The 224,969-nt window shown below is 53.8% G+C and overlaps 22 protein-coding genes and 1 pseudogene across 50 annotated transcripts; 7 read left to right on the forward strand and 16 right to left on the reverse strand.

Annotated features, from left to right (window-relative positions):
• Positions 1-4,919: 4,919 nt before the first annotated feature.
• LOC132478651 (eukaryotic translation initiation factor 3 subunit E-like) lies at positions 4,920-6,003 on the forward strand (annotated as a pseudogene).
• Positions 6,004-35,846: 29,843 nt separating this feature from the next.
• Positions 35,847-56,270, reverse strand: POLR2A (RNA polymerase II subunit A). 4 transcript variants are annotated; one of them, XM_060080728.1, is made up of 30 exons: positions 56,084-56,147; positions 50,427-50,481; positions 50,011-50,143; positions 49,732-49,868; positions 49,465-49,638; positions 48,992-49,273; positions 48,518-48,679; positions 48,189-48,409; positions 47,457-47,589; positions 46,845-46,969; positions 46,548-46,758; positions 45,807-46,016; positions 45,556-45,724; positions 45,271-45,365; positions 44,922-45,125; positions 44,545-44,767; positions 43,914-44,097; positions 43,364-43,535; positions 43,165-43,270; positions 42,869-43,074; positions 41,010-41,234; positions 40,616-40,862; positions 40,225-40,325; positions 39,166-39,270; positions 38,889-39,071; positions 38,413-38,616; positions 38,039-38,225; positions 37,815-37,928; positions 37,526-37,675; positions 35,847-37,423 (listed from the first exon to the last, which is right to left on the reverse strand). In XM_060080728.1, the coding sequence occupies exons 3-30, from the start codon at positions 50,135-50,137 to the stop codon at positions 36,267-36,269; spliced, it is 5,814 nt and encodes a 1,937-aa protein (XP_059936711.1). In that variant the 5' UTR covers positions 50,138-50,143; positions 50,427-50,481; positions 56,084-56,147; the 3' UTR covers positions 35,847-36,266. The 4 variants fall into 4 exon arrangements, with proteins under 4 accessions (XP_059936711.1, XP_059936709.1, XP_059936712.1 ...); XM_060080726.1 differs by lacking the exon at positions 50,427-50,481 and having other exon boundaries at positions 56,084-56,270; XM_060080729.1 differs by lacking the exons at positions 50,427-50,481; positions 56,084-56,147 and adding an exon at positions 55,771-55,824.
• A 1,718-nt stretch (positions 56,271-57,988) lies between these two features.
• Positions 57,989-59,537, reverse strand: SLC35G6 (solute carrier family 35 member G6). Its single transcript, XM_060082343.1, has 2 exons — positions 59,474-59,537; positions 57,989-58,999 (listed from the first exon to the last, which is right to left on the reverse strand). The coding sequence occupies exons 1-2, from the start codon at positions 59,474-59,476 to the stop codon at positions 57,989-57,991; spliced, it is 1,014 nt and encodes a 337-aa protein (XP_059938326.1). The 5' UTR covers positions 59,477-59,537.
• Positions 59,538-60,642: 1,105 nt separating this feature from the next.
• Positions 60,643-75,692, forward strand: ZBTB4 (zinc finger and BTB domain containing 4). Of its 3 annotated transcripts, none has more exons than XM_060080981.1 (4): positions 60,643-60,760; positions 68,947-69,016; positions 69,463-70,505; positions 71,168-75,692. In XM_060080981.1, the coding sequence occupies exons 3-4, from the start codon at positions 69,472-69,474 to the stop codon at positions 73,101-73,103; spliced, it is 2,970 nt and encodes a 989-aa protein (XP_059936964.1). In that variant the 5' UTR covers positions 60,643-60,760; positions 68,947-69,016; positions 69,463-69,471; the 3' UTR covers positions 73,104-75,692. The 3 variants fall into 3 exon arrangements, with proteins under 3 accessions (XP_059936964.1, XP_059936965.1, XP_059936963.1); XM_060080982.1 differs by lacking the exon at positions 60,643-60,760 and adding an exon at positions 61,250-61,338; XM_060080980.1 differs by lacking the exon at positions 60,643-60,760 and adding an exon at positions 66,653-67,005.
• Positions 75,693-76,958: 1,266 nt separating this feature from the next.
• CHRNB1 (cholinergic receptor nicotinic beta 1 subunit) lies at positions 76,959-85,416 on the reverse strand. The gene is made up of 11 exons (XM_060081999.1): positions 85,267-85,416; positions 85,042-85,181; positions 84,412-84,456; positions 83,757-83,866; positions 83,544-83,652; positions 83,031-83,178; positions 82,339-82,548; positions 79,007-79,230; positions 78,332-78,513; positions 77,830-77,977; positions 76,959-77,525 (listed from the first exon to the last, which is right to left on the reverse strand). The coding sequence occupies exons 1-11, from the start codon at positions 85,328-85,330 to the stop codon at positions 77,385-77,387; spliced, it is 1,521 nt and encodes a 506-aa protein (XP_059937982.1). The 5' UTR covers positions 85,331-85,416; the 3' UTR covers positions 76,959-77,384.
• Positions 85,417-85,547: 131 nt separating this feature from the next.
• Positions 85,548-90,519, reverse strand: FGF11 (fibroblast growth factor 11). 2 transcript variants are annotated; one of them, XM_060082024.1, is made up of 5 exons: positions 90,294-90,519; positions 88,511-88,621; positions 88,202-88,305; positions 87,405-87,519; positions 85,548-87,137 (listed from the first exon to the last, which is right to left on the reverse strand). In XM_060082024.1, the coding sequence occupies exons 1-5, from the start codon at positions 90,484-90,486 to the stop codon at positions 86,968-86,970; spliced, it is 693 nt and encodes a 230-aa protein (XP_059938007.1). In that variant the 5' UTR covers positions 90,487-90,519; the 3' UTR covers positions 85,548-86,967. The 2 variants fall into 2 exon arrangements, with proteins under 2 accessions (XP_059938007.1, XP_059938006.1); XM_060082023.1 differs by having other exon boundaries at positions 87,405-87,603.
• A 1,936-nt stretch (positions 90,520-92,455) lies between these two features.
• On the reverse strand, positions 92,456-94,803 carry TMEM102 (transmembrane protein 102). Of its 2 annotated transcripts, none has more exons than XM_060082021.1 (3): positions 94,580-94,803; positions 94,030-94,384; positions 92,456-93,928 (listed from the first exon to the last, which is right to left on the reverse strand). In XM_060082021.1, the coding sequence occupies exons 2-3, from the start codon at positions 94,241-94,243 to the stop codon at positions 92,607-92,609; spliced, it is 1,536 nt and encodes a 511-aa protein (XP_059938004.1). In that variant the 5' UTR covers positions 94,244-94,384; positions 94,580-94,803; the 3' UTR covers positions 92,456-92,606. The 2 variants fall into 2 exon arrangements, with proteins under 2 accessions (XP_059938004.1, XP_059938005.1); XM_060082022.1 differs by having other exon boundaries at positions 94,030-94,400.
• A 1,906-nt stretch (positions 94,804-96,709) lies between these two features.
• SPEM3 (SPEM family member 3) lies at positions 96,710-100,286 on the reverse strand. The gene is given in 7 exon segments (XM_060082792.1): positions 96,710-96,745; positions 96,747-97,519; positions 97,522-98,178; positions 98,181-99,117; positions 99,229-99,824; positions 99,943-100,000; positions 100,149-100,286. Coding segments are annotated over 7 exon segments (3,195 nt in total).
• A 684-nt stretch (positions 100,287-100,970) lies between these two features.
• Positions 100,971-102,712, reverse strand: SPEM2 (SPEM family member 2). The gene is given in 5 exon segments (XM_060080789.1): positions 100,971-101,059; positions 101,062-101,595; positions 101,598-102,221; positions 102,355-102,412; positions 102,575-102,712. Coding segments are annotated over 5 exon segments (1,443 nt in total).
• Positions 102,713-104,838: 2,126 nt separating this feature from the next.
• SPEM1 (spermatid maturation 1) lies at positions 104,839-106,046 on the reverse strand. The gene is made up of 3 exons (XM_060082887.1): positions 105,903-106,046; positions 105,747-105,804; positions 104,839-105,560 (listed from the first exon to the last, which is right to left on the reverse strand). Exons 1-3 carry the CDS (start codon positions 106,044-106,046, stop codon positions 104,839-104,841), a joined length of 924 nt encoding a protein of 307 aa, XP_059938870.1.
• Positions 106,047-106,563: 517 nt separating this feature from the next.
• Positions 106,564-121,876, reverse strand: NLGN2 (neuroligin 2). 4 transcript variants are annotated; one of them, XM_060080880.1, is made up of 9 exons: positions 121,799-121,876; positions 120,920-121,498; positions 117,813-118,513; positions 114,279-114,329; positions 111,986-112,135; positions 111,625-111,810; positions 111,310-111,502; positions 110,348-110,944; positions 106,564-109,547 (listed from the first exon to the last, which is right to left on the reverse strand). In XM_060080880.1, the coding sequence occupies exons 3-9, from the start codon at positions 118,267-118,269 to the stop codon at positions 108,671-108,673; spliced, it is 2,511 nt and encodes an 836-aa protein (XP_059936863.1). In that variant the 5' UTR covers positions 118,270-118,513; positions 120,920-121,498; positions 121,799-121,876; the 3' UTR covers positions 106,564-108,670. The 4 variants fall into 4 exon arrangements, with proteins under 4 accessions (XP_059936863.1, XP_059936865.1, XP_059936862.1 ...); XM_060080882.1 differs by lacking the exon at positions 121,799-121,876 and having other exon boundaries at positions 117,813-117,945; positions 120,920-121,617; XM_060080879.1 differs by lacking the exon at positions 121,799-121,876 and having other exon boundaries at positions 120,920-121,617.
• Positions 121,877-122,430: 554 nt separating this feature from the next.
• Positions 122,431-123,679, forward strand: TMEM256 (transmembrane protein 256). The gene is made up of 4 exons (XM_060082111.1): positions 122,431-122,547; positions 122,849-122,880; positions 123,137-123,217; positions 123,456-123,679. Exons 1-4 carry the CDS (start codon positions 122,463-122,465, stop codon positions 123,597-123,599), a joined length of 342 nt encoding a protein of 113 aa, XP_059938094.1. The 5' UTR covers positions 122,431-122,462; the 3' UTR covers positions 123,600-123,679.
• Positions 123,680-129,692: 6,013 nt separating this feature from the next.
• On the forward strand, positions 129,693-134,528 carry PLSCR3 (phospholipid scramblase 3). Of its 3 annotated transcripts, XM_060081679.1 has the most exons (8): positions 129,697-130,032; positions 130,245-130,422; positions 130,690-130,931; positions 131,036-131,078; positions 131,180-131,400; positions 131,664-131,825; positions 133,473-133,634; positions 133,826-134,528. In XM_060081679.1, the coding sequence occupies exons 2-8, from the start codon at positions 130,416-130,418 to the stop codon at positions 133,880-133,882; spliced, it is 894 nt and encodes a 297-aa protein (XP_059937662.1). In that variant the 5' UTR covers positions 129,697-130,032; positions 130,245-130,415; the 3' UTR covers positions 133,883-134,528. The 3 variants fall into 3 exon arrangements, with proteins under 3 accessions (XP_059937663.1, XP_059937662.1, XP_059937661.1); XM_060081680.1 differs by having other exon boundaries at positions 129,693-130,422; positions 131,736-131,825; XM_060081678.1 differs by having other exon boundaries at positions 129,697-130,422.
• A 618-nt stretch (positions 134,529-135,146) lies between these two features.
• On the reverse strand, positions 135,147-140,211 carry TNK1 (tyrosine kinase non receptor 1). Of its 2 annotated transcripts, none has more exons than XM_060081677.1 (12): positions 140,049-140,211; positions 139,813-139,883; positions 139,496-139,687; positions 139,208-139,363; positions 138,807-139,090; positions 138,290-138,563; positions 137,010-137,104; positions 136,509-136,664; positions 136,179-136,258; positions 135,523-135,824; positions 135,345-135,440; positions 135,147-135,260 (listed from the first exon to the last, which is right to left on the reverse strand). In XM_060081677.1, exons 1-12 carry the CDS (start codon positions 140,209-140,211, stop codon positions 135,147-135,149), a joined length of 1,983 nt encoding a protein of 660 aa, XP_059937660.1. The 2 variants fall into 2 exon arrangements, with proteins under 2 accessions (XP_059937660.1, XP_059937659.1); XM_060081676.1 differs by having other exon boundaries at positions 136,509-136,679.
• Positions 140,212-147,483: 7,272 nt separating this feature from the next.
• Positions 147,484-148,989, reverse strand: TMEM95 (transmembrane protein 95). 2 transcript variants are annotated; one of them, XM_060082571.1, is made up of 7 exons: positions 148,774-148,942; positions 148,480-148,536; positions 148,200-148,280; positions 148,077-148,097; positions 147,853-147,933; positions 147,651-147,730; positions 147,484-147,510 (listed from the first exon to the last, which is right to left on the reverse strand). In XM_060082571.1, the coding sequence occupies exons 1-7, from the start codon at positions 148,940-148,942 to the stop codon at positions 147,484-147,486; spliced, it is 516 nt and encodes a 171-aa protein (XP_059938554.1). The 2 variants fall into 2 exon arrangements, with proteins under 2 accessions (XP_059938554.1, XP_059938555.1); XM_060082572.1 differs by lacking the exon at positions 147,484-147,510 and having other exon boundaries at positions 147,647-147,738; positions 148,774-148,989.
• Positions 148,990-149,233: 244 nt separating this feature from the next.
• Positions 149,234-151,485, reverse strand: KCTD11 (potassium channel tetramerization domain containing 11). The gene has a single exon (XM_060080395.1). The coding sequence runs from the start codon at positions 151,238-151,240 to the stop codon at positions 150,542-150,544; it is 699 nt and encodes a 232-aa protein (XP_059936378.1). The 5' UTR covers positions 151,241-151,485; the 3' UTR covers positions 149,234-150,541.
• A 1,246-nt stretch (positions 151,486-152,731) lies between these two features.
• ACAP1 (ArfGAP with coiled-coil, ankyrin repeat and PH domains 1) lies at positions 152,732-164,611 on the reverse strand. 5 transcript variants are annotated; one of them, XM_060080387.1, is made up of 22 exons: positions 163,827-164,611; positions 163,218-163,275; positions 160,142-160,261; positions 159,915-159,968; positions 159,772-159,830; positions 159,347-159,530; positions 159,163-159,207; positions 158,961-159,056; positions 158,773-158,847; positions 158,571-158,680; positions 157,298-157,349; positions 157,101-157,201; positions 156,647-156,770; positions 156,336-156,547; positions 155,615-155,684; positions 155,399-155,493; positions 155,110-155,282; positions 154,353-154,525; positions 153,848-153,957; positions 153,654-153,764; positions 153,247-153,296; positions 152,732-152,922 (listed from the first exon to the last, which is right to left on the reverse strand). In XM_060080387.1, the coding sequence occupies exons 1-22, from the start codon at positions 163,877-163,879 to the stop codon at positions 152,822-152,824; spliced, it is 2,226 nt and encodes a 741-aa protein (XP_059936370.1). In that variant the 5' UTR covers positions 163,880-164,611; the 3' UTR covers positions 152,732-152,821. The 5 variants fall into 5 exon arrangements, with proteins under 5 accessions (XP_059936370.1, XP_059936369.1, XP_059936368.1 ...); XM_060080386.1 differs by having other exon boundaries at positions 156,336-156,577; XM_060080385.1 differs by having other exon boundaries at positions 157,101-157,349.
• A 31-nt stretch (positions 164,612-164,642) lies between these two features.
• LOC132477890 (uncharacterized) lies at positions 164,643-168,046 on the reverse strand. 5 transcript variants are annotated; one of them, XM_060080390.1, is made up of 9 exons: positions 167,378-168,046; positions 166,916-167,023; positions 166,729-166,800; positions 166,407-166,495; positions 166,061-166,312; positions 165,499-165,699; positions 165,267-165,404; positions 164,862-165,014; positions 164,643-164,722 (listed from the first exon to the last, which is right to left on the reverse strand). In XM_060080390.1, exons 1-8 carry the CDS (start codon positions 167,716-167,718, stop codon positions 164,869-164,871), a joined length of 1,347 nt encoding a protein of 448 aa, XP_059936373.1. In that variant the 5' UTR covers positions 167,719-168,046; the 3' UTR covers positions 164,643-164,722; positions 164,862-164,868. The 5 variants fall into 5 exon arrangements, with proteins under 5 accessions (XP_059936373.1, XP_059936377.1, XP_059936374.1 ...); XM_060080394.1 differs by having other exon boundaries at positions 164,647-164,722; positions 164,846-165,014; positions 167,749-168,046; XM_060080391.1 differs by having other exon boundaries at positions 164,647-164,722; positions 164,846-165,014; positions 165,499-165,660.
• Positions 168,047-169,024: 978 nt separating this feature from the next.
• On the forward strand, positions 169,025-180,876 carry NEURL4 (neuralized E3 ubiquitin protein ligase 4). 4 transcript variants are annotated; one of them, XM_060082578.1, is made up of 29 exons: positions 169,025-169,309; positions 170,257-170,701; positions 170,917-170,982; positions 171,127-171,425; positions 171,592-171,703; positions 171,791-171,879; positions 172,404-172,476; positions 172,626-172,890; positions 173,136-173,317; positions 173,639-173,724; positions 173,847-174,009; positions 174,098-174,296; positions 174,387-174,463; positions 174,616-174,694; positions 175,040-175,215; positions 175,303-175,434; positions 175,848-175,993; positions 176,103-176,327; positions 176,425-176,523; positions 176,607-176,768; positions 176,956-177,120; positions 177,684-177,842; positions 178,203-178,382; positions 178,524-178,611; positions 178,705-178,812; positions 178,960-179,104; positions 179,260-179,372; positions 179,453-179,618; positions 180,195-180,876. In XM_060082578.1, exons 1-29 carry the CDS (start codon positions 169,025-169,027, stop codon positions 180,397-180,399), a joined length of 4,689 nt encoding a protein of 1,562 aa, XP_059938561.1. In that variant the 3' UTR covers positions 180,400-180,876. The 4 variants fall into 4 exon arrangements, with proteins under 4 accessions (XP_059938561.1, XP_059938562.1, XP_059938563.1 ...); XM_060082579.1 differs by having other exon boundaries at positions 175,040-175,209; XM_060082580.1 differs by lacking the exon at positions 170,917-170,982 and having other exon boundaries at positions 175,040-175,209.
• Positions 180,877-181,065: 189 nt separating this feature from the next.
• On the forward strand, positions 181,066-183,863 carry GPS2 (G protein pathway suppressor 2). Of its 2 annotated transcripts, XM_060082583.1 has the most exons (11): positions 181,071-181,186; positions 181,366-181,528; positions 181,903-182,012; positions 182,088-182,200; positions 182,351-182,430; positions 182,520-182,602; positions 182,797-182,950; positions 183,054-183,143; positions 183,241-183,320; positions 183,406-183,501; positions 183,679-183,863. In XM_060082583.1, the coding sequence occupies exons 2-11, from the start codon at positions 181,435-181,437 to the stop codon at positions 183,760-183,762; spliced, it is 984 nt and encodes a 327-aa protein (XP_059938566.1). In that variant the 5' UTR covers positions 181,071-181,186; positions 181,366-181,434; the 3' UTR covers positions 183,763-183,863. The 2 variants fall into 2 exon arrangements, with proteins under 2 accessions (XP_059938565.1, XP_059938566.1); XM_060082582.1 differs by having other exon boundaries at positions 181,066-181,186; positions 181,903-182,200.
• A 210-nt stretch (positions 183,864-184,073) lies between these two features.
• On the reverse strand, positions 184,074-189,183 carry EIF5A (eukaryotic translation initiation factor 5A). Of its 2 annotated transcripts, none has more exons than XM_060082584.1 (6): positions 188,976-189,183; positions 186,922-187,107; positions 185,405-185,509; positions 185,066-185,197; positions 184,899-184,972; positions 184,074-184,735 (listed from the first exon to the last, which is right to left on the reverse strand). In XM_060082584.1, exons 2-5 carry the CDS (start codon positions 187,084-187,086, stop codon positions 184,910-184,912), a joined length of 465 nt encoding a protein of 154 aa, XP_059938567.1. In that variant the 5' UTR covers positions 187,087-187,107; positions 188,976-189,183; the 3' UTR covers positions 184,074-184,735; positions 184,899-184,909. The 2 variants fall into 2 exon arrangements, with proteins under 2 accessions (XP_059938567.1, XP_059938570.1); XM_060082587.1 differs by lacking the exon at positions 188,976-189,183 and adding an exon at positions 188,658-188,745.
• A 15,511-nt stretch (positions 189,184-204,694) lies between these two features.
• Positions 204,695-210,605, forward strand: YBX2 (Y-box binding protein 2). Its single transcript, XM_060082132.1, has 9 exons — positions 204,695-204,992; positions 205,657-205,720; positions 207,126-207,159; positions 208,020-208,109; positions 208,712-208,996; positions 209,154-209,257; positions 209,527-209,704; positions 210,121-210,205; positions 210,303-210,605. The coding sequence occupies exons 1-8, from the start codon at positions 204,695-204,697 to the stop codon at positions 210,169-210,171; spliced, it is 1,104 nt and encodes a 367-aa protein (XP_059938115.1). The 3' UTR covers positions 210,172-210,205; positions 210,303-210,605.
• A 1,091-nt stretch (positions 210,606-211,696) lies between these two features.
• Positions 211,697-216,686, reverse strand: SLC2A4 (solute carrier family 2 member 4). Of its 2 annotated transcripts, none has more exons than XM_060080491.1 (11): positions 216,654-216,686; positions 215,254-215,370; positions 214,973-215,145; positions 214,762-214,886; positions 214,533-214,648; positions 214,270-214,432; positions 213,996-214,183; positions 213,720-213,824; positions 213,470-213,571; positions 212,775-212,978; positions 211,697-211,942 (listed from the first exon to the last, which is right to left on the reverse strand). In XM_060080491.1, the coding sequence occupies exons 1-11, from the start codon at positions 216,684-216,686 to the stop codon at positions 211,697-211,699; spliced, it is 1,572 nt and encodes a 523-aa protein (XP_059936474.1). The 2 variants fall into 2 exon arrangements, with proteins under 2 accessions (XP_059936474.1, XP_059936475.1); XM_060080492.1 differs by lacking the exon at positions 211,697-211,942 and adding an exon at positions 212,042-212,245.
• Between the last annotated feature and the right edge of the window lie 8,283 nt (positions 216,687-224,969).

Below are 224,969 nucleotides of genomic sequence, written 5' to 3' on the forward strand. Positions count from 1 at the left end.
TGTTATGCCAATGAAGGCAGTGGAATAGTCATGTTAATATCAATGTTAAGGGACTTCCCTGGTAGCGCAGTGGTTAAGAATCCACCTGCCAATGCAGGGGACATGGGTTCGAGTCCTGGCCCAGGGAGATCCCACATGCCACGGAGCAACTAAGCCCGTGCACCACAACTACTAAGCCTGTGCTCTAGAGCCCGTGAGCCACAACTACTGAAGCCTGCACACCTAGAACCCGTGCTCCGCAACAAGAGAAGTGATCTCAATGAGAAGCCCGAGCACCACAACGAAGAATAGCCCCCGCTCGCTGCAACTAGAGAAAGCCCATGCGCAGCAACGAAGACCCAACGCAGCCAAAAAAAAAAAAAAAAAATCAATGTTGGGACTTTCCTGGTGGCGCAGTGGTTAAGAATCTGCCTGACAATGCAGGGGACACGGGTTCGAGCCCTAGTCTGGGAAGATCCCACATGCCACGGAGCAACTAAGCCCGTGAGCCACAACTACTGAGCCTGCGCTCTAGAGCCCGCGAGACACAACTACTAAGCCCATGTGCTACAGCTACTGAAGCCCGTGTGCCTGGAGCCCATGCTCTGCAACAAAGAGAAGCCATCGCAATGAGAAGCCCGCTCGCCACAACTAGAGAAAGCCTGCGTGCAGCAACAAAGACGCAACGCAGCCAAAAATAAATAATACAAAAAAAATTTTTTTTTAATCAATGTTAAGCTGAATGAGTATCCCTGGTTTCAGTTCTCAACCTACATAATAGATGCTTAATAAACATTTGTTGGTTTATTGAACTGAAAGCCCCAAGGGGACAGGGACGACATATGTCTTCTTCTCTGTTTATACTTGGTGACTAGCGAAGAATCAGGCAAACAGGGAGCACTCAATAAATATTTAATGAATGAAGGAACGGACAGATCTTTATTGGGGATTCTAGTGGTTCACATTTAATACAGGGAGAAGGAAGAAGCCCAGGAGGCTTTGGTGGAAAGCCCAGAAGGAATTCTGGTCATTTTCAGGATTTATATCACTTAATGACACTGATTTAAATTTAATTTTACTTCAAACTTGTGACTTTCCTTTTTCCCTTGAAGCAAGGTTTTCTCTGTCATTATTCTGTGCTTAATAGGTGTGATTAGGGTTTTCTGGGTGCATACAAATGAGATGAAGAAAGGGATGACAGAGTGAAAAGGGATTATCTGAGGTTATTGGGCAAGAGTTGGAAAAAGTCAAGGAAAGAATAGCAAGATGCAAATTGGTACCAGACACCATTGTCTGAGCCAAGGTGAGGAACTGAAGAAAATCTGAGGAATTTGTGTGCACTCCTGAGGGTGGCTGGCTCTTCCCACCAGGCCTCAAGCTGAGGAAGGTCTTGGTTTTGTCAGCCACGGGGATCTGTTCCTGCACAAGCCCCCTTCCTTCAGGTGACCAGAGAGACCTCCAGCTGGAAAAGCCTGACCCACATAAAGGCAATGCTTGTGTTTTCTTGAAGTAATTCGGTTTCCTTCCTCAGTTTACCCACTCTCTCCTCAGCTCTGAGGCCAGAGCCCTGAGATGAACATGCGAGCCTTGTGTTTAGAGATGACCCTGATATTCATTAAATAGTTCTTTGATTTTCACTGAGCTTGATGAGTGAGCCATTACCGTGGGCCTCTGTCAGTCTGGGTATTGGACGTGTGGAACAATTAGGAAATAAAACAGGATTTCTGATCCCAGGTCAGGCATACTCCTCATCACCAATCTCCCCTCAGATCCCATTGAAATCAAAGTAGACAGTTATCAAAAGGAAAGAGAGCCAAGATGGAGGGGGTGTCCAGCCAAGGCTGGCTGCTTAGGCTGCCAAGGAGAAGCCACGTTCTTGGCCAACAGGCAAAGGAAAGTGGGAGAAGGGGGACTGAAAACCCAGAATTGATTGAAGGCCTGGAAGACAGGCCACCAGCATCAGTTATAACTCTACTTCCCTTCCTCACCAGAAGGCATTTTCCCTCAGACAAAATGTCAGACATCTTGTCTCCAAAGAAATGGAATCAATTGTCTGAGGGAAGTTAATGCTTCTGGTATGAATGTTGGAGGTTCAGAATAAGTGTTTCTCATTCTAGTATTTGGGGTGGCCCACTGCCTGACAGTTGACCATCAACCTTCCCTACCCCAGTTGAAGGCTTTCAGTTGATATGTCCTATCTTGATGCACAAAGAATTTCTAGGCCAAAGTTCCACCAGGGAAAAACCTAGAGGAGAAAGAGTATAATTTATATACCAGCAGAGGAAATCCAGGATACCTAGGTAGTTCTTTATTAGATATTACCAAGGATCTACATGCATATGGGAGAACCAGTAGCATGCAAAGAAAGACCAAAATAAGCAAACAAAAAAACTGACACTGGAGAAAACAGAGATAATTCATAGTACAAAGAGAACTATCTAATATACTTGGAGATTCAAGAAGACAAAACATCCATAAAGCAAGAACAGGATGTTGTGTGAGAGAGGAACAATCAGAGAACAAAAATTATTTTGCAGGGCCTCCCTGGTGGCGCAAGTGGTTAAGAGTCCGCCTGCCGATGCAGGGGATACGGGTTCGTGCCCCGGTCTGGGAGGATCCCATATGCCGCGGAGCGGCTGGGCCCGTGAGCCATGGCCGCTGGGCCTGCGCATCCGGAGCCTGTGCTCCGCAACGGGAGAGGCCACAACAGTGAGAGGCCCACATACCGCAAAAAGAAAAAAAAAAAAAAAAAAAAAAAAAAAAAAAATTATTTTGCAGAGACTAAAAATGTGGTTGCAAAAATAAATGTTGAATAGAAGGATTATAACATAGAGTTAAGAAAAAAAATCTCTAAAAATATAGAATAAAAAGAGGAAAAATGGGGGACTTCCCTGGTGGCGCAGTGGTTAAGAATCCACCTGCCAATGCAGGAGACATGGGTTTGAGCCCTGGTCTGGGAAGATCCCGCGTGTCTTGGAGCACCTAAGCCCGTGTACCACAACTACTGAGCCTGTAAGCCACAACTACTGATGCCGTGTGCCACAACTACTGAAGCCCACACACCTAGAGCCCGTGCTCTGCAACTAAGAGAAGCCATTGCAATGAGAAGCCCATGCACCGCAATGAAGAGTAGCCTCTGCTCGCTGCAACTAGAGAAAGCCCGCACATAGCAACAAAGACCCAACACAGCCAAAAATATAAATAAATAAATTTATTTTAAAAATGAGGAAAAATGGAATCAGGGAGAAAAGATAGCAAACACAGAGGACCAATCCAGAAGGATCATACAGTTATTAGGAACCCCAGAAAATAATAATGAATAAATTGGAGGGAAGGAAACTATCTTAGAAAAAAATAAGAGATAATTTCCAGAAAAAGTCATGTCTTCATTCTGAAAGGGTTTATTGTATGCTCAAGATGATGAATGAAAAATTATCCATATCTAGATACTTCCTCATGAAATTTCAGAACGTCAGGAATAAAGGGAAGATGTTAAAAGTTTCTAAAGAGAAAAACTATTCCTCTCCAAAGGAACAAGAATCAAAATGGCTACAGACTTTGCGTCAATACCACTGAATCCTAGAAGACTGAATGGAGACATGCCTGCACAATTTTGAGAGAAAAGAATTTCTACCTAGAATTCTATATCTGGTCAAACAGATAAAGACTTGTTCTGACACACAAAGTTGGCTTCCACACACACTTTTCTAGAAAATTGAGGATGTATTCCAGAAAATGTGGTAGCAAACCAGAAAGAAGACAAAATAATATACAGGAAACAGTGGATCTAAGCCCAAAGATCAGGGAATGAAGGATGATGACTTAGGGAGTAATGGGTTCTAACTGGAGGAGGAAGCAAAAATGTGGCTTGAGTTGTATAAATGGTATGAACAATAACTTGGGGAAAAAAAGACATGCTATAGGTAAGGAGTACAAGAAGAAAGAAAAGCCATCAGAATCTCTAGGAAAATTCCAAAACTGAAGAAGAAATTCTTGATTTAAATAATAGGCAAGGGACTTCCCTTGTGGTGCAGTGGGTAAGACTTCACACTCCCAATGCAGGGGGCCCAGGTTCGATCCCTGGTTGGGGAACTAGATCCCACGTGCATGCTGCAATGAAGAGTCCGTATGCCCCAGCTAAGAAGTCTGTGGGCCAACTGAGAAGTCCGCATGGCACAAGTAAAATAAAAGATCCCACATGCGGCAAGGAAGATCCCGCGTGCTGCAACTAAGACCCGGCGCAGCCAAAATAAATAATAGTTTAAATGATAGGCAAGTTATAATATGACATGATGGTATTTAATTGACATAGTATTAATCAATGACCTTAAAGCTTGAAACATTACCCTGGGCTGTGGGATTGAGTGCATTGAATAGAAAGTGTAATCCTGGGACTTCCCTGGTGGTCCAATGGTTAAGACCCCGTGCTTCTACTGCAGGGGGCACGGGGTTCCAGCCTACTGTTTGAGTGTGACCAGTATTCACAAGGCCCTCATAATGTCAATACTGTTCATTGGATCTTAACCTTTGGAGTCAACATAGAAAAATCAAGAAGACTTGTTGTGGCTGCAGGAACAATTGTAAATGCCCCAAATCTTGACTTTGTACAATAAATGTGAAACTGAGAGAAGTTTGCATGTGGAAGTGAGGAAAGAAAGAGGAGTTACAAGCTGGCATCTCTTGCTAGAGACGCTGAGGAAAGTAGATGGAACCAAAATAATTAATATAAAAACCAAAAAAATAATATAAATAGTCATTATTGGGAAGAAGAGAGGGAGAGGGAGGGTAAATGAGTTAAACGCCTCATGTTTTATATTGGAAACTCAACATTCACTAAAACTGATATATAAAGAAATAAAGTACTGGCATTTGAGCTAGGATTTTTGGAAACAACTTCCAAAAGAAATAAAAACAGAAACCATTAAAAGGGGTTGCCTCAAATGCAGTCAACCAGGGATGGTCAGATGCTGTTTGACTACCTGGCAGACAAGCATGGTTTTAGGCAGAAATATTTAGATACACTCTACAGATATGCAAAATTCCAGTATGAATGTGGAAATTACTCTGGAGCAGCAGAACATCTTTACTTCTTTAAGTGTTGGTTCCAGCAACGGATAGAAATGCTTTGAGTTCACTCTGGGGAAAACTGGCCTCTGAAATCTTAATGCAGAACTGGGATGCAGCCATGGAAGACCATACACCACTAAAAGAGACCATAGATAATAATTCTGTGAGTTCTCCACTTCAATCTCTTCAGCAGCGAATGTGGCTCATTCATTGGTCTCTGTTTTCTGCAATCACCCTAAAGGGTGTGATAACATTATTGATCTCTTCCTTTACCAGCCACCGTATCTTAACACAATTCAGACAATGTGTCCACATATTCTCCGCTATTTGACCACAGCAGTCATAACAAACAAAGATGTCTGAAAACGCCGGCAGGTGCTAAAAGATCTGGTCAAAGTTATTCAACAGGAGTCTTACACATATAAAAACCCAATTACAGAGTCTGTTGAATGTTTATATGTTAACTTTGACTTTGATGGGGCTCAGAAAAAGCTAAGGGAATGTGAATCAGTGCTAGTGAATGATTTCTTCTTGGTTGCTTGTCTTGAGGATTTCATTGAAAATGCCTGTCTCTTCGTATTTGGACATTTTGTCGCATCCATCAATGTAGCAGCATAAACATGTTGGCAGATAAACTGAACATGACTCCAGAAGAAGCTGAAAGGTGGATTGTAAATTTGATTAGAAATTCAAGACTGGATGCCAAGACTGATTCTAAATTAGGTCATGTGGTTATGGGTAACAGTGCAGTCTCACCCTATCAGCAAGTGATTGAAAAGACCAAAAGCCTTTCATTTAGAAGCCAGATGTTGGCCATGAATATTGAGAAGAAACTTAATCGGAATAGTAGGTCAGAGGCTCCTAACTGGGCAACTCAGGACTCTGGCTTCTACTGAAGAACTGTACAGAAAAAATGAAAAAACTATAAAAGAAAGATGAAATAATAAAACCATTATACAAAGGTGAAACATTTTAGAAACAATTAACATATTGAGCATAAATTTTGGAGAATTTGAATAAAATTGGCTGTTTCATTTATGTCAATTAAAAAAAAAATGGGGTTGCCTCTAGGTCACAGGAGGGTGTTGGGTGGAACAGGATGGGAAGGGGTGAGGCACTGTTGTTTTTCACCATAATCTCCTCTGTTCTACTTGATTCGTTATCAAATGAATGCAGCATTTCAATTTGTAAAAAGAAAAAAAAATTGCAAAGCAGGAAGCCTTGCTGAGGAGGGAAAGTCATTACCCGCCTCTGCCAGGCCTGTGATCACACCTGCTAGTGGAAAAAAACAGGGATTGGACCCTTGGAGACAGCAGATCATCCTCAGAGCCTTTAACTTTGGCTTGAAAAATTAAGTCAATGCACTTAACCTTTTTGTTCTTGGTTTGCGGCCAAAATTAAAATTAACTTGCATTTTTTTGGACACTGATAGGAAGTGACTGGGGAAATGTGTAGGAAAAATACTGAAAGGAAATCTGCCAGTGCGATTTTTTTTCTCTGCCTTTGTACACTTTTCTTCTCAATTTTTCTACCATTATAATGAGGGAAAATAAGATTTTTTTTAAAAGAGGCCCAGTTTGATTAATACCACTTCAATGCAAAGAAGGAATTTCCCGTGGTCTATAAGGGTCGGGGCTGTGTCTGCTTTGCTGGCCATCATATTTCCACCGCCAGCAAAAGCTTGTTGAACGAATAAATATAATGTAACCTCCCAGGCTGGCAGTGACCAGTTAATGTCGGTGGGAGCAACCTGGGAGTGGACAGTAACCATCCCAACTGGGAAGGTTCCCAGGATGAGGGACTTTCAGTGCTAAACCTGGGACAATCCCAGGCAACTGGAGTCGGTAGCAAGCCTAGAAGAGGACTAGCTGTTTATCACCACCCTCCCAAGTCACCACCACACACACTTTTTGTCAAAATTCGGAAGCTCAAAACTTCAATCAACTTTATTTTGCCTGTTTTTGTCAACGTCTTGAGGCTTGCGGGATCTTAGTTCCCCGTCCAAGGATTGAACCTGTGGTCCCTGCAGTGGAAGTGTGGAGTCCTAACCACTGGACTGCCAGGGAATTCCCTCAATCGATTAATAAAACAACTGAAATCCTCTACTCGTACTCCACATCCCCATCCTTCCCCAGGCTTTCACAACCATCCCTTCACTGATGACTCCCTGGCCCTCCCTCCCACTCCCCGGCCGACCAGATGCTCCACCAAAGTCCCCTTTACTCAACCCAGCAGATACACCGTAGCGCACATCTTACTTCTTTGCAACATCTTTGATTGTTTTTCAGTCTCATTTTGAAACCCTTTTTCCCTGGCCTCTACACCTCTGGCTTCTCATTTCCTTCATTAGTCATTTTAAGGAAGATAAATACACTATCTTTAAATTGGTTCATTCATTATTTTACCAAACTTGGTATCACAAATGGAGTTGATACAGAAACTTCACACTTGATCACTGAATACAGTCCAAAGTATTTTAAATTGGGAATGTTTTTAGCTTTTTATTCTTTATTATTTTTTAAAATTTATTTATTTTTAATTTATTTTTGGCTGCGTTAGGTCTTCATTGCTGCACACAGGCTTTCTCTAGTTGTGGCGTGCGGGGGCTACCCTTCGTTGTGGTGTACAGGCTTCTCATTGCAGTGGCTTCTCTTGTTGAGGATCATGGGCTCTAGGCACATGGGCTTCAGTAGTTGTGGCACGTGGACTCAGTAGTTGTGGCACACAGGCTTAGTTGCTCCAAGGCCCATGGGATCTTCCCGGACCTAGGATCGAACCCATGTCCCCTGCATTGGCAGACTGATTCTTAACCACTGCACCACCAGGGAAGTCCCAAAGTATTTTCAACTGGAAATGTTTTTAGCTTTTTATTTTAAATTTTATTTTGAACAATTTTAAACCTACAGAAAAGTTGAAGTATAATACAATGAACCCCCTTAGACCTTCCCCCTGTATTCACCAATAGTCAACTTTTTTCCACATTTGCTTTGTCTTTCTTTTCATATATATATATATAGATAGATAGATAGATAGATAGATAGATAGACACATTTTTTTTTTTTTGCGGTATGTGGGCCTCTCACTGTTGTGGCCTCTCCCGTTGTGGAGCACAGGCTCCGGATGCACAGGCTCAGCGGCCATGGCTCACGGGCCCAGCCGCCCTGCAGCATGTGGGATCTTCCCGGACCGGGGCACAAACCCGCGTCCCCTGCATCGGCAGGCGGACTTTCAACCACTGTGCCACCAGGGAAGCCCTTCACATATATTTTACATATATATACACGAATACACTTTCTCCTTCTTCTTCTTATTATTATTACTATTGAAATATGTGAGAGTAAGTGGCAGACATCATGACCTTTTACCCTACATACTTCAGCATGGATCTCCTAAGAACAGGATTTGTTTCTTATCTAACTATAATATAAATATCAAATCTAGATACTTAATATCTATACAACACCATTATCTAGTATACAATCTATATTTAAATTTCCCCAATTATCCCAATAATGTCCATTATAGCAATTGTGTCTTCCAATCCAGGATCACAGGTCACACTCTTATGCCTTTGTAGGCTCCTTTACAGTAAGTTCCTTACATACGAATCTTCAAGTTGTGAACTTTCAAAGGTGTGAACATGCATCTGGTTCCAGCAAGGAACCAGACGCTGTGCCTTCAACGTCAGGCATGAGTGAAACTGCAGCTTGCCCTCCGTCTCCTATTGCTGACGACCCTTCAGCTCTACCATCTCCCACCTCCTCTCCCTCCTCCAGTCAGTAACTCTTCTTACCTGTTCACTTGATGCAAGCCCCTGTATGTTAGCTGTCATACTGTACTACTGTACTTTTCAAGGTACTGCACTGTAAGATTAAAAATGTTTTCTTTATTTTTTGTGTTCGTTTTTTATGTATTATTTGCGTGAAAAGTATTATAAACCTATTACAGTACAGTACTATATAGCTGATTGTGTTAGTTGTATACCTAGGTTAACTTTGTTGGACTTACCAACAAATTGGACTTACGAACGCACTCTCGGAATGGAACTTGTTCATATGTAGGGGACTTCTCGTAATTGCGAACAGTTTCTCGGCCTTTCTTTGTCTTTCAAGACATTGATATTTTTGTGTCTGGGCCAGTTGTTTTAGAGAAGGTATAAAGGAAAAACTCACTTCCTGTTGTGTGTCTCCTCTATTCTCAATACTTCTACAATACCATATCACTTCTGATGCCAGATGTGTGGTTTTTCCACACATCAAGCGTTTCTGCGACACCAGCTGAGTGTCCTACAATTTAACTCAGTTCCGGGCCATCTACCTGGAAATAGTGTCAGATCCTGCAGGTTAAGGGCTCAGTCCTATAAGACTGTCCCTTCCCCGCATACAAGACACCAAGGGAAAGTCCAGGTTGATAACTGTGTTTCTAACCAACCAGCTATGAATCAGTCGTTCCCACCACTTCTTCCTTAGGTTTGATTAATTTGCTAGAGAGGCTCACAGAACTCAAGAAAACAGTTTACTGGACTTCCCTGGTGGTCCAGTGGTTAAGACTCTGTGCTTCCAATGCAGGGGACGCAGGTTCGATCCATGGTCAGGGAACTAAGATCCCACATGCCACACACTGCAGCCAAAAATAAAAGAAACAGTTTACTTACTAGATTACCGGTTTATTACAAAAGGATACAACTCAGGAACAGCCAGATGGAAGAGATGCACAGGACAAGCTATGTGGGAAGGGGTGTGCCACCCTCCCAGCACCTCCACATGTTCATCAACCCAGAAACTCTGTAAACGTGGTCCTTTTGGGGTTTTATGGAGACTTTGTTACATGGACACGATTGATTAAATCATTGGCCATTGGTGATTGAACTCAATCTCTAGTCCTTCTCCCCTCCCTGGAAGTTTGGGATTGAAGATTCCAACCCTCTAATCACATGGTTGGCTCCCCTGGCAACCAGCCCCCATCCTTAGGGGCTTTCCAAAAGTCACCCCATTAACATAAACTCAGGTGTGATTGAAGGGGATTTGTTATGACACTTGCTATGACACAAGACATTCCTTTCACTTTTATGGCCCTGGCATTATTTCAGAAACCAAGGACAAAAGACCAAATACTAAAAGAAAAGATACTCCCATTGCTCTTATCAATTGGGAAATTCCAAGGGTTTTAGGAGCTCTGTGCCAGAAATGGGGACACAGATGAAATATATATTTCTTATCATAAATCACAATATCACATAATGTCCCCTAGGTTATTTGTTGTTGCTCTTGTTTTATGAATAAATCAGGTTGCAAATTTTTGACAGGAAAGCCTAGAAATGCTGTGTGTCCTTCTTGGTGCCTCATATCAGGAGGCACAGGACATAATTCATCCCATTACTGGTGATGTTAACTTTGATCCCTTGGTTAAGGTCACTTGTGCTAGGCTTCTCCACTCTAAAGTTACCTTTATCATCTTTGTGATGAATAAGTAGTCTGTGGAGGGAATTCCCTGGCAGTCCAGTGGTTAGGACTCCACATTTATACTGCAGGGACCACGGGTTTGATCTCTGATCAGGGAACTAAGATCCTGCAAGCCATATGGCCAAAAAAAAAAAAAAAAAGTCTGTGGAAAGACGTTTGAGACCCTGTAAATACCCTGTTCTCCAACAAAAGTCTACCTAAAGATTTTAACATCCTTTAATGTTTCTTGCCTGAATCAATTATTACTATGTTGGGTTCAAGACATGAATTTCCTAATTCTTCCTCTGTATTTATTAATTACAGTCTACTGTAATTTCCCTTCTTCTCCACTTATTATTTGTTTTTATTTTTAGGATAGCCATGTGTTCATTGATCATGTATTATATAATGTATTATAATCTATTAAGTCATTATCCATTTTAATATGTATATTGTTCCAGATTCATCCAGTGGGAGATTTTTCCATTTGATTCCTGCGTCCTCTTCAGTTTTTGAGCTCTTCCTTCTTGTTTTCCTCCTCCTTTTCCTCTTCCCCTTCTCCTCCTCTTTCTCTTTCTTCTTCCCCTCCCCACCTCTCTCTTCCAGGCACCCTTTGTACTTCCTCTGTACCAACCCTGGGAGTTCTTCAAGGAGTTCTGTTTCCCGTCACAGAGAGGTCTGTTAGAAACCAAGATCTAAACACAGGGTAAACTCAGTACTTCTAGAAGTATCACTGCTTCTAGACCCTTTATCAGACACAGATAGGACATATAAATATTATATAGTAAATTCATATGACACCTTTAAGTGTGGTCCAACACAGCAAGTTTCTTCCTCATCCTCCCTCCCACATTTGTATCCCCTCCCCAACCCCAATGTCATTCTTGATCACAACGCTGTGTGTTGCCATCATTGCACTGAGCACAATTTATATTTACTGTCTATCCCCTCACTGGAGTGTGAAGTTCCATGAGTCTGTGCTGTGGATCATTGTATCTCCAGTGCCTTGCTTGGTGCCGGGCACACAGTAGACACTTTATATATTTGTTGAGTAAATGGCTACTTTTCCTTGGTTGGTCCCAGGGAATTCTCCAAAGGATTCTGCCTGCACTTTTCAGGTCCCTGCACATCCTCTGCCTGGTTAGGGCCTCGCTCTGTGTCCCAGCTGCCTGTGCTCACCTGATCACAACACCCTCCCACCATGATATCATCTGTTGGCTCCTGTGACCCTCTATTGTCAGCTTCATGGGTGCATGGGCTGTGATTTATTTGTCTTTGTTCCCCAAACCCAGCTAATGCCTCACACATAGTAGGCGCTCCATAAATATTTGTTGAATGAAAGAATAAGTGATTTTGCCAGGAAGTGGAGGTACCGGAATTCAAACTTGGGTCTCCACAGTGACCTCCTCTTTCCCCACGTGATCCATCACTCACTCCCCAGAGGAGAGGAAAGAGGACCTGGCCTTGAAGACCAGGTAGGATTTGGTGAGTAGAGAAGAGGAATCAGCTTTCCAAGGTTAGGTGGGCAGTCATTAGCCTGACAGTCATCTACTGCTTTGACTTTGGACCTTCTTTATTTCAGAGTTTCCTGGTTACAAGGTTTTTACTTTTATCCTCAGCTCTCCATCCATTTCATATCTGCCTCAAAGTAAGACCCCACCCAGATGGTACTGAATGTCAGGGAGGGGGCCAGGCTCCCAGATGGTGTGTGCACTGGACCCCTCTACCTGGCCTGGCTCTGTGGCCTGAAGCTCAGACTTGGTTGTGTTGGCAGCATGGTGCTTGGTGCTTGACCTGACAGGTAATGTGATCAATCTAGTTTGGCCCCTGGCCCTTGGCACCTGCCTCAGCCTTGGCCCTGTGCTGCAGCTTGACTCAGTTCTAGCTTGGCTGCGATGGTTCAGACCATCTGGCCTCTCTCCAAGCAGGCGAGAATAGTAACAACAAACACAAGTCCGATACCTCAATGGCAGCCGCCTCAGACCTTTTTGGGAAGGCAAATGTAAATGCACAAATCAATCAAAAAAATACACTCGTCATGTCTGCCAACAGCCATTAACCCCTTGGCTGGAGATGGGTTGGGAAACGGGAAACCTGGATTCTGGGCTCCACTGGCTTAGGGCCTTTGGTAAGGCCTTGGATGAACCACCCAAGTCTTTGAGTCTCAAGTGGGAGAATGGGCTGAAAAGAAATCAGGCCTGGGTGTGGGGAATGCCGCTAGAGTGGAGAGTTGGGGCCATATCATGGCATCTTTAAAGCAGTGTATTTTGTCATTGTATGATTGCTTGTGGCCAAAAAATCGTGGACAAAACCTAATGCACACAGGCAGCCATTTAAGGAACAAGCTCTATTATATATTGTTAAGTTAAAAGAGCAAAGATGTAAAACACACATGTACACAGACACACACACACACAGACAGATGCACATAGAACTTGCATATGCACAGCCTATGTTTCTGGAAGGAGACACACAAAACTGGTACCAGGGTTTCCCCTGCAGAAGGGGAACTGGGTATGTGCGAGTCTGCAGTGAGAGAGAATTTGTGTCATATACTCTTATTCCCATTTGCATGTCTCATCTAGTCTAAATAAATGAATACAATGAGGAGGGAATTATCAACTTTTTTTTTTTTTTTGCAGTACGCGGGCCTCTCACTGTTGCGGCCTCTCCCGTTGCGGAGCACCGGCTCCAGACGCGCAGGCTCAGCGGCCATGGCTCACGGGCCCAGCCGCTCCGTGGCATGTGGGATCTTCCTGGACTGGGGCATGAACCCGTGTCCCCTGCATCGGCAGGCAGACTCTCAACCACTGCGCCACCAGGGAAGCCCTATCAACATATTTTTTAAATGCACATTTTCAAAACTTACCTCAGTTTAAATCTAATTCAAATCTATATGATTACATATACACACACATATTTAACACACACATAAAGTTTTATATGATATAAGTATAGGAAGAGAGATAATTTTGTAGTTATATACATGCATAAATATGTATAAATATACGTGTGTGTGTGTGTGTATATATATATACACACACACACAACTTGACATAAATGTTTCAGTGTAGAAATATGAGCAGCAGTCTACTCTGGTCTGAATGAGTTGGAAGTTCAACTGTGGGCAGTTTCGAGGGCAGAGACCATAATTGACAGCTCACTGCTGGGTCCCCTCTGCCTAATGCAGCCCCCGCCCACAGTCAGAGCCCAGGCCTGATGAGAAGCCCACAAGTGAGCCCTACCTCACCTAGTGTTGGTATCTAGGTGGAATATTCTTGAACGTTTGTGTTTTACTTTGTGTTTTCATAGTCTCATGTTTTAGTTTGGACAAAACATTGCTTTCATAGCTTATCTTCCTTGATTCTCCAGACAAGCCTGGGAGGTGAGGGTTGTTATCTGCATGTTACAGAGGAAAAAATGAGGCTGAGACACTAGGAGCCCAGCCCAACTTTGCGCAGCTGTCCACTAAGAGGACTACTTGCAACCAGTCTGAACAGTGACGGCTGCCATTTCCTGTGGGACCGTCACCATGCTTGGCACTGTATGTGTACAGTGTTACTTAATTTAATCCTCACAAAAAACCTCTGTGGTTATATCATGATCCCCAATTTATGGATGAAAGAATGAAAGAAAACTAGCCTCAGAAAGGTAAGGCAAATGAGTACAAAGCCAACTAGTCAAGGGTTAGAACCTGGTCTCTGCTTTCTGTCTGTTGGTTTTTCTGCTGCACATGGCTCCTCCCTTAAGCTCTACGGCAAACTTTCGGGTGCATCTGTGTCTCCACCTAGAGGGTTTGCTGGGCCCCTCCAGCAGCATTTCTTTTTTTTAAAAATTAATTTATTTATTTTTGGCTGCGTTGGGTCTTCGTTGCTGCGCGTGAGCTTTCTCTAGCTGCGGTGAGCAGGGGCTACTTTTCGTTTCGGTGCGTGGGCTTCTCATTGCGGTGGCTTCTCTTGTTGCGGAGCACGGGCTCTAGGCGCATGGGCTTCAGTAGTTGTGGCGCGCGGGCTCTAGAGTACAGGCTCAGTAGTTGTGGCGCATGGGCTTAGTTGCTCTGCGGCATGTGGGATCGATCTTCCCGGACCAGGGCTCGAACGTGTGTCCCCTGCATTGGCAGGTGGATTCTTAACCACTGCACCACCAGGGAGATCCTCCAGCAGCATTTCTGATTCTGTAGGTCTGGGAAGGAGGATTTGCATTTAAGGTTATGCTTCTGCTGCTGGTCTGGCACCTCGAGCTAGGACAGCCTCTGACCCCACTGCTTCAGAGTCCTGCTCAGGCTCTGCTGGAGGGGTCCCTGGGGCAGAGTCTGGGCCTGGAGCTGATGCGTGGCTCTCAGACGAGCAGGACATAAGACCTCCACCTCTGCCCCAAGTTCTTGTCTGTGGCTGAGCTGTTAGCGTTTTCAGCAATAAAAACCATCCCTGGTGTTTATAAGCAGAAAAGCAGTTTATCAGAAGGCCATAGGCTCCCAGAATCACCAGGAAGCCTGGATAGCCAGGTCAAGGGAGCCGCAGCATGGACACAGACCAAAGCTCCCTGCAGATCTGGCCTGGTGAGGGTATGTCAGCCACAGGCCCTGCAGGACACACGCACAGCCAGGACCTCCAGCACCACTGGCCCTGGACGCTGGAGGCTGCTGCTGGCCCTGGGATGGATGTGCTTCTTGTTGCTTTGTTTCTCTAGCCCTCAAACCAGAGTCTGAAGGGGCAGTGGTCTACCTGGCTCAGCCTGGGTCATGTGACGCCCAGCAGATGCAAGGGATGCTGGGAAAGTGAACCTCTGGCTTTAGGGTCTCTAACGAGGGTGGATGGCTCCACCTCCTAGCAATGTGCATATGGTAGGAAATTGCCCAGACAGGAGGATCAGATCCCGGGCCGCCAAATGACACCAAATGCCCATGCTGGTGGCAGCTTTGTCCTTAGGCTTTTGGTGGAGGGTAAGGCTTGTTTGTCTGCATGTACTTAAGTCATGTTTGGGCTCATCAGTTAACAGTTATTGAGGTACCGCTCTCTGTTCACCGCTATCAAATAGCTATTGAGCCCTCACTTGTATGCAAGGAGTGCAAAGCAATTTTCATTATACAAAGAGGACATTGTAGTTGGATACAAGGAACATACTCTGTAGTCTGTCTGACCAGGCATTATTTTGAGAAAACATATTGGTCTTCTCCCCTAAACTGAAATGGAGGGGCAGGCCCCATTTTTCAGGGAGCAAAGAAAATGCCTGATTGAAGCATTCATTCGCCTGACCTGTCAGCTCAGGGGCTGCTGTGTGTCCGGCTGTGCAGTGCAGGCATGGCAGATGACAAGGACAAAGATGAGGCGTGTATATTGCCAAACTCACGTGCATGACTCGTGCGGGAAACAGGATCACACCGGGAGGCTGAGCAGTAACCAGTTATTTCTGCCCAGGATATTCTCAGCAAAGAGTTTAGCAAAAGATGGAAAGACCATAGCACTTAAGCAATGATCTTGGGTCTCAGACAGTGTGGTTCTCAACCAGTAGAATTTTCCATACTGGCCTTTGTATCTCCAGCATCCCCTCCCCTCACACCCATCGTTCACCCTGTTGCCAAAGAATCTTCTAGAGACAGTATTTTATTATGTCACAGGGTGGTTCCATCTCCTCACTGGTTCCCCTCATTCTCCTGGTCAGACTCATGTACCCAGTATAGGCCGGGCCCACCCAGCCCCCTTGGCCACAGCTGCCTACACGGCCCTGCTCCAGGCAGTCTGGCCACCTGCTCATGTCTGGCGGCCTTGCTCAGTCTCACCTCTGAGTATATGCTGTTCCCTCCAGCTAGAAGGCCTTCCCGAACTTCTCTCCTCTCCAATCTTTTCCTGGCCTTCCTGGATCAGACCTCTCCTCTTTCTGGCCATCCAGCTTTAACTTCCCTGCGTGCTCACCCTCTGCCCCATTCACTTAACATTGGCCATTCATTCAACAAAAATGTACGGAGGCCCACTAGGTACCAAGTGCTGTGGTGGGTGTTAGTCCTGAAGTGAGAACAAGAGGCTCCTGCCTTTAAGATGATGAATGTCCACCAAGTAAAAATCTCGCTACACTGGGGAAAGGGCCACGAAGGGGAAGTTGTACTATGTGGGCCATGAGAGGATGTCACAGGGCAGCAGGAAGGCAGCTGGGATTAGATAAGGCCTCCTGGGGAAGGGTCATTTACGCAGGCAAATTTGAGTTGGAGTTAACCAGGGAGAGAGAAGTTTATGAGTATTTCCAACTACAACTCTAAAACTCTTAGAAGAAAACGTAGGGGAAAACCTTCATGACTTTGGATTTGGCAATGATTTCTTGGATATGATACCAAAAGCGCAGGCAACAAGACTAAAAATAAGTAAACTGGACTATAGCAAAAATTCAACTTCTGTGCATCAAAAGATACATCAATAGAGTGAAGAGGCAACCCCACAGAGTGGGAGGAAATATTTGCAAATCACATATTTGATAAGGGGTTATACATTATAAAGAACTCCTTCAACCTCCTCCAAAAGAAAAACTTGATTAAAAAATGGACAAAGGACTTGAATAGACATTTCTCTAAAGAAGATTTTAAAAATGGCCAATAAGCACATAAAAAGATGCTCAACACCTCTAGTCATTAGGGAAATGCAAATCAAAACCACAATGAAATATCACCCCACAACAGTTAGGATGGCTAATATTAAATTTAAAAAGCCCACAAAATAACAGGTGTTGGGAAGAGTGTGGAGAAATTGGAACTCTTGTGTGCTGCTGTTGGTGGGAATGTACAATGGTACGGTCACTATCAAAAATAGCATAGCCATTCCTCAAATAATAAAAATAAAATTATCATATGATCTGGCAATCCCACTTCTGGGTATATACCCAAAAGAATTGAAAGCAGAATCTTGAAGTGATATTTCGACACTGATGTTCATAGCAGCATTAATCATAATAGCCAAAAGGCGGAAGCAACCCAAACGTCCATGGATAGAAGAATATATAAACAAAATGTGCTATATCCATACAATATTACTTGGCCTTTAAAAGGAAAGACATTCTAACACATGCTACAACACGGATGCACCTTGAAGACATTACACTAAATGAAATAAACCAGTCACAAAAAGACAAGTACTATATCATTCTACTTATATGAGATACCTAGCATGGTGAAAATCATAGAGACAGAAAGTAGCATGGTGGTTGCCGAGGGCTGGGAGGAAGGGGGAATGGGGAGTTATTGTTTAAGGAGTACAGAATTTCAGTTTTGCAAGATGGATAGAGTTCTGGAGAAGGATGGCAGTGATGGTTGTACAACAATGTGAGTGTCCTTGACACTACTGAACTGTACGCTTAAAAATGGTTAAGACAGTGAATTATATGTTACGTGTATTTTACAACACCTAAAAATTTTTTTAAACCTATAAAATATATCTGAACATAAATAATATATCTCCTGGGAGGGGAAGAGCACATCCCTAGAAGGCAGATGAAGGCCCAGGAGTGGGGAAGACCTGGCGGAACATGGTGTGGGAGGGGCAGCAGCCGGCTGGGAGGCTGGACTCATTTGGGAGTTGATCTGAAGGGCAGAGGGAAGCCATTATACCAGGTTCAGGCCATGGAGGGAGGAGATTTTGCCTTAGAAAGATCACGTGGCAAAGATTGGAGGGAGGGACAAGAGGCAGGGAGCTGGCTGGGGACTCCAGGAGAAAGAGGATGGCAGTTAGCGCTGAGGAGGAGGCGTGGAAAGGGAGAGACGCGCATGGCCTTGAGACATATTCATAAAACAGAACAGCAACGTGACTTGGAAATGGTCCCGAAGGAGAGGAGGACCCAAGGGCAGCTCGGATGGCTCAAGCACCTGGCTGCATGTGGGTGCCATACATCAAGATGGGGACCTCCAGAGAGGAACGGGTCTGAGACAAAGAATTCCATTCTGATCGTGTTAGGTTTGAAGTACCCATGAAATGTCCAAGCAGAGAAGTCTGCCTAGTGCTTGGGTATTCCGGGTTGGAGCCAGGCTGAGGGTATAAATGATATTTTAAATAAATGCTATTGAAATCTGTGGGAGGGGATCACCCAGGGAGAAAGGGGAGGGGGAGAGGAGAAGTAGAGGCTGGCTGAACCCTGAGGAACTCCAGAAGACTGCAAGAGGAGCCCCAAAGGGGCAGGAGGGGAGGATGGAGTGTCAGGGAGCAGGGAGGGGTCGGCTGTGTTGATTTAACAACATGGAGGTTAGAGCAGTTTTGGTGGAGCTGGGGAGGCGGAAACCAGACTGCAGTGGGTGAAGATGTGGTTTGGCCGCAGAGGGATGGGGTGGGGGATGGTAGCTGAACGAGGGCTCCAGGACCAGTGGGAGGGGGTGTTTATAGATTTGATCATTTTTGTTAATGTTTTAAATTCTCCCCTTCTGTTTTATCTGGAAAAGGAATGCCTGCTCATGGCAAGAAGAATTCACACTGTGAGGTGGTGGGAACCCCTAGGATCTTTCATAACAAAGGACTCAACAGTTCAGAAGGCTGGCACTCGATGGTGACCCCCTTCCAGAGTCTCCTGCCTTGCAGGACAGTTCTGCCTCTGGGGCTGGTTGGTTGGCTTCTCACATGGGAGATACCGGAGTGCACCTGCGCATTGAAGGGATGGACCGGAGGGGAATCCTGGGCCCATGCCTGGGGCTTGGCCTGTACCCTGTGCCGGGAAAGGAGGGTGAGCAGGGGGTGCAGGGGCGGGAGTCTCATCCACAGCTGCTGCTTTTTCTCTGAGGGCTGAGGTCTTCAGCTGGGAGTGAAAGGGGGAGGGATGGGGGACGGGGAGGAAAGAGGAGAAAGTCCAACTTGGCTCTCAGGGTCACTGTGTTGGTCTCTGGCTCTCGGTCCCACAGCCTGTTCTCAGCAGAGCAGCCTGCCGGAGCCTCTAAAACCTTCAGCTAGATGACAGCACTCCTCCATTTCAAACCCTGCAGTGACTGCTCACATCGTCATCACTCGCCTCCCTGCCCTGCATCAGCTGGCCCTTCCCCCTCCAACCTTGGCTCCTGTCTCCTCCCTCCAGCCACAGAGGTTCCCAGAGTTCCATGAGCACCAGGCATGCTTCTGCCACAGGTCCTTTGCACCAGCTGTTCCCACTACTGGACCAGCTTCTTGGCCTTGGCACTATTGACTCTTTGGCTAAGTTTTTGTCGTGGGAGCTGTCCTGTGCATTGTAGGATGTTTACAGCTTCTCCCTTCTAGATGCCAGTAGCACCTCCACATACACAGAGTTGTGACAACAAAAATGTCTCCACATGTTGGCAAAAGTCCTCTGGGTAAGAGGGAGGAAACACCGCTGGCCTGAGAACCACTGGCCTAGAAGGGGTTTCCCTAGATACCCACTAGATCTCCTCCCTCCCCTTTTCATGTCTTTGCTCAAATCTCTTCTGCTCAATGAGGCCCACCCTGACCACCTCATTTATTCCTGCATCTGGCCCTGGTCCCAAATTCCTGGTCCCTCATCTTACCCTTTTCCTTTTTGCCATAGCAGTGATTACTTTCTCACATCCTACTTGATTTACTTATTTCTTACATTTATTATGTGTTTTCTCCCATTGCAATGCAAGCTCCCCAAGGGCAGGGGGCCTCAACAGTTTTAATTACTGATGTGCCCCAAGTGTCTAGAACTGTGCCTGGCATACAGCAAATATAAAATAATTTTTATTTTTATTTTTTTTGCGGTACGTGGGCCTCCCCCTGCTGTGGCCTCTCCCGTTGCGGAGCACAGGCTCCGGACGCACAGGCTCAGCGGCCATGGCTCACAGGCCCAGCCGCTCCGATGCATGTGGGATCCTCCCGGACCGGGGCACAAACCCGCGTCCCCTGCCTCGGCAGACGGACTCTCAACCACTGCGCCACCAGGGAAGTCCAAAATAAATATTTTTGAATGGCTTAATAAACTCGAGGACCTTAGATTGCTATGGAGGGCCTCGCTGAGGTTGATGCGTGTAAATTCACGGTGATTCTCCTTTTCTGAGGTCACATACTGCCTTGTATTGTAAGGTGACTTTTCCACATGTGGGTAAGCAAGCCCCTTACTTACCAGAGGGCCAGAACCATCTAGGCTCTGTCTTTGTGTCCCCCTCACCCGGTGCAGTGATGGGCACGTAGAAAAAATGGTTTGTAGGATAAACCGTGATGACTAAGTTTGGGGCTGGGTTGAAGGAAGGGGAGGATCCATGATGATCAGAGATGGAAAGGGACAATGAACAAAGGCAAGAGTCACCCATGAAGAAGTGTCCTGGGAAGCACCCCCAGGCTGGGTAGTGAGATATAGAAGGGGCTTCCAGTTATGCAGAGGGAAGGAGGGCCTGGCCAGGAACCCGGCACGTGGTCAGAAGGCCTCAGATGGTGGGATGTGAGCTTCCTCTTTGGGTGTCGTTCTCCCAGGTGGGAGGTAAGCTTTGTAAGGGAATGAGCCAGGTCCAGGACCTCTCCACCACTTTAATATCCTCATTATTCATCCCCTTTCTCATTCCAAGAGAGAATTTAAGATATTTAAAAGACTACTTGAAAAACAATAAGAGACTACACTAAAAGCAGGGAAAGGACAGTTTCAAGGTGAGGAGTTGACAGTAAAGGAATACAAGGGGACTTCCTGGGTGATTGAAATGCTCTTTCTCTTGCTTTGGGTGTTGGTACATGGGTGTCAACATTTGAGTTGTCAAAACTCATCCAGTTGCCTGCATAAGATGTGTGCATTTCACTGGATGTAATTTTACCTCAATGAAGCAAAGAAGGTGAAAGAGGAATGAAGAAGCAAGGTGGGGCCATCACACGCCAGGAACAAGTATAAAATGGGTACCACAATGCCCCAATTGCTTTGTGTTGGGGGAGAGGACCACAAATCTGCTTTAAATATCCCAGCAGCTGATGTAGGAAGGGTGACTTAGTCAATAACATGATTCTAGGAGTCTCTGAGATTAACAACCAACCAGTTGCTCAGGAAAACTCCTGCTCTTGGTATTAATATCAGTCCTGGGGCTTCCCTGGTGGCGCAGTGGTTGAGAGTCCGCCTGCCGATGCAGGGGACGCGGCTTTGTGCCCTGGTCCGGGAAGATCCCACATGCCACGGAGCGGCTGGGCCCGTGAGCCATGGCCGCTGAGCCTGCGCGTCCGGAGCCTGTGCTCTGCAACGGGAGAGGCCACAACAGTGAGAGGCCCGTGTACCGCAAAAAAAAAAAAAAAAAAAAAAAAAAAAAAAAAAATCAGTCCTGGAGGAATTTCTCCTGAGATCCTCCTAGCAGGGTGGGTAAAGAATTGGCCTCCTGGTCAGTCTACCAAAGCAATAGAAATAAAAACAAAAATAAACAAATAGGACCTAATCAAACTTACAAGTTTTTGCATAGCAAAGGAAACCATAAACAAAATGAAAAAATGACCTACCGAATGGGAGAAAATATTTGCAAATGATGTGACCCACAAGGGCTTAATTTCCAAAATATACAAACAGCTCATACAACTCAACAACAACAAAAAGGAACAACCCTATCCAAAAATGGGTAGAAGACCTAAATAGACATTTCTCCAAGAAGACATACAGAAGGCCAACAGGCATATGAAAAGATGCTCAGCATCGCTAATTATTAGAGAAATGCAAATCAAAACTACAATGAGGTATCACCTCACACCAGAATGCCTTTTTAATGATGGCCATACCTCAGAACGGCCATCATTAAAAAGCCTTCAAATAACAAATGCTGGAGAGCAGCTATCGCCAACATTTCTGGCACCAGGGACTGGTTTCGTGGAAGACAATTCTCCATGGACGGTGGTTGGTGGGGGCGGCGGGGGGGGCGGGGCCAGGCGGTAATGAAAGCAATCGGAAGCGGCAGATGGAGCTTCGCTTGCTCATTCGCCTGCCGCTCACCTCCTGCTGTGCAGCCCGGTTCCTAATGGGGGGCGGGGCGCGGGGGGGGTACCCCTGCTGGAGAGGGTGTGGAGAAAAGGGACCCTCTTACACTGTTGGTGGGAATGTAAGTTGGTGCTGCTGCTGTGGAAAACAGTATGGATTTTCCTCAGAAAACTAAAAACAATTACCGTATGATCCAACAGTCCCACTTCTGGGCATATATCCAGAGAAAACTATAATTCAAAAATATACACGCACCCTTATGTTCACAGCAGCACTATTTACAATAGCCAAGACATGGAAACAACTTAAATGTCCATCGACAGATGAATGGATAAAGAAGATGTGGTACATATACACAATGGAATATTACTCAGCCATAAAAAAAGAGTGAAATAATGCCATTTGCAGCAACATGGATGCAACTAGAGATTATCATAATAAATCAGAAGGAGAAAGACAAATACCATATGATATCACTTATACGAGGAATCTAAAACATGATGCAGGGGCTTCCCTGGTGGCACAGTGGTTAAGAATCTGCCTGCTAATGCAGGGGACACAGGTTCGAGCCCTGGTCCAGGAAGATCCCACATGCCGTGGAGCAACTAAGCCCGTGTGTCACAACTACTGAGCCTGCTCTCTAGAGCCCGCGAGCCACAACTACTGAGCCCATGTGCTGCAACTACTGAATCCCGCGCACCATAGAGCCCACGCTCTGCAACAAGAGAAGCCACCACAGTGAGAAGCCCACACACCACAATGAAGAGTAGCACCTGCTCGCCACAACCAGAGAAAGCCCGCGCACAGCAAAGAAAACCCAACGCAGCCAAACATAAATAAATAAATAATAAATTAATTAAAACATGACACAAATGAACCCATCTGTGAAACAGAAACAGAATCATGGACATAGAGAGCAGACTGGTGGTTGCCAAAGAGGAGGAGGTTGGGGGAGGGATGAAGTGGGAGGTTGGGATTAGCAGATGCAAAGTATTATACATAGAACAGATAAACAACAAGGTCCTACTGTGTAGCACAGAGAACTATATTCAATATCCTATGATAAACCATAATGGAAGATAATATAAAAAAGAATATACACACATATATATGTACATATACATATATAACTGAATCACTTTGCTGTACAGCAGTAATTAATACATGGTAAATCAACTATACTTCAATAAAAAATTTTTTTTAATTAAAAAATAGAAATAAAAAGAAGAATTGACCTCCTCACAAAGGTTTGAGAACAAGAGTCATGGGAAGTTCTCGAAAAGACACTCCTTGCATGCGGGCTGCGGCATCACCTGGCAGCACACTCTGGTAGAATCAGCCCGGAGGTCGGTGATAAGCTCTGACCCCTGGCCGACCCTCTGCTTCTGGGCTTGGCCCAGGCTGTCGCAAGAGAGCAAGAGTTGTCAGAGGCGCTGAGCAAGGAGTTCTACCTCCCTGACCCCGTTTCTCCTGCAGAGCTTGGAGCCTGACAAGTGGCAGTGAAGTGGCAGTAGGGGCACCAGGAAACCCCCCTGGTTGGTGGAGCACAGACTCTGCTTCCTACAGACATGAAGGAGGAGTCAGGCTCACTGACTCTGGGGAGAGTCGAGGAGTGTGACCAGGACTCAGGCCTGGGAAGAAGCGCCCCGACCCCTACCCCAAGCCTGTCCTGGAGCACTAACAGTTGGGTGACAAACCATCCAGATTGTCTGGGATTGAGGTGTTTCATAGGACCTCAGAATTTCAGTGTCAGACAAATAGAGATGACCTGGTCACCCTAGAAAGGGATTTCTTCAGGCAAAACCAACACCACAGAGAAAACCTTCCTTGAAAAGAGCTGCAGAGGGGAATTCCCTGGCAGTCCAGTGGTTAGGACTCCAAGCTTTCACTGCCAAGGGCGTGGGTTCGATCCCTGATTGGGGAACTAAGATCCTGCCCCCCCCCAAAAAAAAAGAAAAAGAAAAAAAACAGGGGGCTGCAGGGAGTCCTGTAGGGACCAGGTACAGGGTGCTCAAGTGCAACAGCGGCTTCAGGGATTTTGGATCTGCAGAGACAGACATGGAGCAAGTAAGTAGGTAAATAATTAGATATAGAGGGTTGTGAATGGGGGTTTGGGGATCACATTACAAAAGCCCTATCTAGGGCTTCCCTGGTGGCGCAGTGGTTGAGAGTCCGCCTACCGATGCAGGGGACACAGGTTCGTGCCCCGGTCCGCGAAGATCCCACGTGCCGCGGAGCAGCTAGGCCCCTGAGCCATGGCCGCTGAGCCTGAGCGTCCGGAGCCTGTGCTCCACAACGGGAGAGGCCACAACAGTGAGAGGCCCGCGTACCGCAAAAAAAAAAAAAGCCCTATCTAATTGGGTACAGAGAGTGGGGAGATGGTCAGGGAAGGCACCACTGAGGAAGGTAAGTGTGATTTGACATGTTAAGAATGAGTGAGAATTAGCAAGGTGTAAAACCTTACATTTATGGCCAACCAATTTTTAATAAGGGTGCCAAGTCAATTAAATTTGTTTTCAATAAACGGTGCTAAGACAACTGAAGTGCCACATGTAACAAAAGTTAGCCCCAAATAGATCATATATCTAAATGTATGAGCTGAAACTATAAAACTTGTAGAAGAAACAAGACTTCCCTGGTGGCACAGTGGTTAAGAATCCGCCTGCCAAGGCAGGGGATGCTGGTTCGAGCCCTGGTCCAGGAAGATCCCACATGCCGCGGAGGAACTAAGCCCGTGCTCCACAACGACTGAGCCTGAACTCTAGAGCCCGCGAGCCACAACCACTGAAGCCCGTGTGCCACAACTACTGAAGACCCTGCACCTAGAGTCCGTGCTCTGCAAAAAGAGAAGCCACCACAATGAGAAGCCTGTGCACCACAACTAAGAGTAGCCCCCGCTCGCCGCAGCCAAAACAACTTAACAATAAAAAATAAATAAATAGGGCTTCCTTGGTGGCGCAGTGGTTGAGAGTCCGCCTGCCGATGCAGGGGACACGGGTTTGTGCCCTGGTCCGGGAAGATCCCACGTGCCACGGAGCGGCTGGGCCCGTGAGCCATGGCCACTGAGCCTGCGCCTCCGGAGCCTGTGCTCTGCAGCGGGAGAGGACACAACAGTGAGAGGCCCGCGTACCGCAATCAATCAATCAATCAATCAACAAACAAAAAAGAAAACATAGGCTTACATCTTTGTGACCTTGGATTAGGCAATGATTTCTGAGATATGACACCAAACGTACAAAAGTCAAAGAAAAACTAGATAAATTGGACTTCATCAAAAGTAAACACTTTTTTGCTTCAAAGGATACCACCAAGAAAGTGAAAAGACAACCCATGATTTGCAAATCATGTATCTGATGAGACTGTATCCAGAATATATAAAGAATCCTTACAACCCAGCCATAAAAAGACAACCGAGTTTAAAAATGGGCAAAGGATTTGAATAGACATTTCTCTAAAGAAGATATACAAATGACCACTAAGCATAGTTCCTCAAAATGTTAGACAGAATTCCACGTGACCCCACAATTCCACTCCCAGGTATATATCCCAGAAAATCAAAAACATGTTCATACAAAAATCTGTACACAAAAATCTGGCATTATTCATTATAGCCCCAAAGTGAAAACAACTAAAATGTCCATTGACTGATGAACTGATACATAAAATGTGGTATAGCCATACAATGGAGTATTATTCTACAATAAAAATGAATGAAATACTAATATGTGTTACAATATGGATGAAACTTGAAAACATTATGCTACAGAGAAGAAGCCAATCACCACATATTTTGATTCAATTTATATGAAATACCAAGAATAGGCAAATCTATAGAGACAGAAAGTAGTGGTTGTCTAGGGGTGGGCAGAGGAAGGAATGGGGAGCAATTGCTAATGGGGTTTCTTTTTGGAGTGATGAAAATGTTCTGAAATTAGTGGTGAGCATTGCACAACTTTGTGAATATCCTATAAACCACTGAATTTTACAATCTAAAAGAGTGAATTTTGTGGTATACTAATTATATCTCAATAAAGCTGTTATTTAAAAAGAGAGAGAGAGACACTTTCAGTTTCCTGTCTGGCATGTAAGGAGCTTGGAAGTTTTCACTCCATCCTAAGGAGTAGAAAGCTGACCAAACTGAATCAACAATTTTTCTTAGATCCATTAGAGAATTGGGGTCACAGGGTAAACCGCTGCTTCCCCCCTCCCCTCAAAATTGGAGAGGCAGGCACATACAAAGAATTACAACTTACTAGAGCAGAAACACATGAACAGAATCCTGCACTAGAACCCTCTCAGGGTAGGAAAATCAAACGAGCATTTGAATTGCTGGAAGCTCAGTGTGGACAAACCTGAGAGTTAAAAACTCCAGGGGGCTCAGTCTTAGGGGGAGTAGTCTGTTCTTTGTGAGTTTTACCTCCAGGAGTTCCACCAGGTCCTTACAGTGAAGATCAGAGGAAAATCTTCTTCTGCTTCTGGCAGGAGGAGGGGAAAAGTAGCCATTTTGAAATTCACCCAGAGCATTCTGTTCCTCTTAACAAGGTCTGCTCTCAAGAGAAACTACTTTACCACAGCCTAACCCACCTGGGAGGAGGGAAATACCCAACCCCAGCCCCCTCTAACGATCTCCTCCCACTTCAAGGGAAGAAAAAGCTAAGAAACATCTGTGAAGTTTGCAGCCCAGGTGCACAGGCTCACTAAAATATTGAGACCTCCTCATAGGGCTTGTAGAATGCTTCCCTTCCTGCAAACCTCAAGGCCGCATCACTGAAGGCCTACTTATAACAGTTCCTTTTACCCAGTGCATCTTCTCTGGCTTTCAACAACAATTTACAAGGTATACTAAAATTCAAAACAGTTTGAAGAGACAAAGCAAGCATCGAAACCAGACTCAGATATGGCAGGGATGAAAATTTAAAACTGTAGCCGGCACTTGGAACCCTGAAAGACTCCCTTTTTTTTTTTTTTTTTTTTTTTTTTTTTTTTGCGGTATGCGGGCCTCTCACTGTTGTGGCCTCTCCCGTTGCGGAGCACAGGCTCCAGATGCGCAGGCCCAGTGGCCATGGCTCACGGGCCCAGCCGCTCCGCGGCATATGGGATCCTCCCAGACCGGGGCACGAACCCGTATCCCCTGCATCGGCAGGCGGACTCTCAACCACTGCGCCACCAGGGAGGCCCAAGACTCTCTTTTTCTGCTTCCAACTAGGATTCATGTATGGTGTTGCAATTTTGGAAATTTTGAGACAAAATAAACAAAATTAAATTTTTGGTGGCTTCACAGCATGTTCTCGAATGTAATTGTAAACATAGGAAATGTAGGGCATTTCACTGGGTTTATGATTATCCTGTGTGGTAATAGAGCCTGGTCAGTTTATGAGAGTAATTCAGAATTGACAAACCTTGGAGGGTCCGTGAGTGACGTGGAAATTGTCAGTGTGAGGTGGCAGGTGTGGCAACCTGTCAGGGGCCAAGCTCGCAGGGGCATGGCTTTCCCATTAGTCATCCCTGTGCTTCTCAAGTTCCAATGGTGTTTCATGTGGTTCACCATTTATTATTATTATTATTATTTTTTGCTGTATGCGGGCCTTTCACTGTTGTGGCCTCTCCCGTTGCGGAGCACAGGCTCCGGACGCACAGGCTCAGCGGCCATGGCTCACGGGCCCAGCCACTCCGCGGCACGTGGGATCTTCCCGGACCGGGGCACGAACTCACGTCCCCTGCATCGGCAGGCGGACTCTCAACCACTGCGCCACCAGGGGAGCCCTGGTCCCTCACTTTTTAATGCTGATTTAATCACATATAAGTGTAGCGCTAAAATATTGCTTAATTTTAGTTAAATGTTAACATTATAAAAATGATAGTGGGGGCTTCCCTGGTGGCGCAGTGGTTGAGAGTCCTCCTGCCGATGCAGGGGACGCGGGTTCGTGCCCCGGTCCGGGAAGATCCCACGTGCCGTGGAGTGGCTCGGCCCGTGAGCCATGGCCGCTGAGCCTGCGAATCTGGAGCCTGTGCTCCACAATGGGAGAAGCCACAACAGTGAGAGGCCTGCGTACCGCAAAAAAAAAAAAAAAAAAAAAAAAAATATTGGGACTTCCCTGGTGGCACAGTGGTTAAGAATCCACCTGCCAATGCAGGGGACATGGGTTCGAGCCCTGGTCAGGGAAGATCTCACATGCCGTGGAGCAAGTAAACCCGTGCACCACAACTACTGAGCCTGAGTTCTAGAGCCCACGAGCCACAACTACTGAGCCTGCATGTCACGACTACTGAAGCCCGCACGCCTAGAGCCCATGCTCTGCAACAAGAGAAGTACCACCTCAATGAGAAGCCCGCACCCCGCAACGAAGAGTAGCCCCCGCTTGCTGCAACTAGAGAAAGCCTGCGCGCAGCAACGAAGACCCAGTGCAGCCAAAAATAATTTTTTTTTAAAAAGCCAATAAAAAAAAATCATGTAACCTTTTGAGATTACATTCTTCATTTAACATTAGATTGCTAAGATTCATCTATGATGTTAGCGTTCAAACTACTTCTCTTTTGTGAGTGTCACAATTGATATATTCATTCTCCTGCCTCTAGACATTTGAGTTGTTTCCATGTTTTTGCTATTAGAAACACTGCTTCTATGAACATGATTCTACGTGCCTCCTGGGGCCCGAGGGAAAGTTTCTCTGAGCACAGAGCTAGGATTGGAATGCAGGTCCTGGGGAACGGCATGTCCAACTTTGCAAAATAACATCGAACTGTTTTCCAAACAATTTGCACAAATGTATAATCCCTCCCTTGAGCCATGTGGATACTATGGATCCATATCCTCTCAACACTTGGTATTATCAGACTTTTAAATTTCTGCCCGTCAATTGAGTATAAAGTAGTAGTTAACTATCATTTTGATTTGAATTTCCCTAGTTACAAAGAAAGTTGAACATCTCTTCATTGTTTGTTGTTTGACTCCCAAATCCCTGTTCATGTATTTTGCCCATTTTTATATTGGTGGTTTATTCTTTCCTTATTCATCTTTAGAAGATTTTTAAAAATATATATTCTCTGTCAGTCGTATGTGTTACAAACCTCTTTTCCCAGTTTTGCAACTTACTCCTTTTTACTTTATTCATGATGTGTCTTTTTTTCGTCCAGTTTTATTGAGATATAATTGACATCCAGCACTGTGTAAGTTTAAGGTGTACAACAAAATGATTTGACTTACATGCATCATGAAATGATTATCAAAAAAGTCTGGTGAACATTCATCATCTCATATAGATACAAAATTAAAGAAACAGAAAAAAACTTATTTGTCCTCGTGATGAGAACTTAGACACTTGAGTTGTTTCCATGTTTTTGCTATTATAAGCACTGCTTCTATGAACATGTTTTGTTTGTTTGTTTGTGTGTTTTTTGCCTCACCGTGAGGCTTTCAGGATGCTAGTTCCCCAACCAGGGATTGAACCTGGGCCACGGAAGTGAAAGCCCTGAGTCCCAACCACTGGACAGCCAGGGAATTCCCCTTGTTTATCTTATAACTGGAAGTTTGTACCTTTTGACTGCCTTCATCCAATTCATGATGTCTTTTGATGAATAGCTGTTTGTAATTTTAATTTTTTCAAATGTATCAATTTTTTTTAGCATTAGTACTTTTTTTGGGGGGGTTCTTATTTAACAAAAATTTCATTAGTCCAACCTCAGAAAAAATGTTACTCTATTTTTACTACCTGTTTAAATTTTTTCTTTCAACATTTAATTCATCAGGGATTGGTTTCTGAGAATGAGATAGGAATCCACTTTTATCTTTTTTGCACATTTGGTCAGTCTTTTTTTCCCTCATTAATTGAATAGTTCCTCCTCTCCCCACTGATCTGCCATTCCATTGCTGTAATACATCATAATTCCACATATGCATGGGTCAGTATCTGGGCTCTCTATTCTATTCCACCATCAGGTGATGATGCCTATTGCAGCTGCTGGACCAGATGCGATTTCATTGCTTAAGTAAATTAACACATCCACTGGTACCTGGTATGAAGCTATTGACCTAGCAAACGCCTTTCTCTCGATCTCTGTCCATAAGACTCACCAGAGGCAGTTTGCTTTCAGTTCAGCAATACACCTTCACTATCCTACCTCCAGGATATATCAACTCTCCAGCCCAATGTCATAATTTAGTTTGCAGGAATCTTGATCACCTTTCCCTTCCACAAGCTATCACCCTGGTCTATACCAGTGATGACATTATGATCTAGTGACATTATGGACCTAGTGAGTGAGAAGCAGCAGCTCCTCTAGACTTATTGGTAAGATATTTGTGTGTTGTAGGGTGGGGAATAAATCCAACTAAAATTCAGGGGCCTTCTGGGGGTCCAGGGGGTGTGGAGTATGTTGAGATATCCCTTCTAAGGTGAAGGATAAGTCATTGTATCTGGTCCCTCCCACATCCAAAGAAAGAGGCACAATGCCTAGAGGGCTTCTTTGGCTTCTAGAGGCAATATAGTCCTCATTTGGATACGTTACTTTGGCCCATTTACTGAGTGACCCAAAAAGCAGTTTTCAGTGGGGTCCAGAACAAGAGAAAGCTGTGTAATAGGTCCAGGCTGCTGTGCAGGCTGCTCTGCCCTTCAGGTCACAGGATCCAGCAGATCCAATGGTGCCTGAAGTGTCCGTGACAGAGAGATGCTGTCAGGTTGATGACACTGGATGGCTTCCACAATGGGCGGGGCAGTGTTTTACTCTTACTGGAATAGACCCTCTGGATATGTTTGGCAAAATGCAATGCTGCATGCAATGCTTCTGCCAAAACTACCATCCCTGGACTTATCCACATGTCATGGTAGTCCATACCACATTGCTTCTGATCAAAGAACTCACTTCACAGCAAAAGAAGTGTGGCTACAGGACCATGCTCATGGAATTCACTGGTCTCGCCATATTCCACACCACCCTGAAGCAACTGGCTTGAAAGATCTATGTAATGGCCTTCTGAAGACTCAGTTACAGTGCTAGCTAGGTGGCAATACCTTGCAGGGCTGGGGCAAGGTTCTTTGGGAGGCTGTCTTGCTCTGAATCAGCATTTGATATATGGTGCTGATTCTCTGATAGCCAGGATTCATGGGTCCAGGAATCAAGGGAGTGGCACCACTCACTATTACCCCTAACGACTCACCAGCAACATTTTTGCTTCCTGTTCCTATGACTTTATGCTCTGCTGACCTAGAGGTCTTAGTTCCAGAGGGAAGGATGCTTCCACCAGGAGACTCAACAATGATTTCATTGAACTGGAAGTTAAGATTGCCACCCAGCCACTTTGGGCATCTTATGCCTCTCACTCAACAGGCAAAGAATGGAGTTATGGTGTTGGCTAGCTGGGGTGATTGATCCTGACTGCCAAGCAGAAATTGGACTACTATCCACAATGGAGGTAAGGAAGAATATGTGTGGGCACCTCTTAGTATTACAATGTCCTGTAATTAAAGTCAGTGGAAAATGACAACAATCCAATAGAGGAAGAATTAGTAACGGTCTAGCCCCTTCAAGAATGAAGGTTTGGGTCACCCCACCAAGTGAAGAACCATGACCAGATGAGGTGCTTGCTGAAGGCAAAGGGAATACAGAATGGGTAGTAGAAGAATGTAGTTATAAATACCAGCTATGACCACATGGCTAGTTACAGAAATGAGGACTATAACTGTTGTGAATATTTCCTCACTGTTTTATGAATATGTTTGTGTATGTGTATCTCTCTTTGTTTTCTTTCCTCTCTTATTCCCTTATCATGTAACATAAGATGTATTGACTTTATATCATAGTATTTAAGTATTGTTAATTTTACATCATAGTATTTAAGTTATGGCATATCAAGAAGACTAAACACTACTCAAGGACTTCACCTCTTCTTCTGGGGAAGGGGTTAGTGTATTTTCAGTTGTACACATGACAGTTGTATCATGGAATTATGATCTTGTTATTGTCTTTATTTGGAGATTAAGTATGGTTTAAAGAGGTGCATATGGGTACAAATTGAAAAGGGGTGGACTGGTCATGGTTAAACTTATGTGTCAACTTGACAGGTCACAGGGTGCCCAGATTAAATATTATTTCTGAGTGTGTCTGTAAAGGTGTCCTTGATGAGATTAGCATTTAAATTGGTAGACTCAGTAAAGCCGATGGCATCATCCAATCCATCAAAGGTCTGAATAGAACAAAAGATGGAGGAAGGAGAAATTCACCCCTTTTCTTTCCAGCCTCACTTGATTGAGCTGTGACATCTCATCTAATCTTTTCAGGCCTTCAGACTGAATTACACCACTGGTTTTCTTGGGTCTCCAGCTTGTAGATGGCAGATCATGGGAATTCTCAGCTTCCATAATCCTTGAGCCTTGAGTCAATTCCTCATAGTATATATACATACATACATATATATATATATATATATATATATATATGAATTTACCTGTTTATGAATTTATATATATATATATATAAATTTATTTATATATATTTATTCATTCTACTGGTTCTTTTCCTCTGGAGAACCTAACCAATACAAAAATCAAGCAATGTCCACAAAATTGTTAGGGAAAGAAATATCCAGCCAAGGTGTGCTTCAATTTTGAAGGCTACAGGAAGATAGTCTCAAAATAAAAGATTAAGGGACTATAATGAGGTAATTATGAGCCTTTTCTGAAAAACATTCCAGATAGATGAATAAAAAAGATGACAGCAGAGAAGCAGTGGTAAGAAGACTACAGATGAGCCATTTAAATACATTGATAAGAGTACATAACTGGGGACTTCCCTGGTTGCCCAGTGGTTAAGAATCCACCTGACAATTCAGGGAACACGGGTTCGAGCCCTGGTCGAGGAAGATCCCACATGCCACGGAGCAACTAAGTCCGTGTGCCACAGCTACTGAGCCTGCACTCTAGAGCCTACATGCTGCAACTACGGAAGCCCGCATGCCTAGAGCCTGTGCTCTGCAACAAGAGAAGCCACCACGATGAGAAGCCTGCGCACTGCAACAAAGAGTAGCTCCCGCTTGCCGCAACTAGAGAAAGCCCGCACACAGCAACAAAGGCCCAACGCAGCCAAATTAATTAATTAATTTTTTAAAAATGCAAAGGGTTCCCAGGTTGCTAGTGCAGCCGCACGCCAGGAGAAAGCAAATACACGTTCTCTCTATAGGTATGCCACTTCGATCAAGGACTCAAAGTTCTCCCACAGATAGAGTTCCAAGGAAAAAGGGCAGCTCACAATCTAAAGTTGTAAAACACACAAGCAAACAAGGCTTTGTGAGTCCTCGAAAGAGATGTGAGACCACAGAACTACACCTGCAAAGATCAGGGCCATGCCAAGTCACATCGGGGCCAGAGGCAAACGGGGGAAAATCATTCATCTGGATCCTTTTTAAATTTAAACTGTTACTATTTCATTCGTCATGGACTTTTACATTAATTTTGAGTTTTAAAATATTGCATTATAATATTATTTATCTTGATTATGTGTTTTTTTTGTTGCCCCTTAAATTTTGCGCTTGCAGAGAACACTGTGCTTGCCTCACCCTGGCAGATTTCACTTCCCTAATTGCCATTTGTGACAAGATGGATGGACCTTTAGGGCATTATGCTAAATGAAATAAGTCAAACAGAGAAAAAAGAAATATTATACAGGGACTTCCCTGGGGGTCCAATTGTTGGGACTCCACGCTTCCACTGTGGGGGGCTCAGGTTCGACCCCCTGGTCAGGGAACTAGGATCCCCCATGCTGCATGGTGCAGACAAAAAAATTATAATAATAATACTATATAATCTCACATGTGGAATCTAAAACAAATAGAACACAAACTAAACTCATACAAAAGGAAATCAGATTTGTGGTTATGGGGGTGGGGCATGGGGTGGAGGAATTAGATGAAGGTTGTCAAAAGGTACAAACTTCCAGTTGTTAGATAAATATAAGTACTGGGGATGTCATGTACAACATGATGACTATAGTTAACACTGCTGTACAGTATATTGGGAAGTTGTTGAAAAAGCAAATCCTGGGACTTCCCTGGTGGTGCAGTGGTTAAGACTCAGCACTCCTTATGCAGGGGGCCCCGAGTTCGATCCCTGGTCGGGGAACTAGATCCCTCGTGCATGCCGCAACTAAGAGTTCACATACCACAACTAAGGAGCCTGCCTGCCACAACTAAGACCCAATGCAACTGAATACTAAAAAAACCCCCAAAAAAAACCCCTTAAAACAAAAAAAGTAAATCCTGAGTTCTCATCACAAAGAAAAAAGCCATTTCTTTCTATCTAACCTTCTATCATTCTATACGGTGAAAGAGCTGTCTGGAATTATGTTCACCAATTGCCAACAGTAATTCAGGGGATTGGGAAGATGTTATTCTTTTTTCTACCGTGTTTGGATCTTTTATAATACCCTTTTATAAAAACAAGTCATCGCTTTCAAAACAATTTAAATAAGATCTGGATTAAATACTGCAAAATGGTATCTACCACCTATAATCTTAGTGATAAATTAATAGATCTTGGCCATGTTTCTTCTTTTTTTTCATATTTATTTTTATTTATTTATTTTGGCCATGCTGGGTCTTAGTTGCAGCACGTGGCATGCGGGATCTTTTAGTTGCAGCATGCGGACTTCTTAGTTGTGGCGTGCAGGCTTCTTAGTTGCAGCATGCAAACTCTTAGTTGCACAGCATGCTTGTAGGATCTAGTTCCCTGACCAGGGATTGAACCTGGGCCCGCTGCATTGGGAGCACAGTCTTACCCACTGGAAGACCAGGGAAGTCCCCATGTTACTTTCTAAACTATCCTTTGAAATATTTCAGGGAGTTCCCTGGTGGCCTAGTGGTTAGGATTCTGGGCTTTCATTGCCGTGGGCCTGGGTTCAATCCTTGGTCAGGGAACTGAGATCCTGCAAGCCACATGGCCAAAATGAAAAAAAAAAAAAAAAAGGAACTAATAGAACAAAATATGAAATGGCCAACTGAAAATAGCAAATTATCACCAAGTTCTTTAACTTCAGCTTTAAAACATATCCTAGTAACCATAATCTTCTCATTGTTGGTTTGAGGCCAAAACAAAGACTGATTAGAAGTGACTTGAGAAACAGCTAGGAAAAATACCCAAAGAAAACATGCCTCCTGGTGGTGGTGTTAAGGGCAATAATTTTTCTGCTTCTGTACTGCACCTTTCTGTACTTTTCTAAATTACTTATTATGATAATCAGTAAAATCAGTTAAAAAAGATGTTATGTCAATATTGCTTTAATGCAGGACAAGGCCTCTATCTATCTGTTCAACCACAAAGCCGGGACAGAGCAAAGCCTGGCACAAAGTAGCTGTTTGTTCGGTGAATGTACTGTCTGTGCTCGTTTTCCTGCCCCTGCCCCATTAGCGGGGATCAGCTAAAACACGACAAATGGACAGCAGCCCAGGCAGGGAGTAGGGGCCTGGGTATTCCTGCCTCCTAATAAAGCACTCAACAGCCACACTTCTGGTCAAAATTAGTAAACTTTATTTCAACTTCAAAAAGTAACAAAGGCAGCTTTCACTTTGTTCTTCTGGAGGATCAGATTTAACCCAGAGCAGAACTACCCCCAAAAAGTTAAAATACCCTTTACCCCCCGAATCAAGCCATAGGCAAGGAGGATCCTGGATTTGGGGACAGGCCTCGGGTAGATAGAGCGAGGAGACCACCACTGCAGGTGAGTGGGTTCTGAGACGGCACAAGTGGAGAACAAGACAAAAGCCCCGGCAGAAATGGGACCAGAACCTCAACAGGGAACTTTGTCACAAGGAGCTATGTACAAGGGAGGTGGACTGGGGCCTGCGCCCCTCAGGGAAGGGGAGGACTGCACAACACCCCGAAGCCGCCCTTCGCCTAGCCGGCTGCCACTGCGCACTGCGCACACTCAGTTCTCCTCATCACTGTCATCGGGACTGATGGCTGGGCTGGTGAGGCTATAGGTGGGGCTGGTGGGTGAGTAGCCAGGGGAGGTGGGCGAGTAGGTCGAGCCTTTGGGGGAGGTGGGCGAGTAGGTGGGGCTGGTGGGCGAGTACTTGGGGGATGTGGGCGAGTAGGTGGGGCTGGTGGGTGAGTACTTGGGGGAGGTTGGGGTGTAGACCGGAGAGGTTGGTGAGTAAGTAGGAGACGTCGGCGAGTATTTTGGAGTGGTGGGCGAGTAGGTGGGGCTGGTTGGAGAGTACTTGGGGGAGGTGGGTGAATATTTCGGGCTGGTAGGTGAGTACTTGGGAGAGGTCGGGGTGTACTCCGGTGAGCTGGGGCTGTAGGAAGGACTGGTTGGGGTGTACTTAGGCGAAGTTGGGCTGTAGCTGGGTGAGCTGGGGCTGTAGCTGGGTGAGCTCGGGGTATAGGTGGGAGACTGTGGTGTGTATCGTGGGCTTGAAGGGGAGTAGCTTGGTGAGGTCGGGGAGTAGCTAGGTGAAGTCGGAGAGTAGCTTGGAGAGGTTGGGCTGTAGTTGGGGCTCGTTGGTGTGTAGTTGGGACTAGTAGGTGAGTAGCTGGGGGATGTTGGGCTATAGCTGGGTGACGTCGGGGTGTAATTGGGACTGGTTGGAGAATAGTTAGGGCTGGTGGGCGAGTAACTTGGGGAAGTTGGTGAGTAGCTTGGTGATGTCGGCGAATAGCTTGGAGATGTCGGCGAGTAGCTGGGTGAGGTGGGCGAGTAGCTGGGTGAAGTTGGCGAGTAGCTGGGTGATGTGGGCGAGTAGCTTGGGGAAGTGGGCGAGTAGCTGGGTGAGGTCGGGGAGTAGCTGGGCGAGGTCGGGGAGTAGCTGGGTGAGGTCGGGGAGTAGCTGGGCGAGGTCGGGGAGTAGCTGGGCGAGGTCGGGGAGTAACTGGGCGAGGTCGGGGAGTAGCTGGGCGAGGTCGGGGAGTAGCTGGGTGACGTGGGGCTGTAGTTGGGGCTGGTTGGAGAATAGGATGGAGACGTAGGGGAGTAGGAGGGTGAAGTGGGGGAGTAAGAGGGACTCTGGGGCGTGTAGCCCCCAGGGGAGCGGGGCTCGTAGGCAGGCGACGTCGGGGAGTAGCTGGGAGACATGGCACCCCCTGTGGGAGAGAAGCAGAAAGGCATTAAGTGATGGAGAGACTCACCCAGAAGGAAGATCAAGGAGGAAATGAACTTGGCCTTCACAGACAAGGACAACTCACCTGGTGAGGGGATATACGGGCTTGAGGGGCCAGGGGAGCCTGGGGAACCCGGCGTGGGAGACCAGGCCGGGGAGTAACCAGGGCTGAAGCCACTGGCATCTGAAGCAGCACTGGGAGAGAAGCCTGCTGCCCCCGGGGTCATCCCGCTCCCTGCGAAATGAGAGAAACGTTAGTTAAAACCAGAGCTGGAGCCCAACACACTCCCAGAGCCCCCAGTGTCTCCACATGGGGACCCCTCATGAGCCCAGCCCACCCACCCTCTGAACCCCCCAGAGGGCTGTCTACTCACCAACACTGGGGGACCAGGCGCCGTAGGCTGGGGTTGCGCCCTGGTTCCAGGGTGTCATGGCTGGAGAAATTCCTCCCATGGGACTGGGGGCCGAGCCGAAGAACATGCCGGTGGCTGCAGAGAGGCACACGGTGACCCACAACGAAGAGCCCCGGGACTGGCCGCCGCGCCCACGTGCAGCCTCCCCACCGCCCCACCTCCTCCTCGTAGCCCCTTGTACTCACGTCCGGCAGCCCCCAAGCCGGGGATGTTAGTGGGGATCTCCATGCCATACTTGCACTTCTCTGCATCGAGCAGGAGGTCAAAACAGCCAGTGCCGGCTGGAGCCAGCTGGCCCAGCATGATGTTCTCAGACACCCCCTTCATGGGGTCGCTCTCTCCATGTGCGGCTGCTTCCATAAGCACATCCACCTAAACCTCGGAAGAGGGGGCGTGCCATCAGGCCCCACCCCACCATGTCCCACCACTGTTACAGCCACCCACCCAACCATGGAACCGCACCAAGGCCCATCACACACAGTGGAGGATGCCCTCTTCCCACAGCAATCCCTCCTCCCTGCTCTCTCTCCTTCCACCCGCTCAGAACTTCTGCCATTACCGTTTCCTCAAAGGAGCACTTCATGAGAGGTCCGGTATCCTGGCGGTTGACTCCGTGTCGGGTGATGGCCATCAAGTGGCCACGACAGGTCATGGTATCACACAGGAGAGCCAAGTGCCGGTAATTGACGTAGGAACCATCGAAGGAGATGACGTGATACAGCTCCCGCTCCAGGGCCTTCCGCACGGCTTCTATGCCCAGCACCTGGCATGGGGATTGCGGGGGTGGGGAAGGGTCAAGACCAAGTAACTGCTCTCCTCCTGCGGCCACCACCACCCAGATCCACAGAGGGACAGTCAGGAGTCAGTGAAGCCCAGATGCAAAAGTGGATTCAGGCATAAAACCACCCGACCAACCCCTCTCCTGAGGGGAGAGCACTGACCACAACCACTGCCCGAGACCTAGGGAGGGGGCCTTGAGCCAGAGGGACCCAGGAAGAAGGCTGAGCTCTGGGAAGAAGACTCTGAGGGGCTCACCGTGAAGATCTCCACGATGTCGTTGGACGTGGTGCGCACAGGGTCCACGTCCTTCTCGCTCAGCACCCGCATGAGGCTCACGCCATCCGTCTCCAGGATCCACTCCTGCAAGGCCTTGAACTCCCCGTCCTCTGTGATGATGATCTTCTTCTTGTTGTCCGTCTGCGGCAAGTGCATGTACACCTGCAGGGGGACAGAGCAAGCTCAGGCTGGGCGGGTGGGGGTGGGGAGGGAGGGAAGCGGGGGGTGGACGGGCTGCAGGGAGGGAACGGCTGACCTTGCTGATCTGCTCGATGCCCTGCAGGGTCATATCTGTCAGCATGTTGGACTCGATGCAGCGCAGGAAGACGTCGTCATCCATCTTGTCCACCACCTCTTCTTCCTGCAACAAGAGCGAGTCAGCCCTCCTAGGATCCTCCGGTCTCTCCCCGCCCTCACCCCAAACCACAGCCTGACCTGGAGAGCCAGGTGTGGCCCAGACCTGCCCTCTTCAGTTCTAGTGAGGTTACTTTCTATTGTGTTTTTACGATGGTATTTAAAAAAAAAACCTCAGAAAAGGCAGCCACACTCCACCACCTTAACACGATTCCCACTCTGTGTGCGTGCTCCAAGGGTTGTAACAAAGCGCACAGCACCTCTGCTCTCGTCCTGGCACTCAGCGAGCATTCGCCCGCCCACTAACGCCTTGACGTGTGATCTCTAATGGACGTATATCCACACAATCTTACCTACTCTCCTCCAGTTCAATAGTAAGTTCTGAGTTTTTATTATTAAGGTATCCACATCTGCTGAACAATTTTTTAGGAGCCATGCCCAGGAGTGAAGTCACTGGTCAAACATTTTCCTGGGTCTTGTTTCACCCACTGTCACACCACTTTCCCTAGGACACAGCAATTCCTACTGTCCGACCTGCCCTCACACAGGAGCCGCAGGGAGGAGAGAGCCAAGTGACCGGGCTATGGGGACACCCCCAAATCAACACCGTCTGTTTTGGTGCTTTTTTTTTTGGCTGCACCCCACAGCTTGCTGGATCTTAGTTCCACAACCAGGGATTGAACCTACACCCTAGGCAGTGAAAGCACGGAGTCCTAACCAGTGGATGGCCAGAGAATTCCCCAACACCGCCTGTTTTATCTATATGGCTGCTGCTTCACATTTCAAAGAACTTTTGCTGCCAAAAGTTTTGCAGATCATTGCTACCCGCCCTCCCCCCATCTCTACTTTAGGTGGTGTGACTGGCACTCAATGCTGCTTTCATTTTAATGTCTTTGGTCAGGAACCAGATTTAACGGTTTTCTATGTCTGACGTATAAATTTCTGCTTGGGTCCCATTTACCTCTTGCATCTTGTTTTCATCACTGTTCATGATGCGGATACGGAGCACCAGCTTCTCTGCATTGTCATCGTTAAAGATGCAGTTCAAGTCATCACCGAAACCTGGGAAAATGAGAACAACTGCAGCTGCAGGACTGCTTCTGCTCACAGCTCGTCCGCAGCTCTCCCCATATGGGCTCTTTCGGCTTTCCCCTCCTTCCCACAGAACCCTTCTAGAAAGAGGGAGGGGAAACAATGAGAAGGAAAAAGCTGTGCAGACGGGACCTGGAGAAGGGGTGCCCTGGAGGAGCAGAACCAGTGAGTGGAAGGTGGTGGGTGTGGGTGCCTTGTCTGGGATGAGCACAGGGACAGGACAGGGCGGGCAGGGGCCTAGGCAGGACCCCCAGCCTCACCAGCATTGATCTTCTCGGCAATCTGCTCCATGGTCAGCTTCCGATCAGTCATGTGCTTCCGGTCCAGCTCCACCCGCAAAAGCCAGGGGGAGATTCGGGCCACATCAAAGTCGGGCATCTCATAGTAGACATTCACCCACTCCTGATCCTCTGCCACCACCGTGCTCTGGGGGTTGGGGTCATAGTAGATGGCCGTGTTGGCAGTCACCTTCCTCAACGTTGTATGTTCCAGGCGGCACAGAATATCCTGAGGAAAAAGAGGGATTCATGACAGGCATTTGGGTGGCTCCAAAGGCCTCTTCAAAGCCACCTGCAGAGGGACTTCCAAACCCTTTACTTAAGGGAAGGAGTCCCCTCCTGCTCCTGCCAGGAAGCCCGTTACCCTAAGCCGCACCTTGGCTCTCTCAGCATCTCGAGCAGACTGGCCCAGCAGGAAGACAGTAAGTGAGGGGGTCTTTGGCTTCTTGGAAATGTTGATGAGCTCCTTAAGTCGGGGCACACCCAGTGTCACATTCTTGGCGGACACACCAGCATAGTGGAAGGTGTTCAGGGTCATCTGGGTGGCAGGTTCTCCAAGGGACTGTGCAGCCAGAGCTCCCACCATTTCCCCAGGATGGGCCTGGGGAGTAAAAAGAGCTGGCCTCAGAAGAGCAAATCCCTCCCCACTGGTGAGTGAGAGTGAGACATGTCAGGGCTGGGCAGAGGCGTTTGGAAAAGGAAGAGACTTAAATAAATCAGTCTTATTTGATCATCCCCTTCCTCAGATGGCATTTCAATTTATACCCGCCATTCAGCCCCCGATGTGCTGCAGGAATAGGGACTATGTCATCTAAACCCCACATTTCTAAAAGTGCTGTGTGCTAAAGTCACAGGGTAAATATTCATTTGATAATAGTCTTCTAAGTGGGAGGCTCCCCAATGCATTCTTTTTTTTTAAATAAATTTTTTTAAAATTAATTTATTTTTGGCTGTGTTGGGTCTTCGTTGCTGCACGTGGGCTTTCTCTAGTTGCAGCGAGCGGGGGCAACTCTTCGTTGCGGTGCGCAGGCTTCTCACTGTGGTGGCTTCTCTCATTGCAGAGCACAGGCTCAAGGTGCGTGGGTTTCAGTAGTTGTGGCGCACGGGCTTAGTTGCTCCGTGCCATGTGGGATCTTCCTGGACCAGAGCTCGCACCCGTGACCCCTGCGTTGGCAGCCGGATTCTTAACAACTGAGCCACCAGTGAAGTACCCCCCAATGCATTATTTTAATTGAGATATAATCACATACCATAAAATTTAATCTTTTTTTTTAAAGATTTTTTTTTTGACATGGACCATTTTTAAAGTCTTTATTGAATTTGTTACAATATTGCTTTTGTTTTACATTTTGGTTTTTTGGCCACAAGGCATGTAGGATCTTAGCTCCTGACCAGGGATCGAACCCACACCCCCTGCAGTGGAAGTGCGAAGTCTTAACCACTGGACTACCATGGAAGTCCCTAAAATTTAATCTTTTAATTGGAATAATACAGTATGTAGCCTTTTCAGACTGGCTTCTTTACTTAGTAATACTATTTAAAGTTGATCACTGTCTTTTTATGGTTTGACAGCTCATTACTTTTTACCACAGCATAATATTCCCTTATCTTGTTCATCCTTCATCAACGGATGAACATTTAGGTTGTTTCCACTGCTTGGCTATTATGAATAATACTGCTCTGAACATCTGTGTATGGGTTTTTGTGTGGACGTGTGTTTCCAATTCTCTTGGGCATATTCCTAGGAGTGAAATTGCTGGGTCATATGGTAACTCTATGTTTAAACTTTTGAGAAACTGCCAGACTGTTTTCCAAAGCAGTTGCAACGTTCCCACCAGCAGTGTGTGAGAGCTCCAATTTCTCTATATCCTCGCCAACACTTGTTTTTTTCTACTCACCCTAGGGAGCGTGAAGTGGTATCTCATCGTGGTTTTGAACTACATTCCCCTGACGGCTACTGATATTGAGCATCTTTTCATGTGTTTGCCTCTTCAAGGTTCACTTTTTGTCTCTGCAACATGGGACTAACAGCCCCTCCCTTACTAGGGTCTTCTTAGGACTGCTAAGGAATAAAGGTATAAAGCCTCCAACACAGGACTTGGTTCACAGCAGTGTCTCAATGAATGAGATCTATTATTATGCAGTTATAGGCAGAGGTGGGCTGTTCTCAGAGCCCAGAGAAATCAATAGATCAGAGGAGAGAACCAAGGCTGGGGTGAGGAGTACAACACTCACAATGGCTTGGTTGAACTTGGACTCGATCTCCCCGAGCAGCCAGTCGAAGGCCTCTCCGCTGAGCCGAAACTCCTCGGCCATGCGGCGGGAGCACAGCGTAGACCGCAGGTGGATGTTGAAGAGCAGGGTGGCGTTCTCCTGGGCCTGCCGGCTCAGTGGGTCGTCCCCATTCACAATCACCAGCTTCTTGCTCAGCTCCTTGACACCTAAGGGCCGAACGAGGGATGAAGAGGTTGTAGACCAGGACGCTGCTAGCAGAGCCTGCCTGGCCTGGCGGTCCTGAAGCAGGTACTCACCATCTACCACCTTGATGGGGTGCAGGTCAGAGGGAAGGCGAGGGTTGATGTGGAAGATCTTCTGAGCGTTCCAGATCATGCGCAGCAGGTTACAGGGGAGGACAACCTGAGGCGGGAGGGAAGGAGGCAGGACCCCAAGTCAGGGCCAGCCATGCAGGGCCAGCACTTCTCCAGCCCAGCCCTTCCTGCCCACACGCACCTTGCTGTCACCAGTTGGGAAGATGACCCTGAGCACCTCCCGGTCCTCACGCATCCGCTCAAATTCTCGCTCCAGCTCATTCTGAATGTGTGCGTTGCTCAGCACGTCCTTCACCACGTCCTCCTGCAGGGTGCGCCGCAGGGCCCTCTCATTGGTATAATCAAAGCGGAACCTGCAGGTGACAGGGGTGGAGTCAAGGGGCAGGAGGGCCCTGATCAAGGAACAGTGTGAGGCTCCTGAGGTCTGCAGCCCACAGGAACAGGGCTGTGAAGAATCCTGGGTGGGGAAACATAAGATCCAGACCCAAGGATGTGCAATGGCACTTGAGCTTACGCTCACCCCTCTGTACAAAGTGGGGGTGGGTCTCAACTCTGGTCTCCATCCGTCCTCTCCCATCTTGCAGCTGCTGCCAGATGGGTGGGGAAGGGGCGGTATAAGGTCCACTGCAAGACACGGTCCAGGTGATCTCACCGTGTGGGGGGAGAAGAACCCCTACAACTCTGGCCCTGAGCCCAGGGGCAAGAACCACCCGCCTGCCGGTGGTTCTCACTTCTTCTCGAAAGCCTTGTTGGAAGGCTTGAGGGTAGCCAGGTTCTGGAACTCAACGCTCTCGCCCGCCAGGCCATCTTCGCCATAGCGCAGCTGTACCACCTGATTGATGGAGTTCCGCACGGTGGCATCATACTTCACCATCACCGACTCCATGGATTTGATCAGCCGTCGCTGGATGTATCCTGAGGGGGAGGGAATCAACTGAGGGACCCAGAGCAAGAAGAGGAACCTCCCTGTCTCAGGACAAGACCTGCTGGCCACTCTGGTCCTCAGGAGAGCCAGCTAGTAGCCTCTCATCCCCAAGGCCTCTCAATGAAAGCCATGCCCACCACCAGATGGACCCAGGGTCCAGTAGAGACCCCTAGGAAACACCGTCCATGTGACAAGTCAGGAGCAGAAACCATGAGGCTCTAGCCCTGCGTCATGGAATGCTGCACGGCAACCAGAACAAGAGTGTTTGCCTAACTCTTGACCTTTAGTCTCTATTCTTTCCACAAAGGTCAAAATTACTTCTCTGGGGATAGAAGACTTTAGCCTGAGAACCCCGCTCAAACTCCCCAGGGGCTTCTCTGCCTGCGGTCCTCTCTGCGGACCAGCCCGTGGAAGGGCCCTGGACCCAAAGTCCTCACCAGTCTCAGCAGTCTTGACCGCTGTGTCGATGAGCCCCTCACGACCCCCCATGGCATGGAAGAAGAACTCCGTGGGCGTGAGGCCGGCCAGGTAGGAGTTCTCCACAAAGCCACGGCTCTCAGGCCCATAGTCATCTTTGATGAAGTGAGGCAGAGTCCGGTGCTTGAACCCAAATGGGATCCGCTTGCCCTCCACGTTCTGCTGCCCGACGACAGCAATGACCTGGGAACAGGAAAGGTGGGGTGCATCCAACTCCCTCTGCCTTGAGAATAAGAGTTCCCCATACTTTTCCCCCAACTCCCCCAGCAGCACACCCCTTCCCTCCTCCTCCCCACCTTCAGCGTGGCCCCAGTTCTGGAAAGACAAGGCTCCCCACCTGGGAGATGTTGATCTTGGAACCTTTAGCCCCGGACACAACCATTGACTTAAAGTTGTTGTATTCAGACAGGGATTTCTGAGCAGAGGAGCCAGTCTTGTCTCGGGCGTCGTTGAGAATGCGGTTCACCTGGTTCTCAAAGGTCTGCCGCAGAGTGTTCCCCGGGGTGGGCTCCAGCTCGTTGTTATGCGCCTTCTCGATGACCTGGGTGCACAGAAGCAGGCTGCGTTCTCAGGGAGACGTCGATCTCTTCTGGTCCCCATCTCTCCAATCCCCATGTCCCCTTCACTCCTCAGTTCAAAGCCACTGAGAGCCTCTTATTCAGTCTTTGCCCAGCCTTCCCTCTCACCTCTATTACATCCTGCTTGGCCTTCTTAATAGTGTTCTGAATGTCTTGGTAAGTCTTAGAATCAGCAATGGAGTCCCCAATGCCAATGGTATGACCTAGAAATAAAAGAGAAGCATCAGCAACACCTTCTTTGGACTCCCAAGAAACATGGGGTGGAATCACAGCCAAGAGAGTAGATGGAGGGACACCAAATCCAAGGCGGGGAAGAGAAAGGGATGGAAGAAGAGCAGTAAGAAGTGAGATGGACAGGATTTACAGAGGACCTGGTAGAGCCCCTAGGCTTACCCTCAATGAGGAGCCAGTTGTTAATGACAGTCTGAATGTTGGAGTAGAAGAGGCGGGTGACGTCATGACCCATCTCTAGGTAAGAGATGTGGACCAGGGAGCCAGCTGACGTGCCCAAAGACTTCTTACAAAGGATGCCCATGATCAGCTCCCCGTTCTCCACCACCACCTGCAGAGAGCACCATTCACAGCCCCTGCTGTGGCTTCCATGTCCAAAGCGCTTCCCCGCACAACCTGAAGCCAGGCCCTACCTTGGTGTCCCCAGGAGAGATGTGCTTGTAAGGGCCACTGTCCTCATCGTCGGGATGGGTGCTGTGGGTGCGGATACAGTTGATGTGGCCGGGTATGATGAGGGAAAAGATCTGCTTCCCTGTCCACAGGGGCCGGGGCTTCAGGATGGCCGGCTGTGGGACCTTGCCGTCCCACGTGGACAGGAACATCAGGAGGTTCATCACCTCCCCCTGGAGAAAAAGAGCAAGAAAGATAGGAAGTCAGAACTGGAGGTCTCACCTCTTAGAGGGAATGTCAGGGGAGGCCTCACTGCCCAAAGGGGAAAGCCAGGCTTTGAAGGCAAAGGGATGGCAAGAAAAGTGTTTTCCAAACTTTTACTAAAAACTTAACTGTGATAGTGAGACTTTGGGATTGTTTTTTTCTTTAAACAGTAAGTACAAATTACTTTTAATAATTAGGAAATAAAGAGAAAGTAAAAAAGAAATAGATAAACAGAACTTCAACAAAGTCTTATTTCACTCTTTGCCTTTACTTTCCAGATGGTACCTAAAATTACATGACATTTTGAGGAATTAAATGGGGAGCTAAAGCCATACACCATTTTTGGCCTTGATCTTTGCTCACTCCCTTTCCTTCCGCTGTCTCACATACAGGTCAGCGCAGAGCAAGTCAGGGCATAGGTCACTGCTCCTCCCCCCATCCTTGCTGTGCTGGGCCCCTGCCCACCCAGGCCAGGTTTCCCCCAGCCAGGGACCACACACCCGCTCCAGGAAAACGTCCCTCTTGGTGAATTTGCGCACTGCGGTCAGCGTGTCCTGCACAATGCCCATAACTGGGCGATTGCTCTGGGGGGTGACAATCATGCGTGGCACCATGGCGAGCTCCTGGATCTCAGCCCGCGTCTCCAGGGACTGTGGCAGGTGCAAGTTCATCTCATCCCCATCAAAATCGGCATTGTATGGAGTTGTCACACTGTAGTCAAAGAGGGAAGTGAGTTGGAAAGATGCCACAGTGAGACCCAGGGAGCAGCCTAGCCCAGCCCCAGCCGGCGGACTGACCTAAGATTCAAGCGAAAAGTAGACCAGGGCAGGATGCGAACCCGATGTCCCATCATGGACATTTTGTGCAAAGTTGGCTGCCGGTTGAAGATAACAATATCCCCATCGCACATGTGCCGTTCCACCTAAGGAGGTGAAGTGTGGGAAAAACCTCAGTGAAGGAGGTATGCTAAGAATGAAGTGATAGGGGACCTAAGATGCTCTGAAAAAGACGACACTGTGGTGTTATTTCACTTGAAACGCTTATCAACCACCAGCTTTGGGCCAGGCCCTGGGTTAGATTCCAGGCTATCAGAGAAAACGAAGACGTAGTCCCCAAACCTCAGGAAACTCAGCTGGGAAAGAAAACCGTGAGACTCTCTGAACATGAAGCCTTCTGCTCTGTTCCCCCCGGATCTCTTTCTGCCCTGTGTCCCTCTTGCTGCCCGTGGGTTTACATGACCCCCACCTTGAATGCCAGGGGCTGGCAGCTACAAGCTTGCCTAGGACAGCAGGAGTCTTTTAAGCTTGGATTCTAACGAACAGGACAGGCTCAGACGGCCCACTCCAGCTGGCCCCCAGTCCAGAAAGCTTCCTGCTCAGCTAAGAGAGGCCCTGGCCTATTACACATGCCTTATAGCCAGTCTGCAGGTGAAGGTCACTGGGTTTGGGGTGGAAACGCAGGTCAATGCGATCACCGTTGTCCCGGATGATGTACTTGGCCCCTGGGTACTGGCTGTTCCCCCTGCGCACTAGTTCCTGAAGTCTAGGAAGGAAAGGGATGCAATGAACAAAATGCTTCCCAAAAAGCCCTTGTTGCCACCCTCACCCCAAAGCCCCAAGTGGGAACCCAAACTTCTAAACTTCGACACTTGGGACTTCCCTGGTGGTACAGTGGTTAAGAATCCGCCTGCCAATGCAGGAGACACGGGTTTGATCCCTGGTCTGGGAAGATCCCACATGCTGCGGAGCAACTAGGCCCGTGCGCCACAACTACTGAGCCCCTGTGCCCTAGAGCCCGTGCGCCACAACTAATGAAGCCCGCGTGGTCTAGGGCCTGCGTGCCACAACTACTGAGCCCGCATGCTGCAACTAGAGAAAGCCCGCACACCCAGAGCCTGTGTTCCCGCAACAAGAGAAGCCACCGAAATGAGAAGCCCGTGCGCCGCAACGAAGAGAAGCCCCTGCTCGTCGCAACTAGAGAAAGCCTGCACGCAGCAACGAAGACCCAACGCAGAAAAAAATAAAGTTAAAAAAACCATAATGATGATAATAATAAACTTCAACACTCTCTCCTTCTTGCTCCGAGCCCATTCCCCCCACCCTCCCCAACCCCTCCAGGCAGGGCTTCTGAACTGAGCATACCTGTCAATGTTGAAGGGGGTGACGATCTCCGCAAAGGTCATGTTGGCGGCAATGGAGCGAGGCACGCCAACCTGGTCAATGGAGAGGTTGGGGTCGGGGGTGATGACAGTGCGGGCCGAGAAGTCCACCCGCTTGCCCATCAGGTTCCCGCGCACACGGCCTTCCTTGCCCTTCAACCGCTGCTTCAGGGACTTGAGGGGACGCCCAGACTTCTGCATAGCCTGTGAGGAAACGCAGGGTGGGGGGCACCCCAGCAGTTAGCACCGGCCCCCACCCGGGCCCCCTCCCCCTTCCTCCAGGCGCAGGGCACAGGGAGCCTGTCCACTCACACGAGGCAAGCCAGGCAGCTCGTTGTCCACCATGGTGGCCACGTGGAACTGGAGGAGCTTCACGTCCTCAGCGATGACGTGGGCGGCCGCGCCGTTCTGCTCGTTGCGCCGAAGCTGATTGTTGATCTTCACGATGTCGGCCAGTTTGTGTGTCAGGTCATCCTGAGGCAGGAAGTCAGAACCATCACAATCCAGCCAAGCCTGAGCGCTCAGCCTGCGTGTGCCAGCACGCGGTGCCTCTCGCCCTCCCTTCACACCACCCTGGGAGGCAGCTCTGGGCTCTCGGTTCACAGATCCAGAAGCACCTCTGTGAGCTCTAACCTCCTTAAGGGGCTCACACAGCCAGCAAGTGGCAGGGTATCTTCAGGCCCAGGTGACCCGTCCGTCACCCTCGCATGCCTTCGCCCCCACCACCGGCCTCCCTCCGCGCAGACACCTGGCCTAGCTGAGCGGCAGGGCCCTGAAGGCGCTGACCTGGTTGCGGGCAGAGCCCTGCATCACAACGGCAGGCCGCACGGAGAGCGGGGGCACGGGCAGCACAGTGACAATCATCCACTCGGGCCGGGCGTAGCGAGGCTCCATGCCCAGGACGAAGCATTCCTCATCTGAGATGCGTTTGAAGATCTCGTGCACCCGCTCAGGACTCAGCAGGATCTTCTTCTCCTGAGAGTCCTCGTTGACGTGCTTCCACTCTGCGTACAGCTCCAGGCCGGAGCGCCGGATCCTGGGCTGGTACCGCCCACAGCCGCCGTGGCCCTTCCAAGGAGACAGTGGGACCATCAGAGCCCAGAGGTTGGGCCTTCTCCCCCAACACCTGGCCGGGCCAGCCCCTCCTGGTCTTCTGTGACCCTCGGGCTCCTGCTGCTTCCACTGCCTCCCCATCTTCTTCCCTCGGGGCCTCTGGGACCAGCCCTCACCCCCTCCCAAGAGTCTGGGCAGCCCCGTACCTTTTCTTTGGTCAAATCCTCATCGCCCTCAGGCTGTTCCACACCGAACTTGTTGTCCATCTCCTCCCCGCCCTCGCAGATGTTTTTGCCCTTGCAGAGGTCATAGACGTGTGTGAGCCGCTTCTTGGGCTGCCCCTTGGACTTAGCCAAAATGTCCTTGATCTTTGGGTTGTTCTGGGGACAGAGCAGAGCGGGGTCAGTTGGGGCTGCTCCCCTGCCCACCCCCCAGCAACCCCTTCCCCAGGCCAGAGCCCATCTCCCACTCACAGAGTCCACAAGCAATTTGGAGCAGAAGAAGCAGACGCAGCGCAAAACTTTCATTGTCTTGACCAGGAAGCCGACATGGAACACAGGTTTGGCCAGCTCAATGTGGCCAAAGTGGCCAGGACACTCTGTCATGTTTCCTGGGGGAACACACATACAACACTTTCCTCCCAGCACCCACCTCAGAGACCAGGTCTCCAGGTGTCCACCCCCAGTCCTGGCTTTCAGTAAGGACAAGCCTCTCCCTCCCTCTAGGGTCCTGTGCCGGCCCCCAGCGCTCACCTGCACAGGTTTGGCAGCGGCCAGTCCTCTCAATCACTCCCTGCCTCGGATCCATCAGCCCCCCAAGCTTGGGGCGGCCTCCCTCGGTGGTCTCTGGGTATTTGATGCCGCCCTCTGTCACAGACATTCGTTTCTGCAGCAAAGAAAGGCCAATAACAACTAAATAGGATTCCTAGTTTCCAGACTTCATGGCTGAGGAGCTCTGTACTAAGGCCTTAAAAAACCCCAAACTACTTACAAAAGAACTAAGCAGGTTTAGCCTGAAGCAAGGGAAATGGGGGTCAGCGTGTGTGATATCTGACTATGGAAATGCCAAAGTCAAGTATCGCAAGTCAAAAGCTCGTTCCAGTCACTGAGTGGGAGGGGGCGCTCAGACTAGTGTGTGGTCAACTCTGGGCTCCGTACACGTCACCTACCTCTAGGACTTGAACCCTGGATATCCTACTGGGTTGAATTCTAGGTCACTGTCATCTACAGAATTTAACAGCAAAAGAAATAAAAGTTGTCTCAAGAGGGAAAAATTCAATGCCTTGTTTCTTTCCCAAAGCTGAAATCAAGGCCAGAACCTCCCTGTAAGGCACCCCCATCATGACAGCCCAAGTGTTCTGCCCAAGACATACTCCTAAAGTTAGGCACTCTTTGCCCCCATCCTTGTCACCTCCTCCTTCTCAAGGGCCTGGGTCAACCTGAACCCTTCCATGTTCAGGTATTTTAGGATAGAACAGGAGAGGGGGGCGCTAGAGCAGAGGTTGTTGAAACTAATCTGGAGCAGAAGTGAACCCTGGAGCCTCAAGAGATGGAGGCAGAGCCAAGGGCCAGAATCCTGGGCAAGGTGGAGCCAGGACTCAGTGGGACCAATTCAGTGGAGGAAAGGGAGGGAAGGACGGGCTCAGAAGCAGGTACAACTTGGAGAAGAGATTTCTGCTCTGAGCTAAAGGCTGTTCAAGGAAACCTTTGGCATCTTTTCACACACTGAAAACCAAGAACTTTAAAATTAGTTAAGCTTTGGTCCGCTAAACTTCCAGAGGGAAGACCTTAGAAGAATTTAATAAAAGCTTCTATCTGAGTGTCAACTTCATGCCAAGTACCAAACGTACCTAATGTACCTTGTTTCTCTTACCCTAACCACTAACCTTCTAGGAGTGAATTCCTATCTCTTAGACGTGAGAAACCTGAGGCTGTGTAAAGTGACTGCCCAAGGCCTCAATCTCAAGGAGACTGCAGACGTCAAACCCGCCCCCTGCGATCCCAAACACATGCTCAGCCCATTCTACTATACTGCAGCAAAAACAATTACTTCAACTCTAGGATTTGAAGCAGCACTATTTACCATAGCCAAGACATGGAAGCAACCTAAATGCCCATCGACAGATGAATGGATAAAGAAGATGTGGTACATCTATACAACAAAATACCACTCAGCTATAAAATAGAGCGAAATAATGACATTTGCAGCAACATGGGTGAACCTAGAGATTATGATGCTAATTGAAGTCAAAGACAAGTATCATATGACATCACTTACATGTAGAATCTAAAACATGATACACATGAACTTATTTACAAAACAGAAACAGACTCACAGACAGAGAAAACAAACTTACGGCTCCAGAGGGGAAGGGGTGCCTTGGTCTGCTCCTTAAACACTGCCACTCCCCAAGGTTTTAGCACATCCACACTTCTCATCACACCCAAATGTTATGCCATGATTCTCACTATTTACTCACAACAAATCTCTACCCTCCAGGCCTCACCTTTTTTCTGGACTTCAGATTAACATACTGAACGCCCTGTAGATATCTCCCTGATAAATCAAATCCAACATGTCTAAAAGCAAACTCCCTTCTCCACAAAAATCTTTCCTTTTCCTTTAGTCCCCATCTAAGGTAGTGGAACTCAAGTCAGAAACCAACACTTACCCTTCCTTACCCACAGTCATAAAGCAGTGGAACAAGCATGGCCTGGAGTCAGAGACCTCTAATTTGCAATTCCAGCTCTATCACTTATCATCTATATAACCATTAAGGATTTAATTAACCTGCTTAAACCCAGGATGGAATAGGTGTTCAATATATGACAGCTGTTATTATCCAATCACTCACCAAGTACAGGTTATTTTATTATTATTTTTTTGCAGTACGTGGGCCTCTCACTGTTGTGGCCTCTCCCGTTGCGGAGCACAGCCTCCGGACACGCAGGCTCAGCGGCCATGGCCAATGGGTCCAGCCGCTCCGTGGCATGTGGGATCTTCCCGGACCGGGGCACGAACCCGTGTCCCCTGCATCGGCAGGCGGACTCTCAACCACTGCGCCGCCAGGGAAGCCCATGTACAGGCTATTTTTACCTCCTGAACAAACAGTTCTTGAATCTTGCCCCTCTCCTCCATCCCTACGCCCACTGCCCTAGCTCAGGCCTGTCCTCTGTAGTATGTATCCAAGCGTTCCATGGGTCACCAGCCCTTCTCTCCTACCCATCCATACTATGATCAGGGTGCTCTTTCTAATTTGGAAATCTAATCTTCATACCCTCTTGTTCTCAGAATGATTTCCAAATTCAGCAGGATGGCTTACAAAGAGTTTTATGACGTTTCCATCTTCCTTTCTTCCTCCACATCAGTAGCTGAGTCCCCAGCAGCCCCCCTATCACCCAGCATATGTGCTCCACTACTTGGGGTCTTTGTACATGGGGTCTTTGTATCTCTCCTTGGGACGCCCTCCCCACAAGACAAACTGCTATCTGAAGACTCAGCTCAGGCACTGCTTCTTCCAAGAAGCCTTTCCACAGCCTCACTAGCCAGACTGGTAAGCCCCAGTCTGTGCTTCCATAATCCCTCCATCACTGCAAATCTCATAATGCCATGAAATGACCCACTGGGGTTTGTCTTCCCCATAGATTATAAGCATCTCTCAGGCAGGTAGCATTCCTCTATCACCCTGGACCCGATGGCTCTCAATAATTGTTTGTTAAACTGAACTAAACTGCCTTAGGACCCTCCACTGCAGGGAAGTGCCCTCGAAGAACTTGAAAAAAAGAAAAAAAAAGAACTTGAAAAGAGATAGAAGGTTGTTCCCTTACAGTCAAACCAATAATCGTCTCATAATGGATCTAATTAGTCACTGCAGGGTAGAAACCAAAATGATCTACAGGTGCATGGCTAAGAGGTTCTGAACATCCACCACACTCATCAAGATGACCTGATGAAATCTCAGGGAGACAGGCCTGTGGTGACTAAATTCACAAAGCTGGAACCCCATCAGCTGCATCGTGTCCGATGAGAAGCACAAAGAGGGGGTCTGCTCACCTTGAACGAAACACAAAAGAGCAGGAGCAGACCTGAATGTGGCAGCCAGAAGAGTCACTAGAGAGAGGCCTAAGGAGAACAACACTCAAAGCTTTTCACTTCCCTCTGCTCCAAGTCCATGCTCACCAAGCCGGCCACCTTCTAAGGACTCCCTCTGCTTCCGGGCACTGAGACTGGACCAGGGGCTGTCCTGGAATGTTCTGGACTAACCCTCTACCATAAGTTATACTTTGAATTATACACAAACTACTTTAGCCCCCAATCCTACATCCAAACACTGGTTCTCACTGCCCACGTGATCATAGGTTAGACACCCAAGGTCCCCCGTCCTCAACATTTATGCTCCAACCACAAGAGATTCCTCAAAATTCCTTTTCTTCCCATGCCCGCCTTTCCAGCAAACTTCTATTCATTTTTAAGACCCAGTTCAAATGTCACCTCTTTATAAAGTATTCTCTAACTCTTCTTGGCCTTATCCACACCCCAGCACCACTCTTATCTCTTGCTCTACACTGATTTTTGCCCAGTATGTATTTAGCAACTGCTAAAAACCCAGCTTCACAAAGGTATGACGTCATCAAAAGGGATCTGGAGCCACCTAATGCTGAAAGGGAACTGCCCAATCTAGTAGTTCGCAGGGCATCAGGCAAACGCAGCTGTGCTTCCGTGCTTCTCTTAAAAAATTAAAATCTGGACTTCCCTGGTGGCACAGTGGTTAAGAATCCGCCTGCCAATGCAGGGGACACGGGTTCGAGCCCTGGTCCGGGAAGATCCCACATGCCGCAGAGCAACTAAGCCCGTGTGCCACAACTACTGAGCCTGCGCTCTAGAGCCCGCGAGCCAAAGCTACTGAGCCCACGTGCCGCAACTACTGAAGCCCGCTTGCCTAGAGCCCGTGCTCCGCAACAAGAGAAGCCACCTCAATGAGAAGCCTGCACACTGCAACGAAGAGAGGAGCCCCCACTCGCCGCAACTAGAGAAAGCCCGTGAGCAGCAACGAAGACCCAATGCAGCCATAAATAAATAAATAAATAAATAAAATTAACATCTCTCACTGGGCCCCTGTGAGTTTGCTGCGGTGCCTCAGCAGTCTGGGCACAGGGGATCAGGGGGTTTAACTGGGAAGGTCTTGTTCTATTGTAATAAACCCTGAGTTATTCAATAGAATCCTTACTAATAAATAATTAGGTGATTTATAATTTCACACAATGTTGAAATAAAAATCCTTCAACATGTATCTTTATGTACCTGTACAATTATTTCGTTCACTCATTTATTCAAGTAACTTTTATTACATGCCTATTATGTGCCAGGCACTATTTGAGATGCTGGAGAAAGAAGTGAATACAAAGTCACTCGTGAAATTTACATTCTACTGAGGAAACGAGAAAGAGAAAAACTAATCCTTTCAGGTACTGACCAGCTATGAAGTAAAATCAAGACTTGGGTTAGAGAAGGTTAAGGGTTTCTGCCCCTGGTATCAGCCCCCAAAAGCCTTCTGCATTTTTCAAGTGTTTTACAGTTTTGTTTTTTAGATTTCAACCTCAACCCCATCTGGAATTTATTCGGTGTGGTCTGAATTCGGGAGGTTCTAACTCCTGACACAACTTTCCTACAGCTGAGCCTCCTCCTCTAGCAAACTTGTCTCCATCCACAAACAGAGCCATTCAATTCCATTCTCTCCAGCCCACTGGCTTCCTCCAGTTTGCTCCACAAAGGCGTCCAAAGGGCCAACAGCTCTCCCTCCTCCCTCATCTTTCCTGCTTCCATTCTCAGTTCTCCTCCCCAGTCAGTTCTTCACAGGACCGTCAAAGTAGTAATTTTTTTAAAATGTAAACTTGATATCACTCTCCTGCTTATAATTCTCCAATGACTTCCTACTGAAAATAGAATGAAATCCAGATTCCTTACCATGATTTGTAATATCCCACCTGGACTGCCCCACCTCATGCTTCTCCAAGAATGGTTTAATACTCTCCTTCTCACCCACTACACCCCAGCCACCCTGGCCACCTTTCAGCCCCTGAGGCACACCAAGTTATTCCCTCCTTCAGGCACTTTGCACTTGCTCTTTCCTCTGCCTGAAAAGCTACTGACCTAGAATCTATGGCCTAGGAGACTGGCTGCTTCTCATCATTCGAGTAATGTCACCTCCTCAAACAGGCCTTCCCATACCCTGACACCACCCCCATCTAAAGCAGCCCCACCTCGGTCACTCTCCATCGCATTACAACGTTTCACTTTATGCAAGGCACTTGCCCTTAACTGAATTATCTTGTTCATTCATTTGTATTTATTGTCTGTCTCTCCTGCCCCTTCCCAAAGAAAGTGCTCTAGAAGGCAGGGTCTTTGTCTTGCTCAGCTCTGCATCCCCACCGTCTGTCACGTCTATCACGTAGCAGGTGCTCAATTAATAATTGTAGAGGGGGAGGGGAAAAATCTGGGGCTCGGCTTCTCACCCAAAGGATTGGTGTGATATCTCTTAACGTCGGTAACTGCGGTGTGGAGCCAATCAACCTTCTCGCCCTCCTTCTCACCCTCCAGCCCCTCCTGCGGCCCCTAGCTCGGACACAGAGCTAAGCTTGCTGACCCCCTAGGAAAATTTAATTCTCGTTGGCCGCGAGGCTGGACTCTGCACTGCCTTGGCGCCGCTGACCCATCCTCCCCGCCTGTCCTCCTTTGGGCAGGGAAAAGCGCCAAGTTTCCGCGGCGGCCGTCAAGCCCCGCCCGCCACGCGGGCGGGAGGAGGAGTGAGAGGGCAGAGCCGCTTACCAGTTCATCCGGACTGAGGACTCCGAACTGCACTCTCTTGATGGTGCGCAGCGGGCATGCGCTGTCCCCGGAGGGGGGGCCACCCCCATGCATCGCGGAGGCAGGCGCGCTGCGCAGGCGCAAACCTCACTACAAAAAGCCTGCGCCGCCTGCACCTAGGCGCTCAGACCCTGTCGGGGCGGCCGCCGGGAAGGACCTCCCCGAGTTGGGAGGAAAAAGCCGGAGGAGGAAAAGGTGGGGGAGGGAAGGAGGAGGGGAAACGAAAAGGGGCGAAAGGAGCCCTCCTCCGCCTTTCCGGAGATTTTTCGTCTCCCAAAAAGAAAATAAAAAGAGGAAGGGAAAGGAAAAGGTTCTGGGGGAGGAAGAAGAAAAAGGGTAACGAATAAATAAGTAACCGGGCTCCTGAACGGCAGAGGTTACGGCAGTTTGTCTCTCCCCCTTCCGGGAGCCGCCTTCTTCTCCAACCGTCCCGGCCGCGCTCTCGGCGCTTCTGAGGAGCGAGCTGGCCGGATGACGCCCTTTATAGATTCGCCCTGGCGTCCCCCGCCCCTTCCTTTCCCGCCCTCCCTTGCGCTACGGGGTCGCCTGCGCCGGCGTGCACGGGGCGCGCGCTCGCGTTGTTGCTCCTCTCTCCCCGGCTGCCTGGCTGGGTCACCTTTGGAAATGACGAAGTGGAAGGGAATTTTTTTTTTATCCCGCCGCCTCCCCTCGCTACTACCTCCCGCCCTGAGGTTTAAGGTTTGAAGATTCGAGGATAAATATAGGCCGCTTTTATTCTAGTTTGGCGTGTGGTTTCATCTTCAGCCAAAGTTTCTCGTTAATATCACTCCCCCGCGCTGGAAAATGGTCTGTTCTGAGATTCGGTAATGAAGGAGGTGGGGCCGGTCGGATCCTCCCAAGTGGGTTCCCGAAGAGGGGGAGTACTGGGGCCGTCCTTGGTCATGAATATGCAGTAATCGCGCTGAATATGCAAGAACAGATCAACATGGCGAGGCCAACTGCTTGTCCGGAAGTAGCTGATATCTGTCGAGCGGCCTCCTGGGACGGGTGGGCATCTCCTAGCCCCTAATGGGGCGCTGTACGGGGCTCTCGTTCTGGATCCTCGACCTGAGCCACTCGAAGAGGTCTCAGCTCAGAGGCCTTCTCCGGAAGGACGCTGACCACTGTCCGGGAGAGATCACGGGACCGCGACAATCCAGGAAAAGCAGATTAGCCATTGGGTGGGACACAAAAATCCTGGGGGACTCGGGGTCAATGCATATGAACATTAGGAAATCCTACCCCTTCTACAATATTTCAAAAATGGGGCGGAGGGGTGCGGGGATCCCAAGGGATTCTCCAATAAGAGCAGGGGGTAGGACTTCCACTGTCCTTCCAAAGCAGAGGTGACACCAACTGCACAGCCACATTCAGAGTGATCCTTGTTTGATGTCAATATCACGTCACCACTCCAAGGTGGGGAGGCATAACCACGAGGAAGGGAAACCATCGCTCAGAGAAAAAAAAAAAAAAACACTCCCTTCCCCCACCGCAGCTGCTTTCTCTGTTTGCCTGAAAGCCCCAGACACTCCAGCCCCAAGGCTTTTCTCTCTGCCACTGAAGGAAAAATCCTCCCGGTGGCTCATGGCCTGCCTGCCTCAGCCGCTTTGATCTGCTCCTCAGACCTCCCTTCAAGCCCCAGCCTAGACTCCAAATATGCTGCTCTCCAGGCTTGTTCCAGGTCTTCCAGGCAGTCTTCTAGGCAATCCCTCTCCACCGAGTCCCCAATTCACCCTTGACTCCAAGGGGTGTTACTCTCCCACACCAGTTCTTTTCCAGTCACTTGTTCTCCCATGTTTGTATTCCAGTTTTTCCTTCTATTTACCCAGTCCCGCCCCCCCCACCCCCAGGCTCTCAAGTTCGATCTCACTCCACCTGCCCTTCCCTCTCACAGCTGAGGTTCTGGGTGGTGATGATGGCAATGCTGCCCAACACGACCCCTGCCCCCATGATGTCAGAAGGTGCCACGGTCTCATAGAGCACATAATACTGCAGCATCAGAGCCACCACCACCTCAGAGTGCAGGACGGCGCACACCAGGGCAGGGTGGGCCTTGGTGACCGCATACCTGACACACACAAAGGAGACCAGGGCGAGGATCCCCACTGCCCCCACACAGCTCCAACTCAGGGGATCGTTAGGCAACACGGGGGTCTGCAGCAGAAAGAGGCCTGGCACGGAGCCCACCAGCCCCACCAAGCCAAACAGGAAGGCCACTGTCAGTAGGCAGGAGGGGAAGTCCAGGGAGCGGTACACCAGGAGGCCCAGCGACAGTGCCAGGCCACCCAGAAAAGCGAGCACATAGCCCAGGGCAGTGTAGAGGCCTGTGGTCCCCTCCTGCAGTGTCCCTAGTCCAGGTCCCACAATGATGATGAGTCCCAGGGTGCTGCCCAACAAGCCACACCAGTCATAGCCACTGAGACGCTGGCTCTCGAGGCTGAGGGCAAGGAGAGCAGAGCAGACGGTGGAAGAACCTTTGCGGACGGTGGCTGCATTGCCAGTGGGCACCACCTGAACCGCACTGTAGGCGCATCCGATGCTGAGAACGTTGAACAGGGCGTGGAGGCAGGCCCAGCCCCGGATGTCGGGAGGTCCCAAGAGGGGGTGACCGTGCAGTTTAAGCAGCAGGGCAATAGGGAGGTGGAAGAGGCATCGACAGATGAGCAGCTCCAGCGAGGGTAGGTAGGAAGCCTGGTAAGCCATACGGGAGAAGGGGCCCACGAAGCCAGCGGGCAGGCCCCCACCCAGCAGGGCCACGAGCAGGCCCTTGGTGACATCAGAGGGCCGGCAGCGCTCGTGCGAGGGGAGGCTGGACGGAGTGGAGGGTGGTGATGGCTGGGTGAAGTCGGGCAGGTTGAAGTAGGGGTGACAGCCAGCCTGTTAGGGAGAAAGGAGCGCGGGCATTAGGGCAGCCATAGTCCAGGGGACCTGGGCTAGGGCGAATGCCAGGCTGGGTTCTGGGACCCTGTAGGGCAGTAGAAGGGCAGGCTGTCTTGCCAAGGAACTCTTGGGAGCTAGAAAGGGCCTGAAAGATGGATGAGGTGGTGGGCCTGGAGCCTCTAAAGCAGGAAGCAGGGAGTGAGCGGTCCTGGAGCATCGTGTTTCTCTGGGTAAGTTGTTCCCGGGAGGAGAAGAGGACCCAGGGATACTCTGTTGGTTTGAGGAAGGGGAGGCGGCCTCAGATGCTGTGTATCTGTGTGATGTCACAGGCTCCAGGGACATCTGGGAACACCGTTACGAATTTTGCTTGTGGGTGTCTAGGAAAGCTGGGAAGTTTCAGAGAAGGAGGGGGAAGGGAGCAGCCAGGAACTACAGGGAAGGGGGCTGTGCTCCCCTGCGCCCCACACTCACCATCTTTCCTTTCCCTTGGACTTCCTCCTCTCCTCCTGGCTCAGGGGCCCTGGGCCCTTCAGAGCTCCAGCCGTTGTGAGCTGGTTGGAGGGGTGGCAGAGTTCTTCCCTGGAACTTCCCTGAGGTGGGGGTGGGCCGATTTTCTCATTGTTTCCAACTCTGCTTGCTTTACATTTTTGTGACTTCAAAGTCTGTCTGATTCTTTCTTTCCTCTTTTCAGCCACCTCTGTGATGAGATATCTTCGGTTTTTAGTTAATTTGTTTATTTATGTCTTGCCCGATTTCAGAAAGGTTTTATGGAAAGGACCTCTGAGGGCCAGCTCCTCTTTCTCCTGAGTTTTGAATTTTTGAACACCTGGGAGGAGTCTCTGGGACTGTCCCTCTGGAGTTTCAGGAATGTGTTTCTCCTCTGTGTGCTTCCACCTGGTGGTGTTGGTGCTGTCCCAGGAGGTCCACACCAAGTCCTCTGCATTTACGCAGAGTATATGCATGTGGATATTTCTGCCGGTGGGAACAAAATAGCAAGCTGCGTGTTCATCTGCGCTGGTAGCCATTTACGTGTACCTGTTCTGTAGGGCTGGGGCGTTCCCAGCTCGCGGCCTGGCGGGGGGCGGGGGGGTCCCTGTGCATTTCTGGAGAGGGAGTGTGTGTGTGTGTGTGTGTGTGTGTGTTTCTCCAGGGCTGCCCCTTTGAGTGTGTTGAGCCTGGGTCTGCGGGTCCCATTGGGCCTGATTGTGAGCCTGCCACGTTGTGTGTCTGCGGAGAGGGTGTGCGTGCTCTGGGCGGTGTGCACCACTGAGTGAAGGGCGTGCAGGGGGCGGGGAACCCCTTCCCAGGGAGTGGGTGGTCGTGCGGCCCCGCGCCGCTGCTGCTGCAGCCAGGCCCGCGCCTAGCTCGGTGCCCACCCGTCCGGCCGCCCTGCGTGGCGCCGTTCCCTTCCCGGGATCGGTCCGGGCGCAGGCCGTCGGGCGCGCTCGCCCCGAGCCCGAGCCCGGAGCCTGGTGTCTGTGCCTGCTGCGCTGCGCCAGCCTCCTCTCGGCGGCGGTGGCGGCGGCGGCGCTGGGGGGGTACTGTTTCCGGGGGTGGGGGTGGGGGTAGGACCGGGGCGGGGGGAGCCGATGATGTCAGCGGCGGCGGCGGCGGCGGCGGCGGGGCCGGGCCGGGGCCGGGCGCTGGGGGGGCCGGGGCCGGAGCCGGAGCCGGAGCTGGAGGCGGGCGAAACCGGAGCGGCCGGGGGCGGCCACGGTGATGAGTCGGGCCTGGCGGACGCGGCGCCATCGCAGTCAGGTGGGCCCCGGGGCGAACCGGGCAGGGCTAGGGCGGACCGGAGCCAACAGCCGGGCCCCCTCCCCACTGCCCGGTGCCGCGGGGGCCCGGGCCGCGTCCCGCGCCGCGACCGCTCCCCTTTGGGGTTGACCTGGGGGCTCAGGGGTCGGGGGCTGACTCTGGCCCCGCCTCCAGGCGCGCACGGCGCTGGTGGGGCGACTAAGGGGGCCTGGGTACGGCGTCCGACCCAGCGGCGGCCGGGGGGCGCGATCGCCTGGGGCCGTGGAAAGGGCCGCGCTCATTCCCCGCTTGAAGGGTTAATTCTGCAGCCCAGTGTCCCCCTCCCCCCGTGGGGCACGTTGGGGTGGGGCGGGGCGGGTGTGAGCCCGGGCCGGCGCTGCAAGCCGCTGGGAGGGCGATGGCGTAGGAGCCAGGCAGGGGGGTGGGGTGGGGGGAGGGGTGGGCCGCCGAGCGCCCCAGAGTTGGGGTGTGCGGGGTGCGCAGGGCGAGCAGGCGACCCGGAGCCGCCGCGCCGTCGGGGCAGGGTTGTGGCTGTGAGTCCTGGAGCTTGTGTGTCTCCTGCTGTGTTGTGGGTCAAGGTAAACCTCTCCTGGTCACCACTGTTGGCTGGTGCGGCAGCCAGGGGTCCTGCAGGGCTCTCCCGGGCTATGGGGACAGAAAGCCAGACGGAGGGGGTCCAGTGTTGTGGGGCAGAATTACAAGATGTGGCCCTGTGGCTTTGGGTGACAGGTCCGCATTTGAAGCCGGGCACAGTACCGGCGGAGTTTGTTAGGTTTGGGGTTTTATGTTTTACACCGGCGTGTGTTTTCTTGCACATATGTGTCTGGCGCTGCACATATGAACTATTTGGGAACTGTTGTTTTCTGCGTAGCTGGCGAGGGGTAAGTGCTGTGGAGGGCGCCGGAGTGCAGGGTGTTGTGTGCCCAGCTGGAGGGGGCAGTTGTGTACCCTTGAGTCTGAGTGGGAAGGTGTCGGGTCCGGTCCCGTTCATGCGGCCCTGCTGAGGTGTGGCCCAGTCTCGGAGAGGATGGCCCGCTGGATGGGTTCTCGGATCCATGTGACGATCAGATGGCACGGGGGAAGGAGGGCGCGGGGGGTGCATGTCTAGAACTCAGGTCCCGAGGGTCCTGCAGGAAGTGAGAAGCCCCAGGGTGTGTCTCAGGTACCCATAGGGCGGCTGGCACCAGTGTGAGGTGCCCTGGGTGGAACATGCAGGTTGTGTTTATGGGATCGGGGGCAGCTGAGCGAGGGGAAGGTTGTGTGTTTGCGACATTCCCTACGGGATTCTTTTGTGACGTCGTTTGTGGGAGCCCATCTGTGCTGTTGGGCTGGGAAACGAGCTGGTCAGAAAACACTTGTGGGGAGGGCGATGGCGTGACAAGGGCCGTGTGGGCCTCGGACTCCGGAGATCAGCTGCGAGCTTTGTGTGCGTGCCTGCCTCTGCGTGTTGGAGTGGCCGTGTGGGGCTGCTGTGGGGATATGTTATGAAGAAGGCAGGGAGATAAATATGGGGCAGAGCAAGGGCAGCAGGCGGGAGGCCTGGGTGTTGTCGGGCAGCCCAGCTAGTCTGTGCAGGGTCTGTGTGCTAGCCCCTCGCCGGCCCGCCCAGCGCGTCAGGGTCACCGGGTGGAGAGGCCTGGCGGCTGCGAGGAAACTCAACTTGGACGGAGCGGCTCCTTGGCCATGTTTATGTAAAGGCCGGGTGTGACTCTTGTCACTGAAATGCAAAAAAGAAACACGAAGTTTTCAGACTCCTTCTGCTTCAACCCTCTCTCTGCCCCCCTTGCAGGGATCTCTGCTGTTCTGTCTCTTCTGTGATGCACACTGGGCCCCTCCTGCGACCGTGGAAGGGTCTGGGAATGGAATTTGCTCGCTAGGCAGATTCCTCAGAACAGGTTTTCCTCACCTTTGGGGCCCAGGCCCTTCTGTAGATGTGTGTGTGTGTGTGTGTTCCAAGTGTACATACCGCTGTGGTCTGCGCCTGGCCTGGCGGGGAGGGTGCGTGTGCTTGGGGGCAGGGAGGACACTACAGCCAGGCCCCCCTGCATGAGGGCGTGCTGGCTGCTATGTCAGGCCTGCACAACAGGTGCATCACGGCCTGTGATGGGCAAGGAGGCCTAGACTAGAACTGAGGAGTTCGGACCCTACCACTTCCTCGCTGGCACCTTCCCTAAGTGAGCCTCAGTTCCTCATCTTTAAAATGGGGCTAATCACCTGCCCTGTCCGTCTTCCAACAGGGCTGTAGGTAGGTAGCACATGGAAAAACATACCTGGAAAGTAGCTACCGTCTGGGGACTATGCCTGTGCCAGCCACTGTCAGCCCTGTGCCAGCACTGAGCCCCTTCCTGGGGCTTGGTTAATAACAACAGTAAACACTTATTTAACATTGTGCACCAGGCACTGTCCTCAGTGCTTTTACGTATGGTCACTCATTTAGTCCTCCCAACGCCGCGTGGAAGTAGGAGTTCTAATTACCTTCCTTTTTCAAATGAGCCAGATGAGGCCCAGAGAAGTAATTTGCCCAAAGCCACTTAGCTAGTAAGAAGTAAAGCTGGATTTGAACCCAGCCAGTCTGATTCCAGATCATGTGCTCTTTATATGTGTCCTCCAGTGCCCTTTTGAAGCTTTCTGTGGGCCTCTCTGTGCACCACCCCCGCCAAACACACACACTTCTGCCCAATTTCTGCAGAACTTAACACCCGCACCAATCCATTTCAGAAGACTGGTGTGTTTAAACAGTGACTTAGGGAGTCTCAGCCTGGGAGGGAGAACGTAGCATCCACGACTGGATACTGGCCACAGGAGCACAAAACGTTGATGAACCGGGCAAAGGAGAGATTGTTCTTGTCCTGAGGGTCAGGGAGGGCCAAGAGGGAGATGGCATTTGAGGTAGATCTTAACATTTTGGAGGGATTTGGGGAAGAGGCTGGGGGAAGGTTGTATTTCTAGCAGGAGAACCAGCATGGGCGAGGGCATGGAGGGGTGGGACTGCTGAGGATGGAGAGCACAGCGTGTGCTTAAGGGGAGACTCATGCAACACAAGAATAGAGAGGAAGATGGGAATTAGACTCGAATGCTCGGCTGAGGAATTTGAGCTTTATTCTGGAGTGGAGGCCCGAGAAGGTTTCTGAGCCCAGGAGTGATGCCACCTGAGCTGCTTCGGGGCCGTTGATCCTCAGTGAGAGGAAGGCTGGATGGTGGAAGCTAAGACCAGAAGCAGGGGACTAGTTGGGAGGCCATGGCCTTGGACCATGAGTGTTAACAAGGCCCTGAGCTAGTTTGGGGACCAGAGGCAGGTTAGAGGGAAGGTTTCCAGAGCCATTCCCAAGCTGGGCCGCAGGGGATTCCCTGGCAGTCCAGTGGTTAGGACTCCGCACTCTCACTGCTGAGGGCCCAGGTTCTATCCCTGGTCGGGAAACTAAAATCCCCTAAGCCGCACAGCATGGCCAAAAAAGAAAACAAAAACCAAAAAAAACTGGGTTGCATATTTGCCCAGACTCAGTGGCTGCTGGATGTGGAGAGTGAGGGAAAGGGTGGAGTCAGACGTGACACAGTTACCATTTAGCACGTGAGACCTTGCGTGGTGATTTCGGTAGCCCGCTGGCCCCGGCGGTGTGGCAGAGGGAAGGACCCTGCATCTGGGTTCACACAGGCCTGGATTTGAATTTTGACTCTGCTGCTCACAAGCTGTGTGACCTTGAGCAAGGTAAATCCCTCTGTGAGCTTCAGTTTTCTCATCTGTAAAATTGGGATAATATAAATACCAACTTCGGGTGGCTGAGGAAACCATTAAATGAGGCAACGCACGTAAAGCCCTGGAGGTAAATCAGGCAAAGCGTGAGCACCCTGGAAGTGGTCAAGTTACGCTCGCCACCCCCAGCTCCCGGCCAAGTCAGTCCAGGACTGAGGATGGCATCCTTCCTGAAAGTGGACACACTCCAGGACGACTTTAAGCAGGTTCATTCATTTACCCAAAATATTTTTGATCTCCCACTATGTATCAGGCACTGTTCTAAGCACTGGAGGTAGCAGTGAACAAAGCAGACAAAAATCTCTCCCTCCCCTGGAGCTTGCAGTCTAGCGATGAATGAACACTATGTCTTACTAAATGCCAAGGAGGAAAATAAAGTAGGGGAGAGGGATAGGGAGTTTTGGGAGGTACGGGGCGGCCAGGGAGGGCCTTGGGGGAAGGTGACTTTTGAGTCAAGGCTTAAAGGAGGTGGGGCAGCAAGGCGTGAGGCTACCTGAGGAAAGAACATTCCAGGCAGAGGGAACAGCAAGAGGTGGAGTGTATCTGGTGGCAGCCCTCAGATCCGCACCTCAGTCACACCTCTAAGATCACACAGCCAGTTAAGAGTAGAGAAATGGTAAAAACAAACTAAAAACCACAGAGTCATCAAACCTACCCTGAAGCCTGATTTCTGCCCCTTTTTCTTCACCACTTCCCCCCACCATTTTCCGGGACTGAGTTCCAAGATGATAATAAGGGCTAGCACTTCCTGAGCATTTGCTGCAGGGCAGGCACTCTTCTACGCACTGCCAGTCATCAGCTCGTTTATTCTTTACAACCCTATGTAGTGGGCGCTTCTCATTATCCCCACCTCATTGACAAGGAAACTGACATACAGAGAGGTTAAGTTACTTGCCCAGGGTCCCATAACTGGTGTCTTCTCCACCTCCCATAAACCCTTGCAGGGCAGTGGCCTCTGGTGGGGCAGTTGAACTCAGGAGAGCAGGGTCCAAACCCAGGTTGGTTAGCAGTGAGACCAGGGTCAAATCACCCCGTCACTACATTCTCTCTACCTGCAAGTGAGGTGTCTAGAGTATTTAAAGCCTCAGTTTCCTCATCTGTACAATGGGTTTGACACTAGCCCCTGCCTCACCGTGGTCCTTTTGAGTGTTGAGATAATGCAGATAAAATGCTTAGCACTGGATTTGGCACATAATATTTTTCTCATCAATGACAGCTCCAAGTACCATGATGATGATGGTTCTAGATGATCTCCAAGGGCCAGGCCAGCCTTGGACCTCTATGGTTTTAAAAAGCCTTGATAGGCCTTGTCCAAATATCTTGGCAGTCAGCACACAGCCATGCTTCAGTAGGCACCAAGCCCATATGGCTATGCAGGTGGGCAGGCCTGGCCAAGGGGGTGAGTGGGGGCCGGAATCAAGCTTTGCTGTGCGTGGCTACCACCTTATGGAGGAAGAGGCCTTTCCTCTGTTTTTTTCCCCTTCCTCTAATTTTCACAAAGATCCTAGATGGGCTGGTGGCGGCCCTAGTGGGTGCTGTTGAAAGAAAAACATAACTGTTTTCCTGTACACTCAACTCATGACACTTCTGACATGAAATGTGTGTTTTTTTCTCCCCACACTGACCAGTTCTCTGACACTAGCTGGGTGTCCTACAATTCAGTTCAGTTCCGATACTGTCTGCCTGGAGATAGCATCAGATCCCAGAGGTTAAGGGCTCATTCCCACAAGACTGCCCCCACTTCAGATACCAGTTTGCAAGCCCAGACCTCCTGTAGTTTTTTTTTTTTTTTTAAAGCTTTTACTTTTATTTTATTTTATTTATTTTTTTGGCTGTGCCACGCGGCCTGTGGGATCTTAGTTCCCTGACCAGGGATTGAACCCATGACCCCTGCAGTGGCAGCACAGAGTCCCAACCACTGGAGCACCAGGGAATTCCCCAGACCTCCTGTACTTCTGACTGACCATCAAGGCATTGGGCTTTCTCATGACCCTGTCCTCAGACTTGATAATTTGCTAGGATGGCTTATAGAACTGAGGGAAATACTTACATTTATTGGTTTAGTGTATAATAAAGGATATGATAATAGCCAAATGAAGAGGTACGGAGGGCGAGGTCTGGAAGGGTCCTGAGTACAGGAGCTTCTGTCTTCACAAAGTTGGAGTGCACTACCCTCTCGCCATGGGGATGTGTTTAGCAACCAGAAGCTCTCTGAACCCCATAGTTCAGGGACTTTTATGGAGGCCTCATCACATAGGCATGATCAATTATTAACTGAGTCTCCAGGCCCTCTTCTCTCCCCAGAGGCTGTGAGGGACTGGTGCTGAACGTTCCAAACTTCTAATCGTGGCTCTGTCTTTCTGGTGACCAGCCCGCATCCGGGATCCCACCAGGAGTCGCCTCATTAGAACAAGAGACACTCCTATCACCCAGGAAATTCCAAGAAGTTTAGGAGCTTAATGTCAAGAACTGGGCTCAAAGACCAAATGTTAGAGTAAGATTCTCTTAGCACCCCTATTACTTGGGAAATTACAAGAGTTTCAGGAGCTCTGTGTCAGCAATGGGGACAAAGACCAAATATATTACAGTTGACCCTCGAACAGTGTGCGGGTTAGGGGCGCAGACCGTCCACGCAGTGGAAAATCCAAGTACAGACTTACAATTGGGCCTCCGTATCCAAGGTTCCGCATCCTCAGATACAACCAACATCGGATCGTGTAGTGCTGTCATATTTACCATTGAAAACAATCCACGTGTAAGTGGACCTGTGCAGTTCAAACCTGTGTTGTTCAAGGGTCAACTTTATTTCTTGTTATATCACAGTATCACAGCTGTAAACATGTCCTTCATCCTGATGTGATATAATCAAGAACGCAGGCTTTTGAGCCAAACTTCCTGGGATCAGATCCCAGCCCTGCTACTAACTGGTCATATATCCTTGGGCAGCTACCTAGCATCTCCGAGCCTCAGCCTGTCACTTTAAAGTCAAGAAGCTAACTGCTACCTTTTAGAGTAGTGATGAGGAACAAATGAGGTAATGCAAGTAAAGCATCAACTCTTGGGGGTCCCTGTTGGCTGGTGGCTGTCACAGAAGGGAGTGGGAGGTCTTGCTCTCTTTCCCCATTTTACAAACAACTGAACACCAGACCGCGAACGGGGCCCCTTCCCCTGGATTCCTGACCCACCTGCAATCCAGCAACTGATGGGGAGGCACTGGACCTAGGTGTGTGCCTGGCAGTCAGGGCTGTTAGAAATTTTGAATATCACCCCTGTTTACCACCCTCTTCCTCCAGGAGAGGGCTCAGAGCAGTCTTTCGGGAACATGAAATGGGCTGTGGAGGGAAGGCATCTTAGTCCAGATAGTATGAGTAATAAACGGGAAGAGAGCGTTTTCTGGGGGGTGGGAATTGTATGAGGAACTCCTGACGCAGGACACCTCGGAGGTCATGTGTGACCCAGGGCGTGCACAAGGGGAGGGCTCCCAGGCTTCCTGGAGGGTGGATGAGAGGGGCCGAGCGCTCTGCTCTCAGGTCAAGAGGCCTGGGTCTGTGAACAGGCCCCACCTGTTATGACCAGCTCTGTGTGTCTTTGGCTAAGTTACTCTATGGCTCTGGAATTGAGATCTTCAACTGAAAAATTAGCCCCCAAAGGCAAGGCTGTGAGGTGCTTTCTGGGCAGTGACCACCACAGCTCACATTTGGGCTGCCTGCTGTTCCTTTTGGATGAGCCTCCCAGCAAGAGTGAGATAGGGGTTGCGTTCCCCACCCTCCTCTTTTTAAGCCAAAGTCCTAAAGCCACCAGCTGTCAGAATAAGGAGTGGGACCCAAGCTTCCTCACTTCCGGTCTGGTGGCCTTTTAGTGCCCTTCAGAGATTGGAACAAGCTGGCACGTGTGCAAGAGTTCGTGGTCTTCAGTGGTCACCTGGCACCTAGGCCAGAAACCCTCTCTAAGGTTTGATGTGAAGAGGGCCTCTCCTAAGTTGAATATATAGCAGCTTGGTCCAATGAAAAAGCTCAAACAAATCTATTTTGATATGTAAATGAGACTATTATAGTGAAAGACAACATGCAAATCTTTGATTTCCTTTGAGCCCCGAAGGTTGGGCCAAAGGGACTTGAGAGTGATCCAGCAGGCTTCCCTGGACCTACGGGATTGAACTATGCTCCTGGATTGTTTGGAGGCAAATTGGGAATATGCAGATTATCTTGTTCCTGTACTTCTGGGGGCCAGCAGCACAAGGCTTTGCAGTAATTTGTGTGAACTCCTAGGTCCAACTGGAGGCAGCTCAGCACATAACCTGTCGGGCTCCCAGGAGGATCAGGGTCTGCAGAGCAGCCTGGGCCTCGTTGGCCCTGCACACTGCGCCATCCCTCACCTCCTGGGTCCCCTCCCGCCCGGTTCCCTTATTGAGGACGCGGTTTCTGTTTCCCCACAGAGGGAAGAGGCCCGGCAGGAGGGACTCGCTGAGCCACCCCCACTCTGCTCCATGTTGGCTGTGCTCTCAGGTGAGGTGGTGCGAGAGGTCTGCCCCGCGGGAGACTGGGCCTGAGCCAGCAGGCCAGCAGAGCAGCCGTGTTGTCCAGGCCGGGGAGTCCTGAGAAATGGTCAGCAGAGGCTGTGGGGCCTCCCTCCCCTTCCCAGGGGGAGAGAGGTGTCCATTGCTTATCTCGCTAGTCTGTGACTTGGAAGTCTTGACCCCTGACCTTCATCAAGACCTGAGGTATTCCTGGCCTCTTCCAGCCCCCGACGTTTGACACACGGGCGTTGGATGCTGGCCGGACGTGGGGTGGCTAAGGTTAACCCCTCACTTCTGTGACCAGAAGTCAGTCAGCCTTCCACCCGTCTCTGGCCAACAGCCTCCAACCCCCTCCCAGCTCACCTCTGATTTTAGAGGCCCCTGCCCTCTGCCCAGCCTCTGAGATCCTCCCCTGGCCTCTTCTCCTCCATCTAGGCTGGCGCCATGCCCCCCCCAGCAGAGGTGACAGACCCGTCCCATGCCCCCGCCGTCCTGCGCCAGCTCAATGAGCAGCGGCTCCGTGGCCTCTTCTGTGACGTCACCCTCATAGCCGGAGACACCAAGTTTCCTGCTCACCGCAGCGTCCTGGCTGCTTCTAGTCCCTTCTTCAGAGAGGCCCTGCTCGCTTCAGCCCCACTGCCCCTCCCACCAATTACTGGGGGCTCTGCCCCCAACCCTGCCTCCACCACAGCTTCTTCCTCCTCCTCTTCCTCCTCCTCTCCCCCTCCACCCTCACCTCCAGCTTCATCCCCACCCCGGGTCCTGGAGCTGCCAGGGGTCCCAGCAGCTGCCTTCTCTGATGTCCTCAATTTCATCTACAGTGCCCGGCTGGCACTACCTGGTGGTGGAGGGGACGGGGCAGCCGTGGCAGAGATCGGCGCTCTGGGGCGGCGTCTGGGCATCTCCCGCCTGCAGGGCCTGGGGGAGGGAGGTGACGCCTGGGCACCTCCTGCCCCAGCCCCCATGGCCACCTCGCAGCCTGAAGAAGACAACTTCGGGCCTGGGCCTAGGCCAGCCGGGGAGTGGGAGGGTGACAGGGCTGAGGCCCAGGCCCCTGACTCACAACCCCCCCTGCCCCGGCGGCCCCTCCCCTGCCCCCGATGTGGGAAAAGCTTCATCCATCCCAAGCGGCTGCAGACCCATGAGGCACAGTGTCGTAGGGGGGCCAGCACTCGGGGGTCTGCAGGGCTGGGAGCCGGGGGCTCTGGCCCCAGTGGCCCTTCAGGAGTGGACGCCTCAGCCCTGCCCCCACCAGTGGGCTTCCGAGGTGGTCCTGAGCACGTGGTGAAGGTGGTGGGCGGCCACGTGCTGTACGTGTGCGCGGCCTGTGAGCGTTCCTACGTGACCCTGTCCAGCCTGAAGCGGCACAGCAATGTACACTCGTGGCGGAGGAAGTACCCCTGCCGCTACTGTGAGAAGGTGTTCGCCCTGGCTGAGTACCGTACCAAGCACGAGGTGTGGCACACCGGGGAACGCAGGTGAGTGGCCTGCACGGCCGGGGATGGGGGGGGAGGGGTCACATGGGACCTTGTCCACTTAGGGCTCACAGGGACAAGGGAGAGAATGGGCAGAGCATGGGGCCTAGAAAATCATCCTGAGACGCCTGCTCACCCACTAGCCCCTGCTCACCTGCTTTCCGTCACTCACCCTTCAGCCTCCCTTCAGCCCCGTTTCCTTCTGCTGATGTTTATTAGCACCTCCAGGTGTCACGTCCTGGCTTGGTGATGTGGAAAAGACCGAGGAAGAGAAAGTTGCTTCATGGGACGGGACTAGGGAGCTCAGGCATGTCCACCAACAGCTGTAATGCACCCCTGTTCATAAGACATTTCCTCCTTCTGTCATGTGAGCTTCAGAAGAAGGCTTTGGGAGGTAGGCAAGGTGTGTGATTATCCCCAGTTCACAGATGGAACAGCTGAGGCCTGGCATCTCACAGCCAGTGGGGGGCACTGTACTAGGACTGGTGTCCTTTCTGAGGCTGGCAGGGTGAGACGAGCAGCCTGAAAGGAGGGTGAGCAAATGGCTGGGGCAGTTCAAGGTCTGAGTGGCGGTAGGAGAGGACGTGGGAAGCTGAGGCCCTAGCTTCAGGGCCCCTGACTCAACTGGCTCTGTCCCTGCCCTGTTCCATGCCGTCCTGGCCCAGGTACCAGTGCATCTTCTGCTGGGAGACCTTTGTCACCTACTATAACCTGAAGACCCACCAGCGAGCCTTCCATGGCATTAGCCCGGGCCTCCTAGCCAGTGAGAAGACGCCCAATGGAGGCTATAAGCCCAAGCTCAATACCCTCAAGCTGTACCGCCTGCTCCCCATGCGGGCAGCCAAGCGGCCCTACAAGACCTACAGCCAGGGAGCCCCCGAGGCCCCCCTTTCTCCGAGCCTCAACACTCCGGCCCCTGCGGCAATGCCGGCCAGCCCACCACCCGGACCCCCACCTGCCCCAGAGCCTGGCCCCCCACCGTCTGTCATCACTTTTGCCCACCCAGCTCCCTCTGTCATTGTACATGGGAGTAGCACGAGTGGTGGAGCAGGCAGTGGGCCGGCCAGCACAGGGGGGGCCCAAGCTGCCTCAGTCATCACTTACACTGCTCCGCCACGGCCCCCCAAAAAACGTGAGTACCCACCTCCTCCCCCCGTGCCTGCAGCTGCCCCAGCCAGCCCAGCCACAGCCGGCAGCCCAGCCACAGCCACGGAGGAGGCCAAGGGCCGGAACCCACGGGCCACAAGGACTCTGACCTACACGGCCAAGCCAGCTGGTGGGCTTGGCGGGGGCGGGGGTCCCCCTGCAGGGCCTGGCCGGGGTCCCTCTCAGCTGCAGGCTCCACCTCCACTGTGTCAGATCACTGTACGAATCGGTGAGGAGGCTATTGTCAAGCGCCGCATCTCAGAAACTGACCTGCGTCCTGGGGAGCTGAGCGGAGAGGAGATGGAGGAGAGCGAGGAGGAGGATGAAGAGGAGGAGGACGAGGACGAGGACGAGGACGAGGAGGACGAGGAGGAGTCGAAGGCTGGCGGGGAGGACCAGCTCTGGAGGCCCTACTACTCGTACAAGCCCAAGCGCAAGGCTGGAGCCGCAGGCCCGGGCAGCAGCGGGGGCGGCGGGATGCCCAGAGGCCGCCGGCCGCCTCGCTGGAGACAGAAGCTGGAACGGAGGAGCTGGGAGGAGACCCCGGCGGCCGAGGGCCCCGCAGGGCGTGCCCGTGGCGAGCGGAGGCACCGCTGCGGGGACTGTGCCCAGACATTTGCCACCCTGAGGAAGCTGCGCAAGCACCAGGAGGCCCACGGCGGGGGCTCCCACAGCTCCCGGGCTGGACGGAAGCCTTCCACCCGCTTCGCCTGCCCTCACTGCGCCAAGGTGTGCAAGACGGCAGCCGCCCTGAGCCGCCACGGGCAGAGGCATGCTGCCGAGCGGCCCGGGGGTACCCCCACGCCTGTCATTGCCTACTCCAAGGGCTGCGTTGGCACCCGAGCCGGGGACGTCAAGGAGGAGGCTCCCCAAGAGATGCAAGTCTCCTCATCCAGCGGCGAGGCGGGTGGCGGGAGCGCTGCTGCTGAGGAAGCTTCCAAAACCGCCTCGCTCCAGGACCCTGTCATCTCAGGGGGGGAGGAGCCCTCAGTGGTGGCAGGAGGGGGTACCTATGCATACCCACCTGTGCAGGAATTTCCACTGGCTCTCATCGGGAGCGGCCGGGAATCTGGCAGTGGCAGGGGAAAAGCTGGGAGTGAGGGGCCAGTGGGGGCTGGGCGGGGGGACCGGATGGAGGGGATGGGGGCTGCCAAAGTCACCTTCTACCCTGAGCCCTACCCACTCGTCTATGGGCCCCAGCTTCTTGCCGCCTACCCTTACAACTTCAGCAACTTGGCCGCTCTCCCAGTTGCTCTTAACATGGTCCTACCTGATGAGAAGGGTGGGGGGGCCCTTCCCTTCCTACCAGGGGTCTTTGGCTACGCAGTCAATCCTCAAGCAGCACCCCCTACCCCCCCAACTCCACCGCCCCCAACTCTCCCTCCACCAGTCCCCCCTAAGGGAGAAGGGGAAAGGGCAGGGGTTGAAAGAACCCAGAAGGGAGATGTGGGGTGAGCTCTGGGCCCATATCCCCCCTTTCACCAGATGCCACCCTCCCTGAACCCCTGCCACTACCAGCTCCCTGGCCTCCCTGCCCCTTGGGAGCCCCTCCACACTCTTGTGCAGGGACTTGGGGGCCTCTGGAGCTCAGGGGTCAGGCTGCTTTGTGTGAGATTGTAGTTTTCCCACCACCTGGGAAGGGATCTTTGGTGGTTCCCCTCTCAGTTCTCCTCCAGGGAATGGCCTCCGTGAGGGGCAGGGCCAGCTCCCATCCCTTCTCCAGCCCTTGGGGCAACTGAGCAATATACTTAAATGAATCTCTACTCATAGCCCCCACCAGCTCTGAATGTCTAACCCGCCCCCCTGATTCGTAAACCTAGGGGGAAACCATCTCTCTCACCTAATGTTCCCCCCTCGTTCTGAAGCTTTCTCTAAGCCCTTGCCCAGATGCTTCCCAGCACATTCCATCCTTTGTGGCCCAGGGCCTGGACCAGACCATTGTGATACCTGACACTTACCCACCTGGGAGTGTGGCTTTGGATTCCATTCTTCCCGAGGGTGGGTTTCTGTGCCCGTTTCCTTCACATTAAGATGCCATCCCTTCCTTGGCTTCCATGCCTTTGGATCTTCCATATTCCTCCTTATACTCCTAGACTCTGGAGATGGCCTCTCCCATCCAGGTCAAGGAGGTGCTGGGGGGAGGGCTACCTATCTGTTCCATGGCTGAGTACTTTCCCAGCCCAGGGCAGCACCAATCTCAGCCCTACTTTGACCCTCAAATCTAGTGAGCCCCAGACTCTTCCAAGGCAAAAGAAGTAGGTAGATTGCACCTCTTGCTGCCTCTACATATGGCCTCTTCTGGGCTAAACCAGATTTGGGGGCCAGGAGGGAGGAGCTCTATATGGGATGGGGAAGGGAATCTACTTTCTCCCTGTTTTTTTCCCGATGGTTTCTCCCAGACTAGACCAAATAGCCAGAAAAATGGATGGGGGTTGGATCGGTGGGTAAGCCCAAGATTTGCACATGACCTCTCATCCTTACCTTAACCCCCTTTTCCCCCCAGTATCACTTCCCTCACCAATCACTCCAGATGGTTTTTGGTGAACCATCCTACTCCCTTGGTGGGCTTTGGGGTATCCCCACCAACTTTCCCTGCAAAAAAGCACCTTACACCCCATCTTCGACTCAGTTCCCCACACCCAAAGATCCCAGCCTAGGGATGGGGTACAGGGACCTTATAAGTCCCTAATCCCTAATTTGCACTAGTTAACCCTGGTCAGGGGTCCCTATGTTTCCTTCCAGTGGGGGAGTTGAAGAAATGTTTGCTCCTAATTCTCTTTGATAACTGGGCCTCCCCACTCTGTGATTGGATGAACATTTTCCATCCACCCACCTCCCCCCACAAAAAAAAAACAGCTCACGAGGGGAGAGCCAGTTTGGGGGAGCAAATTTGAAAAATGGGAATTAGAGGAGTGCAGTTTAAAAAGGGGAAAAGTTGTCATCAAAATGGCAGCCTTTTTCTCAGCTACTGTTTTTTTGGGCCAAGATGGCTGCCCTCTCAACTGATGCTGAAAGGGCAAGATCATGGCTTTTGGAGGGAGGGTTTGGGGGGAGGGACAGGAGCATCCTCCTGCCTCTTCTCGCCCTCCCAGCATATGGAAAGGGGAGGTTTTCGACAGGCTCCCTGAATGTTAACCACGGAGGAGTGTCGCTCCTTCACTCCTCCTCTGTCTCTTTGCACTTTTCTTGGTCTTGGCCACAGTCCGAGTGAAGAGTTTCCTACTGAATGTACCATACCGAGTTCCAATTTTTAAGGGGGAGAAAAGTTTAAAACGGGGAAAAATGCAAAAAAAAAAAAAAATCACTAAAAAAATTCCCACAAATCTTGTTTCTGGCACTTTAGAAAAACTGCGAAAAAAAGTACATAATAAAGAATACATATATATCTACACACAAATTATATATATAAAAAATATATATATATATATACACAGCGGAACCACAAGAGAGACTGAGGAAGGCCTTGGAGGCAGGGGGCAGATGTGATAACAGTCCCCCTATATCCTTAACCTGCACTCCTCTGAGGCAAAAAGGCCCAGAGATGGAAGGGGTTGAGGATGGACCAGGGAATTTGAATTTCAGAACAGGTCAACATTCTAAAACCATGGACATTTTGGGAGAACTGAGACTGTAGACATTTATTTTTTTGAAAATATGATTTAGGAAAATAGTTTCCAGAATTTGGTGGTTCTGGGCAACAAAGGAGATTGTGGCGAAATGGCGATTAAAATACATGTGTCTGAGTTGGGGAACTTGAATATTGTGAATTTCACATGTTGGAAATTTGGGATTTTGCAATTTTGTCTTTTGAAAATTATCAAGTCTTGTCAGTTTGTGCCCTCTTTCCCCATGTTCCCTGGGAAGAAGGGTGACGGAGTGGGAAAGGCCACTGGTTCTGTGCCACAGCACGCGAGATTTAGAATTCTACAGACTCTAGCTCTATACGTAGTGAGGACCCAGATTTAGAGAAACTGACCAATATTTATCTCCGCATTTGTGTGTGTGTCCAACTCTCTAGGCCAATAAACCAACAAGACAAACGAACTGTGCTCCGCAGTGGGATGCCAGGTGCAATTATTGGCGTGGCTGGTGGGTCTGGCTGGACAGGGTCGTGCTAACCTTGTCCCACAGGGATCCCTACAAGTTGTAGCCCTATTCTCCCTCTTAGGACAACAACTTCTAGCAATTGAGTAGGTGTGAGAGCCTGTTGACCCTAGGTACTTCACTGTAATTGCTGCAGCCACTAGGCTCAAGCTGACTTTGCTCTGACCTCCAGGCAGAAACATTAACGCAGTCCAGTTCACAAAGCCTGCTGGGCACAAGATCTTCATCTCCCAGATGAAGCCCTTTCTCCAAACTGAGAGGAAACAGGCACAAAATGTGTGATGGCCGTAAGAGACACCAACACCCTTCCTTGTTCCACTCCTGACCTCCCACGGGCTTCAACTCCCTGTCCCTCCTCCCCTCCCCTGTATTTTGTCTAGTGTTATGCAGGGATGGGCAAGTAAAATGAGTGGTTAGGTGGGTGGGGCCTTTGAGGAATTCTGATACAAATACCTTGACCAGAGTGGGCAGCCACTAATCAGCTCTAGCAGGTTGCTGCCAACAGGGGAGTCAGACCTGGTGCTACTGTAGTTCTTAAAAAGTTTCAAGAGAAGCCAGAAATCCAAATTTCTCTGTGAAATATCCACATTTTAAAAGTAGCAAACCAGGGGCTTCCCTGGTGGTGCAGTGGTTGAGAGTCCGCCTGCCGATGCAGGGGACACGGGCTCATGCCCCGGTGCGGGAGGATCCCACATGTCGCGGAGAGGCTGGGCCCATGAGCCATGGCCGCTGAGCCTGTGCTCCGCAACGGGAGAGCCCACAGCGGTGAGAGGCCCGTGTACCAAAAAAAAAAAAAAAAAAAAAGTAGCAAACCAATTCAAATTTTAAATTCTGCTGGCCAACAACATGGGCCAAACAAAACACACCAGTTTGTAACCTCTGAGGTATACTGTATAATGCTTTTGTTCTCATCTTCTCATATGATCCTCAGGCTAGGGAGCAGATACTATTATTAGCTTCATTTTACAGATGGGGAAACTGAGGCACAGAGCAGTTTAGTAGCTTGTCCAAAGTTTGAGCACCAAAGTTTGAGCACCAAAGTTGGAACTTGAGGTTTTTACAGTGTGCTTTTTTATCCTCATTACAAATGCATCCTTTTAGACATAACCTTTTTTTATCCTAAAGATAATACATATTACAAAATACAATAAACTACAGAAAGGTCAAAACAAAGAAAAAACGACCACTAGTCCCAACATGCAAACATAAGCACTATTACTTAGTGTATTTCCTTACAGAAAAAAAATTTCCCTATTCATTCAATCAGAGGTACCGGCTGTATAGGTTAGGATCTGTGCTAGGTGCTGGGGATATTACAGTGAGCATAGTCCCTGCCCTCAGAAGGCTTACAATCTAGTTCTTGTTCTTTGTTCCATTCATTGCCAACCTAGATGTGAATATCCAATGGAGCTTCTTCAAGAAGCCAAAGAGTAAATAAGCGGATAGTGCATTTCAGGTGGGCCCGAGGCCCCCATCTGCCTAGTTCCACTTGGGCTTCCTCCCTAGAAACGAAATGATGAGAGGATTGGACTCCTAGTGAAGGAGTTAAGATGCAGAAAGGGATAGGACTTGAGAGTACTACCAAACTCTCAATTCAACTGGCCGAGGACCTCGATCTCGGCCCTCTCGTCCTCAAGGAAAGGGGTCGGGAGGGGGCAAGTGGTACGTGGCGTCCAGAAAGATGACGAGGGTCCCGACGCTCGTGAAGATGATGAAGGTCCACAGGAAGAGGCGGTCCACCACCATGGCCACAAACTGCCAGTCCTCCTTCAGCTGGGGGTAGGAAGAGGAAACTGTTCCTGAGCTCCAGACCCCCAGGGAAGACGGCCCCAAGGCCCTGTACCGCACCCAGGTCCTCCTACCACGGCTTTGAGACAAGGGCGGGCCCGCAGGATAGCAGAGAGTGAAACTGCGGGCGACGGATGTGAGTAAAGAACAAGTCGGAAACCAGGGGGCGGGACCAAGTGAGGCAAACTTCCAATCAGAAATAAAATCGAGTGCTGGCGGCGGAGCCTAAGTTTGCGGGTGGAGCCAAGGCCACCCAGGCCTTGCCTTAGCCCACCCTCTTTGGACTCACCGCGTCGTGGTCCTCCTGTTCCTGCAGCTGTTGAGCGATGTAGCTGATTGAGGAAACGACCTCCCGTAGCTCGGGAGGCAGGCCCACAGCCCGGTTTGGACCATCGATAAATCGCCGCAGGTCCGGGGCAGACAGTTCAGGCTGGAACCTGGAAGAGGCGAGTCTGTTTGGCCACGACCGGGGCGCAAAGACGGCCTGCGCGGGTGCTCTAGGCCCCGCCCCAACTCCCTCCTCCAATGCCCATCCAGGTTTCAAAACGTGAGCGAGCCCTTCAAGTTCTCTCCGACAGCGGCGACCTCTCTAGCCTTCCGCAATTCCTCCTATTCCCTTACGCTTTAGTTCCCACCTCCCCGCAAAGTGGGCAACAGAAGGGATACTACAACTCCCATGATGCTCAACCACGACATCCTCCGGGAGCTTAGGACGCCTGCCTCCGCACAGTCTTCTGGGAACTGTAGTTCTCCCTCTCCCGTCTACGTGGGCGATGGGGAGTAGATACTACCTGTTGGGTTTGGGGAAGAGAAAATCATTTGGTGGCTTGCGGATGAAATATTCATCTGTTCCCCGACCCCAGCCACTTCCTGGAGAATCCCTGAGAGGTATAGGAGGTGGCTCCGGTATCTGGTCTCTCTCAGGTTTGGGTCTCTTCAGACCCAGATATGGAGGGAGTTTGTGGATAAAGATCTGCAGAGTAGAAGAAGAGGCGTCTTGGAGGGGGCTCTTATGCTTTCAGACCAGAAGGGAAGCCGCCAACCACCCCCACGGCACGTGCCCATTCCTGCGCATGCGTGCATGCGTCCCACAGATGAAATGCAACTACACAGCCCAAGAGTTCTTAAGTGGGTTAGGAGGCATCCTGACTGGAAAGAAAAGTTCTGAGGGCTTCCACCCTGATACTACCTAACCCTGAGAATGCTTCCTTGGGACCCACAATGGGCAGTATTGATGAAGAGAGTCTGGGATCTACACAATGTTAATGATGGGAGGATAAAATTAATTGGGCAACATTTCAACACCCAAAGACCTTGGCACTTTGACACTCTACCAGGAGTTGTAGTTCTCCCTCAGGTCTGTGAAAGGGAAGGTTGAAGTTGGTGGGAGGGAGGAGCGATACCTGGACAAAAAGCCAAATACTAGGATTGAGAGTTAACACAGGTTGAAGAGGAGATCTTCTTACCTGACGGACCCAAAGGGGCATTTGGTGGGTGTGGGGTGAGCGATGGTGCAGGTTGAGGACTACGACGCTAAGGATGACTGAGAAGGTGACGAGGACCATGGTAAACATGAGGTATTTGATAATGATGGGGACAGACAGGGAGGTCTCAGGCACTTTGTCTGCCAGCAGCAGCAGGAACACAGTAAGGGTCAGCAGGGCAAAGATCGAGAGCCCCATCTTCTCTCCTTGGGGGACAGAGGGGAAGGCGGAAGGATTAGGCTTTGCCAGAAAGCGATCTCCCTGGCATAATCAGTGACCGTGTTTCCAGCCCACTCAAGGACAGGCTTTTGGAAGGGCCAACTGCATGCAAATAACTCCTACATTTATACCTCCAACCTGGACTGATTCCCCTAAATTCCACACTTGTATCCACCTGCCTACTTAACCTCTCCATTTGGGTGTCCAATAGACATCTCGAACTTAACATGTCCAAAACTTAATTCCCTCACCACCGACTCCCCCCATAGTCTTCCTCAGTTCATAAATGACAACTGTGGCTCAGGCCAAATCCCTCTGAGTCATTCTCAGCTCTCCTCTCTCTCATCCCGTATCCAATCCATACCAAACCCTATTGGCTCTACCTTCAAAATATATCCTGAAACTGATGACTTATCACATCTACCACTACCATCCTGGTACAAGCCACCATTACCTCAGGTCTGAGTTATTATAAAGGTCTTCTCTTTGCTTCATCCTTTGCCCCCCTGCTGACTGTTCTCAACAGAGCAGCCAGATTGATCCCGTTAAAATGTAAATCAGATCATATCACACCAGTGGCTTCCCACCGCGCCTTTAGCATAAAAGTCCTTAATGAAGTCTACAAGGCCTTCCCATTAGCTCTCTGACTACATCTCATACTGTTTTCTCTCTTGCTTACTTCATTCAGTTACATTGGCTATTTCTTGAATATGCAAGGCACACGCCCACCTCAGAGCCTTTGCATTCACTGTTAACTCCTGGTAATTTCTTCCCCCAGATATCTACCAGGGTCATTCTCTCACTTCCTTCAAGTCTTTGTTCAAATATTGATCAAACATTCCCTTTTTAGTGAGGCATTCACTGACCATCCTATTTTTTTTTTTTTTTTTCTTTTTGCGGTATGTGGGCCTCTCACTGCTGTGGCCTCTCCCGTTGCGGAGCACAGGCTCCGGATGCGCAGGCCCAGCGGCCATGGCTCACGGGCCCAGCCGCTCCGCGGCATATGGGATCCTCCCAGACCGGGGCACGAACCCGCATCCCCTGCATCGGCAGGCGGACTCTTAACCACTTGCGCCACCAGGGAGGCCCGACCATCCTATTTTTAAATTGCAACCCCTGTGATAAACCATAGTGGAAAAGAATATGAAAAAATATATATATCTATAAATGAGTCAGTTTGCTGTACAGCAGAAATGAAACACAACATTGTAAATCAACTATATTTCAATAAAATTGTTTAAATAAATAAATAAATAAATAGCAACCCCCTACCCCCATTCTCATCCTCCCCAAAACCTTTTTCTACTTTTCCTTCTTAGGAATTGACCTCTCCTAATATACTATCTAGGACTTCCCTTGTGGCACAGTGGTTAGGAATCCGCCTGCCAGTGCAGGGGACGCGGGTTCAAGCCCTGGTCCGGGAAGATCCCACATACCGTGGAGCAACTAAGCCCGTGCACCACAACTACTGAGCCTGTGCTCTAGAGCCCGCGAGCCACAACTACTGAGCCCACGTGCCACAACTACTGAAGCCCGCGCACCTAGATTCCGTGTTCCACAAGAGGAGCCACCGCAATGAGAAGCCCGTGCACTGCAACGAAAGTAGCCCCTGTTCACAACTAGAGAAAGCCCCCGCGCAGCAACGAAGACCCAACGCAGCCTTAATTAATTAATTAATTAATTAATTAAAAATAATAATATACTATCCAATGGGTTTATTTATTATGTTTACTGACTGTCTCCCCCACTAGAATATAAACTCCATGAGAGCAGGGATTTTTGTCTGTTTTATTCACTGATGTATTCCCAGTGCCTTTCACATTACAGATGTTCAACAAATATTGTTAAATGAATGAATGGACCAACCCCTGTAGCAGGAACTATATAGCAAATTGAAGGATCTAAAAATGAAACCAAGTATATAAGAATATGCCAGGTGGCTGGTTATTACTGTGGCATACACAGGCACTGCAAACTTCATGGAAGGTATTGAAATAAATAACTATTACGGTCTGTTCTACTTTAGTCCTGTAATATTGGGTTCCAAGATTTGCCTTGCTCCAGGAAGAAGGAGAAGTTACATGTGGAAGTGTGTTCTAGAGATGCATCACTCTCCTTCCCTAGACTGAGAGAGGGCTTGATTACAGAGAGAAGGAAAGCATGTGTTTTTTGTTTGTTTTGTTTTTCAGGCCACAGCAGTGAAAGCCCAGAATCCTAACCACTAGGCTACCAGGCAACTCCCAGGAAAGCATGTTTTGAATATGAGAGTTTAGGATATCAGTCTCTGAATCAGACTAATACTAAGCAGGGTTGGAATAGCAACACTGCCTCTCTCTGTGTAATGTCAGATGAATGACTTAAACTCACTTAGCCTCTGTGAAATGGGAAGACAATTCAGTACTTACCTCACAGAGTTGTGAAGATTAGAACTGAGTTAATATATGTAACACATTGTTTGTATTATCTTATAGCAAGTGCTCAAAATTAGAAAAGACTATACCCACACTTACACAAAGCTTACAGAGTACCAGGCATAGTTCTATTAACTCAGTTAATCCTCAAAATAGTCCTATTTGGGGGGACAACGACTCTCCTATTTCCAGATCAAGACACTAAGAGATTAAGGAATTTGCCCAAGGTCACTCTGTTAGCATATTGTGCTGTCTCCCAGAGAAATGTTGGCTATTATTTCCAAGGGAGATAGGAGGTTAAGGGACTAGTAGGCGGCATTTGACAAGTGGGGGAGGGAGGATGCCAGGAATGGGGAAAGGGAAAGGAAGCGTTAGCTAAGCCGGGGAGTGTGTTGGTCAGAGGAGTGGCAGTTCCAAGGATGAGATCCCAGTGTTCTGAAGGGAAGAGTTCAGAAGTTACTGGGTGCAGAGAAGTGAGCAGCAGAGGGGAGGTAGAGCTTGAGGTTGGAGGGGAAATCTGGATGCAGAGGCAAAGGTTCTTCCTGAAAGGAAAACCTGGATGAGATTGCTGAAGCACAGTTCATGAAGGCTTGAGTTGGCAGGAAAACCTTCCCTGTATTATGGGTGAAGAGGAAGAACCTGAGCTATTGGTAAGAAGAAGTGCTGGGCCCCTTCCCCTCTTACCTGCATCTGGTGGCAGGTAGAAGACGAAGATGGCCAGAAGAGTGATGAGGATGCATGGGGCAATGACGTTGACCAGGTAAAAGAGAGGCTTCCGGCGAATGATGAGGTAGAAGGTGACTTCTTCACGCTGTCTTTCCCCCCCTCCCCTAGGATCCACTGGAGGCTGGATTAGCCGAGAAGGCTTGTGAATAATCTCCCACTGACCATTCTCTTGGAGGGCGGGGGGGTGGGGAGAAGAGAAGGTGACACAGATGTGGAACCTGTCTTTGTTGGTGCCAGATACGGCTTTCTTTTCTTTTTTCTTTTTTCTTTCTTTTTTTTTTTTTTTGCCTCACTGTGCCACCGCGCTTCTTGTGGGATCTTAGTTCCCCAACGAGGGATTGAACCCGGGCCCTCAGCAGTGAAAGTGTGGAGTCCTAACCAGTGGACCGCCAGGGAATTCCCAGATATGGCTTTCTCTGCCACATCCTAGAGCAGGGGGGACTGATGTAATAAGGGGCTAGCTATGGTCCCTTGGCTGGACAGCCCATCTCTAATAAATTTGAGCAAGTCTCAATTTCCATAACCACAAAATATAGACAGTTATACCTATCTTGCTGAACCCACAGGGACTCAATGATGGAGTATATTTACCAGCCTATTAGAAACTGGAAATCATAAAGCCCATGGACATGGGAGCCATGCCCACTCACCAATAAAGGTGCCTTCATGAATGTGCACTTCCTGCCGCTCCTGCCCATCGGGACCCAAGCCGGTCTGCAGACTGACTTCTGAGCTGTCATAGCTATAGGAACTGAACACCATGGTGCAGTTCTGCCAGTCAAAGGGAAAGTAGGTGACCTGGATGGAGTGGAGAGTCACTAGAGCTGCCAGAGAGCTGGTCAGGGCTGGGGGAGTTGGGGAGGTCACAGGGCAGACAGGGGTCAGAGGATATGGGGCACTAGGGAGATAGGGACCACCAGGGGAAGATCACAGAGAAGTGGAGTCACAGAGGAATAAGAAGGTTATGCGGGGAGGTCATGGACAATGGAGGGGGGCGGTCACTGAGGAAGACTGGAAGTCAGTGAAAGTGGACAGAGAAGATGAAACTCAACGGAAAATCAGAAGGGTAAGAGAGACGTGAGGGTCATGGGGATAATGGAGGAGGGATATCTGAGTGAGGGTTTCTAGGAGCGCCTTGAGCTTCCCAGGTGGGGCCCGGACACCTGGATGCTGCAGCTGCTGCGATAGATGCCCGGGGGCTGCCAGCGCACGGAGCCGTCGGAGGACACCACGACGCTGATGTCCAGAGCAACGTCAAAATTTCCGTCGTTGCTGCAGGGAAAGAACCTTCTCATCTGGGATCAGGCCCCTCCCTCCGGAGGCCGCGCCCCTCCAGAGGCCCTGCCCCACCTCCCAGACTTTGGGAACATCCTTACTTGTTTAGGAGCACCACGTCTGGTAGCCACACGGATTCGGCAGTGATGCGGAGTGAATCGATGCCCTCGTGCTCCTCAGGGTCCCAGCTCAGCCTGTAGTCAGTCCACTCCTAGGGAAGCAGAGGCTGAGGGGCCGTCTGGGGCTTGAGGCTGGAAGGAGTCTTGGGATGTGAGAAGGAAGCCCGGGCAGGGAATGCAAGGGAGGAGAGCCGCGCAGGCATGGCCTGTGGTTCTGGAGGCCGGGGCTCTGTTTAAGACTCCACCTGCACTCTTTGGGAACCTATCAACTAATTTCCCCTTCTCTCTCATCGGGCCCCAATTTCTTCTTTCTGTAAAAACGAGGGGGTTGCATGCTAGCCTCTAAAACAGTGGTTTTCAAACTGCAGTTAACGACCCTGAATTTCATTGGTCCGGAATCAAATGAGTGGCCCCAAACCAGTGTTAAAAATTTAGAATGAAAAATTCATGGAATGCAGCTCCCATAGTAAAGATAGGTATTGTTTCCTGAAGCTTCTGTTTCAGTTATACATGTGTTTTCTGAGGTCGTGATGCAAAAAAAAAAAAAAAAAAAAAGATCTTACTGGGCGGGACATTAGAGGAAACTGTAAAGGCAGCGGGACGCCCGCCCTTTCCCACCCTGCGGGGGTCTCCGTACCAGGTCTAAGTAGACCTTTGTGCTCATCTCCTCATCCTTCTCGTTCTAGAAGGGAAAAGTTTAAAGGGTGGATATAATGTCAGTGTAGAGAAATGAGGGGCTAGGTGGGTAAACTCTCCCTGGAAACTCCCCTCTTTTTCTGAGTCGCACCCTCTTGGGTTCAAGCCCCACCTCCTATAAACTGCGTTGGCTTAAGCTCCGCCTCTGTCTCGTAAACTTCCTGCTGGCCGTACAGCCAGCCAGTTCATTTACCAGTCCCGGCCCCGGCCGGGGTGAATCTCTGCCCGCTGTTGTTTATTGACCCTGTCCGGCACCAAGGTCCGCCCCAGCCTGTGACCCCGCCTCAAGGTCCGCTCTCCGGCCTGTCCATCGGCCCCAGCTCCACTTTGAGATCCGCCCACAGGCCCGTTCATCATCCTGCCCGGTTCAATCCTGGCCCGTCCAGCAGCCGCGCCCACAGCTTGTCCATTGGTCCGATTTCGACCCAATCTCTACTAACGGCCCGTCAGTCACCCAGCCTGGCCTCGCCCCGGACCCCGCCCCCAGTGGTCCCTGGGTCCCGCCCTGCCTAAAGCCACGCCCCCCAGCCGGCTAGTGGGCCAGACCTCAACTCCCCGCGTGCGCCCTCACCAGGCTGATTAATTGCGCTAGGCTGAGACCAATGCTGACCCCGACGCGATCTCCCACCTCCCGCGCCGGCCTCACCGAGCTATCATAGCCCGAGAAGAGTTTCTCGCGGAGTCGGCCCTCCGCCTCCGAGCCGCGGGCGCCTGGAGGAGGAGAGAACTGAGTGAAGCCCTAGTGCCCGGCCACGACCTCTGGCCCTATCACTGCCCCTTTGAGGCCCAGACTTACCCGGGGCGAACGGCGCCCCCAGCGCCCCCAGCAGCAGCAGCAGCAGCAGCGCCCGTGGGGTCATAGCCCGTCCGCGTCGCTCAGTGAGTCCGCTTGGGTGAGCCGCCAGGACAGCCAGCGCAGGGGAAGTGACGAGGCGCCCAGGAATGTTCACCTGTTATTGGGGGGCAGCCGCCAGCCTTCCCGCCCCGCCCATGGGACTTGATCCCTCCCCGAGCAACTGCCAAAGCCTGCTACCCACAGATGGCAGACAACACTTCAATTGTATAAAATCGTCTTTAATTGAGAAAGCATGGAGTGGAGACTGGTCCCCTGGGAGCAGAGCCTTTTTGGGTACCTAACACCCAGCTGAGGTAAAGCAAGTTCTATTCAGTTAGAAGCTGGAGGGGTGTATGAGGTCTAGAGACCAAGAGGCCCTCACCCTCCTTGGCCTGACCTGTAAGGGAGAAGGGTGGGACTTATTGCTGAATTGGTGTCTCCTCATTTGAGGGGGGTCAAAGCTATGTCCCATTTGTCTTTTTTATTCTAGACCCATTACCCTAAAGACCTCAGCTTTAAAGGGGACCTGGAAGGAATCCCTGCTGAGGTAGCTAAGTGTTCATGTCCCCCCCAACCCAGGCACAGGTCCAGTCATGCCATGGTTCTGGCCACTTTCCCATCCTAGCTGCCCTTCTATGAGCCAGGGATTCCTTCCAAAACTCCTCTGCCCTTCCTCAGCCTCTGTTCCCTGGCAGGACCCCAGCTGAATTGCAGGAGCTAGAAACTGCATGTAAAAAAATAAGGTTAGCATTCTATAGGAAGAATAAGATTTTTGGAAAATTGTCTAGGGAAAACAAGAAGTGGTTCTTGATCCATCCAGAACTTAGTTCTTTGTGAATCATAGCTGGGTCCTTTCCAGAGCTCCTGCTGAACAGGTATCACTAGAGAAAGTGGGAGCGTGGGTCTAGAACTCTTACTCTAGAGCAATAACATGCCTATATAGGCTCTAGTTCCATCCTAGAGGGAAGGGCTGAGAGTCGTGGTCTGTGTCCTAGAGCTGAGATTTAGAAGGAAGTATGGCTCCGTATGTGTCTAGAACACCACGCTCTAGAATTGGGTGTCTCTGGGGTAAGAAAGTTAAACCTGTGGTGATCTGAGACTGGCCCAATTCAGGCCGAGACCAACAGCTGGACAGAGCCCAAATCCAGCCTCTCTCTAGTTGGAAACCAGGGGTCCATCTGGGTGAAGGACAGAAGCCTGATGGATCCAGAACAGAGCCTGGCAGCATGTCTGTGTTCCAGCACAGACCCTGAGTGCAGAAATGGCCCTGGCTGGGGTGCCTGGTGTTCCAGAACCTGTCTGGAACAAGGCAAAAGGTGGAGCAGTGAAAGAAGGAAACTCATCCTGAGCTCCAGTGGACCTATAAATCTATGGCTTGGTGGCCATGAAGAGGGCAAAGGGCTCCAGGAACTGGCTGAGCCCGGTGTGGGGAAGATTTATGCCCTGGTTTTGTCAGCTTTGGAACCCCCCGCGCCATCTCAGGAAAAGGCTTTGGAGGGTGTGAGTGTGGAAGGAAAGAAGTGATCAGCCAGGACCATTTTCAGACATCCCCCTCTCTGACCCCTTTCCCGGGCCCAAGGATCTAAGGGTCTCAGCAGCCCCGGAGGTCATGGCTGGCCCCTAGGCTCCCTCAGGGTAGAGCACCTGGTGGGACCTGGCTGCTCAGGGCATGAGTGTGGCAGCAGGGGTGACAGAAGCAGGGCTGGGAGACAGGCTGTGGTGGTGGCGAGTGCAGGGAGCCTCCAGTCCGGGGACTACATGGCAGGGGGCAGGGGGACTGGAAGGGGAGGTCTCAGGGACACTGTGGAGAGAAGGCTCCCGGTACACAGCCACTGTGATGGGGAGAGAGAGGAGCAGGAAGGAGAGTTAGGCACCAAGAGAGCTCTGAAAGGGCTCCCTTCCCCTACACTCCTCCTCTGGGAACCCACAGAAGGAGAGCTTCCCAAACCTCCAAAGGCCAAAGCCTTCCTGGCTTGACCTGTCATAGCATGTGTCCTCTTAAAACACTTATAACCCCTTAGCTGTGTGTCACTAAATGTCCATGTCAAGGTCAATACCGTCCCATGTGGTCCACCTCTTCCCTGGGGGTCCATACTCACCCTCCAGGAGCTTGGGCACAAAGTGGGCGGCTGCCTTGGTCTTCTTGACTCGATTTCCCTTCATGACTCGGCCCTCCTTGTCCAGGCCCAGGTACCAGGCCCGGCCAGAACGACGCTGGCGATAGAGAGCAGAGGCGTACAGGACATAGTAATTCTCAAAGACGCACTCCTTAAAGCGACACTCAGCTGTGAAATGTGGCTGAGGAGACAAAGACCCAGAAAGGCACACACAGACAGAAAGACAAAAAGACACATCACTGAACAGAAGGGAGCCCTGGGAAGAACAAGGCAGGATATAATCCATACGTTTGAGACTGGGAGAGCCAACTTCTGAGTCCACTCAGGAACTGGGAGAAAGGGAGGATGAGGAAGAGTCTGGTGGCCCCCGAGGGGGGCCTGGGATAAGAAGATAACTTCTCTCTGCTCCACTCCCAGCCTCTCACCATCCAGGGGACCTGGAGGGAATTTCTGCTTGGAGGAGTTCCTGAATCCTTCCCCAGTATCCTGACTCTGGGGAAGTGAGTAATAATGAGGTCTAGAGGAGGTTGGAGAAGACACAGGGGTCCTAAAAGGTTGAAAGAGTTGGACATTCAAAGAGCCTGGAGGTATTTAGGAGGCTATTCGAGGAGAACGGGTTGGAGGGACACTAGAGGAGGTGTTTGGGAACGGGCAGTGAGGATAGGGTGTCGGCAAGAGCTGGAGCGAGAGGAAGCCCTGAGCTGCAAAATATCTGTAGTTGGGAAGGCTGTAGCTGGGGGAGTCCCCTGACTCCAGGCCACTCTGCCCCCTTGTCTCACCGAGCTGTAGAGCAGCCCCTCAGCGTTCATGGCCATGTAGTGACCCAGCTTGGCACTCTGGATGGTGACTACACGGAGCCCCACAGGGATCAGGTTGAAGTGGGCTGGGGGTGGAGAGAAGGGGTATCAGTACCCCAAGCCTCCAATCCCCATCTGAGCCCCCCCCTCAATTCTGGTCCCAGTTCTACTTCTTCCTTTGCGGGGTCAAAGAGCCAGACTGAAAACAACAGAACCTGAAGCCACAATAGGACTGTCATCTCCTATGTCTGCGCTCCCCCTTCCCATCCAGCAGCTGGCTTCCCCTCTCACTGAAAGAGCTGGTGTCCTCTGGGGTGCCCTGGATGCTCCCATCGGGATTCGCCTGGAGGTAGAAACCCTGGCGGCAGAACAGTTTGGTGACGATGCCTTTGAGCTGAGGCTCTGGAGAGAGAGACATTCATCTTGGAACATGACATCTTTGTTCCCAGAAACATTGCTACACTTTGCGGGATCAGAGGAGAAAGAAAGGAGGATGGAGGGAAGGAAGAGGGTCCCACGGCTCCAGCTCCCTGACTCTCTAAACAAGCTCTCTCCCACCTCTCTTTGACTCCAGAGGAAACTGGGGTGTGGGTCCCTTCTGCTTCCTCTAACCAGCTTTCAATTTAATTGATTGAAATTTATTTAAAGGCTTAATTCCTACTCTACAGCTCAACCAGAATGGGGGGGGAGGGGAGAAGAAGGAAGAGGAAGGGGAGAGATACATGGAAACGCAGAGGACAAAGGGAGACAGGCAGAGCTGCTGAAGGGGCAGTGTGTTTGCGAATGTGGGGGGCATTAAGGTGACCCCAGGGTAGGGGCGCCCCCTCAGGAGTGGGGGTGGGGCTGGGCCTGACGCTGACTCAGCACCTGCTGCTGCGGCTGCCGCTCTCTTCGCACGGGCCTCGCCTTGGCTCAGCGCCGGCCTGTCTGACACTGACCCATCTGTCTGTCTGTCTGTCTGTCATTCTGCTGGCTCGCGGGGGCCCAGCCCTCCCTGAGGCTCAGCCTCTCCCCTTCAGCCAGGTAACCCGCCTGGGATGGGGGATATTCGGTACCAAACCAAGGAAATGGGGGAGGGGGCCAGGGAGCTGGTGAGACAGGCTGACTCACGTGGGGGCTGGGTCCCACTCAAAGGGTGGGCTGCGGACCGTACCACTGCGGAGGGCCGGCGGCGGGGGGAGGAGGACGCCAGCGGGGGGTGGGGGGTCTCCCCCTAGGGGAGCTGGGAGCGAGCAGGAGCGAGGCCAGAGGGACTTCCCGCTTGTCGCACCTGGACGGGGACCACAGGCTAACCCTCACAACTCTCCTCCCCCGGCGCTTGCGGCCGAGTTCCCGGTACCCCCTCGTAGATGGTACGACCCCCAGTCTCCGTGCGGGTATCCAGCCGTGTAGTGTGTCTCTGAGTTCCTCGCGGCAGAGGGTCCCCTGAGCCCGTGGGACCCTATTTCTGAGTCGCGTAGGCGGTCATGGGGGAGTGCCCAGCTCCCTTCTTGAAGTGCAGGTCACGGGAGGAGGGCGCACAGAGGGGCGGACTGGCGAGGTAGCTGCAAGGACACCCGGGGGAGAGCTGGGGAGATTGGTACCGAGCCAGGCAAGCTCGGCGAGGAGGAACGGAGCCAAGGCTCGGAGGAGCGGGAGAACCGGGGCGGGGGCGGGGCTGCCGGAGCCGCAGAAACCCTCGGGGTGACCCAGGCGTCCGGAACCCCCAGACCCCTCCGCTCGGCATTGAAGGAATCGCGAGAGACCGCACGTAGGCAGAGGATGGTGGGGGTGGGGACTCCTGTGTTGGGAGGTGGGGCGAGCGGGAGCTGCCAGGCTTCGGGGCACCAGGCTTCGGGGCACCAGGCTTAGCCCCTCAAGCCTTCCCCTTGCCCTCGAAAGCAAGGAGACTCGGGGTTATGGGCGAGAGAGAAGGGAAACTGAGGCATCGTCTGGCCGAGAGTTTGTGGTCCAGGCCCACCCCCTTTCAATTTCGGGGAGCCCCCGTCAGTCGGGCCCCGCTCTTCCGAGTCCCTGGCCTCAACCTCCCAGGCAAAGAGACCCCCGGCCCGGAGACCCCGCCCCAGCCACTCACCCGGGCAGCGGTCCGGCCGCGCGGGCCGCCCCCCGCACAGTCGCACCTTGGACAGCAGGATGAGGAGCTGCTTCTGGCAAAGGGACTTGGTGCCGCGGGGACACGCGCGCCGCTGCGCCGACACGGGCCGGCTGCCCCCGGGCTCGTGGACCTCCCGCTTCTGCCGGATCAGGCTGCTGGCCAGTGCCGCCATGGCGCCCCGGGAGGAGACACCCCAAAACCGGCAGGCTCCCGGAGCGCGCTGGGGCCCCCCCGGAGAAGCCCGCTAGCTCACCAGGACATGCTCTTGACTCTCCGGTCCGACTCGCCGCCTCACCCACGGGACCTGAGGATAAGCCCTAGACGACCCCCACCCCAGGCACCAGCTCCCACCCTTGGGCCTCGTGCTAGCTTCACCAGACCCAGCAGCCTATGTACCTCTCAGTTGACCCCACCCTCGACCTTTGCCCCCCACAGAAAACTCCCCCTTCTCTGATCTCCAGTGTCCCTGTCCCCCACTAACACTATCCCAAAGCCAAGACCCTCAAATTTTCCAGGATGTGGTTCCAATATCCCCAGGCACCTTTCCACCCTATTTCCGGGCCCTGCACTCCTGCCAAAGCCACTCTTGTAATTTTAAGGGTGTGGGTCCTTAGCTTTGGGGATATTAGCTCACCCCACCCCTGCTGGGTGCTGCCAGTGTCTAGGAAGAACCCAACCTTGGTGTCTTTTCCTTTGCCACCCTCTAACTGAAGAATCCCCCACTTTTTTTCACTGAAATCCCCAAAAAACTACGCCTTGAAATATCCAGACTCTCGCCTATCAGCAAGAAGAGGTTCCCAGACCCTGTCTCTGGACGATACCGCTTTTTACCAAGTCACCCCCATTTCTAGTGGCACAGCGTTGCAGCTGCTGAGCCCCTTTCCTCACCTTGTTACCATCCACTCCTTTTGAAGTCACCTCCAAGTCCGCCCTTCCTAGTGGTTACACCAGGTGGTTGTCTGGAGGGCCCTCTGTCACCTCGGAATAAGGAGCATAGGTTTTCGGCTTTTTTGTTTTTTTCTGGCAGCCCCTAATTTCCTCGGGGACAGCTGGTGCTGTTTAGATCCCACGCCCTCCAATCCAACCAGCCCCCCGAGAGAGGAGTGCACCCACGTTGTCACGGGTCCCCAAATGTGAACAGACCCGCTATAAGTCAGAGCGCATCAGAGCTTTCTGCGACAGGGCTTCCTTGTCCTCCCCGGGACTGCCTGTAGCACCCCCTCTTCCTTCCCCGACGCCCCTCAACCTGTCCTGTCTTGTCGATCCGGGGAAGGCTGGCGCTGGCTCCGGTTCCAGGCTCCTCCCTCCCTGTACCCCGCAAGCGGAGCTTCCCCCACGCTCGGCTAGGCGTCCCGGACCCCAGGAAGGAGTGAGGGTGTCTCCGCAGAGCGCCCTAGTCTGGCCAAGTGAGCACTGGGCCTGGCGGCTGGACCAAGCGGAGCGGCGGCAGCGGCGGCAGCGGCGGCAGCGGTAGCGGCTGTGGGAAGCTGAGGCGGCGGCGGCGACAGCAGCTCCCCCCTCCTCCGGAGAGCCGGCCCGGGGGCGGGGCAGGGGGCGGAGACGCCGGGAAAGGGGGGGCGGTGAAGCTGGGCGGGCGGAACCCCGGGGTTCCTTGGAGGCAGGGAGTGGCGACGGTCTTAGAGGCAGGCGGAGCCGAGGCAAGGCCGCATGTCTCGCATGTGTCGGGGTTCAGAGGAGTGACAAGGAGGCGACTCCACTGAATGGAACTCTGGATGGGGGGAGAGGTTGGGCTTAGATAGATGGAATGGCGGATGCCCCGAGAATGGAGAAAGGGACCCTACTGCCCGGGATGGAGGACAGAACTGGATGAGGAAGGTGGGGGGAATAAATGAAGAGAGAGCGGTGGTGGTGAGGTCTAGCCTGGGGTGAAATCCGGCCTCCTTAATGCCTCTGCTTTTGTGTGAGACAAATTGGTCAGTCCCTGGTCTCCATACCTTTCTCCTTTACACGTTTTTTCAGCAAATATATTACCCCCATCCCTATTGACTCCTAAGAGAAAAGACCATAAGAACTGGTGGGAGATGGATGCCAGAGGCTGCACCGGAGTGGGAGGGGTGCTGGCCACAGATTTGGAAAGTGGAGAGGCCAGAATGGAACGACCTGTGCCAGGGATGGGGCGGGAAGGAAGCGGAGGAACCGGCGAGGAGGCCTTCTAGAACGGGCTCTTCGGGCCCAAGGCACTCAGCCTGTCTCCCAGGTGAGGGGAGAGCAGTCCCCTCCACATCCCGCTGGCCAACAGAAACACATTCCAGGTTAGTAGGAACAGCGTCTTTAATGGGCCCCGCCTCCCACGCCGGCTAAGCCGCCCCCCTTGCGTGCAGCCTTGGCCTCTTCCACAGCGGCGCGCAGGGCGCAAGCAGGGTCCCTGCGAAGCAGGGCCAACGCCCCGAGCAGCGAAGCGGCGCCGTCCCCCGCACGGTGCTTTTGGCCACTCAGAAAATAGTGGGGCAGCGTCCCGGCCTCGAGCACCCGGCCCAGCTCATCCAGCAGCCCGAGGCAGCAGGCGCCCGCATTCTCGGGTCGCGCCAGATAGAGCGCGGGCAGCCGCTCGCACGCCCAGTAGAGCAAAGTCCGCAGGAGGTAGGGCGCCGCGACCCTAGTCCCGGCCACCAGCGGGCGCAGCAGCTCCTGGGCCGCCGCGTGCGCTTGCAGCAGGGGAACGGGTATGCGCGACTTGAGCGCCAGCTCTTGGCGGGCGAAGCAGAGCTGCCAGCCGGAGGCGTCCGGCCGCTCTGTGCCGCCGCCGCCGGGCACCAGGTAGAAGGAAGACGACTCCGAGGCCAGCGGGCCGGCCCACGAGTGGCTCCGAGCCCCCTGGGGCCAGCCGGCCACGGACACCACGGGGATCAAGTCGAAAAGCAGGAGGCGGCGCGGGGGCCCGGGCGTAGCCAGGAGGATGGTGGTGACCCCCGCGTGGCGAGCTGCGTGGACCAAGCGCGGGGCACCCGGGACCGGAAACAGGGACTCAGCGACCGCAGCCAGCGAAGCAAAGAACCAGGCAGCCACCTGGGCGGGGCACAATGTGGGCCATGCCTCCGGAGCCTCCGACGGCTGTGGCACTGGGCTAACGTCGGCTGCTTTGGTGACGTCACCATTCGGTTTTTTCAGTGGTGAGGGAAAGTCAACATCGGTTACGTCTTGTTGAGGCAATTCTGGCACTGAAACATTACTAGGTGAGTTTTCCAAAGACTCGTGTGCCTCAGGCTCAGTGACGTCACCGTGTAGCTGGTCCACGGAGATTTGCGGATCCTTGGGAGTTTCTTTGCTTTGGGCTGGGTAGATCGAATCACGTCCTCCTGGGACTGGGGGTCCTAGGCAATCCTGCCATGCCTCCCGGACCGGGGTTCCGCGTACCTGCTCTGGGAGGAAGAGCCTTGCGTAACAGGATCCCACGTCCGGTTGCAGCTCCTGCCCAGTGCCATCTAGCGAAAGCACGGGCACCAGGAGTGTGAAGCCGGCGTCGTAGTGAGGTCCCCGAGCGTAGGGACCTAGAGCCGCAGGCCCCAGATCCAGGGAGCCCTCGCGAATCCCGCCACGAAGCAGCAAGAGCTCTGCCTGAGGAGGAAAGCGAGGGTCCCGGCGGTGAACGAGACCTAAGGAAAGAGAAGGGATCGTAAAGGCGTGATCCAGAGCCGGGGCGGGGTGAGGCGGAGCTGAGAGCTGCAAGTTCCCGAAGGCTGGGAGGGTTACTTACCAAGCAAAGAGAAAACAAAGTCCTTGGCCTGGAGGAGATCTGGTCCTGGCTTGGGACCTTCACTCCAGCTCGCCTGCACACCCAGCTCCTGGATCAGCTGGGTTAGTTCTTGCAGCTGCGCCCCAGAGCAGAAGTCGATGTCCGTGAGCGGCCGGGCTGGGGCTGGGGGCGGTGGGCCCCACCAGGGAGCACTCCCCCAGACCGCGGAAGCCATATGGCTCTGTCGTTTGGGGGCTAGGAAATACACAGACGGGAGGAAGCCCAGACGGGCCGTTCCTTTTGCTGCGGAAAACTGGCCCCCGTTCTTTTCTCTTCCAGAGGCCGAGGGTTCCCAAGACACAGTCCGCCAATGGGTCTGCAGACGAAGGGCCCTAAATTTAGTTTTGAAAGCGAACAAATAAATGCCTCCTCCATCCTTGCCCTTTTCTCATATGCTGGTCCCCGCCCCCATGGAACGGTTCACCTGACTCAGCAGGTAGAAAGTAGCTGTTTGGCCCCTCCTAAGGAATGCAATAGCCTCCTTCGCTGCCCCTTGTCTACGTCCCCTTACCTCTTTTTCAGAAGAGACTAGTGGTTTGCGGCTTCCCTCTTAGGGTTAGCTACAAAGGCTGGGAAGAGGATGGATAGGAAGATTCAACAGGTAACTTCTTCCTGCTGCCTGCAAGGCCACACCCCTAAATTATAACCACGCCCCTTTCTGGAGACTGTCGGGGTGGTTCCGGACCAGCCCGGCCTCCAGTCAGAGTTCAATCACTCCTTTCGCTCTGCAGAGATCTCGCGGCTATCCTGGGAGTTGTAGTTTGTCTTCAAAGCTACCAGGGCGTTGGGACCACGCCCCCACATCCTTTCCTGTTCCGTTGAAGTAGTGCCTGATGGAAGTTGTAGTTTCTATGGAGATAAACTATTCTGTGTCTTTATGATAAACTATTCTGTGTCTTTACAAGGCCAGGTCAACCGCACAAACACTCCTTGGGGTTAGAACAGAGGCCTAATAGGATGGATCTGAATAACAGTAATGAGGGGCATACACTAGGGCATGCGGAGAAATAGGGGACTCTACATCTCACTTGGGAGTAGAGGCGCCCTGGTCATTTGAATCTAGAAGGGTTCTTGCGTGCAATTATAACTTCATATAGAGATGAGACTGCAAGCCTAGAAAGGTTGCACATGACTTGCCCAAGGTCGGAGCTGAGCCAGAGAGGTGTTGGAAATGGGCTCTCCAGCTGGGATGTATCTCCTTGGAATCGGTGGTGGTAACGTTACACAAGAACACACCGATAGTGTGCACGTAGTGACCCAGGGATGGACATCTGACTCAGGGAAGGGACATATTAGTGTTGCCCACCTCAGACACACAAGTGGTGGCAGGGAAAACACTTTGGAATCTCGCAGCTTATGTGTGTATACAGAAGAGTTATCAGGACTGAAAATCAAGTCCAGAGGAAACCCCAGCTGGGCTAGGGCAGGGCAATGAAAAATTATCAGGGGAAGGAAATGGCTTTCAGCGACCAGTGCTATCATGGACATAGCTTAAGTCCAGGACGAAACTAGGAGCCAGAATAATAGGACAGAAAGATAGGACACCAGAGACACGCTCACAGATTAGACCAATGCATACTGGACCAGGAATTCTTACATTCCTTTCTCCCAGGGGTCTGTCTCCACAGTGAACTAGGCCTAAGTCCATGGGCAAGAAAATTAAGTGGAGACACTTCGAAAAAATTAGAGGCCTATGAAGGAGGGGACCCTCAGAATCCAGGGCTCAATTTGGAGAGCCTAAAACACAAGGTTTCCTAGTCACTGACAAAGAGAGGTCTTCTCCCTCAGTAACCAAGAGCCCCAAACACAGCCCAGAACGGGGGAGGCAAGTTTCCATACATCTGGTCGTGACCCAAGAGACCAGATGAGGAAAACTGAAGCCTGGGCTCTTTCTCACAGTCTGGGGAAATCAGGCATTGGGTGTCCATCCCTACATCTTACCTCCTCCCCAGAGGGTGGCTTCTGAGCCACCCTAAAAAGAACTAAGTTCTCTGGGCTCTGGGGGAGCTTTAAGATGCCGGGGGTGGGTGACAGGGAAAGGAAAATTGCTCTAAACTCTAAAGCACTGCTCTCCAATAGCATTTTCCATGATGATGGAAATGTTCCAAATCTGTGCCGTCCAATACAGTAGTCACTAGCTCCCTGTGGCTACCGAGCACTTAGAAGATCATGGCACTGAGGAACAGAATTTTTTTTTTTTTTAGCCAAGCCATGGAGCTTGCAGGGTCTGAGTTCCCCGACCAGGGATTGAACACCAGCCACAGCATTGGAAGCGCCAAGTCCCAACAACTGGACCACCAGGGAACAGAGTTGGATGCCAGGGAAATTCTGTTCCCTGAGGAAGAGAATTTTTAACTTTTTAACTTAATTTTTAACAGAATTAATTTTCCTTAATTTTAACTAATTTACATTCTAATAGGCATGTGGCTAGTGGCTACTGTAATTGACAATGCAGCTCTAGGGCCTTGGGGATAACGGATTTAGCTAGACAGCGAAGGAGGGAAAGCAGGGATAGTTTAGGTCCTCATCAGGCCCTGTGGGATGGGGCTGGGGGGGTGGATGTCCTCAAACAACCACAGAACACTTCTCTTGTCTCTTTATTCCTCATGCTTATCTGTCCCCTCTTTTTCTAAGTTTCTCATCACACGCTGATATCCCCACTCCTTGATGGTCTCCGGTGAGTTGTTGGATGTCTCTCGGTGAAGGCGCCTGGAAGACAGAGCTTCGCACTTGTCCCTGCCTGCTCTGAACTGTCTCTGGCGGGCGTCAAAGACCACATGCCCTAGCCGGGTGCCTGACCCAGGACAGTAGGGCTTCCAGCTGGTTTTGGGAGGCGTAGACATCTGGCGATAGTTCTGGCAGGCTGGAGGAACTGTATCCATGGGTTGGTACACCCAGTCTTGGCTGCCTGCTCGCCGGGAGGATGATTGCAGCTCAATCAGTACAGGTACCTCTGAGAAGGTTTGCAGGTCATTGTAGGCCACCTGAGCCTTGGCAGAGCAGGAGTCATGACTGGGTGGGACAGAAGTCCATGGTATGTGCTGCCCTGCATCCTCCTTTCGAGGAACTGCCTCAGATATAAATGACTTTCGGGTCTGATGTGGGCCCAAAACTTGGACAGAGTCAGTTCCTAGAGGGTTCTTGTGGAGGCCAGGATTTGGGATAAGTCATGAGTTGTTATGGAGGCCTGATCTCTTGGATAAGCCAGAGTCTTGAGTAAGGGCTGGACGCTTATGGGGGCCAGGATCTCGATTAATTCCTGAGTCCTTGTGGAAGTTAGGGTCATGGGTATGTTCTGAGCTCCTGTAAATTCCAGCATCTTGGGTAAGGCCACATCTCCTTTTGGCTTCAGTGGCTTGGGTAAGGCCTGGATTCTTATGGAGGTCAGAATCTTGAGTAAGGTCTTGGCTCCTGCAGGCTCCTGAATCTTGGGCATTACCTGTACTCTTTCACATCCAGAATCTTGAGAAGGGCGTGGGATATTATGGAAGCCAGTTTTTTGGGAGAGCTCTTGACTTTTATAGAGTACAGTCTCTTGGTTTCGTTCTAGATTCCTATAGACTCCCGAATCATGCATAAAGCCTGAGCTCCTCTGAATGTAAGAAGTTTGGAGAAATGATGTGTTCTTGTGGAGACCAGAGGGTTGGGTGAGATGTGGGCTTTTAAAGAAACGTCCATCTCGAGTAGAACCTAAGATCTGGGAGCCAGAATCTTGGGTAATGACTGGACTCTTCTGAAGTTCAGAGTGTTGGGAAAGGCTTGGATTCTTGCAGAGGTAAGGGTCTTGGGTAAGGCCTGGAAGCTTGTGGAGGCCTGGATCTTGAGCAAGGTCTGGGTTCTTGTGGAGGCTTGGGTCTTGGATAAGGCCTGGGTTCTTGTGGAGGCCTGGATTTGGGGTAAGGCCTGGGTTTCTGGAAACTCTACAGTCTTTTGAAGGGCCTGGGGTCCTTTGGAAGACAGAGCCTTGGTTGAGGTCTAGACTCTCATGAAGTTCAGGGGGTTGGGGCTGGTTTGGGGTTTGGGAAGTAGTGGATAACTGGGGAGGGATGGGGCCCTGGGGAGAGAGGACAGACTGAGGAGACTTGGAGGTTGGGGGAAAGGTGGGGGTTGTATTAAGGTGGAGGGCTTCTGGTGGTTGCTGTGTTGATGAAGGACAAAGGATCTGGGAGAAACAAGAGGCAGAGAAAGAGTGCATGGTGGAGGCATGGTGCATGGTGAGCTCTGGTCATTCGTCGGAGAATGGAAGCAAGGTTGAGAAGGTGCAGCATCCTTGGAGTACACCAGGAATTTGGGGTAGACTGGAGTCTGGGGGTCCATGTTTCTCTTCTCAGACCTTCAAGGATGGAAGCTACAGAAAGGGAAGGTCTTAGACTGTACAGATTTGTCTTTGGCATCATTTGAGATCTTCCATTCCATATTCCCCAATTCCAGGTAACCCAGTATGGATCCTGTGGAGGGCTTGGCACTGTCCCCACTACATTGCTTCAGTATTTGCTCAGCTGTACCAGAGCTCACCAGACCATGCCCCTCTTGGGGCCTGGAGAGGGTACCCAAGTCCTTTCTGGAATACCCAGAGTTCTGAGGGGGACACACATGGAATAAGTTCTGCTTTACCCTGCGGGCATCATAGACCACATGGCCGGAGGAGAGGCCTTGGCTGAAGGCAGACAAGGTAGAGGGAATAGAGTCTAGGATGGGGGTAGGGGTGGTGGAAGGGACTGGAGTGGTCGTCAGGGACATGACCAGCGCTGGGACAGAGGTTGTGGCAGAGATCGGGACAGGGGCTGGTGTAGGGGCTAGGGCAGGAGTAGTAGCAGGGGCAGAAGTTGGGGGAGGGACCAGAGTGTTGGCATGGGTATAGGTCAGATGAGCATGGGTCAGGGTGCAGACAGAAGTGTGGCCCAGGGACTGGGCTGAGGCATGTGAGGGGGCCTGGGCTTGGGCCTGGGCTGGGGTATGGGCTGAGGTATGCTCAGGGCCATGGACCTGGGCAGGGCTGTGCTCAGGAGTGAGGGCTGGGGAGGGGGTCTGGGCCTGGGGGGTGGTGTGCTAAGGGGGGTGGAATGTGGAGCAAGTCTGGGCCTGAGGTGGGGCGTGTTCAGAGGGGTGGGTGGAAGAGAAGTTCTGGGCCTTGGCAGGAGTGTTCCCAGTGGGGTGCACTAGGGAGAAGGCCTGGGCCTGGGCGGAAGTGTGCTCATGGGCGTGGCCTCGGGAGCAGGTCTCGGCATGGGGGGTGCTGTGCTCAGGGGGTTGGGCTGAGGAGAAGGTCTGGGCCTTGGAAGGAGCATGCGCAGGGAGCTGAACTGGGGGGCGGGTCTGGGCCCGGGCTGGGGCCTGGGCTGGGTCATAGTCTGGGGTCTTAGTCTTGCTCTCTTGGGGCAGGTGGAGTGGAACCACGTCCACCTTGCTCATCCTGAGGAGCTTAGAAGATGTCTCTTACCTGGAGTAAAAGGTGGCTTGGGACTTTAAGGCTGTGACCGGAGGGGCGTCCCCAGCTCCCACTACCCCCTCCTTCCACAGTCCCCGTGGAGCCTCCGTGGAAGCCCCAGCCTGTCCACACTGAGGTGGCATCCAGCAGCACTTAGAAGCCTTCTCATCATTTGTGTCTGGTATCCAGGAGTCAAGGTGGTTTGGGTGCCCGAGCAGGAAGCTTGGGCGATGGCGGAAACAGGAAGAAACTCTTGAGCACAGGTTCTTGGGATCCACAGAGCAGCGCATGCACATGCGACGGCTACCTACACAGCTGGCTTGCTTGTCTGTGGGGAAAGGCGAGATGGGACAGGGCCTGGGTTCCTGAGGGGCTGAGAATCAAGGCAGGGATAGAAGAAAGGGGACAGGCCCACATCCCCTGAGCCCACGCTGGCGCCCACTCACCTTTGGGGAAAATATAGTGGAAAAGTGCCCGCAAGGATCTCTTCAGGTGCCTCCAGAGCTGAGGGAAGCAGGGGAAGGGGGAGGCCGGGAGCAGGGTGAGCCCTGAAATCCAACCCTTGTCCGGCCACACCCCAGCAGCCCTCCCACCTCAGCCCCTTCAAGACCCCAGGGCTCCCCCAACCCCGCTGCCCACATCCTGCCCTGACCAGAGTCACCACTTTGATCTCCACGTTGAGAAAGATGAAGCTGACCAGGATCAGAAGAATTGAGCCTCCTAGGTCCTGGCATTTCCTGGGGTTGGCGCCAGAGCACAGCTGGGCTCGGTAGTGGGTTTGCTCACCCATGGTCAGGGGTCCCAGGACTGCCTGGGCCCCCTGGCCTCCATATATTCACTGGGAGCCATGGCATTCCCTGGTTACCAGGGTCAGGTAAGCTGAGCCTGGACAGTCAAACAGGGCCCGGAGGCTGGCACACCTCCCCTCGAGCGGTCAATCATTCGCTCACCGCCCACTGACTCACTTGTTCAAATGACACATTCCATCTCTTGGCCCCTCCTGAGACTAGGAAGACCTTGGCCTCAGAGCCCTGTGGAAGGCCTGGCTGGAGTCCAGAGCCTCAGCCTTCTTCATGCCCTTCACTGGGCGTGGAGCTGGACCTGCCCACATGTGGAACCTCCCAGTTTGGAAGCAGCTTCTTGTATGAGGCTCTTTGGGGACAGGGACAGCTGAGACACAGAGGAGGTGCCCAGAGACCGGTGGTTTGGAGTCTGCAGCTACAGATCTACTTAGTGCATGGTATAGGACCAGGAGGGGCCTGCTGGCAGGACTGTGGCCACTAAACCAAGGGGACCCTCAGGCCAAGAAGGGGACACTGGCTTCTTATTGCAGGAAGCCAAGGGCAGGGACCCAGGCTGGCAGAAGGAGTGGCGCTTCCAAGCCACAGACCACCAATGTTTCCTGGACTCTGGTGCTCTTTCTTCCTCTCTCTATGCCCTGCCACCCCCCGCCCCCGCCCCCACTTGCTGCTGGTCAGTTCATTTTCCCAGTCTGGCTCCCATGCAGAGAGGGCCTCGAGGCCGAGGTGGAAGGTAGCAGCGAGTTGGCCCGCGCTTGGCTTCCTGCACTTACCGCTTCAGCTCCAGGCTGTCATACACCTGGTAGTTGGCATTGCCCCCGGGGTTCCGGCTGAGTGGCATGAAGGTGGGCGGGGGTGGACGGTGCTCGGTAGCCTGGACATCGGGCAGGGGCTGGGAGGGGCGGAGGAGCAGCGCTGAGCTGGGAGCCGGGGCCCGCTGGTACGAGGCCTCGGCCAGCACCGTGAGGGAGGCGGAGGTGGCCAGAGGGCGCCCAACGGGCAGCATCTCCGCCCATTCGGCCGCCCGGCGCCGCACCTCGTGGGGATCCCAGGAGTAGTTCAAGTGTCCCATGGAGGGGTGCGGGACGTGGTTGGGCTGGCTGTGAGCACAGCTGGGGAGGCTCCGTCCGTGGGCCGGGGGGGAGTTGCGCTGCCAGTCTTCGGGCCGGCAGCCCCGAGGCACCAGAGCGGATGGAGGCTCAGAGCCCTCCAGACCACGCCACCGCTGATCCCAGGAGTCATACAGGAGCTGGCCCCTTGAGGGGTGAGTGCTGTGCCCCCCAGGGACCCACGAGGGGTTGGGGGCAGCCGTCGGGGAGGTGGTGGAGACAAGGTCCACTGGTCAGCCTCCATGTTGCCCCAGATGCGGGCTGGTGAGCAGGGGGCCCGGAAGGACTGCAGCCTTAGCTCGGACTTGGCCTCCACACGCTTGGGCATGCGGCGCAGCTCGGGCGACAGGTAGAGACAGGGTGGTGGCAGGCTGGCCAGGATCCCACCCTGGCGGCCCCAGAGGCCCACGTTGGAAGGCAGGCCCATCTGCTGGTAGAGCCCTCCCCAGCACCCCTACGGGTACTTGGGTTGTGGGAAGAAAACGTCATCCTCCTCCTCCAGGTAGGAGTCTGGGTCTTCCCGATCAAAGGAGGGCATCTGCCGCAGCTGTGACATCCCGTGGCTGCGATGCGGCCTACGGAAGCCCGAGCAACTGTAGGGGAATTGTTTGCGGTTCTTCGGCCTCCGCTGGTGGCTGCAGGGGCGGCGGCTGCAGCTGCGGCTACGGTTGCAGAGATGACGGTAGGAGGACGAGGAGTAGCAAGTGGGCCGGGCCATTCTCACTTCCACAGGGTCCAGGGTGCAGTGGATGTGGATGTCTTGGGCCTTGGCTGGAGGATGGTTGGGGGAACTTTCACAAGCCTGCGAGATTTCATCTGGGGGAGGCGAAAGTCCATGAGGGCAGGGCAACTGTCAGAAGAGTTCAGGGTTGGGAACCTGGGGGCCTGGGTTTCTAGGGCCCTGGGAATGGCGGGGGCGGGGTGCCCCCTACCTGTCTTCTGTACTTACTTTTCTGATTAGTCCAATAGATGGTCTTGTCTAAGGAATTCTGGAGCCCATGCCATATCTGGCGTGGGGTGGGGTGGGGTGGGTGAAAATGAAGGCCACGCTCTCTACCCTCATCCCCCCTCCCAGCCAAGACCGTTCCTGCAGACGGAGGTGCAGGCTGCAGCTGGTTCCCACCCTCAGCCCTCTTCACCCCTACTGGTGGTCCCCAACCATTGCTGACCATAGTTGCCATGCTGATCCCAATGCTGACAAGAATGACAAGGCCCAGCAGCAGGAGTAGGAAGTCCTCCGCATTCTGGGTACTTTCTTGGTATTGATGGCAGCACCCCAGGTTGTCATACCAGAGCCGGTTTTCCATGGTGGGGGGGTCCTAGGGCTACCTGGGCCACGGACCGCCCCCTCCCACCACTGGCCCTGACCCACACTGCACTCATGCCAGGACCTGGGGACACCCACCAACAGGTGAGGGAGCATGGTCATAATGAGGCACGTTGCAGGGAGTCACAGTGCGGAGGTGGCCAATCTTTCATCCACTCAGCTGGCCCTTTATGTGGCCATCTCTGCCCTCGGCTCCCACTACATGGAGCCTAGTCCCCAGAGTTCAGCCTGTCCTTCTGTCTCCATGGGGCCTTGCTTAACTTGATTTGCAAGCATGGTTGCTACAGATGAGAGACAGTCTTCAAAGTGACTGGATCATGCATTATAGGATTTCCTCCGTTTCATTGTTCGAGACATTATGGAAGCTTATGTAGCCTGTTGGGATTCCCCACCCACGCCTGCTTGGGGCCAGCAGCGAGGGTGACTAGATGGATGAGTGACAGTTAAGAGTCCCCTCTGGGGTCCCCCCACTGCACCATCCCCTCCTTGTCCTGCCCATTTCCCTGTCATAACCCCTCTATACCCACCATACCTACCCCTTCCTGGCCAGGGGTTGCAGCCTTAGGTGTTGGTGGTCACTGAGCCCACTGGCCCCTTCGCTTCAGAGCAAGGGTTTGCCATCCTTGCCAGAGACCACCCCCAACCATGGTTTCTCTCCTTCCTAACCAACTGCCCTCCCACTGAGCCAACCCTCCCAGTTGAAAAACGGTTAGCTGCTGTCTTAAGAAAACCACATGAAATTCACAAAGCACAAAACAGATATAACTGTTGATATGACAAAAGGAATCTACTATTATAAACCGGGTTCATTGCTGGGGTCTATGAAAGTGGTCCCTGGGGAACCTCAAGTCATTTTGTTTGCACAATGAACATCTCAACAGATATAGAGGAACAGGAAATTCCCGGGAGGTCCAGTGATTAGGACTCCACGCTTTCATTGCTGAGGGCCACTGTTCAATCCCTGGTTGGGGAACTAAGATCCTGCAAACCACACTGCATGGCCAAAAAAAAAAAAAAAAGAAAGAAAGAAATAGAAACAGCCAGTGGACATTTTCCATCAAGACTCCAAACACATAGCAGGTGCTCAATATAGACCCACTTAATGGAATCAGCTTAAAATGATCGATAACGTTAGTCAAATGAAAATGAACAGAGAAGCAGGGTGATTCATAAAAGGCCTATCTGCTCACATTCCAGGAACCCATCTGGTATGGAAGATGAGGTCTAGTCCCTTCGACCTGGCTCCTTGTTCCCAAGTTATGTGCGTGTGTGTGATCCCAACTGTCTAGAAGTAGGTAGAGCCTGGGTTTCCCTGCTGTCCAGTGGATGCAATATTCTGATGAGTTTACATGGGAAACTGAGGAAGGTGGGAGGAGACTCTGATGGGCCAGGCTGACTCAGTAGCAATGGGAATCTACCTGTGGGAGCAGGGGGACGGAGCGTCTGAGGCCATGAAGTTGATCCTTGGTGTCCGTGACCATGAATAAGTCACTTGGCGTCTCTGAGCCTCAGTCTCCTCATTTGTGACATGGAAGTGCTAATCAGAGGAGTGAGGTCACACAGGGCTGTGTGGAGGCAGCCCTTGAGGGTGTCCTCAATATTTTATCCTGCGCTCCAAGCCTTCTCGAGTATACAGGAGCCTTGGGTTCTGACTGGGGAACTGTGAGGGCCTGGTTACCCTCACTCTCAGCCATCCCTCCCCAAAGAAACCAGGGCTTCAGAGGGACCACACCTCACCTGTAGTTACAGCCTAAACCTGGGCTCTGGTAGGAGCCGGACCTCTGAGAGACTGAGGCCATGGGGATGAGGGTCTCCACTCAAGTGCAGTACTGCCTGGGGATCTGGAATGGGATTTGGGGGGCTTCCCTGGGCACTAAAGAACAGAGGAGAGGCAGGTGGGAGCCTTGGAACCAAGAAGGGCCTGGGCAAGGGCTGAGGACAGGGCCTGGTGAGGCCAAGAGGTTGATGAGGGTCCTCAGGGCTCTCTAGGCCCTGTTGCCAGGGAGATCATTTCCTTAGCAACCAGGCTTCTGGGTGCTGTGTGGGCCCTGGCACCCCCCACACCACGACAAACCACCTCCTCTCTTCTTTTTATTCCTCTCCCAGTCACTTCTCTGTCAGGGAACGGTATACCCAGGCATTTCCCGTCCCCTCAGCCGTGCTGGATCCAGAGACCGGTGGGTAATGGTGGGACAGGGCCTCCACCTCCCTGGTCAGCTCCCGCATCTGCCGCCTCACGTCTCTGGCATCATAGACTTCGCGCCCTGAGGAGTGGCACCGGCGGATGTCTGGGACGTGGGCCGGGCCCAGGATGGGTGGCTGGGCTCGCAAGCACTGCTCCTGTTCTGCCTGGGGCACCCCCGCACTGTTCTTGTGGCTCAGGGCCTGAGGGCTGTGGGGCAGGGGGTTAACAGGGTTCACGTAGGCCTCTGGGCCCAGCTCTGACTGCGTCTCTCTTTTGAGCAGCCTTCCCTCTACAGTTTGCTGGAAGTGGATGGTCTGGGTAGGTGGCTCCACAGCATCCTGGGCCCAGGGAGTCCAGAACCCCTGGGTGGACTGAAAGCCTTCCCAGTGCTTGGGGCAATCCCAGTTGTGGGAACAGGTTGTTGTGTGCTGACGTGGGGGCTTCTTGTCATTGCTGTCAGTGTCAGGGGCCCAAGCTACGGGGCGGTGGGCGCGGCGTGAAGAGTCTCGACGGCGACGGCGGCGAGTGGGTGCGGGGGACACAGTCATTTTCACAGGGTCCATGGTGCACCGACGGCAGACTGCAGGGGCGCTCTTCTTCGGGGGCTGGGTCTGCTTCCCAGGTGAGCATAACTTAGAAGCTTCTGTGGATGGGGGACAGGGGAGAGGCTGGTGGGGAGCCTGGCTCCTCCGGGGGTGGAGAGGCAGGGTGCAGGAAGCTATGGTGTCTGAGCAGGGAGAGAGGGAGGGGAAGGGGTCCACTTAAGGTCAGGGCTAGAACACCTGGTTTCTGCCTTTCCTATTCCCCAACCTCCCCATCCTCCACTTACCTTTCTCACAAATAACAGGAAACACTTGGTGTAAGAAGCCACGGAGTCTGTGCCAGAGCTAGTGGGAGAGGACATAGTGACCCCAGGCAGGCCCCGGCCACCCGGCCTGCCCCCCAGCCATCCCGCCAGCACCCTCCCACCCAGCCCCACTCTGACCAGTGTCACCACATTGATGCCAATGTTAATGCAGATGACGAGGCCTAGCAGCAACAGGATGGAGTTGCCCAGGTCCTGGCAGTTGTTGGTGCTGGGGCTGTGACACGAGGCCTCCCTGGGCCGGGGCCACTCAGCCGTGGCCATGGGGGTTCCTGGGGGTTCCACTGTGCCCACACTACCACTGGCCGCCTTCCTGTCCCTGAGGCTCCCGGGAGTAAGAGGGTCACAATGATGTGGGGCTCTCCCTCACAATGTGCCAAGAGTCCTGGGCCTGTGTTTGACCCTCCAGCCTGGGCCAGGGCTTAGCAGAGGCCAAACCCTTCACCTTGCGTGTCTCTCCTGTAGCCAGCCACCTGCACCAACCCATAGGCCCTCTGGCCTGTTTGGTGTCTGTCCCCATCAGCCCCTGCCTGGTCCTCTACGCCAGGCTCTGACCTCTGCACAGACACTGGTCCTGATCTTAACTCCCCAAACAACCCCATTACCAATGACCACCTCACCCCAGCACCCACTCCCCCTTTCTCTCTGACCTCAGAGCTGTTCACTGGAAAGGGCTGTGGGCTCGGACCCCCTCCTCCTCCCTCACTGGCAGAGCCACTTCTCCAAGGTTTGTTTCTTTAGAGCCCCACCTCTACCTCCCAACATAACAGCAGGCAAAACCAACAGTTAAACTTTTATATTTACAATATTCTCTTCATCTTTTGCCAGGTTTAAAAATGTGTACAGAGCCGCGAAGGGTTGGGGTGGGGACATGGGATTGTCAAGGAATTGTTCTGGGGACAGGGGCTGGGCATTGGAGTCCGTGGCTGAATCATGGGGTCCCCCAGCCCCCCTCCCATGCCCCAGTTTTGGGGGCATCTGTCTACAGGGTTCAGGGCCCAGGTCCCTAGCATTTAAAAGGCAGGGCTGTTTGGAAAGGAGCTAGACCAGGCAGGGGAAGGGGTGGGAAAAGAACTAACTTTCCGTGGGTGGAGGTGAGGGCAGAAGGGACAGTCAGAAGGCAAAGTTCTGGGGAGCCAAGACCAGGGATTCTGGATTTGGGTGTCAGTGGAAGACAGCACTCCACTCGCTATTCAAATTTGGCACTAATGAACCCACAAAATGCCAGCAGACGAGGATTGGCTCCTTCTCGGCTGGTGTCCCTTGAAACCCTTCCTGACATTGTTCTTTTCCCCAGAGGCCCAAACTGTTTCTCTTTGGGCAGTCACCTTACACATATCGTTTCAAATCAAATTCTTCCTGCTGGTGTCTGCCCAAGCGCCGTCCCCCACTGCCCCCTCCATCTGTTCCTCAGTACAGCGGACCCCGTTCTCTCCCCCAACCTGTCTGGGGAAGCCTTTCTCCCCTGCTCTCCTCCCCTCCCCCCTCCACTGCTCCTTTCCTTCAGCCCTGGCGGCCCAGGGGAGAGGGGGCAGGTCAAAGGAGGGGGTGGGCAGCTGAGGGGAGGGGAGAAGCTGGCTTGAGACCAGGAAGGGATGGCTTCAGAGGGGGACAGTGAAGGGGGGAGGGAAAACAGGGGCAGAGAAGGAGCGATGAGACATGGCGAGAAGAGGGACGCAGGCGGGACCCCTTTAGCTGCCACCTCCCCCTCTCCTGTATCCTACCTGCCTGGGCCCAGGGCTGAGGAATCCTTGGCACGTTTTGGGGGGTCTTCGCCCCTCAAACCCACCTCACCAGTTTGGCACGGATGAGCAACGGTCTGAGGACTGAGGGAAGAAGGGCTGCCCTCAGACCACGGTGAGGGCTTTGGTCAAACATGCACGGCCTCTGTGGGCGGCAGGTGCCACGCAGCCCCCCCACCCCTTGAACTCTAGGGGAAGCAAGGGCAGAGCTTAGGGTCTGTTCGTCTCCTCAGGGTTTGTCCCTCCCCCTCAGCTTCCGTCAGTTTGAAGTCCTTTCACACCTGCTGTGTGAGAAGTTAAGTGCTGGGCCTGAGGCCCTAAGATGCAGGGAAGTGCTGGAGAGAAAGAGGCCGTCTGCATGGGAAAACATACATCCACATGCAAGAACATGTTTCCACTCAGAAATTCATCCTGGGCCCAGGGGAAGACAAGTTCCCAGGCAGCACAGAGATGCAGGATCTCCTCCCTTCCCCGTGGCAGGGAATGTGTGTCTGTCATCTGTGGAAGGCGAGGCCTGCCCGGGGGAGACCGTACTTCACCTCACTTGTGCCACGGGGGATACACATGCTTCGCTGGGGCAGGAGGGCTGGGGGCAGGACAGGGGGGCTGTGATTTCCTCGCTACTTCCCAGGCACCACCCCGCGTCGTCCGGTGGCCAAGGGTCGCTGTTTGTGAACACACCACTTCCAGGGTCTCCAGGGGGTGGGAGGAGGGAGGAGGTGGGAGAAGGCATGAGGGAACAGGATTCTGGGGCACAAATCCCCACAGAAATTCTTTGAGGGAGCCAACATGTGTCCAGGGCGGCAAAAAAAAACCTCACCCTGCACATGGGAAAACACACCCCCTCGTGAGAAAGCACACCTCCACGTGGGAAAATACTTCCACGTCTCCACACACCGAAGATGGGTGTCCAGACGACGGAGGGGAAAAAACACCCCCCCAGTTGTTCAAAGGCCCAGGTCCGGAGAAGAGAACGGGCCACTCCGCGCGGGAGAAGCGCACACATCCCGGCGAGGAAATCCATGTCCACCTAAAGCTCCTCGACGTGTGACAGCTCCACACGACAAAAGCCTGTCGCCAAGTCCTCCTCCCTGCCTTCTGAGAGGGCCGGGAGGGCCGGGGAGGGGGGCCTCCCCGAGCCGCCCCCTATACCCGAGTGGTGGAGTGGGGATGGGGGAGCGTGTTGTTGTGGCTGGTAGCGGTGGGGGGAGGCGGGGGGAAGGGCCCAAAGGGATGGAGGGAGGGGGGCGGCGGGGGAGGGGGTGGCCCCAGGCCGCTGGGCAGCAGGGTCAGGGCCCCGGGGGCCAAGAGAGGCACATCGTCCGGCGCCCGGCGCAGGGCCAGGGTGTAGTCGGGCGGGCAGGCGGGGCGCAGGGCCTCCGCAGGGTCCGCCCCGACGCCCCCGCCCCGCTTCAGCTGCAGCGACACCAGCTCCTCCTCGGGTGGCAGCTCACGGCCGGCCGCAGGGAGCAGGGGGCCCCCGCCGCCAGGCACGCCGGAGCCCGAGCCGCCAGGGGGGCTGAGCCGCCTGCACCGCAGCTCCTGCCGCCGGTCCCGCTTGTAGTAGAGGGCGGCGAAGGCAAGGATGTTGAGGAAGAGGAGGGAGGCGCCCACGGCCACGGTGACGCTGAGCTCCGTGGAGTAGTCTCGGGAGTCCCCGGGGAAGCGGTCGTAGGCCCGGGGGCCCGGCTCGGGCTCGGGCTCGGGCGGCAGGGTGGCTGGAGGCGGCGGGCGGCGAGTGCCGGGGGCACCAGGGGGCGGGCGCGGCGGCCAGCGCGTGGCGTAGGGAGGGAGGCGCGTGGTGGTGGTGAAGAGCTCCGTGTGCAGGTTGTGCAGGTGCGGCACGAGCTCCAGCCAGAAGGCCACCTTGTTGGCGCGGTAGTTGTCGCGCACGCGCGGCTTCAAGCCAATGTGCAGGTACTGCTTCTCCTTGCTGTTGAACTTGCTCCACACCACCTCCTCGAAGCGGTTGGGCTTGGTGTGGATGAACTTGGTGTCCTGTGGCACCGGCTGGTTGGGGTCGCTGTGGACACAGGGGGGCAGGGAAAGGAGGAGTAAGGGTGAGTCTCCCATAAAAGGCGGGGGTGGGGGCGTGCTATGGGAGGAATGTGGAGAGAGACGGACAGAGATGCAGAGAGCTGGGGAGACGGGAAGAAAGACAGAGACGGATACGAAGAGACAGAGAAACTGCCAGAGACGGACGGACAGACAGACAAATAGGGATGAAGCCAGACCACCAGAGACAGTCTGAGATGAGGACAGAGGGGCAGAGAGGGCAGAGACAGACCACCAGTGACAGAGGCAGAGTCTGAGACTGAATGAGCTAGAGACATATGGAAACAGAGACACAGAAGGACATGAGAGACAGCCAGGGGGAAACCAGCGAGTACAGAGTAACCAGATCAAAGCAAGCAGAGATATCAAGAGATTTCAAGAGAGAGAGGCAGAGACAGCAATAGACAGACAGACACAGACCCTCACACACACTCAGATACACAGATGGGCGCACTCAGACAGAGGGCCGAGCTCTGGGAGGAGAAGGAGAGAGCGGGGTGGGCAAGGGAGGGAAGGAGAGACAGACACGGAGCCAAAGGCACCAAGTGAGCCCGCCCCCCAGAAAAGACAGGGACCTCTCTGTCCAACTCTTCTGCGTCTCCAACACACACAGAGGAGCTGTCCGGCAGGTGTCTGAGTCGAGCAGGCAAGAGTGCCTCGATGGAGGAATGATGGCCGTGTGAAGGAGAGGGAGAGAAGGGACTGAGGGCGGAGGGGGGGTGTGCCCTGACCCGCAGGGATGCCCGACCCAGCCCCTCTGGCCCTCACCCAGTCTTGGCGAAGTTGGTCCAGTAGGTCATGACCACGGCGCTGAGCATGACATCATTCTTGGAGAAGTTGCAGGGGAAGAGGTCGGTGGCGCCCACCATGGGCACACCAAAGACATAGGGTAGCTCATCCCCGTGCGCTGCATCTGCCCACTCGGGCCGGCCCTCAGCCTGGCAGTGGTGGTAGAAGGTGTAAAAGTAGACAGGGGACTGGTAGTCAGCGTGCAACTTGGCGGTGGCCACAGCCGGTGCCACCCACTGGTGGTCGGTAAAGAGCGCCAGCAGGGTCTTGCGCCGCATCTCGCCATTGTCCCTGTCGGCCCAGTCCGTGTACATAAACTTGATGGTCTCTCGCAGCACATCCTTGCCCTCCGGGTAGCCATACAGGTTGTCCACAAAGTTGGAGACGGTGAAGTCGAAGGCGCTGGCGGACACGCCGTCCTCGCTCTCCGCCGAGTCCTCCACGAACTTGAGGCCCTCTCCCTGGTTGACTCCGATGAGCATGTCGTAGTTGAGGAATTCTCCCTGCTGCATGAGGATCTCAGGGTCATCGGGGACTACGTCACCGTCCACCACGGGCCCAAAGGCGATATGGTAGCTGGGGAGAAGGGGTCAAGGTCGCATCACCTGTTCACTGGCCTCCTCTCAGCTCACAGCCTGCTGAGTCCTCTGCTCAGAAAACCACTATCCCCTAGTTAAAACCTTCTGAGCCCTTTAGGGTACTTGGCCTCTCGGGAAGTCCTCCCTCAAGCACTTCATGGAGCCTCGTGCACACTGGCTCTGTTTAGGCACCTCTGCTTAGGGAAGGCTTCTGGGAGAAGGCAGGGCCCTGGGAGGGCCTTGAAGCCCACCTCTTCTGGCTAAATGGAATGCCTGTGGCCTGCGGGTACCTCTCACCCTCAACCTCCTTGGAACCAACAAGGAGAATGGAGGCCTGGACCTGGCCCTCTCCCACCCCCATACCGGGCGGGCTGCACGTCCTGGTCCACCAGCTCCCGAGAAGGCTTCCGGCGCAGACACTCCACGGCCTCGGCGCTGTCCTCCCGATCACAGCCCACCTTGGCCGCCAGCAGCCGCGTGTACTTGAGCGGCTGGTAGTTGACAGACCAGCTAGAAATGGCAGTGCCACTCTGGGCGATGGCCTTTTGGAACAGCCCTGGTGGGACAGGCAGGCTTTAGGCTGGGCTGTATCAGCCTGAGGGAGGAGAAGGGGGACCTGGTGGGGTCGGGGGTGTGAGAAAGGGGACAGGAGGGACAGGCTGAGGAGGTGGCTGGTACCTTCCGAATGGTGGGAGAGGATCAGAAGGTTGACACAGGAGGCCCCTGCCCCAGATCCGAAGATGGTGATGCGCTCGGGGTCGCCCCCAAAGTGGGCAATGTTCTCACTGAGCCAGCGCAGGGCCTGGATCTGGTCCAGGAGCCCATAGTTGCCTTTTGCAGCCTGGTCTCCAGTGCTGAGAAAACCTGGGGGTAGAGGAAGAAAGGGGGGGCTTCCTGGGGGTGTCACAGCACCCTTGCCCTCTTTCTGGGCAGCTCAGTCCAGCCCAGAAGCCATTCTGCTTCTGCTGGGTTTAGAGGAACCCTGCCGGCAGGCCCTCCTCCCAGACTCCAGCCCCTAGAGTTGGCTGCCCACCCTCACCGAGCACCCCAAGCCGGTAGTTGAGTGTGGCTACAATGACGTTGCCGTAGGCGGCCAGGACAGAGCCATCGAACATGTTCCCGGTGCCCTCCATGTAGGAGCCGCCATGCAGAAACAGCATCACCGGCTTCTTCCCGGAGTCCCGGATATCTGCGTGGGGAGGGGGCGGGTAGGTGGGCCGGGGGGTGGGGAACAAGGACACAGTCAGACCAGAAGCAGCACCGCCCAGCTCCCAGGCCTGCTGAGCTCCAGCCCAGAGCTCAGGGGACATGTCACTCCCATCCCTGGGGGGCAAGACCGGATTCCCCTCCCTCCCTCCCCAGCTAGCCCTGGCAGAAGATCCCTCCCCACCTCCTGCCGGTGTGCCCTACAGCACTTCTCCACATGCCTGGCAGACCTTCCAAGAAGCCTAGCAGAGGCAGGGCTGGGGGCTGGCTCTCCTCAGGGCATCTGCTGGACCCAGGGGAACCCCTCCCCACACACACACAGCAAATCTCCTTCCTGCTCCTAGGAAGAGCGAGCTCCCAAGGCTGCCACTAGAGCTAGAGATCCTGGGAGGGTCCTGGCGTTTCCTTCGACTCAGGCCGTGGGCCTCAGCTCCACATGGTAGCCTGGTCTGTGGGTGAGGGGGTGCCAGGCCCTAGGGTCCCTGGGGGCTTGGTCTCCTCCCCGCCCTAATTCCTTTCTAGGTCACCTCCCCAGTTACCATGACAACCCCCAGCCTAATTACTGTGGCAGGAGGCAGAAGGGTGGGAAAGAGCCTGCTTAATGAAGCCAGGGTGCAGCTCTAGTCTCGGACCCCCCAAACTGGCCTAAGTCCTGAGTTCTGGACCCTTCTCTTGCCATGTCCCCAAAGAATCCCATGATCACTCCCATATGTAGAAGGCCCCTTGAGGCACTACAGACTGGACTGAGGGGTAACTAATTCCGGAAGAGGGCGGGAGTCTGAGAGGGCTTGCCAGGGTCCCTGCCCCTGCAGCTCCTCCACGATGCAGCCACAGTGCCTGTGCTGGCGTCACCCCTGGCCTCCAGGCCCTCCTCTTTCTTGACACCTGCAGTCTCTGACCAGCCTGGGCACTGGGGCAAGTAAGATCCAGGCCTGGGGTGACGCCAGCACAGCTGGTCCCCAGTGCCTCTGCCCGCCTCCCTCATGCCGCTAGAAACTTCCCTCCTGGCAGAAGGTCAACCAACAGGTCACTGAGACACTCCCCTCCACACCCCCACAGACAGCTTCCTGCCTCCTGTCTCTTAGGACCTTCTATGACACCTCCTTCCACCTGACTTTGGCCAGGAGCTACTAGGTGGGCAGTGCCCTCTCTGTGTCCTCCCCCGATCCTATTCTTCCCTTTGTTCCTGAACCTCCAGTGGCCTTCCAACAGCTCAGGCTGGTCTCCTTCCCTCCGAGGTCCTGTCCTAAATGTCCTTACTCCTCCCCGCTCCTCCCCACCCAGCACCTCCACTCCCAGCGAGGGGGGAGGGGGAGTCAGAAAGGGGAGGAGCAGGAAGGGGGGGCTGGGGCGACAAGAATTCAAAACCAACAACAAAAAACAGGATCAAGAAAGAAGAAAGAAAGAAAAAACAACAACCAAAAAACAAGAAGCTCTCGGGGCAGATTCAACAAGAAAAGAAAAAAAAAACCCAAAAAAACAAGAAACCAAAAAGATCCGTTTTTGGAAAAAAAGAAAAAAAGAAAAAAGTTCTTTGCACTTTTTCAAAATTTTGTGGTGAAACTTCAAGATATTGGGCCCTGTTTTCAAAAATGTCCAAATTCTTTAATTTGCTTCAAATGTGCGTTTTCTGCATCGGACAGGCTTTTTTTTTGGAAACTGTAGCAGGTTTCTGCTGTTTCGATTGTGTCATCAATTTGCCAACTTAAATTTGTTTTTTTCAAGTGTTATTTTGCTCCAAATTAAAATTGTTTTTTCAAATGTTATATTTCACAAGTTTCAAAATAGTCCAAATGTCTGTCAAACTAAACATTTTATCCAATTCTTTGGTGTTTTTTGGTTTTTGTTTTTTTTCTGACATTCCAATTTCTTTTTGCACTTTATTTTCACCATGTTTAAGCTTTTCTTGCCGGTTTTCTAGTGGGTCCAACATTGTTCAAATTTCGTTTGAAGTTTTCATAATTCTTTTTTCCAATTATTACAAATTTTTCTTTTCTTTTCTTTTTCATTTTTAGTTGGGAAAACGACTGAGGGGCCTTGAGGGCTGTGAGGGCATTTAGTTAGGGGCAGGGCCGAGAACGTCCTCTTATCAGCAACCACATGCAGCAGCGGATTTTTAAATCTACCTGTGTCTGGCGGATTGAGCGTCGCCTCGTCACGTTTTTTTGTGAGCGGACCTAAGACCGGGAACACAAAACAGAGAAAAAAGGACAATTTTGTGGGGAAAGATGGGGGTCGAGGGGAGGTGGTGGATGGGGAGGGGAGGAGAGAAAGCAGAAAAGGGGAGGGTGAGGGGCAGAAAAAATAAGCCAAAAAAAGCAAAATTTGTTTGCAAGAAAAAGAAACCAAGAAAAGAGAAAAACGTTTCTACAACCCAAATTTTGTTCCCCTCCCCAGAAAAAGTCATGCCCCAAAGAAAAGGCTGGTTTTGGGGGGGTGGGGTGCCTGAGTGGGCTGAGCCCTGTCTTAAGACATATTGATTTGGCTGGAAAGGATTTGGCTTGTCCAAGTGTTTGCTAATTGCTGGAAATGAAACGGTGTTAGAGGTGGGGTGGGTGGGAGGGGAGGGGAAGCCAACCAGGGAGCCTGGGAGCCCAAGGCCAGCTGTGTCCCGCCCGGGGAGGGGCGCCACCACTCTCGCAGGCCCTCTTCAGGACCAGCCAAGCACCTGCCCACTCCCCCAGGCTGTAGAGAGGAGGGGTTCCAGCAGAAAGGACTCTGCTTCCCTCTGGACCGATCTGGAGGGCAGAGGGTAGGATGGGGTTGGGGCAGCCCGTCCCCACAGCTCACAGCCCCTGGAAGCCCTCAGCTCTCCACTGGCCGGCGGTGGGGAGGTCAGCGAGGGATGCCTGCCCACCTCCCAGCCTCTCACCAGCCAGCATTTCTCTTCCATCTGCACTCACAAGCCTGACTTCTCACCCCATCTCCCTACTGTGGGGTGAAGCAGGGAAAGGGGTCATCAGGTCTTGCCCTCCACTCCACCTCTTCCCTCTGACCCCCCTCCCCAACCTCATCCCTTACCCAGGCCTGCTCTCCTCCCCCACAGATGGTAAACTCCCCACCAGGGGTGCCAGCCCCCCACCAACCCCTGCTCTAATGCCAAAAGCCCCCCTCCCCAATTGGGGGTTCAGTCCACAAATAGGGAATAGGAAACACAGTGCCCTGAGCCAGCCCGACACATAAGGTGCCAGGAGGTGCAGGGAGGCACAAAGTGTGCCCCGTCAAGGAAAGGCCCCAGACTGGGCTCAGAGTTTGGCTCTAGGCTTCTTTCAGATTGGGGGATTAGTCAAGGGAGAGCTGGAACCCAGAGGCCTGAGGGGTTCCCCCAGGCTGATCAATTTCTCCTCAGTGGCCTGGGGACCAGCATGCAAAGGGATAGGTCAGTAAGGCTGAGGTCAGCCTCTGCAAGGTTTCTCCCAACTGGTGGTGATGGCCCCAAGGGGACCCATTAGGATCAGGTCCTGTTCTTCTCTGACAGGATAGGGATGGGGATGGGGATGAAGTCAGCAGGGCATGTGTGCGCGTGAGAATATTATGTGTGCGGCTGTGTGAGCATGTATGAGTGTGTGTGTGTGTGTGCCTGAGTCAACCTCTTCCTCTCAGAGCTGGTGTGAAGATTCAGTGAGATCACCTCAATGTGTCAGGCCCCAAGCAGGTCTGCAATAAGCGACGGTTAAAAATACAGAAGGTGTGGGCATGGGTGGGGTGGGGGCAGGGTGGGCAATTTGTATGGAGGTGTTGGGGTGGACAGTCCATTAGTGGGAAGTGCTGGGTGAATGTTTCACATGAGGGGTGACGAGACAATAGCCCACTGAGCGGGGCGTTGCAGGCGGGACAGCTTTCTACCCGAAGATGTGGGTGGAAAGTCCACGAGTGGAGAGCATTGAGATGGGTGGCCTATTGGAGGCACTAGGGTGAATAATTCACTGGTAGGAGGGCGCTGGGGTAGGTGGTCCATGAGAGGGCAAGGGAAGGTAGAGTGGATGGCTCTGAGGCAGAGGGTGTTGGGATATTGGGGAGGATGTGTGGAATGTATTAGGGTAAGTGGCCTATCAGAGTGCTTGGAATCTGAATAGGATTGGAGTAGAAACTTCTGTGCATTGTGTGTATGGGTGGCTAGGAGGCGTGGCTTATACAGGGAGGGGTAGTGATGGTGTTGAGGTGCATGGGGTGTTCTGTGATTGGCATGTCCTCTGGGTGCAGGGAGCGAGGTGTTGGAGTACTTGATCTGTGAGTGGGGTGTAGGGTTGCCACCTGTGCTGTCACAGCCTGAGGTATGATACTGATGACCTCTAGGCAGGAGTTGGGGTAAGCAACGTCTGAGAGGTGTTGAGAACGTAGGGGACTGTGGTGTGAATAGCCTGTTGGAGCACATGGTCCAGCTGCAGAGTTACTGGGGTAAAGGTTTGCGTATGGGTGTTACTAGGGCACATGATCTATACCCAGAGATACTGGGTAGCACAGGTCTATATGGGTGACAGGGTACACAATTCCAGAGAAGTGTTGGTGTCCGTGCTGTGTGAAGGTGCTGGGAATTTTGATAAGTGGGATTCCAGAGCACAAGGTCAGTGTGCCGGTCGGTTGGGTACCTGACCTGAGTGTTGAGCATTTGAAATTCCTGGTCTTGTAGTGGGACTTGAGTTCATGATGTGTGGGTGTTGGGTGTGTAGGGTGTACAGTGGGGTTCCTGGGTACCAAGCCTATATGTAAAGTTGTTGGAAAATGGCCTGTGGCGGGTATTATCAGAGTGGATGGTCTGTGTGTGTGTCGGGTGTTTTGGAGTGGTGACACGGGGAGTAGGAAGGATAACGTGGGGGTTCTTTGTGAGGATGGTCTGTCAGGGGGCTGCAGGCCTGCTGATTACCCTCTGCCATGGGCTGCTGGAAGGTACTGACACTGGTTGGTCTCGATGTGCTGAAGGCTGGCTGCGGGGGAACTGTCCGGTGGGAAACTGCTGCTGGGGCCTATGAGCACTGCTGTAGTGAACTAAAGAGTTCAAGAAGAGCCAGCTCGGAGGAGCCCCTGGGAAGGTGTTCTGTTGGGGATATGGGCGGGCTGTGCTGTGAGTGGAGGGGCCCTTGGCAAGGAGCTTCCTTGATCCTTCGGGAGTGTACAGCGATCAGGGGACAGAACATCCTGGGGAAGAGGCACTCGGCTCAGGTGAGGGGCCCTGCATGTGACAGAAGGACGTCTGGGGAGAAGGAGGAGTCTTTGCTGTCCTTGAGGTGGAGGTGTAGCTCAAGTGGGTAGTGGCTGGGGACAAGCCCAGGCCTGGGCGCAGGAGATGGGGCAGAGCTGGAGTGGCTGTCCAGGCAGCCGATGATGGATGCCTCCACCACCTGATCGCCCTCAGTGTCCCCTCTGTGTGTGCCTCTGTGGGCAGGGGGTGGTTAGGCCCAGCCTAGTGCCTGCTGCCCCCGCCATCGGCTCTCTGGGCACACAAAGAGCTTCTGGGCTGACTGTGGGATTCGTTCCTGGGACTGCCTGGCAGGGACCCGTACCACCCTGGGAGGGCATGCAGAGCCCGCAGGGACGCACTGCCCATCACGGCCCCGGCGAAGGCCCAGCTCCCGGCCCGGGGTCTGCCGGCGCCTGAGGGTGTGCATGGATGTCTGTGGGCTGTGTCCACCGGGGGCCCGGCCCGGTGCCCGCGCTCTTACCGTCCTCGGTGGGCACGTAGAGGTTGAGGTACAGGCAGTCCTCGCTCTGGTTCTGCACGTAGGTGGCGGCCGCCTCCAGGTTGTCGGTGAACCACACGGGTAGCATGATGGCGGGCAGCGCCCCGTGCAGGTTCTGCGGGCAGGCGGGCGGCAGGGTGGTGGCGTTGCGCACGCCGGGCCACGAGGCGGGGGCCTCGGGCGGCTGGAAGCGGCGGGCGCCCAGGGGTGGCGTGGCGTAGGGCACGCCCAGGAACTGCACGACCGGGCCCAGGATCTCGTTGTTGAGCTCGCGCCGCACGCCGCGCACTCGCCCGTAGGCCGTGTTCACCACTGGGAAGCGCTCCTCCCCGAGGCTGCCGAGACCCAGGCCCGGGCCGCCCGGGGCGCCGCCGCCGGGACCCCCTCCCCCACGCTGAGCCCCCGCCAGCCCCACCAGACACAGCGCCAGGAGCCACATGCTGATGGGGGACCCCCCCTCCCTCCCCGGGACCCCCCCCCTCGGAGAGAGAGAGAAGGGGGGGGAGAGGGAGGGAGGCCCCCCTCGCCCCAGGAGGGAGGAGGGGGCGGGGGAAAGGGAGGGAGGAGGGGGGTGGGGAGGGACCTGGGTTAGATGGGACAGAGAAGGGGTCTGTTCCTCTCCATGGAGGGGGCGAGGGGTGGGGAAGGGGAAGGAAGTGGGAGAAGGTGAAGGCAGGCCCGACCTGCGGGGAGGAGGGACGGACAGACAGACGGACGGACAGAAAAATACAGAGAAGAGGTGCAAGAAGGGAAGGGAAATTGGACGGGGCGGACAGACAGGAATGGGGAAACAGAAGAGACAGGTGGTTAGTGACTCAGAATTCAGAACAAGTTGTCCCCTGCCTTCCATCCTCTGGCCCCTTGACACCCCCCCCCACCCCAGCCACCCCCTCCCCTCAGCAGGGACCCAGAAAGAAAAGTCTGAGACTGGGGTGAGGTCCAGATGTGTTAAATGTCTAGGACTGCCAGAGGGGAAGGAGGGTCAGCTCCCCAGACCCAGTACTTCCCCTTCCAGCTGTTTATCCCTCCCAGGCATGTTCTCCTCAGGGACTCAGGAGTCCCAGTTCCCACCTCCCTGGGAGGGATGAGATAGACAAGGAAGAGAAAATAAAAATACCAAGTCATTAATTAGCAGGAAGTGGTGGGTTTGTTTATACGTGTTAATCACTCCTGAGCTGTAATTTCATGGCACTGAACTCCCACCCCAGGCCAGACTTAGGTCTTTCTTGGGACTGCACAAGCCCAGCACCTTATCCTCCCTTCAACATCTCATTCTAGAAGGCTTTGTGTAGTGGGGGAGACCCCTGCACCCCAGGCCCTCTCCATTTCTCCCCTCAGAAGTTAAGGTGCCTTGAGGCAGGGGCTAGACAGGGAGGGGAGGCCGGAGGGGCAAATCCGGGGACAGGTGCGTGATTCTGCAGCCGGTTGCTGGGCGACAGGATGCTGCCCCGCAATGCTACCTCGGCAACGGGCTGCAGCTTTAACCCTGGAGTGGGGGTGGGGGGTTTCTGGAGGAAGATGGGAAGGGCCTGGGTTGGTTATGGGGTCCATTCAGGGCATGAGGAGGAGAGCAGAGGCATGAGTCAGAATGCTAGAGTTTCCCCCAGCCTTCGCATAGAGGGAGAAGTATATATGTTGAGGGGATCTGGAGACTAGGGGCCTAGAGAACCCTAAAAGAGCTGCCTCTTGCCCCTTGTTGGCCAGTCAGAACTAGCCCTAGTGACCAGGCCTCTGGCTGGGGAGAAGGGGTGCTGAGGTGGCTTTAGGGGGAATCAGATGCACCCACCAATGGCTCCCCTCCCACAGTCTTGAACAGCTTTGAACCCCAGACACCTCTTCTTCCATGCATGGCATTTTGACCCATGCCCTGGGGACAAACCTTGGCCTCTTCTCATCCCATCCCAGCTATTCACCTCCCCTTCCCCTTGCCAGCCCCCACAGTTGCTGCCTTGATGCCTGGGTGCTCAGGGCAGCAGGAGCAGGACAAGGGAACAGATCGGACTGAAGGGGCAGACACCCAGGTCATCTCAGCAAGCCCCCCCGTCCCCCACCCACCCAGCCGCCAGAGCTGTTTGCTGACGCGGGGTTTTCAGAGCCAGGCACCAGCCCGCGGTTGGCTCTCTGCAGGTGTCAATTTATTCCAGAGATGAGGACACAGGAATCCTTACCACACACACCCAGTCATGCCCTCCCTTCTTCAGGTCCTCTTAAGCTCCTGTTCCCCTATCACCTGGAGGGGGCTTGGGGCTGGCTCCTCCAGGTTCTCCTCTGCCTATGCCAGGCTGGACTCTGCTTCCATGGCCTGCCGCCCCTCCCCCACCCGCCCCCTCCGCCTCCCGCGAACAAGGTCTGCCTCTGTCACCCCCCTCCCTTAAGGTACTTTGGGCCCCTGGCCTCCTCCCTGCCAGCTTCTCTCCCTTCTTCCCTCCCACTGGAGCCCTCCCCCCCCATCTCTCTCCTCTCCATAGCGCTCCCTCAGAGCATCTTTCCACGGCCTCTTCCAGCTTGCTCCAGCTCTTGCCTTCAGTCTCTCGCCCTCAGTCTTCTTTCATCTCTCTCTCTTCTAAACCTCCCTCTTTGGTGCTTCTCATTTTTCTGTCTCCTTCAAATCCGTTCTCCAGATTTCTCTCTCTCTTTCCCTATTTCTGTCTCCCCCATTTTCTCTCCCCTGCTCTCCTCATCTCTGTCTGCCACATCTTGCCCCCCCCCATCCCTCTGCCTTATTCGCTCCATTCCTGCCCAGGCCTGACTCCCCCGGTCGGAGAGAGTTGAGGGACGGGGGCTCAGGCCATAGGCGCCCCCCTTCTTCCTGCAGTGGGGAAAATGGCTTGGCCGGGAAGGGGAGAAGGAGGGGGAGGGGGAGATGGGAACACACGGGGTCTGTGGGCCCATTCAAAGGATCATTCATGGGCTGGAGAGAGGCAGAGACAAAGAGACCGAGACGCAGAGACACGGCGAGAGCATCCCTAGGCGGAGACACGCAGACAGAGCAGGCTGGGGGAAACCAGGCGCAGGGAGAGAGATGGGGAGAGGGAGACCCCAATGGACCGCCACGCAGCCCCCTCCACCCGGCCCGGCTTAGCTCCTACCTGGCTCAGCCCTGGGGCCGTGGTGCCTCCATCCAGGGCTCTGAGTAGGGGGCGGACGGGCTTCGGGAGGGGGGCGGCGGCCTCTGAGCCCCCGCGGCCCCGCAGGCCCAGCCCCCGCCCGCAGCGCCTCACCCGACGGGGGAGGGAGATCGCCCCAGCCCCCGGGGGCGGGGCCGGGATCCAGTCGATCCCCGGGGAAAGGAGAGGTAGGGGATGGGGTCAGGAGGAGCCCAAGAACAGGGAACCCCGCAGTGGGGACGGCGGAGGGAGGAGGAGGCAACGGGACAGGGCTGGATTGGGGATCCACTGGCTCCGTGGGCTGGCTTCGAGGGACCAGAAGGCGGTACAGGCGGAGGATCCTGAGGGATCGGGTACGGGAGGAGGAGTCCACGGCAATCCCCAGGGGGCCAAAACCCGGGAGCGCAGGATCCGCGGTGCAGGGGCAGGGATCCAGCCGGAATCCTCAGGGAGGGGGAGGGATCTAGTCGATCCCGAGGGCGGGCGGGAGGGGGAGGTCCGGGGAGTCAGAGGAGGGCGGGAGCCGAGTCTGGAGCCCCGGGGCGGGGGTCGGCACAGATCCTAGGAGGGAAAGCGGAGGTAAGGGGTAGGCTTCGGGGAATGCTCAGCAGCCGGGAGGCCCGGACTCCTGGCCCCGCGCGCCAGGGCCCGCCCGCCCCGCGTCCATCCCAGCCAGAGAGTGATGATCCACCGGCTGAGCAGCCGCAGCAGCCCCGCGCGTCACCGCGCGGCCGCCTCCCCCGCCCCCTGCCGAGAGAGCGGCGCACACCCCTCGCTCGCACCCGCCTGCCCGCCTGCCCGCCCGCCCTCCAGAGTGTGGGGGGGATTGGAGAAGGTGGAAGGGGACGGGAGTGGACAGACCGACGGATGGATGAAGCAGGCCAGCAGTGCAGGGTGGAGACACCCCCCTCCACACCATTATCTCCCACCCTCCGGGTTCTCGCAGTTAGTGCGGGGGGGTGGGGAAGGAGGGGGTGAACTCTAAGGGGCAGGGCATCATATGAAGGCGGAGCCTTCGGTTCTGGAGGAGGGGCCATTTGGGTAGTGGGCGGGGTTTAACGGTGGTGGGTGGGGCTTCGCTATCCGTGGGGCCGCCTCTTTTTGGGAGTGGATCTGGTTTAAAGCTAAAAAGGAGGAGCTTGTGGGGAAAGGGGCAGAACTTTGCAAGGGGACCGGGATCTTTGGAAATTGGCCGGAGGTGGGGGGGGCGAGGTGTTAAAAGAGGCTACCAACTTGGAAAGTGGGCCAATCCGTGACGCAAATCCTCTAGTCCCGCCCCCCCAACCCCGCCTCCACTGCTCCGCTCTTCCGCTCCTAATTGGTTCTGGTTTCTCCGCCCGCCAGAAGTCTTCGCCACTCAACAGAGGTTTTACAAAGGCCCAAGTACCCGGGTGAGGGCCTGGACGCTGAAATGAACACGGCCCGGATTGGGCACCTGTGGACCTTATTTGCATGGGAGATCGGGATTGGTTGGCCTCTTGGGTGGCCCGGGCGGTGTTCGTCCGGCGCCTGACAGTCCACTGCCATGGCTGGTCCGGGGGCTGCTTTCCGCCGCCTGGGCGCCTTGTCCGGAGCTGGAGCCTTAGGCTTGGCCTCCTACGGGGCGCACGGTCAGGAGGCTGGGGATGGAGCTGGGATTGTGTTGGGGGCGATCTTTAGGGTCTGGTGCAGAGGCGGAGTCTATGGGAAGTGTCGGCCCTCCCATCGACCAGACGACCCGCGGAGCCCTAAACCTTTTAAAGTCCCTCAGCCCGGCCCAGTTGGTTCCCAGAACTGCCCAATGCGTGTTTCCACCAATTAGAAGCCTACTGGGGGCGCCCTTTCTCGCCTGCGTCCACCTGGGTCCCCCTGGGAGTGGGGGCGGTCGAGGTTGGCGCTAGGACTGGTAACCTTTGCTTCTCCTTTCCACAGGAGCCCAGTTTCCGGATGCCTACGGGAAGGAGGTGAAGTAACTGCCCTGGGGCTCCTCGGCTTCGGGGCCTATGAGGGCACAAAGTCTGGGGTCCCTGAGGGAAGTAGGGGAGGGACGGGGCGCGGGTCTTTGTAGCGGCAAGGGATGCAACTCTTGAGGCCTGGGTGCCTGAGGGAGGGTCAAGCTGGGACTTGAGAGGTGGGGTTGGAGGACGAACTCTTGTCCGTTGTGTCCCCCCGGGATCCTGCGTTGCTTAGGAAGTCCCCCCATTTCTCCTTTTCTTACAGCTCTTTGACAAGACCAACAAACACCACTTCTTACACAGCCTGGCCCTGTTAGGGGTGCCCCTGTGCAGAAAGCCCCTCTGGGTAATTCCTCCCACCCCTAACCCTGACCAAGCCCCACCCACTCCCTCTAGCCTGCCCTGTTCTTTTTTTTTTTTTTTTTTTTTCTGCTTTATAACAAATTTAATCAGTTATACATATACATATGTTCCCATATCCCTCCCTTTTGCGTCTCCCTCCCACCCTCCCTATCCCACCTCTCCAGGCGGTCTAGCCTACCCTGTTCTTAACTGGCCTGCATTCCGCCTTGTATCTCCTTCAGGCCGGGTTACTGCTAGCTTCTGGAACTACCTTATTCTGCACCACGTTTTACTACCAGGCTCTGAGTGGAGACCCCAGCGTCCAGACTTTGGCCCCTGTGGGAGGGAGCCTGCTACTCTTGGGCTGGCTTGCCTTGGCTCTTTGAGCTTCCTTGTGTTTAATTTCTGGGTACTTCTTTTTAAAGTGGAGCACGGAGGGGATTAAAAGAGAAAGGCAAATAAAGAACTTTGGAGTCTTTGTTCATCTTAACCTCTTAAAGGAGGAAGGGTAGGGATTGTCAACCTTTGAACTCCTTCCCTTTCGTAAGACCGAATCAGCGAGACTTGGGCCTGGGTGGAGAGTCAGGGTTCACTTCAAGTTAACTTGTTATGAGGTTCTTAAACTGGTAGACATTAGAGTCATAAAGAATGCTTGAAAGAATGCAGATTCTTACCAAAGCCCTCTTCAGGGCCTGGCAATCTGTATTCTAATAAGCTCATCTTGTGGTTCTGATGCTCACTAGCGTTAATACTAGATTCCTGTAGGGTAGTGGGTTTTTAGTTTTTTATTGGAGTGTGGTTGCTTTACAATGTTGTGTTAGCCTCCACTGCACAACAAAATGAATGAGCCATACACATACAGAGATCCCCTCCCTTTTGGACTTCCCTCCCATTTAGGTTACTATGGTGCATTAGGTAGCGTTCCCTGTGCTCTACAGTATGTTCCCATCAGTTGTCTATTTTATACATAGTATCAATAATGTATATGTGTCCATCCCAGTCTCCCAATTCCTCCCACCCCACCCCTTTCCCCCTTGGTATCCGGGTAGACGGTTTTTTGAGCAGCCCCTTACTCTAGAAGTCAGGGTTAAGGCAAGGCGGGATGAGGTGTCATTAGTTACAAAATACTTTGGGGTTCAAAGCAGGGACAGAACATCATGTATTGGGGGTCAGAAAATGCTTCACAGTGCTTGAGATGATTTTTTTTTTTTTTTTTTTTTGCGGTACACGGGCCTCTCACTGTTGTGGCCTCTCCCGTTGCGTGGCACAGGCTCCGGACGCGCAGGCTCAGCGGCCATGGCTCACGGGCCCAGCCACTCCGCGGCATGTGGGATCTTCCCAGACCAGGGGCACGAACCCGTGTCCCCTGCATTGGCAGGCGGACTCTCAACCACTGCGCCACCAGGGAAGCCCTGAGATGATTCTTAAAAGAGATCTGTTGTGTGGCTGAAACAGTGAACAAAGAGACAGGTGGGAGGGGAGGGGTATGGGGCCACCTGAGTCCTCGGTGTGGGATGAGTTTCTGACTTAGGCAGGAGAGGAATGAGAAAAGGTGGCAAGGTGGGCTGGAGTAGCACCTACAGCAGAGAACTGGAGGATATTTAGTGGGCAATTTTTATTAAACCAGTGCTCATCAAGTGTTGGTCACATGTCAGACAGACACGTTACAAGGAAATTGAACCGTGCACGAGACAGACACCATGTTTCCCTCATGGGGTTTCCCATCTGGTACAGGAAACAGACCTTAAACAACGAAACACAAGTATATCACTGTGAGGTATACTATGTGCTTGAAAGGAAAGAACAGGGGGGCTGGAACAATGGGGCAGTGGAGGGTGTGCCCCTTTAGATGGGAAGGCCTCGCAGAGGAGGTCCTGTTGAAGCTGGAACTAACCATGCGCAGAGTGGAGGGGAAGTGTGTTTTTAGCAGAAAGAATACCTGGCAAACAGGCCGAAACGGAGCAGTTTGAAATCCTTGAGGCAGGAGAGAACTGGGCGGGTTGGAGAAAGAGCAAAAGCAGCATGGCTGACGTGTGGTGTGGTGAGGCACTCAGAATTTATTTGCAGCGCAACAGTTAAGTCATTGAAAGGTTTAAAGTGAGAGAGTGCTAGGATCTGACTTATGTGTTTAAAAGGTCTGGAGGACCAATCAGAGGACAGCAAGGATGGCAACAGGGAAACCAGCCAGGAGGCCACTAAAGAGGTCCAGGTGTGAGATGGTGATGGTGGCTTGGCTGAGGGTGGAAGAGGTGGTAAAAATGTTCAATTCAGAAGGGGTGAACGAGAGGGAGATTTCTGGTTTATGTACCGAGTTGGATGGAGGTGCTGTTACTTAGATGAGAAACACTGAAGGGTGGGGCAGATTAGAGGGAGGCAGATCAGGAGGTCAGTTTTGGACATGTTGCTTCTGAAATGCCTGGGAGACATCCAAGTGGAGGCACCAAGGAGGTAGTTGGGGAGCTCAGGGAGGTGTCTGAGCTCAGGAGAGAGATCTGGCCTCAAGTTTACTCTGCAACCCACGCTGGTCAGTCTTCTATCCCATCTCTTCCCCATAGATGCCCTTGGAAGGATCCCATGAATCACTATGACCTCTTGGTTGCCAGACCCAGTGGATGATTTTCAGTCTCATCTTCCTCAGTCTCTGCAGCATTTGACACAGTTGGCCACACTGTTCTCGAACACATCCTGTTCCTTCTCTGACACCACTCTCCTGGTCTTCCCTATCTCTGTGGCTCCTTTGCCGGCTTCTTGTCTCTACCCAGTTTAAATCAATGGTTTCCAAATTTTAATTTAAAAAAAAGTAGAACTCATAAGTATACATATTTTAATTTCACCTTTTAAAATTTCTATTTTTGTGTATATTTTATAAACGTGCATATCTGTATAGCATACTGGGGGGTACATACTTAATTTTTCTGACAGTGTGCATTCAAAAAAGTGCAGACCGTTTAGCTGAGTGAGACGATTTCTAGGTAATTTCATTTGGCCCCATAGCTTTAATTACAATCTGCATATTTCTAAATCCAGAATTTATCTCCGACCCTAGTCCTGGCTAAGCTCCAGACCCCTGTAGCAGCTGCAGTGTAGTGCAGTGTTCAGTGGAGACCTGCAGGAGTTAAGTGATGAGGAGGGAGAGCGGCGTGTTCCAGACCAAGGCAAGAGCTTTGGAGGCAAGAGAGCCCTGTGCCTTCAAGACCAGAAAGAATTGCTGGTGGCTGGCTTGAAGATCATGAGAGGGTCAGTAGTGAAAGATGAGGACAGATGGGGCCAAATGGTGGAATGCCTGTGCTGAGAGGTTGGACCCTTCTGAGGGCAATGGGGAGCCACTGAAGCATTTATATCCAGGGAGGAGGCATACACTTGAGGTGTATTAGTAGAGGATCACAATATCTCTTCATTTTAAAGATGAGGGGAGGGACTTCCCTGGTGGTTCAGTGGCTAAGACTCCACGCTCCCAGTGCAGGGGGCCCGGGTTTGACCCCTGGTCAGGGAACTAGACCGCACATGCGCAACTGAGAGCTCACATGCCGCAACTAAAGAGCCCACAGGCCACAACGAAAAAAAAATCCCACATGCTGGAATGAAGGTCCCGCGTGCGGCAACCAAGACCCAGTGCAGCCAAATAAGTAAATTTAAAAAAAAAGCGGGAGCAGGGGGGCGGGGAATTCCCGGGCAGTCCAGTGGTTAGGGCTCTGCGAGTTCACTGCTGTGGGCCTGGGTTCAATCCCTGGTTGGGGAACTAAGATCCTACGAGCCGCATGGTGCGGCCAAAATAAAATAAAATAGAGTAAAATAAGGCCTCAGGGGGACCTCCAGAGTGGCCCAGAGTGCCAGTGGCAGAGCCTACACTGGATCCCCAGGCTCCTACTTCCCAGTCCAGTGCCCTTGCTGCATTTCCATCCACCCTTCATCTCAGGCAGCATCTGGAGCACAGGGAACCTCCAGCTGGAGGAGACCCTGACATTTGGCATGGCCACCGTCCATGTAATATATCCCTAAGACCTTTGCTTTGATCCTCCCTGTGGGTCAGACTCTTGGAAGACCAAGAAAAATAAGGACCACGTGGTAATTGGTCCCTATTATTGCTGCACATTGTGTCCAGTCTTCTCAACAGTCCTGCAAGTCAGTGGAAAGTGAAGCTAAGAGAGGTGAAGCAACTTCTTCTGTATCGTACAGCCAGGACCTGGGGAAGCTGTGATTCAAACTCTCTTCTGTCCAGTTCCCAAAGCTGAGTTTTTTCCTTCTTGTACATACCAAGAAACTCAGATTTCAGCAGTGGAGACAGACCCTTTAAAAAATAATTTGATACAATGTGTTCAGTGTTACAAGTAGATACTGAGGTGGGCTTGTTTGCCTTAGGAGACTGGTAAGACGTCGGCGCATTTGCTGGGTTTTCAGCATGCATAGTTCACCAGAAAAAGGGACAAGATTATACTGGTAACAAGTCAAGAGGAGAACTGGAGTGCCTGGAGCTCAGGATGGAGTGGGCAGGCAGGAAATGACAAAGCAGTAAGAGTGAAGGGTCTCCTGGGCCAAGCCTGAGTCAACTTTGACTTCCCTTTTCCTCACATCCTATATCCAAGCCATCATCAAGTCCTGTTGGCTCAAATACATAACTGGAAACTGACCATTTCTCACCACCTCCATTGCTACCACTCTGGCAGCTGGTCCATGCCACCTGCAAATCTCATCTAGCTTTCTGAAAGAACTTCCCTCTGCCCTTGCCTACCTACAGCCTACTCCGGACAAAGCAGCCTGAGAGAGAGAGAGAAATCCTTCTAACACTGTCACCCTCAGACTTAGCTGCAATTTAAAATCTGCTGGGGAATTCTCAAAAAGTTCCTATGTCTGCACCTCACCCCAGATATTCTAATGTAATTGATATGAAGCGGGGCCCAGCTAGAGGTATTTTTACAGCACCCCAGATGATTCGAACTTGTGGCCAGGGTTGAAGAACACTGTTTCAGTATGTAAATCTCATCTCTCTTCTCTGGCCAAAACCTCCAACACTTTCCATTTCACTCAGAGTAGAAGCCAATGGTCTACAGGGCTGTATGTGATCTGGCCTCCTGTGACCTCTCTTTCCTCCCCTTCGTTCATTCCATTCCAGCCACACTGGCCTTTTGGTTCACTGAACAAACAAGGCACACTTCTACCTCAGGGCCTTTGCCTTTGTTCCCTCTGTCTGAAAAACTCTTCACCCAGAAGTCTGCATGGCTTAATCCTTGACCTCCTTTAGGTCTTTGCTCAGCCATCACTTTCTAGTCTGCCCCCTATAAAATTGCAAATCTTGTCCACCATTCTCTGTCCTTCTTATCCTGCTCTATTTTTCTTTATAGCACTTGTCACCGTCTGACTTCTGATGTATTTTATGTATATTGTCTGTCTCTTCCCCACTAAAATGTAAACCCCAGGAGACTGGGAATTTTTAAAAACTGCTAAGTACTTCTATTACCTGTCTGACATATAGTAAGGTCTCATTAAATCTCTGTTGAATAACTGAACTTCTGTATGTCTGTATGTTTTGGTGGAGGCTGGCGCGTGGTTTGGGCCAGGTAGAATCTGAGGCACTAAGGGATACCAGGGGAGAGGTCCAGCATTTGGGTTTGAAGATGATGACTGAAGCTGTAGGACCAGCCCAGAGGAACATGGACATAGGGACAAAGGAGCCGCCAAACCTGCTTCTCCCCATGTGCATCTTGATGGGTGGGTGAGACCTCCATCTGCCTGGTCACCAGACAGGCACCTGAGGTCATCCTGGACTCCTCACCTCCACATCTCACTTCTCAAACAAGTTCTATGTTATTGTCTAAATATCTCCAAAATCTGCCACTTCTGTCTGTCCACACTATCACAACCATCCTCTCCCCCAGACTACTGCCAACCCAGCCTGGGGCCTCTGTTGGTCTCCACCATACAGGTTAAATGGTTTTCCTAAAACATCTGACCTTCTCTCCCTGTCTGAAAATCTTTCAGTGGGCTCCCCACTGCCCTGGGGGCCAAAGCGCAGCTCCCACAAGGCCCTCTGTGCACGTGGGCCGGACTCTGAACTCATCTCTTGCCGCTCAGCCTATAGGCCCCCAAGGCGCAGGACTTCCTCACACCTGCGGGCCTGGGCTCAGGACTCAAACAAAGCCAAAGAAGCGATTCTTGTTGGGAGAAGGCTTTCCTGCGGACCGCGCTGTCTCCTCTGGCCCCCCTGAGCCTCACTTCACGCCCACTCGTTACTGACACTGTCTGGCAGTCTATCCCCCGTGTGGCTGGGGGCGCCTGAAGGAAGTACTATAATTGCAACGGGTCTGTGTGGGTCACTGCTACGTCAGGGAGAGGAGACTGGCAAGGTAGCCCCAGGGAGGCAGAAGGGGAGCCAAGAGTCAGTCCTAGAAGCCAATGGGTGAGTGTGCAGGGTGTTCCGCTGCGTCAGCGAGGCCCGAACCGCCCTCGGGAGGAGGAGCCTGGGCTCCGGAGCCGCGCAAGCGGCCCTCGTTCCCACCAAGGGGCACTGACCACTCTGCGCCCGCAGGCCTGGCGGGAGTCGCAGGGCTAGGGCTCACCCGGCTACCCTCCCAGGCGAGCTTCCTCTCTGGGCTTCTGCATCCGAGCGGAAAGGGCGGGGACGCCCGCCAAGCCGTGAAGCGGGTGGACTGGAGTCCTCGGCGCCGCAGCAGAGCCGACAGTCTTCCTGCGCAGGCGCTCTGCTCAGGCTGGGAGGGGCGGGACCTGGACGGGTCGGGGGGTGGAGTCAGCTCCTGGGCCCGCCTCCACCAGCTCCCGAGAGCTGCCGAGTGCTGGGCACCCGGGCTATTCTAGGGGCTTCAGGTGAGCAGGGGGAACAGAGGGGTCAGGAGACCTCCCTCGAGGTGGGGCCGTCGGTCTGACCGCGGGTCCCTCTGTCCTGCCGTCTGCCAACAGCCGCCTCCGCGGAGAATGGGAGAACAAAGGGAGGGGGCGGTTCTGGGGCCCCTGAGGGAATCCAGGGTCCCAGGGCCCCCGCCTTGCCCGCTGACACTTTCGGTTTCTCCCCGAGTCAGACGCGCCGCCCTAGAGACCCTGGGCCGGCGCTGGGCGCAGCTGCCGCTCTGCGTTTGCCTGTCCATCTTTGTGTCTGTCTTTGTGTCTGTCTGGCTGTCTCCGAGCTTGCCTCCACTTCTAGAACTAAGCCTCCGGGACACCGACATCCCGCGAACCCTCGCCCCTCTCCCATGGCAGGTAAGTGGGCGCAAGGCCGAGGGTCTCCGTTATCCGCCCCCCGCCACGGACTTGGGAACCCGGTGTCGGACGCATCCTCCGGGAATGTGCTCGGACTGGCTGTGTGGGGCCCCTCCCTTCCTCCCGAGAAGCCGCCGCCCTGCTCCCCCGCCCCATCTTTCTCATTCTCTTCCCACCACATTTTCCCCGCAGCCTCGCGGCCCATGGGCCAAGGGGTAAAGAGATGAGGTCGGGGGCCCCTTCTAACCTACTCCTGTCCCCCCACAGGCTACTTGCCCCCCAAAGGCTACGCCCCTTCGCCCCCACCTCCCTACCCTGTGACCGCTGGGTACCCGGAGCCGACGCTGCATCCTGGGCCCGGGCCGGGGCAGGCACCAATGCCCGCCCACGTGCCTACCCCTGCACCCGGCTTTGCTCTCTTCCCCTCACCCGGCCCTGGGGCCCCGGGACCAGCTGCCCCCTTTTTGCCACTGCCAGGGGTGCCTTTTGGCCTCGAATTCCTGGCGCAGGTGAGTGAGAGGGAAGGAGGGAGGGAGGGAGGAGTGACAGGGAGGGGACCCAGGCGACTAGGCCGGCCAGCTGATGTCTGCGCGTTCCCCTACTCTCTTTCCAGATTGATCAGATCTTGATTCACCAGAAGGCTGAGCGGGTGGAAAGTGAGTGGAAGGAGGAGTATGTTGGGCCTCGTGACGGGGGCAAATAATGGGCTCTTGGGCAGGCGCTGGTGTCCGAGCCTCAGTGTGTCACCCCTTGGCAGCGCTCCTGGGCTGGGAGACCTGTAACCGCTACGAACTGCGCTCTGGAGCCGGACAGCCCCTGGGTCAGGCGGCGGAGGAGAGCAACTGCTGTGCGCGGCTATGCTGTGGCGCCCGCCGGCCCCTGCGTGTACGCCTGGTGGACCCCGGGGACAGAGAGGTGCTGCGCCTGCTCCGCCCCCTCCACTGTGGCTGCAGCTGCTGTCCCTGTGGCCTCCAGGAGGTGGGTGGGGAAGGATGGGGCCAGGGAGAAACTTGGGTAGGGGGCAGGCCGATGACCGGGGCACGACTGGGATGAGGCATGAGATGAGGCGTGCCTCCTGTGGGAGTTGGGCGCAGGTGGGATGGGAGGTGAGAGGGATGACAGGTTGTCTAGTGAAGGGGATGGGAGGTCTTGTGAGGGGAGACAGGTGATAAAGCTAGACCGGTGAGCACTTGGGCCAGGGTGCCTGGCTGGGCAGTGATCCTGTCTGCCGCCCACTCCAGATGGAAGTACAGGCTCCACCAGGCACCACCATTGGCCACGTTCTACAGACCTGGCATCCCTTCCTCCCCAAGTTCTCCATCCAAGACGCTGACCGCCAGACCGTCCTGCGAGTGGTGGGGCCCTGCTGGACCTGTGGCTGTGGCACAGACACCAACTTTGAGGTATCAGGAATAAGGGGAGATTCCTGGGACATTCAGAAACCAAGATGATCCGTGCGGCAGGATGGCCAACAGGACGGGTCAAGAGCTCATCAGTCCAAATCCACTGTGATGCCTACCACATTTCCAGTTTTCCTCTATTCAGAAATAGGATGGCCCATGGTCTTATAAAAATATGGCAAAGAGGGTTTCACCTTAAGGGCCAATGCTGATTGTGACCTGCAGCCCTGTGTTGAGGGAGAAAAAAAATCTAAGGTCAGGCTGGATTTAGGGTGAAGGATGCTTACTGAGTGTACCATGGGCTGGGCCCGCATGGCCGCTGTATGAGCCCAAGCCCTGGAGCAAGCACTAATTTAACTTGTTAACATCCTGTGGCTTGCCCTGCCAACCGATAAGTCCAGACGTCCACCCACCCACCCCCAGCCTGGAATCCTTCTTACCATGCATTTCAATCACCAACCTGGAGCCTGGAGAACCCAAGTGATGACCATTTCAAAGTAAGGCCTGGGAAACACCTTACTTTCTAGAAGACAAAGGCACTTGAATATCTGTGTAGATAAGGGAGAAACAACAGGTATATCCCAGTAGACTTTCCAAGGCTTCTGATGATGTACCTTATCTTAGGTTACTTTTAAAAACTGAGTCACCTTGGTAGCTGGGGGAAGGTTCTGTGATGGGAACTGGTTGGGAAAGGGGTAACTGGGTGAACTCTGGTTGGGAATATGTAGATCGTGGGGTTCTCATCGGGCCAGTCTTCCTTTTACATAATTATGAATGGTCCATATTTGGGGCTGCACTCTTGGGACCGCAGGGCTGACTGGGAGAGGCCCTACCCACCCTGGGACTGGTCTGCAGGAAATGCCCCAGGGCTGTAGGACCACGGGGGGGGGGGGGGGGGGGGGGGGGGGGGAGATGGGAAGGACATCGCTCTAGTTCTAGTCACTAGAGAACGAGCATAGGAAAAAGTCCAGGAAGTCACGGTGAATTACCATCCACATTGGCAGGGCCTGTTGCTGCTGGGCCCAGGGAGGCCAGTGGAAATCCTGGTCCTCAGAGGCCACTTTCTGCTGTCCCCTCCCCCCACTAGATGGGCTTGGATCCACCCTGGATGAGGCTTGCATGCCATGCTAAACAGAGCCCTCCCTACCTTGCAGATGCGAGGACCACAGGCACCCCTTTGGGCCTTCTAGCAGCCTGGTCAGCTGGTAGAGTGCAGCCAGGCATTTAGCAGCCTCCCTTGCCCGCTTGGCCAGGCTACTCTGTGCAGGGCACAAACTGCACAAACCGTGGGCGGCAGGGACTTTGGTAACCAAAACAAACCTAGTGACTGGCCATCCCCTAAGGAGATTAGACTGTATTGTGCTTCTGTTTCTCCCAGCACTGATGTCTAGTAGTCACATGTGGCCTTTCAAGAACAACAGATCTGAGTCTGCAACCTGATTTTTGCTGTGTACTCACAGTGTGACCTCGGGTGCCTCAGTTTCCCCAGATGTCACATGGAAACCCAAGGCTTTGGGAGGACTCGCTAGGTGTAGAGCCTGCACAGTTCGTATGTGGTGACTGTGGGAGTGAGACTGGATGCCAATGAGATCAGGCACATCTTCCCCATGCGGGTCCTTCCTCCCTCCCTCTTTCTTTCTCTCCTGCCAGGTGAAGACTCCAGATGAATCCCGCAGTGTGGGCCGCATCAGCAAGCAGTGGGGTGGGCTGCTCCGAGAAGCCCTCACCGATGCAGATGACTTCGGCCTGCAGTTCCCACTGGACCTGGACGTGAGGGTGAAGGCTGTGCTGCTGGGAGCCACATTCCTCATTGTGAGTCGGGGCCCCCGCCCCGCCTCCCCACTGCCCTTTTACTCTCACTCTGAGGCTTTGAGCACTTCTTGGTCTCCTGCTAGGAGGGTTAGGGACAGACTCTATGGGGGCTTGTGGTTCCAGACCTGGGTTGTGATAGCTGAGCCAGGCTGGCCCAGCCAGATCTCCTGCTGACCGTGCCCTTCCCTCAGGACTACATGTTCTTCGAGAAGCGAGGAGGCGCTGGGCCCTCTGCCATCACCAGTTAGAGGCCACCTCGGGGTGAGGAGACCATCATCTCAACCAGAATTCAAGATGGTCACCCGCCCTGGCCCCTCCTCAGAGGCAGCCCCTTTCCCTCCGTGTGCACTGCAGGGGAGAGACAGGGCTGCCTGAGAGGCTGGTGGCTTGGTGCCCCATGCCTCCCCTGCTCCCCTGGCCTGCTTCACCTGTAGCCCCTACGGAAGGGTATGTACGAGAGCCCTTCCCCTGCTACTTCCCACCACTGCCTCCAGCAGACCCTCAGCACACGGGTGTATCGGCTTTCCAACTTTCCCTGCCGACTTCCTCCCAACCCCCTCCAGGGTCTCTGCTCCAGATGAGGCCTTAGAACGCAGGGTTTTATGACAGGGCTGGGGTGGGGAAGGTCAAGCAGCACCGAAGCCGGCAGACCCGGTCACCCTCTCCCCGCATCAGCTTGGCCAATTAGTTCAGCCTCAGATGATGGCACTCTGAGGGGGATCCCTACCTCCCCCGCCCCAATAGCTATAGGGCCAGGGCCCCAAAGCCGACTTCCTCTCCCTCAGCTGGTGCTTGCTTCAACTTCCTGTGCCTTACCACCCCTTCCTACCCCTTCCTTAGGAAGGAGGCTGCATCTTTTATGTTATATTCATATAAACTTTGTAACTTTTTGGACATTGGAAGATGTATGTAATGGGAGAGGGCAGGAGAAAGAGTTGGGTGTGGGAAGAAACAAAGGGAACTATGACAGCTTGGATGGGCGGTGGCTGGCCCATCTCATAATCCATGCTGCCAGGATCAAGTGTCCTCGAGTCCAAGAGAGCCACTTTCATCACCCATGATGGCCCCAGACCAAGCCGAGGCAGTTTGGTCCATATGCCCCAAGTCTCCAGGATGGCTGCTCCCACAGAGCCCAGGGTGGTAGCTGATGGCAGCTCAGGATGGTTGTTCCCGTGGCCCAGAATGGCCTCTTGCTCATTTTCCGTGGCGACAGAAGCTTCCCACGGGTGTGATGTGTCGCTGCTCTGTTCCTGCAAGTCCTCCTTTGTTGGGAACGTGGTGGGCAGAGTGCACTGGATCCTCCTACGGCCAAGGGAGCTCACGCCCTCAGAGACCAACGGGCAGGGTGAGGAGACACTCACCAGTGCCCGATCCCAGGCTCCTCCGGTACCTGCCCATGGCAGGCTCTCCCCAGGTGGGAACACACTCTGTCAGGACCTTGTTCCGGTTCTGCTTGGTCCCACGTGACCAGGCCCTTGGTCCATCTGGTGTCTGTGCCCAAAGGAATAGAGCTCAGGGCCGGGCCAGGACGTAGCGACTGGCGGCTGAGAGGTCCCACTGGTAACGCTCCAGGACACGCCGGCAGTCCACTCTGGACCAGCTGCTGAGGTAGAAGAGCTGGTCCACCTGTGGGGACGAGAGGAAGGACAGCTGGCGGCCAGAGGGCCAGGCTGGGAGGGGCAGGGATCTGAGAGAACGGTGTGGCTGTACCTTGAGGTTCCGGATGGCAGAAACCACGTCACCCCCGGTGGCTCTTAGAGCCTCCTGGCACTCCTGGTGGGTGACTCCATGCACGCTCAGCTCCACCTGCCGGGGACAAAGCCTCACTTAGGCCCTTCGCCAGCCTGTAGCCCCTTTTGGACACCAGGACACTTCAGGGAGCCCTCACCTTCATAATCCTCCTCTGCAACTCGGGGTCAGGCAAGGGTCCCCCAGAGGGGACAGTGGCCTTGCTGGCTCCAGGCGCTCCCACAGGGTGACTGTGTAGGGGTTCTCTTTTGGGCCAGGGAGGCCGCTCCCTGGGAGGCTGGCTGGGCTGGGAAGAGGAGCTGGTGGCTACGGGGGAGCGGGGGGGCACACCTGGGGGTCCCTGGGGCACAGTTCTGGCATGTCGAAGTTCGGGGGAGCTCGACCCACCTCCTGTGGGGCGGGGGCCCAGGGACAGAACCGACTCCAGACTCTTGGAAATGCCTACACATTTGAGAAAAAACAACTTGAGAGGAAGCCCAGCTGCCTTCTTCCCATTCTCTGGCTATATGTGCTGTCCTCGGGGTGGTCTTCGTGTCGGGGGGACAAGAAACCAGGTGTGCAGGATGGACGCCCAGGCCAAAGCAGCTGAGGGTCCAAAGAACTGCCAGGGGCTGCAATGGGGAGACGCTGTCTAAAGTACAGCCAGGATGTCAGCAAGCAGAATGGGGGCCAGGAAATCACAGGTGGGGAAATCATATCTGCAAAGGCAGGGCTTCAGAGCAGGGGGCATCGCTGGAGGCTTATCCTTGACGGCCTCGGAGACCCTGGAAGCCCTGTCCCCACCGCCATGCCCACCTTTCGTCCTCTGCAGGGCCACATTCCTTCTCTGGCCCCGAGCTGGAGGGGGATCCCGAAGCTTTACCTTCACTCTGTCCCTGTTGGAGAGTGTTCCAGTTCATTCTCCACACCCCCCAGCCCTACCCCATATAGCAGTGCCCTCTCCCAAAGAATCTCTGGGGCTTCCAGGCAGGCCGAGACCTGAGTGGAAGCTCCAGTGGGAAGGCAAGTCCAGCCTCCCCTCCAGCTTTACCCCACCCTCCTCCCCAGGTTCCCCTTCCAGAGAAGTTGCTGGACTTGGTTGGTTCCCCCAGTTCAGCTCTGCCCCCCACTCTTTCAGGTCCTCACCCATCTATGTTTCCCTGGTGTCGCTCTCCCCGGGCAGGGGAGCCTCTGAGGGCTGGACGGGTGGCTGGTGAGTCTACCAGCGTCACTGCCGAGGCTGGGAAGTTGCCCACTTTGAATGTGCGACCATTCTGGCCCTTCCAGGTTGTGGAGTCGGGGCTGTGGGAAGAGGCTCTGGTGAAGGGGATGGGAGCCAGGGGAGAGTGAGGGCTGGGCTCCAGCCCACATTCAGCTCACAAGCTGTGCGCCATGGAGCTGCATCTGCCCGGAGGAAGGGAAGCTTTTTTCTCTCTAAAACAAAAGGGCTCTATGGGCCAGCGGTGGCCCCAGCAGGGAGGCCAGGACTGTGGTGGAGCTCTCAGGGCCCAGTGGGGAGAGGAGGAGATGAGGCAGAGGACTGGGGTTCAAGCAGCTGGGGAGAAAGAAGCTGAGCTGGGACCAGGGCCAGGAGGGTGGGGAGCGAGTCCTCCCCCTGGGGATGGGCGGGAGGCACGAGGCCCTCACCTGCCCTCGATGACAGTGATGGGGTCACCAGGCTCCATCCTCAGGGCACCGGGCTCTGTGACATCCCTCACGCAACGTCCCTCAGGAGGCCAGGCCTATAGAGACAGGAGGAGAGGGTGGCTGGGCTTGTGGCCTGAGTCAGAAGGGTTATATGGGAGCAGACTGGAGACCATTCGTGCACCCAGCAAGCAAACCCATACCAGGTATGTCCTCTGTCCTGGCCCCAGGGTGGGACTATCCCTGTCCCTCAGCTGTAATCCAGTGGAGGAGGCAGACCTGGATCCCATGCCAAGCTGGACACAGCCCAGGGGTCAGGGAGCAACAAAGGGGGACCCTGCCTCTACCTAGGGGACCAAGGGGAGAGTCACCCTGCACACTGCTTTTACTCCACACCCAGGCCCATCAGATCTGCCTCCCAAGCACCTCTGGGAATTTTCCACTTCTCCATAGCACCACTGCCTCGACCCTCATCCAGACCTCTTCATCTTACTTCTGCTTCACAGCCATTGTGGCCTACTGGTTTTCCTACCTTCAGTACCATCCTTCTAATCCATTCTTGCACCAAACCAGAGTGACATAACCTGTAAATGTAGCTTATAACTCCCCTGCTCACAACCCTTCCATGGCCCCCAGGTGCCCTCAGAGTTAAGGACTAAACTCCTTTAATAGTAGAGTATATAGTGATTTAGGGCACAGCTCTGAAGTCATATTGACTGATTCAAATCTCCAGTCCTCCACTTCCTGTGTGACTTTTGGCAAATCACTTAAACTGTCAGTGCCCTAACTGCCCCCTCTCTAAAATCGAGCTGGGTTGTTGTGAGGATTAAATGAGTGAACATGTATAAGGATACACGTAAGGCACTTAGTACAGTACCTTACACAGACCGAGTGCTCTAGGTGTTAGCGCTGGTGATTTACCGTGTCTCACAAGTCCCTCCTTGGTGCACCCCTAAGATGCCTCTGCCACCTCAGTCACCGCACTTCCCCCCCCCACGCTGAACCTTTCCTCTGCCTGTCAAACACCCACTACATCCTACTGCTCTGGGCTCTGGGCTTCCCTCTCTCCGCCCCAGCCCCCGGCCCTTCAGCCTGCATCCACTCGACCCCAGCTGTCTCCCTGGGGCTCTGAGCACCCTGAAGGCGAGGACTGGATCTGCTTTGTTCAGAGCCAGGTCCCAGACCCCAGCCCGGGAACCAGTATACGTTAGTCTTGTGCATGGAACCCTGGGAGAGGGAACGGAGGGAAAAGAGACTGTTTCTGGGGAGGCAGGAGTTCCCACCTCTTGGAGCAGCCCTTCTAGGTAGGAAAAGGTGGGCCGGTCAGCAGGGTGGGGGGCCCAGCAGCGCAAGGCGAGCGCGTAGAGGGCCCTGGAGCAGAGCGGAGGCCTACGCAGGCGGGCTCGGTCCTCCTCCAGCCGCTGCAGGATGAGGTACGGCGGGACCCCGGCCCAGGGCTCCTCGCCCCCGGAGAACATCTCCCACAGCGTCACCCCAAACATCCACACGTCCGAGGCGGAAGAGAAGGCCCCGTGGCGCAGGCTCTCCGGTGCACACCTGCGGAAGGGGAGCTGAAGGGGGCTGGATGCGTGCCAGGTGTGTGCCCCGGAGCGCCCACCTGCCACTGTGCACGCCCCTTTAGTGCGCCCGCCGTGGTGCTCAGAAGTCCTCCTTTCCTGGCCCTTCCAGACCCGACGACGACTCCTCCTCCTCCAGTCCACGCCTCCCTCAGAGGACCAGCCCCTCCGCACCCCCTCAGCTCCTGCCCTTCAGATCCCTCCCCTCCGCCCGGCCCCTCACCAGGCGTAGGGGATGCGGCGGGGTCCGCCCATGACGTAGTGGCCCCCGGCGCCGCCCAGAGGCCGCACCAGCCCGAAGTCAGCCACCTTGATTGTGCGCGGTGAAGCCAGCAGCAAGTTGCGCGTAGCGAGGTCTCGGTGCACCAGCCCGCGGGCCCCCAGGTACGCCATGGCCCCCGCCACCTGCCGCAGGAAGAGGCAGAGCAAGGCCACGGGCAGCGGGGGCGTGGGGGCCGGGGCGGTCAGGCGTGCGTGCAGGGAGCCCAGGGGCGCCAGCTCCATCACCTGCGGGAGCACAGCCGTGCGAGCGGTGGTCCGGCCCCACGAGACCCTGACGCTCACCCTCCTGTCGCACATCGGCCCCCGGGACTGTCCCGGGAGCCGGCATCTGGGTCTGCTCACCATCTGCAGAGGCTGGCCCAGTACGAGGCCGTGCAGACACAGCAAGTGTGGGTGTTCCAAGTTCATCATGATGGATACCTCTCGCAGGAAGTCCCCTAGCTCAGTGCCCTCGGAGCCTTCAGGACCCACCCGGAGGGACTTGACAGCCACTGGGACCTGGGGGTGGGGGGAAGCACCATCAGGCAACGTAGGGAACAGTTACGCCAAGGCCAGAGCAGAGAGGCACACAGAACAGAGGGAGAAGCTGGCCCAGGTACCCAGAATGAAGTAGGCTCCCTGGAGACTCACAGCCTTGCCACTGGGCAGTGTCCACAGCCCTCGGTGCACCACACCAAAGCAGCCGGAGCCCAGAAGCTCCCCTCTGCACACAGCCCGGTCTGGGATCAGACACTTGAGTCCCCCATCTGGCTCAGGGAGGGATGGAAGGTTGTCTGAGGGTGGGGTGGTCTCCTTCTGCCCTGGGGCAAAGCCCCCGAGGATCTGAAACAGTGGTGGAAATCGTGTGTGTGGAACCCTGCATACATCCTTCTCTGCCACTCAGCCCACCCCCTGCCGGGGCCTGAGCTGGACCTTTAAGCCTCTCACCGCCACCCCAAAACACACACCTTGTAGACCCAGTTCTTAGACTTGAGCCCCGAACGGTGCCTCTTCAGAGCTTCAGCCAGTCTACGCTGGGCTGGGGGAGGCCAGAATCAGAGGGATGGGGTAATGGGGGAGGTGGGGAGCAGGATGCAAGGGATTTACAGGCAAGCAGGGGGCTGGTGGGTGTGGTGTGGGGGGACAGTAGCAACTAACAGGCTGCGGAAGGAGACAGCAGAGCCTTGGGGCAGGGGACCCTCACCAGGCCGGCCCATGCCAACGCCGTCCAGATCCTCAGGTCTCACAAAGTCGAAGTGCTCTGGCCGAGTAACATTAAGCTCCTCAAGGATGGGTCGGTAAAACTGGGCCAGCTGGATGTCCTGGAGCAGCCGATGCAGCCACAGGGAGCCCGCCTCGGGGAGCATGTCTGGAGGAGGAACCCCTGTGGTGCCCTGTCCCCCAGACACATGGCCCAGGGTGGGCACCTGAGACACTCAGGAACCAGAGACATGGTTGCCTGCTCCATCCTCAACCCCTCAGAAATACTCAGGTACAGAGGGAGGGACGTCAGAACCAACCAGGATTCCTGCCCCTCACACACACAAACCCCAGGAAGAATGTTCTCCTCACACCTAAGATTTCACCACTGCACAGACTTCAGGTGTGTGGCCCTGCTCACTTTGAGCTATTATGGCACACTGCCCATACCCCTAGGCCACCCAGATTCACCACCTTTTAGACCTGAGATGCACCCTTGTACACACCCACTCAGGTACACCTGAGACATTCTGACCCACCACATACACTCCAGAGATGCCCAGATACACTAACCACACCATACCTGAGATACGCAGGTACAACACACACACACACACACACACACACACACACCTATAGATGTGATGCAAAAGACACCTGAGACACCCAGATACATGTCCTCTCAAAGCCGAGGCATTCCAGTATACGCTGCCGTAGAACACCAGGCTTCCTGCCAGGTACCCCTCACACACACCTACTTGAGACATGTTGAGTTCACTGCCTCCAAGATACACCGCCTCATGTCTGAGACACCCAGGTCCACACAAACACACACAACACACAAGACATCAAGCTACGGTGTCCACACATACCTATGTTACGTGGGCAGACTGCCTCCTCTGCCCAGAGACGCCCAGGGTCACTGCCTCTTCTGCACCTGAGGCAGCAACATTTGAAATCAAATAGGGCATTTGTGATGGGCGGTTAAGCTCAGGTACTGCTCAGAGCCACCCAGTCTGCCAGGTGCACAGTCCCTTCCACACCCACCTGAGCTCAGCTCCAGGTACAGAGCCTGGCCGGCACACCTGAGTCACTCGCTCTAACCTGGCTCCAGGGCAACTCCACCAATCTTTATTAAATAAGGCTCTAGGTGCTCTGGGTGCCGGCTGCCTGCACACACACCTGGCCCCCTCCCTCCCCCTACTCAGTGAAGCCCGGAAGAAGCGGAGGACCCCAGACGGGGTCCAGATGGACACTCGGAGGTGGCGAGGAATCGAGCACGAGCAGGGGCGGGGAAGGCGAAAGCCCAGGACGCTGGGAGACCAGCACCAGTAGCCAGGTGAGAAGGGGAAAACACGAGATAGGGGACAGGAGAAGACGCGCCCGCGGAAGGTAAGGACTGGGGAGGGGAGGCTCAGCACCCGCGGACGCGCTCCCAAGCGACCGCCGCCCCGCCAGCCCGCTCGCCGGCGCCCCTGCCTCCCCGGACCCTCACCTGGCGAAGGCGGAAGCGGCAGCTGGGGAGCCTCCCAGGCTGCCGGGACTAAATCCCGGGGAGGGCGGGACGGAGGCCGCGGGGGGCGGGGCCTGGCGGCTTGGCCCGGGTCGTCGGGTGGACTAGGTGAGGGCACCTGTTGGCCGGTCCTCCGCCAGGCCAGATCCTGAGAAGCCTCCCTTCCCCTGTCCTTTGCTCGCTTCCTTCCCACCCTCTCTCCACCTTCCCACCCCCTTTCCAGACTTCTCCAAAGAACTTCTCACCCCTCCCTGGACTTCCTCCTCGGTATCCCGTCCCCGTCTCCCCTACCTCCTCTTACCAAATCCTCCACCTCTCTCAAGCAGAGCCCCACCCCTTAAATGAATACGCACCTAGTAGAGATATCCCGCCCAGGCCCCGGGAATATAAGGCTAAACAGAACATAGTCGCAGCCCCCTAGTAGGGGAGAGGGCTTCCTGGCACTCTGATGGAGGAAGCCGGCCTGGTGCAGCGGGCTTGGGAAGGGCGCCACGGCAGAGGTGTTGATGGTGGTGCACGAAGTCAGCTCCCAGCCCGGACAGAGTCTAAGACTGAAGCCATTGGCCTTTTCCCAGCTCTGAAAGTCCTTTTCCCAGTCTAATGTGCTGCCCCTGAAAAGGACCATTTGGGGAGCTCCCCAGGGTGGAATCTGTGGGGATTCTTGTGGGGGGGGTGGCTGGGGAGTGGAGACAGCTTCTGAGTGGCTCCTCAGCCCCATCCCGGCTTGGTACCTGGTCTTGGTGATCAAGGGCAGCACTCCATGCCTCAGGGCATGCATTCCCATCACTGGCACTTCCTGGCCTCATTCTGGTATAAGCCCCTCCCCCCATGTCACCACTGCTGACCCCAGGGCCCTGTATGGTGCTACTTGGCCTGTGGGGCAGGGACACAGTCTGGCTCAAAGAAGGCTCTGAGGAGAAGGATGCTCTCTCCTTTTCCCTCAGGGGTCCCAGGGAGGAAGCCACCAGCCTTAGGGCATCTGGCCTGTCTCCTTCTGTCTCAAGGAAGGATGTGTAAGCATAGCAGCTGCTGTCCCCAGAGTCCCTTGGGAGGAAAAGCCCACCTCATCTTGGTAAATACATGGGAAAATCCAGCCTTAATGGGAAAAAAATCACAGTTCACAGTTCTACTTCTGTGGTTTTCTTGCCAATTATCTTGCCCTCCAACCAGGCCAGATGACAGATGTGATTGTACCCTCCACATCTGTCATCTCTGATATACTGTGGACTAGCTCCACACAGTAGGGGATGGATCTGTCTTGTTCCTCCTAAGGTACCTGGGACAGTGTAGGCGTATAATAGGTGCAAGGCATATTGGTTATGAAGAAGACTGCTCAATCTTATTGTTATTCCTTTGTTCGTGATCTGTCTTTTCTCCCTGCTTTTAAGATATCATTGGTGTTTCATAGTTATATTACAAAGAGTCTAAGTATGGATCCCTTTCTATTTATTCTATTGTATTTCCTTTGTTTATGAATTCATATCTTTCACCAGTTTTGGAAAACTATCAGCCAGTATCTCTCCAGATATTCTTTTTCCTCCTTTCCTTGTGTTCTCTCCTTTGAGGACTCTGATTAGAAGTATGCTAGGCCTTTTCACTGTCCTCCAAATCTTTTTTTTTTTTTTTTTTTTGTCCTTCAAATCTTTTAACCCCTCTTCTGTGTTTTCCATTCTTTGTGTCTCTGTAATGCAATCCAGGTCATCTCTTCAACTCTCTTCCAGTTCACCAATTCTCTCTTCGATTATGTCTGATGTGCTGTTTAATCCATACACTGAGGGGTTTTTGTTAGTTATAGTTATATAAACATTCCTAAACTTTCTATACTGACAGTACTTTACTGAGGTATAACATATTCAGTAACATGCACAGGTTTAACTGTACGGTTCAATGCATTTCAACAAATATACATATCCATTAATGCAGATAAAGACCCAAAACATTTCTTTCTTTTTTTGGTAAATATTTATTTATTTATTTATTTATTTGGCTGCACCGGGTCTTAGTTGCAGCACGCAGGATCTTTGCTGCGGCATGCAGGATCTTTTATTTAGCTGCGGCATGTGGGCTTTTTAAGTTGCAGCATGCAAACTCTTAGTTGTGACATGTGGGATTTAGTTCCCTGACCAGGGACCAAACCCAAGCCCCCTGCATTGGGAGTGGGGAGTCTTTTTTTTTTTTTTTTTTTTGCGGTACGCGGGCCTCTCACTGTTGTGGCCTCTCCCGTTGCAGAGCACAGGCTCTGGACGCGCAGGCTCAGCGGCCATGGCTTACGGGCCCAGCCGCTCTGCAGCATGTGGGATCTTCCCGGACCGGGGCACGAACCCGTGTCCCCTGCATCAGCAGGCAGACTCTCAACCACTGCACCACCAGGGAAGCCCAGGAGCGGGGAGTCTTAACCACTGGACCACCAGGGAAGTCCCCAGAACATTTCTGTGATCCCAGGAAGTAGCCTTATGCCCATTTTCAATCAATGCCATTCCCCAGAGGCAATTGTTATTCTTCTTTTTTTTTTTTTTTTTTTTTTTTTTTTAATTTGGCCACGCAGCGCAGGCTTGCAGGATCTTAGTTTCCCTGACCAGGGATTGAACCCGAGTCCCCTCCAGTGGAAGCGCAGGGTCTTAACCACTGGACCTCCAGTGAAGTCCTCCATGTGGTCTCGATGTAGGCTGGGCATCCACATAGCATGAGTGACTGAGTTCCAGAGTGAGTGTCCCAAAAGGCAGTGGGCAGGAGGTGCTAGATTCTTAAGGCCTGGGCTCAGAAAGTGGCACACTGTAACTTCTGCCACATTCAATTGGCCTGCTAGTCATGGAGCCTAGGTTCAAGGGAAGGATACATAGAACCTACGTCTAGGTGGGAGGCATGTCAAAGAATGCAGGGCCATTGTTTAAAACTGCCACACCCACAGAAGCCTCCCGTTTGGTGAGGGGCTCAGAAAAACCATCCCTGCCCTGGCAGGCCACACTGCGGTTGGTTGGCCTTTTGCGCACAAAAAAAGCACAAACTCCACCAGCCTCCTGTGCTAAGTGCTAATGAAGGGCTTACATGGAAAAGGCATATCACAAGGGTTCAGAGAAGGTGCTGGAGTCATCAGGGACACTTCCTGGCATCTACCATGTGCCAGGCTCTGAGGAAACAAAGACACAAAACCTTAAGCAGTGGCTTTAGAGAGGAATGCGTGGTGTAGAGGGAAGATGTGTAAAGAAACACCACCACCTGATGTAACAGGTGCCACATGAGAGATGCCTAGAGCAGACTCATGCCACTCTGACTCAGGAGCTCAGAGAAGGCCTCTCAGAAGAGGTGATGTCTGAGTCAAAGGAGAAAGTCATTCCAGATAGAGGAACAAGACGGGACAAAGGCGAGCAAACATGAGGAAACAGTGTTGGGGCAACTAGAAGTGACTCAGTATGGCTGTGGGGTGGGCAGAGCTGAGGTAAAGCTCCAGGGACACCTGGGGGTCAGATTCCAAGGTAGATCACCTACAGGTAAGAAGTGGGCACATGGCATGAGAGGAGGAGGATGCCCATGACACTGTGGGCACTGCCATTAAGCCTGAGAGATCCCAGGAGGGGGTGGGGTCAGGAGGAAGGCGTGTCTGAGGGAGGTGGACACGTGTGGAGTCTGAGATGTCTGTGGGGCGTTCAAGGGAGATTCCAGTTCTGTGTCTGGACAGTTCTGGCCTGATGACTATATAAGATGGTGGGAGCTGCTGATGGAGAGCCTTGAATGTCAGGGTCAAGGGCCAACTCTATACTCTGCAGGCAAGGAAGAGCTAGGGAAGGTTTTAAGTAAGAGATTATAATGGCTGATACTTAATGAGGGCCCATTACATGTTGGGCACAGTCCCAAGGATTTTATATGAACTGATTTGGACCTCACAGTAATTCTGTAAGGTCAGTACCGCTGGGTCGAATTTAAGATATCATCAATTGTAATATATACCATTATGCCATGACATGTCTTCAATTTAAGATGGGTTCTTCAGAGATGTTTAAATGTAAACAGAAAAAAAAAAGGGGAAAAAGCCATGGAATCAAGGAAATATATGATCTGCATTTAAAACATGAGGAAACAGAAACAGAGAAATTAAATGACTTTCCCAAGGTCCAGTAAGAACCAGAGCCAGGATTTGAAATCGGGCAGCCCAACTCCAGAGCCCAAGTTTTTAAGCATCATTTGATACTGGACAGGATGTTTGAGCGATGTGGAGTTTTAAGAAGACCAGTGTGGCCACTGAGGGTGCAGTGGATTTGAGGGGTGTGGGCAGAGTCAGATGCACATCTGGGAGACTGGGGTCCACAACGAGAGGGTTCTAGAGTGGGCTGGGGGCCATAGAGCAGGAGGAGACAGATAGGATAGAGATCCTTCAGGAATGGACAGAACGGCTGACCCACTGCACGGTGGGTGTGAAAACAAGGACAGCTCCGAAATGTTGAGCCTGGAAAGAGGGCACAGCCTAAGAGGGTGTGAGGCAGCTACTGCAAACCAGAGGAGAGCTGTGGTGCCTGGGCGGTCAGGAGAGGGCTTCTCACCCCAGTATGGGCAGCAACGCTGCCTGGTACCTGACCGGCAATCACTTAGTATTTGTCAAATGAATGAATGTATGAATCATTGTATGATCTCGGGCAAGTTGTACGACCTGGCTGTGTGATCTCGGGGTCTCATTTTTTGGTGTAAAATGAAAGGACTGGACTAGAATGTGTAAAACAAAATAGAAGGTGTTCTCCTGGGAGGGGTAAGCATTCCCCTCTCCATCCCCAGGACCTTTATGGATCTCCCAAACAGTGGTTCTAACCCTGGCTGTAAGTTGGATTAACTGAAGCCCCATATGAGACCACTAAACTCAGAATCTCTGGAGATGAGGCCCAGCAACAGGTAGTTTTTAAAGTTGCCCAGATGACTCCAATGTCCAGCTGGTTGAGAACTGGGAGCCTCTAGGGACCCAGTTTGTAAACCACGGGGCTAGGTGAAGGCTGGCCTAGGTCCTTGGGCTGAGCCTTATGGTTGGTGGTAGGCCTCTCTTTTCATGTCCCATCTCCCATCCCCCAAACCCAAACTCCTGAGAGCCAAAGGACCAAATACCAGGGTCTCTCAACCACACACTGCTGACGGCTCGGACACGATCACTCTTTGTTGTGGAGGACTTTCCCGTGCATTTTTGGATATTTAGCGGCAGCCCTGGTCTCTGCCTACTAGACGCCAGTAGCACATCCTCAAAACCCCCAATCAAAACAATCAAAAATGTCTCCAGATATATTGCCAAATGTCTCATCGCGTGCAAAATCCACCCACCCCCCGGTTGAGAAGCACTGTGCTACAAGAGACTCCCGCGCTCCCTCTGCCCTTCCCAGTTGCAGACAGAGGCCAGGCAGGGGTCGAGGCCATTTGACAGCAGGTTTAGTTGGGCCTGGTGGGAGGGCCTCTGTGGGAGCCTTCACAGTGTTAAATGGAAGGGGAGCATGCCAGCAGGCTGACTGATGTGGTCTCACTCTAGGGGGAGGGACTTTTCCAGAACACTCATTCCCGGATTCCCAATCAGTCACAGGAGGGCCAAGAGGAGCTTCTGGGGCAGACAGCCCCCGCTTTCCGGGAACAGGCAGAAGGGGGTGTGGGAGTGGTAGTGTGTATGGAGGGGATTCTTTCCTTCTGTAGATATTTTCCTGGCACGGTGACTGCCTCTGTCTGATTGGTTGAGGACTGGAGGGGAGGAACTTTCCAGCTGTGGGTGCCTGGGTCCCTGGAGGCCATCTGACGCTGGGATTGTGGGGATGTCTGGGTATCAGGGTCTGGAAGACAACCGTTGGGGCTGGAACTAAGGGTCTGGCTGCCCCCCTCCCCCCCACCCCGCCCCACGAGAGAAGTGGAAGTTGTGGGCACATGCTCCTTAGAACTGGAGGCTAAGATCTGTCCTCATCTTCACAAGTCACTTTTTGCTTGGAGGCGGCTGTACCTGAGGGAAGACAGAGGGTGGGAGCCCATGGAAGGGAAGGGAAGGGGGCTGGGAGGGAAAGAGGAAGGATGGGGGGTGGGGGAAGGTACTGATGGGTCGGAGGTGGTAAGGCTGTTTCTGGCCCTTATCCCCCAACTCACTCCACCGCGAAGCTCAGAATACCCAGGAGGAGGACAGCTCCAGAGACAAAGAGCAGCAGAATCCTGGCTTCCCAAAGATCGTGACTTCCTGCAGGGAACCCAGGAGGCAGTGAAAGATCCCGGGGACCACACCCATCGATGCTGGGGTAGCCTAACAGCTCAGAGATCTGGGCGGGGTGAGGCAGGGGTGGGGAGTAAGGACCTGGGAAGCAGCGCTTTCGGGGCCAGCAGTACACCTCGAAGCCCTGGCAGGTGGAGCAGTTGTACAGGGTGGTGCTGCCCCCTGCAGGAGACAGCAGGACCCGCTCTGGGGCGGGAAGCTTCGCGGAACCCTGCGAGAGTCCCACACTTCCTCCCCAGACTGCAGGCTCTCCTCAGGTCCCCCGAGGCTCCTGGCCCTTGCTACCCTTTCCCTTTCCTACTCACGGCAGGCGGGAGCGCAGAGAGCTGAAATGAAAGACAAGGAGGATGGGGGTATATGAGCTCAGCCACACGCTCCTTTGCCTGAGGACCTAGGCACCCCTTGATCCCTCAGGCCCGCATCAGTACCTTCCCTGTTGTATTCTGGGAGCTTGGTCTTTTGAAGCCATTTCCAATATGAAAGGAGTGAGGAGAGAGACCCTTTGATCTCTGGGGAGGCAGAGAGCAGCTCTAGTGCCCGGGGCCTCAGCAGGGCCAGTTCACCTCCACACCTTCACCCAGCACCGCCCCATCAAGCCCTCCTGTCTCCACCCACCCTCCACCCTTCCCAGCCTCCCCAGCCCCCTCCTCCCAACCCCCTCCTTGGTGCCATCCAAGCCCCTACGTTGTACCTCCCCCTCGACCTCACCCATGACCCTCAGGACTCTGTGAGTCTTCTCTGTGACTTTTTTCAAGGATGCATCATCTGTGGAGATGGGTAAGGACCGGGTGAGATTCCCTCATTGGCCCAGAAGGAGGTTCTGGGGCCTTTCCTGACTTTCCCAGGGTCTGAAGAAGCTCTCCCAGAGGGAGAGGCCAGTGTGTCCAGAGAGGCCAGTGGACTGAGAAGATGGCTGAGAGGCACAGCTGGGAGGCCACATGCAGCCCCCTTAGGGCACAAGGGTGACTGCTGCTGAGCCTATCCCTGGATGTCTGAGCTTACCTAAGGCAAAGGCCGAGAAGTTCCAGGAGACCTCACAGTCCTTCCACTGGGCCTCCATCTGGCTGCAAAGCTGAGCCAGGCGGGCCGACAAGTCATGGTCTGGGAAGCGGCAGAAGACACAGGCCTGGGCGGCTGCCAGGAAGATCCCACCTAGTGCCAGCATCCACATGAGGCCCGCTGGGGGTGCTGGAGTGGGGGCTGGCCCCACCTAGGCTGGGAAGGCCTTAGAATGCTCTGTGATCCTGGTTCCAGTCCTTTGCCTGGAGGTTCTAGAGTGTTCCAGAACAATTGGAGTCTCTAGAGCATTCCAGAACAGTGCCACTGCTCCATCCCTGACTGACCGAGGTAAACCTGGGGCCCAAGGAACTGGGACCAGAAGAAGAAACCTCTAGTGGGAGATGGACAGAGAAAGCAGGGCTTCTGCCGTACTCCCAACCTAGCCCTCAGCAGCCTTTACAAGTTTGTGGTTCCAAAAGAAACTTTATTTTTCTTCTTGTAAATCATGACCAGTGATAAATAATAAGTGACTCCCCCAGTGAAGAAGTTGTTTGTGAGTATCCCAGCCCTTTCCATATCCTCCCCCACTCTCTCAAACTCTTCTGTTCATCTCCTCTCTGCCCTGGGCAGCCTTGGGCCTTCCCCAGCTATCTCCTAGCAACAGGCTCACTGTTGCCTTAGTAACCGAGAGCTCTATACAGGCCTCCAAGGCCCAGCTAAGCCCAGTGACTTCTCTTACTTCTCACCAGAAGATCCTAGTGACTCAAAGCCCAGCAGGCCCCTCCTGCCTACGTGGTGATGTGAAGCACATGTACACACACACCCCTTGGGATTAACCTAATTCTCAGTCTACTCACACCCATACGGCAGACACACCTGGTGCCAAAACAGTTTCTGGGCAACCCCAAACAGGCCTGGACACGCAGCGACCACAGAAAGGCCAGCACACAGACACCACCTCCAGCGACACGGATGGGAGCCAGGATGCCAGGGACCCATGCATCAGTCAGACTCACTGGCTAACAGGCACGTACACCTGAAGGAAGGAAGGCCAGGACCCAAGGAGATGCCCCGCTCCTCCCCATGGCCAGCCCCACCATCAATATGGGATCCTTTAAAACACTTGGATCTCCAGAGGGATGCTCCAGCCCCATAGTTAATGGGGATTATCCTAGCTCCCTTGTGCCAAGCTAGGGTGGGGTGTAGCCCTTCTGTCTCCCTCAGTGGTGGCTTGGAACACAGCAAAGAATCTCCCTTCCTGTGTTTCAGAGTGTTCTGACCTATCATTGGTCAGGCCAGGCCAGGCCACCAGCTCCAGGAGAAGTCACAGTCCAGAAGACCACATTAGAGCAATCCAAAGTCTCTCATTTCCCCCAGACCTCACTGTCCCTCCACGGTTCTGCTAAGCCTAGCCTGGGCAGAGAAGCATTCCCACTTTTCCAGACCCTGGATACTAAGCTCCAAGCAAGGAAACACCGAAGGTTCCCAGGCTCAGGCGAGGACCAGCCAGGGAAGCTTCCCCACCTCTCCCAGGATTAGCACCAGTGCAGACCCTCTGGTCTCGTGAGCCCTTGGGCTCTCTCCGGTTTGGGGATTCCTGCCCACATCTGGGCTCCAGTCAGGTGCAACGGGGCCCCTGACTCTCACTGCTCCAGGAGCAGAGCTAGGAAGAGGCTCAGGAGAGACTTCACCCTCTTCACTGACCCATTCTTTCTAACCGCCCCCTCGCCCACACAGTCAAACTGAAGGCAGCATTCCTAGTTCTCAGTTCCTAGTGCCGGACAAAGCGCAGAGATCGGGAGTTGAGCAGGTCTTCGGGGTCAGGGAAGACGGAGTCGAGACGGAAGCCATGCTCCAGGGCCACCCGCAGCACCTCCTCCAGGAAGCCCGGAGTGCCCACCACCTCCCGTCGCTCTCCTGGCCCCCCAGTCCACAGCGGCTGCATACCCAGTCTCCTGTACTCCACTTCGGGGAGCTCTGCAGGGCAGGGGGCCCATTCCAGATGAAAGTGTGGGCCTCCCTCCGCCCTGTCCTCATTGGCCACACCAAATCGGGCACGCATGGCACCCAGACACTCAGAGTCGGTGCAGAAGAGGTTGGCCCGGAAGGTGTCCACCTGGACAGAGCTCAGCTCATAGTGGTGTGGGCCCCGACGAGCAGAGAAGTGCACCAGGCGGGGGCTGCTATCTACATCTGCGTGGAGCAGGGCGGCTGTGGGTGCCGGGGTCCCCTGAGAGGCCTCCAGTTCCCGCAGGGCATCCAGGAGGGGCCGGATCTGGTAAAAGTCAGCCTCTGCCCTGAGAAGCGCTGTCTCCCCGTATCCACAGGGCAGGTCCAGGCGGCCCAGCCGTAGGAAATTGAGGATGTGCCGGAAGGCCTTGCCATCTCGGTCGATAAAGTAGTGGCCGCCTCCCTGGGGATTGAGGTTGGGGGTCATGGGGGTACCGGCCCTAAACATGGCCCCCAGCATGGAGTCTGGGAATCGAGTCAGGGTCTCCAAAGTAGTGGAATATAGCGTGCCCCCGACATTCAGGGTCACGGGGCCCCCAAAGGAGGGGGGCGAGGAGGGCACAGGAGGAGGAGAAATTTTGAGGAGTATCGAAGACACCAAAAGAGAAGAAAAGGCAGAACTTCCTGGATGTGTGCAGAATTGGGTCGTAAGGTTCAGACTGTCTCTGGGTCGGAGGCACAGGTTGGAGTACAAGGCAGCAAGATTGGGGGCTCACCCCAGCTACCTGGGTGGTGGGGGATGGTTCCCGGGCACAGAAACGCCGGAAAGGTTGAGAGAACGGATGATACGAGCAGAGGGAAGTCAGAGAGGGACGGGAGATTTAGGCCCAGACGCATCCGATTCTGGGTGGTCGGCGATTCCTTTCTGTGGTCTTCAGACAGTGGGTTTCCGCAATCCAACCAGCAGGTGACGATGGCGAGCACAAGGCCGACTCTGAAGGGACCAGCTTCTCGGGCAGACCGCTGTCACCGTGGGCGAGTCCACGCAGGGCTCCGGGGGCCAGTCAGAGGCCGGGCCTGGCCTGGCCTGGATCCGGCGCTGGTCCCAGGAGAAGGAGGCGAGGCTGACCGGAGCCGATGGCGGAGGTGCCTCTGTATCGGCTGGGGAGCGAAGATACACGCTCAATCCGAGCTGGGAGTGTCCTAGGACTCCTATGGAAGCAGCCGGGAGTCTCGGGACCGGGCGCCGCCGCCTTCTCCGGGTTTCGCCGCAGCCGCTTAAGTACTCTCCGCCCCAAGGAGGTGGCCTAAGGGCAGCGGCCGGGGCCCTTTAAGAGGCAGCCCCGCCCCCTGGGCGCCCCGCCCCCGCCCGGGGCGCGCGGCTCGGGTGGTGGTGGAAGCCTAGTGGCGAACTGGAGAGACGGGGCTGACGGGCTGGACTGGAGGACGCTAGCGCGGGTGGGGTCCGGGGGGTGACTCAGGCGCGTCGTTAAGGATGTGGCCGCGACGGCCCCGCCGGCCCCTAGGTGTGCCCGACCTCACGTCTGCAACTCGGCGGGGGCCGGCGTCTCCTATCCGGCTGCTATAGAAACTGAGGCCCAGCCGTCGGGGGTTGGGGACCAGTTCCTTTTCAGTCGCTCCCGCAGGGAATTCCCGAGGGGGCGGGTGCTGAGCCGCCGCATTCCAGGGATGCCTCCGGGCTGGGGTGGCCAGAGCCAGCCTCTCCATCCCGGCCCTGATGCCAGCACCCCCCCATACCCCCCAGAGAAGGCTGGACCCAGCCCACGCAAGCGGCCTCTGCCGGGCCTGACGGGTCTGGCCACGTCTCCTGAGCCCGCGAGCCCTGCCTCAGAGCCGCCCGGCACTCGGGCCGAGGCCGAAGCTCCCAGTTCACTCTCCGGGAGTCGCCCCTCGAGTGACTCCAGTTCGCAAACTCCCAATCGCTCCCGCACCCCAGAAGCCTCAGTGTCCTACACCTCACCCACCCGACGGGGGTGCTCAATAAATGAACTTGGAAGAGCAAAGCACAAAGGCTTTAATAGAAAGGGGCGGGCGGTGGGAAGGGCAGGGAAGGGGGTTGCGGGCCCTCGAAGGCCTGGGGTCAAAGTGTGTGTAGGTCATGGCTACGCCGGCTCAGCTTCTCCGGGTTGTCGGACGCCATGAGGGAGAAGTCGCGGAAGATATCGAGATACGTCTCGTCTCCTGAGGGGAGGGAGGAAGGGCTGGGAGGCCGGGTGGCTGGGCCCTAGCACAGAAGAGCACAATAGGGACAGCCCGGCCTGGTAAGAGCACGCGCTTCCAGCGTGGGTGGAAGGGACATCTGCACCGTCAGGGCGGCGCCCTCGCCTATTCTTTGGTCTGTTTCAAGGACCCGGCGCGTAGGATGCGCCCAATACATATTTGTTGAATAAATGATGTAATTAATCAATGAAGCTGGGCACAGGGGGTTGGGGACGGGTCACCAGCGGCCGGAAGCCCAGAGTTACAATGTTGTGTGGGCAGAGAGGGGGGTGAGGGGTACTTTACCAGCCTGGCCCTGGGCCGCATCGACCTCCCTCATCTTTGCCAATCGCAGCCTGAAGGGGAGGGAATTAAGGAATGAATGACATTCTCCTCACTCCCCCAGCCCCAATTCCCATCCTTTGAGCTGGGCTGTTTCATTCACCTGTCTCCCCAGGGTCTAGTGCTTTAAAGACGCCTGACAACAATGTTAATGAACGATGCCTCTCTCAGAATAAACTCACCTTCCTCGGACCCTGCCCTCCCCCTTCCTACTCCAAGCCTCGGTCGACACTTGGAGAATCCTTTCAAGGTCTGGTCCTGGAGCTGGCCCCTCCCCTCCCCAGGCCCCGCCTAGCATGCTGGGGTCTCGGCGTTAGCCCCGCCCAAGTGGATAGTGCAAGCGCTAGCCCCGCCTCTTCAGGCATCCTCACAGAGTGACGATGTCAGCGTTGGCTGTTTCCACGGCGATGACCAGGGGGTCTCTGCCTTCAGAGTCTCGGGCTCCCAGATCGGCCCCCCGTTTCAGGAATAGGCAGGCCAGCCTGGACAGGACAGCCAAGTTCAGCCGGCCCCTCACCCTGTCTGGAGCCTTCCTCCTCAAGGTCATTATCCCTGCTGCCCCTACCCTGTGTGGCCAAGAATGGTCGCGTGGTGGAGCGGGCCTCGGCCGTGGCTGTCCACTTGGTTCACGTTTGCTCCGTTCTGGAGGAGGAACTCACAGGCCAGAAGAGAATTCTGCGTGTAGTAGTAGAGAATGGGGATAGAGGGTGGCATCTTTTGAGGCAAATTTAAAGATATTTTAGAGTGGGGTCAGTTCCGAGGGTGGGTATGGGATGGCAGGGTCTGCTCCAGCTCTTTACATGTATTCATACATTAAATCCATAGTACAACCTAATGAGGTATGTTATCCCTATTTTACAGATGAGGAAACTGAGGTACAGGAAGGTTCATAATTGTAAGTGGTGAGGGTCTGGGTTCAAACCCAGGTTTGTCTGCCTCCAAGTCTCACACTCTTAGCAACCAGGCTCTATTGGTTATCACTCCCTATGAGGTGGGAGAGGCTAAGAGCTGGGACCAAACTCTGGAGTAGGGGAGGAGAGGAGGAGCCTAAGGGTCGGCAAGGCTCTCACCGCAGCTGTGGCCTGGATCAGTGGTGTGGCGTTCTCCTGTCCCCCGTGGACCCAGTTGACATCGGCTCCATGGGCGAGGGCATCAGCCATGGTGGGAAGGGATGGAGGATGCCCAGCAGCTCGAAAGAGCAGGGCCCCAGGGTGCAGGCTGCCCAGGTCTTCAGAGGGTGACTCTGTTAGGGGGAACCAGCTGTGAATCTGGGAAGAAAACCCTTAGCGCAGTCCCCTGATGCTGTAATGGGATAGTCCACTTCTCAACTGTGGGGAGGCCTTCAAGACTGGGGATTGTGGTGGGAGGTGATGGTGGGTGTGAGTGGATGTGGGTTGGTCCCCTAGAGCATATGGGATAGATGGCAGTGTTCACCTCTTCCTGTCCGACCACCCTGACTGGCTGGGATGTCGGGGGTGAGCTGACATGGTGACGGTCAGCCTCAGCTCTCTTGGCTCCCTTGGTTCCAGCCAAACTCATACCCTCCTCCACAGGCCTCTGGAGACCCTAGCTCATTCTCCTGACTCTTCTCATGCTGGTGACACCCTCACATAGCCCTCCTGGCCTCCTCCCAGCCCCACGGTCCTTCCCATCTTTCACCATAATCCCCGAAACTCTTGCCTCGAAAAACCAGTGCCAGTGGGCTGTGGCCCCCCATAACAAGCTCGAGGGGAAGACGTGGGCCCCAGACTCTGTGCCTCCCCACCGGGCTTGGCACCGTGCTGAGCACACGGCAGGCACTCAACAAATGCCCAGCCAACCCTATACCTGGCTTGGGTCTGAAGCTCCCGGGCTGGGGCCTGATGGTGCCCGGCTTTGGGGGCACAGGAGGCTGCCCCCTCGGGGGCCCCCGGCCACCTCTTCGCCCGCGAATCTCAGGAAGCTTGGTCAGGAACTTCTTCTCCACGTATTTGGCGTGAATCCAGGCCTCCTTCTCTTGCCTGGTGGGGGAGGGTTGTGGGAGAAGAAGGGGACAGTCTTCCCTCCTCCCATCCCAGGCTCTCCTCCCTCCCTGTCCATAAGGAGGGCAGCCCCAGTCTCTCCACCCCAGCCTCACCGGGAGCAGCTGGGCCCTGGCTTCTTCACGGCCATGGCCTCCACACGGGCCTCATAGATCTGGTTCATGATGACATTCCCCAGCTCACACATGAGCTTCAGGCGGCCCAGGCGGAAGCAGAGACAGACGGGTAGGGTGCAGGTGAGTGTCTGAGCCCTCAGGGCTCTGCAGCCCTGCCCTCACCGCACCCCACACTCTCACGGCACCCCAAGTCACCTTCACGAGTTCCGGCTCCCATGAGTCAAGGGTCAGGGACCGGACTTTGGAGAAATGAACTCCAAGGCTCCTGGAGGGCAGAGGGGAAGTCAGGCCCTCTGTGGGGGAAGCAGCCGGGGGAGCTGCTGCTGCTCCTGGAAAGACTTGGGGGCAAGGTCTGGCATGGGGGTCCCGTGCAGAGGCGCTGGGCCAGCAGGCAGCAGGGCAGCCAGGGCCGGGCAGCCGTGACCTGCACCTGGCAGGATCCTGCCTGTTCACCATTCCCTCTTCTCTCTTCTTCCCATCCTCTCCAGCCACCTCCCCTTTCTCCACGCACTCTGGCCGGGACAACTCTTTCCACGCCATTCCCCCTCCCCACTTCCATCAGAATTATGGGGCGCATAGACTTGCTAAGGCCTCACGACATCTCTCTCTGCTTTTCGTCAGCTCCCCTGCCCTCAGCAGCCCTGACCCCACACCTCCTCCAGTCAAGCCACTCAACTCCCCTGGGTGTCCCCCTACCTGGGCCAGACCAGGACACTGAGGGGCTGGGCCCACCTGGGTCCACCCTGTGCCCCACAGGATCGGCCCAGGCCTGTGCCCGGCGACAGAATATGAGAGGAAGCCCAGGCAGGGCGGGAAGGGAGGGAGGAGCCCCGGTGCTGGGCTCCAGCTTGCCTCCATCCCACTCTACTGCCGCCAGAAAGAGCAGGGGCCCGCGCTTGGGACCTTGGGGAGTGACCTGTGGATGCCGGAGCACTGAATGCAGAGGGTGACGCCCAGGTTGATGCTGGCCCACTCAGGGGCCGGCTCCCGGCAGTCACAGCACTGGGCGTTGCCGTCCACGCTCTGCACCTGGGCTGCCACGTGCCCGACTCCACCAGAATCCCTTCCCCTGCTCATCCCGCCAGAGCCCAGGGTGGCGGCGGAGCCCATGGCCAGGGGTCCTGAGCCCTGGGGGAGACAGGGGAAGAAAGAGTGGCTCTGAGGTCTAGGGTAAGCGATGTCCCACCTCCCTGGGCAGGCTGGCCCTGCACCCCCATGTTAAGGTACCTGGCCTGGACCCCGGGGGCTGTCATCAAGGTGAGCCTGGCTGAAGGCCGTAGCGATGCTGCTCTGCACAGCACTGACCCACAGCTGCAGGAGGCGCTCTGAGTCAGCCTGCAGGAGGCAGGACCTGGGCAGGAGGGTAGCCGGAGGGCAGGGAGGGGTCTGAGGCCTGGGGAGCTGAGTGGCAGGACAGGCAGGCTGACATTCAGCTAGTATTCAGCTGGCACCCCTCATATTGAAATACCTCTACACCAGTTGGTAATAACCTTCCAGATATCCCCCTTCACCCTAGACCCTCCCCTAGCCTGCCCCCCAATTGAGCCACCAAAGGGCTAATGCCTGGGGCTGCATCAGGGGACTCCAAGATCCTGCTCCAGGGATGCCTTTGTGATTGGCCCTGCCTTTCCAGTTGGTAAAATTGAGATATACGGGTGTCACCCCTGGGCACTGCACTCACTTGATGGGGGACACCACCTCAAAGCAGAACCGCCTTTCTGAGTCAGGACAGAGCTTCACTGTGCAGAGACGAAGGTCATCCACCACCACAGTCACAGGGTCCTGGCAGGGAAAGGGGATCGGGGGGCAGGCATCCAGGCAGCCACAGCAGGGCTGAGTCCTCCTGGGCCCAGGCATCCAGGACCCGGGCCTACTCACCTTGTGCTTCTTCTGATAAACCAGTTGGTTGCTCTGAATAGTAAACCAGCGTCTGGAAGAGGCCGAAGTAGGGTTAATGCCATGGGCGGCATTGGAATGCGGCTCGGGACACAGACAGGAGAGGGGCTGTGCTCTTAGTCCCATAAGGATCTTGCTGAGAGGAGAGAGACCAGGCTGCCCATCCCATGAGATGTTCCAGAGGAGGGTGACAGAGGTGTAGCCAGGGACATTTAAGGGGTGCTATTCACATCCCGAGTACCCCAGATTTGATAACATTTATGAAGACAACTTTCCAGCAGATGGCAGTAAAATGCATTGTCTAATAAGTCTATTGCTACAATGTTTTGGCAAGTAGAAGTATCTTGGAGAGAATTCCCTGGCAGTCCAGTGGTTAGGACTCTGCACTTTCACTGCCGAGGACCCGGGTTCGATCCCCAGTCCGGGAACTAAGAGCCTGCAAGCCATGAAGTGTGGCCCCCAAAATTTTTAATTTAAAATTTAAAAAAAATAGTATCTTGGAGAAGGGGCTCTGTCTTCTAACTTGCGCCAAGATTCCCATAGGGGCCGGCAGTGGCCCTGGAAGGGGAAGGGGTCGAGTCAGAGCAGATCACCACCCTGCTCCGCACCCTGCGATGGCTCCTCACTTCCCTCAGAGTCGAGCCAACAAGGCCCTGTCATGATTCACGTCATTAGCTCCACCTGCATCTCCTACCACTTCCTCCTCCCCCGCTCTGTCCATGCCCTGGGCCTCCGCTCTGTTCCTCAAACCTTCCAGGTTCCTCAGCGCTTTGGTGCTGGCTCCTCCTTCTACCTAGAACATTCTCTCCCAGATATCCTTCCAGTCTTCACTCAGAAGTCATCTTTTCATGAGGCCTTTGCTGACCACCCTATTTATTTATTTTTATCATTATTATTATTTTTTGGCCACAGAGCTTGCGGGATTCTCAGTTCCCTGCCCAGGGACTGAACCCGGGCCACGGCAGTGAAAGCCCGGAATCCTAACCACTAGGCCACCAGGGAACTCCCTGCCCACGCTATTTAAAATTGCAACTCCTCCCCAGCTCTCCACGTTGCTTGCTTTATTATTTTTCACCTATGGTACTCTTACCTTCTAAGAGATAATTTACTTAATTATTACGTTCTTGTCTGTCTTTGTTGATGGAATGTAAACTCTCTGAAGGCAGGGGGTTTGTCTGTTTTTCCTGGCTGTAGTTAGCACATTCAAAAAAATTTAACCTGATGGGTTTGGCCGATTGGGGTGTCTGCTCCTCACCTGCTCCAGGTTTTAAAGGCATTGCTGGCCCGTTTGAAGAGGTGCCCTTCCATGACCAGGCCACCAGGCCCCTCCTTTAGGCTTGGCTCTGGCTCTTCCCCACCCAGCTCCTGGGGGCACAAAAGGGTCAAAGGGCAACTGAAGTGGGCAGAGACCAAGGCCCCAGGCCCATCTGCTTCCTGCCCGCAGCCCCAGCCCTCACCTTCTGTTTCAGCAGCACGTGTCTCTGCTCCATGTCCCTCTTCTCTCGAGCCGAATTCAAGACCAGCCGGTGTAACTGAGCACAGGAGGGGCATCTCAGATGGCCCCAGCCTCCCAAAACCAGGCCAGGAGAGTCATCTCAGAGCCCCTACCCTCCCTCTTCCACCTGCCTGCGCCCTGGGTCTCTACCTGGCCACCCAGCTCCTTGCGATACTGGGCCAGCCGGCTCAGCTCCTCGTGGCCCTGCTGGAAATGGGTAGCCTGGGCCTCCACCAGACGCAGCACCTGGGGGACAAGGTGAGCAGGGGGCAGACCCCTCTCTTTTCCTCTCCCTCCTGCTCCCATCAGCAGGCTCCTCCCCTCCCTGCCCCTAGCCCCCACGGCCACTCACAAACTCCATGATGTCAAACTTCCTCTTGTCCTCAATCACATTGATCTGAGAGCCCAAAAGACCTCAGGTCAGCCTTGAAAACACAGACGCACGACCCCCACCCCCGCCACTGCACACCAGTGACTCTCCAGCCTCGAGGTGACTGGGGTTCTGGCACCCCAAGAAGACAGGTTGGGGCAGGCACCTGCAGGGCATAATCCAGGGCCCGTCCCCGGTACCCGGCTCGAGCAATCTTCAGAGCAGCTCCGGCCTCTTCTGCCTCCTGGGCCCGGCGCCTGGGGACCTCTGCGTTGTGGGTAAGAGCAGCCTCCAGGCTCTCAGCCCCCCGCCAGAAATCCCGGCGAGCCTCTCGGAAGCCCCGGAGACCTCTGGGGGTGTGGGGATAACAGAAAATCACCGATACACCCGCCTGCCCCCAGCAGAGAAGTCCTTGAGATTCGCTCATAGCCTTGCAGCTAGCCTATGGACGGTCAGAACTCCAAGGGGATCCTTGGGATGGGGGATAACAATCAGGCCACCAGAAGCCCCCAATCTCACAACTCCTTCATTCAGGGAGGCCCCTGCGGCAATGGGAAGAGGGCTGGAGGACTGGTTTCCCTCCTAACTCACTCCTTGACCAGAGTTTGGATTTGCTGCTGCAGTGTGTGCTGGGTGGCATCTAGAAGCTCCTGAGGGAAGCAGAAATTGGCAGGTGGCGGTCAGGACCGCAGACGCCCTTGGTCCCCTCACCAGCCCTACCTACCCCCACTTACTGCATGGCTGTCCAGCTTGTGGCTCAGGCTCTGAGTGAATTTGTCCAGACACTCCTAGGCAAGAAGAGGCAGAGAGAGAGTATCAGGCATGGGCGGTAGGGCCCTCCCATCCCTAGACCCAGCCTGCTCTGGCCTGGGACCCGCAGACCCCAGACCAACCCTCCCCTTCCACAGGATCTCTCCACATCCCAGACCCCACCCCAGCCTGGTTTGGACGCTCCACATACCGCCATCATGGGCTCTGGTGGACCCAGGTGGGCCAGGTCACAAATGCCAACAATGAAGGCCCGGCTGGCGGCAAGGTAGTGGCGCCCACTTTCCAGGAGGCCATTACCCAGCTTGAGGAGCTAGGAAGCAACAGAGCAACAGGGAGTCGTGCTACACGCCACCAATACCCAGTGCCACCCCCGCTCCTGTCCTACTTCCTCTCCCCTTTCCCAGGGCTGTGCCCCTCCCTCTCCTCCTCACCTACACTCCTCTGTGGCCCAGTCCAGTTTCTAACACACACGTGGTACTTTCTCATCTCTGTTTCTTTCTCCCACTACTCCATGCCTGGAACAAAATTCCTCCCAGCCTGTTACTGAAGCCAGTGTCAGCTTCACCTCCAAAACGTCTCTCCTGCCCTGCTCCGTCTGCTTGGATCCAGAGTTCCCCAGAAGTGCCATCCTCACGCTCTATCTGACCCCCAGGATGAATGTTCTACCTGGTTGGTATTAAATTCTACAGTATTTACTGTCTAGAGTTGTCCATTCTGTGCTGAGTGAACATTCCCTCATAAATATTAATCGGTCAGCTAGGCCCAAGGGTCAGGGCAAAGGTGTTGCTCCTAGGGCCCATTCTGTCTGGCCCTAATTACAAACAAGGAGGCTTGATAAACAAAGGGACAAGTGACTGGACGGAGGAGGATCTCTGGGAGAGCCAGGTGGCCGACCCAGAAGCCAAAGCGAGGTCTTCTGACCCCTGGCCCTTGTTACCTGCAGGAATTGCTTTGCTCCTGAGGTAACACCATTGGCTTTAGCCTGGGTCACCGTATCTGGGATGGAGCAAGTGTCTGTGGAGCCTGTCAACTCAGCCCAGGGAACAGGAGACCACTATAGAGGTGCTCTGAGGAAATCCTGGGAAGCAGGGGCTCAGAGAACGTGGGCTACACAGGTGCTTGAGGAAGTTTTGTTGAAGTGAAAGACACTTTTTAGAGCTAGTGAAGGCTTCAGGGAAACAAAGCTTGACTTGAAGATGGCTGGCAGGGTCAGTAAGGGTCAGGAAACTGAGCATGATGAAACCTTATCAGATGTCACCATCCGGTGTCTGTGATAAGGGACAACGACCCAGATGACCACAACTCCAGTGTGGAGGTGGCGGACTGAGCGTCCAGTCTTTTCCTTGACCACCTCACCTTCCTCCCCAAATATCTGAATAAGGAACTTTCATAAGATTGAACTAGTGACAGACTGGTACATCCATACAATAGCATGGGGCAGCAAGGCAAAAGGAATGAGCTATTCATCTGTGAACTGTTAATGAACTGCTGATAACTACTGATGTGCCACACTTGAATAAACTTCAGAGACATTATTCTGAGAGGAAAAAAAAGGCCAATCTTGAATGGTCACATACTATATGATTCTACCTAGATAACAATCTAGAAATGACAGAAGCCTAGAGATAGAAAACAGATGAGTGGTCGTCATGGATGAGAAAGGGGCTGGGGAGGGGGGTTATCATTACAAAGAATGGCACAAAAGAGTTCCTTTGTGGTGATAAGGGTTTTGTATCTTGAGTGTGATGGTTATGAGAATCTATACGTGTGATAAAGTGCCATTGAATTATACCAAAGATTTTTTTTAAGAGTATATGCAAAACAGGTAAAACCCAAGTAAAGTCTTTAGACAGTTCATTGTATCATGCCAACAGCAATTTCTACAGCAATTACTACAGTTATGGAAGATGCTGTCATTGGGGGAAGTTGGGAGATAGGTACGTGGGATCTCTCTGTACTATTTTTGCAACTTCTTGTGACTCTGCAATTAACTAAAAATACAAAGTTTAACTTAAAAATATATGTATATATTCATGTAAACTGAATCACTTTGCTGTAGAGCAGAAACTAACATAACACTGTAAATCAACTACACGTCAATTAAAAAATGTATATATTATTTGGTCACCTATTAACTTTCAGGCCATGGTATAGGCACTGGGGATTGAGCAAAAACAAAATGTAAAAGTTCCTCATGACACACACATTCCAGTGGGGAAGAGTAGACAAGAAAAAAAATTGGCAAGCCTGACAGACACAGGCTAAGGTGACCCCTGATGATTCCACCCTTGCATAATCCTCACCCCTTGAGTGTGGGTGAGTGAGACCTGTGATTTGCTTCTAATCAGTAGAATACAATATGGCAAGGGCGATGGGATGGCACCCCCAAATGACAAAGGTGACGGATTCATTCCTGTGGTCACATTCTGACGTAAACTGATGCCATCTTGCCAGCACATGCAAGGGAGACTGCTGCTGGCACTGAAGAAGCAGGCTGCTATGAAGTAAACCGCCTACGGACAGGGCCCGGTGGCAGGGAACTGTGGGTGGCCTCTAGGAGATGAGCGCCTCCATCCGGCAACAGCAAGGACCTGAATTCTGCCAACAATCACGTGAGCTCAGAAGAAAACCCTCAGCTGCGGATGAGGCTACAGCCTCTGTCAACACCTCGGCTGCGGCCTGTGAGACCCTGAGCGGAGCACAGTCAAGCTGTGCTCGACTCCTGACCCACAAAACCTATGAAAACACCTGTGCGTTGTTTTAAGTCACCGAGTTTGTAATAATTTGTTACACAATAATAGAAAACTAATACCGCGAGTAAACATATAACGTGTCAGATCGAGATAGAGGCTGTAAAGAAAAAAAAAAGCCAAATAAGGGAGGTGGGAGTGTGCCGTTTTTATAAAGAATATCTAGGAAGGCCTTACTGTGTGTGTTCAAGTGTTTTACTGGTTTGTTTTCCATGGTTAGTCTGTGAGCCCCCTGAGGGCAGAAACAGCCTGCTTCTCCCTGAGGCGCCCACGGCTCGCATAACGCAGGTCTCAAGAACGACCAAGTAAGCCCACAGGTGCTCTTGTTTTGCAAGACTCTGAGCCCCTTGAGGGCACAGAACCACTTTTTGGCTCCTCTGTAGCCCCAAACATCTACCCCACCTGGTTAGCATTCAGTAATCCCCAGAACTCATTCTTGGTCTCTAGTTTTCTCCCTGGCCTCACCCCTCTCATCTTAATCCCACCCCGGGTCACCTCTCTCCACATCAGGATCACCTTTTCCAGCCGGGTCTCCAATTCCGACACTTCGGCTTCCACCAGCTCGATAGAGGCTCTGGGAAAGGAGGGATGGGGGCCCAGGAACAGAGCTTGGGTCCATCTGGTCTGTCCACCTCGGCAGGGTCGGGGGTCGGGGTTAGGGGGCGAAGGGTACAGACGGAGAAGGCTGATGGGTTAAGAACTGCCCACCCACCCTCTCTGGCTCACTCACTCTGCACAGTGTGGGAGCTACTACAGCCCAGGCCAGAGCAGGAAGGGTAGAAAGAGGGTGGATGTGGCGAGGGCAGGAAGTTGCTAACCGCCCAGTGCAGGTGCTGGGGGAGGGGCAGGGGTCCAGAGGGAGGGAGGAGGGAATGCCAGCTCTGGGAGTGAGAGAGGCTGGAGGGACCCCCTTCACACATGCAGTGGGTGGCAAGCATCAGAGCATGAGATTCGATAGCAGAGGTACTGCTTTGGCCCGTAAGCTGGATCTTGTCCCTTTGAGACTTACTCCCTGGAAAGACATCCTCTGACTTGGGGAAGGTTGTGCGTGTGTATTAGGGGGTGTTGGACCTCCCCACCTCTGCCCACCCCCCTCCTCCACCCCGGAGACCTGTGTACACTTACCGGAAGCGGGGTGAGTCCTTAAGGCACTCCTCAAAATCTAGCTTGACCGTCATCTCAGCTTGACTGCTCTGGGGCCAGTGGGCCCTGGGGCCTGGAGGGTGGGGATGCAGGTGGCCGTACTCCCTGCCCCGGGGGGAGGCGGGGTGCTGATGAGGAAGGAGGAGAGGATCCTATCCTGGGTAGAGCCTGGGGGGCGCGATTCTTTCCCTAAGTGGAAGGGGTGTCCTAAGAGGAGCTCTCACCCCACACTTCCAGGCAATGCTGGGAGGGGTAGAGGCGGGGCCTGGGCGGTGGAGAAAGGGCCTGAGATCAGAGAAGCCACAGCCCCGCCCTCAAAGCCTATCTGCAGTCACCTTCCTACCGGGACCCTGGTCTCTGCTTCAGTCTCCTTCAGTGGTTGAGTTGTGGGGGCCTGAGACATACAGGTTCAAATCCTGATTGCGTGACCCTGGGCAAGCTCTGATTCCTGTTTCCTCATCTGAAAGATGGGCATGATAATTCCTACGTCCAGGGTGTTGTAAGAATTAAAGATGATACTGGTGCGTGGCTGACTGAATCACATCAATCATTGTCAGACGGCTGCAGTGGGGTCTTCTTGGACTCCTGGGGGCCTGTTGAGTCCAGTCCCCCAGACCACTCCAAGCTTTCTTCTCTGCTCTGCTTGCCTGTGGTTTCCTGTGTGTGAACTTCCCTTTCTGCCCCCCACTACTCAATGACAGCTCAGGCGCAGACTGGACCCCCAATACCCAGACTCCTGCTTTTCTTCTCTTTATTGTCTACCCCTACCAAGGGTGGTGAGGGCGGGCACAGGCTGGCCCCCACCCCATCCCCAGCTGGCTACAGTTTCCATTGTCTGGCTTCCTCCTCCTGAGTCCACTGGAGCTGCAGGGTTTCATCTGGAGAGAGGAGGGACTGGGTTAGTGGCTTTTTGCAGCAGACAAAAGATCTGGCCCATGTGACCCCCTGACTCCCTAGAACCTACCCACTCAGCCCCTCTCTCTCCCTGGCCAGCCCCTTACCCCTGCTCAGGCTCACATCTGTGCTAGTTTTGGTTTGAGGGGTTTGGGTGGCTTCCAGGTTCCCTCTCTGAGCCTTCGGTGCTTTGCCAGTTCAGCCCCTTGTATACCAGCCACTGACACCAGCCAGACATTGCTCGGGACCCACTGTCTTTGGAGGACGGGGCAGTACCTGGAGCAGGGTAGGTGGCAGAGAGGAATCAGGAAGGAGGCATAGGGGCAGCGGTGGTGCTAAGCTGGCAGGAGGTCCCAATCCCTCTGTGCCTCCCTGGGTCCCCTCCATACAGTCCACACTGCACACAAGGATGTTGAGGGCCTCTCTCATCACCTGCTACTTATCTACTGGCCTGAGGGGAATGGGGGCTGTGGGGATGGGAGCTTGCCAGGAGCCAGGCCTGGTGAGAGAGTGGCCTGGTGCCCTCACCAGGCTTCGATGACATCACTGTCACCTTCAGGGAACTCTCGGTGGCCTTGTAATCCTGCGAGGGGCTTCCAGTGTGGTCCAGCACACGGACCTCAGTGCTTATGGGATTCTCAATCACCCAATTCAAGCTTGTAGAGCCTGGAAGCATCACAGAATCAGGGCTGGGGGACCCATCAGTCTGTTGGTTCTCGGCCACCGCCCCGCTCCCAGGCTGACCCAGCCCAGCTCTCACTGGTCTGCTGCTCATCATCTGTGTCCTCCTCAAGTTCAGGGTAGGGAGAACACCTCAGGTATCTTTCTTTGCTATAATACTCCTCGCGTCGCAGATCAATTTCCTTTTCCAACGCAACGGTGGTGGATGAAGCTAGGGACTGATTTCTTAAGGCAGGGGAAGCTGAGGAGTCATCCAAATCAATCTGAGTCATATGGCCACCTAGAGAATACAGGCCACCTAGCGAATACAGGCCACCAGCTCCACTGTGACCCCCAAGCACCGGGGAGCTCAAGCCCCAGGTTCTCATCTCACTTCTATCACCTCCTCCCATTTTAGAAAAACGTCAGTGACTTTTCCACCCGCCACGGTTCGCTTGGGCTTTCTGTTCCTCCTCCCCAGCCAGCCTTCCTTGGGGACTATCCTGGTGAGGACCCCACTCCAGTTGCCCTCTGCCTTCCCTGGGGTCACCTTCCAGCACGACTTCCCTGTCAGCCAGCAGGGCCCTGAGGAAGACAGGCTATGGTGGAGAAGGTTCTGGACTACAATTACCTTGGGTCCCTGGGGCCCCACCATAGCTAACCTTTGACTTCTAGGATGTGGTTCCTGGCCACCAGGCCAAGCTCATCTTTGAGTCCTCTGGTCAGTTCTCTTGCCCCGCCTCTCTCCACAGGCCTGGGCTCTGAGGCCAGCATCACACCTCGACTGCCATTGCTCATACTGACACTACCCACACTGTTGTTCTTGTTATTATCCAAGGGCAGGTTTTTCGGAGGCTTGAGGAACTTTCCTTCATCGTAGTGTGCCTTGCGGTGCTTTTCAAAATCACTGGATCCTGTGGGCCAGTGTCAGAGCTTGGCTTTCCTGCCAGGCTCTCGCTGCAGGCTCACGCCACCCCCTTTCCACTCAATCCCCACCCCACATCTCACGTGTCTTGGAAAAGTTGTCTGAAGACCCTGAGCTTCTGTTATCACTGTACAGGGAGACCTTGGGGCAGAAATTGTCCATTGCTGCAAACCTGAAGGGGAGGGAGGCCAGTTGGGGGCACAGAAGGGAGAGAACAATGGGAGCAGGTGGTAGATGGGGCCAAGCTGGCTGACTCCCCCACTTTGGCCTGGGTGAGTCCTGATCCAAACTGTAGTACACCTCCCATCTGGGGGGGCCCGAAGGCAGAGCTGGCTCAGACCAGAGTTCAGGGGTGGAGGGAGGAAGAGGCCCCAATTCCCTACTGACTTCTGGCAGGACTATCACCTCTCTGCTAGCTCCTCAGGAGTCATTGTGTGAGAGGTCTCTGCGAGCAGGTCTTCATCGCTGTCCTGCGGCCTGCACAGGAGGAAGGAAGGAAGCAGTGCCTCAGAAGGGGATAGCAGGCAGTCCCCCACTCCTTTGAGTAGGGAAGAGAGTCTGGGCTGAAGGGCTAGGGCTGAGGGCTCAGCACCTGTGGTAGGGAGTGCGGGGCTCATCCACCTTCATAAATCCATAGTCCTTGTCAGCAGCGTGGTAGGTCGCCAGAATATTCATTTCATCCCAGCGCAGAGACTTTTTCCTTCGGGTGAGGGAAGGACACAAAAAAGGGGGAGGAAACCTTCTAGTGCCCTCCTCCTCATAGCCCTCTCTCATTCTTACAGTCATTCAAAAACTGGTTTTTGCACCCCCTTGTAGTTCCAGAGGTGTAGGAGGCTGTGGATGGGGTCATACCTGATGACAATCACGTACGATGTAGTCAGGGTACATGCTGACTTCTTATCCGGTACCTGCTACTCTCTCAAAGGCTAGGAACCTCAGATTTCCCACCCAATTACCCTCACCGACTCTCACTTTTAGTTCTTGGCACTCCGCCCCTTCTCCCCTGACTCCGCCTCCTCTAGTGTCTGGAATCCCTTCCTCCCGGGCTCCTTACCTCTCCGCCCTGGGGGATTTGTGCATCACGGTGGAGCTGCTGTTTTTTAGTATGCTCCGGGGCCGGTCCTCACAGGGTTTGTCGGGGTGCATGCAAGTTGACCCGGAGCGCGGGATATATCCCGAGTGGTACACCCCAGGCCCCCCGGACCCCAGGTTGGACGTCCCGGATACACTGGTTCCAGGGAAGGGGGGATTAAGCCCGCCAGGGTGTGTACCGGACCCGGGATGCCGGTTGAGGCCGGAACCGAGGACTGCTGTTCCTCCGGAGGGCTGGCTAGAACCAGGACTGCCAATTACGGTTCCCCCGGAGTGTATGGGGGGCCCAGAACCGTGAAACATGGCTACTCCGGAGGGCAGCCCGGCACTTGCCTCGACTCCTCCGATGCCTCCGGGCACTCCCCTGGTTGGCCCTCCAGGAGATTCTTCGTCGAGGCCGCTAGCAGCCCCCAGAGATTCCTGCTTCTCTATGGCCCCCCTAGGGGGCCACTCTCACCTACCCCGCCCCGGCTCCCTGCACCATATAGCCCCGCCCCCACCGCGGCGGGCGGGGGACGATTGGGCGAGGCCTGGGTCCCCTCCCCCACTGCTCCCTGGAGCCGCGGGGGGAGGATTCAAAACTGTATAGGGACCTCGGGCTGGGAGCCCCTCCGCTTGCCCCTCCTCTTCTGTCCCACCCTAAGACTTTTCTTTGTCTCTGGGATTTGTTCCCGCCTTTCTCCCCTATCACTGCTCTCATCTGAATTATCCAATCGTAGTCAGGGGTCCTGGCCGTGGGGCGTGAAGCCTAATTGTGACGTCACAGTCCTCCAATCTTAGCGTGAGCGTCGAGGGAGTTGTGCTGGGGGTTTGTTGACCGCTCTGGGGGAATCTTTGGGGAATGTCACAGCGCCGTTGCTTGAAACTTACTGTCGGGGTTCCTTTGGATTCTTTATTCGTGGCTTTAAAACCTAAGTTTGGTTGGACTGGAGTTCAAGATAGGCTTGACTTGAAACATCCGCGAGCTTTTTTTCCCCCCAAAGCCGGGCCGCTCTGCCTCTGCGGAGAGTTGTGATACAAAGTGGAGGGACTGCGACACTCTAGAAAGACATAACCGGTCTCAGTGGTAGGGAGGGCGGATATTTTCATTTACAAAGCTACCAGTTCCCTGCTCTGGGAGCTCAAACCTCGCTCACACCGCTTCGAAACGCGCGGAGCGAAGGAGAGGTCCCTCCTTCCCTTGCCGTAAAGCGAATACTTCAAGGTGTTGCCTGCCTCGACGAAGGCGGGGTCGTCCGTGCAGCTGTCGCAAAGCTGAAAGTGTTTGGGCACCAAGTCCCCCCCGCCGCGTCGTAAAGATGCCTGCGGCAGTCGTTTCTTCCACTGTCGCAAAAGCTCCCGGCCTGTCTTCACCCCTCTGGAGCCACTCCGTCACCTCGCCCGTGTCGTAAAGCAAACCTGCCCGACCCTGTCGTCCTTTCTCTTCCCACCGTGGTAGTCCTTAGTTCCCTAACCCGGGATGCTTTATTGCCCGGCACTGCCGTAAAGCATATCTGGCCCCACCCCCCCCACCCCCCACCCCCGGTCCTATTCCCTCTGGGCGTCCGTGCACCGCGGTTGCCACGGTGCCGCCAAGCGCGGCTGTCGCGCGGCCCCGGTGTCAGCGGCGATGGCGGCGGGGTCGGGTGGGAGTGGGGGCTCTGGGGGAGGCCCCGGGTCGGGGCCGGGTGGGGGTGGGGGCCCCCCCGGCGGGAGCGGCCCAGGACCGGGGTCCGGCGGGGGTCCGGGCAGCGGCGGGGAGCTGCACCCGCGCACTGGGCGCTTGGTGAGCCTATCGGCCTGTGGGCGTACAGCGCGGCGGCAGCAGCCGGGCCAGGAGTTTAATCACGGGCTGGTGTTGAGCCGGGAACCCTTGCGCGATGGACGCATCTTCACCGTCCGCATCGACCGCAAGGTGCGGAGCTGGGGCCGCGGAAGCGAGATGTGGAGGGTGGTGGGAGGGGACTAGAAGGAGATGGGGGAGGCCAGCCGGGGTAGTCCACATCACCGGGTACCGAGAGGGAACCGCCAGACAGGACACCAGGTGATGGGCGGGAAGGGACCATGAAACGGAAACATTCAGTCTCAAGGAGAAGGAGACAAGGAGAGCTTGAGTTTTCTTAAGACCCAGGAGCAGGGAAGGGACATGGGGCCCCACCCACTATAATGACTAGGGAACAGATCTGGAACAATTTTGGGGAGATGGAGGATGGAGAGATGTCAGAAGTGTGATGGGAAGAGAAAAGAGGTAACCAAGAAAAGAACAACCATTGAAGGACAAACTCACCGGTTTGGCTAGAAAGATGGGTGAAGAGAGATACTCAGGGAGCAAGAGGTGTGTGTGCCTGTGCATAATGTGGTGAAGAGGCTGGGTGCACAGAGACAGAATTTGGGAGAAGGGTGAGTTTGAGTGCAGCCAGAGCCTAGGAGAGAATTAGGCCATATACAAGGAGGGAGAGAGCCATATACAAGAGCAAGGAATATGGACATGGAGAGCTGTGAATTTGGCTGGTTGAGGGGCCACAGAGACCAGGGAAGTTAGAGGTGGCAGGGGGCTAGGGCCAGGGAATTTAGCCAGCGTGGTGGGGAAAGGCGTGGTGTTGTAGACAGTGAGCACCCACAGTACAAAGCAGAGTTGCTAAAGGAGAGCGGGCGCAACCATCCCCTGAGACCAGAGTCCAGAAAATACCTTGTGGGACTGGATCTCTGGATGGTGATGCCTCGTGTCTCAAGAGAGCAAAGCCAGTTAGCTGTCTGAGAGGTGGGAAGAGGGGGACACAGTGGCCTGTGAGATGTGGTTTCCTAGTGGTGGGAGACCCATTCGTGGCCCATCCTGAGTCCCTGTCCACCACTCCATCACAGGTCAACTCCTGGAGTGGCTCCATTGAGATTGGGGTGACGGCACTGGACCCCAGTGTGCTGGACTTCCCAAGCAGCGCCACGGGGCTGAAGGGGGGCTCGTGGGTAGTGTCAGGCTGCTCGGTGCTGAGGGATGGACGTTCTGTGCTGGAGGAGTATGGTCAGGACCTGGACCAGCTTGGCGAAGGGGACCGTGTGGGCGTGGAGCGCACGGCTGCGGGGGAGCTGCGGCTCTGGGTGAATGGGCGGGATTGCGGCGTGGCCGCCACAGGCCTGCCAGCTCGTGTCTGGGCCGTTGTGGACCTTTACGGCAAGTGCACCCAGATCACCGTGCTACCCCCTGAGCCGGGCTTCAGCCCCCCTACTCCCATCCCCACACCTCCCCTCGAGCCCTCTGCCCCCACTGAAGATTCTACCTTGGCTGAACAGGGGACCTCTGGGGATGAAGGTGAGAACACAGCTGGGGCAGCGCTGGAGAGGTGGGGCAGAGGGAATGGCTGAAGGAATGGGGGAAATGTAGTGACAAGTAGGGCATGGGCAGGGCCACTCAGACCCCCGAGTCCGTTGAAGGGGATAGCAGGGACTAGAGGAGGGGTGTCATGGCTGTGGGCCCTGCAGCAGGGGCTGAACCCTTATTCCCCTCCTATCCCACCTGGTCCCCAGCCTTCATGGTGTCCCCCGCGCAGGCCCGGCCGGAGACGTTTCCTAACAGCCTTGAGTCGCATAATGGTGAGGGCTCTGGGGAGGCCCCGGGAAGGGGAGCGGGAAGTGAGGTGGACAGGGAGGGACCTCAGGAGAGGGGTAGGGGGAGTGCGGCAAGCCTGAGAATGAGGAGACTCATTTCTGCTTCCTTCCTCTGCCCTGCTATCGCAGAATTTGCCAGCATGGAGCTCTCCGAGGTGGTGAGCAACGCCATCCTGTCTGCTTACAACGGGGGGCTCCTAAATGTGAACCTGAGCTCCCCACCGGCAGGGGAAGCACCGGGGCCTAGCGGCAGTGCCACCTCACCCATCCTCACTTCCAACGATGCCCTCCTTTTTCATGAGAAGTGTGGAACCCTCATCAAACTCAGCAACAATAATAAGACGGCAGAGCGCCGCCGGCCCCTGGATGAATTCAACAATGGGGTTGTCATGACCAACCGCCCACTCCGGGACAATGAGATGTTTGAGGTGTGCAAGGTCCTGGGGTCTGACTGGCACCTCACCCTCTGGGAGCTAGGGGTGGGACTTGATGCTGGAACGGGGTGGAGGTGGCCTGGGGAAGAGCCAAGGGCGCAGAGTTTTTTCTCTGCATTTACATTCCCCGCCTCTCCCTTCCACTGTCACTACACCCAAGATCCGCATCGACAAGCTCGTAGATAAGTGGTCAGGCTCCATTGAGATTGGTGTCACCACCCACAACCCCAACAATTTGGAGTACCCAGCCACCATGACCAACCTGCAGTCAGGTACCAGCCCTCGGCAGGGTGGGCATGGCCTGTGGTTGCTGAGGTGAAGGGAGCCCGTACCCTGACCAGGGTGTCCGCTTCCCCCAGGCACCATCATGATGAGTGGCTGCGGGATCCTGACCAACGGCAAGGGCACCCGCCGGGAGTACTGTGAATTCAGTCTGGATGAGCTGCAGGTGAGGGTGGGCTCAAAGCACGGGCCACTCGCCAGGGGCGCCCGGGCACTGTGCAGCCCTGCCTGGGCACTGTGCTCTCTGACCTAGAGCAAGGCCCTTTATCTTTTGCTTGAAGGCTCCTCTGAGAAGGCAGGGTTGCCCAGCGGTTAGGCACTCAGATTTGGGAGTCAGATGGGTTCAGTTCCTTTCTCTGTTGGGCCATTTGTGGTCGTGACCTGCAGCAAGAAACTTGCTCTCTTTGGTAGTTGTTTCTTCCTGATGTCTGGAAATGAACCCGTCAGTAGTTTTCGATAGATTGTCATGAGGGTTAATAAGTCGGTGTTGATAAAGTGGTTTAACACAGTGCCTGACTTGCCTTGAGCATTCAGAGTGGTCTGAGATGCATGGGAGCCTTTCGGAGCGGTTTCCCTGTCGCATGGTGTGGTGGGAAGGCTCGAGGACCACTCTGTTCTCACAGTCCCCAGGACAAGTCTGGAGCCTGATTGTGAATGGATTCCAGGCTGTTATTTTTCTGCTTTGAATAGGAGGGCGACCACATTGGTCTCACGAGGAAGTCCAACTCTGCCCTACACTTCTTCATTAATGGCATTGATCAGGGTAAGGGGAAGCTCAGAGAGAGCAGCTGGGCCAGGGCTTTTGCCGTGAGGGGGTCTGTATCTCATCCTCTTGCCTGTTTCATACTCCATCTCCCTATATTGACTCTTCTCCCCTTATCCCCCCATTCCCTGTGCCTTCCACCCCCGCAGGCGTGGCTACCCCCTTGACGCCCCCAGTGGTGTACGGTGTGGTGGACTTGTATGGGATGGCTGTGAAGGTGACCATCGTCCACAATAACAACCACAGTGACCGCCTACGCCGGAACAATGCCATCCTGCGGGCGCTGTCCCCTGAGGGTGCTCTCCGCCGGGCTGCTCCTGCGGCCCAGGCAGAACCCGAGCGCCTGCTCTTCCACCCCAACTGTGGGCAGAAGGCAGCCATCACCCACGAGGGACGCACTGCCCTGAGGCCCCAGTATGGCCCATGGGGTGGGGAGAAGCCTGCGGAGGGGCTCTGATGGGATTGGGGGGAGGGGTGGGGCAGTGGGAGGCACCAGGAGTCTGGTGTGGGGCATCCTGGACAGAGAAGGGGGGCCTCTTGGAGTGTGGAGTGTGGCTTCTTGACTTGGGTAGTGGGTGTCGGGCAGGCATCGCTGGGCTGAGCTTTGGCACACTCAGTATGTGTGTCGGGATCTGAGTCCCCACTTGCTGTGCCCTCAGTGCCACCGACGACTTCAATCATGGCGTGGTGCTGAGCAGCAGAGCCCTGCGGGATGGAGAGGTGTTCCAGGTGCGCATCGACAAGATGGTGGACAAATGGGCTGGCTCCATTGAGATTGGTGTCACCACCCACAACCCTGCCTACCTCCAGTTGCCCTCCACCATGACCAACTTGCGCTCTGGTGAGCTCCCAAGAAGGGCAGGGCCAAGATAGGGTGCTAGGGGGGATGCCGTCCCTGAAGCCCTGAAGCTTGTTCTCCGGCCCCTCTTTCACTTGTCACATTTATGACGACGCATTCAGTGGCTGAGGAGTGCCATGTGGACAGGGCCTGTGGCTGGCTTGGGAACTGCAGAGTTTTCTTGCCCTGCTCTGGGAAGAAAGCAACTGTCAAAGAAAAGGCAGGTTGGGCTAATGGCTTTGGGGAGTAATGTGGGGACCGCTATGTAAAGGAGAGGAGCTCTGGCTTCCCCCTTATGGCCTCTGCCACTCCTTGTCCCCCTAGGGACCTGGATGATGACAGGGAATGGGGTGATGCACAATGGGACGACCATCTTGGACGAATATGGGCACAACCTGGACCGGCTCAAGGTGGGAGAGGGGGGGTACCGCCAGGTGTCGGCAGCGGGGAGGTAGGCAAGGTGGGGCTGCTGCGGGACCAGCCCAGGCAGGAACTCCGCCTGACTCCTCACTCCAGCCCCACTTCTTCCAAGGCAGGGGACACGGTGGGCGTGGTGCGGCGGGAGGACGGAACTCTCCACTTCTTTGTCAATGGGATGACTCAGGGCCCCGCCGCCTGGAACGTGCCCCCGGGCGTCTATGCTGTCGTCGATCTCTATGGCCAGGCAGCCCAGGCCACCATTGTGGACGACGTGGGTGAGGGCCGGGCTGGGCAGCGGTTGGGGTGGCCTTGGGAGGCCTCAGAGACAAATGTAATCCTAATGAGTGATGTCCACTCTTGCAGAGGTGCCCCAGGTCCCTGAGCCACTCCCTGAGGGGAACAACCAGGTGTCTCCAAGCTCCCCGTCATCAGGGACCGGGGGCTCCGACCTCCGCTTCCATCAGCTGCACGGCAGCAATGCAGTCATCACCAACGGCGGCCGCACTGCGCTCCGCCACAACTGCCGCAGCGAGTTCAATGACGCCATCGTCATCTCCAACCGGTTGGTGTCGGGACTTTCATGTCCCCACTTTCCTACTACCCAGCATTGGCTACCCAGTAGGGTCTGTCTGATGGCCATTCTCCCTGGCAGGGCCCTGAGGGATGGAGAGCTGTTTGAAATTGTCATTCAGAAGATGGTAGACCGCTGGTCAGGCTCCATCGAGGCTGGTGAGGGACAGCTCTGTGTGTGTGTGTGTGTGTGTGTGCGCGCGTGTGTGCGTGCGCGCGCGCGCGCGCGCGCGCACGCACATGCACTGCAGTCAGGCGCTGGCTGCAGGAGGGTGGGGGCTCAGCTCAGACCCACCCCTGCCTCCTTCCAGGAGTGACCGCTATTCGGCCTGAGGACCTTGAATTCCCCAACACTATGACGGACATTGACTACGATACGTGGATGCTGAGGTTGGGCTGTCTGCTTTGGGGACCAGCTGGGCGGGGCTGGGTGGAGCTGGCTGGGATGAGGGACGCAGAGTTGGGGCATGTGGTGGCCATAGACAATGACAGACCCAGGGGTTCTGGCTGCCCAGTCCCTTCGATTCTGGGAAGCCCTCCCCCCAGACCCTTAGGGTAGCTCCTGGTTTTCCCAGGGGGGACCCCAGGGATGAAGGACACAAGATTGGGTCTCAGACCCCATATCGAGATCCCAGTCTGAGGCACTGGAAGGTTCTGACAAGCAGAGACTGGGCAGAGACCTGTGTGGGGAGAGGAAGCTGGGAGGCTGACCTACTCCTTCTGTCATCCCCCCAGCGGCACAGCCATCATGCAAGACGGTAACACCATGCGCAACAACTACGGGTGTGACCTTGACGCGCTAGGCACGGGTGCTCGCATCGGCATGATGCGCACTGCCAAGGGCGATCTGCACTACTTCATCAACGGCCAGGACCAAGGCGCTGCCTGCTCAGGCTTGCCTCCCGGTAAAGGTGACTACTCTGTGGCTTTCGCCCTGCCACCTTCAGCCCAGGCCACCCCTGGCTATCAGGCTCCTGACCCCTTCCTTTCTCACCCAGAGGTGTATGCAGTAGTGGATCTATATGGCCAGTGCGTCCAAGTGTCCATCACCAATGCTACCGGCCCCATGGACAACAGCCTGGCGACCAGCAACACCGCCACTGAGAAGTCATTCCCCCTGCACTCCCCAGGTTCAGCCGGCAGGGAGGGAGGGAGGGCTCTGCCTGCCTGCTGTGGGCCTGGGGGATGCAGTTTCCAGGTCACGGAAGCTGTTCAAAGATAGGCTGGCTGCAGCAGCTGCAGACTGAGGGGAAGGGGGAGGGATCAACCCGTGGTGGGAAGCAGCCAAGAAGAGGGGAGGAGGTTACACCTGGTACACAGGGCCTGGACCCTTCCTCGCCACCAGCGGGCCGGGACACCGTAGCTGGGCATGGCAGGTTTGGGACTGGGTCTTGGCATGGTGAAAGAGGAGTCGGGTCTTGAGGGAGCACTGGAGATGGGACCTTCGCGTCAACTTCCTGCTCTACCTGAAAGCTTTGCCTGTGTCCTGTCTGAAGCTTGCTGCCCCAGTCCTCCCCCATCCTCTGGTGCCATCTTTTCACAGCGGCTGGCGTGGCTCACCGATTCCACAGTACTTGCGGCAAGAACATCACCCTGGAGGAAGACGGCACGAGGGCGGTGCGTGCTGCTGGCTACGCCCACGGCCTCGTCTTCAGCACCAAGGAGCTCAAGACCGAGGAGGTCTTTGAGGTGGGCCATGGCGATGTGACAGGGGAGGTGGTGGACCCTCCACAGCAGGGCCAGACTGCTTCCCACCCTCCTGCCCCACAGTGCCACTGAGAGATCCTCTCTCTCACAGGTGAAAGTGGAGGAGCTGGATGAGAAGTGGGCTGGTTCCCTCCGGCTAGGGCTGACCACACTAGCGCCGGGGGAGACGGGGCCTGGAGCGGGCAGTGGCCCGGGACTGCCTCCCTCCCTGCCAGAGCTCCGGACTAAGACCACCTGGATGGTGTCCAGCTGTGAAGTGAGGCGCGACGGGCAGCTCCAGAGGATGAACTATGGCCGGAACCTCGAGAGGCTGGGGGTGAAGCAGCTGGCTTCAGGGACCGGGGTGGGCGTGGGAGTCGGGGTGGCGGGGAGAGGCGGGCTGAGCACTTGTCCTTGCCTCACCTTGGCCCTAGGTGGGGAGCCGTGTGGGCATTCGCCGAGGGGCAGATGACACGATGCACGTCCTGGTAGATGGAGAGGATATGGGGCCTGCAGCCACTGGCATTGCCAAGGTAGACCCAAGACCAGCGTTGGGTCTGGGAGTGGGGTTGAGGTCCTCCACTGATCTCTGACTTCTGGGTCTGTGTGCCCCCAGAGCGTGTGGGCCGTGTTGGATCTGTATGGGCCAGTGCGGAGTGTTTCTATTGTCAGCTCCACCAGGCTGGACGAGCCAGAAGGCACCCAGCCTCCTTCCCCCAGCTCGGACACTGGCAGCGAGGGCGAGGAGGATGATGAGGGCGAGGAGCACGGCCTGGAAGTAAGAGGCTGTGGCAGGGCCCACTGGGCACAGGGATGGGCCGTTGGTGGCCCGTTGGGTCATCTTCAGCTTCTCTGGTCCAGCCCTGGGTGGGCGGAGGCTTATCTGCAGGCTCTGTGTCAAGCCCAGTGGGGTGGCTCAGGCCTTGCGTCAGCCGCCCCGCAGCTCACTCTCTCCTCCACACCAGGGCCAGAATCAAGTGGCCGTTATGCCCACAGCCCTCGAGTTCCTGGAGAACCATGGGAAGAATATTCTCTTGTCCAACGGGAACCGTACAGCTACACGAGTGGCTAGCTACAACCAGGGCATCGTTGTCATCAGCCAGCCCCTGGTGCCCCAGCTGCTGGTCCAGGTGGGCCTCACCTCCTGTCCCCGGCTCCTCTTGCTCAGGGTGACCCAGGGCCAACCCTCCTGCAGAGAGGCTTTTCCAGGTTGAGGACAAAGTGGAAGGCATGCCCTTTGGGTGAGCTTCCTGGGCTTTTGTTCATATCCTGTGGTGGCAGTTGTAGATCAGTTTCCAGGAAGTACCCACCTGGGGGCTGTGACGAGGGAAGCAGTGGAGAGGGGCTGAGGGATGCCAGGGAGACTCCTGATTCTATATGTGAGAACAGGGCATGCTTTCCAGAGGAGGGGGTCTTATGCTGCAGACTACAAGTTGTCAGAGTTAGGCAGGTGAAGAAAGCCCGTGGGGACAAGAATCCTTTCAGAAGCAATAGCAAGACCAAGGCTGAAAGAGGGAAGGACACAGCTGAATTGGCAGTTTCTGGTCCGTCCAGGCATCAGAAGGGGTGGCATCCCAGGCCACACTGCAGGGTGCCATCTTCTCTCCCTGGCTGGGGTGAGGAGGCCGGTCTTGCAGGGTGGGTGACCTCTTTGTAGGAGGCCATGATTGCGGAGTGGTTGCCTTCTCCCCAGGTACGGATAGACTTCTTGAACCGGCAGTGGACATCTTCCCTTGTCCTGGGAGTCATCACCTGCCCACCGGAGAGGCTCAACTTCCCTGCTTCTGCCTGTGCCCTCAAACGGGCAGCCTGGCTGCTGCGGGGCCGCGGGGTCTTCCACAACGGTCTCAAGGTGGGTAGGGAGCAGAGAGAAGGGGGAGGGGCTGGCCGAGAGGGAGAAGAGAGGCCCCTAGCCCTGGAGCTAGGACCGTAGGTATAAAGGCGTCCTGTAGCGGATGGGCAAGGGTGTGAGCGGCGTTACCTGGCCAGTCTCGGGCTCATCGTCTCCTACATCCCTGCCGTGGAGAACGTTGCGGGGGATGGGGCTGGGGGAGGTGGAGTCTAGGTAACTGAAGCAGGGGCAGAGCCTGGGCAGGGGGCAAGTGTGGAGGCAAAGCCCAGGGACTGGCGACCCGAAGCTTAGTGAAGGGCAGGGGTGGCTGCTGCCAGTGGGAGTCTGATCTCTGGGAAGACAGTAGGTCTCTCCTCCCAGATCTGTGAGAAGTTTGGGCCAAATCTGGACACGTGTCCTGAAGGCACCATCCTGGGACTGCGGCTAGACAGCTCTGGGGGGCTGCATCTCCACATCAATGGGATGGACCAGGGAGTGGCTGTGCCAGATGTCCCCCTGCCCTGCCATGCGCTCGTGGACCTCTACGGGCAGTGTGAGCAGGTCAGTGGCAGCGGAGGCGGGGAGGAGTGGTGCCTGGAAGGCTGGGCTGTCCGAGGACAGGGGAAGTCTGGAGTTCAAGGAGGGGATCAGCAGGCTCTGGGGGCTGGTCACACTCTGGCTGACCACCCCTCTCCCCTGCAGGTGACAATCGTGACCCCTGAACCAGGGGCTGCCAGTGGAAAGAGTGCTGGAACCCAAGGGGACATGGAGAAAGCTGACATGGTGGATGGTGAGCCAGCCGAAGGGGCCAGGATCCCACCTCACCCCCGCCTCGTACTTGTGGCCCCGGCTCCCGTGACCTGTGCCCCCTCTGCCCCCTCAGGTATCAAGGAGAGCGTGTGCTGGGGTCCACCGCCCACTGCTAGCCCCCTCAAGAGCTGTGAGTACCACGCCCTTTGCTCCCGCTTCCAGGAACTGCTGCTGCTTCCTGGTGAGTCCCCAGTCCCCCAGAACCTGCCTCATTCCCGGCCCAGCCCAGGGCCATGGCCAGAGCCCTGGAGACCAGTAGGAAAGAGGCCACATGGCTGAGACCCAGGGCGGGAGCCATGCCACAAAGTCTACCACTCACCCTCCACAGAGGATTATTTCATGCCTCCGCCGAAGCGCAGCCTGTGCTACTGTGAGTCTTGCCGGAAGCTTCGAGGGGATGAGGCCCACAGGCGCCGTGGGGAGCCCCCGCGGGAATACGCTCTGCCCTTTGGCTGGTGCAGGTTCAACCTCAGGTACGTATGGCGCAGGGTCATGCTTCTCTCTCACTGTTCTTTGCCCCCTTGAGAAAGGGAGGTCCCGAGAGGGTGTATGGTAGAAGACAAAACTTCTTGTCTGGGGAATGACCTCGGGGAGCCAGTGACCTTTGTCCTATCTGTCCACCTCCTAGGGTGAATCCCCGCCTGGAGGCTGGAACACTAACCAAGAAGTGGCACATGGCGTATCATGGGAGCAACGTGGCAGCCGTCCGGAGGGTGCTGGACCGCGGGGAGCTGGGAGCAGGTACCGCAGCACCAGCAGAGGCCGGGCAGGCCGGGCCCGTGGGCCATGGGGGGACCACCCTGACCCAGCTCTCCTCACAGGCACTGCTTCCATCCTGAGCTGCCGGCCCTTGAAGGGAGAGCCTGGGCTGGGGTTTGAGGAGCCTGGCGAGAACTGCGCGCCTCCTCGGGAGCAGCAGCCCCCTCCAGTGCTGCTTTCCCCCTCCCTCCAATATGCTGGGGCTGAGGCCCTGGCATCCAAAGTGCAGTGAGTTCACAGGAAGGGGGGCCTGGCGCCACATGGGTCTCCATGATTCCCTCTCCTCTCCCACCTTGTCTCCCTAGTTCCTCAGTCTCTACCCAGCCCTTTCTTCACACAGTCTTTGCACAAGTACCACTTATTTTGTCTTACCACAGAGAACAAAGAAGGGAACCCCGGGCATGTGGAAGTTGTGCCCTCTCTTGCTCTAGAATGTTTATGCATAATAAGTATTTAGTGTTTTTAAAGGTGACAAGTACGTACTATGGAAACAAAAAGAGTGAGTGAAGTGGGTCAGAAGTGTGGTTGGAGCGGGCGTATGGTATAGGGTGGTCCAGGTAGACATCATTAAGAAGGTGAGATCTGAGCAAAGACTTGGAGAAGGCAGGAGGGAGTTAGGCGAGCAGGCATTGGGAGGAAGGCCATTTCAAGTAGAGAGGACGGCTAGAGCCAGGTCCCTGTAAGCAGAGAGTGATTCCTGAAAACAGCAAGGCCAGCTGCTAACTGTCGTGGTGGCAGCTGGAAAGGGGGAGAGGTCCTGGGCCCAGAGGTCTCACTGCCCTATTTATGCTTCTTGCCTGACAGATTCCGGGACCCCAAATCCCAGCAGACACACCAGGCCCAGGTGGCGTTCCAGGTGTGTGTGCGCCCTGGCTCCTACACCCCCGGACCCCCTTCCGCTGCCCTCAGAGAGCCTCCCGACCCTCACTTCAGCCCAGCCGAACTTGAATGGGTAACCAAGGAGAAGGGGGCCACACTCCTCTATGCCCTGCTGGTACGGGTGGAGTGAGGGGTGAGGCCGCACCACTACAAGCACAGTTGGGCCTCGGCCCGTGGACTCTGAATGACGACTGCCACCACCTCACTCCAGCGACCCACGGCATGCTCAGTGCTCCGCCTGGCAGATGCACAGGAGCATGCGGGCAGACTCAGACTAGCTGGGAAGCGGAGCTGTCTCCATGCCCAGGGCCCGGACAGTCCCTCCCTCCGAGGTGAAGGCGCAGCGGGGAGCCCGGCCGCAGGCCCTGGGGAACCCTCTCCATGCACTGATCTGGGGAGCACGACTCCCCGCGACTCCTCCCCCATACACTTAATTTATTTCCGTTTCTGTTCTGGTTACTGTGAATCCCAGAGGAGTCTCCCGGTGCCCCACATGAAGCTGCTTTTCCGGCCCAGGCGGGAGTGGGGAAGGCGGCGCCGGGGGTCGGGCCTCTGTACAGTTATTACTGACTCTGATTTCTAAGGAGCCAATAAACGCCGTCTCAGAGCAGCCGCCTCGGCCTCTCTCGCGCGCGCCTCTCGCCTCCCGGAGGAGCCCCGGCCCCGCCACGTCAGGGACTCCGCCCGCGGGGCCGACCCGGTAGGGGCGTTTCGCGGTGCGCGGCCGGGGCGCAGCGGAGACGTTTGGACACCGCGGGCACCCGTCGCGGGCGCTACAGCCTGCCCCGCCCCGCCCAGCCCAGCCCAACCCACGAGCCCGCGGCCGCCCCGACTCCGGAAGGATTCGGCCGAGCGGCCGGATGTGACGCCGCGGCCCAGGCGCTCGGGAGGCCGCGGAGAAAGCGACGAGAAGACGGGTAGGGAGGGGCCGGCACCCGGGTGGCGGGCAGGGGGCGGGAGCACCAAGACCCCCGCCCGCACACGCGGAGGAACCGCTCTGAGGGCCGGGCCGGGCGGTGGGCACGTGACCGGGGCGGCGGGCGGGCGGCTTCCGCCCGGCCCATCGCGCTCCCCCTGAGCGCCCGCCTCCCCGTAGGCCCGGCCCGAGGTCTGGCAGCCAGCAACAGAGCCGGGCGCCCACGGCCCGAGCGCCCACGGCAGCACCATGCCTGCGCTCCTGGAGCGCCCCAAGCTTTCCAACGCCATGGCCAGGGCGTTGCACCGGCACATCATGATGGAGCGGGAGCGCAAGCGGCAGGGTGAGACGGGGCCAAAGCGGGAGGATGCACGGCCCGGGGAGCACCGCTCTCCCAGGGCTGACCCCCCACCCACGGGAAGATCAGTGCACGGCGGCCGAAGCTAGAGGGACGGACAGCCCCGTTGTGGTGGGGATTAGAGGCCACACCTAAATTCCAGCGCCCTGGAGCTGAGAAGGACCTTGGAGAGCACCTAATAAACCTCCCCGTCCCAGCCCCCTCGCAGTGATGGGGAAGCCTGTCCCTTCCCAGTGCTCTTCTTGGTACTGGAGCAAGTACCAAGAGCACTGGGATAATCAATTTTTGCCGGTCTTCATTCTCTAACATTCTAATAGTTTAACCATCTTGCCACTTTCTCGTTCTGCCTCTTATTCCAGAGGAGGAAGAGGTGGACAAGATGATGGAACAGAAGATGAAGGAAGAGCAGGAGAGAAGGAAGAAAAAGGAGATGGAAGAGAGAATGTCACTAGAGGAAACCAAGGAACAAGTAAGCAGTCTCTTCATCTCTCCTAGCTCTTTCTTCGCTTGGCTCTCCTGCCTTCACCTTCTCTCCCCTCCCCAGATCCTGAAGTTGCAGGAGAAGCTTTTAGCCCTACAGGAAGAGAAACATCAGCTTTTCCTGCAGCTCAAGAAAGTTTTACATGAGGAAGAAAAACGGAGGCGGAAAGAGCAGAGGTGAGATTGGAGAGCTAAAAATAAAATTGGGCCCAAAGTGTAACTGGGATCAGGTAACAAAACATCAGTGTTTAATGGCAAACGGGACGGTGGGGGGTGGGGAACGGGATGGGATGGACTTGTCTTTGATCTGCCTTCCTTTCCCTCCAGTGACCTGACCACTCTGACATCAGCGGCATACCAGCAAGGCCTGACCGTTCACACTGGAACTCATCTCCTCAGCATGCAGGGTGAGGATTAAAGAAACCGCTTGTCAGGATGCGCCTTCCGGTAGGTTGCTGCCTCATTTCAGCATCATGAAGCCCCTCTCCCTCTCTAGGGAGCCCTGGAGGACACAATCGTCCAGGCACCCTCATGGCAGCAGACAGAGCCAAACAGATGTTTGGACCCCAAGTGCTTACGGTAAAAACAGTAGAAACGGGGGTCTAGGCTGCATTGTTTTCCCACTACTACCACCCAGACCCCGGCATGCTTGCCAGCCAGCACTCAAGTCGTGAGTGTGTCCCACCGAACTGTGTAGAGGAACTGGGGCACAGTCACTTGAGGTTTTGCTTCATGGAGTACACAGGCAGTGAGTTCTCATCTTTCCTCCTTAGACCCGGCACTACGTGGGCTCAGCAGCTGCTTTCGCAGGGACCCCAGAGCATGGGCAATTCCAGGGCAGCCCGGGCGGCGCCTATGGGACTGCTCAGCCCCCACCTCACTATGGACCCACACAGCCTGCCTACAGTCCTAGTCAGCAGCTCAGAGGTCAGCGGTGGGAAAAGAGGAAGAGAACTTTCCTCAAGGCCCAGAGGGAGGAGTGTGGAACAGGCTACGAGGAGGTTCTCGTGACTGTCTCTTGCCTCCTCAGCACCTTCCGCATTTCCTGCAGTACAGTACCTGTCTCAGCCGCAGCCTCAGCCCTATGCCGTGCACAGCCACTTTCAGCCCACCCAGACAGGTGACGGACACCCCACGCAGGGGCCCAGTTTCACGGGTCCTCCCTTCCTCCTTTCCCCGTTCTCTATACCCACTTCACACCCTTCCTCCCCACCTAGGGTTCCTCCAGCCTGGTGGTGCCCTGTCCTTGCAAAAACAAATGGAACACGCTAACCAACAGACAGGCTTCTCTGACTCAGTGAGTAGAGCCTTGCAAGGTCAGGGAAGGGCTACCTATGCTAAGGGGATCCGCAGGCTGCCTCAGCTAACTTTGTTCTCTGCAGTCCTCCCTGCGCCCCATGCATCCCCAAGCTCTGCATCCAGCCCCTGGACTCCTGGCCTCACCCCAGCTCCCTGTGCAGATGCAACCAGCAGGAAAGGTAAGGGTGATAATCCAGCCCGTGAGAATCCCTACATGACAGGGAAATAGGACTGGGTAGGACAGGTGGTCCCCACCCCCATATTCCCTTCTTCCCTTGGGATGGCTCTGAGTTGGGTGTGGAGTAGACGGGAGGGTACGCACACTGACAAAGCCCTCCTTTCATCACCGCTGCCAGTCGGGCTTTGCAACCACCAGCCAGCCTGGCCCTCGGCTCCCCTTCATCCAGCACAGCCAGAACCCGCGATTCTACCACAAGTGACCCATCAGATTTGATCTTCAACCTTGCCCTCAGCCCCTGCCGTGGGGGAGGATCCCCAGTGTGTCCTAGTCCCAAGGCCAATAAAATCTACCTGCCACTGACCCTGGCTGCGACTATCTGTGTTGCCTCCCACTGGGCTGCTTGGAGGGTGAGGGGTGGCTGGCAGGTCCATAGGAACCACAGGGGGACAGCAGGTTGGTTGTAATGAGCTCAGCGACAGAGTTCAACCTATACTCTTACTTCTGATTTCCAAATTGACATTCTAGTCAGCAAATACCGATTTAATTCGAAGCAGCAGCTGAGTTGGGGGCTTCATATTAAACTTGTAGTTTTATTCAGGTTTGATTTTTAACAAATGTGTCGGGGAGAGAGCCCGCAGGAAAGGGTGAAGCCCATGGGGGCAGGGCCCTCCCAGATGCCTGAGGAGGGGGCAGGTCCCCTCCCCTCTCCTCCTCTTCCCTTCCCATCTAAAGGGATTTGGGGAGAGACATAGGCAGGGGAGGGGGCTGGTCCCCAGTCTGTGGGGGTGGTGCTTGGGAAAAAGGGCTATTGGGGAATAAGGGACCAGACCAGGGATGAGTGGGGGAAGGGCACAAGGAACATTTGCCAGAATCCACAGCTTTCTGATTCCAGATTGAATTAAAAAAAAAAAAAAAAAATCCAAAAAAAAAAAAAAAATCCAAAACAAACCTAAACCACAAGCAGCACCCACCCGGTCTCCCCCACCAGGGCTGTAGTGCGAGGGGAGAAGAGGAGGGCAGCTTCACCAAGGCCATGGTTCACTCACTCCTGGCCAAGGGAGCAGGGTGAAGGGCAGGGGCTCCCCGACAGATTGAGGGTGTAGGGGAAACCAAAATAAAATGTCAAATAAATCGTGTAGGAGGAGTCCAGCCAAGGGCCGGGCCAGAGCTGGGCCAGGCTGGGGGAGGGGGCCTCTGCAGGCTGGAGGATCACTGTTGCCACCACAGCCACCCTGGGTAGAAGAGAGAAACCAGGTGAGACAGGATAAAACCTTCAAAGGGAAAAAGGGTGAGGGGAACAAGCACCACAGTCAATTAAGACCAAAGTAGCTCTTCCATGGAGATAACAAAGTGAGTGAATGGGGCTGGGCTCGGGAGGGGTGTCACCACACTCACCTGGGAGCCAGTTATTTTGCCATGGCCTTGATTGCAACAGCTGCCTCCTCTGTCATGGCAGACAGCACCGTGATCTGGGGGAGCATGGGGGATAGTCAAGTCTGAGCTCAGAGAAACCAGCACAAAGAACAGGGCTGGGCATAAAAGAAAGAGGGGGGGCACCATACCAGTATCTCTTCTCCACAGTCGTACTTCTGCTCAATCTCCTTGCCAAGATCTCCCTCAGGCAGACGGAGGTCCTCTCGCACCTCCCCGCTGTCTTGGAGCAGTGATAGATACCCATCCTGGATGCCAATCAGCTGGGGGCAGACAGGGGAAGGAAGCTGAAGGTAGGCCCAAGCAGCCTGAGGATAAAGGATCTGATGGGCAAACTAGGGTGGGAATCTGCTAATACCAAATACCCTCTCCTCCTGCCAATCTCCCTTCTCTCAGCACAAGGTCTTCTGGCCAGTCTCTATTTTCCTCCCACAAACCACTAACCCATCTACATCCAGACATCTACATACCTGGAAATCGTTCCTTTTGATGTTGGGGACATCCATATTATGAGTTGACGGGCAGATATCTTCATATTTCTTCCCAGTAAAGATGTCAATACCAACCAGATGGACCTGTATGCATGCATCACATCAAAGAGAAACCCAACCAAACTCTAGGATGGAGGAGATAAAGGCTCAAGTTATCCCTGGCTAGTGAGGGAAGTCAGACTAGGTTGTCAGGACAAAGATTAGAGGAGTTGGAATTGAACCAATCAACTCAAGAAAGAAACACTAAAGCCTCTAAAAAGAGCCTGGGGCCAAAAGACCCCCGCTGAGACTGGAGTTGACAGCACACAGGAAGGTTGTAGGACAGGCTTGGAGCAATCACTTCGAGCTATCAAAACATTAACAAGAGACCAGGATCCTAGGGGAACAGGAGGAGTCTAGGTGAAAGTCTGGAAGAAGCTTTTTTTTTTTTTTTTCTCTTTCTTTTTTTTTTTATTTTTTGCGGTACGCGGGCCTCTCACTGCTGTGGCCTCTCCCGTTGCGGAGCACAGGCTCCGGGCGCGCAGGCTCAGCGGCCATGGCTCACGGGCCCAGTCGCTCCGCGGCATGTGGGATCTTCCCAGACCGGGGCACGAACCCGCGTCCCCTGCATCGGCAGGCGGACTCTCAACCACTGCGCCACCAGGGAAGCCCTGGAAGAAGCTTTTTGGACAGCATAAAAGGCTGAGAACTTGGAAAATAAGGAAGGTAGAAGCGAAAGAGCTGAGAAGACAGGAAGGAATGAGAAAGAAGAGAGCCGAAAGGAAAAAGAGGACTTGGGGGGAGAACAGAAAGAACGATGCATTTAGGAAATAAGGAAACCAGAAAAAACAGAGAATGATCTAGACATCTGGGGGTAACTTAGGATGTGCCAAGTCAACAGAAGACAGAAAAACTGCTTTGGGAACAAAACCACAAGAAATCCAACAAGGGTGAATCAGGTTGAACTTTTGAGAAAAAAGAAAAAGTAAAGTTACAAGGAGGGATATAAGAAAAATGTTAGGACCTAAGGAAGCAAGGAGGCCCCAGGAGAGAAGGCAGGTAGAGACACTCTGATGCTGCATCAGAGATCCAAGGGGAGAGCTGGCACTGGAGAGTGGGGCAGCAATTTGGAAACTCAGAGGTGTACACTGGAGCCCCTCCGAGGGATGTTAGGATTGGAGAAATCCTGGGCAAAGTGATGGAAACAAAGAGAACCTACAAAGACTCAAATGGACAAATAGAAAAAGTGACAGAGCAGCTGAAGAGCCAGAGCATAAAGGACCACGAAGAGAAGTTGGAGACACACAAAGATGGAGAAAGGGGGGATTCCAAGGATGACAGGGCACAGAAGGCTAACCAAGGAGGAAGCTGAAGGCTGGTGTAGTAGTTGAAAAAGGTGTCCAGGGCTGAGTGCTGAACACAAGGAACTGGATGGTAATAAAAGAGCTAAAGAAGATAGGGGGCTAGCATTGATGATAGCTGGTGGGGAAGACAAGATATGGAAATGAACTTCTAACCTTGGCATGGCCGTGCTTGCCAGTCTTGGAGGTTGACATCTCCACAATCTTACATGGCCGGCCTTTGAGCACCACAAAGCCATTCTTACGTAATGCTGAGCACTGCATCGGGAAGGTGGCTGAGGCCCCTGCATCTCCTGTCTCGAAGTCCAAATCATCTGCCATTTTAAGAGGCTTCGATTCCAACTAGAATCAAGAAGAGAACTAGGGTCAGTAAGGATAGAATTAACAGGGTCTCCAATTTATCCCACTCTACTCTAGAAACACTGCTTCATTTTTTCCCCAGCACTTTATTCCATTACCCACGTAAAATAAAGTTCCTAGATTAAATACTGATTGGAATCAAAAATACTATGTGTGTGGCGGTGGGAGATAAGCAGGATTCCCCACCCCAAATGAAAGCTAAAGGGGTGGCCCGGGACAGAAAAAGCTCCAGGAAGTCAGGATGTCAAATCTCTGAGATGGGCAAAGGCCTAATTCCTGGTAGGGGGAGGACTCAGGTGTTGCTTGCCACTGAAAACCAACCACCCCTCTTCCCCACACATAACCAGGGCTATAATTAGGTGAGCAGCTATGAGCCAGCAAAAGGGCGGGGCTAATGTGGGGGGGAGGGGTGGAGACCGGAGGACAGGGAGCCCCACCCGTCTCTGTTACACCCCCCCACCCTATCCACACACGAGCCAGTCACTGGTACAGGAAACCACAAGGCCTCTTTGGGGGATTCCCGCCTCTCCAGCATGCATTTGCAGACGCAGCCGAGGGGGAAAAAGTAAAGTTGTTTTCTAACTGATCTCCCTGCCAAACACCTCTGCTTTCCCAAAGGGAACCCAGGAACCCAGCCTCTCCTCAAGGGCCCTCCCACTTTTCCCAGGATGCACCGGTCCTGTCGGCTTTTCAGGCCGGGCCTGTACAGTCAGTAGAAAGTGGGAGAGTGGGGAGTGGTGAATGACGATAAAATGAAAGCAAAAGGCTGGTAGTAGTTAGTGAGTAGTGTAAATTATACTAGGCTAGCAGAGTTAAGGACCCTAAAACCAGGCACTCCCAAATCAGACACAACGAGAAAGACAGTGACAAGGTGAAGAGCACCTATCAAAGCGGGCAACCCATCTGCCCGGGACTTTAAAGCGCTGTCGGGACGACCGATAGGAGTTGGGCTCCCGTCCAATCGCCCTCGGTTTCCCACTTTCTCTGGCATCCCAGCACGGACAAATGCCACTTACACCTGGCTGGCCGCCTCACTTCACAGGAGGATTGGGGGGGAAAGCTCCAGGGGCCCATGAGGTGGGGGAGCGCTAACATATGCCCACAGCGGGCTTACGGAGGTGATCAAGATCCGGGCCTCGGGCTTCTCCCACTCCTCAAAATTCCAAACTCCCTTAGGCGCCCGCGAGGACCACCTCTCTCCGCGCTGAGGGTTGCCGGCTCCCGCCCACCATGTGGCCGCCCGGGGCTTCCGGTGGCCGGGACCTGGGGGGAGGGGTCCCCGCGATGCCATGCGGCCCCCGTCCACGTTCGGCCATGCGGCCTCCGACCCCAAGGGCAGCCTCTCATAGGCGGCACTTCCGGTACTGCGGCCACCCCCTCCTCAAAGGCCGCGCCAGGCCGGAGCCACGCAGCCTCCCCTCCCCCCCGCCGGCCGCCAACCTCCCCTCCACATGCCCTCTCACCGAATAGCCCCCTCCCCCACCTCATGTGGCCGCGCGGCGCCCGGTTCTCAACGTCCCAGGTACCCTTACCCCGGCGGGCCGATCTTGCCCCCGGCCCTCGCCCCAGCTTGGCCGCCCGGCGGCCTTTCCCGCGTGGCGGCCTCGCTGCTCGCCGTCCCCCGCCCTGCGTCGCTCCAACGTCACCGGGCCAGCCCCAACCGTCACCCCGCGCGCCAACCGGGTCGCGCGCCCGAGCCCCTCCGCACCTCGCGCCGCTCGCAGACCGAATCTCGTGCGGCGGCGGCGGCCGCCGATCCCCTCTGCCCCCTCCCCGACCCTCGCGCAGTTGCATCTCTACTCCCAGGCCCAAGCCAAGGTTCCGCGCACGCGCGCCCTGCCCGCTCTCACCTCGCGCGAATGCACTGACTCGACCCCGTTCACTCGCGGCGAGCCCAACCGCTGCCTCAGAGCCTGCTGCCGCCGCCGCCGCCGCCTCTACCGCCGCCGCCGCTGCTGCACACGGGTCTTAGTACGCAGGCGCCGACTCCCCACTGACCAACCAAGCAGCCCTATGACAGCCGCGCAAGCGTGCTATCTATCTCCTCCGCCCTCCACCCCCGCACTGCGCAAGCGCACAGATTCTCCTGGCTCTCCACCCTCCCTCCCACCTACCCATCCAATGACGCGCATCCGTGAACCCGCCCCTCACAATTCCTGAGTTCGTCCCACCAGTAGGCAACGCGCAGGCGCATCCGGTTTTTTAATCCCTTCAACCTCCTCTCCCATCCCCGTGTTAGACCACCAGCCCTACCGGACGGTTCTTGCGCCTGCGCAATAAGGAGCCCTGCACTCCACACCCTCTGAAGGAAACGCCTCGGCCTCAAGGCGCATGCGTGTTGGGAGTCCTGACCTCCCCTTCCACTTCAGACGTCGTCTGTACGCCAGGCGTTGAAAAGACCACGCCACTGTACTGCTGGTGTCGTCTAGAACGCATGCGCCTTAGGAAACGCCCCACCTCGACTTTAGCTGGGCTTAAGACTCACACGTTTCAGAAAACTTGCACTGTGGGGTGGGTCCTTGGTCTCAAAACCCATTTCCCCGCTTCCCCCTTCCCCTGGTTCCACACATGCGCGAGAGAGCTCTTTACGCTCCACTCTTCCCAGCGCGCTAGTGTGGTCGGGTTACCACCCATCTCAGCTTCACTTCTCTGAACTGTGCGACTCTGCTCTGCCATAGAGTTTCATCCAGAAAGATAGAGCGGTCCTATCCCAGCCACCATCTTGTTTAAACCCTCGGTCCATATTGGTCTCTATGGCTTCCATAGAGGCCATTCTACTTCTGAATCATAAAGAGATTTACATGGCATTTCTCTTCCCCCCCCCCCACTGTTCTCTACGGGATCCAAAACAGTTGTCTACGAGCACCCTTAGAAAAAATTCTCTATAAAGAGGAGTGCTGTATCAAATTACACTGACATTCTCTAAATCATGGGAAGTGACCAATGAAACCAGAAACAAACTATCTCTCGGAATGAATTTCCCTGGCCCTCGTTCTAGGGAAGAAAGGCGCTGCTTTTCCTGAAAGTTTGTAGTCTTCTTCCTCTAGTTCCTAGGTTTTCAGCACTACCTTCATAGCTACCTTGTTTGCTTCAGTAAGCTAGGTTGACAACAGTATTGTGGAACAAGACAAGCAGCTAAACAGCTGGACTTGGAATCCAAAATCCTAAATCTGGTTCTTGTTTTAAGATGTGACATGATGGATGTGAACTGCAAACACTAGCTTGAATTAATACATTTACGTAGCACATTATACTATCACCCCCAGCTCCTCCCACTCAATTTTCTGAAGTTTCTGCCATTTCCTTTGGGGAAAACAAGCTTCCTGGGTGCATTGTTTGAAAGTCCAATTCATGCTCTTCTCAAAGATGTCCAAATGACCCAACAATTCCACTCCTAAGTATATACCCACACCCCAAAATTAAAAACAGGTACTCAAATCCTTGCACGCAAATGTTTAGAGAGCGCTACTCATACTAGTCAAAAGGTGGAAACAACCCAAATATCCATCAACAGATGAATGAATAAACAATTGTGGTGTACGCATGTAATGGAGTATTAATCACACAAAGGAATGAAGTATAAATGCATACCACAACTAGATGAACTTTGAAAACATTATGATAGGTGAAAGAAGCCAAACAAAAATAGGTCACATACTCTATGATTCCATTGATATGAGATATCCAGAATAGGTAAATCCATAGGAAAAAAAAGCAGGCTGGTGGTCACCAGGTGCTGAAAGGGAGGGGAATGGGAAGTAACCACTTAATGGTCATGGGGTTTTAGAGTGATGAAATGTTTTGGAATTAGAGGTGGTGGTTGCACAACATGTGAATGTACTAAATACCACTGAATTGTTTATTTAAACTGTTTAGTTTTATGTTATGTGAATTTCACCCTCAATTTAAAAACCCTTGGACCTCCCTGGTGGCGCAGTGGTTAAGAATCTGCCTGCCAACGCAGGGGACATGGGTTCGAGCCCTGGTCTGGGAAGATCCCACATGCCGCAGAGCAACTAAGCCCGTGTGCCACAACTACTGAGCTCGCGCTCTAGAGCTCACCAGCCACAACTACTGAGCATGCGTGCCACAACTACTGAAGCCCGCACGCCTAGAGCCCGTGCTCCGCAACAAGAGAAGCCACTGCAATGAGAAGCCCGTGCACTGCGACGAGGAGTAGCCCCCGCTCGCCGCAACTAGAGAAAGCCCGTGTGCAGCAACAAAGACCCAACGCAGCCAAATAAATAGGTGAATAAATAAATAAATTAGAAAATTTTTTTTAATTAAAAAAAATTAAAAATGAAAACTTTTGTACACGAATGTTCAAAGCAGCATTATTCATAATAGCCAAAAAGTAGAAACTACTCAAATGTCCATCAACTGATGAAAGGATAAATAAAATATAGTATATCCATACAATGGAATATTATTCAACAATAAAAAGGATTGAAGTACTGGGTACATGCTACAACATGGATGAACCATGAAACATATGTTAAATAAAAGTCAGTCACAAAAGACCACATACGGTATTGTGTAATTCCATTTACATGAAATGTCCAGAATAGGCAAATCCATAGAGACAGAAAGTAGAGAGTAGTTGCCTAGTGCTTAGGGGTTAGGGAGAAATGAAGACATGGAGAGGGACTGCTAATGACTATGGGGGAAGGGGCAAAGGGTGTCTTTTAGGATGATGAAAATGTTCTAAAATTGGTTGGAGTGATGGTTGCCCTCTTCAGATATTAAAAAACGTTGAATTGGGGCTTCCCTGGTGGCGCAGTGGTTGAGAGTTCGCCTGCCGATGCAGGGGATACGGGTTCGTGCTCCGGTCCAGGAAGATCCCACATGCCGCGGAGCGGCTGGGCCCGTGCGCCATGGCCGCTGAGCCTGCGCTTCCAGAGCCTGTGCTCTGCAACGGGAGAGGCCACAACAGGCCCACGTACCGCTAAAAACAAACAAACAAACAAACAAGAAAACATTGAATTGTACACTTTAAATAATTAAATTGTTAGTATGTGAATTATATCTTAATAAAGCTGTTACTTTAAAAATGTGTTGTTGGGAATTCCCTGGCGGTCCAGGAGTTAGGACTCTGCGCTTTCACTGTGGAGGGTGTGGGTTTGATTCCTGGTGGAGGGAGGAACTAAGCTCCCACATGCCGCGTGGCTCGGCCAAAACAAAACAAAGTTAAAAAAACGTCAAACAGACGAAGTGAAGCTTGAGGATGAGCAAATGGGTAACGCTTAGGTGTGGGTGAGGGGGCGGGACATTCTTGGACCTGCTCTTACAGCACTCAGCTGCTGGGATCAGAGGAGAAAACTTGACCTCATTCATTCAGTCATCCATTCACTCAGTTCATATTTACTGAGTCCATTAAGTGCCAGATACTTGGGATACAAGGGTGGTGAGATTAGCACTATGGTCCCTGCCCCACAGTTGGGAGGAGGAGATTATCAGATAATAAACAAATGTATAACATTAGCCCGTGTGCTCAGACCCAGTACCTGTCTACCACCAGTGACAGATGGGTTTATGAACGGCAGCTGGTATGAGAGAAGGAGGAGAAGCCCTGAGAAAATGCCTGAGGGATCTTCCGTGATTTTGACCTTGCTTCTGTGGAAGTTAAGAAAAAGAGGGTGGAGATGGAGAAGAATGAGACTGGAGTGGTTCTGGGCCTGGAGGAAAGGCCCAGGAGTTCTCCCCACCCCCATTCCCAGAAGCCTTGCAGAACCCAGGTGCTAGGGAGAGAAGCCAGAAAGTTTCTTAGAAACTGGACCAAGCAAGTAGGGAATAGGTCTGAGGACGGAACAGGGACCCAGCTCACAGAGGAAGGAAACTCAATGAGCCCATCACAAATGACTCTAGAGCATTAGATCATTCGTTTGCTCAGTCATTCACTCTCCAGGTAGAAACTGAGGCTCGCTCTGGGCCAAGCCCTGTGGTCAGACTGCAGAGGTAGCCAGGGGACTTCCCTGGTGGCACAGTGGCTAAGACTCCGTGCCCCCAATGCAGGGGGCCCAGGTTCAATCCCTGGTCAGGGACTAGATCCCACATGCATGCCACAACTAAGAGTTGCCTTCCGCAACTAAGACCCGGCGCAACCAAATAAATAAAATTTTTTTTTAAAAGGTAGCCGGGCAACTGCAGAGCAGAGCCATGCGGCTGACGGCAGGGCACGTGGGGGCTGAGTGAGCACCCAGAGGGGCCAAACCCAGCCTGGAAGCCCGGCAGTTCTTTTGGCAGGGAGACACCCGAGCTGAGGAACCTGGAGAAAGATCGGCCCTCAACAGGGTGAGGGAGGGTCTGGGTTCAATCCCTGGTTGGGAACGCAAGCCGAGAGGCCAAAAAAACCGAAAAGAATATCTCAAGGTATAAGAGAGGAACTGAAAGGCAGATGGCCTCTGTGTTGAGAGAAGAAAGACCAAGGGGCAGGTTAGGGCCTCAATCCTCAAACAGGGCTACCCTTGCTGCATCCTGAGTCCAGGGCCCATGCACCGGCCCACAGTCACTTGGTCACTCCAAATTCCATTCCTGCCACCCCTCTCTCCACCTGGCCACTTCTCGTGTGCCTTTCAGCACTGAGGTCTGGCTTCACCTCCAGCCCATGCCATCCTGACACTCCCAGGCTAACTTGAATGGCATCTTCTCTGCTCATGGCCCCTGTGCTCACTCCTACCCATCACCTGTCCTACAGACAATATGTCTGTCTCCCTCTCCAGACGCTGAGCTCCATGTGAAAGGGGTAGTCCCCACATCCACCACAGAGCCTGACATGTGGCTAGCTCTGAATTGTTATAGAATGAATAAATGAATGAATGAATGAGGAGGGTCAGCAATCTGAGCCCGAGAGAAACTGCCAGATGCTCAGCGGGAATCAAGAAGAAAGAGGGTTTTAAGACTAGTGAGGGGACTTCCCTGATGGTTCAGTAGTTAAGACTTCCACTGCACAGGGCGGCAGATCTGCCGGGAGAAGGTGGGTGAGAAGTTCTGTGAGAAGATCATCAACACTGTAGAGGTGATTAACTGGCATGAGTACACGCCCAAGATGCCCTTGCAGTCGGAGGTGGACACCGTGTTTGACACAGGCTTGAAGGACGTGCAGCCCTACCTCTACAAGATCTCCTTCCAAATCACTGACACCCTGGGCTCCTCCGTCACCAACACCATGCGCAGGCTCATCAAAGACACCCTGGCCCTCTAGGCCTCACTGGGGCCTTGGGCACTCCTTGATGGCTTGTGGACCTTGGCTTCTGGGAATCGTACTGTTAGGCCCTTGGGGCTCTGAAACCCACTCTGGGTCCTTGATGAGACTTGGAAGGGCCACCCCTGGCTTCCTGTTGTGTGGTTGCCAGTCTCTGGTCATCCTCGTTACCTTCACTGACAGTCAAATCCAGCCTACACTGTCGCTCCACACCCCTGGTGGGGGTCCCTTTCCTACACTGTACAGAGGAGCCATCACTAGGATGGAAAATAAAGTTGAGAATGTGGAAGAAAAAAAAAAAAGACTTCCACTGCAGGGGGCATGCATTCAATCCCTGGTGGGGGAACTAAGATCCTGCATGCCATGTGGCATGGGAAAAAAAGACCAGTGAGGTGTGGCAGGTGGGTGAAATGGGTGAAGGGGGTCAAAGGTACAAACTTCCAATTATAAAGTAAAAAGTCCTGAGGATGTAATGTACAGCATGGTGACTATACCTAATTACACTGTATTATTGTATACTTGAAAGTTGCTAAGAGTAGAGCTTCAAAGTTCTCATCACAGGAAGAAGAAAAAATTGTAACAATGTGTGGTGATGGATGTTCACTAGATATAGTGTGATAAGGATGTTAACTAGATAGAGTGTGATAATCATTTTGCAATCTATACATATATCAAATCACTATGTTGCACATCTGAAACAAATATAATATTATATGTCAATTATATCTCAAAAACAAAATCAAAAACAGTGAGATGTGAGTTGAAGTTAGAGATTAAAGAGTCTACTCAGGGCACACATCAGAGCCACCTTGTCCTGACCTGCCAGGAAACAGGCCCAAGACATGCATGCCCTTCTCTCTCCTGTGTTCACCTCTCCTCCTCTTTATGATCCTCGGTTCAGCTTAAAATAACTGACTCTTCTTGGTACTGGTGCCCCCAATTTGTTCTTTGAAGGAAAAGGGGACTGGGCAACTCAGAGATGAGTGAGACTCATGAACTCCTAGTTTCACAAAGAGGAAACCAGCTTTAGAGATGGAACTTGGACAAGAAAGAGGATTCCCCGCCTTGCGATGCAGGGGACGTGGGTTGGATCCTTGGTTGGGGAAGTAAGATCTCACATGCCAGAGACACAACTAAGCCCTCGTGCCAGAACTACTGAGCTCGCACGCCTCAACTGGAGCCCACGTGCCGCAAACTACAGAGCCCACGTGCTCTGGAACCCGCGTGCCACAGCTAGAGAAGAGAAAACCTGCACGCCACAACTAGAGAGAAGCCCACTTGCCACAATGAAAGATCCGGCATGCGTCAATGAATATCCTGCGTGCCTCAACTAAGACCCGATGCAGTCTAAATTAATTAATTAATTAGTTAGTTAGTTAATTAAATTTAATTTAAGAAAGAAAGAAAGGGGATTTCCCCTGCTTGAGGCCCATCTCCTGCCTGTTTAGAGAGGAGGGAGTCTCCCCTCCTGCCAACCCTGAAGAGGAAGTTCCTCAAGTCTGCCCTGCAGTTCATCTGCGTAGCCCATCTTAGGGGCTGCTTGGACTCCCCAGACTGAGCTGTAATGTCAGAGTTTAATCCGACCAAACTACCCTCACTGTCTTCTGCAGCCTGCCAGGGAGGACTAAATCCTCATCAAAGGGGTTAGTCCTCTGGGAAGAGTCAATTCCACTGAAAAGAACCCAGTAAAGCACTTTAGACATCATTCAGGCGCCTCTGGATTCAGGACAGGATTTTTGTCTGGATTCAAGGCCTGCCGGATTTAGGTTCCAACCTCCCCATCCCAGCTGTTCCTTGCCAGAGCCTCTGCAGGTCTCCTGCACCTCCCAGCACAGTCATGCTCTTCCCCCTCCTGGACCACTCACATTGTGTAGCTTTTGAAACCGAGCAGGACCCTGTGGGGCTCCTGAGCATGGAAGCCTTTCTGTCCCCTGTTTCTTTTTTGTAGGGAACAGACTCTAGCCTCCATGACCTTCCCTGGGTTCCATAGGGCAGATTCAAACAGTTGCTACTCGGGAAGGGAGAGGATGCAGACAGAGACAAGGGAGAAGCAGCCAAGAAACCACCTGAGGCAACATTAAAGGAACCAGAGAAGTTGATCAGGATTAGGAAAGCAGGGACTTCCCTGGTCCAGTGGTTAAGACTCCTGCAGAGGGCACAGGTTCAATCCCTGGTCAGGGAACTAAGATCCCGCATGCCAGGGCAAAAAAAAAAAAAAAAAATAGGAGACCATCTGAGACAAGATTAAAGGAGTGCAGGCCCTGCACACACTCTAATCTTATCAGCAACCCTACACTCGAACCATTGCTATAAAAACTCCTCACCAATTCCTCATGGGTTGGGACACGTAATTCTGAGAGGCATGAGCCCGCTGTGTCCCCCTTTGCCTGGCAAAGCAATAAGGCTATTCTTTTCTACTTCACCCAAAACTCTGTCTCCAAGATTCAATTCAGTACCCGTGTACAGAGACCAAGTTCTCAGCACCACTTTGGCCCAGTCACTTAGCCTCTCTGGGACTATCTCCTCATCTGTGACAAGAGAGAGCTCAACACTTACTTCATAGGGAGCTCAGCCTGACCTAGGGCTGTAAATCCCATCTGCGCGGGGCTCCAGCCTCCACTTTCCCCTGAGCCGCAGACTCATCCCTCAAACCGCCTGCCTGAGCGCTCTTCTTGGATGTTTCAAACAAGCCCCAAACCAAGCCCCTGACTATGTTCCTCTTCTAGGGTTTCTCGTGGAAATAAATAGCATCAGCATCTGCCCACGTTCAAGCTAAAAACCTAGATTCCGTGATTCCTTTTCTCTCACCGCCACATCCAGTCCACCACCAAGCCCTGCAGACACTGCTTCCAAAATGTACTTCAAACTCGTCCATTTCTCTCCATCCTCACTCATCCGCAGCCCCATCACCTCTGCCTCCCTCCAGTTTGTTTTCTCCAGAGCAGCCAAGTAATATTTTTAAAACGTGAGTCAAGTAGGGGAGGCTGTGCATGCATAGGTGCAGAGGGTATATGAGAAATCTCTGTATCATCCACTTAATTTTGCTGTGAACCTAAAACTGCTTTAAAAAATAAAGTTTTGGGAATTCCCTGGTGGTCCAGGGGTTAGGACTCAGTGGTTTCACTGCTGAGGGCACAGGTTGGACCCCTGGTCAGGGAACTAAGATCCCGCAAGCCATGCGGTGTGGCCAAAAAAATTTGTTTTAATTAAAAAAAATAAAGTTTATTAAAAAATAATAAATTAGACCATAACACTCATTCCCCCTTTTAAAACCCTTGAAAGGGGACTTCCCTGGTGGCGCAGTGGTTAAGAACCTGCCTGCCAGTGCAGGGGCAGGGGCTCGAGCCCTGGTCTGGGAAGATCCCACATGCCACGGAGCAACTAAGCCTGTGCGCCACAACTACCAAGCCTGCACTCTAGAGTCCACGAGCCACAACTACTGAGCCTGTGTGCTGCCACTACTGAAGCCTGCATGCCTAGAGCCCATGCTCTGATACAAGAGAAGCCACTGCAATGAGAAGCCCACGCACCCCAACGAAGACCCAACGCAGCCAAATAAATAAATTAATTAATTTTAAAATTTAAATAGATAAATAAAAATAAAACCCTTCAAAGACTTCCCATCACTCTTAGGATAAAATCCAGGTTCCAAAGCGTTGGCTAATCTGGCCCTGCCTATCTCATCCTCCACCTTGTTCACTAAACATTTTCCTCTGATAGACTCATGTCTTTTCTGCGTCAGAGCCTTTGCATTAATTTTTTTTTCATGTGCCTGGAACTCTCTTCCCTAATCCCAACATTTGGTTGTCTTCTTCTCATCCTTCAGGTCACAGCATAAACTGTGACACACCTCCTAGCAGTGTCTTCCTGATGGCCTAATTCTAGATTATCCCCTTACAGCCTCCTACTCTTCATCACATCAATCTGTGCATTTCCTTCATGGCTTTGATTACATCTGTTATTGACGTATTTCATCACCTCCTTTACTAGACTGTAAGTGGTGTGAGGGCAGGGAGTGTCTTATTCACCACTGAATAAGTGTCTTCCCAGCACCTTTTATAGCACCTTTGCGCACAGAAAGTGCTCACTAAATGCTTGTTGAAGAAATAAATGAACAGGCATATTTTATTGTAAATCACCTGAACTATTTTTATTTGTTTATGTATTTATTTATTTATTGGCTGTGCCACCTGGCTTATGAGATCTTAGTTCCCTGACCAGGGATCAAACCCAGTCTCTCCGCAGTGAAAGTCCAGAGTCCTAAGTACTGGACCGCCAGGGAATTCCCCACCTGAAATATTTTTAGAAGACACACAGAGTTGCTAAGGAGCACTGTGGTGATTATTCCATCCACCCTGCCTTCCCCACCACATGGTCAGAGGAAGGTACTCAATAAATGTCAGTGAAGTTAATTCAAACAGGGAATCCCTGGAACTTTGAGAACAGATTTAGTATCATGGAATTTGAGGTTAAAAGAGAGGGTTGTGTAACAGTGCTGTCTGCTAGAACTTTCTGTGATGACAGATCTGTACTGAGAAAAAAAAAAAGCATTTTAGAAAGATCCTTCTGGCTTTCTTCTTTCATTCAGTCAACTCTTTACTGGCCACTTACCAGATGCCAGGTACAGTTTTAGATGCTTAGAATACAGCAGTGAAGAAGACAGCCAAGAACCCAAGCTTATATACATTAAAAACAAGAAAATAGGGCTTCCCTGGTGGCACAGTGGTTGAGAGTCCGCCTGCAGATTCAGGGGACACAGGTTCGTGCCCCGGTTCCAGAGGATCCCACGTGTCGCGGAGCGGCTGGGCCCGTGAGCCATGGCCACTGAGCCTGCGCATCTGGAGCCTGTGCTCCGCAACGGGAGAGGCCACAACAGTGAGAGGCCCACGTACAGAAAAAAAAAAAAAAAAAATCAGGTACTGATAAATACTATAGTGAAAATAAAGCCAGGGTTAGGACAGAATGGCTGGGAGGCTATTTTGCTTGTGGGGTACTTCCTGAAAAGTGGATGGGAGGGGGGCAATTCTGGAGGATGCAGGTGAGAAATGCTGAGGGCGTGAAACAGGTAAGCACAGCAGAGTGCATATCACCACAGCCAGATACATTGGGGCCCTTTCCCGAGACAGGGGACCCTGGAGAGTTGCAGTTGGCTGGGCATCACAGATCTGGAGCTCAGGAGGGTGGTTTGGGCCAGTGGCATAGACTGGGGAGTCATCTGTGTTTGGGTTGTTTATTGGTCTCCTAGGGCTGCTGTAATAAAGTGTCACAAACTTGGTGCTGAAAACTACAGAAATTTATTCTTACAGTTCTATAGAAGTCTGAAATCAAGTTGTTGGCAGGACTGCTCTCTCTTCCAAGTCTTGAAAAGAGGATCCTTCCTTGCCTCTTTCAGCTTCTGGTAGCCCAGGCACTCCTTGGATTGCAGCTATAGCACTTCCGTCTCTGCTCTGTCATTGCATGGCATTGTCCCTATGTGTCTGTCTTTACGTGGTAGTTTCCTCTTATAAGGACACCAGTCATATGGATTAGGGCCTAGCCCAATGACTTCATCTCGATTTCATTTCATCTGCAAAGACCTTATTTCCAAATAAGGTCACATTCACGGGTACCAGGGGTTGGGGTTTCAACGTATCTTTTGGGGGACACAATTCTACCTGTAACAGGTCATAGCTGAAGCAGTGGAAGTGGACAAGTTCCCCAAAGGTGATAGAGTTAGAACAGAAGAACTGGGGACTCTGGCAAATAAAAGCTTGAGGAGCCCACGAAGAAGTCTGAGAAGGAGATGGTCTCCAGTTACATCTGTCACATAGACAGAGGTGGAGGAACAAGGGCAAAAAAAGGGTCCATTGAACTAAGTGACAGGGCAGATGTCAGTGTCTTTCCTCATGCCCCTCCTCCCTCCCAAGGGAAGAAGCAGAGCCTGGGTGATGGAAACAGTCTTTTAAGAAATGTAGTTTCAAAGGCTGGTATATATAGGATGGATAAACAACAAGGTCCTACTGTAGAGCACAAGGAACTATATTCACTATCCTGCAATAAACCATAATGGAAAAGAATATGAAAAAGAATGTATACGAGTCACTTTGCTGTACAGCAGTAATTAACACAACATCGTAATTCAACTATACTTCAATAAAAAATAAATTTTAAAAAAATTTAGTTTCGAAGGAAAAGCCTGACATATGGAAAGGACTAGAGGGAATGTGGGGGTCAAAGGATTGTTGGGGAAGATGGGAAAGTATAGTCCCAGCACAGTGGAAGGAGGTTGGCGACTTAGAAGATAGGCTCTGGGGGATGTCCCTGGTGGTCCAGTGGCTAAGACTCTGAGCTCCCAACGCAGGGGGCCCGGGTTCGATCCCTGGTCAGGGAACTAGATCCCACATGCTGCAACCAAGAGTTCACATGCCGCAACGAAGATCCCGCGTGCCGCAACGAAGATCCCGCCTGCCACAATGAAGACCCGGCGCAGCCAAAATAAATAAATAAATAAATATTTAAAAAGAAAGAAGATGGGCTCTGGAGTTGGGCTGGTCTGCACTGAATTCTCAGCTTGGCTTGTTCAAGAGCTGTGTGATTTTAGGCTGGTTGCTTAACTTCACTATTCCTCTGTTTCGTTATCTGGAAAATGGGGATAATTATACTAGTATCCACTTCTCAGGGCTGCTGGAAGGAGTAAATGACTGAAGACATTTAAAGTGTTTAACACAGCATGTGGCACGTACTTAGTGCTCAAGAAATATTGACTCTTACTGCAATTAGGTTAAAAAAAAACCCAAAATACAAGGAGGAGGTTTCAAGAAGGAGGCAGTAAGTAATATCAGATATAGTAGCTAGGACAGGACGTAGAGGGCAGAGAAAAGGTCAAGGATTTGGCTAGCAGAGCCTGGAAAATGAGAGGGCAGAGCTAACGGTAGCTAAAGAGCAAATGGGGCAAGAGAGGGAGGGGCTGTAGGTATGGAACACTCTCTCGGTAGCAGCTGAGAAATAAGAGAGCAGGTATTAGCAGACAGAAGAAGCAATAGACCTTGATTTGGGCAGCAAGGAGAAAGTTAGAGGCGAAAGTTGCTGGTAGTGTTTGGTACTAAGGGGTAAAGCGAGGTAACGGCATCTTGTAAATCTTTCACATATCTCAGTTTGATACCATAAATCTTCACCTTTGCTGTGCTGAGCCTGGGCATCCAGGGGAAACTGTTCTACAAAGGAGGAATGGGCACTAAGGAATGATTGTGGGTAAGTGGTGACATAACTCAGCATGGGAGGGGGAAAAAGAGGAGCCTGGATGAGGACTTATGTTTCAGAAGCCTGAGAAGCAATTGTCTAGAGGATGCCTGGCTCAGAGTCTGCTAGAAGGTGGGAAAGACTCAGGGCTGGAGACACACGGGTTTAAGAGCCATCAGTAGCAGATGGTCACCAAAACCAGGGGAATGGATAAAAGTACCTATAGAAGGGGGGTGACAGGAGAAGACAGTCCAGGAAAGACTGAAGCTGGTGGAGAACAAGCCACAGAAGGAGAGGTATCAGGGCATGGGGGAAGGTTAAGCTGTGGAAGCTTTGGCAGGACCACTTCTGCAGATGGAGTTGAAAGAGAACCCAAAGCCAGGCCCCAAATGTCTCAGTTAAGAAGAGGGTGTGGACCATTGGTGAAGCCATCTCAGTGGAGTGGTGGGGACAGAAACCAGGTTTGGGTTGTTGGGGTGTGAAAGAAGGATGAGGAAGTAGAGACAGTAGAGACTTTCTTCAGGAAGTTTTGTGTTAAATTGATGGAGAGGTGTAGAGCAAGTTAAGGAGGTAGGGGGTTTGTTTTATTTATTTGTTTGTTTGTTTATAACAGTGAACAAGATAGGCCAGATTGCAGGTGGGCAGGAAATGACAGAAAGAGAGGGACAGTAAGAGGAGGAAGCCTTTTCACAAGAATGCCTGGAGCCCTTGTTATCGATAGTACTTAAAAATATTTAAATAGGGACTTCCCTGGCAGTCCAGTGGTTAAGAATTTGGGCTTCCACTGCAGGGGGCACGGGTTCGATCCCTGGTGGGAGAACTAAGATCCCGCATGCCTTGTGGGGTGTGTGTGTGTGTGTGTGTGTGTGAAAATAAATAACCAGAAAATTACATGCACAAACCCTTCAACTGAACAGGGATATTAATTGCAAATCTCTGTGGCATCTGCTACTTCTTATCCATGGGGATAGAGAGTATGTAACTGTTGTATGTCTAAGTATTGTTTCATGTCTCGGTGCTGTCGGCCAAATGTACTTTTCCTGCAGCACCCTTGATCTCCTGACATATTTTTAATTTTACTACAAACAGGGCTCACCCTTTCTGTGAGCTTCCTCTCTCTCACCTTCTAACCTTACAGTTAACCAGTCCACACCTGAGCTCCCTCTGTACCTTCCACGCGATTCTTTGGTTGCCGGGGTCACACTGTGAGTTACCTTGCTTGCCTCCCCCCAGCCTTGGTTTCATGCTTCTCAAATTCCTTGAGCTCAGGGCTGGATACAGGTAAGTCGGTCCTTAATAGTCTAAAAGAGGGTGGCCATTTCTTTAGCCTTCACGGCCTCGCCTTGATTTAGTTGTTTTCGCATCTTTTCTCTTTTTCCGGTGCCCGATGCCCCGGGAAACAGAATCTTCAACTGCGAAAGGGTGGGAGCGGTGGGGCTGGCTGGGTAGCGGTGGAAGGACAAGAGAGGAAGCCGGGGCAGGCGGCCTCCCAAAGCGGCCGGCAGAGGGCGAACCGGCACCGGGATTGGCAGCGGCCGCGGTCTGGAAAGCGGACGCTGGCCTGGCGGGGAACTCCGGGGCTGCGGAAGCGCACGTGGGACCGGGCAGAGCCTGGGGGCACGTGTGCTGCCCGGGGGCGTGCTGTCCGTGCTAAAAATACGCGTCCTGCCCGGGTCGGGGAGACGGCCCTCGGCGGGAGCGGCTTCTGGAGCCGCATCTTTCTGGGAGGGAGATAGCGTCTCCCAGGCCGGACACCTGGACTCCCGAGAAACCCGGGGCAAGCCTCGCACAGGGCCTCAGTTTTTTCATCTGTGGAATGGGGACCATTCATTTGCTCAAGCAATACTGCGTGCCAGTGTTATGCCAGGCACTGTTCCAGGCGTCAGGCATAATTACACGGTTTTTGCTGTGGAGTTCACGGTTTAAGAGTTTCGGAGGGGGCAGGAATAGTATAAATAAGCAATTTCATATTTCAAAAAATGCCATGAGAAAAGTAAAGAAGTGATAGTGAGGAGTGATATGTAAGCTGGTACTTGAAGCCAAGTCGCCCTGAGAGACATGGAGGCAGAGGAAACTGCCTTGAGTCCGAAGAGCCTGGCCAGCTGGATAAAAGAAAGAAGGCGGAGGGAGCGGCCAGGGAGAGGGCGAGGAGCTGGAGACGGAGGCCCCACGCAGCCGGAGACCAAAGCGCCCAGCACTGTGGACCCTGAAACTGATCTCGGGTGGAAAACATCAGAACAGCGGTGGTTTGTGCGGAGGTTGGACCTGCCCGGAAGGGGCTCGAGGGAACCTCCCAGAGCGAGGGAAAAACACCTTGATTAAGGTGTTGATTACACGGATGAACACGTTTATCAAAACTCAGCGAAGAGTTGTGCATCTTGCTGTATATAAATTATACCTCAAAAACAAACTAAAAAGTGAGAGTCCTCGGCTTGTGAGAGCAACCGTGAGCTGGGAAAGTCTGGCTGGCCGCGCGGGCTGATCCCGCAGGCCAGGGTGTGTGGGTCATCCTCTAGGGAGAGGGTCGGGCGGGCTGGGAGAAAGCAACCACACCTGGCGCTGTGCGGGCAAGGGTGGCCTCGAGAGTGGAGGCGAGCGGTGCCGCTCACAGCCGGGACCGAGGCTGCGGGCTCAGGTCCCCCGCCCGGGTCGTCAGAGGCAACCTTGGAGCTGCGCCCCCCGCCCCGCCCTTCGTGCCGAGGCCAGGTGGCGGTTGGGGCGCGACCAGCCCGTTTGATTTCCCGCGGCCGGTGGAAAGGGGCGGGGGGGAAGGGAAAGAGGCCGTCGGCCAATGGGTTTGGCTGTGGCCGGTCACGTGACGGAAACGGGCGGGGCCCAGGTGTACTTACGAGGCTGCGGGCGGGGGCCTCGGCCTCCGCGCCAAGTCCAGGAGGCGGGGCCGGCGTGCTGGCCCTGGGGGGTAGCTTCGCTAGGACTGGCCTGTGGCCGGGAGGCGGGGCCTGCGCGCGCCGCGACTGCGGGCTCCGATTGGCCTCGGCTCAGGGCCCGCTGCCGGCGTGCAGACGAGGCTCGGGGCGCGAGGACCAAGCCGGGCGGTGGGTTCGCGAGCCAGGGGGAGGGGCCGGGCCGGTGGCGGCGGCGGCGGAGGAGGAGGAGGTGGCGGCGGGGGCCGGTACTGGGCCCGGCGGGATGAGCGAGGCGGAGGCGGCAGTGGTGGCGACAGCGGCCCCCGCGGCCACGGTGCCCGCGACCACGGTGCCCGCGACAGCGGCAGGGGTGGTAGCGGTGGTGGTTCCGGTGCCCGCAGGGGAGTCACAGAAAGCAGGCAGCGGGGCGGGCGGCGGAGGAGTCGGAGCCGCAGCCTCCTCGGGCCCCGCTGCTGGGACCCCCTCGGCGCCGGGCCCCCGCACCCCTGGCAACCCAGCGACGGCGGCCTCGGGGACCCCCGCGCCCCCGGCCCGGAGTCAGGCGGACAAGCCGGTGCTGGGTGAGGGGCGGGGCGCGCGCCAGGGCTGCTCTAAGGGGGGGGGGGGGTCGGCGGGCTGGGGGAGGGGCATCGTGGAGCCCGGCGGAGTCCGGAAAGCCGAAGGCCGGTTTGGCTCGAGACTCAAAGGACTAGTTACGCTGAGGCCAGCGGACCGAAGTGGGTTCCCCTGGTGGGAAATCCTGCAGTTCTTGGGCGGGAGGGCGTGGTTAGTCTGGTAGGGTCTGGCCACGCCCCCGGGGCGGGAGACTTTGGCCTTGATGACTCGGGTTAGTATTAGGTAAATCTCTGAGACCAGGAAGCAAGTGCACTAGTGACCCTTACACTGGGAGGGCTAGAGAGACTCTCAGTTATGACCTGAGGGCGGAACTTCGTGGACCAGATGAGTACTCGGTTCTAGGTGAAGGGCCTTGATTTGTAGGATGTGAGGAACGTGCCTTAGAATCGGAAGAGTTTTGAAAGCCTGAGCCCCCCTGTATGGGCTTTTCCATTTACGTAGTGGAACTGGGGTAAGAATCCCTTGAAGCTACTGGGTGAAACCTGGTTGGCGTGAAGTTAAGCTTAATAGGTAATAGGGAGGTAGACTAGATTTTGGAGTGTCTCAAAACTGAGTCGAACTCCATCTCTTCCCCCATCTTACTGTCCCCACTGCATTCCTGCCTGGCAGCAATCCAAGTCCTGGGCACTGTCAAATGGTTCAACGTGCGGAATGGTTACGGATTCATCAACAGGTATCTGAGGAACCCAGGGAGGGGGTGGAATGGGTGCCTTCCAAACTGGCCTGTGGGACTGGACACCTTTCCAGCCTCATCCCTACCCCTACCAAGGCACATGGTTGCAATGTCCAGCTGACGCTGATTGAAAGTCTTTAACCACAGCACAGATGTGGGCAAGACGAAGCCGCCTCCACATCTTCAAGGGCAGCAGAGGGTTAATGATCTAGGAAGTTGGCAAACCTGGCTCTGACCCTCCCAAGCCTGTCTGGGTCACCTTCTGGTTTAGTTTGCCGCCGTCTTTGTGGCAGAATGTACCTGCTCTCTGCCTCGGGGCTGGAATCCTCACTCATTTCCTGTTTAGGGCAGCACACTTAACACTCTCGTAACTTACCTTCCTTACGGAGCTGTTAGCTCGTAGAATCAATCCCCCACCTGATGGGACTGCGTCCGGTGGGGGTTGGGGAAGGGAGGCGCCAGCACAGCCCGAGGCTGCTGCTTTCCTTCAGTTCCGCAGCCCCTCCCACCCAGCCCCGCACTGGGCGGGGCCGTAGTGGCGGATTCTGAGCGGAGCCAGGTCTCTCCCAGAGGGCCCTTCCCCAGCCCAGGCACCCTGCCGAGCCCAGACCTCCTGGGAGGTCCCAGTTCCCTCTTAGCAGGCTGACCTTTGTGCAGATCTAAGAGCTTTAAAGCTAGAACACTTGTTCTAGGGAAGGGTCCCTCTCTAATTCTGGAAATGAGGACTCCTGGGAGGTTCTGAGGGAAGACCTCACCCGTCCCCCATTGGGGTGCTAGGATAAACTGGGGTGATAGGCAAGGTCGTGACAGATCGAATATTCTCTCTCATCCTTAATCTCTTGGTGTGTTGAGAAGGGACCTGGGGTTCACCTCCAGGCTGAGAATACAGTTTTGTGGCTGTTTGGAGCAAGTTCTTGACCCATTTTCCCCTCCTCAAATGTGTTCTGCACCTCAACTCCCGTGCCCACTTTCTCCCTCCTTGACTATAGAAGGAAGGAAACCGAGTGGAATTTTCCACCCGTGATGTGGGTTGGGGAAGAGGGGTTGTTGGCTGGGGACAGTTATACCCATCACCACCAGGTTCTAAAGTGCCCTGGGGTAGAGGGTGGAGTGCTCAGTAAGTGAAAGCTGGCCCAGCTCCTTCAAGGTGGCTTTGCCTCCCCCCACAGCCCTTTCCTCGTGAAGCCCAGGTTTTTCATGGAGGTTTTAGGGATATTTGCTTCATACCAGCTTCAGGGGGCCCCCACTGGCTCTTGTCTTACTCCCTGGGCCCCGTTTCACCCCAAGCTGCCGTGGAAGGTGGAGAGGATGGGGCCACAAGTCTTAGGAATGGCAGCTAGGGAGGCTTCAGTGGAGGTGAGCGCCTTACCAAAGTCACCCCCTAACAACCCATCCTGTCCTGCAGGAATGACACCAAGGAGGATGTCTTTGTTCACCAGGTAAGAGCTAGGTTGGCTTTCTGAGGGGAGGAACCCGCCCTCTCTGATGGCCTTTGCCCTTATCCTTAGCAGCATAGATCATGTTTCTCCAGCTTTCACCTCCTACCCGGAAATAGTTCCCCCATCCACCCACCTCAGGTGCCTGTATTAACTGCATTGGCCCCACTTGTGTTGGGTTGTCTCTGTAAGAAATGTACCTGTTGCCCTCTGGGCATGGCACGCTCACTACCTACTGGGACCTGTGAACACCCTCGGAATGAATCACAGGCGGTGTCCAAGGGAAAGGACACAGGCTTGTGCTACTTAGGTGCAGTGGTTCTCAAAGTGTGGTCCCTGCGACAGCAGCATCACCTGACATCCAAATTCTCAGGCCCACCTCAGACCTAGCGAATCAATCAGGTCTGGGGGAGGGACCAGCAGCCTGTTTTTACAAGCTCTCCAGGTGTTTGTGATGCACGCACAGTTTGAGAACCACTGCTTTGGTGGAAAGCGCTCTCAGTGGGATTGAGGTAAGAAGCACAGTATGTTTTACCCACTTTGCAACTGAAGACTCTCTCGGCTTTTTGTTTTGCTTTTGAGTTCATGTTTCTTGCTTCCCTTCTTGAAATCCTTGAGGGGTGGGGGAGGAGGGAGTATGTCCTGGGGACCATGGTGAACTGCACAGTTGTTTGAAAGCCGCTAGTTTGTGGCTTTTCCCCTGCTAAACTTTGACTGCCTTCTCCTTGCTCCACCCTCCAGCCCCAGCCCACAAGTATTCAATAAAATTTTGAAAAGAATGAAATTGGGTGGTGGACCCAGCAGGGGCGCGAGAGACTCCCGGCTGGCTGTCCTCACCTTTCTCCTGGCATTTCCCTAACCAGACAGCTATTAAAAGAAACAACCCGAGGAAGTTTCTGCGCAGCGTTGGAGATGGGGAGACTGTGGAGTTCGATGTTGTGGAAGGAGAGAAGGTTCGGGGGCTGCAGTGGGATGGAGAGCCCACCAAGCCGTGGGAGGGTGGCCTGGAAGTCCCCTGAGGCTCTGGCCGAGCAGCCCAGGCTGTAGGATCAGGACTGTGTCCTCACACAGACCTTGTCGTCCTTAACGTTCTGGCTGCTCCAAGGGATGTCGTAAAGAACGTGTCGCTGTCACCAGTCAGCAGTATCTGGGTTTCTTTGTAGTTCACCAAATACTCCCATGCCTGTTCTCCACAGGGGGACCGTGCCCACATTCTCCTCTCAGAATCAGCCCTCCCGGAGATGGACACCTACTGCCAGCCCTCTTTTTCCCTCCCCACCCCCACCCCACCTCCAGGCTAAACCTCAAGAGGGTCCAGGGGCAGGTATTTCACAAGGACCAGCTGCAGATGGGTCCCTCCTAGAAGGGTCCAAACACCTGCCACTCCTTCTCTGGGGAGGGTGGAAAGAAGTAGAAGTTATAGGACCTGGAGGAAAGCTGGAAAGGGGCATTTAGCTGGAGGGATGGGAAGACAGTGATTCAGGCAAGACTGGGAAGGTTGCGCACCGGTTTTTGGAGCAGGTTCTCACCCGTTCCTCCCCACCTCCCCCTGCAGGGCGCAGAAGCTGCTAATGTAACTGGGCCCGGAGGGGTGCCAGTGAAGGGCAGCCGCTATGCCCCCAACCGACGAAGGTTCCGCCGATTCATCCCCCGGCCGCGTCCAGCTGCCCCGCCACCCATGGCGGCAGAGACTCCGTCGGGCCGGACAGAACCAGGCAGCGAAGGGGAGCGTGCTGAAGACTCTGGGCAGCGGCCCAGACGACGGCGCCCACCACCCTTCTTCTACCGACAGCGCTTTGCGCGAGGCCCTCAGCCCCCCAACCAGCAGCAGCCCATAGAGGTGAGGGGAACTGGGAATGTGGGAGGAACCAGCTGCGAGAGTTGGTGAGGCTGGAGACCAGAGTCCCCAGACGAAGCAGAATGGTGGCCTGGGAAGAGCTGCAGACACCTGGACAGCTGGTGCCACCTGGCTCACCTGGGCCTTTGTGTGTTCCCAGGGCACTGATGGGGCAGAACCCAAAGAGAGAGCCCCGTTGGAGGGGGACCAACAGCAGGGAGATGAGCGGGTACCCCCAACCAGATTCCGGCCCAGGTACCGAAGGTAAGACTCCCTGTCCCAGGCTCTGTCTTGCCCTTCGCCAGCCAGTATGGGGACAGGAGGATGGGAGGGGGATGGCCCTGAAGCCAGTGGTCATGAGAGCTGGGTAGCTGAGCGATTACTGCTGAGGTGCCCAGGGGTTAGCAGGCATTGCTGGGGTGGGATGGGGACGGAGAGGCAGCCTGGTCCACCTCTGCTGGGCGGCCCTGGGAGGGAGGGATGTGGTCTGCGCTGGGCTCCTGTCCCTTCAGGGTCCCTACTTCTCTCTCCAGGCCTTTCCACCCCAGGCCACCCCAGCAGCCCACCACAGAAGGTGGGGATGGCGAGACCAAGCCCAGCCAAGGCCCCACTGATGGTTCCCGGCCTGAGCCCCAGCGCCCACGAAACCGCCCCTACTTCCAGCGGAGACGGCAGCAGCCCCCTGGACCCAGGCGGCCCACAGCCCCGGAGGTGAGGACTTTGGACTGTCCGTGTGTGGCGGGAGAGAATGAAGGAAAAGGCTGTGGCCAACTTGCCTGTCTCCCTTCTTCCCCCACTTCTGTCTTCTTTTCCCTTCCCTTCCCACTCTTTGTCCCTCTTCTCCTGGCCTTGCTCCCACCCATCCTGTTTCACGCAGCCTGACACCCAAGAGACAGTACTGCTGGGTCCACGCCTGGCGGGCACCCCAACCCACCAGGAAACCCCAGCAGAGGCGGTCGAGCCCACGTCACCCCCTGCAGACGCCCTCTCAGCTCTGCTGGGAGCCCCAGCACCAGCCTGTGGATGCGAACTGGGGGAGGAACGGGAAGAGAAAAGGTGGGAGGAGGTTGAAGTTGGGGGCTCCAAAGGACAAGAGGGTCTCAGTCGACCACCCTTGTTCTCTCTAGGCCTCAGCCCCCATCAACAGTGGGGACCCCCCAACCGCCATACCGGAGTGATTCCAACTCAAAGGACACCCAGAGCCACCATCTGGTGAGTGGCAAGCCCAGGACGGGTACCAAGAGGGTCGGGATGGGGCTGGGTGGTGATAAGCTGCTGGTCGTGATTTTTCGGTCTCTCTTCCTCTCAGGTATCTGCCAGTTTTTCCAACCGACCTGGATCCTACCCAGCACCTCCCTCCCCACTTTCCCACAATTCATGACATCAAAACACCAGCTTTTCCCCTTTTTCCTGGAGACTCAGGAGGGCCAAAGCAACAGGCTTTGGCTTTTTTTTTCTCTCTCTCCCTGACCAAGGGTTAAAGGCAGGGATCCATCCTTATAGTTCAGAGGCACCAACTCCCTCCCCTAAATCAGGCTGAGAAGGAACCAGCCAGCTCTTACCGCTCCTGGTGGTTTTTCTTTCCCCACTACCCCCTACCTCTGAAGCCATTTTATGAACCAACCGTCATGTGCCACCTGAGCCTCCAGTAAAAACAAAAACAGGCTTTCCTGTTGTCTTGGTCTCTGCCTCTTTTCTGTTCAGAGCCTCGCTGGTAACTTACTGTAGAGGGGGGCGGCGGCAGGGCCTGCGCTCGGATCCTTGTGCCCACGTTTCTAGCTGTACAGCTCTGCAGAAGTGCCTTCATCCCTGTGAAGTTGACTTTTCCCATCTGTGAAACGGGACTAATGCCTCCCTGGCAGAATGAGTGTTTCCTGAAGTGCCGAGAGCAGCGTCTGGCACCTGCAGCGTCACCTTACCAAGCATTTACTACCCTTAAGGAAAGCAGTGACTACAACTCTTAGGTGGCAGGGGGTGAGTGAGTGACAGCATCCAGAGGGTTCTGCGGCCTCGAGTTGAGGCCGGATGGAGAGGAGACGGGGGTTGGGGTGGCTATGGTCCCTGCCTCAGCCCGTCCCGGAGTGTCTTCACATGACAGGACGCTCATCTCATACAGTAACTTTATATACGGATCTATATATATATATATATACATTTAGTACAACAGACCTTCAGTTTCTTCTCCCTGCCCCTTCTTTTCCAAACATATACAAAAATATCTGAAGGCTCCTCCCAGCCCAGTGTTCACAGGCAGCCTTTCAAATCCCTCTTTCCCTTAGTTGGTCAAAAGCCTTTGGGTACAACACCCTCCCGGGATGGGAGAGGAGGAAAGAGCTGGGGCCCCCATCTGGCAGCCTTGGGGAGCAGCTGGGGTGGGGCCTGGAACCCTGAGTCTAGAGAGGCGCCTGCTGTCCCTTCCTCTCCCCACATGTGGACGTGTGTTCCCTCTCACCCCGGAAGGCCGAGCGACAGGACTGAGCCTGCAGTGAGAGAGGTGAGGTTAGACCTTGGGAGGGGTGCGTCCTTTGCCCTGGAGGGGACAAGACAGACCCCCCCCCCTTTCACCCAGAGTCTGTGGCAAGAATTCAGAAAGTGCCAGAGTGGGAGGAGTCCAAGGTGGCAGGAACTGGATCTCTCTTCTCCAGTCCTGCACTTGGCTTCAGTTCACGCCCACCAGAAAGTCAGTCTTAGAGCCTCTCCTCCCTATAATCCCCCTACTCTGGCCGGGGGGGGGGGGGGGGGGCGGCGGAAGTATCCTGGAGCTGGGGCGGGGTGCGGGCGGGCTACAGAGGAAGGAGGGGACGAGAAGGGAGAATGGCCCATGCCACGGCCACAGCCTAACCACAACACAAATAATCCAAGAGTCACACGAGGGGAATGAGTGGGGTGCTCAGACCACCCTTCCCTCCAGCTTCCCAATTCCACCAGGCTGCAGGGGGTTTCTCCACCCTGGAAGTAATGGGGAAGAGAGGGTTAAAGTGCTGCAGAGGAAAGGAGGGGGTCTCTGGGCGGGTTGAAGAACTGGCTCTTCCGCCCCTGCTTGGCCCCTCAGTCATTCTCATCTGGCCCTAAGTACTCAAGCTCTGTGCTGGGTTTCACCTCCTGCTCTAAAAGAGAGGGTGTCCGGCGGAAGGTGGCTGAGATCTGGTCAAACGTTCGGCCGCGGGTTTCAGGCACTTTTAAGAAGGTGAAGATGAAGAAGCCAAGCAGGAGGACCGCAAATAGAAGGAAGACGTAGGGACCCATAGCATCCTGGGACAAGTGGAGAAAGAGGTGTTGACAGAGGGGAGGGAACGGGTGGCCTCAGGCAAGCCAGGGACTAAGGCTTTCACAGGGATACTGCACAAAGCAGGTGGCTCCTTTGTGGGGCAATGGAAATTACCAGGAGAATTTAGTGAGAAAAGAATCCTCTGAACCCCATCTCTCCTGGTTTTTCCCTCTCTTACCATCCTGAGCCCCTGAAATCAGAGTGGATTCCCGGCCATTTGCAGTATTAATATGAAGTTTGTAATATTGCTCCTAGTCTAAGTAAGTTATGCCACTAGTTTGTTTTGAAGAAACCTCTGTTTTTATCCAATCTAGGTCAGTTCCCTTCTTTGATTCTGGTGGAACAGGTGGTCTTCAGGACCCACGTGGTCCACCAAAGTGACCCCCAGACCAGCACTCTATGGACAGGGGAAAGGGGGAAATGCTGACTGGGAAGCAACTGGGCTAGTTGTGAGTGTGAGTTGTCGTCTTCTGGCTGACCGTGTGGGAGATGGGGACCAGGCAGGGGACCTACCGCAACATACTGGAAACCCATGCCAATGATGAAGTTGCACGTCCAGTTGGAGAAACCAGCCACAGCCATGGCTGCTGGGCGGGGTCCCTGGCTGAAGAGCTCGGCCACGATGAACCAGGGGATGGGGCCAGGGCCAATCTCAAAGAAGGCCACAAAGCCAAAGATGGCCACGATGGAGACATAGCTCATGGCTGGAACCCGCTCCTGGGGGCCAGGCAGGGAGGGTGGAGAATTCAGGTCAGGTCTTTCTGGATCTTCCTTTGCCCTCAACCCAGCAAACTGGCGTCTACCCCTACCAGCCACTCACGGGGGGCTGGCCACCCTTGGTTAGAATAGGTCCTCGAGCATTTGACATTCAGCTGGCCGCCCTTTGCCAATTCAGGGCAGAGGGAACATGTGGTCTCCCAGCTCTTACGACTGTGGATTCCCACTTGGTTCTAGAGCTGGGTCCTTAGGAATTATTGGTCCTGAGGCTTGACAGGGGCTCTCCTCCCTGGCTGCCAGGATTGTGCTACAGCTTCCACCCAGAGGAGGAAGTGCAGCCTGAGTCCCTCGGTAGCACGGTCCTGGCATACGGCCTGGCCTCAGGATCAAAGGCATGTATGTTGAGGCATGGCCCTCGCTGCCCACAGAGCCCCTTGGGGCAGTTCCCCTGGGTTGGGCCGTGGGTCCCCTTCCCTCTCCCTAGGCCTCACCAGCAGAAGCAGAGCCACGGTCATCAAGATGGCACAGCCACACATGCCTGCCAGGCCTAGGAGTTGGAGGGTCCGGCGCCCAGCCCGTTCCACCAAGAACACCTGAGGGGAGAGTCAGGGCTTGCAAGGGGCCTTTAAGGCTTGGGAAGTGGGAGGGGTTAGGTGGGTGGAGCCAACCAAGAGCTGGGTCTCCAGGACGCCCAGGGTTGTGAAACCAATGGTGGGGGCTCCTCCAGAGGTCAGTAGTTACCGAGACCAAGGTGAAGACCGTGTTGACCACACCGGCTCCGATGGTGGCGTAGGCTGGTTGCCCTACCCCCGCCGTCTCGAAGATGCTAGTTGAATAATAGAAAACCTAGAGGCAGGCGAGAAGAAAAGGGGATGGCAGGGATGTATCCCTCCCTCCCTTGCAGCCACTCCAAGCTGGACTGACCCTGAATTTCAACGTAGGGGGCTTGCTCCCTTCTTCCCTCCTCTCAGGCTCTTCCCTGACCCTTGCCCTTCCTGGAGGCTGCTGCATACGTACTGCGTTGATGCCCGACAGCTGCTGGCTCAGCTGCAGCACGATTGCAATGACGAGGGGTTGCCGGTGGATGTGGCTGCCCAGGAGCTGGAGCAGGGACAGTGGCCGCTCATGCTCCAGCTTCCGCTTCTCCTCCTTCAGCTCAGCCAGCGCTTCAGACACGTCGGCCCAGCCTGTCAGGCGCTTCAAACCTGGAGGTGAGGAGGGTCAGGTCTGAGAGGGCAGGGAGGGGGCCTGGGAGGAGGACAGGCACCAGCAAGATGGCGCGGGAGCTCACTCTTTCTGGCGGGCCCCTCCAGGTTCCGGATGATGTAGAGGTAGCGGGGGCTTTCTGGACAGAAGGGCAGCAGGACCAGCTGCAGGAGGGCAGGCAGCATAGTGATGCCCAGGAGTAGTGGCCATAGCGTAGCAGTGCCCAGTATGGACTCCAAGCCCAGCACCTGTGGCAGAAGGGTGGGAGGGAGGGCAGGCCGTTCAGCCTGTCCCCAGAGCCCCACCCCAACCCCCTTCCCAGCCTCCCATGAGGCCAGGTCCAGTCACCTGGGCGATCAGGATGCCAGTGACGATGGCCAGTTGGTTGAGTGTCCCCAAGGCGCCCCGCAGGTGAGTGGGGGCAATCTCCCCCACGTACATGGGCACCAGCCCCGACGTCAGCCCTGGGCAGAGGGAAGGAGAGAGCTTCTGAGGGCAGCTGCCCACTCTGACCCCCAAGCCCAGGGAGAGTGAAGGAGAGCAAGGCACTGGGCGGGACCACAGTGCCCGCGGGTACCTGAGTAGGCGCCAATGAGGAACCGTCCAAGAATGAGCAACTCATAGGAGGCAGCCGCCTTGGCCAGGCCCATGAGGGCGCCCCCTAGCACTGCCAGGGCGTTGTTGAACAGCATTGCCCTCTTCCTGGCAGGCAAAGAGTGGGGCTGTGAGAGTTAGGGCATTGGTACTCTGGCTCCCTTCCTGTCCTCCCTTGCCCTCCAGCCTCATACCTTCCCAGCCACTGAGAGACGACGCCAATCAGGAAGGAGGAGATCATGCCACCCACAGAGAAGATGGCCACGGAGAGAGCCCAGAGCATGGTGAGGGTGCCTGGTGGGATGGAGCCGGGTCCCTCAGGCCCCTGCCTCTCCAGCCACATCTCACTGTAGCTCTGTTCAATCACCTGGGGGACAGCACAGGAGTTATCCCCTGCAGAGTCCTCCCTCTCTGCTCACTCCGGACACCCCCTGCCTTGTCTGGGCACCCCACTCTGCCGGCTGTAGCCCCTCACCTTCTGGGGGGCATTGATGACCCCGATGTTGTAGCCAAACTGCAGGGAGCCGAGCACAGCGGAGAATACGGCGAGGACCAGGGTCCCAGTGACTCGTTGCTGGGGGGCCTCCCCATCCTGGGCAGGCGGAAGCAGAGAGGAGGCATATCACATGGAATCATGGCATCTTTCCTTCCTCAAGGGGCCCAGGCCCAGCAGGAGCCTTGAGATGCTGGGTTCCATCCAACATGTTGGGCGAGGGAAAGTGGGCCATATTAGGAATCGCTTGAAGATCTCAATGTAAACAAGAGCAGGAAGAACCCGAGAGTACCAGGGCATGGAGAAGAAACTGATGTTTGAGTCCAGCAGGCAGAGAAATGTTTGAGGACCTGGGTCTCACAATTCCTCTGTGACCTTGGGACAGGCTTGGCCTTAAAAGACCTGAGTTCAGATTTGTGTGACCTTGAGTAAGTCACTGCCCCACTCTGAACTGGGGAGATAGGGGTGATGTTGCCTAATGTGCCTACATGTCAGTGAAAGTGTGAAAATCAAAATCAAACGTTAACAGTGTCCCCAACAGTGCTGGCTTTATAAAGTGACAAGTGCATTATCATCATCAGCCTCTGTCCTCTCCCCTCCCATCTGGGGGTTCTCTCCGCGGGCTCCTGGAAGCCCCCAGCAGGCTCAAGAAAGGCATTTCCCAAAAGGACATCGCGGTCATTCCTCCTGGCCTATGGCATTCTCTGTCTCCGCCCCGGCCTCCCTTCCCCCTCTAAGCTGCGACGAAGGGCAGGGGACCATGCTGGCTTTTGCCTGGGAGAGCCTTGCCCAGGGGATGGGGGCGGGAAGGTGGTATGAGGTGCAGTAGCGGTGGTGGCTGATCGCTGGCGGCACAGACTGTCTCCACACGGAAACCTGAGCTGGGGGAGGAAGGGCTGACACTCCCCTCTACCCCTCCACCAACCGTGGGGCGAGGGAAAGTTCAACGTCCTGGAGGACTGCCAAGAGTGGGGGTTGGGGGGGCCTACGGAGAACCTCCGGTCCTCGAAAGGTTGCGGGCGAGCCGAGGCAGACGGACAGCTGCTGGAGGGCAAGACCCGCCTGAATCTGCTTTCTTGAGGGCAGAGAGTGTCCACGATCCCGGCGCAACTCGCCGCCAACTAGAGAAGGGGGCGAACCCTGGACTCGCAGAATCCAGCCGTTGTCCTAGCCCCCGAAAAATCCCCCAGACCCACTCTGCCTCTTGGAGGGACTGGAATCCGACCGTCACGGGTTGTCCAGCCCGGGTATAAATAGCCAGTCCCCCACCCCCACCCCCTGCGTCTGCGCAAGGACCGCCCCCTAGCTGACCCCAACCGCGACCCCAGCCCGAGAAAAGCGAGACCCGTGTCCGCGTCCCGCCCCCGCATGCCAAACCCTACTTCGGAGCCGATCTGTTGGAAGCCCGACGGCATCTTGTCTTAGGAACTGGAGATGCACGAGCTGCCGTAGATGAGAGGAAGGCGACTGGGGGTCTGCGGCCCTAGACTTGGCGGGCAGAGGGAGCGGGGGCGATGGGGATCGCGGAGCTTTGTGCGGAGGGCGAGCCTGGCGGGACCCACAGCCACAAGCCGAGAAGCCAGAGAGCAGCTCCCGGGGATCTGGCTGAGCCTGGCCGGCGGGGGAAAGACTCGAAGAGCAGCCCCGGCGGTCCCCCAGGGCCACGCCTTTCACAGCACCCATTGGCCAGGAGCCCGCACACCCCAGAAAGGCCACGCCCTTCCCTGAGCCTGAGGCTGAGAGTTTGGCACCTGCTGCAGGGTAGGCCAGCGAGGCCACGCCCGTCAGCGTGCCGGGGGAGACACGCCCCTCGGGTTCCCGCCGGCCTCCGGCCCGGAAGTTTTGAAAAGGGGGTCCTGGGAACCCTGGAGGCCAAGTTCCCCTCAGTGTGAGGACTCCGCCCACCGGCCAAGGTTCGGGGCTGAAGAAGCGACTTCAAAGCCCTTAGCGGCGGCTCGGGACGGCGGGGTCCGAGAGAAAGGGACGGGCCAGGTACACTTGCCCGGGAGAGAACTCGGGCGGCCCGAAACTGCGCGAGCCGGCACGTGGGGTGGGTGCGGAGCAATGGCCTGGAGTAACCCACAATGGTTATTTTTAGCTCCCACATTGGGAGACGCCAAATGTCAGGTCCCGGGTGTCCCGGCCGGTCCCGGGAGGGGGAGGGCAGGGAGACGGAGCCTTAAAGGATCCGCGACACGCTTCCCACGCGGAGATGGCCTTGGGCACAGGAAATTCCATTCCTAGCGGGTCGGGTGTCTGGCCTTGGTGGTCCTCTTTCCATGCATCCCTGCTCTGGGCACTGTCTATCTGGCCCTTCCCCTACACCGGTTCCCCACGTTGGTTCCTGGAGGCGGCCCGAGGGACAGGTGGTCACACCAACCACGTCACCAGTCCTGAGGCCCCTGAGCCGCCAAGAATGTGCTGGCCGCGTGGACGACTTGGACACGCTCTCTAGAGGTCGCTCCGGGTTTGAATCCCCAGCTAAATCCTGCCCAGCGAGGAGGGCGCGACCTAGACGTGGCGAGTCCCCAGAGCAGCGGAACACTCCGAGTACAGAGAGCGCGCGTCTGGGAAAACGGGACTCAGAAGCACGGGGCTTTAGTGCCACCTGGAGGGAGAACGCGGATCCGCAGCGGATCTGGCCAGGGTGGTCTCCGGCCCACTGTCCCCGTCATTCTACCTCTCTAAGGCTTCCATTACTTCCAGCCCAGGCCTCTTTCTGGAGCTCCAGATCCGACTGTTCAGCTGCCGCGTGGGTGGGCAGCTCACATGATCAGCGTGTCCAGACCTGCTCCTCCTGCTAACTTCCTCATCCCAGTGAATGGTCCTATTAGCCATCCTGTCACTCCTATCAGAAGGAGGAAGTCATGCTTGATTTCTCCTCTCCTGCACCTGCCCCCCCCCTTATCCAGTTAGTTATCAACACTGGTGTTTTGACCCCCTAAACTCTCATATTCATCTGATTTTCTCCATCTGTACTGTTGCCACTTTGGTCCAGACCACCATCACCCTGACTGGTCTCCCTGCTCCTCCTCTTTCCCAACAGGGAGGGCAGAGTACCATACAAAACAGTCCAACCTCTCACTCACGCTGCCTCCAGAAGTCTTTGTTGCCTACCGTCAAGTTCAAACCCCTTTTCAGAGTGAACAAAACCTCCTGCCTTTCCTCTTCTATCTCTGTCACGTTCTGTCCTCTCCCCTTGAGTTTTAGTCAATTCCTAACTACTTCTTGTACCTAGAACACACTGCTGTTTCACTCCTTGGTGCCTTTGCCATGCTACTCCTTCAGTCTGCAATACCAGAGGACTCCTATTCAACCTCCAAAAAAAGCTCACCCTCTCTGTGATAACTTCCTTGGCTTTCCTCCAGAAATCCATGTGTCCCAGGACTTCCCTGGTGGCACAGTGGTTAAGAGTCTGCCTGCCGATGCAGGGGACACAGGTTCGAGCCCTGGTCAGGAAAGATCCCACATGCCGCGGAGCAACTAAGCCTGTGTGCCACAACTACTGAGCCCGCGCTCTAGAGCCCGCGAGCCACAACTGCTGACCCGCGTGCCACAACTACTGAAGCCCGCGTGCCTAGAGCCTGTGCTCCACAACAAGAGAAGCTCGTGCTCGCCACAACTAGAGAAAGCCTGTGTGCAGCAATGAAGACCCAACACAGCCAAAAATAAATAAATAAATAAATAAATAAATAAATACATAAAAGTCCATGTGTCCCCAATATAGTGTATTGTCATAATTTCTTCTCTGCACCTTAACCTTGAGGACACATGATCATCTTGTTTACCTCTGTATCCCCAGCACCCAGCCTAGGGGTGGGCACTCAGTAAGTGTTTGTTGAACGAATGGAATGAGGGTCTGCTCCTGATGGCCAAGAATGCGGATTAGGGAGCAATTACAAAGCAGGGAAACCTTTGGTGAATGGCTCCACATATCTGACCAAGGGGATGCAGATGAAGAACTAAGGTCTGCTGGTTGAGGAGAACCAATCATTTATGAGCAGAAAGGAGCAGAAGCGATTGATGGAAGCGGAGAGGGACCAATCAGGAAGGTAAAAGGAAAGCCAGGGATGCTGGAATACCACAAAGGGAGGAGGGCAGGGAGAGAGGAAAAGCCAAGAAGGGTGCCAAGAGGAAAAAAGGAGTTGGGGGGAGGCACGGACTGGAGGCAACTGATAAGTCAGCGTAGCAGGTGGAGTGCAGGGCTGGGGTCTGTCCTGGCACTCAGGGCATGGCACATTCCTGATCTCATTCAGATACTGTGTTCTGACGCTTCCAGGAGTTTAAACCCCAGAAAAAGTGGAATCAAGGAAAGCAAATCAGAGCTAGATACAGGAGATAAAGTGTATGGAGAGAGTGATGGAGGAGGAGAAGTGACAACAGGAATAAGGAGAGACAGTTGGGAGGGAGGAAGAAAAATGGCTGGGACGGTGGGAGAGGTCGATTGAGAGAGGATGGAAAAGGAAGGAGACACAGGACACAAGTGGGCACTTTGCACTGGAGCCTGAGTGTGTTGATTTGCCTAGAAATTAATCTTTGGCCCGTTTGATCTCAGAACCAGTTGTAGCCCTTCCTAAGCTCTGCCCTATGTCATGGGGGGCTGATCCCTGTGGGCTTTTGTTTTCAAGCTCCTGTGTTCACTGCCTTCTGCCCTGGTGCAGCCCACAGTAGGTAAGAGATTGGAGGGCAGGAGAAAGCCAGGATATTTCTTCCCTCTCTCTGCGTCCAGCTCCTACTCTACAGGCCCACTTTGCTTCCAGCTTCTGGAGGGAAACCTTGGACCCCTGAGCTCCAGCAATGCCATCTCCTCCCTTTGTCCCGTCACTGTTTTTGTCAATATGTGAGGGTCTTAGGTACAGAGGATTGAATTAATGACACAGTTCTTGGTACATTATCCTCACTGATCTATGTCTTATCTTGTTTTTATTTAAAAAGTTATTCTCTTTTATTTCCACACCCATTTCTCATTTGTCCTCCCTCAAAAGACAACCATTCCAATGTATTTAATGCTCACCTGCAAAACATGAATTGTTTTGCGTGCACATTTTTAATTTATGTAAATAGCATCTGGTTACATATTTCAATCTGATCTTACTTATTTTCAGTAAGCACTATGTTTTAAAAACCCATTCAGAGAATTCCCTGGCGGTCTTGTGGTCAGGACTCTGAGCTTCCATTGCAGGGGGCATGCGTTCGATCCCTGGTCAGGGAACTAAGATCCCACAAGCCGCAGGGCGCAGCCAAAAATATAAAAAACCCATTCATGTTCTATGATTATCAAAGTTATTGTTGTATAATTAATTTATTGCATTATTTATTTATTGCATAATTTATTGTTGCATTATACTCCACAATGTCAGTCATCCCATTGATAAGCACCCATGTCACCTCCACTTCCCAACCGCAACAAATAACGTGGCAGTGAACATTTTCATACAAGGCTCTTTATGGGGGATAGGTCTCTGCCTCTGCCTAGGTCTTTGTCTTTATTTATATCTATCTCCGCACCCCCCCCCCCCAGCAGAATGGCTGAGTCATAGGGTATACTTACACCTAATTTGACTAAGAGCTACCAGCTTGCTCATAAGAATGACAATCACAGTCTGCACTTCCATCAGCAGTTTGGGAGGGTTCCACTACCACCACACCCTCTCAGGCAGCATCCACCCAGAGCAGCGTAGTTAAGAGCCCAAACTGCCTGAGTTTCAGTCCCAGCTTTGATATTTCCTAACTTCGTGCCCTTGGGAAATTTACCTAAGCTCTTCGTGCCTTGTTTACCTCATCTGTAAAATGAGAAGGGAGATAATAATAGTATCTACATCTTAGGGTTTTAATGAAGATGAATAATGTAATAGTCACATAGTGCTTAAAATAGAATTGAATACGGTTAATTGTTTTTGTTTTTTAGAACAGCTCTATTGAGATATAATCGACAAACTATAAACTGCACATATCTAAAATGTACAATTTGGGGACTTCCCTGGTGGCGCAGTGGTTGAGAGTCCGCCTGCCGATGCAGGGGACACGGGTTCGTGCCCCGGTCCGGGAGGATCCCACATGCCGTGGAGCGGCTGGGCCCGTGAGCCATGGCCGCTGAGCCTGTGCGTCCGGAGCCTGTGCTCCACAACGGGAGAGGCCACAACAGTGAGAGGCCCTCATACTGCAAACAAACAAAAAAAACCAAAACAAACAAACAAAAAAGAACAGCTCTATTGAGATATAATCGACAAACTATAAACTGCACATATCTAAAATGTACAATTTGGGGACTTCCCTGGTGGCACAGTGGTTAAGAATCCTCCTGCCAATGCAGGGGACACGGGTTCGAACCCTGGTCTGGGAAGATCTCACGTGCCGTGGAGCAACTAGGCCTGTGCGCCACAACTACTGAGGCTGCGAGCCACAGCTACGGAAGCCTGTGCGCCTGGAGCCCATGTTCCGCAACAAGAGAAGCCACCGCAATGAGAAGCCTGCGCACTGCAATGAGAAGCCCACGAACCGCCACGAAGAGTAGCCCCTGCTCACCACAACTAGAGAAAGCCCACACGCAGCAACGAAGACCCAACACAGAAAAAATATAAATAAAAAGAAAAAAGAAAAAAAATTTTTTTATGAAATAAAATGTACAATTTGGTAAGTCAAAAAAAATTTTAATTGACGTATAACTGACATGTAACATTAATTTCTGCTGTATAACATAATGATTCTGTATTTGTATATATTGCGAAATGATTACCACAATAAGTCAGGTTAACATCCGTAATTTGATAAGTTTTGACATGTGTATACACCCATGAAACTCTCCCCAGAATCAAAATAATGAACATATCCATCACCCGCAGTGTTTCCTTGTACCTCTTTGTAATTCCTCTCTTCAGCCTCTAGGCAACCACTGATCTGATTTCGGTCATTATGTGCCAGTTTGCATTTTTTAGAATTTTATGCAAATGGAATCATACAGAGCGTACTCTTTTTGTCTGGGTTTCTTTTACTTACTGTAATTATTTTGAGATTCATGTATGTTGTTGCGTGTATTACGAGTTCATTCCTTTTTGTTGGGAAATATCATTGATTTGATTATCAATAGTAATTAGTTTGATTATCCATTCACCTGTTGATGGATATCTGGGTTATTTCCAGTTTGGGGCCATTACAAATAAAGCTGCCAGGAACATTCACATACAAGTCTTTGTAAGGACATGTATGCTTTCATTTCTCTTGGAAAATACCTAGGACTAGAACGGCTGGATTATATGATAGGTGTATGTGTAACTTTTGTGTGTGTGTGTGTGTGTGTGTGTGTGTGAGTAAAACAGGCTTTTACTGCTCACAAGGTCATTTCTGAGTTGCAAATAATTTTTCCCTATATTTCCCCCACTCAATCTGGGCTGCCACAATGAGACAGACAGAAAGTGCCAGGACACTTTTTTCTTGCATCTGTAGTGGAAACCTTAGCAGCAGACAGTAGTGTGTAATTTTTTATTAATTGGCCAAACTGTTTTCCAAAGCGGTTGTCCCATTTTACATTCCCACCAGCAATGTCTGAAAGTTCCAGTTCTTCCACACCCTCACCAACACTTAAGATGGTCAATATTTTAAAATTCAGAATGGGCTATATGAGATTTTAATCAAATGAGAATTTGCTGCGATTTCTAATATTTGTCAGTTCAGTAGGTGAAAGGTGATATCTTACGGTAGTTTTCTCTGATTACTTAACGGCTTGGAGCATCCCTTTAAACACTTGTCAGCACTTTGGCCGTCATTTTCTGCAGATTCCCTCCTTGTATTCTCTGCCCATTTTCTCTTGGAATATTTTTCTTGTTGATGGGCAAGACATTTAAACAAATAATATCAGTTCTTTGTCAGATTTGGACATTGCAACTATTTTCTATGGTTGTATCAGCTGCCTATTAATTTTTCTTCGGTGAACTTCATTTAATAGAAATCCTTAAATTTGGTGTAATCAGAATGACCAATTTTCCCTTTAGGGTTTGTGATTTTGAAATTTTGCATATGTTCTTTTCCATTTCTGCATCACAAATTCACCTTTTCTTCCAATAACTTTATAGTTTTACTCTTCATATTTAGCTCTTTTTAATCCATCTAGAGTTCATCCTTGTTTTGGGTGTTAGGGATCCAATTTATTTTTCTCATATTGAGCCACATTTACCACATGTCCGATTCTGATATATACAAGTGTCTGTCTCTGGTATTCTGTTCCACTGGTGTATCTGTCCTTGCACTAATAGTATACTGTTATTGTTGCTGGATGCTTTGTAGCAAGTTTAAATTTCTGGAAGGGCAGGATCCCTCTTGTTACTCTTACCACTCAGCGTCAACTTTTTTTAAAAATTAATTAATTAATTAATTTAGGCTGTGCTGGGTCTTAGTTGCAGCACGCAGGATCTTCATTGTGGCATGTTTAGTGAGGGATCCTTAGTCGCGGCATATGCACTTCTTAGTTGTGGCACGTGAACTCTTAGTTGCAGCGTGCATGTGGGATCTAGTTCCCTGAGCAGGGATTGAACTTGGGAGCCTGGAGTCCTATCCACTGGACCACCGGAGAAATCCTCCCTCTCAGTGTCAACTTAACCATTTGTGGTATTTTGTTTTTTTGTTTTTTTTTCTTATTGCTGCAAACAAATTTGAGGGTAAACTTATCAAGATCTTTCAAAAAAAAAAACCCAAAACAAAAAACAACCACCATATGAATTTTTATGGGTAATATATCAAATTGTAAGTTATTCTGGGGACAACTGATATCTTTATAATGTTAAGTCATCCCATTTAAGAGCATGGACTATCTCTCTGTTTATTCAAGTCATCTTCTATGTTTTTTAGTAGAATTAAATTTTTTCTTCCACTGAGGTCTTATGAATACTTGGTTCCCTAGATGCTTCATAATTTTTGTCAGTGATGCAAACTGAGTGTTATTTTTTAAATGACATTTTCTAATTAGTCATTGCTCATGTAGTAAAATACTAGTGACTCTTTTTGTAGGTTCATCTTGTATGCAGCGACCTTGCTGAACATCACTGATGGTTCTAATAGACTGTCTGTTGATTCTATCCAATTTTCCAAGTAGATGATAATATTATCTGCAAATCAGTTTTTTAAAAATATTTAGTTAGTTAGTTAGTTGCACTGGGTCTTAGTTGTGGCAGGCAGGCTCCTTAGTTGCGGCTCGCTGGCTCCTTAGTTGTGGCATGTATGTGGGAACTAGTTCCCTGACAAGGGATCAAACCCAGGCCCCCTGCATTGGGAGCGCAGAGTCTTAACCACTACACCACCAGGGAAGTCCCTACAAATCAGTTTTATTTCGTCCCTTTCAATCTTTGCACTATGTATTTCTTTCACTTCCTTGTAGTATTGATCAAGACTTCCAGGACTCTGTCAGGCAAAAAGGGTAACAGTGGACATCTTTGTCCTTTTCCAATCACAAAAGACATGAGTCTAAAATTTCTTCATTAAGTATAAGAATTTCCTCCGTAATCTTTGTTTGCTAAAAATTCTTATCATAAGTAGGTGTTGAACCTTATCAAATTCTTTTTAAAATTATTGATTGAGGTAACCATATATATTTTTTCTTTAATCTATTAATGTGGTAAATTACATTGATGGATTTTCTAATATTGAAACACTTGCATTCCTGGGATAAACTGTTCTTGTTTGTAATGTATTACTCTTTAAATACATTT

Source organism: Mesoplodon densirostris, chromosome 18 (assembly GCF_025265405.1).
Source record: "Mesoplodon densirostris isolate mMesDen1 chromosome 18, mMesDen1 primary haplotype, whole genome shotgun sequence".
Taxonomy (NCBI): domain Eukaryota; kingdom Metazoa; phylum Chordata; class Mammalia; order Artiodactyla; family Ziphiidae; genus Mesoplodon; species Mesoplodon densirostris.

Excerpts from the sequence above, each read along its gene's own strand:
- GPS2 (XM_060082582.1), top strand. The coding sequence starts at position 181,435 with ATGCCTGCGCTCCTGGAGCGCCCCAAGCTTTCCAACGCCATGGCCAGG. Across the intron at positions 182,431-182,519 it reads TCATCTCCTCAGCATGCAGG|GGAGCCCTGGAGGACACAAT; the intron begins GTGAGGATTAAA and ends CTCCCTCTCTAG. Across the intron at positions 182,603-182,796 it reads TTGGACCCCAAGTGCTTACG|ACCCGGCACTACGTGGGCTC; the intron begins GTAAAAACAGTA and ends TTTCCTCCTTAG.
- LOC132477890 (XM_060080390.1), bottom strand. The coding sequence starts at position 167,718 with ATGTTTCACGGTTCTGGGCCCCCCATACACTCCGGGGGAACCGTAATT. Across the intron at positions 166,313-166,406 it reads AGACAACTTTTCCAAGACAC|GATCCAGTGATTTTGAAAAG; the intron begins GTGAGATGTGGG and ends ACTGGCCCACAG. Across the intron at positions 165,405-165,498 it reads AGATGATGAGCAGCAGACCA|GCTCTACAAGCTTGAATTGG; the intron begins GTGAGAGCTGGG and ends TGATGCTTCCAG.
- SPEM1 (XM_060082887.1), bottom strand. The coding sequence starts at position 106,046 with ATGGCCACGGCTGAGTGGCCCCGGCCCAGGGAGGCCTCGTGTCACAGC. Across the intron at positions 105,805-105,902 it reads GCATCAATGTGGTGACACTG|CTCTGGCACAGACTCCGTGG; the intron begins GTCAGAGTGGGG and ends CTCTCCCACTAG. Across the intron at positions 105,561-105,746 it reads TCCTGTTATTTGTGAGAAAG|AAGCTTCTAAGTTATGCTCA; the intron begins GTAAGTGGAGGA and ends CCCCATCCACAG.
- YBX2 (XM_060082132.1), top strand. The coding sequence starts at position 204,695 with ATGAGCGAGGCGGAGGCGGCAGTGGTGGCGACAGCGGCCCCCGCGGCC. Across the intron at positions 207,160-208,019 it reads AGGATGTCTTTGTTCACCAG|ACAGCTATTAAAAGAAACAA; the intron begins GTAAGAGCTAGG and ends TTCCCTAACCAG. Across the intron at positions 208,110-208,711 it reads ATGTTGTGGAAGGAGAGAAG|GGCGCAGAAGCTGCTAATGT; the intron begins GTTCGGGGGCTG and ends CTCCCCCTGCAG.
- TMEM102 (XM_060082021.1), bottom strand. The coding sequence starts at position 94,243 with ATGGCTTCCGCGGTCTGGGGGAGTGCTCCCTGGTGGGGCCCACCGCCC. Across the intron at positions 93,929-94,029 it reads CTTTGTTTTCTCTTTGCTTG|GTCTCGTTCACCGCCGGGAC; the intron begins GTAAGTAACCCT and ends CTCTTTCCTTAG.
- TNK1 (XM_060081676.1), bottom strand. The coding sequence starts at position 140,211 with ATGCTCCCCGAGGCGGGCTCCCTGTGGCTGCATCGGCTGCTCCAGGAC. Across the intron at positions 136,259-136,508 it reads CACCAGGGAAACATAGATGG|GGACAGAGTGAAGGTAAAGC; the intron begins GTGAGGACCTGA and ends ACTCTCCAACAG. Across the intron at positions 135,441-135,522 it reads TGCAGAGGAGGATTATGAAG|GTGGAGCTGAGCGTGCATGG; the intron begins GTGAGGGCTCCC and ends TGTCCCCGGCAG.
- TMEM95 (XM_060082571.1), bottom strand. The coding sequence starts at position 148,942 with ATGTGGATGCTGGCACTAGGTGGGATCTTCCTGGCAGCCGCCCAGGCC. Across the intron at positions 148,281-148,479 it reads CAGAGTCCTGAGGGTCATGG|AGATCAAAGGGTCTCTCTCC; the intron begins GTGAGGTCGAGG and ends CTGCCTCCCCAG. Across the intron at positions 147,934-148,076 it reads TCTCTGCGCTCCCGCCTGCC|GGGGCAGCACCACCCTGTAC; the intron begins GTGAGTAGGAAA and ends TGTCTCCTGCAG.
- POLR2A (XM_060080726.1), bottom strand. The coding sequence starts at position 56,176 with ATGCATGGGGGTGGCCCCCCCTCCGGGGACAGCGCATGCCCGCTGCGC. Across the intron at positions 49,274-49,464 it reads AGGATTTGACCAAAGAAAAG|GGCCACGGCGGCTGTGGGCG; the intron begins GTACGGGGCTGC and ends TCTCCTTGGAAG. Across the intron at positions 45,366-45,555 it reads CAACTGGCTCCTCATTGAGG|GTCATACCATTGGCATTGGG; the intron begins GTAAGCCTAGGG and ends TTTTATTTCTAG.
- KCTD11 (XM_060080395.1), bottom strand. The coding sequence starts at position 151,240 with ATGCTGGGGGCCATGTTTAGGGCCGGTACCCCCATGACCCCCAACCTC.
- ACAP1 (XM_060080384.1), bottom strand. The coding sequence starts at position 163,879 with ATGACGGTCAAGCTAGATTTTGAGGAGTGCCTTAAGGACTCACCCCGC. Across the intron at positions 156,771-157,100 it reads GAGGTGGTGTCCCCCATCAA|GTCCTGCCTCCTGCAGGCTG; the intron begins GTGAGTGCAGTG and ends CCTCCTGCCCAG. Across the intron at positions 152,923-153,246 it reads TGCGGCCCAGGGCCAGGCTG|GAGACGAGACGTATCTCGAT; the intron begins GTAAAGTACCCC and ends CCCTCCCCTCAG.
- FGF11 (XM_060082023.1), bottom strand. The coding sequence starts at position 90,486 with ATGGCGGCACTGGCCAGCAGCCTGATCCGGCAGAAGCGGGAGGTCCAC. Across the intron at positions 88,306-88,510 it reads AGAGGACACCAGCTCTTTCA|CCCACTTCAACCTGATCCCT; the intron begins GTGAGAGGGGAA and ends CTCCACCCCCAG. Across the intron at positions 87,138-87,404 it reads TGTGCCCAAGCTCCTGGAGG|TGGCTGTGTACCGGGAGCCT; the intron begins GTGAGTATGGAC and ends TCCCCATCACAG.
- PLSCR3 (XM_060081678.1), top strand. Across the intron at positions 131,826-133,472 it reads GCACAGACACCAACTTTGAG|GTGAAGACTCCAGATGAATC; the intron begins GTATCAGGAATA and ends CTCTCCTGCCAG. Across the intron at positions 133,635-133,825 it reads TGGGAGCCACATTCCTCATT|GACTACATGTTCTTCGAGAA; the intron begins GTGAGTCGGGGC and ends CCCTTCCCTCAG.
- NEURL4 (XM_060082578.1), top strand. The coding sequence starts at position 169,025 with ATGGCGGCGGGGTCGGGTGGGAGTGGGGGCTCTGGGGGAGGCCCCGGG. Across the intron at positions 170,702-170,916 it reads GGGGACCTCTGGGGATGAAG|CCTTCATGGTGTCCCCCGCG; the intron begins GTGAGAACACAG and ends CCTGGTCCCCAG. Across the intron at positions 171,426-171,591 it reads GGGACAATGAGATGTTTGAG|ATCCGCATCGACAAGCTCGT; the intron begins GTGTGCAAGGTC and ends ACTACACCCAAG.
- ZBTB4 (XM_060080980.1), top strand. The coding sequence starts at position 66,971 with ATGTCAAGAACTGGGCTCAAAGACCAAATGTTAGA. Across the intron at positions 67,006-68,946 it reads CTCAAAGACCAAATGTTAGA|AGGGAAGAGGCCCGGCAGGA; the intron begins GTAAGATTCTCT and ends GTTTCCCCACAG. Across the intron at positions 70,506-71,167 it reads TGGCACACCGGGGAACGCAG|GTACCAGTGCATCTTCTGCT; the intron begins GTGAGTGGCCTG and ends GTCCTGGCCCAG.
- EIF5A (XM_060082584.1), bottom strand. The coding sequence starts at position 187,086 with ATGGCAGATGATTTGGACTTCGAGACAGGAGATGCAGGGGCCTCAGCC. Across the intron at positions 185,510-186,921 it reads GCAAGCACGGCCATGCCAAG|GTCCATCTGGTTGGTATTGA; the intron begins GTTAGAAGTTCA and ends GCATGCATACAG. Across the intron at positions 184,973-185,065 it reads ACTGTGGAGAAGAGATACTG|ATCACGGTGCTGTCTGCCAT; the intron begins GTATGGTGCCCC and ends ATGCTCCCCCAG.
- SLC2A4 (XM_060080491.1), bottom strand. The coding sequence starts at position 216,686 with ATGCCGTCGGGCTTCCAACAGATCGGCTCCGAA. Across the intron at positions 213,825-213,995 it reads AGCTGTCGGGCATCAACGCA|GTTTTCTATTATTCAACTAG; the intron begins GTACGTATGCAG and ends GCCTGCCTCTAG. Across the intron at positions 211,943-212,774 it reads TGGGTTTCCAGTATGTTGCG|GGTGGAGAAACCCCCTGCAG; the intron begins GTAGGTCCCCTG and ends CATTACTTCCAG.
- NLGN2 (XM_060080878.1), bottom strand. The coding sequence starts at position 118,680 with ATGGAAGGCAGGGGACAACTTGTTCTGAATTCTGAGTCACTAACCACC. Across the intron at positions 110,945-111,309 it reads CAGGACGTGCAGCCCGCCCG|CTACCATATCGCCTTTGGGC; the intron begins GTATGGGGGTGG and ends CCTTCTCCCCAG. Across the intron at positions 109,548-110,347 it reads ACCAACTTCGCCAAGACTGG|CGACCCCAACCAGCCGGTGC; the intron begins GTGAGGGCCAGA and ends CTGTGTCCACAG.
- TMEM256 (XM_060082111.1), top strand. The coding sequence starts at position 122,463 with ATGGCTGGTCCGGGGGCTGCTTTCCGCCGCCTGGGCGCCTTGTCCGGA. Across the intron at positions 122,548-122,848 it reads GGCCTCCTACGGGGCGCACG|GAGCCCAGTTTCCGGATGCC; the intron begins GTCAGGAGGCTG and ends TCCTTTCCACAG. Across the intron at positions 123,218-123,455 it reads TGTGCAGAAAGCCCCTCTGG|GCCGGGTTACTGCTAGCTTC; the intron begins GTAATTCCTCCC and ends TATCTCCTTCAG.
- CHRNB1 (XM_060081999.1), bottom strand. The coding sequence starts at position 85,330 with ATGACCCCACGGGCGCTGCTGCTGCTGCTGCTGCTGGGGGCGCTGGGG. Across the intron at positions 85,182-85,266 it reads GGGGGCGCCGTTCGCCCCGG|GCGCCCGCGGCTCGGAGGCG; the intron begins GTAAGTCTGGGC and ends CTCCTCCTCCAG. Across the intron at positions 83,867-84,411 it reads CAAAGGTCTACTTAGACCTG|GAGTGGACTGACTACAGGCT; the intron begins GTACGGAGACCC and ends CTGCTTCCCTAG.